Raw genomic sequence first — 288358 nt, 5'->3', positions numbered from 1 at the left:
CGCAGTCACAGGCAACGAAACACAATCAATCACAAACATCTCAAAAGGCTCTTTCATACGTAACCTCAAAATAGGCGGACTTGCTTGCATGCTCTGATATTTTCCCTTCTGACAATCCTCACAAGTAGTCGCTACATCCCTACAAATTTGACTCAACCCAGGCGTAAACAACCTCTCTCGCATGCATTCCCACAATTTATTCTTCCCCATATGCCCATACCTGTCATGCACTACCATACACATACTTACAGCTGCATGCATTGGAAATACAGGAACATATATATCTTCATCCATTCCCCTATGCAAAAAGTACACAATATTCTGACAAACAATAAATCTTTTAACAACTTTCTTATACGCTTCCAAATCACACGGCCATTCTTCCACCCTAATACCATTTAAAATACATTCACGTAACCTATTTATTTCGAAACATTCACCTTGCATTTCTTCCACCTCTTCTTTGCTTAACAAATCATCTTCACTCTTTGCAATATCAATCATGCCAACAAAATTCGCCATGAATACACTATTATCCTCGATTACTATTACCTTACAGCCATTCTTTGAAAGCAAACCCTTACCAACATCAACTGACACATGGTGCAACCTCAAAAAATCTATTCCCACCAAAAAACAACTAGGCATTTCATTCTCTCCCATTACAATAAAATTATGTTCAACTTCCATACTCCCTAGTTTCACTTTCAACCTCACTTCTTCCCAAACAAGTAAACTTCCCTGACCTATTCCATGAATTCTCACACTCGTACACTGTCTTTTCACTTCCCAATTGTACCTCTCAATTTCCCTGATAACCGACTCATTTACTAATGACACTTGAGCACCCGTATCAATTAAACTACAATATTCATTCTCATTTATATTCACATACGTCATCATCCTTCCTTTTACACCATGCATACATACATTTACTCTCCTTTCAATTCTGTCACTCACTTCACCAATATGTTCATCATCAAGTTCACTGTCCTCTATACCCCCATATCTTAGATTAAGGTCACTTGCACCATTATCCTTCTCACTCAACAATTTGCAACATTCCTCCTTACATTGAATCCTCAAAATATATTCCCTATCATTCTCCTTACATGCCCTATATTCCATCGGTCGATTCCATCCAAAATACAAATACACAGTTACACCATACAACATACTTACCACCATTAATATCTTTGATAATACTTCCCCTTCTAGTACACTACTCTCCTCCTCATATACCATTTCTTTTGACACTTCATTCATCACCCTTCTTTTAAGCTCGCTTACGCTACCTGGTATTTCCGTATCTAACCCCTCTTGTATTAACTTACTTAAACCCATTAGGATACACTTATATACCATATCTTCCCCTTCACAACTCTGCTCCACAACTAAACCTTCAGGCAACCTTTCAGAATTCAGATTACTCTCTTTATCTTCCATCCTCCCATGCATCCTCGACATCGCATCTGCTATCACATTCTTATTTCCCGGTACATATTCTAACCTAAAATCAAATTCATTCAAATCCTCTATGGTCCTAGCAACCCTTGCATTCACACACTCTTTCCTTATCATATACACTAGGGGCTGATGGTCAGTACGCACAATGAATTTTACACCATACAAAAATACTTTCAATGCTTTCACACAAAATCGTATTGCAGCCAATTCCCTGTCAATCGTCGAATACTTCCGCTCAGCTTTATTAAACGCTTTACTAACATACGCTATTACTCTCAATTGCTCTTCTCCATTTACTCTCTGCATTTGAACCAAACAACCACCCATACTCACCCCACTCGCATCCGTATACAACTCTAGCATACTCGCATTTTCACTGTAGTCTGGAAATGCCAAAGTGACGTCTTTCGCGGCCTCTTCCTTCAACCTTTCAAACGCTTCTATCATCCGATCATCCCATTTCAATTTTGTACTATTCCTTTTACCCGTCCATTCATTCAAAGGCTTCCCTATACCTGAACAATCTCTAACAAACTTGCGCCCAAACTCAACCAAACCAAGAAAACCTCGCAACTCACGCACAGTCCGGGGACGTGGAAATTCTCGCACCTTATTCACAAACTTGTCACTCTTCCTTATACCAGATTCACCCACTACATGCCCAAGAAATTCCACCTCCCTGGACAACCATGTACACTTCTCAAGCTTAATTTTCACACCAACTTCAATTAACCGCATCAACACTGCCTCAAGCAACCGCATATGTTCCTCAACAGTCTCACTCGCAATCAGAATATCATCTATAAAAACAGTCACCTTCAGTCGATCGAAACCAGCCAATACAACATTCATCGCTCTTTGGAAGGCAGCAGGCGCATTAGCAAGACCAAAACTCAACCTTTTAAATTGGTAGTGACAATTTGTACTTGAAAATGCGGTAATGGGCCTGCTCCCCTCTGCCAGAGGCATCTGATAATAGCCCCGCACCAAATCTAATTTAGTAAAAACTTTCATTCCATGCATCTTATAAACACAATCAGACACCACATTCATTGGAAAACGTTCTTTAACAGTCACCTCATTCACCTTCCTATAATCAATACACATACGTAAACTTCCATCAGGCTTTCGTACAGGGACAATAGGGCTATTCCAGGCACTCTCATTCCTTTCTATTACACCCATACGCTCTAATTCCTGACACTGCTCCTCTATCTCCTTGGCAATAGGCGGAGAAAAATGCCTGGGACGCTGATATATGGGGGTATCTTCACTGAGAACTATTTTAAATTCTGGCAGGTCTGACCCCCCACAATCATCGTCACCGAGACTCACAACTCTCCGCTTATCCCATAACATCTTAAGCAATCGTTCCCTTTCGACCTCACTTATACTCTCATCTAACTTAATTCTTCCTTTCAACGTATCGTAATCCCAATCGTCATCGTTCTTTACCTTACCAGACATTACCTGTCTCGCCTTAACATATCTTCCATCCTCTACATTAATCAGTGTATACATACATCCCATGCAATCACCCTCACGTATTCCGCGTACTCTCTTCCTCCTAACACACGGCAACAACCTTACATACACCTTGGGTTCCTGCATATTCATAACACCATCATATATATACGCACTCGTTTTCACCAAATTACCTGCTTCCATACCTTCCACTACATATTCATCCTCGTCACTATTTGAAATTCCCAGACTGCTCGGCCATGCAACTTTTACACTAATAACTTCACCTTTCTTACCCGATAACTTTACACTTTCCTTTGCTACCAACGGCACTCCCTTCCACACCTTCGTACTCACTCTGCCGTCTTCCTTTAAATAAAATTCCCCACAAATATTACCTTTAACCTTTATTTCAATCATATTCACACTTGGATGTACAATCATACCACATTTTTTCAGAAATTTATACCCAAGCAGTACGTCATATTTCTCATTCGCTCCCTCGACCACGTAAAAATCATTATCCTCCATCATCAGCCCCCCAATCATCACATTTTCCCGCAACTTTCCTTGCACAGGCATACGCAAATTACCAATACCTTTTACTTCACCCTTACATCCCTTAAATTCACAAACCTCTTTTACCTTATCATATGCATTCCTAAACATTAAATTGACACCACAACCAGTATCAATCAAACCAACCAACTCTACACCATTAAAAATCATTTTCACACTCATGCAATCATGTGCTCTTTCTCCCATCACATCTTCATGCAATAAACCCTCACGAACATGCATCACATTCACTCCCCACACACACGAGGACTCACCCAGCTGAACCCTCTGATTAATTAGTTTCCCGAACATCCTGGCTGACTTGATCCCTTCTTTCTACAAACCCTAGCCACATGCCCATCTGCACCACATTCAGTACACTTACCCCGCGGCTCCTTGCACATTCTAGCATAATGACCATCCTTACCACAATTACCACAAATTACATTCATACGATTATTACGGCATCCACTCGCTATGTGTCCAGTCATACCACACCGATAACACTTAACCACTTTCTCTTTCTTACAGTCGCTAATACGATGCCCTGTCTCTCCACACCCGAAACATGCTCCTAATGCCCATCTACACTCGTTCTTTTTATGTCCTACCTTCCCACACCTATAACACCTCTCTTCACGGATACCACTACCTAACCTAACTTGCTGCGTACTAGCACTTCTATCTCTCCAAACTTGATTTCCCTGTCTAAACCCGTCATTTCTCGGCATGGGTATTCCTACATTACTCACCCTAACACTTCTATCTACTACACTATCAGCTGCCCTCATTGGCCCTCTCATAACAGCATCTCTAAAACTACCAAATTCTGGCACACATTCCTCCATTCCAGTTCTTACACTCACAGATTTACTTTCTTTCATACACCTATCTAACTCGTAATCCTCAACTATCTCTAAAATATCATCCCAAGTCAATCTCTCTCTAGTCCATCTCATTTTCTCCTTCCGTTTCAAATTAATAAACTCACACACACTCTCTGGTACTGTACCCAAAAACTTCTTCATTAGTTCCTTATTTTCGTTTATTCCTTCGTCCCCATACTTCTTTCTAGCCAATGTTTCTAACCGACATACATACATCGAGATTGCTTCACCCACCTTCATTCGTGCTTCATCAAAATCATTTTTTCGCTTATACCTAACACTACCTTTCATACGTTTTACCTGTTCAATTATCCTATTCTTTACACTTTCATACTCAACCTCTCCTACACTCATTATCACCCCATACATCGTCAACAAATATCCTGACAAAAATTCTCCCAACTCCCTAGCCCAAACTCTCTTACTATCCCCATACTTAGCCTGACAAAACTTTTCATATTCCCTAAAGAAGTCATATACATCCCTACTGCTATGTTCATTAAAACTTGCACACCTAGGTACCTCTCTCATAAACACTGTCTTACAAACTTCCTCTACTTCATTCTCACTACTATCTTCACTGTCTACTCCCTTCTTGTTGCCTTCTTCTTCATTTGAATACAATGAATCTAATTCTACACTCAAAGTCCTATCTTTAACTATTCCCTTCTTACCCTTTTTCTTACTTACCACCTTCACCCATTCATGATCATCCTCACTCACACCCTGACCTTTCTTCTTTTCTTTCTTCACATTATCTTTACCTTTCTTCTCCTTCTTCCTATCACCCTTCGTTCCAATCTTACTATGTCTAGGCCCTTTACTTTCAATATCACTATCACTACCGTCCCCATTATCACTTACCCTATCCTCTTCCACAATCAACCCGTTACCAGAAGCAGAAGCCACTCCTCCGACTGCACCTTCACCTACAACAGTTTTCATCATCCCCATTACTTGCCCTATCATATCTTCCATTCGTTTCTCCATTCGTTCCTCATTCTCTTTCATCCTCATCTCAAAACATTCTTCCACTTTCGCTACAGTTCCCTTTAACTCCCTAAGCTCCTTCTGCATCACCGCATTCTCCCAGTTCAACCTCTCATTCTCTACTAGCAACCTCTCCTCACGCTCCTTACTCAGCCGCAATTCCTCCCTCAAAACCCTTAATTGCTCCTCCATTTTTCATCAACCTTAATCCTAATTCCGTCCTTCGTCCAACAGTCCAGCTTCTATCCCACCTCGGCAGTCCCTGTTCGGGCGCCAAATTTATGTGGCGGGATGTGAACAAACACAACCCCCCCACACCCTTAATCACTCTTCTTCCAAAATATCCCACAACACAAACTTTCCCCTTACTTTACTTTAAACTAGACTCTTGGACAGAAGGAAAATGAAAACAAAACATAGCCTTAAAACTATATTAACGCAACCAAAAGCAAAAATTCTGCATTCAAAATAAGCTTAACATATAAACCACCAACAACCAAAATAATTACACGTAAAACAAATCATTACATTCATAAATATACCGAAAAAAACCGTATCACCATTCAAATAAAAAAAACCCTAACACTTAAAATTAACACACCCAAAACCAATATTTGTTTATGAGTGGAACTCTTTATCCACACACACGTGACACACCAAAACCAATATTTGTTTATGTGTGGACGTCGTTGTCCACACAAGGGCCAACAGTCCTTTTCGGCCAAAGCCACAACTCCCTGGCAGACGCAACACTGGCACAATCTGCTATAACTGCCTCACTTAATCTGGCAGTCTATATCGTCATCATCATCATCATCATCCTCATCAGTAACAGCAATCGAAATCGTAATTGTAATAAACAGGCCAGGTCGTCAACAGTTGATCAATCCACTAGAGCATTCTAAACACAAGTTCCTTAAGTAAGCCAGGTCATCAATAGTCAAAAATTTAAGTTTCTCCAAAGGAGGAATCGCGGCCTGCCAAAATAAAAAAGAAAAACACTTATGAACACTCCTAACTAACTTAACTATCGCACCATAATCAAAGATAAACAATAAACTTTCTATCACTCATGAACGCGCCTAACAAAAATAAATAAAAACAGTACTTACTCAGAATATAAAAAAAAAGCTTCACAGCCGGCTTTCGAAGAGCAAAGAAAAATACACAGCCGACTCCTACAATCGTTCGATATCCAATGCTTTCGCCCAAGACATTCATCACCACCCTATCCTAGCTAAAAAGGTAAACAAACAACCTCAATTATACCAACAATCTTTCCAACTTCAAACAATCATTCGCTAATTACCCTTTCCTCAGCGCGCACCGCGGACACACAAAACACGCACACACAAACGCACATACACACATACTCTCTTGCGCACGCGCGATCTAACAAAACGAAGCAAATGAAATTCTCTCTCTCTCTCTCTGACGAAACTAAAGCAAATAAACACTCTTTCTTTCTTTCTTGCGGTTTGACAAACTTAAGTAAATAAACACTCGCTCACACACACACACACTCTCTCTCTCTCCTCTCTCTCTCTCTCTCTCTCTCTCTCTCTCTCTCTCTCTCTCTAATGACAAAGCTAAAGCCAATACTGTAAACAATCTCTCTCTCTCTCTCTCTCTCTCTGACAAAACTTAAATAAACACACTCACACACTCTCTCTCTCTCTCTCTCTCTCTCTCTCTCTCTCTCTCTCTCTCTCTCTCTCTCTCTCTCTCTCGATTTGGCAAACAAAAAAAAATAAATTAAAATAAAATTAATCCTCCACATGATGAGGGATCCAGGTGTGCAGCCTCATCATCAGAAACCTCATCACCAGAGTGTAGCGAAGTGAGAGGTAAGGTATGCTGAACAGCAGAATCTGCACGAGCGGGAGCAAAAACACTTGTGGTTTCATCCTCAAGTCTCTGTTGCTGAGTCAAAACCTGAGGTTCAGGCTGCAAAGGCTGGTCAAAAGGAGTAGCAGAAGGTAGGCGCATGGGTTGAGGAGGCTGACTCCTGGCATGAGTGTCTTGACTCAAGAGTTGCGCTTGCTGTAAGGTGAGCGGATGCGCAGTAGCAGGTTCCTGAGGAACGAGTTGAGGTTCCTGAGGTGTGAGCTGCGAGAGTTGAGGTAGTGGCTGCGCAGAACGCAGTACTTGTCTCGCGAGTTGAGGTTCCTGAGGCGCAAGGCTAAGGTGTTGAGGCTCTCGCCTTGAGGAGGGTTGAGGTCGCTGCAGCGAGAGCTGAGGAGTCTGTCTCATGGATGGGAGAGGTTGTTGTACCTCAAGAGAGTGTTGCCTCACTGGTGGAACCGCAAGTGGAAGCGGAGGAAGTAAGGTATAAGCTTCCTGTTCCCATTGCTGAGGTTGCCTTAAGGAAGGCGGAGGTAGCTGCACACCGCTGGAAACTGGCAACTCAGTACGTGGTAAGGTATCCTGAGGAGCCTCAACATCGTACGCCTGGCAGACAGGAATGCGGTTAGGCGGAGCGATCGCAGGAGGAGGTGTAACCTTCTCAGCCTGACACTCACGCATCAAGATCGCAAGTTGTGACTGCATGGACTGCAGTAGAGACAACTTGGGGTCGGCAGACACTAAGGTCTGCTGAGGCAAAGCCTTAACAGAAGAGATCTGTTGCGGCAGCACCTTACTCCTCTTAGGAGGAGTGCATTCAACTGATGACTGCGGCGAGTCAGAGCTGATCCAATGACTGCAGCCAGGTTGTAGAGCTCTTGAGGTCTGGACTCTGCGTTTGAGAGGTCTTGAGACCTGAGTCCAACGTTTCCTCCCTGACAATTCTTCAGCAGACGAGTAAAAGACGGGCTCAATCGTCTGCGGGTGGGAGTGACGGTCTCTGGAAGACACGCCCGCAACCACCGAGGATACTTCTGTGCGCCGATCAAGGCCTGCCGAACCCTTTTGCCCTTCGACATTGCTTCTCCCCTGGGCTTGGGAGCTTGCAAGAGGTCCCGGACTGGGAGGACGACTGGCACGCACAGAAGTACCCTCACGCACCACACTGACACTGACACTAGCACTTGGCACTGCACTGACACTAGCACTTGTCGCAGCACTGGCACTATTACCACCCACTGCACTCTTGACCTTAAGTTCCTTGACTTCGGCCATAAGAGACTTATGATCACTAACCACCGATTCCACTTTGTCACCTAAAGCCTGAATGGCACGCAAAACAACAGACATATCAGGTTGAGGGCAAATAGTAGGTTCGGGGGTAGCCACTACAGGGGGAGGAAAAGGTAGGGGATCATGAGGTGAGGAAAAAAGTGAAGAGCGAGAAGAACTCCTCCTAACTCTCTCTCTCTCTAACTTGGTTGAATATTTAAGAAATCGGACAAAATCAAGTTCCGAAAGACCGGCGCATTCCTCACATCGATCTTCCAACTGACAGGGTCTTTCCCTACAGTCAGAACAAGCGGTGTGAGGATCTACCGAGGCCTTCGGAATACGCCCATTACAAGACCTACATCGTCTATGGGGTGGGGCTTGTGAAATGTCAGACATCTTGAATCAAAGAGTTAGCCAAGTGGGGATTCCAAATCAAGCAAAAAGATCGTTAACCATTAATCAGAACTAAATAATAGCTATCTAAGCTAATATAGAAGTTTTCCAGTAAAGCGACAGCCGAAATCTGAGAGAAATACTTCACCAAAAGCCGTGAAAATACTCCAAGATCATAAGCGTATCCCAGAACGTCTTGCCGGAAGCACGACAGAGGAAAAATTGAGGAGGTGTCAACAAGAAGTACTGTAGTACCTGGCCACAGGTGGCGCTGGTGAGTACACCCCCTTCTAGTATTGTGATAGCTGGCGTATCCCTCCCGTAGAATTCTGTCGGGCAACGGAGTTGACAGCTACATGATTATCGGGTAAGTTTAATATTGAAAAATTAAATCTAAAAACGAGTTCAAGATTTAAGATGAAGATAAAACACCTGCACTGCGAAAGCTCAAACCAAAATGAAGTACTTCACCAAATATGTTGAGATAACTCCAGGTTCTACAGCGAGTATTGATACGTCTTGTCGTCAACGTCGACAGAGAAGAATTGAAGGTTTTGTTTACATACAAGAGTGGTATCTGGCCAACAGTTGGCGCTGGTGGGCACACCCGCAACCTTCATAGCGATCGCTCGCGAGTTTTTTGAGTGTGTTTTCTGTCGAGCCGCAGAGTTGCAGCTATTATATATTCACCGGCTAAGTTAAATATTTAAAAAATCATATTCTTTAATTCAACCCATAAAGGACCTGCAGGTACAGTCATACCTCTCTTCATGAATGAATCTGCTTACAAAATTTTCAAGCTGCGAAACGAGATGCGAACATTTTTATGACTTGCTTTGCTAAAAATGTTTCATTTTAAGAAAAGAGATTTGCCAGCCAGGCCGAGAATAAAATAGTCATCCATCACAAGGAGTTTAAGATAATGGGTTTAAACAGAAAATGAAGCTGTAGTCTATAATAGGGGTAACTATAATAGTACAGTACATATGGAACTATATTTTGTATATGTACAGCATTGTACTGTATGTCTTTTATTATTTTCCATTTATTACTACATTATGTTGTAATAACTACTTGATTTACAGGTATTAACAGTTGGTTTAGGTACTGTATATTGAATGGTTGTACAGTATTTCATTGTGGTTATACTGAAGCTTTATTATAAGATTTAATGTGGTGTTTTGTAGAGTTTGGAACAAATTAGGCAATATGCATGTGAAATGTGACTCAACACGAAAAAATCACTTTACGAAAGCAACTTCAGAACAAACTAATTTTGTGTTGTGAGGCATTACTGTACTGGAATTCCAAGAGATATGAAAAACTAAACTAGCCAAAATATTTTACTTTGAAACAAATTGCAACAACAAATCATGAAATTGGTCAGCTATACATTAACCGTTAAAGGTTTAAAAGCCGCCCATAGATGGCAGAGACCAGGGACAATGACAATGCCCAAAAGACTGACCGTATACATACATATATATACACACACACACACATATATATATATATGCAGAGGTGGCTTGAGTGTTGATCATATATATATATATATATATATATATATATATATATATATATATATATATATATATATATATATATATATATATATACATACATATATATATATATATATATATATATATATATATATATATATATATATATATATATATATATATATATATATGAATGATTAACACTCAAGCCACCTCTGCATCCAAGCTAGACCAGGGAGGGTCAGGCAACTGCTGCTGATGACTCAGCAGGTAGACCTACAGTATATGCTCCTCCAAACACCCCATCCTTAGCTCACACTGAATGTAATTTATATCCAATTACCAAATAAATATTGTAGTCTTATTTTGTATATAATGATACTTATGACCACAGTGCACTAAGTAAGGCATTTCAATAATATCCATAAACTTTAAAGAAAAAAAAATTAATTTTACAATCTTTTATCTTGTAAATTTCTAATAGTGTAAAGGAAATCCAATGATGTATAGGATATAGCCAAAATAAATAGCACAAACATCATACCTGCAATATTTCTATATTGGTAGTTAAAAGAACATCTTCTGACGGTATATTCTGGAAATTCTTCCTTCTCGAAGTGGGCGTGATAGTCGTGGGCAGGAGATTTGGAGCTAATACTATTGCCAGATTATGAGCATCCATTAGGTTGCTTCCACTAGATGCAACTACCTCTGTCAGGAACTAAAAATTTAAGGTGTTACCAAGCAGGAATTGTAAACTGAAACATAAGGATAGGATAGCAAACAAATGTTAGAAATGCTTAATTATTCTTACCGAGAGCAACATGGAAATCTTTCTCAAACTTAACCTCAAATTTAGAATACTGTACTGTGTATGAAAATTCTTTATCTAATGATGTTTTCATGTATTCTGGTCAACTTCAATGACTTATTCCCCAGCTATTTAACACACCACATAATTCTTGATGAGTTTGAATATTTTTATCATAAACTATTTCATACCCTAATCTCATCTTCTACAATCTATTAGCTTTATTGTTGCACCATAACCATGTACCAGTTCATATCTATTTCATTTAGTGGATCATCATACAATAATCAATCATGTCACCAATATCTATTCAATTTTGATCTCAGTTTTAATATTTTCCCTCTCAACATCTCTAAATTTTTCCATCACCTTTATCATCTCCCAACATTTTCTCTCTTTCCTCTTATGTAATTCTATTTCTTTGAAAATGCCAACCTTTTGGCATCATATTTCCGATAACCATAATTTACTATTTCATATAGCTTAAATGCTCTTCTGTGATTCAACTGTCCTTCAAGCCTGTGAGGATCTGATGCTTATGGCAGTGTAGACCCAAATATTTCTCCTTTATTTTCTAAAAAGACTGCAGATTTCTTAGCTCCATAGTTATCTGTTATTTTGCACAAATTACCAAGAAGAGGTTCTTTTAGCACTTTTTGGAGAATGGGTAATGTTACTCTATTATGTAAATCCATAACTCCCATATTATCTAAAGTTTTTGAACGATTTTTAGCAAAACTTCTAAATAAGTTTGCTGAAGGTAATCACCTGTTCCCGGGTTTGCAATTTGGTTTCGTAAAGGCCTTGGAGTATGTAATGCCCTTCTTAAAATTTCCAATGCTGTACAGCAAGCTATTGATTATGGTCAGGAAGTTCGTATAATTAGCCTTGATTTTAGTGCTGCCTCTGACTGTATTAATCATGAGGACCTTGTTTTGAAATGCAAACAGTTGGGAGTGGGTGGGTAGTTTATTAGCATCATTATTGAATTTTTAAGCACTAGATCGATGTTGATGGGCACCCTAGCGAATATTGTATAGGAATATATCTGGTGTTCCATAGGGTAGTGTTCTTGGTCCATTACTTTTCACACTATGTACACATTACATGTTTATTTGGCCTTGAAAACAAATGCATTGTTTATGCAGAAGATCCTACTCTCCTTGCATCGATTCCCTCTCTAGAACGTAGATCTGGGGTTGCTGAATCTCTTAATTGAGATCTAGCTAAAATCAGTGCATGTAAATTATGGGACATTAAATTGAATGCCAACAAAACCTAAAGTATGATTGTCAGTAGGTCAAGGAAAATGGCTTCTCAATGCACAGATCTCAGCATTGATAAGGTTTCTTAACTCTGTATGACTTTTAAAATTATAGATGTGATTCTCAAGAGAATATTTACTTTTGAGAAGCACATTAGTTGTCTCTTCTTCAATTGCACAAAAATTGGCTTATTGAGGAAGTCTAGTAAGATTTTCCATGATCAATCTACAGTACTCTGAAGGAGTTTTCAAATTATTTCATTCTACCTTGTTTCAAGTATTGTTCTCCTGTCTGGTCTCCATCTGCTAATCATCATCTTAATATGTTGGACAGGAACTTACAGTCTATCAAATTTCTTATTCCTGATCTAAATATTAATCTCTGGCACTGTCGTTCAATTAGTTTGTTATGCATGTTGCATGAGATTTTTCATAGCTCTGACCGCTCTTTACATTTGGATCTTCCGAGACAGTACTGTCCTGTTAGTAATACTGTACTAAGCATAAAATTAATTCTAATAGTCATGCCTTCTCCATCATGAGGCTCAATACTAGAAGTTTTATTCCAGCTGTGACCAAGTTGTGGGATGATTTTCCTGATCAGGTAGTTGAATCGATAGAACTTCAAAAGTTTAAACTTGCAGCAAATACTTTAATTTTGAACAGGCTGAAATATGTCTCTTTTTATAGTTTTAATGTTACCGTTCTTGAAATATCTTATTTTAATTGTTCATTACTTCTGATAGTTTATTCATTTCCTTTCCTCACAGGACTATTTTCCCTATTGGGCTCTTGGGCTTATAGCATTCTGCTTTTCCACATAGGGTTGTAGCTCAGCTAGTCTATCTATCTATATACCATGGCACTTCCCCAATTTTGGGGGTAGCCGACATCAAACAAGTAAAAAAAATGGAACCTTTCCTTTCTACACTCCTCCCAGTCTGATGAGGGACTCATCCATTCATATAACCTTAAGTGCTATAAAGAAAATTTATTAAGCTTTCTAATGAAATTTTCTCTCTCTTTCTATCTTTACTGTTTTCTTAGTTACGCTAAAAAACGTCAACGCAAGCAGGTCGACGCATGACCACACTACTGCTCCCAGGCCAAAGGTCATGAGCCTGACATAACCCTACACACAAATCTCAATCCTTTCTATATTGATGTCTAGTGACACATTTCTTTTATTCTTCTTAACAACAGAACTTAATTTTCAAATTTTTACATGTTCATCTAGCCATCTAATGACATTGCGTGAACCAATTAAAGTAGGGGTGGGGATGTGTCACCATGGATAACAGTGCAATATATTTACCCAATGTCCATTTTTAACAATAGAACAAAACCTGTTTAAACTTCTCCCCTGTTTTATACATCTCGTGGAACTTTTTAAATATTGTGCTAGACATCCTTAATTTTTGAATTTGGCAAAAATCCTGGACTAATTGTTCCTTTAGTTAATTTATTGAATAAATTTAAGAACATTCTAATAGATACAGCAAACAAAACAACTAAATAGTAAAACAGCCAGTATAAAATAATTGTACTCAACTTCATCTGAGTAAAATAAAAGCAAAAAGTAAAGCAAATGGTTAACTGTTACCTATACCACAATCGTAAGTCAGCCTTCACTATCTCTAGCTCACTCTTACAAAATTTCTAATATCCAATTCTATTTCCTTTACATACAGAATTCAAAATAACTGATACAAGCAAATATCCCGTAAGCACAATGAAAAACATGAAGACAATTTTAAATTACAGTAATCCCTCGGCTAATAACATTCACTAAATTATCTGGATTATTATCCAAGAGAATTACCACTGCAAAAAAGAAAACTTGCTTTCAACCAAATAGGCTTTAGCAAATGAAGATCATTTTAAAACAAGAGTGTTTCTACTTACATCCATCAAGTAGATCAACGTGTGCCTGTGTCTCTCTGGAAGGAGAAGCGAGCATAATGTTACAGCTTCTACCCTGAACTCCTCTGATAAATCCATACATCTGAAAAGTGGGATAATATGAGTAAAAATTTGTCATGACATTGCTTATTAGAGCTCCTACTTTACAGTGACAAAACAGAAGAGAGTTTGAATGTACAAACAGATGATTTACAATATTCTAAAAACTAAATTTCTACAAGAGTTCTTGACCTCTCCCCATTTGTAAACAAATAGACTGTCTTATGATGTCACGATACCAAATATATAAAGTATCAAAATCGTGAACAGCAACTCTAAGTTGCCAGTAAAATTTGACAAGAAATAATAAGTTCCAGCTTTTTGCATATGAGTAACTGGGAACTGAACTAAAATAAATAAATACACTATGACCATTGTGTTATTAACAAAGTGTAGTACAGTGGTACTGTTTATCAGTTTACAAGTTTAATGCATTACAAAAGCATGCTCATAAAGCTAGAGGCACATAAACCTGAACAATTATTCCCATAAAATATAAAGGAAAATCACTTGATGCATTCCAAACATCTATAAATACATGTATATACACATTTAAAGGTTGAAATGTTATAAAAACAGCAATGTGTAACCCCTAACATAAAAAAGGAATACTATAATCAATTATAATAAAAATAGAAATATGATATTTTAATTATAAAATAAATTTTTGAATATACTTACCCAGTGAATAAATAATAGCTGCAACTCTGCGGCTCGACAGACAACATACATAAAAAAACTCGCGAGCGATCGCTATGCAGGTTGCGGGTGTGCCCACCAGCGCCAACTGTCGGCCAGATACCACTCTTGTATGTAAACAAAACCTTCAATTCTTCTCGTCCCGCTGCGTCTCTATTGGGGAGGAAGGGAGGGTCATTTAATTTATATATTCACCGGGTAAGTATATTCAAAAATTTATTTTATAATTAAAATATCATTTTTAAATATTTAACTTAGCCGGTGAATATATAATAGCTGATTCACACCCAAGGAGGTGGGTAGAGACCAGAGTTAAATATGTTTACAGCGTATAAGCTAAGAGTTTTTTCATTTTGACAGTTATCAATATAACAAAACCAAAATAAATAGGTACCTGGTAAGGAAGTTGACTTAGACGATTACTCTGCCTTGTAAGTCTGTCTTCCTCACGGAGCCCAGCAATCCTCTTAGGATGCTGACAGACTCCCAGGAGCTGAAGTATCAAGGGCTGCAACCCATACAACAGGACCTCATCAAACCCCTAATCTGGGCACTCTCAAGAAATGACTTTGACCACCCGCCAAATCAACCAGGATGCGAAAGGCTTCTTAGCCTTCCGAACAACCCATAAAAAACAACATTAAAAACATTTCAAGAGACAGATTAAAAGGATATGGAATTAGGGAAGTGTAGTGGTTGAGCCCTCACCCACTACTGCACTCGCTGCTACGAATGGACCCAGTGTGTAGCAGTTCTCGTAAAGAGTCTGGACATCTTTCAAGTAAAATGACGCGAACACTGACTTGCTTCTCCAAAAGGTCGCGTCCATGATACTTTGCAGAGATCTATTTTGCTTAAAGGCCACGGAAGTTGCTACAGCTCTAATCTCGTGCGTCTTAACCTTAGTCAAAGATCGGTCTTCCTCACTCAAGTGTGTATGAGCTTCTCGTATTAACAATCTGATAAAATATGACAAAGCATTCTTTGACATAGGTAAGGATGGTTTCTTAACCGAACACCATAACGCTTCAGATTTACCTCGTAAAGGCTTAGTACGAGCTAAATAGAACTTAAGAGCTCTAACAGGGCATAGTACTCTCTCTAATTCGTTGCCTACGATTTCTGATAAGCTAGGAATATCAAAAGATTTAGGCCAAGGACGAAAAGGCAGTTCATTCTTGGCTAGGAAACCAAGCTGAAGAGAACAAGTGGCTTTTTCTGACGAAAAACCGATGTTCTTGCTGAAGGCATGAAGCTCACTGACTCTTTTAGCCGAGGCCAAGCACACCAGGAAAAGAGTCTTAAGAGTGAGATCCTTCAGGGAGGCTGAATGTAAAGGCTCAAACCTGTCTGACATGAGGAATCTTAGGACCACGTCTAAATTCCACCCAGGCGTAGCCAAACGACATTCCTTAGAGGTCTCAAAAGACTTAAGGAGGTCTTGCAGATCTTTATTGTTGGAAAGATCTAAGCCTCTATGCCGGAAGACCGAGGCCAACATGCTCCTGTAGCCCTTGATCGTGGGAGCTGAAAGGGAGCGAACTCTTCTCAGGTATAAAAGAAAATCAGCGATTTGGGCTACAGAGGTACTGGACGAGGATACGGATACTGACTTGCACCAGTCTCGGAAGATTTCCCACTTCGATTGGTAAACTCTAATGGTAGAAGCTCTCCTCGCTCTTGCAATCGCACTGGCTGCCTCCTTCGAAAAGCCTCTAGCTCTCGAGAGTCTTTTGATAGTCTGAAGGCAGTCAGACGAAGAGCGTGGAGACTTTGGTGTACCTTTTTTACGTGTGGCTGACGTAATAGGTCTACTCTTAGAGGAAGACTTCTGGGAAAGTCTACCAGCCATCGAAGTACCTCGGTGAACCATTCTCTCGCGGGCCAGAGGGGAGCAACTAACGTCAACCTTGTCCCTTCGTGAGAGGCGAATTTCTGCAGTACCTTGTTGACAATCTTGAATGGTGGGAATGCGTAAAGATCTAGGTGAGACCAATCTAGGAGGAAGGCATCTATATGTATTGCTGCTGGGTCTGGGACTGGAGAGCAATAGATTGGAAGCCTCTTGGTCATCGAGGTTGCAAAGAGATCTATGGTGGGTTGACCCCAAGTCGCCCAAAGTCTCTTGCACACATCCTTGTGGAGGGTCGATTCGGTTGGAATTACTTGACCTTTCCGACTGAGACAATCTGCTAGAACGTTCAAGTCGCCCTGGATGAACCTCGTTACTAGGGAGATGCCTCGATCTCTTGACCAGATGAGCAGGTCCCTTGCGATCTCGTACAGAGTCAGTGAGTGGGTACCTCCCTGTTTGGAAATGTACGCCAAGGCTGTGGTGTTGTCCGAGTTGACCTCCACCACTTTGTCTCGAAGGAGACTCTCGAAGCTTATCAAGGCCAGGTGAACTGCCAAAAGCTCCTTGCTGTTGATATGCATGCTCCTCTGACTCGAGTTCCACAGACCTGAGCATTCCCGACCGTCCAGTGTCGCACCCCAACCCAAATCCGATGCGTCTGAGAAGAGAACGTGGTTGGGTTTCTGAACTGCTAGGGGAAGCCCCTCCCGTAGACTGATATTGTCTTTCCACCAATTCAGGCAAGTCTTTACTGTTTCGGAAATCGGGATCGAGACCGCCTCTAGCGTCTTGTCCTTTTTCCAGTGAAAAGCTAGATGGAATTGTAGAGGTCGGAGGTGTAGCCTTCCTAGCGAGACAAACAGCTCCAGGGATGATAGTGTTCCTACCAGACTCATCCAATTCCTGACTGAGCAACGTTCTCTCTTCAACATCTTTTGGATTACGAGCAGGGCTTGATCTATTCTGGGGGCAGACGGAAAAGCCCGAAAAACTGGACTACGAATATCCATCCCTAAATACAGAATAGTTTGGGATGGGATCAGCTGGGACTTTTCCAAGTTGACCAGAAGTCCCAATTCCTTGGTCAGATCTAGAGTCCAATTGAGATCCTTCAGACAGCGATGACTGGACGAGGCTCTGAGAAGCCAGTCGTCCAAATAAAGGGAGGCTCGGATGTCCGATAAATGGAGGAATTTTGCCACATTCCTCATAAGCCTCGTAAACACGAGAGGAGCAGGACTTAGGCCAAAGCACAGGGCCCGAAACTGGTACACCACATTGTCGAAGACGAATCTCAGAAAAGGTTGGGAATCTGAGTGAATGGGGATGTGGAAGTAAGCGTCCCTTAGGTCGAGAGAGACCATTCAGTCTCCCTTTCTGACCGCTGCTAAGACTGACTTGTGGTCTCCATGGTGAACTTTGTCTTTGTGACAAAGACATTCAGAGCACTGACGTCTAGCACCGGTCTCCAACCTCCTGTCTTCTTTGGTACTAGGAAGAGACGGTTGTAAAACCCCGGTGATTGAAGGTCCGAGACTTTGACCACCGCTCCCTTCTCTAGCAAAAGAGACACTTCTAGTTTCAGGGCTTGTCTCTTTGCTTCCTCTCGGTACCTGGGAGAGAGATCGATGGGGGACGTCGCTAGAGGAGGTTTGCGTACAAATGGGATTTTGTACCCCTCTCTGAGCAATTTCACAGACTGTTGATCTGCGCCTCTCTTCTCCCAGGCTTGCCAGAAGTTCTTGAGTCTGGCACCTACTGCTGTCTGAAGCTGCGGGCAGTCAGACTCTGCCCCGCGAGGACTTGGATCCTTTCCTCTTTCCTCTCTTCCCTTCGGCACGAGTACTTCCCCTGCTGGGGGCTCTGCCACGAAAGGGCGGAATAAACCTGGACGCTGGAGTGTCTATCCTAGGTCTAGCAGACAAGGCAGACAAAGGGGGTCCTTTGCGAGCCGAGGACGCAACCAAGTCATGGGTGTCCTTCTGCACTAGAGACAAAGCTATTTCCTTAACTAAAAGTTCAGGAAACAAGAACTTAGACAAAGGGGCAAAGAGTAGCTCAGATCATTGACAGGGCGTCACTCCTGCTGACAGAAAAGAGCACAGAGACTCTCGTTTCTTTAGGACTCCTGACGTAAACGAGGCGGCGAGCTCGTTGGATCCATCGCGGATGGCCTTATCCATGCAGGACATAATGAGTAAGGAGACATCTCTATCGGCTGATGAGATTTTCCTACTCAAGGCTCCCAAACACCAGTCAAGGAAGTTAAAAACTTCAAAAGCCCTAAAGATGCCTTTAAGTAGATGGTCCAGGTCTGAGGATGACCAACTAATCTTCGAGCGTCTCATGGCAAGGCGGCGGGGAGAGTCTACAAGACTTGAGAAGTCGCCCTGGGCAGAGGCAGGAACTCCCAAGCCGAGAACTTCTCCCGTGGCATACCAGACGCTCGATCTAGACGAGAGTTTAGATGGGGGGAAGGCAAAGGCCGTCTTCCCTAGACACCTCTTGGTTTCCAACCAATCGCCTAACAGCCGTAAAGCTCTCTTGGATGAGCGAGAGAGAACGAGTTTTGTAAAGGCTGGCATGGCAGCAGGTACGCCTAAAACAAACTCAGACGGCGGCGAACGAGGAGCCACAGAGATAAAGTGTTCAGGGAACAACTCTTTAAAAATGAGCATGACTTTTTTAAAGTCCATAGATGGCGGAACTGCTCTAGGCTCATCTAAATCTGAAGGATGATCCTCAGGCTGAGGTTCAGCAACGTCCTCATCCGAAAGTTCCTCATCTGATAACTGATGAGAAACAAGCAAAGGGGTTGGCAATGCTTGACACGCAGCGTCCGGCCGCACTGGTGCATAAGTGACGGAGCAGGACGCAGCATCCTGAAACTGCTGAACAGTCTGGGAACTGTCAACAACAACAGGTGCGTGAGGATGCACAGCGTCCACCCGAGACTGCTTAGACCGCCTGGGTTGTGCAGTCAACACCACACTGGGTTGTGGAGGTTGACGCACCGCGTCAAAACAAGTCAACTCTGATGGTTGGTGAACGTCCTGAACGTCACCAGGCGCATCAGCGAGTTGCCTAACGTCCACATGTGGCTGAAAATCCACACGGGACCGCATCGGGTGAGGTACAACCCCAACTGGTTGACGTGAGAAAGCTACATCAACGTCAACAGGACGCACAACAGAACGCTTGGGTGGCTGACGGCCAGTATCTCCATGAGATAAACGGCTAGGTTCAACGGAAACCTTCTCTGCGTTGCAGTCTTCCATAAGGGACGCAAGCTTAGACTGCATGTCCTGCAGTATAACCCATTTAGGGTCTACGGAAACGGGTGCGGTAACAGACGGGGTTAGCGTCTGAGACGGCACAACTTTGCCTTGCTTAGGCGGCGAGCAGTCATCTGATGACAGCAACGGGTCCGAACTGTCCCAGTGACTACATCCGGGACATTGGACCTGTCTTGAAGGGACCGACTTGCGTTTCAAAGGCCTAGAAACCTTGCTCCATGGTTTCTTGCGTGAAACGCCTTCGGACGACGAGGTAAAAATGGGCTCTCTCGTCTTATGGTAGGGGCGATCTTGACGAGATACGCCTGATACCATAGAGGGAACGTCTGTTCGCTGATCAAGGCCTCTCGAACCCATAAGTCGTACGACATTGCTTCTCCCCTGGGCTTGGGAGCTTGCAAGAGGTCCCAGACTAGGTGAACGACAGGCACGAACAGACGAACCCTCGGTCGCAACACTGTTCACAACACTTTGCGCACTAATCACTTTCCCACTTTCCGCCGTGGCACTCTGGCACTTAAGTTCCTTCACGTCAGCCATGAGTTGATTACGGTCACTTGCTAACGCTTCAACTCTCTCCCCCAAGGCATGAATAGCACGTAACATGTCTTGCATAGACGGTTCCTGAGTGCTAGGAGGGGGGTTAGGAACAACCACTACAGGGGAAGGATTAGGTTCAGGGGCATGTGGAGAGGAAAAATCTACGGACCTAGATGAACTTCTCCTTACCCTATCTCTCTCTAGTCTGCGTGTATACTTATCATATTCGATCCAATCGAATTCCGAAAGGCCCACGCATTCCTCACACCGATCTCCCAGTTGACAGGTTTTACCCCGACAATTGGAACAAACAGTATGAGGGTCGAGAGAAGCCTTTGGAAGACGCCTATTACAGTCCCTAGCATTACACTTTCGAAATCTAGGTACTTGAGAAGGGTCAGCCATTTTGAATTAGTCAAAGAAAATTCTAAAAACAATCCAAGTCATCAACAAATAATCCGATTCAATAAAGAGTTCAAGAGTTTATGTTGAGGAAAAACACCTGTACTGCGAAAGCTCAAACCAAATTAAAGTACTTCACCAAATATGATGGGAAAACTCTAGGTTCTACAGCGAGTATAAGTACGTCTTGTCGTCAACGTCGACAGAGAAGAATTGAAGGTTTAGTTTACATTCAAGAGTGGTATCTGGCCGACAGTTGGCGCTGGTGGGCACACCCGCAACCTGCATAGCGATCGCTCGCGAGTTTTTTTATGTATGTTGTCTGTCGAGCCGCAGAGTTGCAGCTATTATATATTCACCGGCTAAGTTAAATATTTAAAAATTGACAATGCAACACTGCATTGTCCGTAAATAAATTCGCTGCTCACCCTGCCAAAGCCTTATGTGCATCGTGTGATGTGTTTCTGCAAAATTTTGCAGCATTCCCCATACTTTCTACATTTCCCTTATTTCGCTCAAAGTAAAAGATTTGTCATTGTCTTTCCTCCTCATCCTATGTCCTCCACTACCTCTTCTTGATGCTCCTTATCAACTGCAACAGCTCCTTGACATGCTATCCAGAAGATCACTGATGTTGTCCATGTCTACCTCCAACCTTATTTTCTTACCCAAGTACAAAATTTCACTATCAACTACCTCCAGCATGGGTTCGAACCACTCAAAATCCCATTCTGCAACACATTCAAGCCACCGTTTCCTCCAGGAAGTGAGGGCCTTCTTGGTGAACCTTTCCTAAGCTTTATCAATGATTTTAAGGCAGCTGACAAAGTAAAAATGTTCTCTCCAAAATTCTCAGATGGTGAACTTGGTCCCTTCATTGGCCTTGAAACACTGCTGGAACATTGCTTTCTTGTACAATTTTTTAAAATCAAAGATCCTCTGCCAATTCACGGGTAGGAGAATTGGAGAGGTGTCAGGTGGCAGGAACTATATCTTGATGAACTTGATTTCCTACATCAGGAAATCTCAATGGCTGGAGGATCGGCAGGAGCACTATCCATAAGCAACAAAGCTTGGAGTAGGAGGTTCTTGTCCACGTGATACTTTTTCTTTTTTTTTACCTCAGAACCAAAACCCTCACTGACGCATTGCAAAAAAATGTGGGTCACCAAAGCTTTGTTGTTTGACCTCCACATGAAGTTCAGTCGCTTCTTCTGGTCTTTGCGAATCTAAAGGCTTATGGATTCTCTGAGCGATATACCTGAAGAGATTTAATTTTGCAATCCCCCACTAGCATAAGCACAAGACAGAAGGGGTAGACTGTCTTTCATAGACTGGTGACCGAAAATTTCCGTCTCTTCTGCAGTAATAACGGTCCTATTGGGGCATCTTAAAAAAAAAAAAAAGACACATGTCTCGTCGCAATTGAATATTTGCTGTGACATGCAAAACTCGGAATCATAAACCTTTTAAATTAGGAAACAAATTTCTCTGCTGCATTCTCATTGGAGATCTCACCCTCGCCAAATCATACAAAGCTATGGGTGCCTGTTCTTTTCTTGAAGTTTTCAAACCATCCCCAACTCACTTTGAAAGTTCCTTTTTTTTACCTGCTGACATACCTGGCTACTTTTCAACAAGGTCAGCATATAAATATTTTTCTTTTTTCAAAGTTATGGTCTCGGTTGTGGTATCTCCTGTTAACTGCTTCTCATTGATTCAAATGAGTGGCAAGTCCTCGACATTATCTAGAATATGGAGCCGTTGTTTCATCAAAGTAAGCAGTCCCTTTGGAGCATCAATTGCTTGGATTTACTTTTTCTTCCTCAGGATCGGGCTATTCATCAACATTTTAAGTGTATATTTTTGCCCGGTCTGCCACATGCATACCTTTTCATGCTTCTTGACTACTTCTTTTTTACACTTCTAAGGTAATCTCCCTTCTTAATCACCTTGTGAGCCATCATCTATTTTCTGAACTTAATAGCTAACTTGATGATGAACAATAGCGATCAAAATTCTATAAATGGACATGGTAAAGTAACAACTTTAGACAAGAACACTGCTAAAGACATAAGATTATACTGGAAATACTGTGGAGTAATTGAAAGAGTTAAGGCCTGAGCGGGGGTATGTGATCAAATGCGAAACAATATTGTGTAAAAATCCTGTGAAAACTACGGAGTGTATAGTTGTTACATGACTGTTTTCTGCACAGCACATGCTAGTTTTGTTAGCATTTTCCCCAAAAATTGCAAAGGACAATCATTTTAAGTTTGCAAACCCATACAATGGAAAAATAACTAAATTGAAATTCATGGACATATTCCAAGTTACTTGTAAATTGAGGTACAATATCACTACAGTATATGTAATAAACTTTTTGATTTGTTGAAAGGCAAAGTCCCCTAGCTCCATCAAAATTAAGACAAAAAAAGATATACACAGTTTTAAAAATGTAATGAAGCAAGGCATAATTTGGCTCTTAAACGATACAGAGTATTTACAATGCTACTGTAATAGCAATACAGGAGGTCCTTGGGTTACGACGGTCTCAAGTTACAACAATTCACAGTTATGAACAGGCTTCCATAAGGTAATTAAAAAAATCCTCGTATCCAATTTCGAGTTACGACCTTTGGTTCATTGACTCAACAAGTTACTTGCTGACGAGAAAAGAAATTAAAACTGCTGAGTAATGCGTCACACGTCATTTTAGCATTAGTTTGTCATCTTTGTTTACGATATGCATTTGAGTTTTTGGTGCTGCTCTTATTTTGATATTTTCATGACTTTTTTATTGCTGGAAAATGTAAGGGAGACTTCTGATGGCAGTGGGCAGGACAATCACAGGAGTAAAGGTAAGGAATTATTATTTGTACTGTTATTGTCTACTATTACTGTATAAGTGTAGGTACACTACTGTATAGGGTACAGAGATTTTTTTTGTACAGGGTGCAACAATCTATGAAAGGTAAGGGGTTACTTTCTCTCTTTTTTTAAAGTATATTGTATATATACAGTACCTAAGTATCTTTGTATTTACTGTACTGTATTATAAATCCAACTTACTATGTAAACTGACTTCAGAAGCATCATAAGAACGGATCTTGTTTGTAACCTGAGGGCCTCCATTAATCTCAGATCAAAACTCAAAATGTTATTTTTATTAGTAAAATAAATTTTTGAATATACTTACCCGATAATCATGTAGCTGTCAACTCCGTTGCCCGACAGAATTCTACGGGAGGGATACGCCAGCTATCACAATACTAGAAGGGGGTGTACTCACCAGCGCCACCTGTGGCCAGGTACTACAGTACTTCTTGTTGACACCTCCTCAATTTTTCCTCGGTCCACTGGTTCTCTATGGGGAGGAAGGGAGGGTCAATTAAATCATGATTATCGGGTAAGTATATTCAAAAATTTATTTTACTAATAAAAATAACATTTTCCAATATTAAACTTACCCGATAATCATGTAGCTGATTCACACCCAGGGGGGTGGGTGAAAACCAGTGTACAAGATTAAAGGATAGCTAAGTATCCCGTATTTCATATAATCAGTTATCTCAAAATAACAATGAAATAATAAGTACCTGGTAAGGAAGTCGACTTGAACCGTTACTCTGCCTTTTTTAAGTTCGTCTTCCTTACTGAGCGCAGCGTTCCTCTTAGGAGGCTGAATCAACTCTAAGGTGCTAAAGTATATAGGGCTGCAACCCCTACTAAAGGACCTCTACACAACCTCTAACCCAGGCGCTTCTCAAGAATGAATTGACCACCCGCCAAATCAAAAGGATGCGGAAGGCTTCTTAGCCTACCGTAACAACCATAAAAACAACAAGAAAAGCATTCAAGAGAAAGGTTAAAAAAGGTTATGGGATTAAGGGAATGTAGTGGCTGAGCCCTCACCTACTACTGCACTCGCTGCTACGAATGGTCCCAGGGTGTAGCAGTTCTCGTAAAGAGACTGGACATCTTTAAGATAAAATGATGCAAACACTGACTTGCTCCTCCAATAGGTTGCATCCATTATGCTCTGCAGAGAACGGTTTTTATTAAAGGCCATCGAAGTAGCTACGGCTCTCACTTCGTGGGTCCTTACCTTCAGCAAAGCAAGGTCTTCCTCCTTCAAGTGAGAATGGGCTTCTCTAATCAGAAGCCTTATATAATACGAAACCCCGTTTTTGGACATGGGCCTCGAAGGTTTCTTGATTGCACACCATAAGGCTTCTGACTGTCCTCGAATAGGTTTTGACCTATTAAGATAATATTTGAGAGCTCTGACAGGGCAAAGAACTCTTTCTAGCTCGTTACCTACCATGTTGGAGAGGCTAGGAATTTCAAACGATCTAGGCCAAGGACGTGAAGGAAGTTCATTCTTAGCTAAGAATCCGAGCTGTAAAGAACATGTTGCAGATTCGGATGTGAACCCAATGTTCTTGCTGAAGGCATGAACCTCACTGACTCTTTTAGCTGTTGCAAGGCAGACGAGAAAAAGAGTCTTGAGGGTAAGGTCCTTGAAGGAAGCTGACTGGAGAGGTTCGAACGTAGGTGACATAAGGAACCTTAAGACTACGTCTAGATTCCAGCCTGGAGTGGGTAGACGACGTTCTTTAGAAGTCTCAAAAGACTTAAGGATGTCTTGAAGGTCCTTGTTGGAAGAAAGGTCCAAACCTCTGTGGCGGAGAACTGAAGCCAACATACTCCTGTACCCTTTAATCGTAGGAGCTGAAAGGGATCTCTCATTCCTAAGATGTAATAGGAAGTCAGCTATTTGGGTTACAGAGGTATTGGTAGAGGAAACTGCATTGGCTCTACACCAGCTCCGGAAGACTTCCCACTTGGATTGGTAGACTCTACGAGTGGATACCCTCCTTGCTCTGGCAATCGCACTGGCTGCCTCCTTCGAAAAGCCTCTAGCTCTAGCGAATCTTTCGACAGTCTGAAGGCAGTCAGCCGAAGAGCGTGGAGGTTTGGGTGCAACCTGTCTACGTGAGGTTGACGTAGAAGGTCCACTCTTAGAGGGAGAGTCCTGGGGACGTCGACCAGCCATTGTAGTACCTCTGTGAACCATTCTCTTGCAGGCCAAAGGGGAGAAACCAGCGTCAGCCGTGTCCCTTCGTGCGAGATGAACTTCTGAAGGACTTTGTTTATGATCTTGAACGGTGGGAATGCGTAAAGGTCGAGATGGGACCAGTTCAGCAGAAAAGCATCCACATGAACTGCTGCTGGGTCTGGAACTGGGGAACAGTACAAAGGAAGTCTCTTGGTCATGGAGGTGGCAAAAAGATCTATTGTCGGCTGACCCCACAAGGTCCAAAGTCTGTTGCACACGCTCTTGTGGAGGGTCCATTCCGTGGGGATGACCTGATCCCTTCTGCTTAGGCGATCTGCTGAGACGTTCATATTGCCCTGAATGAACCTCGTAACTAGGGTGAGGTTTAGACTTCTTGACCAAATGAGGAGGTCCCTTGCTATCTCGTATAGGCTCCTCGAATGGGTCCCTCCTTGCTTGGAGATGTAAGCCAAGGCTGTGGTGTTGTCGGAGTTCACCTCCACCACCTTGCCTAGCAGGAGGGACTTGAAGTTCAATAGGGCTAAATGAACTGCTAGTAGCTCCTTGCAGTTGATGTGGAGCGTTTCCTGTTCCTCGTTCCACGTTCCCGAGCACTCCTGTCCGTTCAAGGTCGCGCCCCAGCCCGAGTCCGATGCATCCGAGAAGAGATGAAGATTGGGGGTCTGAATCGCCAACGATAGGCCCTCCCTGAGAAGGAGATTGGTCTTCCACCACAAGAGAGTGGTCTTCATCTCTTTGGTGACCGGGATAGAGACTGCTTCGAGCGTCAAACCCTTGTCCCAATGAGCTGCTAGATGGAATTGGAGAGGGCAGAGGTGGAGTCTCCCTAGCTCGACGAACAGGGCCAACGATGAAAGGGTCCCTGTGAGACTCATCCACTGTCTCACCGAGCAACTGCTCCTCTTCAGCATGCTCAGGATGCAATCTAGGGCTTGGCTTATCCTTGGGGTTGATGGAAAAGCCCGAAAATCCTGACTCCGAATCTCCATTCCCAGGTACACAATGGATTGGGAGGGAATGAGCTGGGACTTTTCTAAATTGACTAACAGACCCAGTTCTTTGATCAAGTCCAAAGTCCAGTTGAGACTCTCCAGACAGCGACGACTCGTGGAGGCTCTCAACAGCCAGTCGTCTAAATAAAGGGAGGCTCTGATGTCCGATAAGTGGAGGAATTTTGCTATATTCCTCATCAGATGCGTAAACACCATAGGAGCTGTGCTTAGGCCAAAACACAGGGCTTGGAATTGGTAGACAACCTTTCCAAAAACGAATCTCAGGAAAGGTTGGGAGTCTGGATGAATAGGAACGTGAAAGTAAGCATCTTTCAGATCCAACGAGACCATCCAGTCCTCCTGCCTGACCGCTGCTAGGACCGACTTCGTCGTCTCCATAGTGAACGTCTGCTTGGTGACATAAGCATCGAGCGCGCTGACGTCCAGCACCGGTCTCCAACCTCCTGTCTTCTTGGCCACCAGAAAGAGACGGTTGTAGAAGCCCGGGGATTGATGGTCCCGGACTATAACCACTGCCTTCTTCTGTAACAGGAGCGACACCTCCTGGTGCAACGCTAGCCTCTTGTCCTTTTCCTTGTAGTTGGGAGAGAGGTTGATGGGAGATGTGGTCAGAGGGGGTTTGCGGCAGAATGGTATCCTGTAACCCTCCCTCAGCCAACTGACAGACTGGGCGTCTGCACCTCTCTTTTCCCAGGCTTGCCAGAATATCTTGAGTCTGGCTCCTACTGCTGTCTGGAGAGGAGGAGAGTCAGTTTTTGCCTTTAGAAGCCTTGGAACCTTTCCTAGACTTGCTCCTGGAAGAGTCTGGACGGGAGCTTCCTCGGCTGGGGGCTCTACCACGAAAGGGCGGAATAAACCTCGTAGCAGGAGTATCAGCCACTGGGGTGCGATAAGTCCTGGGGACTGAGGGAGCAACCTTAGTCTTACGAGCTGAAGAGGCCACAAGATCATGGGTGTCCTTTTGAATCAGGGCCGCAGACAAGTCCTTAACAAGCTCTTCGGGAAACAGGAACTTAGAGAGCGGAGCGAAAAGGAGTTGAGACCTTTGACAAGGTGTGATGCTGGAGGAAAGGAAGGTACAAAGCTGCTCCCTTTTCTTAAGCACTCCTGACACAAACATTGAAGCAAGCTCGCCAGATCCATCCCTAATAGCTTTATCCATGCAGGACATTAAGAGCATGGCTGAGTCCTTGTCCGCAGGGGAGGTCTTCTTGCTAAGGGCCCCCTAGCACCAGTCTAGGAAATTGAACATCTCAAAGGCTCGAAATACACCCTTTAGGAAGTGATCTAGGTCGGAGAAGGTCCAGCAAACCTTAGAGCGCCTCATTGCTGTTCTACGAGGAGAGTCTACCAAACTTGAGAAGTCAGCCTGGGCAGAGGCATGTACTCCCAAGCCTGGTTCCTCTCCTGTGGCATACCAAACGCCCGCTTTAGAAGTGAGCTTAGTCGGAGGAAACATAAAGGAAGTCTTTCCTAGTTGCTGCTTAGACTGCAACCACTCCCCTAAAATTCTTAACGCTCTCTTAGAGGACCTTGCAAAGACGAGCTTAGTATAAGTTGACTTGGCTGGCTGCATGCCCAGCGAAAACTCAGATGGCGGAGAGCGGGGGGTAGCAGAGACAAAATGGTCTGGGTATACCTCTCTGAAAAGAGCCAGGACCTTACGAAAGCCAATAGGAGGCGGAGAAGACTTGGATTCATCCACGTCTGATGAGGGATCCAGGTGTGCAGCCTCATCATCAGAAACCTCATCACCAGAGTGTAGCGAAGTGAGAGGTAAGGTATGCTGAACAGCAGAATCTGCACGAGCGGGAGCAAAAACGCTTGTGGTTTTATCCTCAAGTCTCTGTTGCTGAGTCAAAACCTGAGGTTCAGGCTGCAAAGGCTGGTCAAAAGGAGTAGCAGAAGGTAGGCGCATGGGTTGAGGAGGCTGACTCCTGGCATGAGTGTCTTGACTCAAGAGTTGCGCTTGCTGTAAGGTGAGCGGATGCGCAGTAGCAGGTTCCTGAGGAACGAGTTGAGGTTCCTGAGGTGTGAGCTGCGAGAGTTGAGGTAGTGGCTGCGCAGAACGCAGTACTTGTCTCGCGAGTTGAGGTTCCTGAGGCGCAAGGCTAAGGTGTTGAGGCTCTCGCCTTGAGGAGGGTTGAGGTCGCTGCAGCGAGAGCTGAGGAGTCTGTCTCATGGATGGGAGAGGTTGTTGTACCTCAAGAGAGTGTTGCCTCACTGGTGGAACCGCAAGTGGAAGCGGAGGAAGTAAGGTATAAGCTTCCTGTTCCCATTGCTGAGGTTGCCTTAAGGAAGGCGGAGGTAGCTGCACACCGCTGGAAACTGGCAACTCAGTACGTGGTAAGGTATCCTGAGGAGCCTCAACATCGTACGCCTGGCAGACAGGACTGCGGTTAGGCGGAGCGATCGCAGGAGGAGGTGTAACCTTCTCAGCCTGACACTCACGCATCAAGACCGCAAGTTGTGACTGCATGGACTGCAGTAGAGACAACTTGGGGTCGGCAGACACTAAGGTCTGCTGAGGCAAAGCCTTAACAGAAAAGATCTGTTGCGGCAGCACCTTACTCCTCTTAGGAGGAGTGCATTCAACTGATGACTGCGGCGAGTCAGAGCTGATCCAATGACTGCAGCCAGGTTGTAGAGCTCTTGAGGTCTGGACTCTGCGTTTGAGAGGTCTTGAGACCTGAGTCCAACGTTTCCTCTCTGACAATTCTTCAGCAGACGAGTAAAAGACGGGCTCAATCGTCTGCGGGTGGGAGTGACGGTCTCTGGAAGACACGCCCGCAACCACCGAGGATACTTCTGTGCGCCGATCAAGGCCTGCCGAACCCTTTTGCCCTTCGACATTGCTTCTCCCCTGGGCTTGGGAGCTTGCAAGAGGTCCCGGACTGGGAGGACGACTGGCACGCACAGAAGTACCCTCACGCACCACACTGACACTGACACTAGCACTTGGCACTGCACTGACACTAGCACTTGTCGCAGCACTGGCACTATTACCACCCACTGCACTCTTGACCTTAAGTTCCTTGACTTCGGCCATAAGAGACTTATGATCACTAACCACCGATTCCACTTTGTCACCTAAAGCCTGAATGGCACGCAAAACAACAGACATATCAGGTTGAGGGCAAATAGTAGGTTCGGGGGTAGCCACTACAGGGGGAGGAAAAGGTAGGGGATCATGAGGTGAGGAAAAAAGTGAAGAGCGAGAAGAACTCCTCCTAACTCTCTCTCTCTCTAACTTGGTTGAATATTTAAGAAATCGGACAAAATCAAGTTCCGAAAGACCGGCGCATTCCTCACATCGATCTTCCAACTGACAGGGTCTTTCCCTACAGTCAGAACAAGCGGTGTGAGGATCTACCGAGGCCTTCGGAATACGCCCATTACAAGACCTACATCGTCTATGGGGTGGGGCTTGTGAAATGTCAGACATCTTGAATCAAAGAGTTAGCCAAGTGGGGATTCCAAATCAAGCAAAAAGATCGTTAACCATTAATCAGAACTAAATAATAGCTATCTAAGCTAATATAGAAGTTTTCCAGTAAAGCGACAGCCGAAATCTGAGAGAAATACTTCACCAAAAGCCGTGAAAATACTCCAAGATCATAAGCGTATCCCAGAACGTCTTGCCGGAAGCACGACAGAGGAAAAATTGAGGAGGTGTCAACAAGAAGTACTGTAGTACCTGGCCACAGGTGGCGCTGGTGAGTACACCCCCTTCTAGTATTGTGATAGCTGGCGTATCCCTCCCGTAGAATTCTGTCGGGCAACGGAGTTGACAGCTACATGATTATCGGGTAAGTTTAATATTGAAAAACTTATAATACAGTAGCTTCTTATCAAGAAATAGTACTAAAATGATGAGTCTTCAGCAGTTGAATGTTTAGCTCAGGTAAGTGGCTCCTGAGAGCGAAAGTAAGTCTAATGAGTAAATGAATACACAAGAATTTACAATGACGAAAAACTTACTATATCTTTTAGTTAGAAAAGAGTAAAAGCACACTTACTTTATGATTTTTGAATGAACATCTGAAGTTAGAAGCGGTTCAGGGAGACATCTTAAAAATTGTTTTAAAAGACACGCACCATCTATCACATGGACATTGGTTGGAAGGCTATTGTCGCTGTCAATCAGTTTCTGAAGATTTAAGGATCATACATTGTATAAGGTACGAAGACAATGAACACAAGACTGATGTACAGCTGCCAATGTAAAAGACATTCCGTTAATGCAAGCACCAAAAGCTATTTAAAATTGTCATAGATATGCTACTAAAGGTAAATTACAAGTTAGTTACCTAAAAGCTTTTTCTTTTACATAGTGGGTATATATTTAAATCTTACTGTTAACCTTTCACAGTATTTGTTTTCAAAATGACTTACAATCCAAAATTTTCATCTTTTACATTTACAGTACTGTACAAAACAAAGTTTTAAAAATGAATATCACAGCAAGCAAACAGTCAATGACTAAATACCAGCATTATAGGTAGTTATTAGCTGTGCTAAATGCAGGTGATGTCACTTTTAAGCCAAAATTCAACCTAAGTGTTAGAAAAAATGGTGCAGACATCAAAAAGCAATATTTTTTTCTTTGATGCAAGGGGCAATAGTACAGGCAACCTGATGACCCTGTTTAAGCCCAGGCTGACTGGGAAAACAGGAGGGGCAGGAGTTGATTTAGCTCAAGGAAATTGGGCCCTAAGGCCTGGGAAAAGCCAACTAATAACAGGGTGGGGTCAGGAGAAAACCATGCAGTTGCACTATGAAGTAAAAGTTAAAAGAGTAATGGGGAAGGAGGAGGCTAACCTTAAATGGTAACAGATCTATGCCTTTCAAAGAAGGTAAGTTAATGAAATTTCAAAGCAGAGGGAAAAAAAGTAGACAAAGTAACCATGTATACAACCATGATTTCCACAAAGTTATCAAGGGAAGCTGTCACTTGACGGGTGATTTAATGACATCTCTTAGGAAGGCGCTCTTTACCCTTCACCTTACCAAAGCAGTGATATAAACTGTTACAATAGAAAAGAGACTAGCGTCACCTTGCTACAAATAAAATGATTATAAGAAAGGTATGAGGGGATTATTAATTAGAAGCACTGACTTTCATCTAAATCAGGTGACAAATTAAGCAAGTGAAGACAGACCATGAATCATGAAAATAAACCAAGAAAAAACTAAAACCCAGCTTCAGTAACAGCCAATCAAAATAGAAAAAAAATCTTTCTTGGTAGAAGATTAAGGTACTTTAAGTGTGATTGCTAAAACTCAGCCAAAACTTTCAAAACTTCAGACTAGAGACCTTTGTAATACACCCTACAGCACATGTTGGTTCATCTGTGCATACTACCCATACTGCATTCCCAATGGTCTCACTGACCCTCAAGGCAGGTCTAATAACTGTGAAGGGTTACGATTTTTCAAGTAAAAACCAATCAGCAAAGTAAACTACAGGTAATAGCCATCCAAAGTAAGCAAAGCAAGTCTTGACTAAATAAAGACTAGTATGTGAGGGAGATTATCTTTCCTGTCAATCCAAAACCTAACCAACTTAATTTACAGTAATTTCATTCCTTATACAGTAATCTAAACAAAACCATCTGTAAAAAAACTTTTTTTTTAACCCAACTACTGCACACAAATAAGATGGAGGTTAAGAGGATAAACCAATGAGTAAGAATAAATGCTATATCAAATACAAGCAATACTTTTCCAACAGGGGGGGGGAGTACCCCAACTAGTAATTTGAATCTAAGGTTGATAAAGAATGGGGAAAAGCTTTGTATAAACTGGTGAAAGGAAGGCAATTAAATCAACAGAAATGGACAGAAAAGTTTCAAGATGTGGATCTGGAGCACGAGGATGGAAACTAGGGAGAACATAAGGACAGTGAATAGGTGTTTAATGTGCAAAGAGAATACTGGAACATTGCAAATGCAATTAAATTGATAAAAATACCTTATTTTTTTTAAAACTGTATTCTTTGTCCAAGATCTGTAAGCTTTTGTTAGCAAACTCAAACCTCCAAGTTTTTCAAGTTATTCTAAGCTTTATAACCCAAGAGGTTAGGTTGGGCATATCTTAAGAGTAAAGTAATTATGGTAGGAGGTTATAGAGGATAGCTATAAGGCTAGGTTGGGCATATCTTAAGAGTAAAGTAATTATGGTAGGAGGTTATAGAGGATAGCTATAAGGCTAGGTTGGGCATATCTTAAGAGTAAAGTAATTATGGTAGGAGGTTATAGAGGATAGCTATAAGGCTAGGTTGGGCATATCTTAAGAGTAAAGTAATTATGGTAGGAGGTTATAGAGGATAGCTATAAGGCTAGGTTGGGCATATCTTAAGAGTAAAGTAATTATGGTAGGAGGTTATAGAGGATAGCTATAAGGCTAGGTTGGGCATATCTTGAAAGTAAAGTAATTATGGAAGGAGGTTATAGAGGATAGCTATAAGGCTAGGTTGGGCATATCTTCAGAGTAAAGTAATTATGGAAGGAGGTTATAGAGGATAACTATAAACACAAAACACAAAAGATTGAAGAGGTAAGAGCAAATTAATATCAAACAACTTTGGGAAATGAGGAAGCTTACACAAAGAGGAACAGTAAAATATTACACTTAGCAAAATAACAAGATTCTTACCTTTAGATCACTCTGCCTTTGAGAGGAGCCAGCCTTCCGAAAAATTCCCTCGACAGTGATGTTTCTTCGGATGAGGTTGCAAATATCTACAAGAAACTCTGGCACGCTCACTTGCGTTCCATCTGGCATATATACACAAACTGATGGAATGTTCTCCAGCTTCTGGCCAAATACTTGGCCTGCCTGTAAATAGACAAAGAATTTATTAGGACACTATAAGACTGACTCATGATAGAATCTAGAGCAAGCTTTCCAACACAACCAGAAAAGCAAAGAATAGACTTTCTAGATCTTAGCAATCGACATCTGTTTTCTAGGAAATTTACAAAAAAAAATATTTTCTAGGCCTTCCATATCCCCAGTCTGTGTACTGTATCAATATATATTAGTGATGTGTACTGCTGTAAGCACTTGTCACCTTCATGCAGTAACCGTATATTTTTGGAATCTTCTTTTAACCATCATTTGATCCATTGTGTAGCCTAGGCCTCATTCATTTGTCAGTTGCAGCTTACTAAATTTTTTCTTCTGTATTATAACTATCCTTAAATATGTCTTTAATGTTTTCTTTTAATCTCCACAGTTTTTACTTGGAGAAGACTACAAAAATTTTGGTGTTTTTTATTTAAGAAATTTTTCCAATACCCAGAATGTTAATTTTCTTTTATTTAGAATTTTATATAATCATATAGCATTGTTTGCATTAATTGTCAAATCAATGCTTTGGTAGCACTTTGTAAACTACTAATTCTCCAATTTCTTCTTGAAAGCCAATATATATCATCCGTCTTTCCAATGTCAAGTGGGAACTTGTTATACAATCATGGGGCAACATATCTGAAAACCCTAGAATCCACAGTTATCGTGCATCTTAGTTCCAATAACTTAAAACCACCCATCACTATATGCAACACAGTAAGAAATTGCCAGTAGGGGAGGGCACCTGGTTCTAAAATGATTCCCTACCCAGTGCCATATCTCCACAGATTACCCTCCCTCCCTTTGTTTCTATAAAAATTGGTATTTCTAAAAAAAATTTATCTATTTGCTTTTTCTTCCCAGAAGTACCAGTTCACATTCAAGATAATTGCCTTAGGTTGGCTATGAAAGTGACCAAATAGCGACCTTGAAGCAGGGGAATGGTCCATTGCGAGAGTGGGTGTGTCAGTGTGTACAGCAGGAGCATTTGTTATATGAGCAACGAGGGACCATGCTCATATGCCCCATTTAGGATAGGGGGAAAATCTTTATACAGAAAACAGGCCTTGAAATTTATCTCAATGGTGAACATGGAACAAAAGTTAAAACTATTTCAGACACAATACTGGGAATTTACCAATTTATAAAAAAGAAAAAAAAAAGATAAAAGAAAGACAAAGAGAAAGACAACGGTAAGCAGATAGAGCGGGGTTGTAGAAATATGGCAAGCTGATAATTTGTGGAGACATGGCACCAGTGAGAAAATCAGTTTAAAACCAGGTGCCATCTCCTAACAGCCCTTCCGCGCTACGTTGCATTTAATCTCGTTAACACAATTTATTGGCTGTACATGTAACTCTTCTTTTATATATTTAGGATATCAAGTTCTAACTTGATAAGTCATTGATCACATATTAAAATTCATATTAGCTTTATTAGGCTGTCAGAATACAATAGTTCAATTAGTACAGGGGTAATCCTATCATCGGGTAAACCATGTCCATTGTATTTTAATATCGATAAAACCATGAATTTAATCGTACTTTTACAGACAGTTTGATACATATAAACTCAACAGCTATGACTAGGAAACCAAAACGATAGATAATGTCAAAAGAAATGTGACAAAGCAGATTTTGACTTTGAATTTCCATTGCCGTATTCTAAGTTATCCGTAATCATACATACAGGTGGGCGCTATCATACATACAACTCACTAGGGGCTCATCACTTCCTGAAAATCTTTTGCTAGACAGCCTTAACCTATTCCACCTGTGTAAATATGACAAATTCGAAGATAATTTGTATTTTTCCTAACCATACAAACCTTAGCTATTTACAGAGGGTTACCTTTTAGCGCAGCTGAAATGGCGAGCCATTAGAATTTAACGAGGGTGTATTACCCCCGTGCTAGTTGGCGGGGGGGGGGGGGGGGGGGGGGGGGGGGGGAGGGAGGGAGTGGTAGCTAGCTACCCCTCCCCTCCCTCACCCACAGATGAATGCTCACTTTCACTTAGAGGTAGGACTTGTCTTGGGGGACAGGGCTGGCGGGCAAATATGTGTAAATAGCTAAGGTTTGTATGGTTAGGAAAAATACAAATTATCTTCGAATTTGTCATTTGTTCCATAACCGAAATACAAACCACGCTATTTACACAGGGTGACTTACCCCTTAGGTAGGGTGGAAAGTCCCCAGCCATACTGGCTTTGGCTTTACCCGGGGACTCAGAATCCAAGTGAGTCGCACTCGAGAAAAGGAGTCCCTGCACCTCACAAGTTCCTTGCTCCGCAAGGAACCATGTGGCCTACGTAAGCTTGTGTGTGAAGGAAGAAGTGTGACCCGTCCTAGGCAGTTGACCTGGAGTTCCAGAAGGAACTCTGGGTTAGGACGTTCCCAATACCACCTCGTCAAGGTATGGGGGACGCGACAGTATTGACTCAATACTTGGAACACAAGGAAGCATGGTTTACCTGCAGAGGTTCGAGGTCAGCTATGCAGACCAGGATGCTGCTTCCCCGTAGAGGGGATGATGAAGAAAGAAGTAAGGGCCAGACATACTTCTTTTGTTCATGCAGACTAAAACCTGATAACAATGCCCTCAACCTTCTGCTACCTGTCCAAAAAGGAGCCTGAGCGATAGAAAACGTATCGAGACTCCTGTGGGTCACGCCCTGCAGGAAGCGGGCTGCGAAGGTCATTAGACGCTTCCAGACTCCAGCTTGTAGCACCTGCGTCACAGAGTAGTATTACTCGAAGGCGAGGGACGTTGCGATGTATCCAACATCGTGCTGTAGGGCGACGTGACGGGGGAGGGTCTGGAGACAGGTCGAGATGAATGTCCTTGAGTCCGGGCTGAAGAGGTATACTGGTGACTCTCCCCCATGTCCTCCTTGTGCTCCCAAATCGGCTGCAACTGAGGACAAACTGCAGCTGTTCCCAGCGCTAACCTCTTGATTCCTTTACTGGCAAGAAAGAGAAGGTCTTGGGACATCAGATACAGAATGGAGACTCGAAATCTTGAATGAATCGGACCGAAGGGCCGGGACCCCCAGATTCTGAGTCTAGCCAACAACTCAGGAGCGAGCCTGAATGTTGCCTTCCCCTCTTCCTTAGAAAGGGGGGAGTCGTAAGAGACCAAGAAGATTGCTTACACACTGGCCGTGGCCAGAGTGAGCAGGAGACCCAAGGCGGAATACAATCCGAGGCCTGTCGTAAAGGGTCTTGAGAAGATCTCTTAAAGGACTAAAAGTCCGAGCCATGCTCCAAGTTGGAGGTCTTCCTCCGACTAGGGCAGGGACGATCGTAGCTTCGCATGAGCGAGGATAGCTCCAGCGGGCAGGAAAAAGTTATTCCTTTAAGCCTGAAGGTCAGGGAAAGGCTGAGCGACAGGCTTCATTGCCGAGAGCGGAAAGGAGTTTCCTCCCGCCGAAAGGCAATAAGACCGTCATTGCTGGAGAAGAGGCCTCAAGGGAAGAGGTATATCTCCCACGGCACCTATCCTTAATCGGCTGACATCATGCATACATGTGGCCGCGATCACACAAACCAGAAACGGAGAGGGTTGTACTTACATTATTTCCTGTTCAGCTTGCGGGTTTATTCGTAACCTCTACAACGGCCCCCTACTTATTCCGAATTTACTCTCGTCTATCTCGACGATATGTCCTGGTCCGCCAATTTTTTTACTGTCCATCACTAAGATGTCCGCACACACGTCGCGACAGAAGTTGTACCAATCAACTAGTGTGTGAGAGGCAAACTTTTTGTACATAGGGAGAATCTGGTTCTGAGAAAAACCATAAATAAAACTTGCTAATATAACAAACACATCTTCGTACGGTAGCTTTGATCGTGAAAAAAAGCTACCGTGGTTAGGGGCGATCTTCTTTCGGCAATAACTATATGAACAACGCCAAAAAAACTTATGCTTTTCCACTATTCGCCGATTTTCCATCATACTTGTAGCGCATTTCACCGATATGACATTTTGCACAAATGCCGGAAAAGTCGCCTAAAAGTCCCATTTTATATAAATATTTTGTAAACTCAGCACTTGTTGTAAAGTTCATAATCCTCAACATACTAGGATTGACTGAATTGAAAAAAGATTCACAAGTATCTACACACTGGTTAGTTGCCATCTAGCCGCGTTGGTAAAGAATGAGCATTTCCGACCCTCGATGGGTGCTCCCGTTTCCGTATTTGAATTTTTAGAAAAAATGAGTTATGATTGGGTGAAAAAGTTAATCCTAGTTAATCCCCAGGTCAAGTGGGGTCCCATTGGGTCGTTTCAAATTGCCGCGGCCGATTAATAATTCAGAATTCCGCCGCTATGGCGCTGTTGATTCGATCAGAACATCATCTATAGGGAATCCTAGGAACTATGGGAGCGAGAAACTGCGTGGCAAGGTACAGAGCTCGTTCGACTTATAAATTTCACGTCGAATTAGATGGTTTTCAAAATCTTTGTATATCGGTATAGTAAGTACTTACCCTGGATATTTATAACATTCTGAACAGTTAATATTCTATACACGTTTCCGATAAAGTTGAAAATAAGGCGGCCGCTATCATACATGCAGGTGGCCGCCATCCTACACACATCCCGAAAGGGGGTCGCAGGGGGGGAGGGGGTTAGCCACCCCCGTTAGGTAAGTAGGTAAGGACACTGCTTGTAGGTTAGGTTAGGGGGGAAAATTTAGGTTAGTTGATGTCAGTTTTTAATCCAAATGGGAGGAACTGGCCGCTGACATACAAAGGCTCCATCTATGCTTAACCAGTGCCCCGATATGCATATCAGTGACCCTCACCTTATCTTTCACATTTTGTTTGCGTTGTTCTGCCTTTCGCTTGGAGGTGGCGAAGGGCGATTTCTTCGGAGTTTTGTGCTTTCGTTCGTCACGGGTTCGATTGGCATTGTTCGTCTTTAAAAGAGGGCTTTTTGAGTGTGGGGTTCTCGGGCTTTTCTTCGTTTTGGTCTTGGACCGGAAATTATTAGATTTGATATTCGAGGATGTGTTAATCCCCAAAAGTTTTGACCCTTGGCTGGCGTGATGACTTTTCTTCCTCTCCAGTTCAGTTACGCCTAAACGTTTTAGCTCCTCCAAAATGACATCTCTGATGTCCTCTTTGTCTTCTTCCATCGTATCTGTGCTATGGACACTTAATTTTGAAAATTATATTAAAGCAACAACACGGAAGACATCAAAATGGACAGATCGCACTTTCAAAGATGACCACGTTCAACGACTAGCCTTTTAAATCCGGTGCTTTAGCCAATCAGCGTCGAGCTTCGTCCAAAATAACAACAAATCGGGATGACATCTAGCGGCCAATTTTGGAAGTAATTCTGTATGAGAGATTTAAAGTGTTTTCCTGTATTATTTCAAATCATTCCATAACACCTGGAACGTCATATACAGCATATTCCAGCACCCACCCAAAACTTATTTTAGTCTATCCCTAGGGATTTTATTTTAATTCTAGATGAGAGATTTAAAGGGTTTTCCTGGATTATTTCAAATCCTTCCATAACACCTGGAGCGTATTATATATTCCAGCACCCACCCAAACTTTATTTTAGTCCATCCCTAGGATTTTTATTTGCCAATTAATATTTATAATGTTTAGGAATAACTTTCTATTGGTAAATTATAAATTTTACAATAACCTAAAGTTTCTCGAAAATAGCCCCATGTGTTACGTGCCTTTATTGATCCTGTGATAGAAACAATGTACGTAAATGTGCCTAGGTTTATTCGTCAGCACGTGTGTATTGTAACACAAGTTGTGCTTTGAATAAAATTATATGATTTTGTAATCAAACCTAAGTGATCTAGAATGCTTGCTGATAGTTATACTGTGCAAATCATACAGGAGATATATAAGGCGTTATTTCCAGCGTTCATCCCCGTGGTTAATAAAGGGATATCTTTCACTCCGACTCCATATTAAACACGGATATCCAATCTCGATGTGCATAGCATATCGTATTCCATAAGGTTCGTGATTTTTTCAATCGAATATGGAAAGTAATATATTTAGATTCAATTATAGATTCATATACTGTATATATATATATATATATATATATATATATATATATATATATATATATATATATATATATATATATATATATATATATATATACTGTGAATGTGTGTGTGTACATGCTTCCATGGTATTAGATTACATCATTTACATGTGGCGTAAATGATGGAAAGCCACGAGGAAGTGAATATGAAGGCAAAGATACAAAGGACTTGTGTATATTTTAATGCATTTTCGGATATGTATTGAGGATATACGAGGGTATAATCAGTATAAATGGCTATACCCAAAGGAATATCGTTGAATCCTCTATAATCTCCTGAACCAAAGGTAGACATTTGAATCTAAGCCCTGGTCTGTTTTCCGTTAATCCAGTGTTATCCTTCTATCTAAAATCTGACTTTTCCGGAATTTTGAAAACATTGACAGCTGTTGGATCCCTTACTCTTGTATAAATACGGTGTCTTTGTATGTGTATTCTCATTGTTGAGTCTGTTGATGTCTCTAATGGACGCAAGTACTAACTCCAATCAAGTCTTTTCGTTTTACCTTCCGTGGCTATAATACATTTTATATTCATCACGTGTCAGCTTTCGTGATTTCTACACACGCACACACACACACACACACACATATATATATATATATATATATATATATATATATATATATATATATATATATATATATATATATATATATATATATATATATTGTACGTGTGTATCTATGTATGCATATAGTCCTACATACTACAATTAACACAGCGAATGCAGAGCTTAAATTAATTCAGATATTGGTTTTATTGAACAATTGCCACATTTGAACATAAAATCACAATTTGCTGTGAGGTTTTTTCGCAAATTCCAAACAAAATCGAGATTCATAAACCTAAATGAGACTTATTTTCAGTTATGTTTATATATTTTTCTTTCAAGTCTATCATATTCAACTTTGTCTTCATTATCCTTAGTGTTAATTTCACCTGTGTATAATCTAGTTTTCAAATATGTGGCCCTAAGACTATACAATAAGCTTCCACTAGACATCCGAAAGACTGAAGATATTAAAACTTTCAGGAAACAATATGAAGACTTTCTGTTTTCCAAGTGCTTCGATAATGTGGATTTGGCAATAAACGGAGAATATGCAATTTGAAATAAATGCCTTGGAATATATACGATAAAATGACGGTGAAGGTCCTGTAGAGAGTATGGTTCCCCTGCTGTATAGGACCAGAAAAGCAAGTAAAACAGTACCAGCTAGCAACTGTGCAGAACTTGGGTAACATCTGCTGTCATGAATTACATCATTAAATCAGATGATAAACGGCTACTTTAAGAGATAGTGGAATACAAAATAAGGGAAGCATTTGAGCTTGGTGGAAAAAAAAAAAGTCTTTTAGAAATATGTTAAAAATATATTATTGAAATTAAGGAGGTAGGGAAGTATAGAAAGCAAGAAGTTGCGAAATGATTAAAATGTAAGGTGGTAAATTAAATTAAAAGAAAATAAAGCAGAAATTACACTTGAGCTTTGTAAATGGTAATGACAGAAGAGATTCTGTAAACCGCCGGCAGAAATTTATACAATGTATTTTTTGAGACAAGGATTTAAGTAACATTATTCCAGAAAATTTAAAATGTATATATATATATATATATATATATATATATATATATATATATATATATATATATATATATATATATATATATATATATATATATATATATACCAATAATTTCCGTTTCTCAATCCATCATAAAATCATGTATACATACATATATATATATATATATATATATATATATATATATATATATATATATATATATATATATATATATATATAATTTTATAATGGATTGAAAAACGGGAATTGAAAATCTCACCTTGATAGATGATAGGATATGCAAACCAAAAATAAATTTTACTTCAAAAATGGAAAATGACTGCAGTCTACCGTCATTGGATAACAACTGAAATAAGTGAAATAATGAGTTTTAATAAATCTGAATAGATAACCGACCCATTTTTATTCAAGCCTCAATAATAAATTCAATAAATTGTTATTCACATCAATGTTTTAATGATGATTATACAGTATATGTAAGAATATTAATGTTAATGAGAATGTATGAGGTCATATTTATTACCTCCGCCAACAAAGCTGGAATGTTATACTTTCGTCCTTGTTTGTTTGTGTGTGTGTATGTGTTTGATTGCGAACAGCTTCCTGACCACAATTTCAATCGTGGAGTAATGAAACTTGCAGTGATAAACTTCTATGTAAAAAGCTGGTAATGATTACATTTTGGACGGTCAAAGTCACAGTCAAGCAAAAAATGTTCAATTCATGTAATTAGCCATACGTTTGGCGATCGTTGTCACAGAGACTTCAAATTTGGTTCATATTTGAATGTATGAATATCCACGAAAATTAATACTTGTTAAGGTCAAAGGTCAAGGTCGAGCAAAAGGTTGAGAGATAAGCTGCCGTGGCGGAGATCTGCGCTGTACTGAGTGCCCCTCTAGTTTCTGTTATGATTTGCACGGCATGATCATCAATTGCTTCTGGCTGTAATAATGTAATAACTTTTATTCGCAGAACAGTATGTGTGCAAATATACTCATGCTGGTGAATCAAGGAAAGACCAAAAACATACAATAGGATCACTAATGGAATTAACTTTTCCTCCAAGAACTTATGTAGAATAAAGAAATTGTGCTTTGAGCTTATTTTATCTAACTTTAGGCAGTATATCCTACTGTAGCAGTCCATGTTTACCAACGTTTATACAAGTACAAGTGGATGAGGAACCTGGTGGAGTAACGAGAACTTTGGGGGTGGAGGAAATTATTATTATCATTATTACTAGCCAAGCTACAACCCTATTTGGAAAAGCAAGATGCTATAAGCCCAAGGGCTCCAACAGGGAAAAGTAGCCCGGTGGGGAAAGGAAACAAGGAAATAAATAAATGATGAGAATAAATTAATAATATATCATTCTCAAAACAGTAACACCGTCAAAACAGATATGTCCTATATAAACTATAAACAACGTCAAAAAACAGGTATGTCATATATAAACAATAAAAAGACTCATGTCAGCCTGGTCAACATAAAAACATTTGCTCCAGCTTTGAACTTTTGAAGTTCTATTGATTCAACTACCCGACTAGGAAGATCATTCCACAACTTGGTAACAGCTGGAATAAAACTTCTAGAATACTGTGTAGTATTGAACCTCATGATGGAGAAGGCCTGGCTATTAGAATTAACTGCCTGCCTAGTATTACGAACATGATAGAATTGTCCAGGGAGATCTAAATGTAAATCTCGATTAAGTCACTGGCAGTAAGGGTGATGGATCGGGTTTAAGGCGATATATAAAATGTCTCTTCAGCTTATACTCTCGATGCCTGGCCGATGTTCTTACTGGAATCAATATGGACCGGCAGGGGTTACTTGCCTTAGATAGACACCGTACATCACAAGGAACTGGTTATCCTTTGATGAGTCCTCTTGGAGCCCTTTGCGTTAATAGGCGTAGGAGGAGATGATGGTGACGAAATCTATCAGCTGAATTAATGTATATTCTAGGATGCAGACTTATAGAGTTTATATTACTAGATCTTGTTATCAGGTTATATGACTATAGGACCAATCAATTTTATGTGAATTATCACATATGTGTACAAAATGAGCCTTATTTAGTTAACCATCTCCAACTTGATATATATGGAGAATTATTCTGGAAATTGCTAGTCTGGCGTAATAAATGAGTCACAATCCACCTACCTTTTTATAAGATCTAGATAGGTAGTACGTTGGCCAAGGCACCAATCACTCATTGAGATTCTACCGCTAGAGAGTTATTGGGTCCTTTGAGTGGCCACACAGCACTACATTGTATCTCAGATCTCTCTGGTTATGGCTCATTTTTTCTTTGCCTACACATACAACGAAAATTCTAGCATATTCTGTACACATTCTCCTCTTTTCTCATACACCTGACAACACTTATGGGGTTAAATACTACACTGTCATTGTTCAATGGCTACTTTCCTCTTGGTAAGGGTAGAAGAGATTCTTTAGGTATGGTAAGCAGTTCTTCAAGGAAAAGGAAACTCCAAAATCAAACCCTTTTTCTCTAGTCTTGGGTAGAGCCATAGTCTCTTCACCATGGTCTTACACTGTCTTGAGTTAGAGTTCTCTTGCTTGGGTGTACACTCAGACACACTATTTGATTTGTATCCTTATCTCCTTTCCGCACTGGGCTATTTTTCCTGTTGAAGCCCTTGGGTTTATAGCATCCCGCATTTCCAACCAGTGTTGTAGTCTAGCAAGTGGTAATAATAGTGTGTAGTCCTTTACTCTATTCTGCCATTATCATTTAAAAGCCTAAAAATGGTCATTTATGCTTCATTTTTTTAAAAATTTAATTCGGCACTTTACATTTGATTTCTTATGTGCTTTTGTAGAAAAGGCTTATGATACATTCCCAAGAGAAATTATGTTTTAGTGCTTGAGGAAGATGTCCCAGAGAGGTTGGTTAAAACGGCTGAGATGTACAAAAGAACGAGGACAAAAGTAAAAACAGCAGTTGGAGAAACAGAAACTTTTGAAGTTAAAGTTGGATTACACAAGGAGTCAGCATTAAACCCGTTTTTATTTGTGCTGGTCTTGGATGTGTTAAGTGAGAGATCAGAAATGGAGAGTTGTGGGAGTTGTTATATGCAAATGATTTAGTGATTACCGCTGAAAATGAAGAAGACTTACAGAATAGGTTGTAGAGTGGCAAGAGTTTTTGAGGAGCGGTGGCTTGAGGGTAATTGTGGATAAAATATTGAGGTTATAGTGAGCAGTAAGGCAAGTAGTGACAGGATAGCCATTCATGGAAGTAGAGGTTTGGTTACAAAACAGGTGGAACAATTTAGATACTTAGAGTCGTAAGTCAGGAGGGAGGATATGTGAGACTGAAGTTGGGAATAGGATATGAACAGCATGGAGGAGTAGAGGCAGGTAGCGGGAGTGGTATGTGATCAGATGTGGACGGGAAACGTGGGATCTAAGACGAAAAGAGGAAACAAAACTTGAGAGAACAGAAATGAGAATGCTGATGTGGACTATGGGAATATAACTGACTGAAAGATTGGAAAATGATGAGATAAGAAGATGGCAGGCGTGGTAAATATTACAGAGGTGATAAGAGTGGCATGACTGAGATAGTGTGGGCAAGTGTAGAGGATGGGTGGTGGGGAGGGAATGCGGAGGCTTTGGGAGGAACCTTTTAGCTGGGGGAGGGTCGAGAGGGAGGCAGAGAAATAAATGGCGAGATAAGGTGAAGGATGGTCAGGAGAGAAGAGGTTTGGTTTCAGTCTTATATTTATGCTTTATTTTCTCTAAGGAGAGAGAGAGAGAGAGAGAGAGAGAGAGAGAGAGAGAGAGAGAGAGAGAGAGAGAGAGAGAGAGAGAGAGAGAGAGAGAGAGAGAGAGAGAGAGAGAATAATATTTCTTATGACATGAATATCTTGATAACGTTTTTGTTGAAATATAAACATGTCGATAAAATTTTAATAGCATTACTTTTCTAAATACAAACATCTTAGTAATACTTCATGACAAAACAAATGTTTTGATAGAATTTCGTGTTAACAAATGAACTTCTTGATGAATTTTAGCGTAGTTATACATAAATTTGATGAAATTTGGTACAAATTGTCAAAAATTTGATAAATTTTAATGTCAAAACAATCAGCTGGCTGACACATCGTGTTAAAAATAATCTTGTAAACATGTCTTGTCAATGAAAACACAAACACCTATGTAAATTTTCACGATAAATAAACATGTTTATATAATTTTGTGTTAAAGATAAAAATCATGATAACATTTCAGGTCAAAACATATCAATCGTGATAGCATTTAGTGTCAAAACATAAACATCCTGACAACATTTTTTTATCACTTCTTCCTCTTTCAAGCAAAGAAGAAGAAGCCGGGAACTTCATATGTAAACAAATGTCTGTGTTAGATTGTCCGAGTTCTCGTTTGTTGTCTAATAATGTAAGTAATACGCGTTCATTTACTGAGTGACTCAATTATCTAATTCAACTTGTATAAAGACGTAAAACTGTATTAACCACCATGAATGGAATGCTTATCTTAATATATATCCTCCGAAAGGCCATCTTAGGGTCAACGTGTCAGCCTTTCCCTTAAATGTCATTCTTCGATAAGGTCTCGTTTTGGGGTTTATGTATGATTACGGCTGACTTAGAATACGGCAGACTTAGAATACGGCAGTGTAAGGGGGGTTGCAGGGGGCGTTACCCCCTTAGGTAAGTAGCTAAAGACACTGCTTGTAGGTTAGGTTATGGGTGAAAGTATAGGTTGGTTGGTTTTCCATTTTGGGGTTTATGTACGATAGCGGCCACCTTTATGTATTATTATTCTAACTTAAAATATGGCAGTATAAGGGGGTCGCAGGGGGGCATCAGCCCCCCCGGTAGTTAAGTAAGTAAGGACACGGCTTGTAGGTTAGGTTAGTGGGGAAAGTTTAGGTTAGTTGATGTCCAGTTTTAATCATTGCGTGAGGAACTGGCCGCTGATATACAAAGGCTCTGGCTAATGCAAATTAGCCTCTAATATTGAATGAAATATCAGTATTCAGTGAAATCTTTGGTCTTTTCATTTTCAGATAATGAAGGGCAGGCAATTTTTTTTCTTGATCATTAACGGAGTAATGTATGATGTTTTTGTAAATTCCACTTTTAATGTTTTCCATGACCTTTTGCAAACTGTTGGAAAATACACAGTTTATATATTTTCTTTTGATCTAATGAGGTAGCTTTTAAGACTATTTGAAACCTCAAAACAAATTCAGATAGCACACTTTCACTATCGGGCACTCAGTTCTGCCATAGCTTTCTTGAATCAGGTTATATGCATCATATGGAAATATTGCTGGATACACAACAATAAAGCAAATGCCACAGTATGATTGACCTACTAAGAGTATCGCTTATACAGACGCAGTAAATTAGTGGGAATTTAGTTGTTCAGTTAAGGTCCCCAGAAAGCTGAGTGTATTTTTCCTTAACCTAATTTTTTGCATTTCTTTCTTTGAAAAGTTTCATATTGAAGAAAGTTATTTTTCCAATGGAATAATTTGTAGAGTTTATTATGATGATAATCACGTGAAAGTCATGTTCACTATTTTATGCTTGAAAATTCCAAACTGTATACAATACAAGCTCATTTTTTCAAGTACAGTATATACTACTAGATCCTCTTGCTACAAATGAGCTGTAGCCTTCTACCTCCCATGCTTTGAGTTAGCAATATATGAAATGTGTGCAAGATTAACCGTATCCCTGGTGATGCATTGAGGTATGGTAATGAACTGTATGGTAGGTTAGGAAAGATTAAACTTAGATATATACTGTAGTATTCCTTCAAATACTGTACTGGCCTACTAATATATATAAGATTTAGTTAATGTTAAGAAGTCCATTAAATCCTACCCTCCCATTTTAAATATTAAACTTAGCCGGTGAATATATAATAGCTGACGTCTCGGACGGCTCGACAGATACCAAAAACTCGCGAGCGATCGCCATGAAGGTTGCGGGTGTGACCACCAGCGCCGACTATCGGCCAGATACCGCATATACTTGTCAAGGTCTCCAGTTCTTCTCTGTCGGTCTTGTCGACAAGTTGGTTCCGCTCGCTGATGACCTTGAGTTTTCGACCTTTATGTTGAAGTACTTTATTTTGGTTGTTTTTGAGCTTTCGCTGTGACGGGTGTTTTTTCTTCAATTAAACTCTTGAAACCCTTTTTTTGGCTAGTGTTTATTGTTGATGACTTTGGTTTTGACTTGGATTTTCTCTGATTGTTCAATATGGCTGACCCTTCTCCTATCCCTGGGCCTAAATTTCGCAAGTGTGCGAGGGATTGCAACAAACGTCTTCCCAAGGCCTCTATCGACCCACATACCGTTTGTTCTAATTGCCGGGGTAAATACTGCCAATTAGGAGATCGGTGTGATGAGTGCGTGGTCTTGTCGGAATTCGACTGGCTTGAATATGACAAATATACTCGTAAGCTGGAGAGAGATAGGGTGAGGAGAAGCTCCTCTAGGTCGTTGGAATTTTCCTCCTCCCATGCCCCTGAACCTAATCCTTCCCCTGTAGTAGTTGTTCCTGAACCCCCTACTAGCACTCATGAACCGTCCATGTGGGATATGTTTCTTGCGATTCAAGCTTTAGGCGAAAAAGTTGAGTCCTTAGCATCGGACCGTAACCAACTCATGTCAGATGTTAAGTTGTTGAAGTGTGAGAGTGGTAAAACAGAAAATCGTAGTGATAAAGTGATAAGTGCGCAAAGTGTATTTAGTGTTGCGACCGAGGGTTCGTCTGTTCGTGCTTGTCGCTCCCCTAGTCCGAGACCTCTTTCAGGCTCCCATGCACCAGGGAGAAGTAATGTCGTAGGACTTAAGGGGACGAGAGGCTTTCCAACGTACAGACGTTCCCTCTTTGGTATCGTACGTTTCTCGTCAAGATCGCCCTTACCATAAGACGGGTGAGACTGTGTTCTCCTCGTCATCCGAAGACTTATCGCACAAGAAACCTTGGCGCAAGGTTTCTAGACCCTTGAAGCGAAAGTCAGTCCCTTCAGGACAGGTCCAGCGTCCTGGCTGTAGCCATTGGGACAGCTCTGACCTTTTGCAGTCGTCGGAAGACTGTTCGCCTATTAAGCGCAAGCGTAACACGGGGTCCGAGGGTCGCGGTAAAGGCAATGTTTTGCCAACACACGTTACCGACGTCACGGCCCGTTCCGACTCCCGTTGATCCGAAGTGGGTTGTCCTGCGGGACATGCAGACTAAGCTTGCCTCCCTTATGGAAGAGTATGACGTTGAGCAGGTTCGCGATGATCCTTTGCTTTCGAGTCGCCTTTACGCTGAACGAGACTCTGGCCGTCAGCCGCCCAAACGAGTAATTACTCGTCCGTTTGACGTTAGTGCTGACGTTTCTAGTACTTTGAAACGTGATGTCAGTAGTTTTTCACGTCAGTCACGTGACGTGGATCCTCCCTTGCTGCAGTCTCGTATTGACGTTCAGCCGCTACCGCCGCAGCCCCGCACTGACGTTCGCCGACCGGCTCCGTTGCCTCGACGTGACGTTGAGCGTCAGTCACCGCAGTCGAAGGTTGTTTTGCCTGCTCAGTCTATGCAGTCAAGGCAGTTCCGACGTGACGTCGAGCGTCAATCAACTTCAGCTGTTGTTGTTGGTCAGTCACAAGGATTTCAGTCCTTTCAGCAGCGGCGTGACGTCGCTTCCTCTACTGCTACTGCTGCTCCTTTGCTTGTTGACATTGCCTGTCAAGCGTTGCCGCCGCGGCAGGTCTCTCCTTTTCATGAGACTCGGCAATTGTCGGACGAGGTTCCGTCAGATGAGGAAGTTGCTGATCCCCCTCCAACTGATATTCCTTTGGGGACTTTGTCAGACGGAGAGGAGCCTAAAGCTGCTCAGCCCTCTATGGACTTTAAAAAAATCATGCTGATTTTTAAGGATCTGTTTCCTGACCATTTTGTAACTGCTGCTCCTCGTTCGCCTCCGTCAGAGTTTACGCTAGGCTTAGCTACTTCGACGCCGTCGTTTACTAAGCTAGTGCTCTCTCTCTCTTCTAAGAGAGCTTTGCGTTTGCTAGGCGACTGGTTGATCACCAGGAGGAGTTTGGGGAAGACAGCCTTTGCTTTCCCTCCTTTTAAACTGGCTTCTAGAGCGAGCGTCTGGTATGACACGGGAGAAGTTCTCGGCTTGGGAGTTCCTGCCTCTGCCCAGGGAGACTTCTCAAGCCTCGTAGACTCTCCCCGTCGCCTGGCCATGAGACGCTCTAAAGTTTACTGGTCCTCCTCGGACCTTGATCATCTCCTCAAAGGGGTTTACAGGGCCTTCGAAGTTTTTAACTTCTTAGATTGGTCGCTAGGAGCCTTAAGCAGGAAGATCTCTTCGGCCGACCGTGATGTTTCCGTGCTTATTATGTCCTGCATGGACAAAGCCATCCGTGATGGCTCTAATGAGCTTGCCGCTACCTTTACGGCAGGAGTCCTTAAGAAGAGGGAGACTCTTTGCTCGTTCCTTTCGGCAGGAGTAACTCCCTGCCAAAGGTCGGAGCTTCTCTTTGCCCCGTTGTCATCTGCCTTGTTTCCTCAGCAGTTGATCAAGGATATTGCGGCTTCTCTGGTGCAGAAGGATACCCACGACCTGATGGCTACGTTGGCGCGCAAGGCTGCTCCTTCATCGTCTTATGTCGTAAGACCCAAGCTCGATACCCCAGCTACGAGGTTTATCCCGCCCTTTCGTGGCAGAGCCCCCAGTAGGGGAGGCGCTCGTGCCGACAGTAAAAGAGGCAAGAGGAGAGGATCCAAGTCCTCCCGTGGCAGAGTCTGACTGCCCACGTCCTCAGACAGCGGTAGGGGCCAGAGTGAACAACTTCTGGCAGGCCTGGGAGAAGAGGGGTGCAGACCGAGAGTCTGTGTTGTTGTTCAAGGAGGGGTACAAAATACCTTTTGTACGGAGACCTCCTCTAGTAACAGTTCCTTTAGACCTCTCTCCCAGGTATCGAGAGGAGTCAAGGAGACAGGCACTACAACAGCAGGTGTCTCAGTTGCTAGAGAAGGGAGCGGTGGTGAAAGTCTCGGACCTTCAATCACCGAGATTTTACAACCGTCTCTTCCTAGTCCCAAAGCATACAGGAGGTTAGAGGCCAGTGCTGGATGTCAGTGCGCTCAACGTTTTTGTTGTAAAAACAAAATTTACGATGGAGACCACGAAGTCCGTCCTAGCAGCGGTCAGAGAGGGAGACTGGATGGTCTCTTTCGACCTGCAGGATGCGTACTTCCACATTCCTATACACCCGGATTCTCAACCGTATCTGAGGTTTGTATACAGGAATGTGGTGTACCAGTTCCGAGCACTGTGCTTCGGCCTCAGCCCTGCTCCTCTTGTTTTTACGAGGCTCATGAGAAATGTGGCAAATTTTCTTCATTTATCGGGAATTCGAGCCTCCCTGTACCTGGACGACTGGCTTCTCAGAGCGTCGTCCCGTCATCGCTGTCTGCAGGACCTTCAATGGACGTTGGATCTTGCAAAGGAGTTGGGACTGTTAGTGAACTTAGAGAAGTCTCAACTGAATCCCTCCCAAACGATTCTTTATTTGGGGATGGAGATTCGCAGTCTAGCTTTTCGGGCTTTTCTGTCTGCCACCAGGATAGATCAAGCCTTGCTCAAAGTCCGCCTCATGCTGAGAAAAGACCGTTTCTCAGTGAGAAGTTGGATGAGCCTCCTAGGGACTCTGTCATCCCTGGAACAATTTATCTCGCTAGGGAGACTTCACCTTCGCCCTCTCCAGTTCCATCTAGACTCCCATTGGGACAAGGGCAAGACTTTGGAAGCTGTTTCAATCCCGATCTCCGAGCCAGTAAAGACGTGCCTGAACTGGTGGGACAGCAACATAAGTCTTCGAGAGGGTCTGTCCCTGGCGGTCAAGAACCCAAACCACGTGTTATTCTCAGACTCGTTGGATTTGGGTTGGGGAGCGACTCTGGACGGTCTGGAATGTTCGGGTCTTTGGACGTCGGATCAGAGGAGCCTGCACATCAACTGCAAGGAGCTGTTGGCTGTTCACTTGGCCTTGACGAGTTTCGAGAGTCTTCTCCGAAACAAAGTGGTAGAAGTGAATTCGGACAACACCACAGCCTTGGCGTACATCTCCAAGCAAGGAGGCACTCACTCCCACACACTGTTCGTCATCGCAAGGGACCTCCTCATCTGGTCAAAAGATCGAGGCATCTCACTGTTGACAAGGTTCATCCAGGGGAAATTGAACGTCTTGGCGGACTGTCTCAGTCGGAGAGGTCAGGTGATCCCCACAGAATGGACCCTCCACAAGGACGTGTGCAAGAGTCTTTGGATGACTTGGGGTCAGCCCACCATAGACCTCTTTGCGACCTCTTTGACCAAAAGGCTCCCGACCTATTGCTCTCCAGTCCCAGATCCAGATGCGGCCCACATAGATGCCTTTCTGCTGGACTGGTCTCACCTGGACGTGTACGCATTCCCGCCGTTCAAGATCATCAACAGGGTTCTGCAGAAGTTCGCCTCTCACGAAGGGACAAGGTTGACGTTGGTTGCTCCCCTCTGGCCCGCGAGAGAGTGGTTCACAGAGGTACTTCAATGGCTGGTAGACGTTCCAAGGAGTCTGCCTTTAAGGATGGATCTCTTACGGCAGCCCCTCGTAAGGAGTCTTCATCAAAGCCTCCCCGCGCTTCGTCTGACTGCCTTCAGACTATCGAAAGACTCTCAAGAGCTCGAGGATTTTCGAAGGAGGCAGCCAGAGCGATCGCGAGTGCTAGGAGAGCATCTACTATCAAGGTCTACCAGTCGAAGTGGGAGGTCTTTAGAGATTGGTGCAAGTCATCATCCATTTCCTCTTCCAGTACCTCTGTAGCCCAAATTGCAGACTTTCTCCTGCATCTGAGAAATGTTCGCTCCCTCTCTGCTCCCACTATTAAGGGCTACAGGAGCATGTTGGCTTCTGTGTTCAGACATAGAGGCTTGGATCTGTCCAATAATAAAGATCTCCTTAAGTCCTTTGAGACCTCTAAGGAGCGTCGTATGTCAACTCCTGCTTGGAACTTAGATGTGGTCCTAAGGTTCCTAATGTTCGACAGGTTTGAGCCATTGCATTCAGCCTCCCTGAAGGATCTCACCCTCAAGACGCTTTTTTTGGTGTGCTTGGCTTCGGCTAAAAGGGTCAGTGAGATCCATGTCTTTAGTAAAAACATCGGCTTCTCTACAGATAAAGCCACATGTTCGCTTCAGCTTGGTTTTTGGCCAAGAATGAACTGCCTTCTCGTCCTTGGCCTAAATCTTTTGATATACCTTGCCTGTCAGAAATCGTAGGCAACGAGGTTGAAAGAGTACTGTGCCCAGTTAGAGCTCTTAAGTTTTATTTAGCTCGTACTAGACCTTTACGAGGTGGGTCTGAGGCCTTATGGTGCTCCGTTAAGAAGCCCTCATTGCCTATGTCTAAAAATGCTTTATTGTACTTTATTAGATTTTTAATCCGAGAGACACATTGTCACTTAAGTGAGAAAGATCGTTGTTTACTTAAGGTCAAGACGCACGAAGTAAGAGCGATAGCAACTTCCGTGGCTTTTAAGCAAAACAGGTCTCTGCGAAGTATTATGGACGCGACCTTTTGGAGGAGCAAGTCGGTGTTCGCTTCATTTTACTTAAAAGACGTCCAGACTCTTTATGAGGACTGCTACACCCTGGGTCCATTCGTTGCAGCGAGTGCAGTAGTGGGTGAGGGTTCTACCACTACATTCCCTTAATCCCAATATCCTTTTAATCTTCTCTTGAAATGTTTTTAATCTTGTCTTGGGTTGTACGGAAGACTGGGAAGTTTTTCGCATCCTTTTTGATTTGGCGGGTGGTCAAATGTCGTTTCTTGAGAGCGCCCAGATTAGGGGTATTGATGAGGTCCTGTTGTATGGGTGGTCGCCCTGGATATAACAGCTCCTGGGAGTCTTTCAGCATCCTGAGAGGATGGCTGGGCTTCGTGAGGAAAGCGGACTAATAAGGCAGAGTAATCGTCAGAGTCAGCTTCCTTACCAGGTACTGTACCTATATTTAAGTGGGTTTTGTTATGATATAATTGTCAAAAACTCATGAGCATATACGCCTTTATTGTATTAATACTGGTCTCTACCCACCACCATGGGTGTGAATCAGCTATTATATATTCACCGGCTAAGTTTAATATTTAAAAATGATATTTTGATTATAAAATAAATTTTTGAATATACTTACCCGGTGAATATATAAATTAAAGGCCCTCCCTTCCTCCCCGATAGAGACCCAGCGGACTGAGAAGAACTGGAGACCTTGACAAGTATATGCGGTATCTGGCCGATAGTCGGCGCTGGTGGTCACACCCGCAACCTTCATGGCGATCGCTCGCGAGATTTTTGGTATCTGTCGAGCCGTCCGAGATGTCAGCTATTATATATTCACCGGGTAAGTATATTCAAAAATTTATTTTATAATCAAAATATAATTTTTCCCAGAATATGTTACACTCTCTGCTACAATATAGTTCTCACACTTATACAGACCTTCTGTCCTTTGAAATAGAAATGGCTATTAGATAAATAAAATGACAGTTGGTTAAAGATAGGTGGTGCAAAGGGGAAGCCTCTCCCACCAACCTATGACAGAATAGCCACTTCTGTCTTTGGCCTTAACGAGTACTAGGCTTGGTTAGGTGGAGAGCTTAAGTTAAGTTGCAACTTTGTGTTTGATTCCCTTTTGAAATATGGTCCTTTTGTTGTAACTTCTAGAATTTTTAAACATTTATATTTGGGTTTCTGCCAAAACATTTTCATTAGAAGCATTCAAATGAATTGTATATACTGTACACCAGGAACACCTCTTTTCTCCAATATGATATTTTAATTATAAAATAAATTTTTGAATATACTTACCCGGTGAATATATAATAGCTGCAACTCTGCGGCTCGACAGAAAACACACTCAAAAAACTCGCGAGCGATCGCTATGAAGGTTGCGGGTGTGCCCACCAGCGCCAACTGTCGGCCAGATACCACTCTTGCATGTAAACAAACCCTTCAATTCTTCTCGTCCCGCTGCGTCTCTATTGGGGAGGAAGGGAGGGTCTTTAATTTATATATTCACCGGGTAAGTATATTCAAAAATTTATTTTATAATTAAAATATCATTTTTAAATATTTAACTTAGCCGGTGAATATATAATAGCTGATTCACACCCAAGGCGGTGGATAGAGACCAGAGTTAATTAAGTTTACAGCATATAAGCCAAGAGTTTTTTTTTTTTTTTTGACAGTTATTAATATAACAAAACCAAAATATATAGGTACCTGGTAAGGAAGTTGACTTAGACGATTACTCTGCCTTGTAAGTCTGTCTTCCTCACGGAGCCCAGCGATCCTCTTAGGATGCTGAAAGACTCCCAGGAGCTGAAGTATCAAGGGCTGCAACCCATACAACAGGACCTCATCAAACCCCTAATCTGGGCGCTCTCAAGAAATGACTTTGACCACCCGCCAAATCAACCAGGATGCGAAAGGCTTCTTAGCCTTCCGAACAACCCATAAAACAATATTAAAAACATTTCAAGAGACAGATTAAAAGGATATTGGAATTAGGGAAGTGTAGTGGTAGAACCCTCACCCACTACTGCACTCGCTGCTACGAATGGACCCAGTGTGTAGCAGTCCTCGTAAAGAGTCTGGACATCTTTCAAGTAAAATGACGCGAACACTGACTTGCTTCTCCAAAAGGTCGCGTCCATGATACTTTGCAGAGATCTATTTTGCTTGAAGGCCACGGAGGTTGCTATAGCTCTAATCTCGTGCGTCTTAACCTTAAGCAAAGATCGGTCTTCCTCACTCAAGTGGGAATGGGCTTCTCGTATTAAAAATCTGATAAAATATGACAAAGCATTCTTTGACATAGGTAAGGATGGTTTCTTAACCGAACACCATAACGCTTCAGATTTACCTCGTAAAGGCTTAGTACGAGCTAAATAGAACTTAAGAGCTCTAACGGGACATAATACTCTCTCAAGTTCGTTGCCTACGATCTCTGATAAGCTAGGAATATCAAAAGATTTAGGCCAAGGACGAGAAGGCAGTTCATTCTTGGCCAGGAAACCAAGTTGAAGAGAACAAGTGGCTTTTTCTGTCGAAAAACCGATGTTCTTGCTGAAGGCATGAAGCTCACTGACTCTTTTAGCCGAGGCCAAGCACACCAGGAAAAGAGTCTTAAGAGTGAGATCCTTCAGGGAGGCTGAATGTAAAGGCTCAAACCTGTCTGACATGAGGAACCTTAGGACCACGTCTAAGTTCCATCCAGGAGTAGCCAAACGATGTTCCTTAGAGGTCTCAAAAGACTTAAGGAGATCTTGTAGATCTTTATTGTTGGAAAGATCTAAGCCTCTATGCCGGAAGACCGAAGCCAACATGCTCCTGTAGCCCTTGATCGTGGGAGCTGAAAGGGAGCGAACCCTTCTCAGGTATAAGAGAAAATCAGCGATTTGGGCTACAGAGGTTTTGGACGAGGATACAGATACTGACTTGCACCAGTCTCGGAAGATTTCCCACTTCGATTGGTAAACTCTAATGGTAGAAGCTCTCCTCGCTCTTGCAATCGCACTGGCTGCCTCCTTCGAAAAGCCTCTAGCTCTAGAGAGTCTTTCGATAGTCTGAAGGCAGTCAGACGAAGAGCGTGGAGGCCTTGGTGTACCTTCTTTACGTGGGGCTGACGTAACAGGTCTACTCTTAGAGGAAGACTTTTTGGAAAGTCTACCAGCCATCGAAGTACCTCGGTGAACCATTCTCTCGCGGGCCAGAGGGGAGCAACTAACGTCAACCTTGTCCCTTCTTGAGAGGCGAATTTCTGCAGTACCTTGTTGACAATCTTGAATGGTGGGAATGCATATAGGTCTAGGTGAGACCAATCTAGGAGAAAGGCGTCTATATGTATTGCTGCTGGGTCTGGGACTGGAGAGCAATAGATTGGAAGCCTCTTGGTCATCGAGGTTGCAAAGAGGTCTATGGTGGGTTGACCCCAAGTCGCCCAAAGCCTCTTGCACACGTCCTTGTGGAGGGTCCATTCTGTAGGAATTACCTGACCCCTCCGACTGAGGCAATCTGCTAAGACGTTCAAGTCGCCCTGGATAAACCCCGTTACCAGGGAGATGCCTCGATCTCTTGACCAAATGAGCAGGTCCCTTGCGATTTCGTACAGTGTCAGGGAGTGGGTGCCTCCTTGCTTGGAAATGTAAGCCAAGGCTGTGGTATTGTCCGAGTTGATCTCCACCACTTTGTTTCGAAGGAGACTCTCGAAGTTCATCAAGGCCAGGTGGACTGCCAAAAGCTCCTTGCCGTTGATGTGCATGCTCCTCTGACTTGAGGTCCACAGACCTGAGCATTCCCGACCGTCCAGGGTCGCACCCCAACCCAAATCCGATGCGTCTGAGAATAGAACGTGGTTTGGTTTCTGAACTGCTAGGGGAAGTCCCTCTCTTAGACTGATATTGTCTTTCCACCAATTCAGGCATGCCTTTACTGTTTCGGAAATCGGGATTGAGACCGCCTCTAGCGTCTTGTCCTTTTTCCAGTGAAAAGCTAGATGGAACTGGAGAGGTCGGAGGTGTAGCCTTCCTAGCGAGACAAACTGCTCCAGGGATGATAGAGTTCCTACTAGACTCATCCAATTCCTGACTGAGCAACGTTCTCTCTTCAACATCCTTTGGATTACGAGCAGGGCTTGATCTATTCGTGGGGCAGACGGAAAAGCCCGAAAAACTGGACTGCGAATCTCCATCCCTAAAACAGTATAGTTTGGGATGGATTCAGCTGTGACTTTTCCATGTTGACCAAAAGTCCCAATTCCTTGGTCAGATCCAATGTCCAATTGAGATCCTTCAGACAGCGATGACTGGACGAGGCTCTGAGAAGCCAGTCGTCCAAGTAAAGGGAGGCTCGGATTCCCGATAAATGGAGGAATTTTGCCACATTCCTCGTAAGCCTCGTAAACACGAGAGGAGCAGGACTTAGGCCAAAGCACAGGGCCCGAAACTGGTACACCACATTGTCGAAAACAAACCTCAGAAAAGGTTGGGAATCTGAGTGAATGGGGATGTGGAAGTATGCGTCTCTTAGGTCGAGAGAGACCATCCAGTCTCCCTTTCTGACCGCTGCTAAGACTGATTTCGTGGTCTCCATGGTGAACTTTGTCTTCGTGACAAAGACGTTCAGAGCACTGACGTCTAGCACCGGTCTCCAACCTCCTGTCTTCTTCGGTACTAGGAAGAGACGGTTGTAAAACCCCGGTGATTGAAGGTCCGAGACTTTGACCACCGCTCCCTTCTCTAGCAAAAGAGACACTTCTAGTTTCAGGGCTTGTCTCTTTGCTTCCTCTCGGTAATTGGGAGAGAGATCGATGGGTGAAGTCGCTAGAGGAGGTTTGTGTACAAATGGAATTTTGTACCCCTCTCTGAGCAACCTCACAGACTGTTGGTTTGCGCCTCTCTTCTCCCAGGCTCGCCAGAAGTTCTTGAGTCTGGCACCTACTGCTGTCTGAAGCTGCGGGCAGTCAGACTCTGCCACGTGAGGACTTGGCTCCTTTCCTCTTTCCTCTCTTTCCTTCAGCACGAGTACTTCCCCTGCTGGGAGCTCTGCCACGAAAGGGCGGAATAAACCTGGACGCTGGAGTGTCTATCCTTGGTCTAGCAGAAAATGAAGTCGAAGGAGTCCCTTTACGAGCAGAGGATGCTACCAAGTCATGGATGTCCTTCTGCACGAGTGACAAAGCTATGTCCTTAACCAAAAGTTCAGGGAACAAAAACTTCGATAAGGGGGCAAAGAGTAGCTCAGATCGTTGACAGGGAGTAACTCCTGCCGACAGAAAAGAGCAAAGAGACTCTCGCTTCTTAAGGACTCCTGAAGTAAACGAGGAGGAGAGCTCATTGGATCCATCGCGGATGGCTTTATCCATGCAGGACATAATGAGTAAGGAGACATCTCTATCAGCCGATGAGATTTTCCTACTCAAGGCTCCCAAACACCAGTCAAGGAAGTTGAAAACTTCAAAAGCTCTAAAAATGCCTTTCAGTAGATGGTCAAGGTCCGAGGATGACCAACTAATCTTCGAGCGTCTCATGGCTAGGCGGCGGGGAGAGTCTACAAGGCTTGAGAAGTCGCCCTGGGCAGAGGCAGGGACTCCCAAGCCGAGAACTTCTCCCGTGGCATACCAGACGCTCGATCTAGACGAGAGTTTAGATGGGGGGAAGGCAAAGGCCGTCTTCCCTAAACTCCTCTTGGTTTCCAACCAATCGCCTAAAAGCCGTAAAGCTCTCTTGGACGAGTGAGAGAGTACAAGTTTTGTAAAGGCTGGCATGTCAGCAGGTACGCCTAAAACAAACTCAGACGGCGGCGAACGAGGAGCCACAGAGACAAAGTGTTCGGGAAACAACTCTTTAAAAATGAGCATGACTTTCTTAAAGTCCATAGATGGCGGAACTGCTCTTGGTTCATCAATATCTGAAGGATGATCCTCAGGCTGAGGGTCAGCAACGTCCTCATCCAAAAGTTCCTCATCTGACAACTGATGAGAAACAAGCAAAGGGGTTGGCAATGCTTGACACGCAGCGTCCACCCGCACTGGTGCATAAGTGGCGGACCAGGACGCAGCGTCCTGTACCTGCTTGACAGTCTGGGAACTGTCAACAACAACAGGTGTGTGAGGACGCACAGCGTCCACCCGAGACTGCTTAGACCGCCTAGTCTGAGCAGTCAAAACAACTCTAGGTTGCGGAAGTTGACGCTCAGCGTCAAAACAAGTCAACTCCGATGGTTGGCGAACGTCCTGAACGTCACCAGGCGCATCAGCAAGTTGCCTAACGTCCAAATGCGGCTGAAAATCCACGCGAGATCGCATCGAGTGTAGTTCTACCCCAACTGCTTGACGTGACTTGGCTACACCAGCGTCAACAGGACGCACAAATGAACGTTTGGGTGGCTGAAGGCCAGGATCTCGATGAGATAAACGGCTAGGGTTAACGGAAACCTTATCGGCATTGTAGTCTTCCATAAGGGACGCAAGCTTAGACTGCATGTCCTGCAGTATAACCCATTTTGGGTCCACGGGAATGGGTGCGGTAACCGACGGGGTTAGCGTCTGAGACGGCACAACTTTGCCTTGCTTAGGCGGCGAGCAGTCATCCGATGACTGCAACGGGTCCGAACTGTCCCAATGACTACATCCAGGACGTTGGACCTGTCCTGAAGGGACCGACTTCCGTTTAAGAGGCCTAGAAACCATGCTCCACGGTTTCTTGCGTGAAAAGCCTTCGGAAGACGAGGAAAAAATGGGCTCTCTCGTCTTATGGTAGGTGCGATCTTGGTGAGATACGCCTGATACCATAGGGGGAACGTCTGTTCGCTGATCAAGGCCTCTCGAACCCATAAGTCGTACGACATTACTTCTCCCCTGGGCTTGGGAGCTTGCAAGAGGTCCCGGACTAGGTGAACGACAGGCACGAACAGACGAACCCTCGGTCGCAACACTGTTCATAACACTTTGCGCACTAATCACTTTCCCACTTTCCGCCGTGGCACTATGACACTTAAGTTCCTTCACGTCAGCCATGAGTTGATTACGATCAGTTGCTAACGCTTCAACTCTTTCCCTCAAGGCATGAATAGCACGTAACATGTCTTGCATAGACGGTTCCTGAGTGCTAGAAGGGGGGTTAGGAACAACCACTACAGGGGAAGGATTAGGTTCAGGGGCATGTGGAGAGGAAAAATCTACAGACCTAGATGAACTCCTCCTTACCCTATCTCTCTCTAGCCTACGTGCATATTTATAGTATTCGAGCCAATCGAATTCCGAAAGGCCCACGCATTCCTCACACCGATCTCCCAATTGACAGGTTTTACCCCGACAATTGGAACAAACAGTATGTGGGTCGAGAGAAGCCTTTGGAAGACGCCTATTACAGTCCCTAGCATTACACTTTCGAAATCTTGGTACTTGAGAAGGGTCAGCCATTTTGAATTAGTCAAAGAAAATTCCAAAAACAATCCAAGTCATCAACAAATAATCTGATTCAATAAAGAGTTCAAGAGTTTATGTTGAGGAAAAACACCTGCACTGCGAAAGCTCAAACCAAAATGAAGTACTTCACCAAATATGTTGAGAAAACTCCAGGTTCTACAGCGAGTATGAATACGTCTTGTCGTCAACGTCGACAGAGAAGAATTGAAGGGTTTGTTTACATGCAAGAGTGGTATCTGGCCGACAGTTGGCGCTGGTGGGCACACCCGCAACCTTCATAGCGATCGCTCGCGAGTTTTTTGAGTGTGTTTTCTGTCGAGCCGCAAAGTTGCCGCTATTATATATTCACCGGCTAAGTTAAATATTTAAAAAGGTATTTTGCACTGCACTATGATATTACTAAATGTTTTTATAAAGCATTATTTGACAGGTAAGATACAAAAAAATGTTAAAGGACTATAATTGTACGAGTACAGGTGTAGTCCCTAGCTTTGGATTTCTTTCAATCACATTTATGTTATTTGGATGACCTCTTGGTTTATAAGGCAAAACCGTTTATATCTCTTATTGCTCTTTCTTTTCTTCAGAATTTTTGGCATATTTTCTCTATATGCATGTAGAAAGCCCATGTCTGTACTTTAGTCTCATTTAAAATATTCAAAAGTTCACATTTTATTGAAATTTCATGGTATCCAAATGATTTTTTCCAGTTTTTATTCTAGCAGTTTAGTTCCAAAAGTTTATATACCAGTACTGTATTTACTTTCAATTTTAGGAGTTATTCTGTAGGAACTATTAGTGCTGTATCCATACAAGTTGCATTTCAATGGCACTTTTGTGGGATCTGCAACACTTTCTTAAGTTGTAGGAAGCATTGTTCTGTTACATAATCATCCTCTGTCTCCCTCTTAATGAGAGAATGCCTTGATGAAGTCATTGAGCTTCAGCACGGCATTTCACTCCCGTGCTGAAACTTGGTGACGGGCAAGAGGGCTCTCGAACTTGGGGAAATTACTCCCCCAGTTTGAATCTAAATTTCTCTCTTTCACCTTTTTCTTTTTCTCAATATTACTTCGACCTTATCCTAATTTCATAAACTTTCTTTCGTCTTGCTTTCCAAACTCAATGAGAAAAATTTCCCTCATTATATATGTGTATATATTATGTACATATATATTTATTATTTTTTTTTTCTTTCCTATGGCTTGGATGTTTCTCATCCATTGTAGCCCCGGTGTGGATGTTCATACATCCTATATTGCTGCCTGCTTTGATGAGTGGGAGGAGGTGTCACGGTTGGGAGGTGTTTGCATTCAAAGCTATATGTGAGAGTATTGGATGATTTCAGCCATCCCGAAGATGGTTTGGACCTTTTTGGCGGAACTATTCTCAAGTGTTGGGTCTTCGGAATCCAGGGGGATCCAATGGTTGGGGTAGGACTCTCGGCTTTTGGCCGGAAGCCCGTCATTACAGATATGGGGAGGATGATTCCATAATTTCTTGGTCTCAGTCCTAACAGGCGGGTTCAGCTTACACCTGTGCCTCTATATCTGTTTTGATGCTATCCTTCGGGTAGGGTATGGAGTGGACCATCTGGGAAGTATACTCTCATTGTGCCGATAGTGGAAAGTGCAAATCTCCTTTCTGGCGTGTGATGGCCTAACATTCTCGAGCAGGTACATCTAAGTAACCATTTTCTCTCTCTCTCTCGTCTAATGGATTTTTTAAGCAATGAACCCCCATCCCCTGGATACGCTGACTCTCCCCCGGCACTGTTGACGACCTCTGCTAATTCAATTAAGGAAAATTCTGTTGACGACTTAGGAACAAAAAAGGACCCCTCTACTAATGTTTCAAAACCAATTAACTCGGATAACAAAGGGAAACTAAGAATCCTTCATGTTACCCAAATTCCAATAAATACTGATTATGATATGATATATAAAGCATTTAGATGCTATGGAGTGATAAAAGAAATTAGAATGAAACTTGAAAATGAAAAATGGCATTCATGGATAACTTATAATAATCATGAAGAAGCATTCAATGCAATATGTAACATCAATGATATCAAAATTAATAACCTAAATGTCATGGGTGCCCTATGTGATAAGATACCAAACAGTTTGGATGTATATAGACCTGCTAACTGGTTTGAGAAAGATATTGATTTAACTATGCTCCCCCAAAGAAAGCCAAAACCACCAATGTGGCTTGTTGCCAAGCCTAAAGGGAGTAATGGGAATTATTTTAAAATTAGCAAACTAATTCAGAAAAAGGTAGGAACCATTGCACCAGGTGATATATCTCGCTTTGGGAAAAATAGCTTCCTAATCCATGCTAAATCATTCACGCAATCAGCAATACTGTCTAACCTTACGACAAACAGTGATGAGGATATGTTAGATGTCAAACCCCACCTAAACTTTAGTTACGGAAGGGGAGTAGTCTTCAATAAAGATCTTTACGAATTTACAGAAGAGGAAATACTAGCCATGTGCCCATTAACAGTGTGGAAAGTGCATAAGATTCCTGGGACGTCAATGATTATCCTTACTTTCCAGGATGCTGATGTGCCTTTCCACATCGATATTGAAAATGAAAGAATAAAAGTTCGACCTTTTAAACAAAAGCCCTTACAATGCTTCAAATGTTTCAAATTTGGACATCCTTCTAAAGTTTGTAAAAATGAAAAAATGTGTAGCATCTGTGCCAGTCCCTATCATGGAGAGTGTACACTTGAGCCCAGCTGTTTGAATTGCAATTCAAACCATAAATCCACTGACAGGAGCTGCGAGATTTATAAGTTTGGAGAAGCAGCCCTCAACAAATCCAGTGTAGAATACATAAGTGTAGGACATGCCAAAAGACTACTGAAAAAACCAAACAGCTATGCAAATGCACTGAAATCAAGAGAAAATATACCACAGGAGACATCGAACCCACATAATGCTGCCAGTAATTCCCAAAAAGGAAATACATCATCTAATGATAGTAGAGTTTTACGTGACAAGGTAAGCATATTGCCTTCCAAGGCTTTACCACTATGTATTAAAACTGCAACACTGCCCACTTTTATACAAACTTCATCCCCCATTACCAACAATAGTACTAACCTCTCTCAGGCCATGTCCTTGCCTGATTTGATGGAAGTTCCACCCGAAACAAAGTTACCAGGTGCACCTGTGGTAGGGAAGGTGCAAAAACCTGGTAAATCCTCACCACTGATAAATAGGAAAAGAGAGAGACCTCCATCTCTCTCTCCACCCTCCATTAGAAACGTCAAGGTTATGACATCAAATAAATTTGATGTTCTGTCTGTTGATGTTTCTAATGGACCAGAAGATAAACTGAATAAATCAGAAATTCAAGTTGAGGTCCACCATCCACCTCAACAAATAGATCAAAAGGATACAAAGAAAAACACAAACATAAAACCCATTATAACAAGACCACCTCTGAAGAAACCTACAGGTAATAATGTTAGATTAAAAACTGCTAATGGGAAGACCTCATCCAAGATGTCTTCCAGAAATAATCCATAGTTTTCTCCTTCATTTTGCAATGGAACTGTCAGGGTTTGAGGGCCAAATATGAAGAACTAAAGCTCCTAATTCATGAGCATTCCCCCATAATTGTATGTCTACAGGAAAGTATGCTTGATTCTAACACTCCTAGTCCTCGAGAGTATGTTAGCTATAGAACACCATATAATCAACAAGCAGGGAGCCATGGCGGAAGTCTTGTATACATTCGTCGAGATGTTCCCCAAATACCTATGTCTATACGTACAACCCTGCAGGCAGTTGTTGTACAAATTGATATAGGGAGAAAATATACAATTTGCTCTCTGTACTTACCTCCAAATGATATTATTTTATATGATGACTTAGCAGAGGTCATTCAACAACTCCCTCAACCATTTCTCTTACTGGGAGATATGAATGGTAGACATCCTTTATGGGGTGATATCCTAGCAAACACAAGGGGCAATATTATCTCATCAATTGTGGAGAATGAGGATGTGGGACTCCTTAATACAGGAGAGCCCACACACTTCCATGTTCAGACAGGTACCTTGTCATGCATTGACCTTTCAATTGCAAGCTCTAACTGTCTTCTTGATTTTGATTGGAGGACATTAGATGATTGGCATACTAGTGATCATGCACCAATCATTATAAACACCAACAATGGTCCACCTTTACAGAGATCGCCACGATGGAATCTTGACAAGGCGGACTGGGAAAAGTTTCGTGAGCTAAGTGAAATTGAGGGGGATGCTGAACAGGTTGAAAATATCGATGATGCCATAGACTTACTGAATGGAACTCTCCATACAGCAGGAGTCAATTCAATTCCCAAAACAACAGGGTTATTCAAACGACGACCAGTCCCGTGGTGGTCTTCAGAACTAACTGCCCTCCACAGAGCCACAAGAAGATCTCTAACACGATTGCGTAGAATCCGAACTGATGAGAATTTAATTATGTACAAGAAATGTAGAGCACAGTTCCGTCGTGCCATGAAAGAAGCAAGGCGCCAGTCATGGATGTCTTTTGTTTCCTCCATTAACAGTAGAACACCACCTCTGCTGTGTGGAGGAAAGTAAAAAAGATAGCTGGCAAATTCACCCCCAACCCACCACCAGTGTTGAAGGTGAATGGTCAGTATGTAACAGAAGCAAATGATGTTAGCAATGCCCTGGCTAGTCATTTTTCAAATGTATCCAGCAAGTGTGTAGGAGCCCCTGGTCACCAGTATAGGAGCGTTGAAGAAAAGAAAATTTTAGATTTTGGAACAAGAAGGGAAGAGTCTTATAATTCTCCTTTCACTGAAAGAGAATTTGATTCCGCACTAGCTCATTGCAACGATACAGCCCCTGGACCCGATGGAATTCCATATGCAATGATTAAACATGTACATTTTAATACAAAGCTATTTATTTTAAGTATTATTAATAGAATATGGCATGATCATAGTTACCCAAGTGTTTGGGAACTAGCCATTATTTTAGCCTTTTTAAAACCCGGTAAAGACAAGTTTTTAGCAGCAAACTATCGTCCTATTGCATTGACATCTTGTTTATGTAAAATCATGGAGAAGATGGTCAATGCAAGGCTGATATGGTACCTTGAAAAGAAAGGTATTTTACCACCGATTCAATGTGGATTCCGAAAAATGCACTCAACGACTGATGTGTTGATACGACTTGAGTCTTCTATTTGTGAAGCCTTTGCTTCCAAACAGCACCATGTTACAGTATTTTTTGACCTTGAAAAGGCATATGATACCACATGGAGATATGGTATACTTAAAACCATTCATGAAATCGGATTGAGAGGAGAGCTGCCACTATTTATTCAGGCATTTCTTTCACATAGAGTTTTTCAAGTGAGAGTTGGGGAAGCTCTATCAGAGAGTAAGTGCCAGGAAGAAGGAGTTCCTCAGGGTAGTGTGCTGAGTTAACCCTTTTTGCACTAGCAATTAATGGGATATCCTCAGCCATTCCCCAGGATGTTCTCTCAACATTATTTGTGGATGATCTCTCCATATCATTTGCTGGAGCCAGAATGGCAACGGTTGAGAGAAAACTACAGCTCTCGATTGACAAAATTATCCAGTGGGCCGATATGAATGGATTTAAGTTCTCGACAAGTAAAACTACTATCGTACATTTCTGTCGTATCCGGGGAGCACATCCAGACCCGGATATATACATTAAAGGTCAACGGATCCCATGTGTATCGGAAACCAAATTTTTAGGTTTGATATTTGACTGTAGACTTACATGGGTTTCTCACCTAAAAGCGCTAAAAGCTAAATGTGTTGAAGCTCTGAATATTTTAAAAGTATTGTCCCATACATCATGGGGGGCAGACCGCAATACTATTTTAAAATTATACAAGACCTTGATTTTTTCCAAAATTAGTTATGGTTGTGAGGTATACTCTTCAGCCACCCCAAGCCGGTTGAAAATATTAGATTCAATACATCATGCAGGTATTAGATTGTCCACGGGAGCATTCAGAACATCACCTATCCCAAGTCTCCTTGTTGATGCTGGAGAGTTACCACTAGACCTTTACCGGATGTCTTCTATTCTTCGGTATTGGTTTGGATTGCAAAGACTCCCTAATTCTTTAGCCTTCCAGACTGCAAGCCTTGTAAGGCACCCAACATACTTTGAAATGCACCCAAAATCTCCTCAACCCTATGGCTTTCGGGTGAAGCAATTATTAAACAGTCTGGATATAATTAGATGTAAGGTACTTCCATTCAAGGTATCATCAACGCCTCCATGGAAGTTACCAGAGATATCTTTTTGTAAATATTTTATAGGAGATAAGAAGAATATGTCAGACCTAGAAGCCAGGTCTCTTTTTAATGAACATGTTAAAGAACATAGAGGATCAACTTTTATCTATACTGATGGCTCCAAATCTGATGCTGGCGTTGGATTTGGGGTACATAGTAATAGTTTTAATTGTAGAGGTGCACTTCCTCTGACCGCTTCCATATTTACTGCGGAACTGTATGGCATATTAACCGCTATTGAGAAAATAGCATTGGAGAAGGAGGGTAATTTTACAATTTTTAGTGATGCAAGGAGTGTCCTTCAAGCTATAGAAGTTTTTAACCCTGGATAGGTACGGTGGGTCGTTTGCGACCCCGAGCGTCAAAAAAAAACAGGTTTTTCTCACGTGACTCACCCCTGTGACTGAATTTGTGGGTGATCGACCTGCAGGAGGTGTCTCCCCTACACGCTCTAGTAGTGTCCAGATGTGCATTGCTGTAGCTGTACTCCTTCCCCGATTTCTGAGACGCGTCGGGGTCGTTCGCGTCCGAGTTTACCCTTCTGAGGTAGTTTGCATAATTATCAAAGTTATTACGTATTATGAAATTGTCGTAGAATGGTGCAACTTGTATAGGTTATCAGTTGTGGAAAGTCTTGGTGGATTGTTTGGCTACCATGTGCATGTTTTTTTTTTTAGTTAAAATGTCGTTCATCACCACGAGGACCATTTTACCGCGAGTGCCCCTTTTTCATTTTTTTTCATTTTTTTGCCAAGTCATTTTTCCGTAAGATATTGCCAAATAGTGTCGTAAAACTTTTGCTTGTTTAGTGTTGGAAAGTGTGTCTAGATGATCTGGCTACCCATGCATGACTTTGTTTTTGTCAGATACGACGTAGTTATTGGTATATTGGGTATTTAACTGCGGTTACCAATTTCTGTTTTTTTTCAATATTTGTAAAAATTACTACGTAGTAAGGAATTGCCGTATATTATTCATTTTTTTTTCATGTTTATGTGTTAGAAAGTGTGCCTTGATGGTTGGGCTAACACGTGCATGTCTTTTTTTTTATCTGAGATGTCGTATATTAGAATGTCGGGCATTTTACCGCGAGTGTCCCTTTTCAATTTTTTTAAATTTTTTTGCCAAGTCATTTTTCCGTAAGATATTGCGAAATAGTGTCGTAAAACTTTTGCTTTTTTAATGTTGGAAAGTGTGTCTAGATGATCTGGCTACCCATGCGTGATTTTGTTTTTGTCAGATACGACGTAGTTATTGGTATATTGGGTATTTAACTGCGGTTGCCAATTTCTGTTTTTTTTTCAATATTTGTAAAAATTTACTACGTAGTAAGGAATTGCCGTATATTATTGATTTTTTTTTCATGTTTATGTGTTAGAAAGTGTGCCTTGATGGTTGGGCTAACACGTGCATGTCTTTTTTTTTTATCTGAGATGCCGTATATTAGAATGTTGGGCATTTTTCCGCGAGTGCCCCTTTTTATTTGTTTTGCATTTTTTTGCTTAGTCATGTTACCGTAAGGAATTGGCAAGTAGTGTCGCAAAACTTATATTTTTATAGTGTTGGAAAGTGTTTCTAGATGATCTGGCTACCCATGCCTATTTTTTTTTTAGCCAGATATGGCGTATATATAAGTATGTGTTCGATTTTCCTGTGATTGCCATTTTTTCGTTTTTTCCCATTTCTTTCAAAATTACTACGTACTAAGGAACTATCACAGAGTAATATTTCATTTATATGTTTATTTGTCGGAAAATATGCCTTGATGGTTTGCCTAGCACGTGGCTGAAATTTTTTTTTTCTGAAATGCCGTATATTAGAATGGCCATTTTTCCACGAGTGCCCCTTTTTATTTGTTTTGCATTTTTTTGCTTAGTCATGTTACCGTAAGGAATTGGCAAGTAGTGTCGCAAAACTTATATTTTTATAGTGTTGGAAAGTGTTTCTAGATGATCTGGCTACCCATGCCTATCTTTTTTTTAGCCAGATATGGCGTATATATAGGTATGTGTTCGATTTTCTGGTGATTGCCATTTTTTAGTTTTTTCCCAATTCTTTCAAAATTACTACGTACTAAGGAACTATCACAGAGTAATGATTCCTCTAGATGTTTATTTGTCGGAAAATTTTGTTTACTTTTTTTTTGATTGAATATCATCAAATTTTTTTAGCTAAAATATTGTTTTACATTTTTTTTTTCGATTTTATTTCCCTTCAAAAAAAATTTTTTGGGTCAGAATTTTAATTTTATAGTCGTAAAATAATCGACAATTATCCAGCAACCCACCATACAATTTTTATGCATATCCAATAATAATTAGATTAGTAAATAACACCTTGAAATTGACATACCCTTCCTACATTTCAAGTGGCAGATTAGGGAGTCTGAGTCAGTGTGGTTGGCGGCCATTTTGTGGACATATCCGAAGTGTAAGCTGCCCTATCTATATATATTCTTGTTCCCTATAGAATTTGTGATATTTTGGTATATTTTTACCTGCATAAATATCATATTATATATTAAATATATGTATTTTTTTATGAAATTTCCAAGTACTCAAAAAATTACCTTTAGATATGGCCCCTGATATAAATGTAATTTACAAAATAATGAAGATTTTTTTACATATTTCTATTTTAGGATAACATATGTTTATTCCCTAAAAAAATTAGCCACTTCCTATTTCATTTGGGTACCCAAAAAAATTCATGAAATTTGGACAATTTTTTTTGGCCAAAAAAAGTTACCCTTTTTTTCTCATTTCAGATCTTTACCTCCATGGGTCTGACTTCATTCAAAATACATCAAGATGTGTCCTAAACATTCAAGAATCAATTCCTAAAAGGATTTGTGTATATATGTATAAACTTTTTTTTTATGAATTTTTATGTCAGGTCTTTTTTTTTTCTACTTAATTTTTTAAAATATTTATAATAAATAGTTTTTCTGCAGATGAGTAGTATTTATCTTTACAGTTGTTTTAAGCATTCATTGAAGTTTTTTTTGGCAAAAGAAAAAAGGAGGTTACTGCAAAAACTGATTTTTCAAGAATTTTTTTTGGCGTCGGGGTCGTTCGCGTCCGAGTATACCCTTAAAGGGGTGTCCGAGGACCGTACCTATCCAGGGTTAATTCTAATAACCCTCTAGTTTTAAAGATTTTAGAATGGCTTTTTATTATTGGACGGAGAGGTATAACAGTTCACTTTTGTTGGGTTCCAGCACATGTAGGTGTGTGTGGGAATGAGAAGGCAGATTTGCTGGCTAAGAATGCTGCATCCAAGTTGCTTCCAAGAAGGTATCCCATTGCCTGTAATGATTTCTTACCTGACATCAAGAAATTGGTTTGCAATAAATGGCAACAGCAATGGGATAGCCTAGATGGGAATAAAATGCGAGAGGTAACAAATGTTATATCTCCTTGGAGGTATAATATGATGCCCCGAAAATGGGAGACGTCTCTTTGTCGTCTCCGTATTGGTCACACTCGGCTGACACATGAGTTTCTGCTGAAGGGCCAACACCAACCGTATTGTGACAACTGTTTAGTACCTCTAACAGTAAGGCATTTGTTGACCGAATACCCCAATTATAACAACTTGCGGAATAGATATTTGTTTGAAGCTCGAGGTGAGGGTGGCAGGTTCATCCTTGCCAAGATTCTTGGAAATGATGTGTCCTACCATGCAAGTGGCATTTTTAGATTTCTTTCAGAAGCAGGTCTTCTGAAAAATATTTAACTTTTATGACATTCAATATTTATGATTTTAATTGAATACTCTTTAATTTTTTATTTTATCTCATTGTTTATTTTTGTATACATAAATTAAATGTTACCGGCGTCAATGACCTTAGATGTCAGGATGCCTGAAAACTTTAAATCATTCATTCATTCATTCATCCTCTGTCTGATCACAGCATTTTAGGGTTGAATGGGCAGGTTCTTCCAGTAGCAAAGATGAGTCGTTGAAATCATGATTTAAGAGAAAGGACGTCCCACCTCAGACACTGGGCTTGTTGACGTTTCACTTCATTATGAACTCTAAAGGAATTTTGTGACTGGATTACAGTACAAGAAGATTTTGGCCTTTTTGTGGTCCATATAGTAAACAATGTTTATCACATGGTGGGTGGGGTTAGCGTTACACTAATACTGTAATGCTTTCTTTGACAGCTTATTTGAAGGTTTTGCCATTGGAGTTTATTTGGGTGCAATAACTCCTGATAATAAAGCTACTATGTTTTGTTTCCTTGGAATATACAGTGGTTGTGAAACCAATATGTCCCATTGTTACAAGAAAAATGAAGAGGGTCCAGGCATGTTTATTAGCCTTGTCACACATACTCTAGTCTCCTAAATAGGATCCACAAGTCTTCCTCTTGTCTAATCATAGTAATCAGGCAAGGGCCCACTCTTAATTACAACCTAAATAAAGTGCTAAGTAAGATCTTTTCACTGTATGAGTCTATGAAGTACAGTATAATGTTGCTGTAAATTGGTGCTAACAACCTCCTTGGTGCTGAAGGCCCCTTCCTTTGATGTAATCATTGTCTCATTAGATGTGTAATTTCTCTTCACCTGTGATTCTGTTACCACATAATTTAGATGATTTTCTATTGGGTATACCGCATTTTTCCCTCAAGTCTGGATAATTGTTGAATCCTCAGTAAAGATATTGCTATCTACATGAATTTTGATCCCATTATCTCTTTACCTGTGTCAACTGTACACCAGGTATGCAGCGTTTTTATGATTAACCCCCTCAGAGTCTTTTTTGTTGTAGAAGAGGAAGTCTTGAGAATTATAAGTTAATAGTACCCTCTGATAGTATCATCTTCAGCACTCTTATGGCACCCAGTTCTTTTTCTCATCCCTTCAGCACCTAGTTCTTTTCAATGTTCTCCTGGCACTTGGTTGTATCCAGGATCCTTATGGCACCCAGGTGTTTTCAACATGTATTCGACTATTGGTTCTTTTGACATATCTCCAACACCAATTTCTTTTCAGGATGTTTATAGTATCCATTTTCTTTTGGGATTTCTTTATTATCCAATTTTTTTCAGCATCCTTTCAGTACACGGTTCTTTTTAACCCTTTTACCCCCAAAGGACGTACTGGTACGTTTCACAAAACTCATCTCTTTACCCCCATGGACGTACCGGTATGTCCTTGCAAAAAACTGCTATTTACATTTTTCCTTTTTGCATATTTTTGATAATTTTTTTTGAGAAACTCCTGGCATTTTCCAAGAGAATGAGACCAACCTGACCTCTCTATGATGAAAATTAAGGCTGTTAGAGCAATTTAAAAAAAATATACTGCAAAATGTGCTTAAAAAAAATAACCCCTGGGGGTTAAGGGCTGGAAAGTTCCAAATAGCCTGGGGGTAAAAGGGTTAACATCCCTTCAGTACACGGTTCTTTTTAACATCCCTTCAGTACACAGTTCTTTTTAGCATCCCTTCTGTATACGGTTCTTTTTAGCATCCCTTCAGTACACGGTTCTTTTCAGCATCCCTTCAGTACACGGTTCTTTTCAGCATCTCTTCAGTACAAGGTTCTTTTCAGCATCCCTTCAGTACAAGGTTCTTTTCAGCATCCCTTCAGTACACGGTTCTTTTCAGCATCCTTTCAGTACTCGGCTCTTTACAGCATCAGTTAGACACCTTAAACTTTTTAGCATCCTATAGCACCCCAGTGTTCTTTCCATCATGTCTTCAGTTCTGTCCATCATCCGCCTTAGCACCCAGTGCTTTTCAGGTTATATTTGGTAGGTATTTCTTTTTAGGGTCTTTTCGGTACTCATTTTTCAGGAACGTTTTGGTACCTAGTTCTTTTCAGGATCTCTTTGGTACCCAGTTCTTTTAAGGATCTTTTTGGTACCCAAAGTCATCGCAAATATTCTGATCAAAATGAGTCTCACCCCTTGATGATGTCATAGCCAATCATGTCTCCCATGTAAGCAGTACTCATAAATCATCCCCTTACAAATTTCAAGCTATACTAACATATGTGTTGTGATCACTGGTAACGTGGGAGACAATGGGATTGATTATGACGTTATCGGGATGGTGGGTGGCCTCACATCGCCCGGAATCTCTGTGGCGACTATAGCTCTTTTCAGGATCTCTGGTACCTACTTCTTTTCAGGATCTCTTTGGTACCTAGTCCTCTCAGAATCTTTTTGGCACCAATTTCATTTAATGATCTTTTTGATACACACTGCTTTTCAGGATCCTTTTGGTACCTAGTTCTTTTCAGGATCATTTTGGTACCCAGTGCTTTTCAGGATCTTTTTGGTACCTAGTTCTTTTAAGGATCTTTTTGGTATCTAGTTCTTTGCAGGCTCTTTTTGGTACCTAGTTCTTTTCATGATCTCTTTGTTCATCTGTTCTTTTCAAGATCTTTGTGATACCTAGTTCTTTTTCAGATCTTTTTGGTACCTAATTCTTTTTATGATCTCTTTGGTACCTAGTTCTATTTGGGATCTTTATGGTACCTAGTTCTTTTTAAGATCTCTTGGGATCTTTTTGGTACCTAGTTCTTTTCAGGATCTCTTTGGTATCCAATTCTTTTTAAGATATTTGTGGTACAGGTACCTAGTTCTTTTTGTGATCTCTATGGTACCTAGTTCATTTTGGACTCTTTTTGGTACCTAGTTCTTTACAGGATATTTTTGGTACCGAGTTCTTTACAGGATATTTTGGGTACCTAGTTGTTTCCAGGATCTTTGAGTACTCAGAGCTTTTCAGGATCCTTTTGGTGCCTAGTTCTTTTCAAGGTCTTTTAGTTCTTTACAGAGTCTTTTTGGTACCTAGTTCTTTTCAGGATGTTTTTGGTATCTAGTTCTTTTCAGGATGTTTTTGGTATCTAGTTCTTTACAGGCTCTTTTTGGTATCTAGTTCTTTGCAGGCTTTTTTTGGTATCTAGTTCTTTGCAGGCTCTTTTTGGTATCTAGTTCTTTGCAGGCTCTTTTTGGTATCTAGTTCTTTGCAGGCTCTTTTTGGTATCTAGTTCTTTACAGGCTCTTTTTGGTATCTAGTTCTTTGCATGCTCTTTTTGGTATCTAGTTCTTTGCAGGCTCTTTTTGGTATCTAGTTCTTTGCAGGCTCTCTTTGGTATCTAGTTCTTTGCAGGCTCTTTTTGGTATCTAGTTCTTTACAGGCTCTTTTTGGTATCTAATTCTTTGCAGGCTCTTTTTGGTATCTAGTTCTTTACAGGCTCTTTTTGGTATCTAGTTCTTTGCAGGCTCTTTTTGGTATCTAGTTCTTTGCAGGCTCTTTTTGGTATCTAGTTCTTTACAGGCTCTTTTTGGTATTAGTTCTTTGCAGGCTCTTTTTGTTATCTAGTTCTTTGCAGGCTCTTTTTGGTATCTAGTTCTTTGCAGGCTCTTTTTGGTATCTAGTTCTTTGCAGGCTCTTTTTGGTATCTAGTTCTTTGCAGGCTCTTTTTGGTATCTAGTTCTTTGCTGGCTCTTTTTGGTATCTAGTTCTTTGCAGCCTCTTTTTGGTATCTAGTTCTTTACAGGCTCTTTTTGGTATCTAGTTCTTTGCAGGCTCTTTTTGGTATCTAGTTCTTTGCAGGCTCTTTTTGGTACCTAGTTCTTTTCAGGCTCTTTTGGGTATCTAGTTTTTTGCAGGCTCTTTTTGGTATCTAGTTCTTTGCAAGCTCTTTTTGGTATCTAGTTCTTTACGGGCTCTTTTTGGTATCTAGTTCTTTACGGGCTCTTTTTGGTATCTAGTTCTTTACGGGCTCTTTTTGGTATCTAGTTCTTTACGGGCTCTTTTTGGTATCTAGTTCTTTACGGGCTCTTTTTGGTATCTAGTTCTTTGCTGGCTCTTTTTGGTATCTAGTTCTTTGCAGGCTCTTTTTGGTATCCAGTTCTTTGCAGGTTCTTTTTGTTTTCTAGTTCTTTACAGGCTCTTTTTGGTATCTAGTTCTTTACTGGCTCTTTTTGGTATCTAGTTCTTTACAGGCTCTTTTTGGTATCTAGTTCTTTGCAGGCTCTTTTTGGTATCTAGTTCTTTGCAGGCTCTTTTTGGTATCTAGTTCTTTACAGGCTCTTTTTGGTATCTAGTTCTTTACAGGCTCTTTTTGGTATCTAGTTCTTTGCAGGCTCTTTTTGGTATCTATTTCTTTGCAGGCTCTTTTTGGTATCTAGTTCTTTACAGGCTTTTTTTGGTATCTAGTTTTTTGCAGGCTCTTTTTGGTATCTAGTTCTTTACAGGCTCTTTTTGGTATCTAGTTCTTTGCAGGCTCTTTTTGGTATCTAGTTCTTTGCAGGCTCTTTTTGGTATCTAGTTTTTTACAGGCTCTTTTTGGTATCTAGTTCTTTACAGGCTCTTTTTGGTATCTAGTTCTTTGCAGGCTCTTTTTGGTATCTAGTTTTTTACAGGCTCTTTTTGGTATCTAGTTCTTTGCAGGCTCTTTTTGGTATCTAGTTCTTTACAGGCTCTTTTTGGTATTCTTTGCAGGCTCTTTTTGTTATCTAGTTCTTTGCAGGCTCTTTTTGGTATCTAGTTCTTTACAGGCTCTTTTTGGTATCTAGTTCTTTACAGGCTCTTTTTGGTATTAGTTCTTTGCAGGCTCTTTTTGGTATCTAGTTCCTTTGCAGGCTCTTTTTGGTATCTAGTTCTTTGCAGGCTCTTTTTGGTATCTAGTTCTTTGCAGGCTCTTTTTGGTATCTAGTTCTTTACAGGCTCTTTTTGGTATCTAGTTCTTTGCAGGCTCTTTTTGGTATCTAGTTCTTTACAGGCTCTTTTTGGTATCTAGTTCTTTGCAGGCTCTTTTTGGTATCTAGTTCTTTGCAGGCTCTTTTTGGTATCTAGTTCTTTGCAGGCTCTCTTTGGTATCTAGTTCTTTGCAGGCTCTTTTTGGTATCTAGTTCTTTACAGGCTCTTTTTGGTATCTAGTTCTTTGCAGGCTCTTTTTGGTATCTAGTTCTTTTCAGGATGTTTTTAGTATCTAGTTCTTTGCAGGCTCTTTTTGGTACCTAGTTCTTTTCAGGATGTTTTTAGTATCTAGTTCTTTGCAGGCTCTTTTTGGTATCTAGTTCTTTGCAGGCTCTTTTTGGTATCTAGTTCTTTGCAGGCTCTTTTTGGTATCTAGTTCTTTGCAGGCTCTTTTTGGTATCTAGTTCTTTGCAGGCTCTTTTTGGTATCTAGTTCTTTGCAGGCTCTTTTTGTTATCTAGTTCTTTGCAGGCTCTTTTTGGTATCTAGTTCTTTGCAGGCTCTTTTTGGTATCTAGTTCTTTGCAGGCTCTTTTTGTTATCTAGTTCTTTGCAGGCTCTTTTTGGTACCTAGTTCTTTTCAGGCTCTTTTTGGTATCTAGTTCTTTACAGGCTCTTTTTGGTATCTAGTTCTTTGCAGGCTCTTTTTGGTATCTAGTTCTTTGCAGGCTCTTTTTGGTATCTAGTTTTTTGCAGGCTCTTTTTGGTATCTAGTTCTTTGCAGGCTCTTTTTGGTATCTAGTTCTTTGCAAGCTCTTTTTGGTATCTAGTTCTTTACAGGCTCTTTTTGGTATCTAGTTCTTTACGGGCTCTTTTTGGTATCTTGTTCTTTACGGGCTCTTTTTGGTATCTAGTTCTTTACGGGCTCTTTTTGGTATCTAGTTCTTTGCTGGCTCTTTTTGGTATCTAGTTCTTTGCAGGCTCTTTTTGGTATCTAGTTCTTTACAGGCTCTTTTTGGTATCTAGTTCTTTACTGGCTCTTTTTGGTATCTAGTTCTTTACAGGCTCTTTTTGGTATCTAGTTCTTTGCAGGCTCTTTTTGGTATCTAGTTCTTTGCAGGCTCTTTTTGGTATCTAGTTCTTTACAGGCTTTTTTTGGTATCTAGTTCTTTGCAGGCTCTTTTTGGTATCTAGTTCTTTGCAGGCTCTTTTTGGTATCTATTTCTTTGCAGGCTCTTTTTAGTATCTATTTCTTTACAGGCTTTTTTTGGTATCTAGTTCTTTGCAGGCTCTTTTTGATATCTAGTTCTTTACAGGCTCTTTTTGGTATCTAGTTCTTTGCAGGCTCTTTTTGGTATCTAGTTCTTTGCAGGCTCTTTTTGGTATCTAGTTTTTTACAGGCTCTTTTTGGTATCTAGTTCTTTGCAGGCTCTTTTTGGTATCTAGTTTTTTGCAGGCTCTTTTTGGTATCTAGTTCTTTACAGGCTCTTTTTGGTATCTAGTTCTTTGCAGGCTCTTTTTGGTATCTAGTTCTTTACAGGCTCTTTTTGGTATCTAGTTCTTTGCAGGCTCTTATTGGTATCTAGTTCTTTACAGGCTCTTTTTGGTATTAGTTCTTTGCAGGCTCTTTTTGGTATCTAGTTCTTTACAGGCTCTTTTTGGTATCTAGTTCTTTACAGGCTCTTTTTGGTATTAGTTCTTTGCAGGCTCTTTTTGGTATCTAGTTCTTTGGAGGCTCTTATTGGTATCTAGTTCTTTGCAGGCTCTTTTTGGTATCTAGTTCTTTACAGGCTCTTTTTAGTATCTAGTTCTTTACAGGCTCTTTTTGGTATTAGTTCTTTGCAGGCTCGTTTTGGTATCTAGTTCTTTGCAGGCTCTTTTTGGTATTAGTTCTTTGCGGGCTCGTTTTGGTATCTAGTTCTTTGCAGGCTCTTTTTGGTATCTAGTTCTTTGCGGGCTCTTTTTGGTATCTAGTTCTTTGCAGGCTCTTTTTGGTATCTAGTTCTTTACGGGCTCTTTTTGGTATCTAGTTCTTTGCAGGCTCCTTTTGGTATCTAGTTCTTTGCGGGCTCTTTTTGGTATCTAGTTCTTTGCGGGCTCTTTTTGGTATCTAGTTCTTTGCGGGCTCTTTTTGGTATCCAGTTCTTTGCAGGTTCTTTTTGTTTTCTAGTTCTTTACAGGCTCTTTTTGGTATCTAGTTCTTTACTGGCTCTTTTTGGTATCTAGTTCTTTACAGGCTCTTTTTGGTATCTAGTTCTTTGCAGGCTCTTTTTGGTATCTAGTTCTTTGCAGGCTCTTTTTGGTATCTAGTTCTTTACAGGCTCTTTTTGGTATCTAGTTCTTTACAGGCTCTTTTTGGTATCTAGTTCTTTGCAGGCTCTTTTTGGTATCTATTTCTTTGCAGGCTCTTTTTGGTATCTAGTTCTTTACAGGCTTTTTTTGGTATCTAGTTTTTTGCAGGCTCTTTTTGGTATCTAGTTCTTTACAGGCTCTTTTTGGTATCTAGTTCTTTGCAGGCTCTTTTTGGTATCTAGTTCTTTGCAGGCTCTTTTTGGTATCTAGTTTTTTACAGGCTCTTTTTGGTATCTAGTTCTTTACAGGCTCTTTTTGGTATCTAGTTCTTTGCAGGCTCTTTTTGGTATCTAGTTCTTTACAGGCTCTTTTTGGTATCTAGTTCTTTGCAGGCTCTTTTTGGTATCTAGTTCTTTACAGGCTCTTTTTGGTATTCTTTGCAGGCTCTTTTTGTTATCTAGTTCTTTGCAGGCTCTTTTTGGTATCTAGTTCTTTACAGGCTCTTTTTGGTATCTAGTTCTTTGCAGGCTCTTTTTGGTATCTAGTTCCTTTGCAGGCTCTTTTTGGTATCCAGTTCTTTGCAGGCTCTTTTTGGTATCTAGTTCTTTGCAGGCTCTTTTTGGTATCTAGTTCTTTACAGGCTCTTTTTGGTATCCAGTTCTTTGCAGGCTCTTTTTGGTATCTAGTTCTTTACAGGCTCTTTTTGGTATCTAGTTCTTTGCAGGCTCTTTTTGGTATCTAGTTCTTTGCAGGCTCTTTTTGGTATCTAGTTCTTTGCAGGCTCTCTTTGGTATCTAGTTCTTTGCAGGCTCTTTTTGGTATCTAGTTCTTTACAGGCTCTTTTTGGTATCTAGTTCTTTGCAGGCTCTTTTTGGTATCTAGTTCTTTTCAGGATGTTTTTAGTATCTAGTTCTTTGCAGGCTCTTTTTGGTACCTAGTTCTTTTCAGGATGTTTTTAGTATCTAGTTCTTTACAGGCTCTTTTTGGTATCTAGTTCTTTGCAGGCTCTTTTTGTTATCTAGTTCTTTACAGGCTCTTTTTGGTATCTAGTTCTTTGCAGGCTCTTTTTGGTATCTAGTTCTTTGCAGGCTCTTTTTGGTATCTAGTTCTTTGCAGGCTCTTTTTGGTATCTAGTTCTTTACAGGCTCTTTTTGGTATCTAGTTCTTTGCAGGCTCTTTTTGGTATCTAGTTCTTTGCAGGCTCTTTTTGGTATCTAGTTCTTTGCAGGCTCTTTTTGGTATCTAGTTCTTTGCAGGCTCTTTTTGGTATCTAGTTCTTTGCAGGCTCTTTTTGTTATCTAGTTCTTTGCAGGCTCTTTTTGGTATCTAGTTCTTTGCAGGCTCTTTTTGGTATCTAGTTCTTTGCAGGCTCTTTTTGTTATCTAGTTCTTTGCAGGCTCTTTTTGGTACCTAGTTCTTTTCAGGCTCTTTTTGGTATCTAGTTCTTTGCAGGCTCTTTTTGGTATCTAGTTCTTTGCAGGCTCTTTTTGGTATCTAGTTTTTTGCAGGCTCTTTTTGGTATCTAGTTCTTTGCAGGCTCTTTTTGGTATCTAGTTCTTTGCAAGCTCTTTTTGGTATCTAGTTCTTTACAGGCTCTTTTTGGTATCTAGTTCTTTACGGGCTCTTTTTGGTATCTTGTTCTTTACGGGCTCTTTTTGGTATCTAGTTCTTTACGGGCTCTTTTTGGTATCTAGTTCTTTGCTGGCTCTTTTTGGTATCTAGTTCTTTGCAGGCTCTTTTTGGTATCTAGTTCTTTACAGGCTCTTTTTGGTATCTAGTTCTTTACTGGCTCTTTTTGGTATCTAGTTCTTTACAGGCTCTTTTTGGTATCTAGTTCTTTGCAGGCTCTTTTTGGTATCTAGTTCTTTGCAGGCTCTTTTTGGTATCTAGTTCTTTACAGGCTTTTTTTGGTATCTAGTTCTTTGCAGGCTCTTTTTGGTATCTAGTTCTTTGCAGGCTCTTTTTGGTATTATTTCTTTGCAGGCTCTTTTTGGTATCTATTTCTTTACAGGCTTTTTTTGGTATCTAGTTCTTTGCAGGCTCTTTTTGATATCTAGTTCTTTACAGGCTCTTTTTGGTATCTAGTTCTTTGCAGGCTCTTTTTGGTATCTAGTTCTTTGCAGGCTCTTTTTGGTATCTAGTTTTTTACAGGCTCTTTTTGGTATCTAGTTCTTTGCAGGCTCTTTTTGGTATCTAGTTTTTTGCAGGCTCTTTTTGGTATCTAGTTCTTTACAGGCTCTTTTTGGTATCTAGTTCTTTGCAGGCTCTTTTTGGTATCTAGTTCTTTACAGGCTCTTTTTGGTATCTAGTTCTTTGCAGGCTCTTATTGGTATCTAGTTCTTTACAGGCTCTTTTTGGTATTAGTTCTTTGCAGGCTCTTTTTGGTATCTAGTTCTTTACAGGCTCTTTTTGGTATCTAGTTCTTTACAGGCTCTTTTTGGTATTAGTTCTTTGCAGGCTCTTTTTGGTATCTAGTTCTTTGCAGGCTCTTATTGGTATCTAGTTCTTTGCAGACTCTTTTTGGTATCTAGTTCTTTACAGGCTCTTTTTAGTATCTAGTTCTTTACAGGCTCTTTTTGGTATTAGTTCTTTGCAGGCTCGGTTTGGTATCTAGTTCTTTGCAGGCTCTTTTTATTATTAGTTCTTTGCGGGCTCGTTTTGGTATCTAGTTCTTTGCAGGCTCTTTTTGGTATCTAGTTCTTTGCGGGCTCTTTTTGGTATCTAGTTCTTTGCAGGCTCTTTTTGGTATCTAGTTCTTTACGGGCTCTTTTTGGTATCTAGTTCTTTGCAGGCTCCTTTTGGTATCTAGTTCTTTGCGGGCTCTTTTTGGTATCTAGTTCTTTGCGGGCTCTTTTTGGTATCTAGTTCTTTGCGGGCTCTTTTTGGTATCTAGTTCTTTGCAGGCTCTTTTTGGTATCTAGTTCTTTGCGGGCTCTTTTTGGTATCTAGTTCTTTACAGGCTCTTTTTGGTATCTAGTTCTTTGCAGGCTCTTTTTGGTATCTAGTTCTTTACAGGCTCTTTTTGGTATCTAGTTCTTTGCAGGCTCTTTTTGGTATCTAGTTCTTTACAGGCTCTTTTTGGTATCTAGTTCTTTGCAGGCTCTTTTTGGTATCTAGTTCTTTACAGGCTCTTTTTGGTATCTAGTTCTTTGCAGGCTCTTTTTGGTATCTAGTTCTTTTCAGGATGTTTTTAGTATCTAGTTCTTTGCAGGCTCTTTTTGGTACCTAGTTCTTTTCAGGATGTTTTTAGTATCTAGTTCTTTACAGGCTCTTTTTGGTATCTAGTTCTTTGCAGGCTCTTTTTGTTATCTAGTTCTTTACAGGCTCTTTTTGGTATCTAGTTCTTTACAGGCTCTTTTTGGTATCTAGTTCTTTGCAGGCTCTTTTTGGTATCTAGTTCTTTGCAGGCTCTTTTTGGTATCTAGTTCTTTGCAGGCTCTTTTTGGTATCTAGTTCTTTACAGGCTCTTTTTGGTACCTAGTTCTCTTCAGGATGTTTTTGGTATCTAGTTCTTTGCAGGCTCTTTTTGGTATCTAGTTCTTTGCAGGCTCTTTTTGGTATCTAGTTCTTTGCAGGCTCTTTTTGGTATCTAGTTCTTTACAGGCTCTTTTTGGTATCTAGTTATTAGTTCTTTGCAGGCTCTTTTTGGTATTAGTTCTTTGCAGGCTCTTTTTGGTATCTAGTTCTTTGCAGGCTCTTTTTGGTATATAGTTCTTTTCAGGATGTTTTTAGTATCTAGTTCTTTACAGGCTCTTTTTGGTATCTAGTTCTTTGCAGGCTCTTTTTGATATCTAGTTCTTTACAGGCTCTTTTTGGTATCTAGTTCTTTGCAGGCTCTTTTTGGTATCTAGTTCTTTGCAGGCTCTTTTTGGTATCTAGTTTTTTACAGGCTCTTTTTGGTATCTAGTTCTTTGCAGGCTCTTTTTGGTATCTAGTTTTTTGCAGGCTCTTTTTGGTATCTAGTTCTTTACAGGCTCTTTTTGGTATCTAGTTCTTTGCAGGCTCTTTTTGGTATCTAGTTCTTTACAGGCTCTTTTTGGTATCTAGTTCTTTGCAGGCTCTTATTGGTATCTAGTTCTTTACAGGCTCTTTTTGGTATTAGTTCTTTGCAGGCTCTTTTTGGTATCTAGTTCTTTACAGGCTCTTTTTGGTATCTAGTTCTTTACAGGCTCTTTTTGGTATTAGTTCTTTGCAGGCTCTTTTTGGTATCTAGTTCTTTGCAGGCTCTTATTGGTATCTAGTTCTTTGCAGGCTCTTTTTGGTATCTAGTTCTTTACAGGCTCTTTTTAGTATCTAGTTCTTTACTGGCTCTTTTTGGTATTAGTTCTTTGCAGGCTCTTTTTGGTATCTAGTTCTTTGCAGGCTCTTTTTGGTATTAGTTCTTTGCGGGCTCGTTTTGGTATCTAGTTCTTTGCAGGCTCTTTTTGGTATCTAGTTCTTTGCGGGCTCTTTTTGGTATCTAGTTCTTTGCAGGCTCTTTTTGGTATCTAGTTCTTTACGGGCTCTTTTTGGTATCTAGTTCTTTGCGGGCTCCTTTTGGTATCTAGTTCTTTGCGGGCTCTTTTTGGTATCTAGTTCTTTGCGGGCTCTTTTTGGTATCTAGTTCTTTGCGGGCTCTTTTTGGTATCTAGTTCTTTGCAGGCTCTTTTTGGTATCTAGTTCTTTGCGGGCTCTTTTTGGTATCTAGTTCTTTACAGGCTCTTTTTGGTATCTAGTTCTTTGCAGGCTCTTTTTGGTATCTAGTTCTTTACAGGCTCTTTTTGGTATCTAGTTCTTTGCAGGCTCTTTTTGGTATCTAGTTCTTTACAGGCTCTTTTTGGTATCTAGTTCTTTGCAGGCTCTTTTTGGTATCTAGTTCTTTACAGGCTCTTTTTGGTATCTAGTTCTTTGCAGGCTCTTTTTGGTATCTAGTTCTTTTCAGGATGTTTTTAGTATCTAGTTCTTTGCAGGCTCTTTTTGGTACCTAGTTCTTTTCAGGATGTTTTTAGTATCTAGTTCTTTACAGGCTCTTTTTGGTATCTAGTTCTTTGCAGGCTCTTTTTGTTATCTAGTTCTTTACAGGCTCTTTTTGGTATCTAGTTCTTTGCAGGCTCTTTTTGGTATCTAGTTCTTTGCAGGCTCTTTTTGGTATCTAGTTCTTTGCAGGCTCTTTTTGGTATCTAGTTCTTTGCAGGCTCTTTTTGGTATCTAGTTCTTTACAGGCTCTTTTTGGTACCTAGTTCTCTTCAGGATGTTTTTGGTATCTAGTTCTTTGCAGGCTCTTTTTGGTATCTAGTTCTTTGCAGGCTCTTTTTGGTATCTAGTTCTTTGCAGGCTCTTTTTGGTATCTAGTTCTTTACAGGCTCTTTTTGGTATCTAGTTATTAGTTCTTTGCAGGCTCTTTTTGGTATTAGTTCTTTGCAGGCTCTTTTTGGTATCTAGTTCTTTGCAGGCTCTTTTTGGTATATAGTGTTTTTTTAGGATCATTTTGTTACCAAATTTTTCAGGATTTTTTGTACCTTATTCTTTACAGGCTCTTTTTGGTATCTAGTTCTTTGCAGGCTCTTTTTGATATCTAGTTCTTTACAGGCTCTTTTTCGTATCTAGTTCTTTACAGGCTCTTTTTGGTATCTAGTTCTTTGCGGGCTCTTTTTGGTATCTAGTTCTTTGTGGGCTCTTTTTGGTATCTAGTTCTTTACAGGGTCTTTTTGGTATCTGGTTCTTTACAGGCTCATTTCGGTATCTAGTTCTTTTCAATATCTTTTTGGTACCAATTTTTTCATGTTTTTTTGGTACCTAATTCTCTTTATTACCTTTTGGCACTCAATTTTTTCAGGATGTCTTTGGTACTCGATTCTTTTTGGGATCTGTATGCTGTAGTATCTAGCTCTTTTCAGGATCTCTTTGGTACCCGGTTCTTTTCATCTTTGTAAAACTACTTTATATTATTAGTAGTATTATCACTGAAAAGGAATATTTTTTTTTTTTTTTCCAATTTGGTATATGTTTATGTTGGGTTATTATGTCAGTAAAGTAAATTATAATTTGTTAAATTCTTATGTGAAATACAGTATCATAGTTTTTTAAGATATATCGCGTAGTACTTTTTTTAAAGCACGTTAATTTTTTAGGAGAATATTAACCAAATTTAGCCTCTGCAGTTGAAGTTAAAAAAGTAACTAAAATAATTTGTCTTATCTTATCAAGCCTGTTTCAGCATAATAGAGCAATGGAAATAATATTTCATTGATATATTATGTTTTTAAGTACTCTTTAGTTTGTATCATGCTCCACAAGTTTTTTATTTTTTTTTTATTTTTTGTTTTATCAAACATATTGGGGTAATAACAGACATTATCTAATCAGGCTCTTGAGATAAGCTTCTCAGAGAGGTTTTGAGAGCCTTGTGCAATGTGGTAGAATTGCTTAATGGTAGTTATTGATAATCAGAATTTAGTTTCGTACTGACGCCTTTGTAATTTGAATGGATTGAGAGTTGCTTCTGCATCTAGATACTATAGAAATTGTTGGTCTTGTCATATCAAGATCATGAAATCCTCACCAGTAATGAATGTATTAAAGAGAGCTTTGCCTCCTTTTGTCATGTGAGTACAAATTGGTTTGGTTACACCTTTTGTATGTATAATACTGTATTAGGTTTGTGAGAAATAGGTCATTTGATTCAGATTTACTGTACTGTACTTCAGTGGATAAGGATACTTTTGTGTGTGATGAACTCAAAATTTTAGTTTGAATATCATTGTTTACCGTACAATGCTGGTATTTTTCCCTGTTGGAGCCCTTGGGCTTATAGCATCACACTTTTCCAACTAAGGTTATAGCTTAGCTAGTACGGTAGTAATAATAAAAGTAATAATAATAATGATAATAAGGTGATCTCAAAACCAACATAGCATCTGTGGTGAAGTACTTTATAGTTCAGTGAGCTATAAACAACAGGTGCAGTGATGTACCAATTCTGTGGATTAAATGCCTTGAATGTTTGTCCCTATGTGTAAACAAATCTTTCATCCTTTAAAAAGGGATTTTGACGAAGGAAAAATCTATTTCTGGGCGAGAGACCCATGCCACCCAGTGAAATGCTCCTTTAACATCATTTCTAAGGTAAGAACTGCTATGAATTTACCAGAGAAAAATTTGTATAGGAATGCTAGGTTGAACCCAGCTTGCTCACCTTAATAAGGTGTCGGTATAATACTGGGGCGCTGAATAAATCACAACCAGAGGCCTCGCACCATTTAGATATCTCCTGTCAACATCCCCGAACAGCGAGGTGCCGTTCAACATCCCACTACTACTAGCAATCCCACGCCAGTGACGTCACTCCTTATAGCACCCCACATTGAGGCCCAATCAGGGAGGGACGGGTGGGGTCTCTCGCCCAGAAATAGATTTTTCCTTCGTCAAAATCCCTTTTCTGGGCTCCGACCCGTGCCACCCAGTGAAATCGTACCAGAGAATGGGGACCCAATATGGCTAACTACCTGAAGAGGGAATAACACAAAATAACAGAGCTGATGAGTTTAATATAAAAAAAGAGATATGTGGAAACCCGTAAAATTAGATCAACATGTATATGACTGATAAATAGACATGGTAAACAATCAATAATGAAATCCGTAGGTAGAATTCAACAGATATGAATAGTGGGAATCCAGCTTGGTAATCAAAAATGCAAAATAAAATCAGCTCGGGGATTCAAGAACAAGTGTAATGAAAACAATTCGTGAAATTGAACAATTGAATAATAAAATAATACACCATAAGGGTGTATAGTAACAAAACAGGTAGGAACAACAGGTAAGCCAGGCAGGAGGGAAAGAGGACAGAGCAAGACGTTGTGATTAGGACTCGGTACCTTCAGGAGGAACTATATTCCCTGCAGCTACTGTGGAAATTCTAAGAGCTTCTAAAGGTTTTAGGTAGTGGCGCTTGAAAACTTTAGGGGACTTCCAACCCATATATTTTGAGAGCTCATCAAATTTCATATGGTGGAAAAAATTAATTGAGGTAGCCACAGCTCGAATATCATGGACATGTGGGAATGATGCAGGATTAGCTTGTTTAATAAAATAAAGAATTTGTTGTCTGATTCCCTTAAAGGTAATAGTTCCTCAATGTTCTCTAATAAATAAGGGCCCTGTGGTTGTAGTGGAAGTTCTATTTAAGTAGGCTTTTAGGGTGGTAACTGGACACAGGGATGGATCCCGAGGAAGTGGAACAATCTTCCAGGGAGACCACCTGTTTTGAGGGTCTTCATTTTTAGCCAGGAAAACTTTGTTAGGAGAGAGAAGAACCTCACCCGAAGAGAGAAACTCTATATGACCAGGGTCTCTAGATAAGGCTGACAATTCGGAGATTCTGGAGCCTGAGGCGAGGCTCAAAAGAAAAAGTGACTTTCTTAACAATGCCATATAGTTACAGGTTTCATTTGGGGTGTCAGAGGCTAGCTTAAGAACATCGTTCAAAAACCAGGAAACTGCGCTAGGGCGAGTTGAAGGTTTTAGTCTGGCACAAGCTCTCGGAATGGATGAGAAATATGAATCCGTTAGATCAATGTCAAAACCAATATGGAAGATCTTTTTCAAGGCTGACTTGATTGTAGTAATGGTATTGGCTGCCAGGCCAGATTCGAAGAGAGTTCTGAAGAATGTCACAGTTAGGTTGATCGTCATTTTCTCAACTTGGGAATCTTTCAAGAACTTAGCTAATTTCTTGACAGCTGAGTCATATTGACGGAGAGTAGATTCCCTTTTGTCAGATTCCAGGAAAATAGTATTCAAAGGATCGATGTTTGCACCTCGTTGGGCTGCGAACTTCATGAAGTCCATAAAGTTAGGGCATTCAGAATCCTTGAGGAAGCGAACACATTGCGAGTTTGCACTGTCTTTGTTAACACCGGATTGGGAATCCGCCGGGGGCGGAGACCTAGTTCTAGCAACAAGGGGAACCAATTGCTCTTGGGCCAGTTGGGGGCTACGAGAGCCACTTGACCTTTGAAGGATCTGAGTTTGAGCAGAACTTTCAGCAGGAGGTTCACCGGAGGAAACAGATAAATCGTCTTCCAGGTATTCCAATCTAGAATCATAGAGTCCGTGGCAAAAGCCTGAGGGTCCAGGTTGGGGGCTACGTAACAATCTATTTTGCGATTGGATTTTGCCGCAAACAGATCCACCTGGAGACCCGGGACTGGAAATAGTATCCACTGGAAAGATCGATTGTCTAGTGACCATTCCGACTCTAGCGGAGTCGTCCGGAAAAGTAAGTCCTCTACCTCATTCCGGACTCCTGCTAGATGGACTGCTGACAGGTGCCACTTGTGCATTGCCGCCATGGAGAAAAACTTCAACATGATGTGGTTTATTTGGGCTGATGTGGAGCCTTCTCTGTTGAGGCCGTGTACTATGACTGCACTGTCGAGAACCAGTCTGATATGGAGATTCCTGGCTGGATTGAGACGTTTTAAAGTGAGGAAGACTGCCACGGCCCCTAGGACGTTGACGTGCATTTGTTGGAAGACCGGTGACCAAAACCCTTGGACTTTCTTGTGTCGTAAAGGAACCGACTTGGAAAGATTCTTGATCTTCGTCCAAGTCTGCAGACTTTTTCTCAGGGTTGGGAAAAGGCGAGCACATCTGTCTCGGCGTATTGCGGTTGCTCTGGAGCGCCACACTCTGTTTATGTCCTTGAGTTTGGACCTCAGGACGATGTCTGTCACGGAGGCGAACTGTAAGGAACCTAGGAGCCACTCTCGGTTCCTTCGGAAGGTCAACTTTTCCTTGAGAAATTGTTTTGTATTCCTCGCTATCACCTTCCCTTTGGCTTTGGGAAGGCACAGCGTATGGGAGCACAGGTCCCCTTGTAGTCCCAGCCATGGAAACTTGGTCTGTGGGACCCGGCGGGATTTCTCGAGGTTGACTTGGAATCCCAGTTGCCGAAGGAAGGTGAGGACTTTGTTCGTTGCTACGCAGGAAATCTGGGCCTTGTCTGACCAGATTAGCTAATCGTCTAGATAGGCTACTACCTGTATCCCCTGAGTCCGAAGCTCTTGAATTACTGTCTCTGCTAGTTTGGTGAAGATTCCGGGTGGTATGTTGAGCCCCAATAGCATCACTTTGAATGCATAGGCTTGTTTGCCTAGCTTGAAGCCCAGAAAAGGACGAAAATGCCTTGCTATTGGAACGTGATAGTAGGCATCGGTAAGATCGATGGAGGTGGTGACGGCCCCACGGGGAAGTAAGGTCCACACCTGCGAGACGGTAAGCATATGGAATTTGTCGCAACGAGTGAAGGAATTTAAACGAGACAGGTCCCGGATTACTCTCCGTTTGTCTGAGCATTTCTTTGGCACGCTGAACAAGCGTCCGTGAAATCTTAAGCGACGTATACTTTGGATTGCATTCTTTAGTAGCAGATCTTTTGTGAAGGAACGTAGTTCTTCCGTGGACTGAGACCGGTTGAACCACTTGCAGAGGTTGCCTGAATTGGGAAGATTGGAAGGGCCTCAATCTCTTCCTACCTCGAATTGGGGTACTAGTAGGCTCATATCTCCTCTTTGAAACCAGGCCCCACCTAACCTTGAGGTTTTGGTTGGCTCTAGCTGCCTCGCTAAGGACCGAGTTAACTTAGTCCCTTGGGAAAAGATCCGGGCCCCAGACTGGAGCTTTGATGAGCCTATTAGGTTCGTCCCTAATCGTGGCTTCGGATAGAATGTGTCGTCGACAATGGGTCCTGGCATTTGCAAAATCATAGGCGTCAGCCATAAAGTTTTGCAAAAGTGACTTAGTGAGGACCTTAAGGAGGTCCTCCTCGGTGTAAGTGGCGACAGTCAATTCAGAAAGGGCAACTGAATTAAGGGATCTGCTGAATCTACACCTTGACTCATATTCCAATTTAATGAGAGACTCCGGGAGTTTGGGAAGCCGTTCGCTGAACTGCGTCGAGGCACAGTCCGGGCTCAACTTACCTACCGAGAAGGTAGCTGGGGCGTTCCGCCAACATTCACTGTCTCCCGGAAAGAGAAGGGAGGGTAAGTCGGTCTCCCTGAGGTAAGGTAAAGGCTTCTCTTCCTTGATAGCCTGAAAGACCGTCTCTGTGATCTTGGTCGCACATGGGGTAGGGGTCTGGTCGTCGGCCACAAACATAGTATATGAACTTTTGTAGGCCGTAATCATTGTGTTCAAGCAATCCCACTCATTGAACATCTGGACTAAGACAGACTGTGCCTGTTCTTTAGGAAAATTAACAGTTTCCTTTGGGACCTTATCCAATCGAATCAGAGCCTCTTCCGTGAGGCGAGCATAGCCCGGGAAGGGGAATTCAAGACCCGGCGGGTAGAATTCATAATCCGCAAGAGGCCGGGTACCGAAATCTCCGATTGACAACATACCCTCCGAGAAGGGGGCATGCAATGCCAACCTCCAAGGGTTATTCTTATTGAAAGGAGGAAGCTTGGAGGCGTCGGGGATGGGGTATTGCTATTGTGGCGGTGGCAGCCCCGAGCGCATGAGTCCCTGAACTAGGCTCTCCATAGAAACTATTCTCTCTTGTGATTGCTGCGTATGAGATGATAGTATCGACTCAAAACGAGTAAACATCTTCTCGGAAAAATCCACCGGGTTAGATGATTCCGCCGGGGGGGGGGGGGGGGGAACAGGTGCCGGAACGGAGACTACTCCGTGAGAGGTTGAAGGCACAGCAATTGGGTCTTGAGAGACACTGGTGGAGGAAGATTTAGCATTCAAAGCTGATGATTTCGAAGACCTGTGGTCTTTGGAAGACTTGTGGGTCGTATATAAAGTCTTACGATGAGCCTTCACCTTGGGGATAACAGGCTGGGGACTGAGACCAGTCCCGGTTGTCCCCGGAAAACCTCGAAAAGAAGAGCGTTCTGAAGTAGAAGAGAAAGCCGGGCTAGGGATAGGAATCTTAGCCCGGGAACCACCTGACTCACCTACGTCCCTACCTGGGTCAGGATCGTCAAGAGCCATGGGTTCCACATTGAGGTTGAGGGTAGAGACGTCCTCAGTTAGGGTGCCGCCCGTCTCTTCTTGATCCGGGGCCAGAAGAAGGGATTCGAACCTCTCGATGATAGGATCCGCCAACTCTTTGGGGACCACAGCTGAAGTTTTAGCATGGGGGTAGAGACGGGAACACCATTCCTCAGAGAGGATATAAGGCTGTTTGGCCTTCACGTTGCGGGCGAACCCGTCAATCCAGATCTTGAGGGTAGCCCGAGCTGTATCTTTCTCAAGTTGGGAGCACTGAAAGAGAACAGACTATTAGCGAGGGATATTTGTGCCAAAGAAAAGTGAAGAAGTCCAAGGACTTCGTAGACACGAAGTGAAAGGCATGCGGGAAGTCCAAAGGACTAGTGGCCTTAAAATTAATAATGTTTTAAATTAATCGTAACTCCCTACAAGTCTGTATCAATGAAAATGAACTCACCTAGTCAGATGTTAAAGTGGAGGTCATTGTGTAGTAGACTACACAATTGTCTGGATGCCAAACAGCTAAGTCATCCACTCGGATAGAATAGTGGGCGTGTGAACGACACACGTCATGGCCGCAGGGTTGATAGATAACAGCGGCACATGCCGTCATTGCACAGCGTACAGTCTGTAAAATAAAAGATACATGAGTATCTCAAAGGAAAGCAAATTAGGGGCCCGGAGGCCCCGGTGCTATATATATATATATATATATATATATATATATATATATATATATATATATATATATATATATATATATATATATATATATATATATATATATATATATATATCACTATCATGATAAAAATGTTTTATATATATCCATCAGGAATCCTGAATGAAAGCAAATAGGGGCTCGGGGCCCCGGATGCTTAAATTATAGCAATATCATGATAAAAGATTTACATATCAATATCATGATACAAATGTTTTATATATATATACATCAGGAGTCCTGAATGAAAGCAAATAGGGGCTCGGGGGCCCCTGGTGCTTAAATATCAATATCACGATAAAAGATTTATATATCAATATCATGATAAAAATGTTTTCTATATATACATTAGGAATCCTGAAGGAAAGCAAATAGGGGCTCGGGGACCCCGGGCGCTTAAATGATATCAATATCATGATAGAAGATTTATATATCAATATCATGATAAAAATGTTTTATATACGTACAGTCTGTAAGACAAAAGATACATGAGTATCTTAAATGAAAGCATATTAGGGGCCCGGAGGGCCCGGAGCTTAAATATCTACGTATATATATGTCAATATCATGATAAAAATCTTTTATATATAGCCATAAAGTATATTGAATGTTAGCAAATTTGGGCCCCGGGGGGTCCGGAGTGCTTAAATATCAATATGAAAATAACAGATCTATTTTGATTGTAAAAGGAATTGAAATTAATTCAGACCGTAACCGTGATCATAGCAAAAGAGGGAAGGGAAGGTCGAGAACAAGGATCGTATATATAATATATATGTGTGACTAATATATAAAGTTAATCCAAGTAAGAATGAGTAACATTGGCTCCGGAGGCGCAACTAAACAACTCGACCGGATGGTAATGTATAAAAGCTACTTTCGGGGATCCCGTAATGAAAGTCTTTATACTGTATATATATATATCTATATGAGGTCCGTGAGGTGCGTGACACTAGAGGGGGGAAGGGATCTTTAATGGGTCCGTGACGTGCGGGACCGAGGGAGTAGCACGTACAAAAATTGATAAATAATATAACATGACAAGGTACCACGGACCGAGCAGAAAACTTCCCTCCGATCGTTGGCCAAACGAGCGACGGAAAGAAAACGACTACGACCGGGTAGAGTAGTGAAAAGAGTAAGTAATGTACGTTAATATATAATAATAGTAAGCCTCACAGATCAACAGGAACCGGGAGGGGTACATAGCGCTATAAGTGACTCAAACTCGATCGGGAGTGGGAGAGGGAGGGAGCCCTTGGGTGGGGTATCGGCGGGAGGGAGGCTAGGAGTGGGGCGATAGCAGGTATACCAACCTGCCAGACCCACGATGATATGATCACGCGGAAAGACTAACACTATAAAACATAACACATGGTAAAATAAGATAGGAAGGCGTGCTGGATGATAATAATAATGAAATTAACTATACATCAATCGTAAAACAAACGAGGGAGCGAACATGAGACCGGAGAAAAGCCCAGCCTGACTGCGGCAGGGCTACCAACATAACACAGAGTCTGTGAAGTGCTAACAAAGTGAAAACTAATATGTAACATCTGACTCATGAAAGTCCCTCGAGCTAATGCAAGAAACGAATGACGTTAAAATGATAAGCAAGTCCGTGGCGTGCGAACGTAAATAATCCAAGTAATAATATAGTGGAATAGAACGCCCGAAGGCGATCAGGCATGCCAACCTACCGAAAATACGCACACGTATATGTAATAACTGTTATCATAATAACAGGACAATATAAAAATTAATAAAGTTCATAACGGGAACAATCAGTATGGAGGACTCATTGAAAATCGTTAAGAACGAACGAGAGAGAGATAGGAGGGGGCCGGGCGCCATGAAAGACCCACGCGGGGTCGTGAAAAATAAAGCTGTATAATATAAGCAAAAAAGGGCAAGGCCCCCTCCAAAATCTCAAAACTCAGATCTGGTACTTAACTTAGATGGAGGGACACTGGAGTCCAGCATCTTGAGGTAAATCCAGAAAAAACCAGCGAAATTCATACATAAGTCAAAATACGGCTAGAAAGTTGCGTGCTATTAAAGGCGTGACGTCACTGGCGTGGGATTGCTAGTAGTAGTGGGAAGTTGAACGGCACCTCGCTGTTTGGGGATGTTGACAGGAGATATCTAAATGGCGCGAGGCCTCTGGTTGTGATTTATTCAGTGCCCCAGTATTATACCGACACCTTATTAAGGTGAGCGAGCTGGGTTCAACCTAGCATTCCTACACAAATTTTTCTCTGGTAAATTCATAGCAGTTTTTACCTTAGAAATGATGTTAAAGGAGCATTTCACTGGGCGGCACGGGTCAGAGCCCAGAAATAGGGATATGTCTTCAGTAGCAGTGAAATAGCTATTGAATTGTTAACAGGGTATTTTGTTAATGAAAGGTGATGAAAGGTGGAACCCCTGCCCACCCACCTGACACAGCATAGCCAGTTTTGTCTTTGGCGGCAGCAGACTCAGCCATGCTGCTGCATCCTCTCCCAACTGTTGGATCTGATCTTACATTCGTTTTTGTTAAGTGTTGGTTTTAGTTTAATTTTTATTTGAGTGGTATACCTTTTGAGAGGGGGTTACTGGTGGTAGCCCTTTTTGGAGGGTTCCTGTCTTTCAAGTTTGTAACCTATCTTACATCATGGTAGTTTCTCTGCCTTGGGAAGGAGTAACCTAATTTGGATTGAAATTTGCCTGTACTTGCAGCCTAATACTGAAAAATATTTTTCTGGCTGGCTCACTTAGTGCCTACAGTCTTCCCAAGATGATGTCCCTTTGTTGCAGCGTCAATGAGTGTTCCCAGTGTTCTCCGTGTGACAAAACCCCCTGTGTAGTGGTTTGTGTTGTGGCACAGGAATTTCTTGTAACTTCCTCCTCACAGGGAGCACAGTCATTGTCTTCCACTGTCTTGGGTTAGAGTTCTCTTGCTTAGCACCATAGGTCAGGGAAAGTTTGGAGCGTATGCACCCACCTTTCTGATTCCTATTGCAATATGGAGGATTGTTCCTTACCCTGGTGTGCCCTCTTTGCTATGCTGCACAGAACTAGCCTGGCAACCGTTGCCTTTGAGGTCTGGTAGTGATCGTGAGCCTGGTGTGACAGCCCCCATATGTTTCATCAGTTGCAGATGAACAGTCCTACCCGGACCGATCTCCAGCACCTTATGGTAAGCTAATAGAGGTGTTATTCACTCTACTGTCTTGTGCCAATACGGAGTTCACGTATCAGCTGGTACCTTCAGGGTCAGTTAGTGATCTGGAGCCTTTGTATATGACATCCAAATCAGTTATAGTGAGCAGTCCTAACAAGACTGATCTCCAACACCGTATTGAAGGCCAATATGGATATTATTCATGATATGGGTATCGTTTACGCTTCTTCTCGCGCTGTTATGGGACATAGCTAAAGGAGGTCACACAGTAACCTTTAACTATGGGGTTTGTTAGTGATCTTGAGCTTGTAATAACAGCTACCACTATTGAGCACTACTGAGTGTTCTACCCCAACTGGTACCTTTAGGGTTGGTCAGCAAGGTAACACTGGGGCAATAGTGACTGCTGTTTGCACCATTATTAGATGATTAGTTCTTTTGGATAGAAAACCAACTCTTAGGCAGCTGAGGGTAAGGGTACGCTGTTGTTATTCCCCATATGATTCTAATGACTCTTCTGAAAAGACGTCATAGGAGTCCAGGTAAGCCAGTCACAAGGGACCCATAGGACTCTACAATTTGAGGGATCATATTCTAGGGAGAGGAAACCAACCCAAAAGGGGTGGATGATCACCCATTCTCTAGATTTGAACCGTCGACCAATTGATGGTTGATCACAGAAGCACATTTGGCCGCAGAGACAGCCTGTACGTGCTCTAAGGATAGGATAGGTTCTAGAATCCTTGGCTACCTCTCTGAAGAATGAGGTTGAGATAGTGATGGAAGGGAATGCCGTGTATTAGTACTCTTTTATCTACTGTATGGTATCCCTCAAGGGTTTTGGTCTTTGAGAGAGACAGCGACCATGCTGATTAGCTTGGCTTTGAGGAAGGTCCTAGGTTTCAATAGGGGGAGAAGAGTGTGTTTTTGCTCTCTTCCTCCTCTATCAGTTCCCTCCTTATATTCTCTTCTTCAGACACTTCATAGAAAGGAGTTATAATCATATAGGAGGCCTCTTGCAACATTCCTTAGGAATTCTGATGTAGATTTTTCTCCTGCAGAAGGAATGATAGATCTCAACCACTGACTGTTTTGTAAGGTTCAGTCAGGTGGATCTATAGGCCAGGTGAAGGTGAGCATTGCTTCTATCTTCATAATTTCTATCATAACATAGGAGAAAAGCCCTGGCCTTTAGGAAGCTTCTCTCCCTCTTCTGGAAGGAGTATCGATTCTCATCTTTTGAATATGATACCTTCATGGTTGGTCAAATGGCTGTGAGCCCGATATGATGGTCTTCTCCTTTAACTGGATGTAGGTGAATAGTCTTGTCCAGGCCCACCATTGATTCCATAGCTATGCCAGGCAATGGGGAGACTTTTCACTTCACCTTTCCTACCATTAACAGTAGGAGCATTGTTGTCCTTAAGAACCTCTCTCCTCACAAGAGGGAGTAATGGAGCTCACCTACTGTCCAATTCCTTTGGGTCTGTCATACAGAGTGAGAGCTCATTGTGATACCTACAGCTGTAGCACTTGCTACAGGTGAGTGGTTTCAGATGCTCCAATAACCAGCATCAGCATATTTATTAGTGTGCTACTTTTATAAGCACACATTGAGTATGTGTTGTTTAAGATGTTAAGGCTGGATAACGAAGTTCATCTTATTAGCTTTAAAAGTATTTATTCTCTAAAAACAACAGAGTTAAACATCTCCATCATAGGAGTGGAGCTGGTTTGGTCGGATGACCAATTCTGGTGAAGTATAGATATGAACTGATTAAATTATCGATATCACAGATATCGTATGCTTAGTTGACGTAGCATTTAAACACAGTGTGGAAACTGTTACATTCTTTCTCGGAAGACAACTGCATCCGGTGACGTCACAATCTTTCACACACTGATGCATTGGTGTTGACGTTTAAGAAAAATTTTACATTGCCGAGGCTGCATAGTGCATCCTGTTTATGATTTTACATGACTGCAGCAAATCTCACGGCTAGCATCTTCATCCAAAATGACATATTACGTCATGTGTTTTAAACATGTAATAACAACTATTTCATTTATTACATTAGCTCGGCCAGCTATCTCAATTTTTTCAAAAAAAATTTAACAACAAGCCAAAACATGTTTACTTGGTGTGACTGGATATATGTATTATTCTTTGTTTAACTTTAGCCATAAGCAAATGAGGACGAATGTCCAAATAGGCACATCAAAAATAATAACAATAATGCATATGAAAAGACATTACCAAAGCAAAGAAAAAAAAAATGCATGATAAATACAGATCATATATATGGTACATTGCTAGCAAATGATTATATGGTACCAAAAAAAAATACTGATATATATATGATTCGGTAACTTGTTAAAGAATAATTGTTACCTTCGTCAGGAACATAGATTAACACAATAAGGTAACAAATAAAAATATTTGTTACCTTGGTAAAAATTCAATTTTTTAGTGCACAAACACGAATTCCTGGTACGTACACGTACCACGGTTTCGTACATATATATATATATTTATATATAGGGCTGATATATTTTATTAGATGCCCATAGATTCTGTTAATTTTATTTTTTTTTCTCTTTTCTTTTTAACATTCCGGCTTATATATTTTATTAGATGCCGAGAGAAAAAATGATTTATATTTTTTTTTTAATGTTTTTTTAAAAATGTATTTTTAACCATGCAAAGTTCAAAAATTTCCTCATTTACATATTACTAGTGTACTAACAGCTTTTCTTACAAACTCAAATTCCAACATTTTACTCCTTTATCGAATGAGGTGGCCACTTCAAACGGCTTTAAACTGAATTAAATAAGGAGTTTTGCCTGGACATGGCGAAACGTTCTGTTTTAGCTTCCTGCTGTACCATAACCTACGCCAAACAAGGATGTTCACGGCGATAAATATCATCACCGTGATGCCCAATCCTGCTAGTAGTATGGGGTGAAGAATTTCCTTATAAGTCGGTGACAGGTGGTCCATCTTGGTCAATTTCATCAACCGCTTGGCAACTTGTTGATTGTACGGGAGAGGTAGTGCTGGCATTGTAGATGTCCACGTGAAGTTCGCGAAGTAGGCTCGTTCTCTGATGAGTGTCCTTAGACCAGTCACCATGGAATTAGGGGAAGTCCCGATACAACCATCTGCTGCAACAAAGATGTGGGCGAAAGACGTGGATCCGTCAGAGCATGATACATTGAAGCCGTCCTTGTCGTATCGTATCCACGAGCCATTGTTCAGTCTGCAATTGAACTCATTATTGTCAAAGGGATAAAGCTTATCCAGACAATTTTCACTTGTATGGGAGAGAGCACCTTCTAGCACTATACCTAACTTGCATGAATCCATTAAGTTTTTATGGAATTCAAATGAGTCAGCTGTACATATTTTTCTATCCATTGCGTCTGAACAGTGAGTTAATTGATTTAAGTCTTTAATGACAGTATATGTTTCCTTGTCTGGGGAAATCAATACGTGTTTGTCAAACTGGATATTACTGGATTTGAGTGATTCGTCATGAAAGTCGGAAATGGTGATATCCTGTAAGATTGCCAGGCATCAGAAGAATCAAAGGGAATTGTAATCCTAATCTTGTTATTGTCAACGTTTACTGTAATTAGGCTGTAATAAAATTCTAACCTACGTTCGCCTAACAAAGGAACATAGCCTAGTTTATCCCTTCCGTTCTCCAGAATTAACTTTAAGTAATTTATAGGCAACAAATGGGGCGACAGTACACCTTTAGTTGCTAACGTGATAGCTTCTATATAATCCTTGGATTTCTCAATGAAATGTGCAATTCTGTTATGTATGTGATCTATCTTTGAATCATAATACGTTAACGTTGCCAACAAATCCTGTACTTCCATAATCTGAATGATATTATTTGAATGTTCATTTAGTAAATCCATAATTTTAAATATTATACTTAGCCGGTGAATATATAATAGCTGACGTCTCCGACGGCTCGACAGATTCCAAAAACTCGCGAGCGATCGCCGTGAAGGTTGCGGGTGTTCCCACCAGCGCCGACTATCGGCCAGATACCGCATATACTTGTCAATTTCTCCAGTTCTTCTCTGTCGGTCTTGTCGACAAGTTGGTTCCGCTCGCTTTATGACCTCGAGTTTTTGACCGAATTGGTGAAGTACTTGGTTTTGGTTTTATTGCTTTCGCCGTGTTGGATTATTCAATACTATCTTCAAAAGAAATGCTTTTGAAAGGAGAGGAAAAGTGTTTTGCCCTTGCTTTTTTTTTAGTCTCTGGTTTTTTCCATTGAGAAAAGATGGCCGACCCTTCCCTCAGTGTACGGAAGTGTGTTAAAGGCTTTTAGTAATTATTGTATCACTTTATAAATTATTGTTGATATTTATAGATTTACCTCTATACTGCATATTTTATATTTTATATCTCACCCGCCTTTATTAGGCCTCTTCGATTAGCTTTCCATTTATACTAAACATCAAGATAAATTTTATGTTTTTGTTTATATGCGGCCTTTACCTTTCTTTGTAGGCGGTCCTAACTTGGAAAACGAAGTTAAACAACGTTGAGCCCATTCAACTTTTATTTTTGTTTAGTTTAAAACAGTTGCTCTGTAAGAGTGATGAAATGAATTTTTTTTAGAAAATATTTTAAGAAATATATTCTTTGAATAGTCTTCGTGCTGTATTTTCAAAGATGAACTAACGTTTGGTTTATTTATGCTACGCAGTTTGCGCTCTATCGTTACGATAGAGAAAGAGAGAATCACGGTTTCACTTTGCAGAAAGAGTAAATCGTTTTTGACGTTTTGTTCATTCTTCTTTCAAACTGAAGTGTTTTAGATACTAATTTAAAGGAACTTGTTAATTTTCAATTTCTTAGTCCTTTCAGTTTTTTCCTTTAGTCAAGTAACCTGTTATTGACGAAGGGTGAGTGGGCCATTCTCTTGTGAGTGACAAGAGAGAGAGAGAGAGATGGAGAGAGAGAGAGAACGATCCGATCTTTATTCTCGTCCCAAGTCTGTACAAGGAGTTTGGGAGCGAGTAACGTTGTTCTCGATTAAGTTTTTTTTTTTTTTTTTTTTTACTCTCGTCCCAAGTCTCTGTACGGGGAGAGAGGATAAAACGTTTTAGTTTTTATTCTCGTCCCAAGGCACTGTACGGTGAGAGATTGAAAACGTAGTCCTTAGTGAACTAGTGTTTAGTCTCCTCCCCAGTCACTGATCTTTTTAACTTTATATATTTTCGTTTTATTCGATATATATGTATATGTTTATTGATTTTTGCATGTGTGTTTCATTTTGTACTACTGTAATGTGCTTACATTATACGACTCATTTCGCAATTCTAACCTTTTGATGTAAGGGAGAATTGCGTGCTTCAGGTAGAAATCAGTTTTATTCATGTCTAATGTAAAATTATTGAAAAATACGATATCAGTGAAGTAAGTGCAAAAAAAAACATGTTCTGTGTTGCGGAGGGTTCGTTTGTTCGTGCTTGTCACTTGCCTAGTCCGAGACCTCTTTCAGGCTCCCCTGCACCAGGGAGAAGGAATGTCGTAGGACCTAAGGGAGTGAGGAGTGTAAACCAACGAACAGACGTTCCCTCAAAGGTATCAGACGTTGCTCGGCAAGCACGTCCTTGCCATAAGACAGGAGAGACGAAGTTTCTCCTCGTCTTCCGATGATTCGTCTCTTTAAAAGCCTGGGCGTAAAGTTTCGAGACGGTTGAAACGTTTATTAGTTCCTTCAGAACAAGTTCAACGTCCTAGCTGTAGTCATAATAAGAGTCCCGTTCATAGCAATGACGTTCATGTACAGACGTTTCTGCCACAGACTCGACGTGACGTTGAGCGGTAGACACCGTAGACACAACGTGACATCGAGTGTCAGTCACCGTAGTCTCGATATAGCATCGATCAGCAGTCACTGCTGTTTACTACGTGACGTTTGAACGTCAGCCACTGCAGTCACAGGTTGATCCGAAGTTAGATATGCTGTTAAAGCTTTCTTCTTCAATAGAAGCTTTCGATCCTGTTCCTGTGCGAAAGGGTCCTTTGCTTTTTGTACGTCATACGTCACGGTTCTGGGATACGTGATTCGGGTCTTCAACCTTCTAGAGGAGCTTTGTTACGCCACGCTGACGTTATCTCTAGTGACAGCTTTGCTGTTAAGCGAGATGCGGAGCATAAATCTCGATGTAACTTTGATCGCTTTGAACGCAGCCACCGCAGTCACAGCGTGACGTTGAGATGCAGACACCGCAGACACGACGTGACGTTGAGCGGTAGACACCGTAGACATGACATGACGTCGAGGGTCAGTCATCGTAGTCACGATATAGCATCGAACAGCAGTCACCGCTGTTACTACGGGACGTTTGAACGTCAGTTACTTCGACGTGTAGTAGAATAACATTCTCTGCAGTCACAACGTGACATCGACCCTCCAACTTTAACTTCTGTTCATATACAAGTTGATGTAGCCTGTCAGGCTTTTCCTTCACGTCATTCTGAATATAAATCTCCTTCTCGCAAGACTTTAGATTTATCAGATGATGTGCCTTCTGAAGAAGTTGATGCCCCCCTTTCAACTAATGTACCTTTGGGGAGTCATTCAGAAGAGGAGTAACCTAGGGTGGTCCAACATTCCCTTGTATTTTGATTATGAATTTCTTTAGTGAAATTTTGTCCTAGACTTTCTTCGACGCCTACTTTTACGAAGTCAGTTCTCTCTTGTTCTTCCAAGAGGGCCATGCTCTTACTGGGAGACTGGTTGGAATCCAGGAGAAGTTTAGGAAAGTCTGCTTTTGCTTTTCCTCCTTCTTAATTAGCTTCTCGCTCGGGCATCTGGTGTGACACAGGAGAAGCTCGAGGAGAAGTTCTCGGCTTGGGAGTACCTGCCTCTGCCCAGGGAGACTTCTTAAGCCTTGTGGACTCTCCTCGTCGTCTAGCCATGAGACGCTCCAAGATTTTATGGTCGGCTTCAGAGCTAGACCATCTCCTGTTAGGAGTTTTTTCGAGCGTTTGAAGTTTTTATTTGTTGGATTGGTCCCTGGGAGCCTTAAGTAAGAAGGTCTCTCCAGCTGTCAATGTATTGCTGTACAATTATGTCATGCATGAACAAGGCTATCAGGGATGGCTCCAATGATCTGGCAGCCACGTTCACTGCAGGAACAAGGCTATCAGGGATGATTCCAATGATCTGGCAGCCACGTTCACTGCAGGAGTACTTAAGATGTAAGTGCGCTCAATGTGTTCATTGTCAAGACAAACTTCATGATGAAGACTACTAAATCTGTCTTGGCAGCAGTAAGGGAAGGCGACTGGATGGTCTCTCTCGACCTTCAGGATGCATACTTCCACATCCCGATTCATCCAAACTTTCAACAACATCTGAGGTTTGTGGACGGGAAAGTAATGTACCAATTTCGAGCACTGTACTTCGGCCTCATTCCTGCTCCTCTTGTTTTTACAAGGCCCTTGCAAAATGTAGCAAGCTTTCTACATTTTTTGAGGATTCAGAGCCTCTCTTTATTTTGACGAGTGGCTAATCAGGGCGTCGTCATTATATCGCTGTTTGGAGAACCTCTAATGGACATTAGACCTAACCAAGGAGCTAGGTCTCATAGTGAACGTAGAGAAGTCGTAACTTACAGTACCCCATCCCAGACTATTCTTTATTTGGGAATGGAGATACAGTGTCTGATTTTTCGGGCCTTTTCGTCTCCCACAAGAATGGATCAAGCTCTGTTAAAAGTCCTTCACTTGCAAGAGAAAAACAGTTGCTCTGTAAGAGTTTGAACTAGCCTCGTGGGAACTCTTTCATCGCTGGAGTAGTTTATCTCTCTGGGGATACTCAACCTTTGCCCTCTCCATTTTCACCTAAACCATTGGAACAAGGAGAAGGGCTTAGAGAGTATCTCTTTCCCAATCTCCAACTCAGTCTAGACATGTCTGACTTGGTGGGACAGCAACATCAGACTTCGAGAAGGTCTTTCTCTTGCGATCAAGAACCCAAACCATGTGTTGTATTCAGATGCATCGGATTTGGGTTAGGGAGCTCCACTGGACAGTCTGGAATGCTAGGGTCTTTGGTCCACGGATCAGAAGGAACTCCATTTAAGGCAAGTAACATCCCTCCTTTGGCGAGATTTGTGCAAGGAAAAATGAATGTCTTGGCGGACTGCCTCAGCAGAAGAGGACAAGTCATCTCCATGGAGTGGACGTTGCACAAGACTGTGTGCGAGAAGCTATGGATGACATGGGGTCAACCCACCATAGATCTTTTTGCTACTTCACTGACAAAGAGGCTCTCGACTTACTGCCTTCCAGTTCCAGATCCAGAGGCAGCCCACATAGACGCTTTCCTGCTGGACTGGTCTCACCTGGACGTTTATGCCTTTCCACCTTTCAAGATCCTAAACAAGGTGCTGCAGAAGTTCACCTCTCACGAAGGGACCAGGTTGACATTGGTTGCTCCACTCTGGCCCGCGAGAGAGTGGTTCACAGAGGTACTTCTATGGCTGGTAGACGTTCCAAGAAGTCTGCCGTTACTGATGGATCTCGTGCGACAGCCTCACGTAAAGAGATTTCATCAAAGCCTCCCCGCGCTTCGTCTAACTGCCTTCAGACTATCGAAAAACTCTCTTGAGCTCGAGGGTTTTCGAAGGAGGCAGCTAGAGCGATCGCGAGGGCTAGAAGATCCTCTACCATCAGGATCTATCAGTCGAAATGGGAGGTATTTAGAGACTGGTGCAAGTCCTCCTCTATTTCCTCTTCCAAGTGCCTCTGTAGCGCAGATTGAGGATTTTTTGCCTTATCTGAGAAACGGTCGCTCCCTCTCTGCATCCACCATTAAAGGCTACAGAAGCATGTTAGCTTCTGTTTTCAGGCATAAGGGTTTGGATCTTTCTAATAACAAAGATCTCCAAGACCTGCTTAAGTCTTTCGAGACTTCCAAGGAGCGTCATATTTCGACTCCTGCTTGGAACTTGGACGTGGTCCTACAGTTCCTTATGTCAGACAGGTTTGAACCATTAAATTCAGCCTCCCTGAAGGATCTTACCCTCAAGACCCTTTTTTTGGTGAGCTTGACTTCGGCTAAAAGGTTTAGTGAGATACAGGCTTTTAGCAAGAACATCGGCTTCTCCGCTAATAAAGCAGTATGCACTCTTCAACTTGGTTTTTTGGCCAAGAATGAACTTCCGTCTCGTCCTTGGCCTAAATCATTTGAAATCCCCAGTCTTTCTGAGATTGTGGGGAATGAAGTTGAAAGAGTGCTGTGCCCCGTTAGAGCTCTTAGATTTTGTTTATCCAGAACTAAACCGCGACGAGGTTGTTCAGAGGCTTTATGGTGCTCCGTTAAAAAGCCCTCTTTGCCCATGTCTAAGAATGCGTGGTCTTATTCTATTAGACTTTTGATTCGGGGGGCACACTCTCAATTAAGTGAGAAGGATCATAATTTACTTAAAGTCAAGGCTCATGAAGTTAGAGCTATAGCAACTTCTGTAGCGTTTAAGCAAAATAGATCCATTAAAAGTATTATGGACGCGACCTTTTGGAGAGGCAAGTCGGTTTTCGCTTCATATTACTTGAAAGATGTCCAGACTCCTTATGAGGACTGCTACACACTGGGACCATTCGAGCAGCGAGTGCGGTAGTGGGTGAAGGCTCTACCACTACATTTCCTTAATCCCAATATCCTTTTAATCTACTCTTGAAATTTTTAATCTTATTTTGGGTTGTACGGGAGACTAAGAAGTCTTTCGCAATCTTTTTGATTTGGCGGGTGGTCAAAATATTGTTTCTTGAGAGCGCCCAGATTAAGGGTATTGATGAGGTCCTGTTATAGGGGTGTTCACCCTGGATATAGCAGCTCCTGGGAGTCTTTCAGCATCCTAAGAGGATCGCTGGGCTTCGTGAGGATAGCGGACTAATGAGGCAGAGTAATTATCAGAGTCAGCTTCCTTACCAGGTACCTATACTTAAGTCTGTTTTTTGAATAGTTGTCAAAAACTCTTGAGCATATACGCCTTTATTGTATTAATACTGGTCTCTACCCACCACCATGGGTGTGAATCAGCTATTATATATTCACCGGCTAAGTTTGATAATTAAAAATGATATTTTGATTATAAAATAAATTTTTGAATATACTTACCCGGTGAATATATAAATTAAAGGCCCTCCCTTCCTCCCCGATAGAGACCCAGCGGACTGAGAAGAACTGGAGAAATTGACAAGTATATGCGGTATCTGGCCGATAGTCGGCGCTGGTGGGCACACCCGCAACCTTCACGGCGATCGCTCGCGAGTTTTTGGTATCTGTCGAGCCGTCGGAGATGTCAGTTATTATATATTCACCGGGTAAGTATATTCAAAAATTTATTTTATAATCAAAATATCATTTTGATTGATTGAAGCTAACTGATTCCTTAGTTCTGACATAATCAATTCATCTTCATGAGTCAACAACTCAATTTTCTTATTTTGATTACTAATCTTAAGACGATTGGAAATTCCTAAACCTAAACTTGTAATAGACCCAAAGATGTTTAATGCAGCATAAATAAACGGATTTCGTCTTTCTTTATGTTCGTGTCCTACAGTCTACATCAAAAGGTCATAAGCCAAAGATCCTGTCTCGTAAGTTATTTTTCAAGTCATCAGATAGCATCTCTGCAACTTTTAATGTTGATCCAAGCAAACTCTCTGTAGTCAAATGAAAATGTCTTCTATGCAACTCATCCAATGAGGCAGAAAACCTTGAAATGGCAGTTCTTAAGCTAGTGACATCATTCTCTTGAAGAAAAATTGCTTGCATATTCACTTCTACAACTACGTTGCTCGATGTAATAAAAACGTCTTCTTGTCTTTCAACTATAGTGCCATATTTAAAATTTATACTTTCAGTTTTAGAGCTCATCCCACACGAGAAAAATGTCTGAGCGAACAATATCACTCCCAACAACAAAAAATTCATCTTTGAAACCTGTAACGAGAAAAATATATGTAATTACTCCTGTATTAAGAAGAAAACTTTTAATCACATAAAATAAAAAAAAAAATTTCCCTCACTTCTTTCCCTCTCTTCTCTTTTTTTTTTTTTTTTTTTTTTTTTTTTTTAATTTCTTATGTGAGCCAATGGTACTATTCTCTCATTCGTGGGTTGGGATACGTTTTGAACTTTAAACCTATTGGCCGTTAATGTTTCCAAAATGTTAAATGGGCCTTCAAACTTAGGTTTTAGTTTATAATTGAGTCCTTTACGCACATTGATTTTTATATAAACGTTATCACCCACGGTATATGTTTTAGTTGGCATCGCTATTTTATCATGATTCCTTTTCATTATGATTTGTGATTCTTCTAAATTCTTTCGAAGGATATCATATCGACTTATACTTGCATTTATACATTCTTTTAAAGGATTTGATAGATTAGTTGTAGGCGTTAATACATGGAAAGGCGTTCTAACTGGGGTACCATACAATGCTTCATGCGGTGACATTTTAATTGATATATGATATGAATGATTCAGAGTACTCAGTGCCGCCGGTATTGCAATATCCCAGTTGGGGTCTGATCCCCTTAGTGTTACTCTTAATATATTTAAAATCTTCCTATTTGCTCTTTCCACTAGCCCATTCGACTCTGGGTGATATATCATGGTATTTATTTTCTTTATGCTGAGGAATTCACAGTGAGGTAAGAAAGTGATTCTTAAATTCACCACCCGAGTCTGAGATTATCATGTGTGGAATTCCATGTTTACAAATGTAACACTCGTAAAACTTCCTAGCGCATTCAATCGCAGTTTTAGTTATAAGCGCTATTAGTTCTGTATATCGAGTTAAAGCATCTATAATTACTAAGAGGGGCTTATTTCCTCTGTCTGACTCGTAAAATCCTGTTAACAAATCTAAATGTATTCTTTCAAAGGGTTGATTGGGCACAGGATAAGCCCCTAGGCTGACAGGTGTTTTCGTATGCCCTTTGTTTTCCTGACATGTGCGACAATTAGCTATGTGTCTTTTTATATCTGTAAGCATCGTATGCCAATAAAACAATGATTTGGCTTTCTGTGACATTAATGAGAACCCAGGGTGTCCATGTAATGGTTTTGAATGCAACCAGTTCAGGACAGTGGAAATAAGTGAGATTGGTACTACTACCTGGTCGTTAGTTACATGTGGTGTATTGCGGGTTTTCCTTATCACAGTCCTACACAGAATATTATCTTTGATTATATAATTCTGCTGCTTATACTTTATATATTCCTTTTCCTTATGATTGCCTTTCAAAGCATTTATAATTGTTTCTATTTTCTGATCTTTTCTTTGCTCAGTCTGTAACAATTCAGCGCTCCTGCCTAAATCTTCTTGTTCAGATATCGTTTTAACAATAGGCATGGATGTTGATATATCTATTTTTTAAATATTTAACTTAGCCAGTGAATATATAATAGCTGAGCCTCCGGCGGCTCGACAGAAAAAACACACAAAAACTCGCGAGCGATCGCTATGAAGGTTGCGGGTGTGCCCACTAGCGCCAACTATCGGCCAGATACCGTATATACATGTAAACAGACCCAATTTTTTCTCTGTCGGCCTTAACGACAAGACGTATCAATACTCGCTGTATAACCTGGAGTTTTCTCAACATATTTGGTGAAGTACTTCCTTTTGGTTTGAGCTTTCGCAGTGCAGGTGTTTTATCTTCAACTTAAATCTTGAACTCGTTTTTGGATAGATTTAATTTTTGATGACTTTGGATTGTTTTTTGGACTTTCTTTGACTTTTAAATGGCCGACCCTTCCCTTAGTACGGAAGTGTGTTTTAGGCTTTTAGCAATTATCTTATCACGTTATAAATTAATTATAGATTTTCCTCTATATATTTTATATCTCAACCGCCTTTATTAGTCCTCTTCGATTAGCTTTCCATTTATAATAAACATCAAGATAAATTTTAATGATTTGTTTATATGCGACCTTTCCTGAGAGTAGGCGGTCCTAACTTGGAAACCGAAGTTATACAACGTTGAGCCCTTTCAATCGTAAATAACTTTTACAGAGCTAATGATTTAAAACTTATTAAATGAATATTTTTTAGATATTTTATGAAAGATTTTCTTTGAATAGTCTTCGTACTGTTTCAAAGATGAACTAACGTTTAGTTTAGTTATGCTACGCAGTTTGCGCTCTATCGTTACGATAGAGAGAGAGAGTATCACGGTTTCACTTTGCAGAAAGAGTAAATCGATTCTGACGTTTTGTTCATTCTTCTTTCAAAGCTTAAATGTTTTAAATTCTATTTTAAAGGAACTTTTTAATTGAAAAACCTTTCAGTTTTTTCCTTTGGTCAAATAACCTGTTTATTGACGAAACGTAAGTGGACTCTTCTCTTCGGTGCGAAATCAAGAGAGAGAGAGAGAGAGAGAGATAGAGACGGAGAGAGAGGAGAGAGAACGTTCCGATCTTTATTCTGGGGAGAAAGGATAAAACGTTTTTAGTTTTTATTCTCGTCCCAAGGCACTGTACGGTGAGAGATTGAAAACGTAGTTTTGAATGAACTAGTGTTTAGTCTCTTTCCCAGCCACTGATCTTTTTATCTTAAAATATGTTTACTGTTTTTTTTTTTTTGCTTGTATTAATGTGCTTACATTATACGACTGATTTCGCAATTATAACCTTTTGATGAGGGTAGAATTGCGTGCTTTAGGTAGAAATCAGTTTTATTCATACCTAATGTGAATTGTTAAAAAATTCGATTTCAGTGAAATAAGTGCAAAACAGAAAATCGTAGTGATAAAGTGATATTGCGCAAAGTGTTATCAGTGTTGCGACCGAGGGTTCGTCTGTTCGTGCCTGTCGTTCGCCTAGTCTGGGACCTCTTGCAAGCTCCCAAGCCCAGGGGAGAAGTAATGTCGTACGACTTATGGGTTCGAGAGGCCTTGATCAGCGAACAGACGTTCCCTCTATGGTATCAGGCGTATCTCACCAAGATTACCCCTACCATAAGGGGAGAGAGACGATTTTCTCCTCGTCATCCGAAGGCTTTTCGCATAAGAAACCGTGGAACAAGGTTTCGAGGCCCTTTAAGCGAAAGTCAGTCCTTTCAGGACAGGTCCAGCGTCCTGGTTTTAACTATTAGGACAGCTCTGACCCTATGCAGTCATCGGAAGACAGCTCGCCGCCTAAACAAAAGCGTAACACAGGCTCCGAGAGTCTTTTTGTAGGCAAGGTTTTGCAGTCACAGACGTTACCCTCGTCTCTTACCGCAACCATTCCCGTTGATCCTAAAATGGGTTGTACGGCAAGACATGCAGAATAAGCTTGCCTCTCTTATGGAAGACTATTCTGCCGATAAGGTTCACGTTGATCCTAGCCGTTTATCTCATCGAGATCCTGGCCTTCAGCCGCCCAAACGAACCTTTGTGCGTCCTGTTGACGTTGGCGTAGCTAAGACACGTCAGTCACGATATGTAGAGCCTCACTCGATGCGGTCACGTGTTGATGTTCAGCCGCATTTGGACGTTAGGCCGCTTCCTAATGCTCCTGTTGACGTTCAGGACGTTCGCCAACCAGCGGAGTTGACTTGTTTGGACGCTTAGCGTCAACTACCGCAGTCTAGAGTTGTTTTGACTGCTCAGACTAGGCAGTCAAAACAGTCTCGAGTGGACGCCGAGCGTCCTCCCGCACCTGTTGTTGTTGACAGTTCACAGACTGTTAAGCAGTTACATGACGTTGCGTCCTGGTCTGCTACTAATGCACCAGTGCGTGTGGACTCTGCTTGTAAAGCATTGCCACCACGGTAGGTCTCTCCCTTGCTTGAGACTCGGCTATTGTCGGACAAGGTTCCTTCAGATGAGGAAGTTGCTGTTCCCCCTCCTACTGATATTCCCTTGAGGACTCTGTCAGACAGAGAGGAGCCTAAAGCTGCTTAGCCCTCTATGGACTTTAAATAAATCATGCTGATTTTTAAGGATCTTTGGCCGGATCTTTTTGTAACTGCTGCTCCTCGTTCGCCTAAACGTCAGAGTTTACGCTAGGCCTAGCTACTTCGAAGCCGTTGTTTTATAAGCTAGTCCTCTCTCGCTCTTCTAAGAGAGCTTTACGTTTGTTAGGCGACTGGTTTATCACCAGGAGGAGTTTGGGGGAGACAGCCTTTGCTTTCCCTACTTTTAAGCTGGCTTATAGAGCGAGAGTCTAATATGACACGAGAGAGGTTCTCGGCTTGGGAGTTCCTGCCTCTGCCCAGATAGACTTCTCAAACCTCATAGACTCTCCCTGGCGCCTGGCCATGAGACGCTCCAAGATTTTACAGGTCGACTTCAGAGCTATTTTCGAGCGTTTGAAGTTTTGCTGTACAATTATGTCATGCATAAACAAGGCTTTCAGGGATAGCTCCAATGATCTGACAGCCACGTTCTCTGCAGGAACAAGTCCCTCAGGGATGGCTCCAATGATCTGGCAGCCATGTTCACTGCAGGAGTACGTAAGAGGCAAGTGCGCTCAATGTGTTCATTGTCAAGACAAACTTCACGATGAAGTCTACCAGGCTGTCTTGACAGCATTTATGGAAGGCGACTGGATGGTCTCTCTCGACCTTCAGGAGGCATACTTCCACATTCCTATACACCCGGATTCCCAACCGTTTTTGAGGTTTGTTTACAGGAATGTGGGGTACCAGTTTCGAGCCCTGTGCTTTGGCCTCAGTCCTGCGCCTCTCGTGTTTACGAGGCTCATGAGGAATGTGGCAAAATCCCTCCATCTATCGGGGATCCGAGCCTCCCTGTACTTGGACGACTGGCTTCTCAGAGCATCGTCCAGTCTTCGCTGCCTGCAGGATCCACATTGGACGTTGAGTCTGGCCAGGGAGTTGGGACTTTTGGTCAACCTAAAAGTCCCAACTGATCCCATCCCAGATTATTCTATATTTGGGGATGGAGATTCGCAGTCCAGTTTTTTTCGGGCTTTTCCGTCTGCCACCGAATAGAACAAGCCCTGCTCGAAGTCCAACTAATGCTGAAAAGAAATTGTTTGTTCAGTCAGGAGTTGGAACAGTCTCGTAGGGACTCTCTCATCCCTGGAGCAGTTTGTCTCACTAGGGAGACTACATCTTCTGCCTCTCTGGTTCCATCTAGCCTCTCACTGGAACTAGGACAAGACGTTAGAGACGGTATCATTCCCAGTCTCCGAACCAGTAAAGGCATGCCTGAAATGGTGGGACAGCAATATCAGTCTGAGAGAGGGACTTTCCCTAGCAGTCAAGAACCCAAACCACGTGTTGTTCTCAGACGCGTCGGATTTGGGTTGGGGTGCGACCCTGGACGGCCGGGAATGCTCGGGTCTGTGGACCTCAAGTCAGAAGAGCATGCACATCAACGGCAAGGAGCTATTAGCAGTCCACTTGGCCTTGATGATATTCGAAAGTTTCTTCGAAACTAAGTGGTAGAGGTCAACTCAGACAACACCACAACTTTGGCGTACATCTCCAAGCAAGGAGGCACACACTCCTTCACGCTGCTCGAGATCGCAAGGGACCTTCTCTTATGGTCAAGAAATCGAGGCATCTCCCTGTTGACGAGATTCATCCATGGGGACTTGAACGTCTTGGCAGACTGTCTCAGTCGGAGGGGTCAGGTGATACCCACGGAATGGACCCTCCACAAGGACGTGGGCAAGAGTCTTTGGGCTACTTTGGGTCAACCCACCATAGACCTCTTTGCCTCCTCGTTGACCAAAAGGTTACCAATCTATTGCTCTCCAGTCCTAAATACAGAAGCAATCCACATAGACGCGTTTCTACTGGATTGGTCTCTTCTGGACATATGCATTCCCACCATTCAAGATAGTCAACAAGGTACTGCAGAAGTTCGCCTCTCACGAAGGGACAAGGTTGACGTTGGTTGCTACCCTCTGGCCCGCGAGAGAGTGGTTCACCGAGGTACTTCAATGGCTGGTAGACTTTCCAAGAAGTCTTCCTCTAAGGGTAGATCTGTTACGTCAGCCCCACGTAAAGAATGTCCATCAAAGCCTCCCCGCTCTTCGTCTGACTTCCTTCAGACTATCGAAAGACTCTCAAGAGCTCGAGGCTTTTCGAAGGATGCAGCCAGTGCGATTGCAAGAGCTAGGAGAGCTTCTACCATTAGAGTATACCAGTCGAAGTGGGAAGTCTTTTGAGACTGGTGCAAGTCAGCATTTGTGTCCTCGTCCAGTACTTCTGTAGCCCAAATCGCAGATTTTCTTTTACATCTGAGAAAAGTTCGCTCCCTTTCAGCTCCCACGATTAAGGGCTACAGGAGCATGTTGGCTTCGGTCTTTCGACATAGAGGCTTAGATCTTTCCAACAATAAAGATCTCCTTAAGTCTTTCGAGACCTCTAAGGAACGTCGTTTGGCAACTCCTGGATGGAACTTAGACGTGGTCCTAAGGTTCCTCATGTCAGACAGGTTTGAGCCATTACATTCAGCCTCCCTGAAGGATCTCACCCTCAAGACACTTTTCCTAGTGTGCTTGGCTTCGGCTAAAAGGATCATTGAACTTCATGCCTTCAGTAAGAACATCGGTTTTTTCTACAGAAAAAGCCATTTGTTCACTTCAACTTGGTTTCCTGGCCAAAAAATGAACTGCCTTCTCGTCCTTGGCCTAAATCTTTTGATATTCCTTGCTTATCAGAGATCGTAGGCAACGAACTGGAAAGAGTATTATGTCCTGTTAGAGCTCTTAAGTTCTATTTAGCTCGTACTAAGTCATTACGAGGTAAATCTGAGGCATTATGGTGCTCAGTTAAGAAACCATCATTGCCTATGTCAAAGAATGCTTTGTCATATTTTATCAGATTTTTTAATACGAGAAGCTCATTCTCACTTGAATGAGAATGACCGATGTTTGCTTAAGGTTAAGACGCACGAAGTTAGAGCTATAACAACCTCCGTGGCCTTCAAGCAAAATAGATCTCTGCAAAGTATTATGGACGCGACTTTTTGGAGAAGCAAGTCAGTGTTCGCTTCATTTTACTTAAAAGATGTCCAGACTCTTTACGAGGACTGCTACACACTGGGTCCATTCGTTGCAGCGAGTGCAGTAGTGGGTGAGGGTTCTACCACTACATTACCCTAATTCCAATATCCTTTTTAATCTGTCTCTTGAAATGTTTTTTAATATTGTTTTTTGGGATGTACGGAAGGCTAAGAAGCCTTTCGCATCCTTGTTGATTTGGCGGGTGGTCATTTCTTGAGAGCGCCCAGATTAGGGGTTTGATGAGGTCCTGTTAGTATGGGTTGCAACCCTTTATACTTCAGCTCCTGGGAGTCTTTCAGCATCCTAAGAGGATCGCTGGGCTTCGTGAGGAAGACAGACTTACAAGGCAGAGTAATCGTCTAAGTCAACTTCCTTACCAGGTACCTATATATTTTGGTTTTGTTATATTGATAACTGTCAAAAACTCTTAGCTTATACGCTGTAAACTTAATTAACTCTGGTCTCTACCCACCGCCTTGGGTGTGAATCAGCTATTATATATTCACTGGCTAAGTTAAATATTTAAAAATGATATTTTAATTATAAAATAAATTTTTGAATATACTTACCCGGTGAATATATAAATTAAAGGTCCTCCCTTCCTCCCCAATAGAGACGCAGCGGGACGAGAAGAATTGAAGGGTTTGTTTACATGCAAGAGTGGTATCTGGCCGATAGTTGGCGCTGGTGGTCACACCCGCAACCTTCATAGCGATCGCTCGCGAGTTTTTGAGTGTGTTTTCTGTCGAGCCGCTGAGTAGCAGCTATTATATATTCACCTGGTAAGTATATTCAAAAATTTATTTTATAATTAAAATATCATAATTCAGCTAAAGGCTCCGTACAAGATGACACAGGGTTGCGTGATAATGCATCTGCAATGATATTTGCTTTCCCAAGTAAATACCCGATTCTTGCTCCAAAATCTTGAATGATCAAATGCCACCGAGTTCGTTTAGGGCTGTGGTTGAAGCCTTTAAAGCACTCTGTTAGTGGTTTATGGTCAGTAAGAACCTTAACGGGATAACCGTAAATTATGAACTTAAAATGCACTAGTGAACTAACAATAGCTAGCCCTTCCTTGCCTATTACTGCATACTTACTTTCGGAAGTTCTCAATTTTCGAGAATAGAAAGCTATCGGGAAAAATTGTTTATCATATTGCTGAAGCAATACCCCTCCTACTCCTAAGTCTGAGGCGTCTGTTGCAATGAAGAATTCCTTACCGAAGTCAGGAAATTTTAAGATAGGAGAACTACACAGTTCATCTTTCAAGGTATTAAACGCCTGTTGATGTTGCTCAGACCATATGAAATCTACGCCCTCCTTCGTAAGATCAGTTAAGGGAGCGGCTATTATTGAATAGTTGCGTATAAAACGCCTGTAATATCCACTACAACCCAGAAATTGCTGTATTCCCTTGACATTAGTAGGTATGGGGAAATTACGTATAGCCGACACCTTATCATGGACTACTTTAAGACCTTGGCTTGACACCATGAAACCCAAATATATTAATTCTGTTTTGAAAATTTCACACTTACTAATCTTTACCCTTAAGTTATGTTGTCTTAATCTCTGTAGTACTAGTTCTAACTTGCGTAGATGTTCTTCTAAGGTGTTGGAAAAGATTACAAGATCATCGATATAGGCATGCAATATATCCCCTAACAAGTCTCCAAACACTATGTTAATCATACTTGTAAATGTTATAGGAGCACAACGTAAACCAAAAGGCATCCGTAAAAATTCATAATGTCCCCTGGCTGTGCTGAAGGCTGTGTATGGGATACTATCTTCTTCTAATGATATCTGGTGAAAGCCTTTAATTAAGTCCAAACTGGTAAAATATTTGTTCTGACCTAACAAAGACAAAATATTGTCAGTACATGGCACTGGGAATCGATCAGGGATCGTCTCCTCATTTAGACGACGGAAGTCGACGCAGATACGCCATGTTCGATCTTTTTTCGGTACAACTATTAAAGGAAAATTATAAGGGGTGTTTGATTTCCTAATGACTCCTTCTTCTAGCATTTTACCTACTTCATCATTTATTTCATTCTGGAATTTCATAGGGAGTCTGTACGAGGGTACATAGATCATTTTGTGCTTGTCCTTTAACCTTATTTGATGCTCGATCACATCTGTTTTTCCTAAGGATCCATCCGTAGTGGAAAAAACATCATGATATTTAGTTAAAAGTCCAAAAATTTTCTGCTGAATTTCTTCGTCTTGAATGTCTTTATTGATTTTATTTTTAATAGACCGCAAAAGGGATTCATCCGCAACTGATTGAGAGTGATTGATCTCAGCAACGGTAAGAATACGATGTTTATAAACTTCTACATCCAAGATATGTTGATTTTTGTGAATTACTGAAGTGTTATTTAAATGATTACAGACTTCAATATTACATTGTTGATGTGAGCCTACTGTATAAATAGCTTGTGTGACAGACAATCCGTTAGTTTTCAAAGTGTCGGAAAGGATTAATATTTCAGATCCCGGTAATGTTTTCTTTATTTGCACTATTAAATTCGAAGGTACGTTTGGCTCGATAGATTGTGTGCAAGATGACATTACAGGTGAACGAGAATTCTGCTGGGTCGCGTATATCATTTCTTTATTAGTGAGACAAGTTATTGGTTCTTCAACGTACGTTACGGTTACATTTGTCGTCTCCTTTTTAGCCAAAACTGATTTTAAGGTATTAGAAGACTTATAGAATTTCCCTTTGATATACACGCCGTGCTTGGCAGGGGCTAAGATAATGTTTTGATTTCCCATAGATGGGTATCCTATAATTACAGCTGGATACATATCAATGTTTTGTACAACAACAAATGTATCGGCAAACGTGCGTTTACTGACTTTGAATTGAACATGAGTTATGCCTATGACATTTAATTCATTATTTCCTATACCCGAGAGTCTAACTCCGGATTTTTCAATCGGAAAGTTCGAAAACAACAAAGGATGTGTCTTCAAATCCATGATATTACGTGGACTACCTGAGTAAAAAAATAATGTAAAGAATTTGTGTTCTAAATTTACAGCATATAAGGTTGGTCGTAACTCATTTTGGCATATTATTGTATGAATTCGTTGCAAATCTACGGGAGCATGCACTGTTTTACTTAATTCGGCCGTGTTTTTCATTGGAAAATCTATTGTCTCACAATTATCTGATAAAACATTAAATTGATTATTCAATACTATTGATGTTGACATGAATGACCTTGACCCAACATCACTCTCTTCCCCTCTGGAGTTAACTATGTGGTATTTGCTTTGCTCTGCACATTCTGAAAATTAGTCTGACCTTACGAGGTCTGGTTTGACGACCCAGGCTCAGCGATATTCGAAGAAGTGTTTGTTTGCTTTGGACTCTGAACTGCATTGACATTTGGTTGTTTCTTCTTATTGTTAAAATGAGGATTTTTCTTTTTATTTCCTTATGGAACTGACTGTGGAATTGACTGTGTATTTCTGGGATTCTGTTGTGTCTTACGCGAGTAACATTGACTGTATGAATGAGTTGAACTATTATGAATCGAGCAGAATTTCGTTCTGCAGTCCGCACTTAAGTGACCTTGACGTTTGCAATTATAACACGTCATTCCCGCTACTTGACTATTAACTACGTTCACTGTTTGTGGCTTTGTTTCATTCTTTGCAAAAACTTGAGTTAACACGGGATCGAGATCTGGACACTTGGACATTTGTTTTTTTATCTGTTTATAGACATCCAATTCCGTACTTGCAAGCGTTAACTTCTTATCAAAACACCGCACTAAAGCTTCAGGCAACATAAGTGTCATGCAAGTTAAATACATTAATCGTAAAAAATCTTTCACGGAGATGCTATCGCTAGTAACCCAAGTGGAATGACCTAAAATGTCCTGATATTCATTAAGCCTATCAGCTATGAGAGCTGCTCTCTCAATAACATTAAGCCGATTCATAGTGGCTTGATTAAGTGTATTTCTTAACGTTAATACTACATCCAAGGCTTCCTCACCCCCATAGACCGTGCGTAACCTAACTTTGAAATCATCCCAGGTAACTGCTTCTTGAAATGAAACACCTCTTAAATACGCACTCGCATCCCCCTTAGAAAAATCTATAAAACTTTTAGCTTCTTGTAATTGTACAAAAGGGTCTACGATTTGTTTGGCATTTAAATGGGCATCGACGGATGAAATCCATGACTCCACATTTTGTGGCAAGAACCCATTGACTCGACCCTGAAAAGGAAGGATTGCTGACCTGGCATTTACAAGCTTCACAATTGGAGGAGGATTAGTCTGGCCTACGCCACTAGGTCTAGGGGTAGGGCTCACAGGGGGAGTCATGACTGCTGTATTTCTTTTCCTATCTCTTCGACCCCTTGCAATTCTATCAAAATATCTATATGAATACAGACGTCCACTGCGTAAACACATATGTATAACAAAATTCCCCAAACAATGTTACTAATCCCAAGACATTTCCCGAGAATTTCCTAAAGAAAACCGAACACAAAGATATTTCCTGTAAATTTCTGAAAGAAAAAGGAATTAGCACAAAGAGAGAAAAAATTCTAGATGAGAATTCGGAGTTGAACACAGTTTCCTTTAATGAAAGGAAAAATAAAAGATTAGCAAACCACTCACCCTAGTAATAATCGACTAACGACTCGTGATAACTACACTTCACTGCCCAAACTGGAATGAATTCAAAAATTTGTATTTAGCTTATATATGGTTCTGTGTGATGTCGACACATCCTCTCTCTCTCTCTTGATGTGTCGTTAGCGATGTATCGTTTGAGTTTCCGTTGAATGTAGTGCTTCCTCGATATGTTTTGTAAACGTTGAACGTCAGTCCTTGGGTTTCCTAGGATGTTGATTGAAGATCCAGTTCATCAGTTTGTATTTATAACATTCATTAAATGTTATATATTTCGATGGACTATGTTACTTAGTCAAAATTGTAGATACATGTAGATAACGTTGAGTTCTTGAAGATCTTTCTCTGGTTTTACAGCTTTATTTTGATGTCTTGAAGATCTTCCTCTAATTCTTAGAGTTTATTATTATAATTACTTGAAGATCTTTCTCTGATTCGTAGAGTATAACCGCTGCCACCATTTATTAGTGTGCTACTTTTATAAGCACACATTGAGTATGTGTTGTTTAAGATGTTAAGGCTGGATAACGAAGTTCATCTTATTAGCTTTAAAAGTATTTATTCTCTAAAAACAACAGAGTTAAACATCTCCATCATAGGAGTGGAGCTGGTTTGGTCGGATGACCAATTCTGGTGAAGTATAGATATGAACTGATTAAATTATCGATATCACAGATATCGTATGCTTAGTTGACGTAGCATTTAAACACAGTGTGGAAACTGTTACATTCTTTCTCGGAAGACACCTGCATCCGGTGACGTCACAATCTTTCACACACTGATGCATTGGTGTTGACGTTTAAGAAAAATGTTACATTGCCGAGGCTGCATAGTGCATCCTGTTTATGATTTTACATGACTACAGCAAATCTCACGGCTAGCATCGTCATCCAAAATGTCATATTATGTCATGTGTTTTAAACATGTAATAACAACTATTTCATTTATTACATATACACTGCCCTTAAAGTCACTCCTCTTCCAGGGATCGAGTACTCACACCATCTAGGCCGAGTGGAACATATTTACCTATCTTCTTGATCCATTTCATGGGATGTTCTATGGTGGCCTTTAAGTCAAGTGATGTCCCATTCTGCTAGCTCTGAGAGAGACTTTCTACGATGGGGTTCATAGAGAACATGCCTCTCCAGACAAATTACTTTTCAGCAGATTACAGACTTCCTTGCCTGCCTGTGACGAAGGAACACTCCATGTTCAAAGGAAGCTTCAAATAGTCTTGCCTATCTTGGGACTTAGGTCTTGGGGTGGGATGATTTCCATCATCAGGGTATGGGTGTATGCACCTCCTGCTAACCTGAGGAGGGCATCATAGGGTCATTCCTTCAAAATTTTTTATTTTTTTTACTTCAGCATGAGAATTGGAGAAGGAAGAGGCTCCTTTATATTGTGTGGATCACTCCTCCTTGGGGGGATTGATGCATACTTAAAGAGAGTTTCGAGCCGTCTGGCCTATTCTGGGACTAAGGTCCCAAGGTGGGATGGTCCTTGTCCTTTGGGTAGTGGTGTACAAACCCACTGTGTGAGGGTATCATAGGGATCTTTCCTTGAAGACTGTCTATTCTCATTATTGTACTGTTAATTTGCAGAGCAAAATTGACATCAAATGAAGACTGATTATGAATGATGTGTTTATGTAATAAGTGGAATTTAATTTCTTCTTGTGACTCAAATTTAGGTGTTTTAGTTTTGTCCATGTATGATTACAAAATGCTCCCATGACCCCAAAAATTATTGAGATTATACTGTATTGCTATTTTGATTTACCATTTTTCAATATTAAACTTACCCGATAATCATGTAGCTGTCAACTCCGTTGCCCGACAGAATTCTACGGGAGGGATACGCCAGCTATCACTATACTAGAAGGGGGTGTACTCACAAGCGCCACCTGTGGCCAGGTACTACAGTACTTGTTGTTGACGCCACCTCACTTTTTCCTCTGTCGTGCTTCCGGCAAGACGTTCTTGGATACGCTTATGATTTTGGAGTATTGTTCACGGTTTGGTGAAGTATTTCTCTAAAAATTGCAGCTATTCGCTATACTGGAAACTTCTATATTAGCTTAGTTAGCTTTTGGAATTAATTTGATTAATTATGGTGACGAAGAGAGTATGAACTCTCTTTCACCTTTAAATGGCCGACCCTTCCCTTAGACGGAAGTGTTGGTGTCTAAGAGAGTATAGACTCTCTTTCTTAATTTTGCTTAACAAAAGTTATAGATTTATTTTATATCTCTCCGCCTCTTATAGGCCTCTTCGATTAACTTCCTTTTATTATAAACTTATTAAAATTAATTTTTATATTTGTTTATATTCGACCTTCCTAATAGTAGGCGGTCTTTTCTTGGTACCGAAGTTAATTAACATTGAGCCCGTCATTTCGGTTTTACCTGTTAACATATTATGCTATTTTAATGTCTTTGAAAGAATTTCTTTGATAGTCTCGTACTGTTTTCAAAGTTGAACTAACGTTTTGTTTTGTCTCTGCAGTTGTTGACGTTCAGAACGTTCAACTTGCGCTCTATCGTTACGATAGAGAAAGAATTTTCACGGTTTCACGTTGCAGTAAGAGTAACCGTGTCTAGCGTTTTGTTCATTCTTTCTTAACTTAATGGTTTTAATTCTAATAAAGGAACTTTTCATTTTGGGAAATATTTCAGTTTTTTCCTTTAACAATAATATGTTTTAACGATATATATGATTGGGCTCTTCTCTCAGGTTCTAAGTCAAGAGAGAGAGAGAGAGAGAGAGATAGAGACGGAGGGAGAAAGAGGAGGGTAAACGTTTCATTCAAGCGAGTAACGTTGTTATCGTTTTTGCTCTTCTCCCTAGTCTCTTTAGGGGAAGAAGGTAAACGTTTCTAGAGTGATCTAGTGTTTAGCCTCTTTCCAGCCACTGAATTATTTATCTTTCATTAGATTTTTCTGTTACATTGTAATTCTGTTTTCGCAATTACTAACTTTTGAGAAAGGATAGAATTGCGTGTTTCAGGTACAAACCACTTAAAGTTTCGAGTTCAGTGAAATAAGTGCAAACAGAAAATCAAAGTGATAAGTGATTAGCGCAAAGTGTGTCAGTGTTGTGCGTGAGGGTACTTCTGTGCGTGCCAGTCGTTCTCCCAGTCCGGGACCTCTTGCAAGCTCCCAAGCCCAGGGGAGAAGCAATGTCGAAGGGCAAAAGGGTTCGGCAGGCCTTGATCGACGCACAGAAGTATTCTCGGTGGTTGCGGGCGTGTCTTACTGAGACCGTCACTCCCACCCGCAGACGATTGAGCCCTTATTTTGCTCGTCTGCAGAAGAAATTTAGGGGAGAAAACGCTGGTCTCAGGTCTCAAGACCTCTTAAACGTAAAGTCCAGACCTATGCCAGACGTACGAAGTTAGAGTTCAACAACCCGGATGCAGTCATTGGGTTAGCTCTGACTCGCCGCAGTCATCAGTTGAATGCACTCCGCCTAAGAGGAGTAAGGTTCTGCCGCAACAGATCTCTGCTGTTAAGGCTTTACCTCAGCAGACCTTAGTGTCTGCCGACCCCAAGTTGACTCTACTGCACTCCATACAGTCACAACTTTCGGTCTTGATGCGTGAGTGTCGGGCTGAGAAGGTTGCGCCTCCGCCTGCGCTCGCTCCGCCTGCGCTCGCTCCGCCTGACCGCAGTACCGCCTGCCAGGCGTACGATGTTGAGCCACGTTATGAGTTTACTGATCCCAGTGGTGCGCAGCTCCCTCCGCCTTCCTTAAGGCAACCTCAGCAATGGGAACAGGAGGCTTATACCTCTCTTCCTCCGCTTCCACTTGCTGTTCCACCAGTGAGGCAACACTCGCTTGAGGTACAACAACCTCTCTCATCCATGAGTCAGTCTCCTCAGCTCTCGCTGCAGCGAGCTCAACCCTCCTCAAGGCAAGCACCTCTACACCTTAGCCTTGCGCCTCAGGAGCCTCAACTTGCGAGATTTTTACTGCGTTCTGCGCAGCCACTACCTTTTCACTCTCAGCTCACACCGCAGGAACCTCAACTCGTTCCTCAGGAACTTGCTACTGCGCATCCGCCAACCACTCAGCAAGCGCAACCCTTGAGTTCAGCCACTCATGCCAGGAGTCAGCCTCCTCCACCCATGCGCCTACCTTCTGCTACTTCTTTTGATCAGCCTTTGCAGACTGAGCCTCAGGTGTTCCCTCAACAGAGTCTTGAAGAGGAAACCACAACTATTGTTGTTCCAGCTCGTTCTGACTCTGCTGTTCAGCATACCTTACCTCCATTTTCAAACATTATGATAATGGAGGTTATTGGTATTACTTTTAAAAATATATTTGTATTCCTTGCAATATATTTTTGACAATATCGCAAAATATGGCAAAAATATGAATCATGAGTTATGAATGTAAGGTAAATTTTATGTGGATATTAAAACCCCGTGCAAGCATGCATAAAGCACTCTAGCACTGGTCATGGAATTTCTGAGAAATGTTAAACGCCATGCACACGCTCTGCTTACCTTATAGCATGCTCTACATACAGCATGCTCTGCATACAGCATGCTCTGCATACAACATGCTCTGCATACAGCATGCTCTGCATTCAGCATGCTCTGCATACAACATGCTCTACATACAGCATGCTCTGCATACTGCATGCTCTGCATACAACATGCTCTGCATACAGCATGCTCTGCATTCAGCATGCTCTGCATACAACATGCTCTGCATACAACATGCTCTGCATTCAGCAGGCTCTGCATACAACATGCTCTACATACAGCATGCTCTGCATACAGCATACTCTGCATACAACATGCTCTGCATACCTTACCGCATGCTTCTCAGTCACACATCTTTGGTTGTTGCCAACTCACTAGACTGTCAAGCAGTTTCATAACGTTGCCTTCTAGTCTGCTGCTTTTGCACCAGTGAAACCCTCACTGAGAGAACTTAGCTTTTCTCGGATATGGTCCCTGTAGATGAGAAAGTGCTTTTCTCCCTCCTTCTGATATTCCCTTGAGGACTCTGTCATTTGGAGGGAGCCTTTAGCTGCGTAGCCTCCTATGGACTTTTATTTAAGCATAACATGCTTCCAGGGAAGGTAATGGTTCCACTTCAGTCGCTAATCCCGTCTGTTACCACACCTGCTCCCATAGACCTTGAGCTGTGTTGCAAGACATGCAGTCCAGGCTTAGTCCTTGTTAGAGGATTTTTTGTTTACGGAGTCAATGTGTCACGGGGAAGACGTTCAACAACCAGCAGAAGTGACTTGTTGTGACGCAGTGCGGCAACCTCAGCAACCCGATAAGGAATTGTCTGTACGACCCAGACAGTCTAGACAGATTCGGGTTGTCACTGTACTTCCTCGCTTGCCCATGGTTGACAGTTCACAGACTGTGCAGCAGTACCATGATCTTGTGTCCGGCTCCGTCAGACGACTGGCTTTTAAGAGCTCCCACAAGTCGTCGCTGTCTGGAGATTTTCAAATGGACTATGGATCTGACCAAGGAACTGGGCCTCTTGGTCAATTTTGAGGAGTCTCAGCTCGTCCCATCCCAGACCATTGTCTCCTTGGGTATGGATCTTCAGAGTCGAGCTTTTCGGGCTTTTCCGTCGGCCCCAAGGATCTTCCAAGCCCTAGAATGCATCCAGAGCATGCTGAGAAGGAACCGATGCTCAGTCAGGTAGTGGATGAGTCTAACAGGGACACTTTCATCGCTGGCCCTGTTCATCGTGTTAGGGAGACTCCACCTCCCCCCCCCTTCAGTATCATCTAGCTGCTCACTGGATAAAGGACATGACGCTAGAGACGGTCTCAGTTCCTGTTTCCGAAGAGAGGAGGTCTTCTCTCGCGTGGTGTAAGAACAGCTTTCTTCTCAAGGAAGTCTACCTTTGGCTGTTCAGAAACACGACCGCCGTCTCCTCTCGGACGCATCAGACACGGGCTGGGGTGCGACTTTGGACGGACAAGAATGCTCGGGAACATGGAATCAGGAGCAAAGGACACTTCACATCAATTGCAAGGAGTTGTTGGCGTTTATTCTGGCCTTGATAAACTTCAAGTCCCTCCAGCTTAACAAAGTGGTGGAGGTGGACTCTGACAACACCACAGCCCTGGCTTACATCTTCAAGCAGGGAGGGACTCTTTCGTGGAAGTTGTTCTAGATCGCAAGGGACCTCCTCATCTGGTCTAAAGATTGAAAGCTAACTGGTAACGAGGTTCATTCAGGGCGGTATGAATGTCATGGCAGATCACCTCAGCCGGAAGGGTCAGGTCATCCTCACAGAGTGGACCCTTCTCAAGAATGTTTGCAGCAGACTTTGGGCCCTGTGGGGTCAGCCAACCATAGATCTGTTCGCTACCTCGATAACCTAGAGACTCCTGTTGTATTGTTCTCCGATTCCAGACCCAGCAGCAGTTCACGTGGATGCTTTTCTGCTGGATTGGTTCCATCTCGACCTGTATGCATTCCCGCCGTTCAAGATTGTCAACAGGGTACTTCATAAGTTCTCCTCTCGCAAAGGGACACGGCTGACGTTGGTTGGCTCCGCTCTGGCCCGCGAGAGAATGGTTCTTAGAGGTACTGCAATGGCTGGTCGACATTCCCAGGACTCTTCCTCTAGGAGTGAACCTTCTAAGTCTACCTCACGTAAAGAAGGTACACCCAATCCTCCACGCTCTTCGTCTGACTGCCTTCAGACTTTCGAAAGACTCTCAAGAGCTAGGGGCTTTTCGAAGGAGGCAGCCAGAGCGATTGCCAAAGCAAGGAGAACATCCACTCTCAGAATCTATCAGTCTCAAGGGGAAGTCTTCCGTAGCTGGTGCAAGACCAATGCAGTTTCCTCAACCAGTACCACTGTAACCCAGATTGCTGACTTCCTGTTATATCTAAGGAAAGTAAGATCCCTTTCAGCTCCTACGATCAAGGGTTACAGAAGTATGTTGGCAGCGGTTTTCCGCCACAGAGGCTTGGATCTTTCCACCAACAAAGATCTACAGGACCTCCCTAGGTCTTTTGAGACCTCAAAGGAACGTCGGTTGTCCACTCCAGGCTGGAATCTAGACGTGGTCCTAAGGTTCCTTATGTCATCAAGATTTGAACCTCTCCAATCAGCCTCTTTTTAGGACCTCACATTTAAAAACTCTTTTCCTCGTGTGCTTGACAACAGCTAAAAGAGTAAGTGAGATCCACGCCTTCAGCAGGATCATTGTTTTCACATCTGAAACGGCTACATGTTCCTTGCAGCTCGGTTTTTGCTAAACGAGCTTCCTTCACGTCCTTGGCCTAAGTCGTTCGAGATCCCAAGCCTGTCCAACTTGGTGGGGAATGAACTGAAGAGAGTACTTTGCCCAGTTAGAGCTCTTAGGTACTATCTAAAAAGGTCTTAACCTTTACAAGGACAATCAGAAGCCTTATAGTGTGCTATCAAGAAACCTTCTTTTCCAAGTTCTAAGAACTCAGTTTCTTACTATTCAGGCTTCTGATTAGAGAAACACATTCTCATCTGAAGGAAGAAGACCTTGCTTTGCTGAAGGTAAGGACACATGAAGTGGGAGCTGTGGCTACTTCAGTGGCCTTCAAACAGAGCCATTCTCTGCAGAGTGTTATGGATGCAACCTATTGGAGAAGCAAGTCAGTGTTCGCATCATTCTATCTCAAAGATGTCCAGTCTCTTTACGAGTACTGCTACACCCTGGGACCATTCGTAGCAACGAATGCAGTAGTAGGCGAGGGCTCAGCCACTACATTCCCATAATCCCATAACCTTTTAACCTTTCTCTTGAATACTTTTTATGGGTTGTACGGTCGGCTAAGAAGCCTTCCACATCCTTGTTGATTTGGCGGGTGGTCAATTCTTTCTTGAGAAGCGCCGAGGTTAAAGGTTGTGATGAGGTCCTTTAGTATGGGTTGCAGCCCTGTATACTTTAGCACCTTTGAGTTGATTCAGCCTTCCAAGAGGAACGCTGCGCTCAGTAAGGAAGACGATCTTATTAAAGGCAGAGTAACGGTTCAAGTCGACTTCCTTACCAGGCACTTATTATTTCATTGTTATTGTGGATAACTGATTATATGAAATACTGTACGGGATACTTAGCTATCCTTTAGTCTTGTACACTGGTTTTTCACCCACCCCCCTGGGTGTGAATCAGCTACATGATTATCGGGTAAGTTTAATATTGAAAAATGTTATTTTCATTAGTAAAATAAATTTTTGAATATACTTACCCGATAATCATGATTTAATTGACCCACCCTTCCTCCCCATAGAGAACCAGTGGACCGAGGAAAAAGTGAGGTGGCGTCAACAACAAGTACTGTAGTACCTGGCCACAGGTGGCGCTTGTGAGTACACCCCCTTCTAGTATAGTGATAGCTGGCGTATCCCTCCCGTAGAATTCTGTCGGGCAACGGAGTTGACAGCTACATGATTATCGGGTAAGTATATTCAAAAATTTATTTTACTAATGAAAATAACATATTGATACATTTTATGTTTAGTATATTTTAGATTTTAATCTTTATATGTTACTTGTCTCAATTTATAGCCTTTGTTTTCAGAGTAATGCTTGAATCTGCCCTTGGCTGGTATCAAGGGCGAATAAGCCTTTACGACAAGCAGTCATGGGAAACAACAGTAGAGCAAAGAATTTTGCAAGGACTCTCATATACTCCTCGCAAAACCACGAAATTAAAGACGGAGTTGATTGACGTAGATTTAGTGAGAGGTAATGTGAGAGATTTTATTTTTTAGTTAGTTTTTCAAACTAAAATACTGTGCTGCATCATCATAATGTATGTCTGCATATGAAGGGTAAATTTATCATTTCATCCATCTCTTGTATGTGATTTTGTAGGAATACAACTAAAGAATATTTTTATCATCCTGTGTTAACATTAAATGGCATGACAGGGGTAGAAATGAATCTATAAGAGAGGATTAAATGGCAGGAAAGCATTTTTTAAATGGCAGGACAGGATTATAAATGAAACTATAAGAGAGATTATTTGAGTGCCATATGTGGATGAGACCATGGTGAGGGGTAGATAGAGATGCTTTGGGCATGCTCTTTGCACTCCCCAAGCGAGATTAGTTCACAAAACTTTCAATTGGGCTCCACAAGCCATTAGAAAAGTTAGAAGACCTACGCCTACTGTAAATGGCTGAGGACTATGAAATTTGAAGTAGGAGATGATGAACGGAGAAGTATTGATTTGGAAGCTCCTGATAGAGATGACTGGCATAATTTAACCGAGGCCCTTTGTGTCAATAGTCGTAGGAGGAGATGATGATGATGATGTATTAATAATCCAGTTGCATTGCTTCTTCCCTCTTAGGTTTCATCTGTTCTCCTCAAGTTCTTCCCACTTAGCTGTCTGACATTTTAAAATTAGTCTTGTTCAAGAAATAGAAAATTTTGGGTCAGCCATTTGAGTTTAGAAAGGGTACTCATCAGTGTAAAATATTTTGTGATGAAAATTATTTGTTTTTTAGATTCAGTGCATGTGGTTAAAGGCTGTACAGTATTGGCAATTCTTGCGCTCCATAAGTAAACTGTTCCACTGACCTATGCTTTAACTGGATTTCACTGAATGCAAAGTTTTTCCACTCTCAGTAATAAAGACATAAACTGATTTATTGTTGGACATAATGTTAGGTCACTATGTGGTTTGTCATTTTCCACTTACCTTAGGGACAATTAGAATGAAAGTGCTGGGATAAACATTCATTGTATTTATTAGTACATACTAGGTAATGATATATTATTTTTCAATATTAAACTTACCCGATAATCATGTAGCTGTCAACTCCGTTGCCCGACAGAATTCTACGGGAGGGATACGCCAGCTATCACTATACTAGAAGGGGGTGTACTCACAAGCGCCACCTGTGGCCAGGTACTACAGTACTTGTTGTTGACGCCACCTCACTTTTTCCTCTGTCGTGCTTCCGGCAAGACGTTCTTGGATACGCTTATGATTTTGGAGTATTGTTCACGGTTTGGTGAAGTATTTCTCTAAAATTTGCAGCTATTCGCTATACTGGAAACTTCTATATTAGCTTAGTTAGCTTTTGGAATTAATCTGAATTATTTATCTTTCATTAGATTTTTCTGTTACATTGTAATTCTGTTTTCGCAATTACTAACTTTTGAGAAAGGATAGAATTGCGTGTTTCAGGTACAAACCACTTAAAGTTTCGAGTTCAGTGAAATAAGTGCAAACAGAAAATCAAAGTGATAAGTGATTAGCGCAAAGTGTGTCAGTGTTGTGCGTGAGGGTACTTCTGTGCGTGCCAGTCGTCTCCCAGTCCGGGACCTCTTGCAAGCTCCCAAGCCCAGGGGAGAAGCAATGTCGAAGGGCAAAAGGGTTCAGCAGGCCTTGATCGGCGCACAGAAGTATCCTCGGTGGTTGCGGGCGTGTCTTACCGAGACCGTCACTCCCACCCGCAGACGATTGAGCCCTTCTTTTGCTCGTCTGCAGAAGAAATTTAGGGGAGAAAACGCTGGTCTCAGGTCTCAAGACCTCTTAAACGTAAAGTCCAGACCTATGCCAGACGTACGAAGTTAGAGTTCAACAACCCAGATGCAGTCATTGGGTTAGCTCTGACTCGCCGCAGTCATCAGTTGAATGCACTCCGCCTAAGAGGAGTAAGGTTCTGCCGCAACAGATCTCTGCTGTTAAGGCTTTACCTCAGCAGACCTTAGTGTCTGCCGACCCCAAGTTGACTCTACTGCAGTCCATGCAGTCACAACTTTCGGTCTTGATGCGTGAGTGTCGGGCTGAGAAGGTTGCGCCTCCGCCTGCGCTCGCTCCGCCTGCGCTCGCTCCGCCTGCGCTCGCTCCGCCTGCGCTCCCTCCGCCTGCGCTCGCTCCGCCTGACCGCAGTACCGCCTGCCAGGCGTACGATGTTGAGCCACGTTATGAGTTTACTGATCCCAGTGGTGTGCAGCTCCCTCCGCCTTCCTTAAGGCAACCTCAGCAATGGGAACAGGAGGCTTATACCTCTCTTCCTCCGCTTCCACTTGCTGTTCCACCAGTGAGGCAACACTCGCTTGAGGTACAACAACCTCTCCCATCCATGAGTCAGTCTCCTCAGCTCTCGCTGCAGCGAGCTCAACCCTCCTCAGGGCAAGCACCTCAACACCTTAGCCTTGCGCCTCAGGAGCCTCAACTTGCGAGACTTTTACTGCGTTCTGCGCAGCCACTGCCTTTTCGCTCTCAGCTCACACCGCAGGAACCTCAACTCGTTCCTCAGGAACTTGCTACTGCGCATCCGCCAACCACTCAGCAAGCGCAACCCTTGAGTTCAGCCACTCATGCCAGGAGTCAGCCTCCTCCACCCATGCGCCTACCTTCTGCTACTTCTTTTGATCAGTCTTTGCAGACTGAGCCTCAGGTGTTCCCTCAACAGAGTACTTGAAGAGGAAACCACAACTATTGTTGTTCCAGCTCGTTCTGACTCTGCTGTTCAGCATACTTTACCTCCATTTTCAAACATTATGATAATGGAGGTTATTTGTATTACTTATAAAAATATATTTGTATTCCTTGCAATATATTTTTAACAATATCGCAAAATATGGCAAAAATATGAGTTATGAATGTAAGGTAAATATTATGTTGATATTAAAACCCCATGCAAGCATGCATAAAGCACTCTAGCACTGGTCATGGAATTTCTGAGAAATGTTAAACGCTATGCACACGCTCTGCTTACCTTACAGCATGCTCTACATACAGCATGCTCTGCTTACAGCATGCTCTGCATACAACATGCTCTGCATACAGCATGCTCTGCATACAGCATGCTCTGCATACAGCATGCTCTGCATTCAGCATGCTCTGCATACAACATGCTCTACATACAGCATGCTCTGCATACAGCATGCTCTGCATACAACATGCTCTGCATACAGCATGCTCTGCATACAACATGCTCTGCATACAGCATGCTCTGCATTCAGCATGCTCTGCATACAACATGCTCTACATACAGCATGCTCTGCATACAGCATACTCTGCATACAACATGCTCTGCATACCTTACCGCATGCTTCTCAGTCACACATCTTTGGTTGTTGCCAACTCACTAGACTGGCAAGCAGTTTCATAACGTTGCCTTCTAGTCTGCTGCTTTTGCACCAGTGAAACCCTCACTGAGAGAACTTAGCTTTTCTAGGATATGGTCCCTGTAGATGAGAAAGTTCTTTTCTCCCTCCTTCTGATATTCCCTTGAGGACTCTGTCATTTGGAGGGAGCCTTTAGCTGCGTAGCCTCCTATGGACTTTTATTTAAGCATAACATGCTTTCAGGGAAGGTAATGGTTCCACTTCAGTCGCTAATCCCGTCTGTTACCACACCTGCTCCCATAGACCTTGAGCTGTGTTGCAAGACATGCAGTCCAAGCTTAGTCCTTGTTAGAGGATTTTTTGTTTACGGAGTCAATGTGTCACGGGGAAGACGTTCAACAACCAGCAGAAGTGACTTGTTGTGACGCAGTGCAGCAACCTCAGCAACCCGATAAGGAATTGTCTGTACGACCCAGACAGTCTAGACAGATTCGGGTTGTCACTGTACTTCCTCGCTTGCCCATGGTTGACAGTTCACAGACTGTGCAGCAGTACCATGATCTTGTGTCCGGCTCCGTCAGACGACTGGCTTTTAAGAGCTCCCACAAGTCGTCGCTGTCTGGAGATTTTCAAATGGACTATGGATCTGACCAAGGAACTGGGCCTCCTGGTCAATTTTGAGGAGTCTCAGCTCGTCCCATCCCAGACCATTGTCTCCTTGGGTATGGATCTTCAGAGTCGAGCTTTTCGGGCTTCTCCGTCGGCCCCAAGGATCTTCCAAGCCCTAGAATGCATCCAGAGCATGCTGAGAAGGAACCGATGCTCAGTCAGGTAGTGGATGAGTCTAACAGGGACACTTTCATCGCTGGCCCTGTTCATCGTGTTAGGGAGACTCCACCTCCCCCTCCTTCAGTATCATCTAGCTGCTCACTGGATAAAGGACATGACGCTAGAGACGGTCTCAGTTCCTGTTTCCGAAGAGAGGAGGTCTTCTCTCGCGTGGTGTAAGAACAGCTTTCTTCTCAAGGAAGTCTACCTTTGGCTGTTCAGAAACACGACCGCCGTCTCCTCTCGGACGCATCAGACACGGGCTGGGGTGCGACTTTGGACGGACAAGAATGCTCGGGAACATGGAATCAGGAGCAAAGGACACTTCACATCAATTGCAAGGAGTTGTTGGCGGTTATTCTGGCCTTGATAAACTTCAAGTCCCTCCAGCTTAACAAAGTGGTGGAGGTGGACTCTGACAACACCACAGCCCTGGCTTACATCTTCAAGCAGGGAGGGACTCTTTCGTGGAAGTTGTTCTAGATCGCAAGGGACCTACTCATCTGGTCTAAAGATCGAAAGCTAACTGGTAACGAGGTTCATTCAGGGCGGTATGAATGTCATGGCAGATCACCTCAGCCGGAAGGGTCAGGTCATCCCCACAGAGTGGACCCTTCTCAAGAATGTTTGCAGCAGACTTTGGGCCCTGTGGGGTCAGCCAACCATAGATCTGTTCGCTACCTCAATAACCTAGAGACTCTCTGTTGTATTGTTCTCCGATTCCAGACCCAGCAGCAGTTCACGTGGATGCTTTTCTGCTGGATTGGTTCCATCTCGACCTGTATGCATTCCCGCCGTTCAAGATTGTCAACAGGGTACTTCAGAAGTTCTCCTCTCACAAAGGGACACGGCTGACATTGGTTGGCTCCGCTCTGGCCCGCGAGAGAATGGTTCTTAGAGGTACTGCAATGGCTGGTCGACATTCCCAGGACTCTTCCTCTAGGAGTGAACCTTCTAAGTCTACCTCACGTAAAGAAGGTACACCCAATCCTCCACGCTCTTCGTCTGACTGCCTTCAGACTTTCGAAAGACTCTCAAGAGCTAGGGGCTTTTCGAAGGAGGCAGCCAGAGCGATTGCCAAAGCAAGGAGAACATCCACTCTCAGAATCTATCAGTCTCAAGGGGAAGTCTTCCGTAGCTGGTACAAGACCAATGCAGTTTCCTCAACCAGTACCACTGTAACCCAGATTGCTGACTTCCTGTTATATCTAAGGAAAGTAAGATCCCTTTCAGCTCCTACGATCAAGGGTTACAGAAGTATGTTGGCAGCGGTTTTCCGCCACAGAGGCTTGGATCTTTCCACCAACAAAGATCTACAGGACCTCCCTAGGTCTTTTGAGACTTCAAAGGAACGTCGGTTGTCCACTCCAGGCTGGAATCTAGACGTGGTCCTAAGGTTCCTTATGTCATCAAGATTTGAACCTCTCCAATCAGCCTCTTTTTAGGACCTCACATTAAAAACTCTTTTCCTCGTGTGCTTGACAACAGCTAAAAGAGTAAGTGAGATCCACGCCTTCAGCAGGATCATTGTTTTCACATCTGAAACGGCTACATGTTCCTTGCAGCTCGGTTTTTGCTAAACGAGCTTCCTTCACGTCCTTGGCCTAAGTCGTTCGAGATCCCAAGCCTGTCCAACTTGGTGGGGAATGAACTGAAGAGAGTACTTTGCCCAGTTAGAGCTCTTAGGTACTATCTAAAAAGGTCTTAACCTTTACAAGGACAATCAGAAGCCTTATAGTGTGCTATCAAGAAACCTTCTTTTCCAAGTTCTAAGAACTCAGTTTCTTGCTATTCAGGCTTCTGATTAGAGAAACACATTCTCATCTGAAGGAAGAAGACCTTGCTTTGCTGAAGGTAAGGACACATGAAGTGGGAGCTGTGGCTACTTCAGTGGCCTTCAAACAGAGCCATTCTCTGCAGAGTGTTATGGATGCAACCTATTGGAGAAGCAAGTCAGTGTTCGCATCATTCTATCTCAAAGATGTCCAGTCTCTTTACGAGTACTGCTACACCCTGGGACCATTCGTAGCAACGAATGCAGTAGTAGGCGAGGGCTCAGCCACTACATTCCCATAATCCCATAACCTTTTAACCTTTCTCTTGAATACTTTTTATGGGTTGTACGGTCGGCTAAGAAGCCTTCCACATCCTTGTTGATTTGGCGGGTGGTCAATTCTTTCTTGAGAAGCGCCGAGGTTAAAGGTTGTGATGAGGTCCTTTAGTATGGGTTGCAGCCCTGTATACTTTAGCACCTTTGAGTTGATTCAGCCTTCCAAGAGGAACGCTGCGCTCAGTAAGGAAGACGATCTTATTAAAGGCAGAGTAACGGTTCAAGTCGACTTCCTTACCAGGTACTTATTATTTCATTGTTATTGTGGATAACTGATTATATGAAATATGGGATACTTAGCTATCCTTTAGTCTTGTACACTGGTTTTTCACCCACCCCCCTGGGTGTGAATCAGCTACATGATTATCGGGTAAGTTTAATATTGAAAAATGTTATTTTCATTAGTAAAATAAATTTTTGAATATACTTACCCGATAATCATGATTTAATTGACCCACCCTTCCTCCCCATAGAGAACCAGTGGACCGAGGAAAAAGTGAGGTGGCGTCAACAACAAGTACTGTAGTACCTGGCCACAGGTGGCGCTTGTGAGTACACCCCCTTCTAGTATAGTGATAACTGGCGTATCCCTCCCGTAGAATTCTGTCGGGCAACGGAGTTGACAGCTACATGATTATCGGGTAAGTATATTCAAAAATTTATTTTACTAATGAAAATAACATTTTATCACTTGTGAATAAATAAGAAAAAAATAGATTGAAAGAGGGTAGACTGAATAAAATGTTGTTAGAATTTAACTTGGAAAAGTGTTGGAGAAATTGAATCTCTATTACTAGAAAACACCTAGGAAAGAGCAAAAATAGTTATATGATTGATTTGTTATGTACCTGCTGTTCAAATGGCACCTCTTCAACTAGACTTAGACTAGCTTATTTGTTACTGACAGTGATCTAGTTAAACTACTCAGTAATATTAATATGTTGAAGAATTGGGAACGCATAACCTTGGGAAGATTTGTGACACAATCATTAGCATAAGTATGGTTAATGTGGATTTGATAAAACAAATACCGCACTACTATATCTTGAAAAAAAATATCACGTTGCTACAGGTGTAAGAGATTCATGTCTGTTTGATGAAATATAGAATTGTAGGAATTAATGAGTATTTGGAACTTTAGGAGAATGTAGATTGAAATTAGTAGTGCTTTCTTTTTTAATTTTAACTGGGAACCATAAGTAGACTGAGTGTATTTTTTGTACCCTTTCTTTATACCATATTACTGATTTGCACAAATATTAGCATAAAACAGCTATAGTTTATGAATTCATTACTTATTTAATGTCTCCTTAATATTGTTCAGGGAATTATTGTTGATACTTCTCCTCAGGATAATTCTATGTTTGCGTATAATTTTATTACTCTTTACAGGTTCAACATTCCCAAAGGCAAAGCCACAATCAGGAATATGGTTGTCTGGCTTCCAGGGCATCACACGTTTAATCTTCTTGCCTTTATATTGGCACTGGTGGATACGAGAGACGTCTTGCACCGGGTTCCTGACTGTCTTGTTTCTCTATTTCTCCATTTTATTTTCGATGGTCATCATGTTTTCATGTAGACATGATCACAGTCTGTTAGAGGTATGTTTCAGAAGTAGAGGGTTATTATGGGTATATATTTTAGGCAATTGAGCCGGTGTATCTGTCGCTCTTCTGTTTATAAGTAATTCTACATTGATTTTTTCATTATATGTCTTCTTCAGATCTTTTACTGACAGAGTTAAGAGTGGAATAACATCTAGACATTCTAGTAGCCTAATGAAATGCCCAAAGCAAAGTATTGAGGATAAGGGTTATTTTATTATTAGTACTATGAATAAATTCCTCAAGTTTATAGAGTTAATTGCCCGTTACTTAAGAGCACCACACAAAGCCAATTCGTTCCGACACTACATACGAATCACTATTTATAAGGATATACTTTCTACAAAGCTAAAAGACGAGCTGTGATAATTTTAGCAAGAAATAACCACCCGAACTGCTAGTTAGCGGGAGGGATGGGGATAGCTGGCTACCCCACTCGCACATCTGGGCTGAGCACCCACTTTCCTTGGTGGCTCGGTAGAGGACAGTCACTGCCACTCTCTCCCGGCAAGACTTGTCATTCAAATAATACTATTATTCTTTTTCTTTCCAGAATGTGTGTGGTTTGCTGCTTGAAAGTCCCATGCGTACCTGTCCTAGTCCCAAAGGAAAGTAGTATCTTCATGTCCGCCCTGCTGTGTCCGGTTTGCCCGGGCCGCCGGTGTCACCGGGACGACACCTGTAGTGAGTGTTGGGAGTGGTCTGCCTCCCAGTGGGAGAGGTTCCTGTGCTGGAAAAAAAAGAAGGCTAATCGAGATTCTTCTCCTTCAGGGTCTTCCTCGAAGTCAAAGAAATCGCGGACTTCTTTAACGGCACAATCTCTTCCAGAAGCTGCATCTCTGCTGCTCCTCTCCGGGGAACGGCCGAGTAGCAGCGCAGCCCTGGTTACTGTAGGTCAACCTTGTAGGTCAAGGGACGGTACCATTTCCCCCCAGTGATTTGGTCCCGCCCCTTCCTCCAGGTAATGCCTGCTCTATTTAAGATTTATTGGGATTTTGGCCATCACTGGACATTGATGGCCTCCTTTGAAGGAAGTTCTGTTTGAGCTGTTTGAGCTCCTTCAGTTGGTGGTTGAGCCGCAGTACACTCCTACTTTTTCAGAAGTGGAGCCCTCCCCTGTGGGTGCATGTGCTGCTGCTTGTTGGTCTGACTTTTGGTCTGCTGTCACCGATGCTGAAGACATTGCTTTTCCTCCAGGGGCGAGAGGAGAGCAATGTCCTAGGCAGGTTTCCTTTCTGGGGAACATCTCTCTTGTTCGTGAAAGAAAAACGCTTTTGCCCAGCGGGTGACTTACAGCCCCGCTTCTCCCCCTGGGGCTGGGGCAGAGCATAGTCCTAGGTGATGTTTTCCTCTGAGAGAGAAATCTCCCGAGCTTTTTGGGCTTCAGAGTCTACCCCTTCGTAGGTTTCTGCTAGACATTCCCCTTTGGGGTTCGTTGGGTGGAAGAGTTTCTGACCCCTCGTCACCCTTGGTGTGCGCCTACCCCAGTGGTCAGAAGATACCTGTGCGCCTACCCCAGTGGTCAGAAGATACCTTTTTGAACCTTCGGGTTCAAATCATGTAGTTCCTTCGGATTCTTGTGATGGTCTTGCTGGGTTTTCGGCCTTGCGTGACCCCAAGCCTTTGGGCTTCCGTTATATTGAGCCTTCGGGCTCTCGTAACCTGGGACCTTAGGGTCCTGATCATGCTGAACCTTTGGGCTCTTGGGACCCGGAACCCTCAGGTTCCCATTGTGTAGAGCTCTCGGGCTCTCGTGACCTGCGTTACTATGAGCCTTCAGGCTCTCGTGACCCCCATTTTGCTGAGACCTCGCACTCTCTTAACTTAGAGTCCTTGGAATCTTGTTGCGTAAAGCCTCCGAGCTCTTGTGACACTCGTTGCATTGAGCCTTCGGGCTTTCGAGATCTGTGTTGCGCTGAGCCCTCCTGCTCTCATGACCCTTGTTGCATTGAGCATTTCGGCTCTCTTGAACCTCGTTACGCTGATCCTGCGGGCTCTTGTGACCTTTTATACGCTGAGCCTGCAGGCTCTTGTGACCCTCGATATGCTGAGCCTTTGGGCCCTTGTGACCCTCGTTATCCTGAGCCTTCGGCTCCTGTAACATAGAGTCTCTGGACTCTTGTCACATAGAGCCTCTGGGCTCTCGTGACCCTTGTCGCACTGAGCCTTCGGGCTGTCATGACTTGCGTTATGCTGAGCCTTTGGGCTCCTGGGACTTGCGTTATGCCGAGCCTTGAGGCTCTTGTGACTTGCGTTACGCTGAGTCTTTGGGCTCTTGTGACTCCTGTTATGCTGAGCCTTTGGGCTCTTGTGACTCCTGTTACGCTAAGCCTTTGGGCTCTCGTAACTCTCATTACGCTGAACTCTGGGGTTCACATATCCCTGAGTCTTAGGGCTCACGTCGTGCTGAGCTCTTGAGCTTCTGTGACTCAGGACCTTTGTGTCCTCGTCACTGTTATCTTTCTGGGTTTCGTGACACAGAACCCTCTGGTTCTTGGGCTCGTGTGACCTGGGTCCTTTCTGTTATAATGAACCTCTGGGATTCCATGACTTAGAACCTCCGGGTTCTCATCCCGCCAAACCCCAGGGTTCGCGCTACCTTGAGCCTTCACGCTCTGCCTTTGCCGATCCCTCAGGTTCTTGTCATCTGGTGGAGCAGCTTATTGTGAAATATCAACCTCGCGAGACTTACCCCGTCACCTTTTTTCTAGTCGCTTTGCGCCAACCAATTTCGCCTTGCCAAAAGCACACCCCACATCTATGGACGAGGTTCTGTCATCTATTTTGGTCATGAGATATAGTATCCCTTCCCAGGGAAATCCTCGCATTAGGCAAGATGTCCACCAGTCTTGCTAGTCTCATGGGCTTCCACCTGCCCTAAGGCACCCTTTGCCACCTCGCCGCTCTCCTCGTCATTTGCCCTTGCAGCAGTCCTCTTGACCGCCTGCTCCGATCTCCCCGAGGGGTCGGTACCCTTCAGACTGGATTTAGGGAGAAGGACTGAGGGAAGTGCTTGAGCACTTTGATGCTCCGAGGTTCCAACGCCCAGCATCACGCCCGAAGGGTAGGCTGGTGCCAGTCCTTCCGATAGGAAAGGAGTCAAAGAAGCCTTCCCAGGTTCCTAGACCCAGGGCTCCAGGGCATCCAAAGGATCCTCCTCCCAGTTCATTGGGAGCTAGAGACCCCCATGGCTAAGTGCATTATTCAATGTAATACAGGAGGCTGTGATGGTGGTCATTCTTCGTTTTCAATCCTTGGGCGGTACTTTGAGAATTCCTCTGTTGGCTGCTCTCCTTTCAGGCACCTCCTCCCGCAGATTCTAGGAGGAGCTCTGAAGGTTCTTCCCTGGCGGCACTTTTCCGTAAAGAGAAACTTCTCTCTCTTCGTAAGAGGACTTGGGAGGATAGCACCTCAAAGGTTCAAAGGAGTCCTATGCAGTTCAGAGTTCCATAGGCTAAACCTAAGGGGAAAAGGAAGAAGATCAGGCCATCTCCCCCAAAAAAGGACAGGGCAATCTCCTTGACAGACTCCTTCCGCCTCTCTCTGATAGAGGTTGTGCCTAGGGAGTCTCGCCCTCCATCCCAGGTTGACTTGATTCCTCCTTCTGGAGAGGACCACTGTCCTCTCAGGAAAGATAAGGCCATAAGGCCTACTCTTATGGAGTAACTCCCATCTCAGCGCAAAGAACCTAAGGACCTTTTTTTTACCATACCAGAGTCCTCGGTAAGAGCTCCGCACCTCAGCAAAAGAGGCAGAGGGAAGTCTCTTCTAGTTTGTCAACTAGAGTTGCCCTGTGAACAGTATATCCTGATGACTTTGACCCACCCGGGGCTCCTATGGATGTGAGCTCGGAGGTGGATGAGCATTATGGTCTTGCGGACAACATTTTGCCATCAGCTGCTAGCCCTAAGCTCTAAGAGGCGGTGCAGGAGTTGAAGCACGCCCTCTGGCAAATTTTAGCCATCATCTGTTCCATGAATGGACTGCCATATCCATCAACAGCCCCTCTAGATAAAAAAAGACACGGTCTTAGACCAATTCCATGGTACTCGGAGACCCCTGAAGGCCGGCGAAGCTTTGCCCTGGTCAAAGGGGCTGAAGAGTGCCAGACAAAAGTCAGTGGCCCAGGCTACAGGCTCCTTTACCTCCCTCTGCTCTAGCGCCTCCTCTGAGCTCCTCCCGCTGCCTTATGTGCAGCAGGTGTGATACTGTACTACGAGATGCTCAATGAGCCTCTTCTGCCCTTGCCTCTTGACCAATCAATAATCAATAGAGTCACTCTCGAGGGGTACTGGGTCTCGTACTGGGCCTTGGAGATCCTTAACCAAGAAAAAGTTGTGAAGTATGTCATGCAGGCACCTTCATGGCATGATCTTTGGTTGGGATCTATAGAACAACTGATCAGGTCTCAGGAGTGGCATTAGGAGTCCACAAGCAGGTCGATGGAGACCTTCCTCTTGTCTGGCACCAGGAAGATTGAGTTCCTCTTCCACTAGGTGGTTAACCTGTGGGCTAACACCATCTTGAAAAGGAGGGATTTGATCATCGACAGATTCCCTCAACTCCCACAGGCTGAGGTTTCTAGGCTGAGAAATTCCTCTTTCTAGGGAAGTTCTCTCTTTGACCTGGAAGATGTCGAGAGGGTGGCAGAGAGATGGAGGAAGTCCAATCGGGACTCCCTTCTCCAAAAGGCTTTAACATTAAGGCCTTACCAATCTCCACCACAAAAAAAGCAGCCTGCTTCAAAACCGCAGACAAATAGAGCTATGGGCCTAAAACAGCAGGGCCCCAAGGTGTCTAAAAAGTCCTTTCGAGGCAACTGCCTAGGTTCAAAGTCCTTCAGGGGAGGGAAAGGAAAACAAGGGAACTGGCAGAAGCCGATGCTGCTTTGACGGGCAGTCCTCCCATACGTCCACCTGTGGGGGAATGCCAGCAAAGCCATTGGCTAAGGTGGCTGTAGCACGGGGCTGAATCCTGGACAGTTGAGGTGATTCGTTCAGGATATCACATCCCGTTCACTCGATCTCTACCTCCACTAACTACAGTAGGGATCCAGTCCCAATGAACTCCCATGCGAAGGGATCTGCAAAGGAGTTACCCCTTTGGGCAGAGGTCCAGACCGTGTTGGAGAAGGGTGCTCTCCAAGAGGTCCTTGATGGGTTCCCAGGCTTCTACAGTCAACTCTTTCTTGTGAGAAAGGCATCTGGAAGCAGGTGACCGGTCATCAACCTCTCAGCCTTGAACAGGTTTGTCAGCCAAACCTTGTTCTTGATGGAGACAGCCGACACAGTCAGACAAGCAGCAAGATCGCAGGACTTTAGGTGTACATTGGATATCAGGGACGCATACTTCCAGATCTCAATCCATCCGTTTTCCAGGAAGTTTCTAAGATTCCTGTTCAGCCAGAAACAATACCAATTCAAGGTGCTGTGTTTCTGTCTTTCCATGGCACCCCAAGTATTTACGAGAGTGTTCACCTTTGTGTCATCTTGGTCTCACAGAATTGGCATCTGTCTCCTGAGATACCTGGACGACTGGCTGATTCTAGCAGACTCGGCAGTGACCCTTCTTCACCAGTGAGACAAACTTCTGAGGTTTTGCCAAAATCTGGGGATCATGGTAAATCCTGAGAAGTCTCAACTGCTCCCCTCTCAAAAATTGGTATACCTGGTCATGTTAATATACACCAAGCGGCACAAAGCCTTTCCATCAGACGAAAGAATTCAGAGGCTGAGGAAGGTAGCACAGGGCTTCCTCAAGCGAGAAGAGCTCTCAGCCCAGAGCTGGCTACATCTGCTCGGCCATCTATCTTCTGTGGTCCGTTTATTACCCAACAGATGCCTGAGGATGAGATCCATATAGTGGCGTTTCAAGTCCCAGTGGAATCAGGCCACTGATTTCAGGGATCTTCTAGTCTACATAGGACAAGAGGTATGGACTGACCTCAAATGGTGGTTAGCAAACAAGAAGCTCTGCAAAGGGGTCGATCTTCTCATTCCTCCCCTGGAATTGATGCTCTTTTCAGATGCATCAAAAGAATTGTTGGGGTCCCACATGCTGCACCGCACCATCTCTGGCCCGTGGTCCGAATCATAAAGGTATTAGCATATAAATCTCCTAGAGATAGGGACGCCTTCGTCGCTCTCCAACAGTTCCACTAATTCCTGGCTGGGCACTCCGTGGTACAGTATTGATGAGCGACAATACTTCAGTTGTAGCTTACCTAAACAAGCAAGGTGGTACCTTTTCACAACCCCTGTGCCATCTAGCAGTAGAGATACTCAGATGGGCAGAAAACAACTCGGTGGCACGATCTGCTCACTTCATTACAGGCAAGAGAAATGTGCTTGCAGACAATCTGAGCAGAGCGGCTCAGATAGTGGGCTCCGAGTGGTCTTTTGACTAGTAGCCAACTAAGTCCTGACTTTGTGGGGTTCCCCGACTGTGGACATGTTCGCCACAGCCCTGAATTTCAGGTTCCCTCTGTACTGTTCCCCAATCCTGGATCCCCAAGCTCTTTGGCAGGATGCATTCCAACAATGGTGGGAGAATATACACATGTTCCCCCCGCTGTCCGATGAGAAAAGCCCTCAACCAAGTCAGAATAAGCAAGAACTTATTAATGACTTGTAGCTCCGCTATGGAATCATGTAGAATGGATCCCGGACCTTCTGCAGCTCCTCACAGAGATTCCTACACGATCTACTCAACCACTTGCCAACATCTTTCACAAAGCCATAGCTTTGTTTTGACTTCACGCCTGGAGACTCTCTAGCGCCTTCTCTCTCAGATTGGCTTTTCACAAGGAGTTGCAGAAAGAAGAGCTAGACACCTCAGGTGCTCATCAGCGTCAGTCTCTCAGGTGAAGTGGGCTATTTTCTGTGGCTGGTGTTGTGGAAGGGGTATCACTCCTCTCGATGCCTCTATTCCAACAATAGCAGAGTCCCTTGTACACCTTTGGGAAGAAATGCTTCTCTTGGTTTCAGCAGTCAAAGGCTACCACTCAGCCTCGAGTCTTGCTTTTAAATTGAAAGGAATAGATATTTCCTCCTTGTTGGAACTTTCCTTACTCATACGGAGTTATGAGATTACTTGTCCCCAGTCGTAAGTTAGACCTCCTCCTTGGAATGTGGTTCCTGTCCTTCAGTCTTTGAAGGGTCCCCCCTACGAACCATTATGCCTGGCAACAGATCACCACCTTACCCTGAAGACTGTGTTTCTACTCGCTTTGGCCTTGGCCAAGAGATTTAGTGAGCTGTATGGTCTATTTTACGACGTCTCCTCAAGGAGATGGGGAGGAGTAATATTCAGCTTTGTCCCTGAGTTCATTGCTAAGACTTAAAATCCGTGTGTATCGGATCCTATATCCGGCCCATTCCTGATAGAAAGTCTCCGTTCTGTAACCAAAGATCCAGATCATCTGGTACTTTGTCCAGTAAGGAGTCTGAGGTGTTACCTTAAAAAGGGATTTTGACATAGGAAAAATCTATTTCTGGGCGAGGGACCTGTGCCGCCCAGTGAATAAGCTCCTATTAGCACTTATTCTTAGGTAATTTACTGCTAAATATACCAGAGAAAAAATGTAAAGGAGTGCTAGGTTAACTAGCTCGCTCACCTATTGGTGTCGGTATAAAATTGGGCGTATAATCCAGAGGTCCCGCACTATTTAGATTCATCCACGACAAAGACCCCAATAGAGGAGAGCCGTTCAACCTCACTCGGCACCAGCAACTCTGCATCCGCTCAGAACCCAACTCCTTAGCACCCAAAGTTTGGGGACTCCAAGGGAGAGGAGCTGGGAGGGTTCACTGGGCGGCACAGGTCCCTCGCCCAGAAATAGATTTTTCCTACGTCAAAATCCCTTTTCTGGGCTTGAACCTGTGCCGGCCAGTGAATATATACAAGAGAAATGTCACCAAACTTGCAAAATAAAGGAAAAACATAAACATAAGGGAAATACAAGTTGCTTTAATCAGAGATGAGTGCCAAAAACAGCTATAAGGGTATCTTAAAAAGAACATAAATCCACTTGGTAGAACAATTGACCAAAAAAGGTAAGGTATAATAACGCCGTGAGTGATGATATATACAGATACTCAGGAGTCAAAAATTTACAAATATAATAATAGTAATCAGGTGCGAAACCAACGAATACAAATAGGGTATAAATGAGGCAGGTAAGGGGAGAGATAAAATAACAAGGAATTAACATATGAGTTACCTGGGGGTAACTACGCTCCCTGCAGCTACTGTAGGAAATTTAAGGGCTTCCAAATGTTTAAGGTAGTGTTTCTTGAACACTGAGGGTGACTTCCACCCTGTATACCTGGAAAGATCCGTAAAATTCATGTGGTGAAAAAAGTTCACCGAAGTAGCAACCGCTCTGATATCATGTGCAAGAGGAAAAGAGTCAGGGCTAGCTTGTTTAATAAAATACAAGATTTGTTGCCTGATCCCTTTAATGGTAATGGTACCGCCTTGTTCTCTAACGAATAGAGGCCCCGAGGAGTTAGAGGAGGTCCGGGATAAATAAGACCTAAGAGTAGTAACAGGGCACAGAGACGGATCTTGCGTGAGGGGAACAATTTTCCAGGAGGACCATCTGTTCTGAGGGTCTTCGTTCTTAGCTAAAAAGAATTTGTTAGGTGAAAGAAGGACCTCTCCCGAAGGAAGGAACTCAATATGACCCGGGTCTCTTGACAAAGCTCCCAGTTCAGAAATTCTTGCCCCGGAAGCCAAACTCATCAGGAAAAGTGTTTTCCTGAGAAGGGGAATATAATCACAAGAACTGTTAATGGTATCAGAAGCCAATTTGAGTACATCATTAAGGAACCAGGTAACCGGGGTAGGACGAGTAACCGGTTTCAGTCTGGCACAAGCTTTCGGAATTGAAGCTAACAAAGAGTCGGTTAAGTCTATGTTAAAACCCACTAGGAAGATCTTTTTCAAGGCAGATTTAATAGTGGTGATAGTATTGGCTGCCAGACCGGATTCTAATAAAGTTCTAAAGAAAGTAACTGTAAGGTTCAAGTTCATACAGTGTACGTCTGAGTCTATCAAAAATTTTGCCAACTTTTTAACCGCAGAATCATATTGGCGGATGGTGGAATCCCGTTTATCTGATTCTAGGAACAGGATGTTTTGAGGATCGATATTGGCACCATGCATGGCCGCAAACTTCATGAAGTCCATAAAGTTAGGGCGCTCTGAATGTTTGAGAAAACGTACACAACGCGTGTTTGTACTATCTGAGACAGAACCGGATTGGGTATCGGGTGAGGATGTAGTCTCAACTCTCGCAGGAGAGGGTACCAATTGCTCTTGGGCCAGTTGGGTGCGACCAAGGCTACTCGTCCCTTGAAGGATCTCAGTTTGTCTAGGACTTTCAGTAAATGATTCACCGGGGGAAAGAGATAAATCCTTTCCCAGATGTCCCAATTCTGTGACATGGCGTCTGTGGCGTAAGCCTGAGGGTCTAGATTGGGAGCCACATATACTCTCAATTTGTGGTTGGACTCCGTGGCGAAGAGGTCCACTTGGAGATCCGGAACCCGAGAGAGAATCCACCGGAATGACTTTAGATCGAGTGACCATTCCGATTCTAGAGGGGAGGTCCGGGACAAAACGTCTGCCACTACGTTCCGGACTCCCGCCAGGTGGACAGCTGAAAGATGCCAACGGTTCGAGGCTGCTAGGGAGAATATGGCTACTAGAACATGGTTCAGAGGCCCTGATTTTGATCCGCCTCTGTTGAGGCAGCGGACCACCACTTCGCTGTCGAGAACCAGACGAAGGTGTTGTCTCTTGGGTGGAGCGAGACGTTTCAGGGTTAGAAGAACTGCCATGGCCTCCAGCACATTGATGTGAAATTGGCGGAATAAGGGAGACCAAAGACCTTAAACTTTCCTGAGCTGAGAATAGCCTCCCCAACCTGATAGGGATGCGTCCGTGTGAATGATTAACTTCGGAGGCGCAAATCGAAGGGGAACTGACTTTGACAGATTGTTGGCCCTTGTCCAAGGTAGAAGTCTTTCCTGGAGAATGGGAGGAAGGCGGACTTTCCTGTCCCGGAGCTTCCGGTTCGCCCTCGAACGCCAGACACGATTGATATCTTTCAATTTTGCCTTCAGAAGTAGATCCGTCACTGAAGCAAATTGAAGGGACCCTAGGATCCTCTCTTGGAGTCGTCTGGAACTTACTTTGTCTTTTAGAAAGCGTTTGGTGTTCCTTGCAATCTCTAACCTCTTGGGTTTGGGAAGACACAGAGTATGAGATATAAGATCCCATTGCAGGCCGAGCCATTGGAACTTTGATTTCGGAAGAAGACGGGACTTCTTGAAGTTGATCTGGAAGCCTAGAGATTGAAGGTATTGGATGACTCTGTGAGTGGCTTTTAGGCAATTTTGGGAGGTGTCTGACCAAATGAGCCAGTCGTCCAGATAGGCTACTACTTGAATCCCTTGATTTCTGAGTTCCTGAACAGCAACTTCTGCCAACTTTGTGAAGATCCTTGGGGCGATATTGAGCCCGAAAGGCATCACCTTGAAGGAGTAACTTTTGTCCCCTAGGCGGAAGCCTAGATACGGACGGAAGTGTCTCGCTATCGGGACGTGATAATAGGCGTCTGTAAGATCGATAGAGGTGGTGACGGCCCTACGGGGAAGTAAGGTCCGCACCTGCGAGACGGTAAGCATTCGAAACTTGTCGCATTGAATGGACAAGTTGAGAAGGGATAGGTCTAGAATCACTCTTCTCTTGTCCGAATCCTTCTTCGGGACACTGAACAGCCGACCCTGAAACTTCAGGTTTTTCGTTTCTTGTATGGCGTTCTTTTGTAACAGGTCCTGGACAAATTCGACTAGGTCCTGAGTGGAATGTTGATGAAATCTGTTCGGAGGTGGAGGTCCTTGAATCCAACTCCACCCCAGTCCCTTGGAGATGATACTGAAAGCCCAGGGACTGAACCTCCATTTGTTGCGGAAGGCATAAAGCCTCCCCCCTACCCGCTGCACCTCAGTATTGGTTTGAGGAGTTGCCTCCACGTCCGCCTCGGAAGTTCTTTCCCTTGCGAAAGAATCTACCTCTACCTCTGTTCTGGTTTGAACCACGGTGGTAGCCTCTACCTCTATTATAACTCTGGGAAGAGCCTTGAGCCTCATAAGACTGGTTAAAGGCTGGAGAGGTGGTGGAGGCACCGGGAAGCTGGCTCTTAGGGAGCAGAACGGTGACATAGTCGTCCGATGAAGGAGCCTGAGAGGTGGAAGGCTGTGCAGGAGCAGCAGGAGATGGAGGAAGAGGCTGTCGGAAAATGGACGAACTACTCTGCTGTTGCCGGAACTGGGTGGAGGTATACTGGCGGAGCTTCTTCCTACCCCGGGCTTGGTAATTTGCGGGGTCATATTTCCGTTTAGGAGTCAAACCCCAACGGGCTTTAAGGCTCTGATTGACTCTAGTAGCCTCTGCCAAGACTTCCTCCACAAGATCCTCAGGGAAGAGATTTGAACCCCAGCAAGAGGACCGGATAAGTTTATTAGGCTCGTGCCTAATAGTCGCCTCCGCCAGGACGTGTTTGCGACACCTACGTTTAGCCATAGCAAAGTCATATAAATCAAAATATAATGACTGCAACGTAGCCTTATTGAGAGACTTAAAGATACTCTCAGTATCATAAGTTAAGGCTATCGACTTCGTAGATGTGGCCAAGTTCAAAGTTCGGCCAACACGTAGGCGGGAATCATACTCCTGTTTAATAAGGGACTCCGGGAGACGGGGAAGCCGCTCACTAAACATAACTGAAGCACAGTCCGCTGTTAGCTTGCCAGAAGTAAAAGTGGTATGGACATTGTCCCAACACTCATTGCCTGAAGGAAGAAGGAGGGAGATCGGATCCACCTCTCGGATGGGAGGCAAGGGCTTCTCCTCCAGAGCATATTGGAAAGCAAGCTCTGCTACCTTATTGACGCATGGAGTCACGGTGTTTTTGTCCATTAAGAACATTGTGAAGGAGCTCTTATAAGGCGTCAACATGGTATTGGTGCAACCAATATCATTCAGGAACCTAGCCCAAACAGATTGGGCTTGTTCTTTTGGAAAAATGACCGTCTCTTTGGGGACCTTATCCAGCCGAACCAGAGCTTCCTCGGTAAGCCTGGCATAACCATGAAATGGAAATGCTAGACCAGGAGGAAAGAATTCAAAATCCTCTAGAGGACGAGTGCCAAGACCTTCCAATGTTAACATCCCGTCTGAGAATGGGGAATGAAGAGCCATGCGCCAAGGGTTATTCTTGGTAAACGGCGGGAGCTTAGAGGCATCCGGGATGAGAGAGCTTTGAACTCGCTCCGGAGCACCTTGCTCTAATGCCCCAAGTCTCTGACCAATGTTAGAGAACATCGTGTCCATCTTGGCATGCATTTCCGACACAATCTTCGATTGCATCTCCGACACGATACGAAGCATGGCTGATTCGGAAAGGCCCGGGTTAGGAGCAGAAGTGGCGGGTTGTACTCCCGGGTCGTGAGACTTAGAGGAGGAGCCTGAAGCCTTAGATGACGGGTTTGTATTAGACTTGGAACTATGGGAAGCCTTGTGGGGCTTACGAGCTTTTGGCAAAGTTCTCGATGTAGACTTATCTTTGGGGGGAACCGGGTGTGATCGATGAGACGAATCACGGTCCCCAGAAAAACCATGGAAAGAAGAGAGATCAGATGAAGAAGAAAGAGCGGGGCTGAGGATAGGAATCTCAGCGCCGGTAACACCTGCCTCACTTACCACCCTACCTGCATCCGGATCATCCAACAACATAGGCTCAACGTCCAAGTTCATGGAAGCCACATTGTCTTCCAGATCTCCGGGGGCATCCAACGGATCTTGTTCCTGGTCGATGAATCCCACTATGGTGGCATCAATGTCGGCAATGATGGGTGCCGCAACATGCCTAGCCACAGCGGCTGAAGAGTTGGCATTAGGGTATATCATGGCACAGTAGTCTTCAGATAGGACGTAAGGCTAGATTTTACGTTTCGGGCAAATCCCCCAACCCACACTTTCAGGGTGGCCCGAGCCGCAGTCTTCTGCTCCGGGGATGCCTGAAATAATAGTGGGAATTACAAAAAGGAAGATTCCCGGCGGTCCTTCAAGACCATAGAAATCTTACTAAATAGTGTATGTATACCAAAAAAGGTAAAATAATTAGAAAGGCAACATAGCCAACGGGACTCACCGAATCAGATCCGAGGGTGGTGATGAGGTCAAAACAGACCATACAGTTATCAGGGTGCCAGACCACGATGTCCTCCAGCTGAACTCCGCAGAGGGCGTGAGACCTACATACGGTGTGGCCACAAGGCTGATGAAGAACAGCTGCACAAGCCGTCGTCTGACAATGCACCATCTATAAAAAGAATAGTATATGAGAAACTGTAATTCTCTTAAGTAGGGGCGGGTCCGGAGGACCCGGGACTAAACATGAGTCTAACTTAAGACTAGAGCTTAACTGTAATACTCTTAAGTAGGGGCGGGTCCGGAGGACCCGGGCCTAAACATAAGTCTAACTTAAGACTAGAGTACAGTATAGCTATCCATTCCGGTCGAGCCGGGATCATAAAAAAGGATGCAACAAAGAATTAAGACACATGGTGTCTGATTTCCCGGAGCGAGGTTAAGCCCCGGGCCGGGAAATAAAAGTATATCCATAAACCAATACATATAGGAACTCCGGGATAGTGATCTGTCATATATAATCATATATAATCATAGGAACTGTTATAAATTAATAGGGGGGCGGAACTGTAGATAAGAACCGCCAACCGAACCCGGAGGGTTTCGTATAACATAATAAAAGTGTGATAGGTGAATATAAAATAGGGTGCACCGGGATCCTACTCTGTTGACCGGTGGCCAACCCGTCTAGACAGAGACGAAACCGCCGGGACACCCGGAGGACAAAGTCCATAAACACTGAACTACCCCCTCTAAAAGGAGGGAAGGCAACGGTCCCCTAGGGGAGGGGAGAGAGAAGCCTAGCCACCAACCTAGCGAGAGGGGGAGCTTGGGGGAGGATCACGTGATACGGAGCAGCAGGGCTACCAACTGACGATCCCCAACCAGACAGATCATACGGAGTAATAAGCACAAATATTCATTATAATAGTAATAGTGTTGAAAATTATATAAATATACACATAAAAAATTTAGGGCAAGGCATGCAACATAAATAAATCCCAAAGGACAACACCTGATGGCTTATATAATAAAATTGCCGCCTAGTAACGAAGGTCGGCAAGCCATCTACGATACGTAACTTGATATCGGCCCTAAATATGAACCACAAGGGTTCTAAACGCTAAATAATGAATATCCACAATAGCATATAAAAAACTTTAAACTAATAATAAAAATAATACACTTAGTAACACCGCGAGTGAAACTAAAAGCTCTCAAAACAGGAGTACCAACTGTAAGCGGAATCGAGCAAGACCGAGATGATCGAAGAGAATAAACTCCTATAATTTAAATATTAAACGATCTAGATTGCTCAAAACACAGCAAAACATAGCTTGGTACTTAACTTAGACGGTGTCTCCTGGGAAACCGATGAAGAAGCCATAATCCAGTGGAAAATAAGCAAAATACGAGAGCACAAAAAAAGCGGGTTACAACACAGGCGTGCTAAAAAGGAGTTGGGTTCTGAGCGGATGCAGAGTTGCTGGTGCCGAGTGAGGTTGAACGGCTCTCCTCTATTGGGGTCTCTGTCGTGGATGAATCTAAATAGTGCGGGACCTCTGGATTATACGCCCAATTTTATACCGACACCAATAGGTGAGCGAGCTAGTTAACCTAGCACTCCTTTACATTTTTTCTCTGGTATATTTAGCAGTAAATTACCTAAGAATAAGTGCTAATAGGAGCTTATTCACTGGCCGGCACAGGTTCAAGCCCAGAAAGAACAGCAGCAGCATGCCCCCGTGTGTCAGCACTGTTTGTCAGCACAGGGAAGGTCAAGAGGAGGGTCACAATCAATACAATTTCTTCTTGGTTCCGCAGTCATTGATTTTGAGCTTAATCCTGACCCTCCACAAAAGCGATCAGAGCTCATGACGTCAGGGCCATTGCAACGTCCCTAGTGTTCAAGAAAAACTACTCTGTGGTGCCAATACTACAGGCGGGCATGTGGAAGCATCAAATGACCTTCACCACCAACTACCTGCAAGACGTTAGCCACAGGAACATGGATACATTTTCCATTGGTCCTATGGTGGCTACACAACAAGTGGTCTAAACACCTTGAGTTCCTTGATAGACAAGTAACAGAGGGTTAAGGACTGAGGTTACCTGGGTTAGTCTCAGGTGAATGAGTAAGAATGACTGGCTTCCTTCTTCTTTTTACCTTTTTCCACCCTGGGGAAATCATCACCACGGTATCCAGCATAGCTGACCTCACCTCTCTGCAGGTAAGATTCATTTCACTTGTGTATCCCAAGTATAGAAAGGATACTTATTGCATCCCCAATACCCCTAGTAAGGATATGGGTAAAGTCTCAATACTCTCAGATTCCTATGACACGAGATCCTATTTACTAAGACCAGCCACATTGCTAGTATCACAAACACACAGCTTCTGCAAGTCGCTAATTGTGCATAGCACAACAGTTTTAGCGATGCCAGGGTTCCTACTACCTATGATCTATATCAAAGGAGAGAAAACTCCATGTTAGATGCCAACAGCCAGTTGGCAAGGACTTTTTCCCTCCTAAGAAGTAAGGGTTTACAGTATGTGTAGTGTCAGAACAAATGACAAATGTGTAAGTAATTTGTATTTTTTCTAACGATACGAACCTGGAGCTATTTATGCAAGTTGGCCTGCCAGCCCTGTCCCCCAAGAAGTCTTCCTGCTAACTATCAGTTGGGGTGGTTATCCCTCCTTAGAATTATCATAGTCCATCTTTCAACTTCGCCGAAAGTAGATCCCTTTTAAATAGCTCCAGGTTTGTACCGTTAGGAAAAATACAAATTACTCACAAATTTGTTATTTTTAAATATTAAACTTAGCCGGTGAATATATAAATAGCTTACGTCTCCGACGGTCGACAGATTCCAAAAACTCGCGAGCAATCGCCATGAAGGTTGCTGGTTGTGCCCACCAGCACCGACTATCGGCCAGATACCGCATATACTTCTCAACCAATTCAGTTCTTCTCTGTCGGTGGTAGTGACAGCATTGGGTCCGCTCGCGCTTAACCTCAAGTTTCTACCGATTGGTGAAGTACTTGTTCATGGTTTTATTGCTTTCGCTGTGTTGGTTATCTTCGATAAAACTCTTGAAACCCTTTTTTGATTATTGTTGCTGAACTTGGCTTTCTTTTGGATTTTCTTTGAAATTTTTATAATGGCTGACCCTTCTCCTGTCTATCGTAGATTGTGCGAAAGACTGTAATAAACATCTTCCTAAAGCTTCCATCGATCCTCATACTATTTGTGTTAATTGCCGAGGTAAATCTTGTCAATTAGGGGATCGATGTGAGGAATGTATTGTTTTATCTGAATTTGAGTGGTTGGAGTATGAGAAATGTACTCGGAAACTCGAAAGAGATAGGGTGAGAAGAAGCTCTTCTAGATCTATAGATTTTTCCTCTTCCCATGCCCCTGAACCTAATCCTTCTCCTGTAGTGGTAGTTTCAGAACCCTCTATTGGCACTAATGAACCTTCTATACATGATATGTTAATGGCCATTCAAGCGTTGGGTGAGAAGGTTGAATCGTTGGCCTCGGACAGAAATTAGCTTATGTCCGACGTTAAGATTTTAAAGGGTCAAAGTGATAAAGTGAAAAGTGCAACAAATGTGTTTAGTGTTTTGCCGGAGGATTTGTCTGTTCGTGCTTGTTGCTTGCCTAGTCCGAGACCTCCTTCAGGCTCCGCTACCCCAGGGAGAAGGAATGTCGTAGGACCTAAGGGAGTGAGAGGTGTAAACCAACGAACAGACATTCCCTCAAAGGTATCAGACGTTGCTCTTCAAGCACGTCCTTACCATAAGACGGGAGAAACGAAGTTCTCCTTGTCTTCCGATGATTCGTCTCATAAGAAGCCTTGGCGTAAGGTTTCAAGACCTTTGAAACGCAAGTCGGTCCCTTCAGGACAGGTCCAGCGTCCTGGCTGTAGTCATTGGGACAGCTCTGACCGTATTCAGTCATCGGATGACTGTTCTCCTGTTAAGTGTAAACATGACATTGAGTTCGAGGGTCCCGTTCGGTACGATGACTTGCATGCACAGACGTTGCTGACGTCACGGTCCGTTTCGAGTCCTGTTGACCCTAAGTTGAGTGTCTTACAAGACATGCAGTTAAAACTTTCATCCTTAATGGAAGTTTATGATCATGGCCAGGTTCGTAAAGAACCTTTGCTTGCGGTTCGTCAGTCCGGCAAGCGTGATTCAGGTCTTCAACCTCCTAAGCGAGATTTGTCTCGTCGTTTTGACGTTATCGCTAATGTCAGCGGTGCTGTTAAACGTGATTCTGATCGTGTTCCTCGTCAGTCGCGTCAGTTACGTGACGTTGAACTTCAGTTTCCGCAGTCACAGCGTGACTTTGAGCTGCAGTCGCCGCAGTCCCGACGTGACGTTCGTCGGCCGACTCCGTTGTCCCGACGTGATGTCGACCGTCAGTCGCCACAGTCTTGTGTTGTTTTTCAACCTCAAGACCTTCAGTCTTTGCAGTCTCGACGTGACGTCGTCCCCTCGACATTTGCTGCGGCTCCTTTGCATATTGATGTGGCCTGTCAATCTTTGCTGCCTCGGCATGCTGTGTTTTCCCCGTGTCGCAAGACTTTACCTTTGTCGGATGATGTTCCTTCGGAGGAGGAAGTTGATGATCCCCTTCCTGCTGATGTGCCTTTGGGGATCCCTTCAGATGGGGAGAGCCTAGGGTTGTCCAGCAATCCCTTGACTTTAAAAAGATTATGCTTATCTTTAGGGATGTTTTTCCCGATCATATTGTTACTGCGGCTCCACGCTCGCCGCCGTCTGAATTCACGTTAGGCATGACTTCATCGACTCCGTCGTTTACGAAGTTGGTTCTCTCTCGCTCTTCTAAGAGAGCCTTGTGTTTGTTGGGAGACTGGTTAGTAACCAGGAGAGGTTTAGGGAAGTCTTCTTTTGCCTTCCCCCCTTTGAAATTGGCTTCTCGTGCGAGCGTCTGGTATGACACGGGAGAAGTTCTCGGCTTGGGGTTGCCTGCCTCTGCCCAGGGAGACTTCTCAAGCCTGGTAGACTCTCCTCGTCGTCTAGCCATGAGACGCTCGAAGGTTTGCTGGTCCTCCACAGATCTAGATCATCTCCTTAAAGGAATTTTCCATGCCTTCGAGGTTTTTAATTTTTTGGATTGGTCCCTGGGAGCCTTAAGTAAGAAGGTCTCTTTATCGGACAATGATGTTTCTATTCAGATAATGTCTTGCATGGACAAGGCAATAAGGGATGGCTCTGATGAACTGGCGGCTACGTTCACAGGAGGAGTTCTTAAGAAGAGAGAGACTCTGTGTTCGTTTCTTTCTGCAGGGGTTACTCCCTGTCAGAAGTCAGAACTTCTTTTTGCTCCCTTATCTTCTACTTTGTTCCCTCAACATCTTATTAGAGATATCGCGGCATCTCTTGTTCAGAAGGACACGCATGATTTAGTGGCCAAGACTGCTCGTAAGGTTTTGCCTTCTTCTTCTCATGTCAGCAGACCCAAGTTTGACACGCCAGCGGCGAGGTTTATCCCGCCTTTTCGTGGCAGAGCTCCCAGTAGGTGAAGCTCTCGTGCCGATAGCAAACGAGGTAAGATGAGAGGATCCAAATCCTCACGTGGCAGAGTCTGACTGCCCACGTCCTCAGACAGCGGTAGGGGCCAGATTGACCAACTTCTGGCAGGCTTGAGAGAAGAGGGGTGCAGACCGGGAGTCTGTTTTGTTGCTGAAGGAGGGTTACAAAATTCCTTTTGTACGAAGACCTCCTCTTGTGAAAGTTCCGATAGACCTCTCTCCCAGGTATCGAGAGGAGACAAAGAGACAGGCGTTGCATCTTCAAGTTTCTCTGTTGTTGGAGAAGGGGGCGGTGGTGAAAGTCTCGGATCTTCAATCCCCAGGTTTTTACAACCGTCTCTTCCTGGTTCCGAAGAACACAGGAGGTTGGAGGCCAGTGCTGGATGTAAGTGCTCTCAACGTGTTTATTGTATAAACAAAATTCACGATGGAGACCACCAATTCCGTTTTAGCAGCGGTCAGAGAGGGCGACTGGATGGTCTCTCTCGACCTGCAGGATGCGTACTTCCACATTCCGATACATCCAAACTCTCAACATCATCTGAGGTTTGTGTACAGGAAGGTGGTGTATCAATTCCGACCACTATGTTTCGGCCTCAGCCCTGCTCCTCTTGTTTTTACAAGGCTCATGCGGAATGTAGCGAAGTTCCTACATTTGTCGGGGATCAAAGCCTCCCTTTATTTGGACGACTGGTTACTCAGGGTGTCGTCCCTTCATCGCTGTCTGGAGGACCTAAAGTGGACTTTGGACCTGGCCAAAGAGTTAGGTCTCCTGGTGAACATGGAGAAGTCGCAACTGACTCCATCCCAGACCATTCTTTATTTGGGGATGGAGATACAGAGTCGAGTTTTTCGGGCTTTTCCGTCTTCCACCAGGATGGAGCAGGCTTTGCTCAAAGTCCGTCTCTTGCAAGAGAAAAGCAGTTGCTCTGTGAGAGTTTTGATGAGTCTCCTAGGGACTCTTTTGTCGCTGGAGCAGTTTATCTCTCTAGGGAGACTCAACCTGCGCCCTCTCCAATTTCACCTAGACCACCATTGGAACAAGGAGAAGGGTTTAGAGACGATCTCGATTCCAATCTCCGATTCAGTGAAGACTTGTCTAGCTTGGTGGGACAGCAACATAAGACTTCGAGAAGGTCTTTCTCTTGCAGTCAAAAACCCAAACCATGTGTTGTTTTCAGACGCATCGGATTTGGGTTGGGGAGAGACACTGGACAATCTGGAGTGCTCGGGTCTTTGGTCCGTAGACCAGAGGAGTCTTCACATAAACTGCAAAGAGCTTTTAGCAGTCCATCTAGCGTTAAGGAGTTTCGAGAGTCTGGTTCGAAACAAGGTGGTGGAGGTGAATGCAGACAATACCACGGCCTTGGCATACATCTCGAAGCAAGGAGGCACTCACTCCCACTCCCTTTTCGTCATCGCAAAGGACCTTCTTACTTGGTCAAAAGATCGAAACATCTCTCTTTTGACGAGATTTGTCCAAGGGGAGTTGAATGTCTTAGCGGACTGTCTCAGCCGAAGAGGACAGGTGATTCCTATGGAGTGGACGCTCCACAAGGATGTGTGCGAGAGACTATGGATGACTTGGGGTCGACCCACCATCGATCTCTTTGCGACCTCTTTGACAAAGAGGCTCCCAACTTATTGCTCTCCTGTTCCAGATCCAGAGGCGGCCCACATAGCCGCGTTCCTTCTGGACTGGTCTCACCTAGACATCTATGCCTTTCCACCCTTCAAGATCCTAAACAAGGTGCTTCAGAAGTTCGCCTCTCACGAAGGGACCAGGTTGATGTTGGTTGCTCCCCTCTGGCCCGCGAGAGAGTGGTTCACAGAGGTACTTCTATGGCTAGTAGACATTCCAAGAAGTCTACCGTTGCAGATGGATCTCCTGCGTCAGCCTCACGTAAAGAGATTTCATCAAAGCCTCCCCGCGCTTCGTCTAACTGCCTTCAGACTATCGAAAGACTCTCTAGAGCTCGATGGATTTCGAAGGAGGCAGCTAGAGCGACCGCGAGGGCTAGAAGATCCTCTACCATCAGGATTTATCAATCTAAATGGGAGGTATTTAGAGGCTGGTGCAAGTCCTCCCCTATTTCCTCTTCCAGTACCTCTGTAGCGCAGATTGCAGATTTTCTGCTTTATCTGAGAAACGGTCGCTCCCTTTCTGCGTCTACCATTAAAGGCTACAGAAGCATGTTAGCTTCTGTTTTCAGGCATAGAGATTTGGATCTTTCTAATAACAAAGATCTTCAAGACCTTCTTAAGTCTTTCGAGACTTCCAAGGAGCGTCATATTTCGACTCCTGCTTGGAACTTGGACGTGGTCCTGCAGTTCCTTATGTCAGACAGGTTTGAACCATTAAACTCAGCCTCCCTGAAGGATCTTACCCTCAAGACACTTTTCTTGGTGAGCTTGGCTTCTGCGAAAAGGTTTAGTGAGATACATGCTTTTAGCAAGAATATCGGCTTCTCCGCTAATAAAGCAGTATGTTCTCTTCAACTTGGTTTCTTGGCCAAAAATGAACTTCCGTCTCGTCCTTGGCCTAAATCATTTGAACTTCCCAGTCTATCTGAGATTGTTGGGAATGAAGTTGAAAAAGGGCTGTGCCCCGTTAGAGCTCTTAAATTTTATTTATCTAGAACTAAACCGCTGCGAGGTTTTTCAGAGGCTTTATGGTGCTCCGTTAAAAAGCCCTCTTTGCCCATGTCGAAGAATGCGTTGTCTTATTTTATTAGACTATTGATTAGAGAGGCACACACTCATTTAAGTGAGAAGGATCATAATTTGCTTAAAGTTAAGGCTCATGAAGTTAGAGTGATAGCAACTTCAGTAGCGTTTAAACAAAATAGATCTCTTAGAATTATTATGGACGCGACCTTTTGGAGAAGCAAGTCGGTGTTCGCTTCATATTACTTGAAAGATGTCCAGACTCTTTATGAGGACTGCTACACGTTGGGACCATTCGTGGCAGCGAGTGCAGTAGTGGGTGAAGGTTCTACCACTACATTCCCTTAATCCCAATATCCTTTTAATCTTCTCTTGAAATTTTTAATCTTGTTTTGGGTTGTACGGGAGACTAAGAAGTCTTTCGCAATCTTTTGATTTGGCGGGTGGTCAAAATATTGTTTCTTGAGAGCGCCCAGATTAAGGGTATTGATGAGGTCCTGTTGTAGGGGTGTTCACCCTGATTATAACAGCTCCTAGAAGTCTTTCAGCATCCTGAGAGGCTCGCTGGGCTTCGTGAGGATAGTGGACTAATGAGGCAGAGTAATCATCAGAGTCGGCTTCCTTATCAGGTACCTATACTTAAGTCTGTTTTTTTAATATTTGTCAAAAACTTTTGAGCATATACGCCTTTATTGTTTTAATACTGGTCTCTACCCACCACCATGGGTGTGAATCAGCTATTTATATATTCACCGGCTAAGTTTGATATTTAAAAATGATATTTTCAATTTAAAATAAATTTTTGAATATACTTACCCGGTGAATATATATAATTAAAGGCCCTCCCTTCCTCCCCGATAGAGACCCTACGGACTGAGAAGAACTGAATTGGTTGAGAAGTATATGCGGTATCTGGCCGATAGTCGGCGCTGGTGGGCACACCCGGCAGCCTTCATGGCGATCGCTCGCGAGTTTTTGAAATCTGTCAACCGTCGGAGACATAAGCTATTTATATATTCACCGGGTAAGTATGTTCAAAATTTATTTTAAATTGAAAATATCATTTTACCATGTGCAATTGACTTATAGACAGCTTCTTGGAACCTATCAAGTTTGTCAATTGAGGACCTTTTGTATATAAAAGTAATATCCCACCTTACTTCAATAATTTGTTTCCAGGGACCTGACGTACGGTGATTTTTAACGTAGATGTGATAATTGTCAGCTTTCTAATGCAGTTTTTAGATTTTCTATCTAAAGTCATCATAAGGTCTGCATGTAATGTCCTTGCTCCCTGGCCAAAAGTCATGAGCCTGACAGCAAATTTGTTATTGCCAGGAGCACCAGAGGGTTAAAGATAAGCAATGTAAAGTCGGAAGTGACGTATGTTGAACCGACATAAAGAGGGGGATTACAGTTAGTCACCGACTTACGACCACTTTTTTCACTTTGATGATGTTACAATTCTTTTAGAAATAGTACACTAATAGGACATATATTTCCTTAAAAATAATCTATTTTCTTTTTTAAAAATGAACTACTGTAATTTCTCTTGGAATGTAGTATTTTTATTGATAATATACAGTAACCATTTTAGATAAAAAATACATGAAAAAAAAGTGTTATTACTCTGTCCATTCCATATAACTGGTGACTGTAAAGTATAGTACTATACTACTATTTTTCTATTGAATGTACATTATGTATTTTCAAATTTTATAAATATAGTCAAATTTTTTTAGCCATTTTTTATCTCTACTGTGTAATGAAGAGACTGATGTAAGGTCACATAAACCGCTTTAATATGGATTTTATTTTTAACTAATATGTAAGGATGAGCTACGTAAAGTCGGAAATGGAGTAAGGAAAAATGACAAATAAGGGTATAATTATACCTTTTACTTTCAGGAGAATACTGTTCTACTGTATTCATCATGCTAATTAATTCAAAACTGATATGCTGTTTTACATAAAGAGATTCAGTTTTAGTAGATTAATACTTTGTAACTTCATCTGAAGACAAAATACATGAAGTAATTATTTTCCTCATAATATACGTCATTATGTCTAAACTTTCCCTTTTACTCTATCCCGTTGATTTATTGCATGTATCATGTTCCGTTGTAGAGAAAAATAGTGTTAAGAGTTGAGATGATTTACTGTATGGTGATCAAATGAGAATATTCATAGACTATCTTATAGACTATCTTATAGACTATCTTATTGAAATAGTAGATGGACTAAATAATTAGTTATTGAAAGGGGCTTTGTAAAATGGTAGTTTGTGGCTATGAAATATAAAAAAAGAAAAAAAAAGTTGAATTAATTCTAGCATTTAAAATAGGTACTTATGGTTGGTACCAAGAAGTTGAGGCAGGTATAATACTGTACTGTAGTAATATTTTTTTTATATACCGTATTTTGTATTATGATTCATGGAATTTTATTAACCTTAATGTTATCATAGATTTTGGGTTCATTTTAAAAAGCCACACTTTTTTAATTGAAAAAATTAGCTGAAAGTTTTTTTTTAGGTATTTCGTTTTTGAAATTGCTAGTTCTGGGGTGAAATATTAGTTCACCATATTTTTATTTATGCATTTTATAAATGCAACAGTGATGGACAAAAACTAAGAAAGACTATGGTTGGTCATGTTTGGAAATATGAGAGATATCTGATATTTTTGTGTGTATAGTATTATAATTTTGTGTTTCATTCATGTAAAAAATATAAAATATTTAAAGATCAGAAATGTTAAGGTAGGACTGATCTATTCTAACGCTGGTCTTGATCTTTAAATATTTTATTTATTTTTCTTATTACAGTACTTATCACTTATAGTTCATTCATTATTTCTCTACTGTAGCTATTTTCTTCACTGGGGTGCTTTCCCTGTAGCAGCCCTTGGAATTGTAGCATCTTGCTCATACAACTAGGGTTGTAGCTTTGGTAGTAATAGTGATAATGATTATGTAATGAAAGGTTTCTTGAAGAAATGATCATAGTCTTTATTCCTCTTTTCAGAATGTCCCAGCATCAGAAGTCTATTTACCTGGAGTGGCTCTCCTTATATTGAGTGTCATTCATTCTCAAATTGTTTGTACAAGAAATACAGGGATATTCTCATCGCCAAATCATAAAACCAGACCAATGGGCATGAGGCACAGTAGGAAAATTAGATTAGTTCGGAGGAGAAGCTCATTATCCGGGAGAGGTCAGTGGTAATTGCTTACAGATGCTGTTTGCGGGAAGGTTTTTTTTTTTTTTTTATAAAGAAACTTATTGTTCATGTTGTTTCGGATTGTTTTGTTAGTTGCATGTTTGATAATGTTGTTTTTTTCTGGTTTGCCATGTGTGTTGGTTGCTAAAAACTCTGGAAAATAGTAGGTCAAGATTATAATTGTATATGACTTGCCATTGAAATTTACTAATATATCAAGATTTTTGTTTTCAATTCATGTGTGGAATTATGGGTAAACTAAACTAGTAAACAAAGATAATAGGTTCAGTTTTATATCTTAATTTTTGCTCAAGTTAGCGAATGTTTCAAGATTATAGATTGCATTGTACATCTTGGCTTGTGGTTAAAATAAACTAATATGGTAGATTTATAGATTGCATTTGATATTTTAGTGAAATGGAGTTTTTTAATTAAGAAAATTGATTGAAGCTGTTATTAATTTCCTTTGAGAGAAAAGATTGAGTAATGTTGAAGTGACATAGATCTGAACATATCTTTATATGTGGAATTATTGTTACTTAACTAACTTAGGTTTGTTTTTTCTGAAGGGCATTCTCCTTTGTTTTTTTTCTATAGTATATGATCTTATAGTTACCAAAACATTTAGCTTGTGTGCATATTTTGGAACAAGAATAAAATTATAATTATATGCAAGGCACCTGTAATACATATATCACTCTTTTGTAGGAAAGTGTATATTTTGTAATAATGGACAACAACCAGATAAATCCAGACAGCACAGTAGTAGCACCGTGAAGAAGCATTTAACCGTGCTGAAAAAGAAGCCCTCCCTCAAAATGTTCAGGTATTCTGTTTACTGAAGTTTTTGTAACAAGGATGTTCACAAGTTTATGAAATGTATTATTAGCTTTAATGTTGTTAGTAGTAAAATCCTAACCTGGACTATTTCTGTTTTATTTGCAGAGAAGGATACGTTATAGTGAAACTAAAACCACTATTGAAGTTGTTAAAACATTCCTGTGGGTTATTTGTATAACAAATGGATTTTAATGTAACAAAAACTAGTTACATAACTATTTTCAGTGCTTGTTACTATACAGATACTGCAGTAATACCCAATGTTGTTAATTTATTCCTAGGTAGTAGGATGGCTAAGGCACCAGGCATCCGTTGAGATATTACACCTAGAGAGTTATTGGGTCCTTTGACTGTCCAGACAGTACTACATTGGATCCCTCTCTCTAGTTATAGCCTATTTATACACCGAATAATCTGGCCTACTCTTTCCATATTCTCCTCTGTCTGCATACACCTGACAACACTGAGATTACCAAACAATTCTTCTTTGCTCAAGGGGTTAACCACTGCACTATAATTGTTCAGTGGCTTCTTTCCACTTGGTAACAGTAGAAGAGACTAGCTATGGTTAGCAGTTCTTCTATGAGAACATTCCAAAATCAGAGCATTGTTCTCAAATCTTGGCTAGTGCCATGGCCTCTGTACCATGGTCTTCCACTCCTGGGTAAAGTTTTTTTTGCTGGAGAGTACACTTAGGCACAATATTCTACCTTATTTCTCTTCCTCTTGTTTATTTTAATTTTTTATTGTTTATATATGAATTTTTTTTTGTTACTGTTCTTAAAATATTTTATTTTAATTGTTCATTACTTCTCTTGTAGTGTATTTATTTCATTGTTTCCTATCCTCATTGGGCTATTTTTCTTTGTTGGAACCCTTGGCTTTATAGCAGCCTATTTTTCCAACTAGTGTTGTAACTTGGCTAGTAATAATAATAATAATAATAATAATGAGGGGGTCTATGTGGTAACTGCTGATCGCCAGACTGAGGTTCGAGTCCCACTCAAACTCGTTAGTTCCTTTGATCGCTACAACCTCACCATCCTTGTGAGCTAAGGATGAGGGTTTTGGTAGAGCCTATAGGTCTATCTGCTGAGTCATCAGCAGCCATTGCCTGACCCTCCTTGGACATAGCTTGGGTGGAGAGGTTGCTTGGGCACTGATCATATGTATATTTGGTCAGTCTCTATGGCATTGTTCTGCTTGATAGGGCAATGTCACTCTCTTACCTCTGCCATTCATGAGTAGACTTTAAACCTTTAAACCTAACCGGTGTTGAATTTTCACCCTTTAAAGTGACTTAATGTTCCTTTTACACACAGTGAACACAAAGTGCTTATAACCAGGTATTTATATAAAAATCAGATACAGTATATTAATAAGCCTTCATGTGAAGTAAAATACAGTACAGTGCAGATATTAATCATTATTTTATGAAGTACAAATACTTATATCATGGAAAATGGTGTAAGATGGATTTTATTTTTGTATTTAACAGTTAAGGATGAGCAACATAAAGTTGGAACTGACAATGTTGTATAAGCTCCAAAGTCCCAGCGCTGAGCCATAAGAACTGTCATCTCTTCATGCTGAATCAGATTTATTTTTTGATTCAGACTTTCTTGAAAGTAGTATATACATATTCAACCCTATTTGAAATACATTTTTCCTAGATTGTTCAGAATTGTTTTTTTTTCATGATATCTCTTTTAGGTGATGATATTTGATGTACACTATAATTTTAAGAGCAAATGTCTTTCTGTTAGGTACATGTAATTTTTTTCAGCATAACTCAGGCTTCTTTTGAAGAAAAACTTTTCTAGAACTCATATCTCATTCTGCGAAAGGGAAGTTAATACTATTATAATAATCATAATTTTAAAAGCACATTTTGATAATTATACCGTATATTATTCTGAACTTCGATCTTAATTTAGAATTGTATTTTCTTTCTGCTAGATCTCATTCAGAAGAGCCTAGGCAAGAGGAAATGTATCCTCTCCAACCCAGGTCCTCTTCTGAAAATAATGTCGCTCCGGGTAGCTCCAAAGAGAGGCCAAATATCATAATCATTCAGCCGTCTGGGGAGAGGGGTAAGCAAGACGAAGCTTGGAGTTCATCGGCTCCTACATCATCAAGTGAAAGGAGTCCTGTGATTAGTCAAGTGAATTCATTTGTTGATTCTTTTACTACTGCGCAAGTAGGCAAATATGAATTGGATGACAAGGATATGTCTTTCAACAATCAAGATGATCCTGTAGATGTTTCAGGGGAAAGCAGAAGTGAAGTAGATAATAGATGCAAAAATCAAAATTCAGTCAATTTTTGTTCCAAAGAGTTCAAGAGCTATATTAAAAAGCCAAAGAATTCTTTTATGCCACTTGAAGATGATAGCGAGTACCTGTTTAGCAATAAAGTTTCTGACATCGGAAGGGATGCTGTTTTCTATGAGACTTTCCAACCCTCAAAGCAGAACCTTCTCAGACCTAGTAATGAAGGAGAAAGTGATGGAGAAAGTGGGACTGGAGATTTAGATATGCCAACTTCAAACAGGGATGGATGGAATTTAAGGAAGCCAAATAAATGTGCAAGGTGCTCCAAATTATTCATCCCGGTAAGTAATTTTTGGTGTTGCATTGAATTGTCTCTTTTAATTGTGCATGAAAGTCAATTCATTGCATGCAGATTTGATTTTACCTGAAAACTGCCTGTAAACTTAAAAGTAATTTGTTCCTACACAAATGCAAACCTACACCTTTTAATAGGAGTATAATTTTAGTAAAGCTGGAAACGGCCGTTAAAATTTATAACGAGGTGTCGGTAGTGTCTGGTGGGTAGTGGAAAAGCCTTGTCCCCTGCCAGCTTACTTAGTTGCCACTGACTTCAGACATTGAATAGTATTTATTCTTTTCTTATATCTTTCTAGATTATTGTGTGACTTGGAATGGAAAAACCATGTTAGGGAATGCTGTCCTGCCTAGGTGTATCGATTTACAAGTGAAGCGTTTTCTTTAGCAGGAACTCCTTGGATGTCCCATCTTTGTGCCCTTCTTGCAGAGGTCATGACTGCATGCAGTCATCTGCCTGCGAAGAATGTAAAGAGTGGCTTTATTTGCAGAGGAGAAAGGAGGAGAAGTCAAATAGAGATTCTTCTCCTTTGGGGCCTCTCAAAATGGAAGAAATGTCTAGACCTCTCTTCTCTTCCTCTGCTACTCAATCTTCTGAATCTTTTCCATTTCCCCTTCTAGTGGGGCGACGAAGAAGAATGATAACTCGTACTTTAGGACAAGCTCAGAGTGTGGCGGTCTTATTTACTTCCCGTAGAGAAACAGGTAGTCCCTGATCTTCCATTTGAAGTGAGCCCAACATTGAACTTCAGAGGGCAATGTTTCTATGGACAGTGCCCTAAGGACCCTGTTACCCTCCTTAGATCTCGAGGGTGTTCCATTGTCAGAGAAGCCCCTGTGAGCCTTAGCAACTTTGAGGTTGAGTTATTCCTCTGTTATCCCATCTTCCCCTGATGCTCCTGCAGAGGAAACTACTGGCATTACCCTACATTGCTGTCCCAGGCTCTGGATGGTGCTGTTCATTACTAATCCTTACCTTCGACAGCACCATCGTCATCAAATAAGGAATCTCCGATGACTTCTTTGAGTGAGGGAAAGAAATGCCTCCAACCTCCCTTGTCTTTGAGTAAGAGATAGAAATACTTTCAACTTCCCTTATCATCCAGCCCGATTCCTTCAATCTCATCTTTTGCGGTGAAATCTCTTGGTACCTGCCTTCCAAAGGCAGAGAGGAGAGAATGCCTTCATAGCCAGTCTCCCCTGGACAGTGGTTCCCAACCCCTTGGTTACAATCCTAAGGAGAGTCACAAGGGTGTTTCTGAGGGTCCCTGTAGTGTCTTTGAAAAATAATAATAATCATTCACAGCTGGTCACATTTTGATTTTGAGTAATGTAGCTAATTTATAATGTTCCCATACGGATGCACTGTCAATACAGTAGTATGAATAGCTTTCTTGTATAATTCTTATACTCAACTGCTGCTGACTCGGCAAGGAGCCTGAGGGATTGGTCAGTCCCGAGTGTGATACTGTACTGTAGTCTCAACGTTGAAAGAACATCACTACCGCACACAAAGTAATCATTTCATGCATTGTACTTTTTTTTAGGTTTATTATAATAACTCGTACATGCCTTCCCTATACTGGCCTCTGCTTCTGACTGTCACTTTGTCTGCCTCTCCCTCTGACCGCCTGTCTTTCTATACCTCCATCTGCCTCTCTGACTGTGCTAGTATTTCTGTCAATCTTCCTGTTTATCTCCTGTATCTGTCTCTCTTTTGCTCTGAATACTTGGTTTTCTCTATGGATGTGGACAAGTACTTTAATAAGATTCAGTAAATGTAAAAATAATTGTTTGTCTTAGCGATAATGTATTGAGGCAATTGTAACTATATCACTTAAAATGCAGTTTTTTTTCTATAATAAGTGCTTTTGCATTATGTCAGCTTATTTTTTCTTTAGCTTTAAAATTAATTAGTTTGAAAGAATATATATAACTTTTGGTGCTTAACTTTTATCATTTCCTAAAAATGCAATATAAAAAAAGAAGTACACCTATCATGATTAGCAAAAGTGTGAATGCTGATCATTTTGTAAGAATGTAGGCTACCCCGGAATGAATTAATCTTTACCACTTTTCTACCAACACATGTGCTTTCTAACCAGTTGGCAATCTTTTAACTGTAGTGTGAACTTACATTTTTGTTATAGCTTTTACCATTATCTGAGTTTGCTCACACACTAAATTGTTATCACTTGATGTCTTTAGTTTTTTATTTCAAAAGCTGCATGATAACAATATTGGCTGTATTTCTCTTTATGTTATTTTGTTTTCATGTTGGCTACTCATTCACTATTGCAGCAATCTCCTTTCAACATAAGTAGTCTTTATGCCTTGATAATTATTTGTCAGAAGTGAAGTGGGCATTGAGTGAAATGAAGAATGGTAAAGCACCAGGTCAATCAGAGTTTCAAATTGAAATGGTCAAGGTACTTGTTATAGAGGGGGAAGAATGGATGCTGGATTTATTAAGAGCAATAAGCAATACCCAAAGACTGGGTGGAGAGTCTAATGGTATCTATATTTAAGCAGAAAGGGGATGTTTTGGAATGTGGTAACTACTTGGGAATTAGACTAACAGAGCATGGTTTGAAAGATTTTGAGAGGCGGATGAGAGATTGAAAGAGATTGTAAAGATTTGGAAAAAGTAGTATGGATTCATGAGAGGGAGAGGCAGCTACAGGGAAAGAGGCTAGGGGGAAACCAGAAGCTCTAATTTGCTTTTGTAGATCTAGAGAAAACTTATGATAGAATACCAAAAGAAGTGATATTTTGGTGCTTGAGGAAGAGGAAAGGCCTGTAGAAGTTACTAGTAATGGTAAAGATTTACAAAAGAACAAGGACAAATGTAGTAACAGCTGTTGGGGAAACAGAAACCTTTGAAGTTAGTATTGGATTACACCAGCGGTCAGCATTAAGCCCATTTTTATTTTTAGTGGTCGTGGATGTGTTAAGTGATGAGGTCAGAAATGAAGTGTTGTGGAAGTTACTGTATGCAGATGATTTGGTGAATACCGCTGAAAATAATGAAGACATTCAGAGTAGGGCTGTTGAGAAGTTGGTTACCTTAGGGACGGGTGGCCTGAGAGTAAATATGGATAAGACTGAAATTTTGATGAGCAGCAGGGAAGGTAGGGACAGGATACCCATGCTTGAAAGTAGAGGCTCGGTTATAAAACAGGTGGAACAATTTAGATACTTGGTATCTCTATAAGTCAGGAGGGAGGATGTGAGGCTGAAGTTGAGAATATGATAAAAGCAGTCTGTGGGAAGCAGGAATGTTATGTGATAAGAAAATGCCAATCAAGCTAAAAGTCCAGATCAATAGCACAGTAATAAGACGAATGTTAATGTATGGATTGGAAATGTTGTCTCTAAGATGAAAAGATGAAGCAAAGCTTCAGAGAACAGAGATGAGAATGGTAAGGTGGATTATGGGAAAGTGATAAAATAAGAAGAATGTCAGGCATGGTAAAGGTTACTACATGTATAGGATGGATGGTGGGAAGGGAGTAAAGAGGGCTTGGAAGGAACCTGTCAGGGGGAGAAGATTGAGAGGGAGGCATATAGGTAGATAGTGAGATAAGGTGAAGGATGATATGGACAGAAGAGCTTTGGTTGAAGAGAATGCCTTTAATAGAAGGCATCGGGAAGGGCACATTAGGCAACCGACCCCTTACTGTAGGAATAACAGTGGGAAAGAAGAATTTATTGTTAAGGAGTCCATGATGAAAATTATGAAAATTTCAACAAACGCAAGGTTCTGTAGACGGTATATATATTATGATGTCCTTGTATTTTAACATACGTAGCCAACAGAGATCTTGTGTGAAATCGTTCATTCAACATAGCCTGCTCACATTGTGTTTTAATCATCAAGCATTTATTGATAGAAGATACAATTTGAACGCATTTATACAAACTTACTTTATAATGTGCCTTTGTTTATTCATTATCAATTGAAAATTAAAGTAATATTGCCTTGTTCTGGTGGCATTTAATTGTAGAGCACAAAAGTATCAGTATTATTATAAAATTAGTTTAAAAAAGTATTTGTCAACTGCTTAGGCTATCACAGACATGCTTCAAAGTGTACCAAGACTTTCAAATTGAGGGAAAAAGGAGGCAAAAAATAGGAAATTAGATAAATGGCCATTTGGGAATCCTAGAGGCATATGTAAACCCCAGAGCACTCAATCTTGACTTTATACTGACTAGCAATTCCAGCATAAATACAGTACATGAGAAATGTGATCAAGAGAAGACTTGTGTACCCAGGGGCCACAGATGTATGTATACAATATGTATGGTTGATAGGTTTGTATGAAAAAACTTTCATTGTATGTAAGCAAAATACACTACATTACTGAAGGCAATACTAAGCTTCTTAGTCTTGAAATAATTGCTCTTAAAATATTTTCAATGGAAAGCCATAAATATTGTTGAAAAATTAAGTCGCAATGTTTTTGTAAGCTGGAAGAATTCCTGTCACTGGTAAATCTAAATCATATTATGATACACCTTTCTCATACCTTGTTTCAGTAGACCTTGGATGGCAGTGGTTCCCGCTCCAAGAGAGATAACCTTCCTTCATCTGCTGTTGAACGTAGTTCTTGTAACTCATCGTGTGAAAGTGATGCTGAGCAGAGCCCTTCCTCACAATATTCCAAGTCAAAGGTAATTATGAGTGTTTTTCTGAATGTTCTTGACTATAGTAAAGCTAACTTATGATGCAAGTGAGAATAATTTGAAATTTGTTGGTATTTGGGATAATTTTGCAATACAGTAATGAGCTGAAATTAATATCCTTTGTTTATGAATATTTTGCAATACTCTTTTCCATGTGAATATCAAGTAAATAGTTTTAATTTATTGTTGGTTACTATGGGAATTTTTTTCTGACTCATTTATGTATATGTCAGATAACTGTTTAATTACTGAAATACTTTATTTTTTCTTACACAAATAGAAATCATCATTCTTTACTATAGGAGAAGGATAACAGTGAAGCTAAAATACGGCAGTTAAAACTTTAAACAACTGATATGTAATTCCCTGTCACCAGAGGGGAAGGCGACCGCCTCTCCTGTAGCTCATTGTAACCTCAATTGGATTTCAGTCATCAGAGTACACTTGTTCCTCTCTGCTGGAAACTGACAGTTTTTTGGAGGTAGTGAAGGTGGAAGAGTTGAACAAACCAGAGGTAGAAATTGAATATCGAGAAAGATTGGAAATAGCATATGGTAGGGTGAAAGTGAGAGAAACTGGTCAACTAGAGGAGGGGCGGAAGTTGGTAAAAGAAAATTTTGTTGGTCATGCAAGTGATGTATGTGGTAAGAGGTTTGTTGTAGGTTGTATGAGGAAGGGTAGTGAATGGTGGAATAAAGGAGTGAAAATGAAGGTGGAAGAGATAAAGAGGGCTTTTGAAGAATGGCTGCAGAGTAACAGTATAGAGTACTATGTTTCATAGTACTCTATAGAGAGAAAATGTGAAAGTATAAAGGAAGGTGGCTGAGGCAAAGAAGAAGGGTAACTGGATGTTATGGTCAATTATTAGTAGTTCATAGGAAGAGAATAAGAAGTTTAGGAAAGAATTGAAGAGAGCAAGGAAGGGTGGTTGGAGGAGTGAAGAGACAGGGAAAGTTGTAAATGGAAGGTTATTGAAAGGAGATGAGGCAAGAAAAAGGTGGGCTGAGTATTTTGAAAGGTTGCTGAATGTTGCAGATGATAGGGAGGCAAATATAATAGCTGTTGCGGATGTTGAGGTGCCAGTGATGGGAGATTACAAGAGAGAAATGAAGAGAACACTAGATGAGATGAAAGCAAGAAAAGTTCCTGGTATGGATGGTGTGAGGGCTGAGATGTTAAAGGAAAGGATTGTGACTATATTGGGATAGTTGGTGAGATTGTTTAATAAATGTTTTTAGTTGTCAATGGTGCCAGTGGGCTGGGTGTATACTAGTATTCCGCTTTACTGTACAAAGGTAAGGGAGATGTACATAGGTGTTTTAGTTCTGTGGTTATTAGTTTGTTGAGTGTAGTTGGAAAAGTATATGGTAGAGTGTTGATTGATAAGATTAACAGTAAAATGGAGGATGCAATCTTACAGGTGCAGGGTGGCTTTAGAAGAGATAGGGATTGTATAGATCAGATTTTTAACGTTAAGCAGATATGCAAGAAATATATAGTAAAAGGTAAGGAGGTATGTATTGCATTTATGGATCTGGAGAAAGCTTATAATAGAGTTGATTGAAATACCATGTGGAATGTGATGAGGTTATATGGAATGGGTGGAAGGCTGTTGCTAGGAGTTTATATGTAGGCAGTAAAGTGTGTGTTAGAGAATGAAGCAAGTGAGTGGTTTCCAGTGAGAATGGGCTGAGACAGGGCTGTGTGATGTTGTCATGGTTATTCAATTTGTTTGTTGATGAAGATGTGAGAAAGGGGAATGCTTAATTGCTTGGTTGAGGATTGAAACTGAAGGATGAGTAATCAAAGTGGGAGGTGAATCAGTTGTTGTTTACGAATGATGCTGTATGGGTTGCAGACTCAGAGGAGAAGCTATGTTAATTAGTGACATAGTTTGAAAGGGTATGTGAGAGAAGGAAGTCGAGAGTAAATGTGGGCAAAATTAAGGTTATGAGGTACACAAGAAGTGAGGGGGTTGCTAGATTGAATGTCATGTTGATTGGAGTTACTTGAAGTAGATTAGTTTAAATACTTGGGTTCTGTTGTTGCTGCAAATGTTGGAGTGAAAGCAGATATACATCAGAGAGTGAATGAAGGATGTAAAGTATTGGGGTAGTGAAGGAAGTGGTAAAAAATAGAAGTTTAGGTATCATTTGATGCCTATATTCCAGTAATCACTGGCTTCTTGTTTTATCATCGAAGGGAGAAACTACTCCATTTCTGTGGAAAAAGGGCTATCACTAGGCCTTTAGTCAAGTCTTAAGATGTAACTAGGTTGATATTTCTTCCTTGGAAGAGATTTCTATACTCATACGGAACTTTAAGTAGTCCTGTTCTCCAATCGAGCCTAGCCCTCCTCCTGGAATGTGATTAAAGCTCTGGGATCCTTGAAAAGGGCGTTCTATAAGCCCCTGAGATGGCGTCTGATAGTGACCTTAACCTGAAGACAGTGTTCTGTTCACCTTGGTTTCAGCCAAACGAGTAATTGAACTGTCTAAGCTTTGTCCTTGAGTTTGTTGCAAAATCCCAAAATCCATTGCCATTTGACCCTAGGTTTTCATCTTTTCAAGTTTATAGTCCTTGGGAGATAAGGAAGGACCCTAATCAATTCCTGCTGTGTCTATTAGGGCAGGAGCTACTTAAAACATACCAGGCCAGCCAGACCACATCTGCAAAACTTCTTCATAAGTATGGGGAGTACTAAGAAGAGAGTCACCAAGAATACTATCTCTCTTTGTTCAGGGAAGCAATTTCCCATTCATTAGAGTCCTCATTGACATTGACTTTCAAGGAAAACTTCTTTGTGGTGCAGGTTCTCTCTCAGGCGGGGATTTGGAAACGATAGACTACCTTCACTGTCCATTAGCTGGAAATTGACTCACAGGATTATGGACACGTTCACTCTGTGTCCTTTTGTTGCTGCTCAGCAGGTGACATAGCATCTTTGGCTCCTGAACAGGACCAGTATCTGTAGAATAGATCAAGGGGTAAGGTTACGAGTAAGTCTGGTATGAACGTGAAGAGTGACTAGCACTTGAGTCTTCTCCCACATTCTATATGAGGAGGGAATGTAATGTAACCGAGCAAACCTTTCTACTTTATAACACAGCCTTCTATGATGCCTACACTTTCAGTGTTTGGTTACAGCTAAGAGAGGTCTAGCTCAAGCTACCTTGGGATCACATGTGCCTTGTTGTCCATTTAACTTTCACGGTCATGAGGTGTAGAGATCCAGACTTAAGCATTATATGCTATGTCCAGGATTCCTGGGTTAGTTTCCAGCCAGTTGGAACAGGGACTCTTCCTTCTAAGGATAAGTCACATGTAGTAATGAATGATGGTTTGTATATGTGTAGGTTTGTATATCTGTGAGTTCACTACTCAAACTGTCCCACTGTCACCAACCCCCAACGTAATTCTCTGAAGCAATCAAATTGAGGTTACAATGAGCTTCCGGGGAGGTAACCGCCTCGGCCACTTCTGACAGGTAACTAAATGCTGGCTGTTTACATCTCGTTGAAAGTTTTAACTGCCATATTCCAGCTTTGCTCTTATCCCTCTCCTATAGTAAAGCACTCCATTCTGGATGGTTAGGAAAAATATAGATTATTTTTAAAATTTGTCATATTTGAAGGATTAAATAAATGAGATCTATATACAAGACTACAGTATTCATAATTTTTTGGGGTCTTCTGTATAGTGGTAGATTATTTTTTTCTGTATAATTTTCATTATGATGTTTCTGCTTAGCAAGCGTGGAGCGAGAGTGTAAAGCCTGAGTGTGAGCAATGTATAGAATAGTAAATATAGTCACACCAAATGCCCAGTTGTCTATCAGAAGTGCATTATTGTTGGACTTCCTTGTTTTTACATCAGATAAATGTTTTTGAAACTTGTAGCTTTCAGAATATGAATGGACTGGGATTACCACAAACAGTGATGATCTGAGTTACAGTAGCGAGAGTGAAGGTGGATGGGATGACAATGAGAGTCTAGAGAAGAGATTATCCCAATCGGAAGCCTTGGACTGGAACATACAGGGATCTCCAGCTGCCATTATTACTTCAACATCTAATGTTTCAGACAAAGGTAATTCTATATTGGACACTTCAACTTCCGTTTCTAACCCACGACTGCCAAACTGTGATCTTCTTCCTACCTATGTTTTTCAAACGTCAAATATTGCCCATTAAAAGGCAGGTTTGTCACTTTCTCCATGGCCAAGTTCACCATTTTTACTTCCTTTTCTATCTTTTTTTGTCCTATTTTGGTCCTTGGGAGTTAACTTTGTGTCTCATTAACTTTCACACTAGGAAAATTAGTGTTTATTTTCATTTTTATAATAGTGACTGCAGTACTATGTAAGGATTAATGACTGCAAATCATAAATAACCTTTATTGTGCAGTGAGTAAACCAATTGAGGGTACAGTTTATGCAGAATGAGAAAGCTGTACTATAATGTTGAAACAAGTCAGCAGGTATCTGGGGTCTCTTAATTCATTGTTAATAGTGTGTCTGTCATTTAAATTGAATGATCAATACAGTACTGTATTATCATGTGTTTTAATTATTTAATAGATCCTCACTGCTCAATGATTAAAGTGTTCTGTACTCCCATTATGAAGTGAAATGTTTTGATTGGAAAATGTATTCATTAAAAAAACAGGAAAGCAGATTTTCAAGTGTGCCATTGCACAATGTTGAATAGATAATTTTGTGAGTTACACTTCAGTATCACTATGTTTTTCATTTGTGTTCCAGTAAGTTGCAAGATTTTTGAAGGAGCAGATTTGAAGAAAGTTGATCTTTCTGTGCTGGACATATCTTCTGCTGTGATATCAAAAGTAGATAGTTTACAGCATAATACTTACTATCTACAGTTTGGTAAGCTTCCATTGGTATTTTTTCTTTCATTTTCTCCCTCTCTCTTTTTCATAATTTCATGATAAATTATCTTAAATACTATATACTGTGCATACTAAAATTGGAACCTTACTATTTTGTATATATGATGTTATGTTTCAAGTCAGTATATTTGCCGATGAATTAACTCTACAGTGTTTCAGAAGCATTTAAAGCTATATGAATATTCCATAGCTCTTATTCCTTCAATAGGTCTTGTAATGGCGGTGATGATTTCGCTTGTACCTAGCATATATCGTCTGAACTATTCCATTATTGGAGAAACCTTAGAACAGCTTGTGACATCTGATCCTGGGAGTTGGCCCAAGCTCTTTCTGTCATCGTCACAAAAAATATTTAACAGCCTGTTTGGTAGAAGTATCTGGTATGTAAATATGAGATTAGTTAGTTTATTGGTACCACTTCTCATTCCCTCAAATTAAAATTCTTAAAGCTCGAGTGCCATGCAATCTTATACATGTATTGACATACTGTATTTAGTTATAATCTTCATTAAATAACTGTCCCTTTGTATTGTACTGCACGTGTATCACATACTCGTACACCGTAATGATATTTCTGCTTTTTTTATACAGTATAGTCGTTATCGCTCTCCCCTTGCACTGATAACCTGTTTATGCCTGTATGTTCCTTAATCATTGTGTTTGAATTTTTGTGCCGTTCTTGACTGGAACAGTTTGTATATATATCCTCATGCTCCATCCAAATAAAGTTAGTTGCTTCGACTCGTCTCTCAGTCACCTCGTAACGGTACTCATTGGTGGTCACTCCGTGGTCACCAATGGATGGAGCATGAGTATATATACAACCCTTTCCAGTCAAGGACGGCACAAAAATTCACACACAATGATCCAGGAACATACAGGTCATAATCAGGTTATGAAAGCAAGGGGAGAGCGATAACAAAAATATAGAAAAAACAGAAATATCGTTATAGTGTATGATCGTATGTGATACACAATCTAAACAGGTACTTTCATTTGTTCCTACATGTTTACATACCATCATCTTTTAAATAGGAGTACAGTACACTATGTCTTCAGCGTGAGCTGAAACTGCCTCTGAATCTTTTATAAGGTAGGTGCGATAGTTAGCAGGAGATAGGTGTGGGAGACACCCAACTGTATCATGTCACTTTAGTCTTTGGCCACAAAAAGTAGGAACATACTGTACTCATTGCCTCTCTTCTCAATTGTTTGACCTTTTTTTCACTTGTGACAGGTATTTTCTTTATTTTGTATTTATGAGCACTTTTGCATAACAGCTGAATCTCATCCCCCACCTGAAGGACAGGACTGTATGCAGTTCCCCTATTGAAGAGATTGTGATACCGAAGAGATCCAACTGCCAATCAGGGTGGTGAACTTTGTCGGGAATTTCCTTTCTACGGGAGGAAGTTCCCTGTTGTTATCCGAGTGTTCGCTCTTTTCTGTATGCTCTATAGCGATCTTCATTGTCTACCAGGCATGCCTGAGTGAGAACCTTTTGCTTCATAGGGTGCTTCCCATGGGAAGTTGTTGTTTAAAGGGGGTGGTTGCATAGGGAGGCCTTTCGCTTAATTCCTTTGGATTTGGTGATCACTCTTCACCTTTGGGAAGGAGTGAGGGTACTCTTCCACTAACTGGTACCTTCGAGGTCAGGTAAGCAAATCTGAGTACAGTATAGAGGCCAGGGGAAGGTTGGCCGTTGTGCTCACTTTTCCCATTTCCTGTAGTGACAAGTGAATACTGCTCCTTGCCCTTAATGCGCTTCTCCATTTGGAACTCATGGCCTATTAGTCATATTCCCTTCTGAGCCTAGTAGGGCTAAGGTGGATATCAAATGTTACCGTTTGATTCTCCTAAGAGTTTTTTCTCAACAATAAGTAGAAGGTGAGGCTGGTGTGACAGTTAACTGTTTGCACCAGCTCTTTTCAGGATTGGACATCAACTCCCTAGACGATCGAGGGGAAGGATCCAATCCTTTTCCTTCAGAAGGAGAGATGCTTGATATATCTTGTCATTTTGTCACCAAGTGGATGGTGTCTTGTGGGGTTGAACACCAGCATCAGATGGATCTTTTTCTTGTTGAGGTAGCCCTGTTGCTTCTTCCTCTGTGGGACGATGTTAATGACCTATGATGTCAGGATGCCAGAAAACTTCAAATCAATTAATCAATCCTCTGTGGGAGCTTCATTGTTGGGTGATTAGATTTATCTCTGAAGAAGGCTGGCAAGGGGAAGAAGTGTGCATGCTCCTCCTCTTCCAGTTATTCTTCCTCTTCCTCCTCTCCCATTTATTCTTCCTCTTCCTCCTTCCCGGTTATTCTTTCTCCTCTTCATCTGATTCTTCCAATACCACAGCATAGAAAAATAAGACTTTGAAAAAGTCAAGTAACACTGATTTAAAGGTTTTAAAGGCCGCTCATGAATGGCAGAGGCAAGGAACAGTGACATTTCCCTATCAAGCAGGACTGTGCCCTAGAGACTGACCATATTTACATATGATTAGTGTCCAAGCCCCCTCTCCTCCCAAGCTAGGGCCAAGGAGGGCAACGCAATGGCTGCTGATGACTCAGCAGATAGACCTTTAGGCTTCCCCAAACCCTCCATCCTTAGCTCACAAGGATGGTAAGGTTGCAGCGACCAAAGAAACTAACGAGTTCAAGCGGGACTCACACCCAAGTCTGGCGTTCACCAGTCAAACATTACCACATCGGCCACCATAAAGAATATAGAGATGCCCTTGAGCAAACCCTCTCCTTGTCTGCAGGAGAGAGACTGTGCGCTACCGAGGACCATCCTAGTCAGACAAGGTAACTCAGTGCATGGTACAGAAGTGAATGCTCCTGCCTCCGGTGCTTGGACCGAGTACACACTCTCAATCAGGATAAAGGGCTCTGCATTCCTCCCTCTCTTTCTGAATGATTGACTGATTACAAAAAGTTGTGAGCTTTTAAGCAATCTTTCTCCTCATATACAAGAGAGAGGGACAGTTCCCTAGCCAGGATTGACCCATTCAGAGATGGTATCTTGGTGTACTCTACTGGACCATATGCTCCAAATACCAGTGTTCTGTTATGTACAAGACTGAGAATACACACTGTCAATCGAGATGAATGGTTCTACCCTTCTCCTTCTCCTTTTCCTGGACATTCGAGGAATACTGCGGTCTCTCTCCCTAGAGATACTTTGGTATTGCACACTGTCAGTCGAGATGAATGGCTCTATCCTTCTCCTTTCTCTTTTTCTGGATATTTGAGGAACTCTTCAGTCTCTCTCCCTAGAGATAATTTGGTATTGAAAGGAATGAATGTTGCTCTTGGTAATGTTGTATTGCATTTACCTGATGTTGAACTAGGTAAGAGAGAAACAAGCAATCGGCCTACTGCTTATGAGAGTGAGAGTGATGACATTCTTATGTGCTTGCAATTGGGAATCCAATCCTCGGTCACTAGAACGCATGTGTCATTTTTTAAAATCAAGGTACTTTTTATGATCAACTCTACAGAATGGGTGGATTCATCTAGAACACATGTCATTTTTTAAAATCGAGATATATATATATATATATATATATATATATATATATATATATATATATATATATATATATATATATATATATATATATATATATATATATATACATGCATGTGTGTGTGTGTGTAAGATAAAGCACTTCTGACAGACTACAGTATAAACCAATTACCAAATTTTATAAAAAGTTGTGGCCTGTCTCTGCATGGCTGTTGGCCCCAGGGAGATGTTCCTCTGTGTACATTCAGACTGGGACCATTGAATGGTCTCAGTGCTCTCAAGAGCGATGAGACTTTTCCCATATAGCACCATTGGAACCAGTTATTGGGCTTCATGCTTGGGAGAGCAACGAGACTTTCCTTCATGTGTTCACAATTGGGAATTTGATCCTCAGTCTCCTTGTGATTGGTCTCTTCATGACTTGTGAGTCACGAGAAAAATTTCTACGCTCACACAGTAGGGAAAACGATCACAATTTTAACAAGTGCAGACTTTGCTGTGTTATTTGAAGAAGACCCAACACCTCAGACCCAAATGTTGTCAATACTTCCTTAGCATGGGCAGAACCAAGTAAGAGGTGAGAAAGAACATGATTTCTTTCTGACTTCGGGAGTCGATCTGTTATGCATATGCCTCAACTGCTGAGAAAGTCTAGGTTCCAGCTAGGACCAGAACTTGCAAAGTCAGGGAGTAGGCTCCACCCTTGTCTTCAAGAGGAATAGTGCAGTCAGCTTGGGGGTTAAGGTCCTGGTGTGTATGCACCAGACCATCTTCACGGCCTTTATCATACAGGAGTACCCACAAGCCCCTTGACACCTTTGCTCAAGTAGGGGTGTAGCTATCCCGGATCCAGTACTGGATGGTAAGCATCTTGTGTGGTAACATATAGATGCAAGTCTGGAATGGAGGTAGAATAACTGGCTCTTTTCCATTCTTGGTGTCCCTATCTTAGGGACGAAGTGGTTAAAATGTTATTAGCTGGCTCTGACTTGATGCTGGTAAACTAGCTTTTGAGCTCCATTCTTTAGAATCTAGAGAAATTTTCCTCCATCCTCCCTAGACCAGGGGTAGTATGGTGGAGTATATACCAACCCTTTGGTCATCATCTGCCAGGTACAGTATATTACTATATTCTGAACTGAATCTTCTGGGGAAAGGGATCCCTCCTTTGACCACTTACCAATCTTTTTGGACAGGCCCTATCAGCCTATTAATCCTAATTCTACACAGATTGAAGGTTGCTGGAGTCATCCTCTTGGCAACCGTATGGGACCAGGTTGATTTACATTTCCAGGAAAGAAAAAGAACCTTCCAGTTTTCTAGTTTGGTTCTAGAGGGACTTATGACCCACTAGGTAGTGAGTCTACTTAAAGGACGATGGTTTATATCCATGTAAGAACAAATCACAAATTTTTTCAAGTAATTTGTATTCTTTTTAGCTATACACACCTGAGTCCGTTAGGTTATACTTCCCTCCTCAACTACCTCTCTCACTCCTGAAGCAAAAGGTCATAAGTAAAGAGACTATGACAGATAGAGAGGGCAGAGCTCCTGGCCCTTTCTCCCACCTGTCACTTAACTGCTCGTTATACTAATTAGTGCCTATCCAGCTTTTGTGCTGAAACTTATACCCTACTTAAAGGACTTAGATTTGTATAGGTAAGAAAAATACAAATCTTTTCAAATATGTGATATCTAAAGGCCTCAGGTTTTTACTGTATAGTTAAGAAATTAAAAATTGCTTTAAAAATTTGTGATTTTGTGTCATTAGGTTCCTTTTCTGATGAAATACTGTGTATAGATTATAGATGAATGAACAATGACATAATGGATCAACTAAAAAAAGTTACAGCTTCTGGGTGGAAGCACCTTCTACTATATCTGCACCATCAAGTTTGCACTAGGCTGCATCTCACTTTAATGTAACTAGTTGCATGGATCACCAAAATCCCTAATTTTATTATTACTGTTTAAAGATAGCAACTGAAACTTATGAATATAATTATGCACTCTTTACCATCTTCTCCCTACTCTCTTTACCAATCATGCACTCTAAATTCGTGATTAAACAATCTATTTAATTTTTCCTAAATGGTCCAGACCCTAAGCTGGCTTACTTATAACCATTATGGGTGAAATCTTAGATAAATAACTGATGTGTGTGTGCATGAATATTAGTTCACTTTAAAATCTTGATAGCAGATAATCTTTTTATTGTGTCCAAATATATCTATATCTTACTGGTCTGAAACCGCAAGATGGCTTAGTTAAAACCATTTTCTCAGAAATCTGAAATAATTAACTGATTTTTTGTGTTGGTATAGTATCAGTTACATGATCTGAATAGACTGCTTTAGGAAAGAAGAAATAACATTTTAACCCATTATTATTATAAAGCTTTTAAGTACAGAATACATATTTGTGCATGAATTTAATACAAAGCTGTTTTGTGTTATTCTGTAATTTACATTCTTCTGCTCTTTAATATTAAAGCAATAATTGTGTTTTCAGCTCAAATTTCATGAGGTATATGTCTTTTTAATTCTTGTGACATTTCTTTACTGTGCTGCAATATTTACTCAAATGTTTGTTAAACATCAACTAATTTTTCATAGATGAATACACAGAATAAGTATCCTAATCAGATGAGATGTTTATAGCCGTACGGTTTTATTTCAGGGCGAAGACGGTAGTATTCCTGAGTCTGATCAATCGGTGTTTACTCGCTACCGGTTTCTTTTTCTTGCTCTCTGTTGCAGAGCGAACTTTCAAGCAAAGATTCCTGTATGCCAAGCACTTTTGTTATCTGACTTCTGCAAGACGTGCAAGGTGAGTAGTCGGTTTATAGAAAATTTTCACCCTGTTACTTACAGTAATGTATATACAGCATTTGGTGAAACATTTGAATGGAATGCTGTCAAGAAATTCAAGAGCTTTACATTTGTTTTACTGTGTACGATCTCCTTCAAGGATCTCATCATTTATTTGGGTTCCTTTAAGGATAAAAAGGCCCATAGTTACATTGATTTTCCCTCTTAGTTTGTATTTATTTTTATCCTGTAGTCAACTGTTTTCCATTTGCTAAACTGGGGAAATTAATGTGTCTGTTCTAAATGCCAAAAGTAATCTTTACTTTGAAGTACTCTTATGCTCTTTACAGAAAGTATGATCTACCACATTTCCGTTTGAATAAAGTACACAATATCAAGACATGGCTGTCTGTAAGATCTTGTTTGAAGGTAAGCATAAGTTAATACAAAATTACTCATTGGAAAGTTTGTTAATGAAAAGATAATGCTAATATTACATATCTGGAAGTTATGTGTCCTAACAGTTAAGTTGAAATTTTGAGAAGAATTTTCAGAGCTACAATAAGTACATCGGTGATCAGCAGTAAAGGGATTTTGACGAAGGAAAAATCTATTTCTGGGAAGAGGCCTGTGACGCCCGGTGAGAAAGGTCCTTCCTTATACCTTTCCTAATATAAATCTTCCAAATATACTAGAGAAAGATAAAAGCATGGAATGCAGAGGTTACAACCCTCGCGCGAACACCTTGTAGGTGTCGTGTATTAAACAAAGGCGTGTGTAAACCACTATTCACAGGTTGTCTTCCATTTAGATAATCCCTTCATCAATGGGGAGGGCCGTGACAGGCCCTAGATAACATGGTTGAACTCCCCAACGACACCTACCACGCGCGCCCTCTAGGACATCCTTCTGCAAGAACATATGGCTTGGCAAGGAAAAAGAGGGGTGGGGTCCGTATCAAATAACCGGGAAGGGTTTCACCGGGCGTCACAGGCCTCTTCCCAGAAATAGATTTTTCCTTCGTCAAAATCCCTTTTCTGGGGCGGCCTGTGACGTCCGGTGAGAATGTACCAGAGAATGCCTTCCAAGCCCAATAAATTAATAACATAATAAGGAGAAAACAAACACCATGTAAGGCAATAATATAATACTGTAAGTAAACATAAATCATGAACTAGCCATAGGCATAGGGGATGTAATGCTAAAATAATATGAGGACCAGGGATCACCTGAGTGTCCCGTCGTGAAAGGAATCAACCTTACATGTCTAAGCATATCTAAACTTTACAGGAATGGTAATTACAATAACAGTTAAATCATAACAATTAAACATGGCAAAATAACTTAGGGCTAACGAACCACCCAGGAGAGTGGCGACGTGGTGTGAGAGGTGGTCAGGAGGGAGGAGAGAAGAGATGGAATAAAGAAATAATCAGAGATTAATGGGGGGAGATAAGACTCCCCGCTGCAACCGTAGGGTATTTAAGGGCCTGTAAGTTCTTTAGATAGTGGCGTTTGAAAACCATAGGAGATTTCCAACCCGTGTATTTTTTAAGGTCATCAAAGTCCATGTTCTGGAAGTAATTGATAGAGGTAGCTATTGACCGTATATCATGAGCATGGGGAAATGATTCCGGGTTAGCATGTTTAATGAAGTAGAGGATTTGTTGTCTGATACCTTGAATGGTCAAAGTACCACCTTGTTCCCTGATAAATAAGGGGCCAGACGAGCGGGTGGCAGATCTAGCTAAAAAGGTCCTGAGAGTAGTGACTGGACACAGCGAAGGATCCTGGGGAAGAGAGATGATCTTCCAAGGGGACCACCTATTTTGCGGGTCCTCATTTTTTGCTAGGAAAGCTCTGTCTGGGGTAAGCAGTACTTCGCCTGTAGGGAGGAAATCTATGTTTTCCGGGTTACGTGAGAGCGCTGCTAGTTCTGAGATTCTAGCACCTGAGGCCATAGCTGATAGAAATAACGTCTTCCTAAGCAGAGTGATATAAGAGCAGGACTCGTTGTCAGTGTCCGACGCGAGTTTGAGGACATTGTTCAGAGACCAAGAGACTTTTTGTGGCCGATCCAACGGCCGAAGCCTAGCACATGCTTTTGGAATAGATGAGAAATAGGAATCAGCTAGATTAATGTTAAACCCAACCAGGAATATCTTCTTCAAAGCTGACTTGATGGTAGTTATAGTGCTAGCTGCCAAGCCCTTGTCAAATAAGAACCTAAAGAACGAGATGGCTAAATTCGGAGTCATACGAGTGTGGTCTGAATTCTTTAGGAAACCTGCTAATTTCTTAACAGCCGAATCATATTGACGAATTGTCGAGTCCCTTTTGTCCGCTTCGATGAAGAGAACGTTTTCCGGGTCAATGTTTGCGTCTTTATGAGCTGCAAACTTCATGAAGTCCACAAAGTTAGAGTTTTGGCTATCTTTGAGGAATCTGACACAGTCTGTGTTTGAATTACTTGGGTTAGTTTGGGGAATGGAATCCGGAAGGGTCGGAGTTTCAGCTCGAGGAGGAGAGGAAACCAACTGCTCTTTGGCCAGTGAGGTGCTACTAAGGCCACTGTCCCCCGGAAGGAGCGTAGTTTGTGCAATACTTTCATTAGAAGATTCACTGGTGGAAATAGGTAAATCTTCCTCCAATGGTTCCAATCCAGGGTTAATGCGTCTATGGCATAAGCCTGAGGGTCCATGTTTGGTGTCACATAACAAGGAAGTTTGTGATTCATCTGAGTTGCGAATAGATCTACCTGAAGGCCCGGAACCAGCCTGAGTATCCACTGGAATGAAATTATGTCCAGAGACCATTCTGATTCCAGTGGTTTCATCCTGGATAGTGAGTGCGCTATCACATTCTGGACTCCCGCTAGGTGGGTTGCTGACAGGAACCAGTTCTTTTCTGCTGCCAAGGTGAAGATAGTGACCAGGATCTGATTTAGGTTGGGCGACTTGGATCCTCCTCTGTTGATGCAGTGTACTACGGCTGTGCTGTCTGACACTACTCTGATGTGGGTCGACCTCGGAGGAGAGAGCCTCTTCAGGGTCAAGAACACTGCCATGGCTTCGAGAACATTGATGTGGAAGTGTTTCATGGCGGGTGACCAAGAGCCCTGAAACATCTGACGTTCGTAGTAACCCCCCCATCCACTCAGAGACGCGTCTGTATGAATTGTCACTTGTGGGGGTGGGAATTGAAGAGGAACCGATTGGAAAGGTTCTTCGGTTCGGACCATGGCTGTAATCTCATTTTCAAGACAGAGGGGATTTTCGAGACCTTGTCTCTTAAAGGTACTGTGGCTCTCTTTCTCCAAACTCGATTGATGTCTTTGAGTTTGGCTTTCAATAGGCGATCTGTTACTGAGGCGAATTGAAGAAGGCCGAGGATTCTTTCTAAGGCTCTTCTGGACACCTGCCTGTGTTTTAGAAAATTCTTGACCTTGGAAGCTATTTCTCTTACCTTTTTGGGAGGTAGAACCAGCTTGTGCCGTGCAAGGTCCCACTGTATGCCTAACCATTCGAAGCGGTCTGATGGAAGTAGGCGGGATTTTTGGAGATTGACCCGAAATCCCAGGTTGGCGAGAAAACGAAGTACTTTCTTCGTAGCTCTGTTGCACTCCAGGGCTGACCGAGCCCAAATAAGCCAATCGTCCAGATAAGCAACGATCTGAATCCCTTGGTTCCTGAGTTGTTCTAGCACCGTCTCTCCCAGTTTCGTGAATATCCTGGGTGCAATGTTGAGGCCGAAGGGCATGACTTTGAATGCAAAGGCTTTCCTGCCTAGACGGAAACCTAGGTAAGGAGAGAAGTTTCGAGCTATTGGTACGTGATAATAGGCGTCGGTAAGATTGATAGAGGTGGTGACGGCCCCACGGGGAAGCAGGGTACGTACCTGAGAGATGGTCAACATCCGGAACTTGTCGCAGAGGATGTAAGAATTTAGCTTTGACAAGTCCAGGACCACTCTCAATGCCGACGAGCCTTTCTTCGGAACTGTGAACAGGCGGCCTTAGTAGACTTTGACTTCTTAGGAGTCACGGTTTTAGGTATAGCAATATGAACATCAGGATCCTTTGAGGGTCCCGGAACCGGTGACACTGATAATGGCAAAGCTGAAGGCTTAAAGGTACGTAGTGGCTTCACCTTGGGTCGTACAGGAATGGAGGAACCTAGAGGAGAAGCCGTAGGTTTATCAAAGCCGTGAAAGGAAGTAGTAGAGGAAGGAGTGTGGGGTGAAAGGGGGTCCACCAACTCAACACCACCTACCTGCTCATCCATGGGTTCCTCGTCCAGACCTAGGTAGAGCTCGGCCTCCGTCACTAAAACCTCTTCCTCAGTTAGAATGGTTTCTCTAATCACTTCAATTAACGGGGCCGCTGTCTCCGGTGGAACTGCTGCAGTAGTAGAGCCTGGGAATAGGCGAGAAGCCATGTCTCCATCAAGGAGATAGGGTGCGCCAGCAGGCGCATTCCTCCCAAACCCTGACACCCAAGGCCGGAGAGTAGCTCTCGCCTCCCTGAGAGATTCATCATCAGCCTGAAAGAGGAGAGGGAATTAATGATGAAGTCAAAACTGAAGTCAATATACAGAGAGCAATTAATTCTTCGCAAAGAATATTAACAGGGACACTAGAACCAACTTACCTCCTCGCTCAGGAGTAGGGCTGACAGCTCATAGCAGAGCATGCATGCCTCCGGAAACCATATCGTATAGGGGGCTTGTCCCGGTTCCCGAGAGAAGGATATGGCGCAATGGGCATGGGCCCGGCATAGATCATGGCCCATGGGATCAGTAAAGGCAGCGGAGCAGCCCCTGGCAGTGCAGCGGACTTTCTGTAAAAAGAAAGAAGACATAAGTCTGGATGTTCCTTGAGATTCTTGTCATTGACTTATGAATCAGAAACACTTAAATCTTAATTAATGTGTGAGTATGGTAGTAGCTAACACCTTAATAAAATAAGAAATTATAATAGAAAACCAGTAACCACATAGCATGAATCTCTAAACTTCATCGATATCACACTGTTAACTCCGGTTCTGGACTCCTGCTTGATCTCTGTTTTTACCGGAGGTCCGGTAGCAAAGGCCCGTCATCGTGATATCGTGACCGTCTCCGGTACGATAACATTATCCTCAATGAATGAGTTATCTCCAGTGAAGCCGGAGATACGATGAAAACGGGGGCCTTAACTGTGTAATTGTGATCAAACATGACAAAGGTTCGTGTGTAAAAGGCTTCAGCCGGAGTCCGAGTGCCGGATTTCACCGTTGCACTCCAAAAATCTGCTCCGGAACGATAACTAGTTCTCACCCAATGAGTATCCATTATAGCGGAGCATAACTCAAGGCGGAGCTAAGCATAACTCAAGGCGGAGCTAAGGGTGTCGGTATAAAACGACCCCAATTAATGACTCATACACTAACGTACCTAATAATAGTGTTAGCTATATTAACAGTAACCACATCAATAAATCGTTTATAATATTAAACGTACTATCATCAATTCTGATACTGAGAAGAGGCCTGAATAACCCGTGATCGTATAAAAACGGAGAACGGGAAATTCACCTCTCTTACTCAAAGAAAACGAGAGAAAGGATAACTCATACCTGTAGAACAGGAAACGAGCACTCTATGCTTTCGCTCTCAAGGTTACATATTAAAAATTAACATCACACAATAAATAAGAAAATTAATAAAATTGATTGCTTTTCTTAGTAATAGTAATAACGAAGAATAACGACAACGTAACAAAAAAACAAGGATATAGTCTAAAACGAACCCTCCAGGAGGGTACAAATTAACAGACTAAATCGCTAAGCTTTAAATCGTTACTATGCTTTAAAACGCTATCTTAAATCGCTATTCTTTGTAGGTCCAAATTGGACTTGCAAGCAAATAAATACCATAGTAAAAATTAATAATAATTAATGATAACATAAAAGGCCATGAAACGTAAGTGATATAACCTATCTGACAGAGTACCAGATGGGCAAAATTAACTAGAAAATTTACCGAAGCGAACATACCCAAAATGGCTGCCGATACCTCGGCAGGACAATCGCTTCCAAAACTAAAAACCACTATAATGGAAATAGAACAAATGCCCGGTACTGCCAAAAGCTGCCAAAACAAACTATGGTACTTAACATTGGTAAGGGTGAAGTAACAACGTCAGTCATGTTGAAATAACGAGAAATTCTTCGAAAAAACACTGTGCCCAAAAAAACTATGCTTGCTTCAAGTCCAATTAAAGAAGGATGTCCTAGAGGGCGCGCGTGGTAGGTGTCGTTGGGGAGTTCAACCATGTTATCTAGGGCCTGTCACGGCCCTCCCCATTGATGAAGGGATTATCTAAATGGAAGACAACCTGTGAATAGTGGTTTACACACGCCTTTGTTTAATACACGACACCTACAAGGTGTTCGCGCGAGGGTTGTAACCTCTGCATTCCATGCTTTTATCTTTCTCTAGTATATTTGGAAGATTTATATTAGGAAAGGTATAAGGAAGGACCTTTCTCACCGGACGTCACAGGCCGCCCCAGAAATGAGATTATTTTCATTTTTTTCCCCAAAAACTTATTTGCAAAGGTAAACTGCAAAGCTGAAGTATTTAAGGAATTTTTTAAGAATGTAAGTATCAGTTAGCTCCAAGGTTGATTTAATTTTTGCCAACAGAAACGTGGGCCACAACGTTCTGTAGATGTCATTGTCTCTGCAACATTTTTCCTCACGCTTCTTTTGGTCTCATATCTGTGTTTTGAATTACTGAAGGAGGATGAAAAATCTCAGCATTCACTGTATAATATTGAACTCTTCTTCTGGTATGTATAATCTAACTTTGTAAAATTGATTTGAGAAATATTTAAGGAATATAGGCTAGATTGGTAACTTTGTCTAAGGTTATTATTATTATTATTAATATTATTATTATTATTATTATCATTATTATTATTATTATTATTATTATTATTAAAGGTGGTAGGTTGGGCAAGGCACCAGCCACCTATTGAGATACTACTGATAAAAAGTTATTAGGTCCTTTGACTGGTCAGATAGTACTACATTGGATCCCTCTCTGGTTATAGCTCAATTTTCACTTGCCTAAACATGCACCAGATAATGTACCATGGTCTTCCATTGTCTTGGGTTAGAGTTCCTAGATTGAGGTTACACTCAGGCACACTATTCTATGTTTCCTTATTTCCTTTTCCCACTTGAGCTGTTTTCCCTGTTGGATCCCTGGGCTTATACCATACTGCTTTTCTAACTAGGGTTATAGCTTAGCTAGTAATGATAATAATAAGAATAATTATAATAATAATAATAGAAATACCAGCCATGCTACAATCTTTATTGGAAAAGCAAAATGTTTCAAACTCAGGGACTCCATCAAAGAAAGTAGCTAAGTGCAGAAAGGAAATACTGTAGCGAAGTAACAAATAAACTATAAATGAAAAATGAAAGGAAAAATTTGAAGTATTTTGAGTTTAGTAACGTTATGTAGATTAATCATATATAAACTATGAAATGAGACTTATGTTAACCTATTCAACAAAAACGTATTTGCTTGCTCATGCCCTCATTTTCTCGCTCCTACGGGAAGAAGTATAAATGTTGATCTCCTTCAGCACATACTCACCTGTGGGAGCATCCTAGAGCGCTCTTATGTACTTGCTCACACTCCTATTGGAGCATACCCTCATCTGCTCGCTCACACACTTACAAGAACGAGCCCTCATAAGTTCGCATGCTCCCCAGAGTGCGCTCATAGCTGCTTGCAGAATGTGCCCTCACCTCTACGCTCATCTTCATTAGAGAGAGCACATTCACCTTCTGATAAGGCTAGAAACCTGACAATTCCTGAGGAGAGAGATACACACCAGGAATGTACATTACTTTCCCCGGAAATATGTATCGGTGTGGTATGGATGCTTGTTTCTCACAAGATCAAGCGCACACACGGTTGTAAGGAATAATGACCTCGTCCTTCCCTTTCCTTCCAGGAAGATCCCTCCCTCACTTTTGAGAGAGAGAGAGAGAGAGATAGAAAATTTGTGTACTGAGAGTTGTCCATTTAGGAACAGAAATTGGTAGACACTGTCTTGTAACTGTAGTCAGTTTCATACCAAGTGCAGTGCCCTCATATAATGGTCCAATCAACATACCAAAGGAAGCAGTACATATGAAGAGTAGTGGTACTTACGAAGAGCAGGGGTACGTACCAAAAGTGGTCACCATCCGTGTAAGTTGGAGACTTAGTACATTCTAACCTTGTTCGTGAGGCAAGAGTTTATGCATTGGAAATGCTTGCTTCCCAGTGAATACGTTATGGTGGATACTGCCGGAATCCTACAATGGTTTACCAGGATCAGGAAACTTACAATGATTTATCACAATCAGGAACCTTCCACAATCATTTACCTTGTTCAGGAATCTTATAATCATTCACCGCAATTGGGAACCTTGTAATTGGTTTATGTGATCGGGAATTATGTGATCAATAACCGCATGATCTGGAGCAATGGTTAGTTCCTGTGATAGAAAAGCAAGCAAGCAATAACCATATGATCTGGGCCTCAAGTGATGTCACCTCCAAGTCATCAGGGAACTAGTTCATCTGTTCCTGATAACTGTTTCTTCCTAGCACCAAAGAGAAGGTGTAAGAAATCACCAAAGTACAGGCCTACCAATTGGGCAGTCTCTCATGAGATTCAACCAATTCTTGTTCATGGTTTCATGGGAGGAGCAGTGCTGTATTAAAACATTACCCTGGGAAGGTTGTTTTGGTACAAGGGACATGAGTAGATACAGGAACAGATGCTCCTACTTTCAGTACTCGGTCTCTCTTAGAGCACAAGCACTACAGGTCTGGACATTGGCAGTTGTCCTCGTCTCTCCTGCCAGAGGATGTTCTTTAGACGCTCTAAGTACACTATCACGCAAGATCTCCCTACTCACCAATACTGTACTGTCCCTCGACATCAAGGGATTCCATCTTGGTTGTGCTTGTAGGGTAGGTGTGGCCCCTTATGCTATGGAAGTAGTAGCTGATATGACCCCTCCAGCCTATCCTGGATGACTGTGGGTGTAGTTAATGACAGGTCCCCACCTTCAGTAGTCACGTCACCCCTGATATGATGTCGATTGGGAAAGGGTAAGAAACAGTTGTAGCTGTTTCGACCTCTCCTTTGGAAGAAGTCTCCAGCTGCTGTCAGCCTCCTGAAAGTGAAAAATGAGTTCTTCTCCTTTGTCTATACAGTGGCCTCCCATGCATACAGCCATAAGGGTGCCACCATTTCTCACTGGGAACAGTTACCAGTTGAGAGCACAAAGTGTCCCCACACCCCTTCTGAGCCTGGATCTTGGGAATTTTTCTGAGAAGGATAAGACAGAACTTCATATAGACATAAAGACTCATGCACGTGCCACAGAGTGCACTCACTCTTCTGTAGAAGAGTTCTTTGATGAGGTTAATACTCATCCTTGTGTGCGTACACACAAACCACAAGACCGCACCAATTTTCAGATAAAGAATTCTCACATAAAGTTCATCTATGTGATTAAGGGGACTCAAGCATCCCAGAGTTCCCTTACGCTTCTGAAAAAGAGCTAACTCTGGAGGTGGACCCTCATCTTCTTGTGCACGGCCTGCAGTGCATTTACTCTTCTGAAGGAGAGTTAGCTATAGAAGTGGACTCTTGTCCTCTCACACGTGTGCCTCACAGTGCACTTATGCGTATGAAGAAGAGCTAGCACTTCAGGTTTACTCTCAGCTTTGTACACGAGCCCCAGAGCACACACTTTTAAGGAAGAGCTTTTCTATGAGGTTGTTACTCATTCGCGAGTGATAAGGTCCGCATGGTCACCTTTGATTGAGCCCACTCTTCTGAAATAGAGCTCTCTCATAAAGTCATTTCTTATATCTGCCCCTGCAACCCAGGGTAGCCCCACTTGTTGAAAGAGGAACTATCATATGAATTTGATACTCATTCTCACGTACCCCCCACACGGCACCCATTCTTGTAAAGAAGAATTTTCTCTTGGGATGGATCTTCATTCTCGGCGAAGCGCAACAAAGCGCTGTCATTCTTTGGAAGATGCACTTTCATATGAAGTTGTTATCCTTGCTTCCGTGCACTATCCCTGCAAGCTTGCTTTTGCATGAGAACCTATTGATACTAGGTCCAGGGTTCATTTACTTTCACCGCTTTGTTACTCTCATGTATGAGCGTGCACTAATGGCTAGTGTGCTCACCTGTTCACCAGCACCCTCCAGGCCACAATAGCAAAATTATGATTTTGCGCTCACCTAGTTAGGAGTACTTTCCTTGTTGCTCCAGCATTTTTATGTGCTCATGGGTTTCTGTTCGTGCACGTTTGTCTAATACTCGGTGCTCACCTAGGATTGATTGTGAACCTAAATATTCACACCCTCCCAGAGAGGTATACACTTCTGCTTGCATGCATCCTTGTGTGCCTGAGTCCATTACGGTTTACAAGAATTCCCCTACCAGAGTACTTATAAGAGCTGAAGAAAATTCTTTCCATGTGCGTCGGCGTGCATGCGAATGAACCTCTGGGCACAAGCACTCAATTGGGCTCTTGCCCTCACAGGAAAATAGGTAAGAGGTGCATTGTGCTTTTCCCCCTAGTGTTTGTTCCCCCAGCCATAAGTACTTACCTGTTTGAAAGAACCCACCTATTTGCAAGTGATCTCTTATTTGTGATCAGGCTCAACCTGACTGATAGAGTTCCTTGACCTTAGAAAGGCAACCCAAGGACAAAACAGTTCATAGGTCCTTTCAGAGTGAACATACGAGCCCTTCAGCGGTATAGGTCTTCAACCGGTCATCCAAAGCTTGTGTGGGATCAAAAGGCAACTCCAAGGCTGCTAAGGAAGAGAGCCCCTTGGCCATGGCACCGCCTCATTGTCATACAGGCCAGGTGTTATCTCGGAACCAGGAAGGAAACGAGCCAAACCTTGATGACCTGTGAATTTTTTCGACTCCCAATACCAATTCCAAAGAATATTGCCTATAATCTTTATCAGTTTTAAGAAACCATTTGACAAATTTAGGGATATTTTTATTTTATTTTCTACATTATTAAAATTAAACTTCTCTCCTGTATTTTCTTTTTCAAACCTTTAATTTTTTCCCAAAAATGTATGAAAATAAACGGTGAACAAAAATATATGGAGAAAGGTGAATGGAATCACATGCTGCCATTTTTTGCAACTAGAAATGTGTTTCCCTTACAGTCATTGCAAAACAGTTGTTTATATTTTAATTCTAATAACTTTCTTCTACTATTGGCAGTTAATTTCTATCTTCTTAAAGTTAAATTTTTATTCTTGAAAGTAAATCCTCTATATTTAATGCTGATGGAACAAATTTAGTTTTAAGAACATTGTAGTTTTTATCTCTATGCTATTGCCTTCATTGTAGTATGATAGTTATGGAAATAAAATATAATACTATTTCTTTTTAAATGGCAATGCATCCTTTGCAGGTGTCTCCCAATTGGGATTTATCTGATTAGATTCACAACCTTGGGTGCCATGATCAATAAGAAATACTCCAGCCTCTCCATCCTAATCACTGAGCAGATAAACATGTATCTTCACATGGAGCAGAAGCCACAGAAAAAAGATGAGCTGATGTTGGCTAATAATGTTCTCAAGCTTGTCTCAGTGCTACTTAAGGTCTGTACCTATATAATATGTATAGCATCTTATCTTGTAAGTTTATTTTTATTAAATATTTAACATATCACTATGAATTAATTAGTCTAGTGAGAAGTTTGGAACAGATTTCTGTCATGGTGAATCTTTGGTGTTTGTTCATATGTAAGTAGTGGGTGCTGTCTATGAAGTACTTATATTGTTGGAACTTTTGACAGAAACATAAATATTCAGACTAAGGGTTGTAGTTGTAGAAGTTGTAAAAACATAATTGTTCCGTAACTGAAATACAAACCACGCTATTTACATAGGGTTTACTTTCGGCGTAGCTGAAATTGACGAGCCATTAGATTTTAACGAGGGTTTGCTACCCCCGCGCTAGTTAGCAGGGGTAGGGGGAGGGGTAGCTTGCTGCTCCCCCCCCCACACACACACACCAGTGAAATATCTCTCTTCACTTTTGGCTCAGACGATGTACAGACATGCCTGTCTTCATCCTCTTCTAGGCAGCCATTATTTGTTTTGTCTATACTTAATCACTTACTTTTCTTATACTCAATATATATGTAAACATATTTTCGTGTTTATGTATATATTTGAGTATAGAAATCAGTAAGTTTCCTTTTCAGAGTTCGTGCTTGTGTGTGTAGTGTACGATATCTCCGTGGAGCCTTCGGCAGTTAGGCCACCACGGAGTAATTTCATGGGTCGCGATCGAGTTTGACTACGGTCTCTTTCTCTCTCTCTCTTGAGGTTGTTCACCCTTTACTATGTTTTATCTTTACTACGTCTGGGTAGCTTCCTTCCCGTGTGGCTTGGTTTGCTACGCCGTACATTTTGTCTCAATTAGTTTATGAATCTAATTGTATTTGTTGACTTTTCAGCTTTTTGTAGAACAATTCCTTTCGGGATTTTCGTTCTTTATTTAGTGAACATTCATATTTGAATTACATAATTATGATTGTTATAATTCTGTGTTTGTTACAGCTCTCCTTCCGTGAGGGTAAGTGGTTTTGAGGGCACGTGCCTGTAGTGTAATTCTTGTGTTCTTTTCCCTCGGGATTCCTCTTTTTCCTATTTTTCACAGTTTACGATCTAGTTTCGTTTGTGTAATGTGACAACGAAGTGAGCTGTCTTGTTGGGGCCTGGGGAGTCTGCTGTTGCTGCCTCCCCTATAGATCTTCGTCAGGGGCGTGTCTCCTTCTCCTGGAAGTGCTCCCGTGATGACTGACAGCTCTCCAGTTCATTTTAGAACACTCAGGAGGCTCGCCTCCTTGGGTGGGTAACTTCCCTTCCGAGGGAAGTTTTCCCGTCCAGGCTTGAGTTTTTTCCCTTCGGGAGGAACTCCTCTTGCCTTTATTTTGTTCCTGGTCCTCCTGCGGTTATGCTCTTGGTGCTGAGTGACCGCTTTTGTAACCTTGCTCAAGGGGCTGAGCGGTTGCAAGCTCGGACCATGGAATTCGTGCGACTATGCTCTTGGTGCTGAACGGTCGCACCTGCAGTTATGCTCAAGGGGCTGAGCAACTGCAGGAGCCCCTCTTCGGAGGATTGCTCTTTTTAGGTCACTGGCTGACCCGTCTTTTCTACGAAGTGTTCCTCTTTCGTTCGCGAAGGAGGACACTCATAGAGACTTCTCTTCGGGGACTCTTCTGCTGTTGTTGCTGATGTTGCTGAATGCTCAGTTCCCTTCGGGGGGCTTCCAAGCCCTATGGTCTCTCCTGCGAGTGCTTCTCCCCCGGGGGGAGTTCACCACAGAGACTCCTCTTCGGAGGACTCCATCTGCTGTTGTTGCTGAAGGCTCAATCCCCTTCGGGGGGCAGCTGAACCCTACGGTCTCTCCCGTGAGTGCTTCTCCCCCGAGGGGGAGTGCACCACAGTGACACCTCTTCGGAGGCCTCCGTCTGCTTTTGTTGCTGAAGCCTCTGTTTCCTTTGGGGGCCAGTTGAGCCTATGGTCTCTCCTGCGAGTGCTTCTCCCCTGGGGGGGAGTTCACCACAGAGACTCCTCTTCGGAGGACTCCTCCTGCTGTTGTTGCTGTTGTTGCTGAGGGCTCAGTTTCCCTTTGGGGACAGCTGATGCCTACGGTCTCTCCTGCAAGTGACTCTTCCCCTCGGGGGAGGTCACATTCAGAGACTCCTCTTTGGAGGTCAGAGGGTGTTGCTCCTGTCCGAGGTCGTCTTCATCTTTGTTCGACGTTCTCCGCAGAGGACCCTCCTCGACGAGTACTGACCGTTGCAGCTGCTACTCCAGCCAGACCTTCTAGTCTTCACCTCTGTTCCTGGACGCAGATGCGCAGTGGGCGCCAACACATCCCGTTTACAACGGGCACCGGTACCTTCGGGTCTAAGGGGCTTATTCCACAGTGTGGGTAAGTCCCTTAAGTGCCAGGTTTTTTCCTGCGCGCCCACGATCTCCTGCGCCTAGCGCTCTAGCGCTCGCCTGCTGTGGACCACGATCTCTGGTAGCTGAGTCTCGCCGTAGATCTTCTTCCTGCTCGCCAGCGCTCACCTATACTTCTGTCCTTCTGTGCGCCACCTCTCTTCAGTTCGCCAGCGCACATCTGCGCGCCCTCTTCTGCTACGCGCCATGGGCGCCAACGGTTTTCCTGAATGCCCAGGATCGCCTGCTTGACAGCACGCATCACCGCTCCCCTTCCTGATGCATCTGCTCGCCTTCTGATTAGCGTGATGCGCTCTAACGTTCGCCCTCTCGCCCACGATCTATCAGACCTGGGCGCAGGCAAGAAGTTTTCCTCGCCTTCTCGCCGACAACCTTCTCTAGTCTCTTACGCGTCAGCAATCTCCTACGCGCCCACGTGATTCTTCGCCTGCGCGCTAGCGTTTTTAACGCACCACCGCTCGCCAACGCGCCATCGCGCCATCGCTTGCCAACGCGCCTTCACTCGCCAACGGGCCATCGCTCGCCAAGATGCGCCATCGCTCGCCAAGACGCGCCATCTCATGCCTATGCGCCATCGGTCTCCCGGCCGCCTGCGCTCGCCCGCGCAACCGCACGCCCGCGTGCCCACGCGCCTGTGCACATGAGCACCCATGTTCGCCCGCGCACGAACCAACGGTGTTCCATCGCGCGAGCGCCAGTGCGATTCCTGCCAGTAAGCCATCGCTCGCCAATGCGCCATCACTCGCCCACGCGCCATCGCTCGCCTGCGCACTATCGGATTCCGACCGCCAGCTATCGCTCTTCCAACCACGCTCGGCCTCCTTCTGCGCTCCCTCGTGCACTTTCGTCTGCGCGCCCACGCGCCTGCGTGCCTGCGTGCCCGTGCACGGGCGCTTCCACGTTCGCCCACGCGCCAACCATTGATTTACCTTCGCGCGAGCGCCAGGGCGATTGCGACCGCGATTCCCGTTGGGGTTTCGCAACACGGGTAACCTGGCGAGTCTTCTGGAGCGCGTATTTCCAGAACACGGTCTTCACCCCGTAAACGCAGAGCATGACACGTGCAAGAGCAGGAAGAATCTTCAGGGAGGTCTAAACAACATTCTTCTTTCCATAACCTGGTTTAGCCCTTCCTCCTCACCATTCCCTGGAAGGATCTTGCCAGGGAGTTTTTCTTTCGAGATTTCTCCGTCGGGCAGGGGGTGACTGGTTTAGCCCTTCCTCTTCACCATTTCGTGGAAGGGGCTTACCAGGCCTTTCCCTCCCCGATTGCGACCCAAGATTTTGTACAAGGAAGCTCCAGGAAGATCATGGGTACTTTCCTTCTCTCGGGCTCAAGCACCTTTGCGTTCCGTCGCCAAGTTTCGAACTTGCGGGCAAACTCGATGTTGGAGCATCTAGACGCAGTGACCGAGGGCTTCCTCTCGGGAGTCCCATCCGTGGATTTCGACAAGCTCAGACACTCTTCCATCCTTGGGAAGAGCTTGTTTGAGCCCAAGGACAGAGAAATGGACAGCTGTTGTGCGGAGGAAGTCGAATCCCGTTTTCACTCCTCCAAGGCGCTTACTTCCAGACCCTGCAAGTCTCCAACGCCTCTTCATTCAGCCTCGTTAGCCTAGGTTATCGGAACCGGCTACGACAGCTAAGACAAGGTGTACAATAGCAGTCCCCTTCTGTCAGGGACAGGTAGGACGGGAAGTTCTCCTGGGGAGGTATAATCCTAGAGGGAGCGGCCGAGTTCACAAACTCTAGGATTGGCAACCCCCCTTGCATGTCTCACGCTGGGGGGGATGCCTAAGGTTTCTCGTCCGGATAACAGCTTCCCGATGCCGATTCCTGCACGATCTCCGGGATCAGCCAAGGATATCGCGCCTCGCTTTTAACATCTCTCCTCCACTGTCAGCGATTCCAGTGTCGCTGAACCTCTATGCCATGGGGTTGGCAAGAGGTTTGCCTGTTGGGCAGAAGGAGCCATGCTTTAGGAGAATGTCCTCCATAGGGTCGTCGACGGCTTCCCCCCCGGCTTCTTCAGTCGATCCTTTCTTGTAGGAAAGCATCTGAGACGGGAGTTCCGTCATCGACCTCTCAGCTCTGATCAAGTTTGTCGAACAAACTTCGTCCAGCGTGGAACAGCAGAGTCGATCAGACTGGTAACGAGACCGCAAGACTCCTTATGCCTTGGATCGGAAGGACGGGTACTTCCAGGTCCCATTCCATCCATCTTCCAGGAAGCACTTGGAATTCAGCCTAGACTACAGATGTACCTGCTTAAGATGCTGTGTGGCGATCGCGCCGCAGCATCGCAGGTTTTCACAAGAGAACTCTCCCTGCTTTCCTCATGGCCACTCCTTCGCTTTTTGGAGGTCTGGCCAACTCCGGTAGTTTCGGGTTCGACTTCTCCAACACCGGGACAAGCTTCCTGGACTTTACCAAGAGTGAGGGATCATGGTAATTCGCAAGGAGCCTTTTCTACATCTACCTCAACATCTGGAATATCTAGCCATGATATTGACTCCTTCTCCGAGCCTTCCCTTCAGTTGACTGTGGCAAGACTGAGGAGAGTTGCAGAACCTTTTCTCAGTCAAGGAGAGCTTCCAGCCCTATCTTGGAACGTTTTCTGGGTCTCCTTTCCTCATTGACCCGTCTAAGTCCCGAATGGTTGCCTCAGGATAAGTTCCCTGTTAGGCAGCCCAAGTTCCGGTGGAATCAAAGCAACGATTAACCGGACTTTCTGGCCCCTGTGTGACCAGCGGAACGATTAGACCTGCAATGGGGGTTGACCTATGGAACCTCTTGCATGGGAGTGGATATTCTCGTCCTTTCCCCGCATTTGATGCTGTTCTCAGACTCGTCAAAGAAAAGGGGTGGGGGGGGGGGTGGGGGGTCATGTTCTGGTTCAGGCCTATGGTCAGGACCTGAAGGGTACCTCATCATCATTCAGGTAGGCTTAGAGGCCGTAGTCTGGCCCTTCTACAGATCCTACAGATCTGCCGAGTCGCTCCATGGTACTGGCGTATTCCAACTAGCAGGGAGGTACATTTTCATACTTTCTCATCTTGCAGTAGAGATACTGAGATGATCCGAAGGCCACTCAATACCACTATCGGCTCGCTCATTCCGGGCAGAGGAATGTTCTCTCCGACAATCTGAGCAGAGCCTCACAGATAGAGAGTACCTAGGGGTCTTTGGCCTCTAGTAACCAGCAAGTCCTGGCCAGGGGGACCTGATCACGACAGCCTGGAACTTCAAGCTGCCGCTGTACTTCCCCCCAGTCTCAGACCCCAAGACTCTTTGGCAAGATGTTTTCCGGTGTCGGTGGGACAGCATCGACGCCTACGTCTTCCCACCATTGTTGTCTGTTGAGAAGGGGTCTCAACGAGACCAGGTTGTCTGTCCTTTCGATGGCCCTGAGAGCTCCGCTGCGACTATACGCAGAACAGTTTCCGGACCTTCTGCATCCCCTGACGGAACTTCCGGGAGAGCTTCTTCCACAACACAGGCTACTCAAACAACCACACTGCTACATCTTTCACAAGCCGTAGCATCGCTTCGGCTTCACGCCTGGAGACACTACGCCGCCTCCTCACGAAGAGACAACCCGCAACAGTTGCGGAGCGGAGGTCGCGTCACCTGCGATAGTACCTCTTCCCTTGATGCCTCTACTCCAGCAATAACGGAGTTATTGCTTATCGGCGGGAGGAAACTCGTTTCCGCTCTCGGCAGTGAAGTCTATCGCTCAGCCTTTCCCTGGCCTTCAGGCTGAAAGGAATAGGCTTTTTCCTTCCCGCTGGATCTTTCTTCGCTCTGCGAAGCTATGAACGTATCTGCCCCCAGTCGGAGTGAGACTTCCTCCATGGAGCATGGTTCGGACTAAGAGATCTTCTTACGAACCATTACGTCAGGCCTCTGATCGTCGTCCGTCTTGGAAGACGGTGCTCCTGCTCGCTCTGGCCTCGGCCAGTGTATAAGCAGTCTTCATGGTCTCGTACGACTCCGCCCTTTCAAGAGGATATGGGGAGGTAACATTCAGGTTTGCTCCTGAGTTGTTTTCTAGACTCAGAATCTTGGAGTCCCTGACCTTCGGTTCGACTCCTTCAAGATTTCGAGTCTCCGTTCTGTATCAGATGACCCAGACCTTCTCCTTCTTGCCAGTAAAGGAACTGAGGGGTTATCTTTGAGAACAGCTGCAGTTTGTCCTCACGTGCAAGCCCGGTTTGGGAGCACAGGAAGGACGCAGGGGAGAGTCACCAGTATGCCTTTTCAGCTCGGACTCAAGGGCATTCATCTCGACCGGAATCCAGACCCTCCCCCGTCACGTCGCCCTACAGCACGATGTCGGATACATCGCAACATTCCTCGCCTTCAAGAAGAACTACTCTGTGACGCAGGTGCTACAAGCTGGAGTCTGGAAGCGTTAGTGACCTTCGCAGCCCACTTCCTGCTGGGCGTGACCCACAGGGGTATCGATACGTTTCTATCGCTCTGTTGTGGCTACACAACAGCTGATTTACCCTCAGGCTCCTTTTTGGACAGGTAGCAGAAGGTTGAGGACATTGTTACCAGGTTTTAGACTGCATGAACGGAAGAAGTATGTCTGGCCCTTACTTCTTTCTTCATCGTCCCCTCTACTGGGGAAGCAGCATCCTGGTCTCTGCATAGCTGACCTCAAACCTCTGCAGGTAAACCATGCTTCCTTTTGTTCCAAGTATTGAGACAATACTGTCGCGTCCCCCATACCCTGACGAGGTGGTATTGGGAACGTCCTAACCCAGAGTTCCTTCTAGAACTCCAGGTCAACTGCCTAGGACGGGTCACACTTTCTTCCTTCACACACAAGCTTATGTATGCCTCATGTTTCTTTGCGGAGCAAGGAACTTGTGAAGTGCAGGGACTCCTTTTCTCGAGTGCGACTCACTTGGATTCTGAGTCCCCGGGTAAGCCAAAGCCAGTATGGCTGGGGACTTTCCACCCTTCCTAAGGGGTAAGTCACCCTATGTAAATAGCGTGGTTTGTATTTCTGTTACGGAACAAATGACAAATTCGGAGATAATTTGTATTTTCCTAACCATACAAACCTTAGCTATTTACACATATTTGCCCGCCAGCCCTGTCCCCCAAGTCAAGTCCTACCTCTAAGTGAAGTGAGACATTTCACCGGTGTGTGAGGGGGGGAGGGGTAGCAAGCTACCCCTCTCCCTACCCTTGCTAACTAGCGCGGGGGTTGTAAACCCTTGTTAAAATCTAATGGCTCGTCAATTTCAGCTACGCCGAAAGTAAACCCTATGTAAATAGCTAAGGTTTGTATGGTTAGGAAAAATACAAATTATCTCCGAATTTGTCATTTTTCATGTGTAAGTACAGTACCCAAAGAGAATAGCATATTTCAACTATATTTTGCAACATTTAGTTAGCTTTATGATACTGGGAAGATCTTTGCCTGTTACTCTTCAGCTAGTACCTTTTTGGGGATTATCTATCACATTGTGACTTACATGGCAAACTAGGCTGTACTAAAGAATCTGATATCTTGACCTACTATTTCATTGATTTCTGTGTATTACTTTACTCTTGTTCTGTGTGGTCTCCCTAACTAGGTGTCCAGTTTCTTCACCTTTCTTTAGATCTTTCACTAAGAACTTTTGGCAAGGCCTCTAAGTCTTTGAATTCTGATGTCAATGCGTTACTATCATCTGCATATGATAACCCTCAGGACCTCCTTTTCTATGTTTCTTTGTACAGTAGTTTTCTCCATTGCTATGATGAACAGCAAAGATATTTGTGGGTGTAATCATCAAGCCATAGATCACTATTTCTTTTGGAATTAAGGTAGAGTGTCCTGAAAGAATACTGGTGGGAAACATATATATATATATATATATATATATATATATATATATATATATATATATATATATATATATATATATATATATATATATATATATATATATTATCGATGCTGTATATTTAAAACATTGATATGGAAATATTTAGGAAAAGTTTGTAGGAAGAAAATAAATATTTACAGAGATCAAAAGGAGGGAAAGAAGCATATCCATGTGTTTTCATATAGTAACCTATCATATTGTCCAAATTCAATATTATCATAGGTGGGGCACCATGGAGCCAGTTCTAACTCCATGGTTTAGAGTTTGAACAGGAACCATTTGTACTATGAGGCTAGGAATACAAAATGTGAGACTTTACATGAAGCCACTTTGTATAGCAAACTTTGAAGTTTTTATTGCAATATAGATATCTCATAAGACGGAAAATGACATGAATTAATTAATTTAATTAATTTTCCTCAATTAATCATTTTCTTTCCTTATAGGAACTGGAGAGTCCTTTCAAAATCTCTGGAATCTCAGCCAATCCTCTACTCTACAACTTAACACGCTTAGTTGTTCTCTCAGCCTGCTCCGGAGTTCTGTCAGATCTTTTAGGATTTAAGCTCAAACTTCACAAGATTAAGTTTGAAGAATGAACTGGCTTTAGGATATTCCTGTAAGTCACTGTTATTCAGAATTGTGATACTAGTCTTTGAAAAGTAAGTTTTCAATTTTTTCATGTAAGTATTGGTCTCTTATAAGTTGAAAGAGGAAGAAAGCTCCTGATTTTTTAAAATTGAGTCTTTTTGTACAGCATGAGTGTTGTATATATTTCTTTTAAATAAATTCGTCAACAGGAAATTAGCATGTTCCGGAAGATTTTGGAATGTATATTATTATTAATAAGCATCTCCATTACAACACAAGCACAGCCTATTGAGGTACAGATAAATATTGGTAGTTTTTATAGAGAATAGTTTAATTCATTCATGACAAATTGATAGAAGAACAGTATTACTTACATGTGCATTGTTTTTTATGTATATATATTCAGATAAGCATTCCTTAAACAAAATTAATGTTCTTCCCTTCAGTGATAACTGATACTATGTAAAAAGTTTTTTTTAAACATTTTGTCTTACTATTACGACACATTCATTTTCATAGGAAAATGAATATACCATAATAACTGACCAGAGTACGTTTCCATGAGAATTAAAGAGCGTACAGTATTAGGGTTTGCAGTTTTTTTATACATTACTTGGAAGAAAAGATGGCAATCTTCCTAATCTATGTTGTTAAATGTGGAATAGTAAAGCTCTGCTTGTCCACTGTGGTATTTAACATGATAGAATAGATAATGTTCCAAATATTAATTTGGAAAATGTGGAAAATCTTTTCAATATTACCTGGGTAATAAGGTTATTACCGGTTGAAAAATTTTACCTTGCCATTATTGTTTTATTTTAATGTTTGTTGATTTCAGACCTGCTATGATTGTGTGCTGAATTATTTGTGTCATGTAGCAGCTCCTATCATATGATTCTTATTGAAAAAGAAACTGCAGAGTGGTGGTGTAGATTTTAGTGGGGAAGCTTTATGATACATAGACGTTACTTGTCAATAAAAACATTTATATTTTAGTACTAGAGTACTGTACTTTATATAAAGCTATTACTTGAAGAGGTTTTAATTACACTTGAGAATAGAACTACAGATAGAGTGAATAGTTTTGTATTGTGAATAACACAAATGATGGATATGGGACATTGGCATAGTGTATTCAAACATGCAAAGGAAATTCCAGTGAATGTTAAAGCTTCATGTTTGTACCCTGGTAACCAAACCAGGTGATCAGAAGTGTGTGATTTTCTGTGTATACTGTACTGTAATATTATAGCATAGGAGAAAGTTGCCCTCATTATTTGAATGGCCAAGTATAAAGGCAGCAGTGACAAATATCGTCAGTTATATTGGTTTTATAGTTTTGAAAAGTGGATGCTGTTGCAAGCAGCCTTTTATATAAAGTCACTGATTATACATTAGTTTCAAGAGCCTATATTCTGCCCTCCACAGACTCAAAAACTACTCAAACCTGATTCATTGTACTTTCATAATAAAAGTCTACGGTGTGTTCTGACATTGTTTGTTCTTACGTGTATACAAACCTTTCGTCCTTTAAAATTGTGTAATGTCTTCTATGGAGTTGAAACGATTGTTGAATTTGTTAATGAGGTAGTTAACAACAGGTGGTGTATGTGGACAAGTAGCATAGCCCAAGTGTCTGTCGAAGACTTCGCTTTTGTCTTCAGCCGCAATGAGTATGGATGTAGTGTTGCGGCCTATCCAAGGCTGTTTAATCTTTTTCTTATACCTTTAGTTTTATTGGTGCTATTGGCTTTGTGTATAATATTGGAACGAAGCAAGATTGCAAGTGTATATTAGACATTTCTTCGATTTATGAGAAATCCGTGATAGTTCTAATCACTACTTAGGCCCGTAATTGTTACAATTAGATCATAGTCTCCCAGAGCAGGGCGTTTGCATTGAGGAGAGAGGAGGCCAAGTCTTCCAGGTTTTAGTCTTGACAAGCCTCTGAATTGCTGGAGAGACTGTTATCACTTTGCTCTCCTCATTGAGTTCCCTGAAGCTTCTGCATTCACGCCCCGGGCTTAGACTCGGGGAGGACGCTTCAGGAGCAGGGAGAACTTGGATCTACATCAGGCTTCGTAAAGTGTGAGGTTATTACTGCACTCCCATGTGCTGGTAGTTCTTTCCCACAGACTGCCGATAGTGAGTGATCTAAGGAAAGCCAAGTCTTGCAGGTCGGCTCTTGATGTATGTTTGAAGGAGCAGGTGATGCCAGTGCCAGCAGTCACTGACCCCGGTATTAATGACCCCAGTGGTGATCTCTGTACTCAGTGTTGCCTAAGTATGTTACCCCTAGTGCTTATAGCCCCTGTCCCTGTCACCCCTGTCCTGTGCCTGTGACAGGGGCCTGCGGCTCAATCCCACTCTGTGCCTGTGACCCTAGTGCCTATGTCAGTATTGCAGGCCCCTGTATTCCTACCTCTTCCCCTGTTACAATGTTCCCCAATGTTGTGCTTCCTGTTGGGCCCTGGGACTCAATCCCACTCTGTGCCTGTGACTCCAGCGCCTAAGTCTGTGTTACAGGCCCCAGCATGCCTACCCCTTCCCCTGTAACAATGTTCCCCAATGTTGTTCTTCCTGTTGGAGCAACCAGTGAGATTTCTCTCCTGGGGAGAGCTTTGATGTCGATGGTCGCTCAAACCTGTAAATCACTGGGCCAACTGGATTCTGAAGAGGGGGATGCCTTGATGTCCCGATTCTCCTTCTGAGGAGGGCTGTACCTGTGGCAGTGGAGAACTGCTTCTGAGGACTCCCTGACCCAACACCCAATTTTCAAGGGCCCTGGCCCTTCAATAGGATCTGCAGCTAAACCTTTGGGTTGAGCTATGCCTATGAGATTGGGTGCAAGAAAAGTCTCTATGTCCTTTCCTATACCCTGACCAAGACCACCTGCAGCTCTTCCACCCAAAGGGAGTCTGTGTTTGGATGGAAATTTTAAGCCACACAACCTGATCCCTCCAGAAAATGAGATGGCGGGAGAGGGAAGTGCCACAGGTAAGGGGATTTCTGTCTAGCTTTTGGGAAATTTGGCAGAGACATGGGGTTGAGCTGTAGGTAGTGAGTGTCTATGGCATGGTTACTTACTACCTTTTCAGGACTGTCGACTCCCTCCTGTCTCACATACCAATACTGTAGTGTTTTCCTCCAATCTTCCAATATCACTGCAAGCCCTGGCCTTGCAAACAAGAGGTGAAAAGGATGATGAAGAAGAATGAGCTGTAGGTAGTGAGTGTCCTTTGGTATGGTTACTTACTACCTCTTTTGTACTGTCGACTCCCTCCTGTCTCACATACCACTACTGTAGTGTTTTCCTCCATTCTTCCAATATCACCACAAGCCCTGGCCTTGCAAACAGAGGTGAAAGGGATGATGAAGAAGAATGAGCTTGAAGTTGTTTGAGACGAGTTTCTGGGCTTCTAGAGTCGACTTTTCCTGGTGGAGAAGTCAACTAGGGGCCACTGCTGAATTCCATTATAGGAGGAGACTTCTTGCTTTTAGTGGATCTGAACGATGCACACTCCCAAGTACTCATTTATCATCCTCTCAGAGGTACTTCTGCTTCCCCCTCTATGGTACTGTGTTCTAGTTCAAGACTGTGCTTCAGACTGGGTACTGCTCCTCAGATGTTCATTCAGTAGTCTTTCTTGTTAGCAGCTTGGTCCCATTCATAGGGTATACGTCCGGTGATGTATCTTGACGATTGGCTGATCATCTCTCCTCCGTGAAGCAGTCGCTACAGGATCTAGATTGACTTCTTTCATTTTGTCATGATTCAGGGATTGAAACAAATTGGGAGAAGTCAAATCTCATACCCAAGCAGAGGTTGTAGTACTTGGTCATGCTGATAGACATGGTAGCAGCGAGAGTCATTCCATCAGATGATCAAATCCGCAAGTTCATGGTAATGCAACCAATCCTGTCCAAGACAGAAATACCAGCTCAGTGCTGGCAGTTGTCTCAGCCATCTTTCCTTACTTGAGAAGCTTGTTTTTTACGGCCGCCTTCATCAGGGATTCCATTAGTGATGTTTGAAGGATCACTGGTCAGCCTACAGGGATCACTCGACCTTCCTGTTCCAGTGGGGTAGGAGGCTATGGACAATCTTGCCTGCTGGCTTAACAAGGAAATCCTCACCAGAGGAGTCCCACTTGACTCTCCACCTCTGGACATAAAGCTGTTCTCAGATGCATTAAAGTGGGGTTGGTGGCGCACACCTTGACAACCTAGTCATCTCTGGAGTTTGTTCAAAAGAAGAGAAGCATCTTGTCATCAGTGTCATAGAAATACAAGCAAGCATTTCTAGCCCTGAAAGGATTCCAAGAACATTTCATGAGGCATTAGGGAGTGTTGATGAGTACTTGCCCACCCCGGAACCTCAGCTCCCCGAAGTGAGATATGACACTGGATTTCAAGGTTCCTACGTATACCCCGTTTAAATCTTTGAGAAGGTTGTCAGACAAAGCTCTGAGCATTAAGACTGTCTTTTTGCTAAGCCTTAGCATTGGTAAAGAAAGTAGGGGAGTTACTCGGTCTCTCTTTTAGTCACCCCCACTAAGGGTTGGAAGGAGGTAACTTTTGAGTTTGTATCAGAGTTTGTTGCCAAACCCAAACTCCTCGGATGCATGACCCCAGATTTGAGACCCAAACTCCTCGGATGCATGACCCCAGATTTGAGACCACCTTCATCCTTTCTGTACGTAAGCCGATGGGTGGCAATCGAAAGGAGATGCTTTTGTGTCCTGTGAGGATCCAGCACTTCAAGCCTGATTGTCAGCATTTCTAACTTAGCACTAGTAGAACCAAGATAGAGGTGTCAAAGAATACTCACATTCTGTCTTCAACAACTGAGAGAGTAAAGGTACCATCCAGAACAAGGACTCAGTAAGTCAGTGGTATAGGCCTCAACCTAACCTTCAAGAGGAATCTTATAGTCACCAAAGTGTTGAAGGGTGGGTTTTTGAAATTTCAAACAACCTTCATGACTTTTTCCCTATTGGAGTATCCAGTACCCAATAGTTCTTTGACAATTTAGTTTTGGGTCCTGTGGTAATTGCTCAAGTAGTTGTGGCAGGAAGTATCTTGTCTGTGATAACATGTAGTTGTAAGTCTGGGATAGATGGTAGAATAACTAGCTCTTCTCATACATCTTTCCTTCCCCTTTCTTGGGGATGAAGTTGTCATACCTTTACCCGCTAGAATCCGACTTGCTGGTAAGCTACACGTAGCTCTATTCTTTAGAATCTAAAGAAGTATCGCTCCTATCCTTCCTTGACGAGGAGAAGAATGGCTGAATATATACCAACCCATTGATCATCATTTGCCAGGTATATAATTTTGGGCTGCTCTTCCCTTTGGGGGAAGGGATTCCTTTTTTGACAACATATCAATCCCCTTGTACAGGCCAGGACCTATCGAACAGATGAGGAGTTGGTGGAGTCATTTCTTTTGCTCCTATACTAGACCAGGTAGACTGAAACATCCAGGGAAGAAAAAGAACTGACCAGTTTGTTTCTAGGGGGACTACTAACCCACCAATTAGTGAGGGTCCTTATTTTAAAGAACGTAGAGAGGAGATGTCCCCTTATTTTGTTTCATTTGTTTGATGTCGGCTACCCCCCAAAAATTGGAGGAAGTGCCTTGGTATATGTATGTAAAAGTGATTTGTATTTTTTCTAACTTTACAAACCTTTTAAATTAAAATTCCCACCTCAACCCCCTCTCTCAGTCCTGAGCCAAAGGTAAAAAGTGAAGAGTCTTTGACAGGCGGGTGGGCTACTTGCCTGCGCGCACTACCCGTTGTTAACTACCTCGTTACCGAATCCAGTTGCTTTTCTAGCTCTGCTAAAGACATTTTTCAATATTTAACTTAGCCGGTGATTATATAGCTGCAACTCTGTTGCTCGACAGACAACTCTACGGTAAAAACTCGCCAGCGATCGCTACACAGGTTGCGGGTGTGCCCAACAGTGCCATCTGTCGTCCAGATACCCAGTTCTCAATGTAAACAAAGACTCAATTTTCTCTCTGTCGAGGTGTCGACAAGACGTACTTACTCGCTGTTGCTAAACTGGAGTTTTTTCACAACTAATTGGTGAAGTACTTTATTCTAGTTTTGAGCTTTCGCTGTGCAGGTTTTCTCTTCACACAAATCCTTGAACTCTTTTTGATAACGGATTCTTTGTTGATGACTTTTTGATAGTTTTTTGAATTTCCCTTTGACCAATTCAAAATGGCTGACCCTTCACAAGTCCCCAAATTTAGAAAGTGCAATGCTAGGGACTGTTCAAGGCGTCTTTCGAAGGCTTCTATCGACCCTCACACTGTTTGTTCCAATTGTCGGGATAAAACCTGTCAATTGGAAGATCGGTGTGAGGAGTGCGTTGGCCTTTCGGAATTCGATTTTATCGAATTTCAAAACTATACACGTAGGCTAGAGAGAGATAGAGTTAGGAGAAGTTCTTCTCGTTCTATTGATATATCCTCTCCTCATGCCCCACAACCTATTCCTTCCCCTGTAGTGGTTGCTCCTAAGCCCCCTCCTGGCACTCAGGAACCTTCGATGGCTGATATGATGCGTGCCATCCAGGCTCTGGGTGAGAGAGTTGAGTCCCTTGCTAGTGACCGTAATCAGCTCATGGCGGATGTGAAGGAGCTTAAGTGCAAAAGTGCAGTGGGAAGTGCTAAAGTGCCGAGTGATAGTGTTGTGGATAGTGTTGCGCTTGAGGGTTCGTCTGTTCGTGCCTGTCGTCCTCCTAGTCCGGGACCTCTTGCAAGCTCCCAAGTCCAGGGGAGAAGCAATGTCGTACGACAAATGGGTTCGAGAGGCTTTAATCAGCGAACCGACGTTCCCTCCGTGGTATCGGGCGTATCTACCCAAGATCGCTCCTACCTAACTAAGACGAGAGAGCCCATTTATACCTCGTCTTCGGAAGGTGTTTCTCGCAAGAAACCCTGGACCAAGGTCTCACGACCGTTAAAACGCAAGTCGGTCCCTTCAGCGCAAGTCCAACGGCCCGGTTGTAGCCACTGGGTCAGTTCGGACTCGCTGCCGTCATCCGATGACTGCTCACCGCCTAAGAGAGGCAAAGCGGTACCGCTTCGGACAGTAACCCCGTCTGTCGCCGCACCTGATCCCGTAGACCCTAAGTGGTCTCTTCTGCAAGACATGCAGTCTAAACTGACGTCTCTAATGCAGGACTTTCGTGCGGAGAAGGTTGCTGCCGCACCAGCTAGTGCAGTACCTAGCCTACAACCTTCCACACGATCGGTTGTGCGTCCGGTGGACGCTGAGGTAACCTTCTCACGCACACCAGTTGAGAGAGTTCCTCCTCCCATGCGTTCCAGTGTGATCTGCCAGCCGCATGTTGACGTTAAGAGACGCTCGGAGGTTGCCGTTGACGTTCTGGAGGTTCAACAACCGTCAGAGTTGCTTTGTTTTGACGCGGTGCGTCAACCTCCGCAACCCAGTGTGATTTCCTCTGCGCACCCACATCAGTCCAGACAGTCTGGAGTAGACGCTGTGCGTCCCCGCGCTGCCATGGTTGTTGCCAGCTCACAGACTGGGCAGCAGTTCCATGACGTTGCGTCCGGCTCAGTCACGCATGCACCCGTGCGACCGGACTCAGCGAACCAGCCGTTACCCACTCCGTTGCCGTTTCCCCATCAGTTGTCGGATGAGGAACTTTCTGATGATGATGGTGCTGCACACATAGATGAACCACTATCAGATTTGGACGAGCCTAAGTCTACTCAACCCTCTTTGGACTTTAGAAAAGTCTTGGCCATCTTCAAAGAGTTGTTTCCGGACCAGTTTGTTTCTGTGGCTCCTCGTTCTCCGCCGTCAGAGTTTGTGTTAGGCATGCCGTCTACCACTCCTGCCTTTACTAGACTCGTCCTCGCACGCTCGTCCAAGAGAGCTTTGCGGGTGATAGGAGAATGGTTGCAGTCCAAGAAGAGTTTAGCGAAGACAGCCTTTGCGTTTCCCCCTGCTAGACTCTCTTCTAGATCGAGCGTCTGGTATGCCACGGGAGAAGTTCTCGGCTTGGGAGTTCCTGCCTCTGCCAAGGGCGACTTCTCAAGTCTTGTAGACTCTCCCCGCCGCCTTGCCATGAGATGCTCAAAGATATGTTGGTCATCTTCGGACCTGGACCACCTTTTGAAAGGTATCTTTAGGGCCTTCGAAGTTTTTAACTTCTTAGACTGGTGTCTAGGAGCCCTAAGCAGAAAGACCTCTCCGACAGAGAAAGAGACTTCCTTGCTCATTATGTCCTGCATGGACAAGGCCGTACGTGATGGGTCTAATGAGCTTGCTGCATCATTTGTGTCCGGAGTCCTTAAAAAGCGTGAAAACCTATGCTCATTCCTTTCAGCTGGAGTTACACAGTGCCAGAGATCTGAGCTTCTCTTTGCTCCTCTTTCCAAGTGCCTTTTTCCAGAAGCCCTGATTAAGGAAATAGCCGCTTCATTGGTGCAGAAGGACACTCATGATCTTGTTGCGTCCTCCGCTCGCAAAGCTCCCCCTTTGCCTACCTTGTCAGCTAGACCAAGGCTGGACACTCCAGCGTCCCGTTTTATTCCGCCCTTTCGTGGCAGAGCCTCCAGCAGAGGAGGTGCTCGTGCCGAAGGGAAACGAGGAAAGAAGAAAGGATCCAAGTCCTTTAAGGGCAGAGTCTGACTGCCCGCATCTTCAGACAGCAGTGGGAGCCAGACTCAAGAACTTCTGGCAGACCTGGGAGAAGAGAGGCGCAGATGCACAATCTGTGAAGTTGCTCAGAGAGGGGTACAAGATCCCTTTTGTACGGAAACCCCCTCTAGCAACGTCTCCCATCGATCTCTCTCCCAGGTACAGAGAGGAAGACAAGAGACGAGCCTTGAAACAGGAAGTGTCTCTTTTACTAGAGAAGGGAGCGGTGGTTAAAGTCTCGGACCTTCAATCTCCGGGATTCTACAACCGACTCTTCTTGGTGCCAAAGAAGACAGGAGGGTGGAGGCCGGTGCTAGACGTCAGTGCTCTGAATGTCTTTGTCACAAAGCAGACGTTCTCCATGGAGACCACAAAGTCAGTCTTAGCAGCGGTCAGAAGGGAAGACTGGATGGTCTCTTTAGACCTAAGGGACGCCTACTTCCACGTCCCCATCCACCCGGACTCCCAACCTTTTCTGAGATTCGTTTTCGAAAAGGTTGTCTACCAGTTTCAAGCCCTGTGCTTTGGCCTAAGCACAGCTCCTCTTGTGTTTACGAGGCTGATGAGGAATGTAGCCAAATTCCTTCATTTATCGGACATCCGAGCCTCCCTCTATTTGGACGACTGGCTTCTCAGAGCTTCTTCCAGTCGTCGCTGTCTGAAGGATCTAAAGTGGACTCTAGATCTGACCAAGGAATTGGGTCTCCTTGTCAATATGGAAAAGTCACAACTGGTCCCATCCCAAACTATTGTGTATTTAGGGATGGAGATTCACAGTCTAGCTTTTCGGGCTTTTCTGTCGGCCCCCAGAATAAGCCAAGCCCAGTTATGCATCCAGAACATGCTGAAGAAGGAACAATGCTCAGTCAGGAAGTGGATGAGTCTGGTAGGGACGCTATCATCCCTGGAACAATTTGTGTCATTAGGAAGACTACACCTCCGTCCTCTTCAATACCATCTAGCTTTTCACTGGAAAAAGGACAAGACGCTAGAAGCGGTCTCAATCCCCATTTCCGAAAAGATGAAGTCTTGCCTGACTTGGTGGAAGGACAGTATCAACCTAAGAGAGGGTCTTCCCCTGGCTGTTCAGACTCCCAACCACGTTCTCTTCTCGGACGCATCGGACGTAGGCTGGGGCGCGACATTAGACGGTCGGGAATGTTCGGGACTGTGGAACTCGAGTCAAAGGATCATGCATATCAACTGCAAGGAGCTGCTGGCAGTACATCTGGCCTTGAAAAGCTTCAGGTCTCTCCTTCGAGGCAAAGTGGTGGAAGTGAACTCGGACAACACCACTGCCTTGGCGTACATCTCCAAGCAAGGAGGGACCCACTCACTGACGTTGTACGAGATCGCAAGGGACCTGCTCATCTGGTCAAAAGGTCAAATCATATCACTAGTAACGAGGTTCATCCAAGGCAACTTGAATGTCATGGCAGATTGTCTCAGTCGGAAAGGGCAAGTAATTCCAACGGAATGGACCCTCCACAAGGATGTATGCAAGAGACTTTGGGCCACTTGGGGCCAACCAACCATAGATCTCTTTGCAACCTCGATGACCAAGAGGCTCCCAATATATTGCTCACTAGTCCCGGACCCAGCAGCAATACATATAGATGCCTTTCTCCTAGATTGGTCGCATCTAGATCTATACGCATTCCCACCGTTCAAGATTGTCAACAAGGTACTGCAGAAGTTCGCCTCTCACGAAGGGACAAGGTTGACGCTAGTTGCTCCCCTCTGGCCCGCGAGAGAATGGTTCACCTAGGTACTTCGATGGCTAGTAGACGTTCCCAGAAGTCTTCCTCTAAGGGTGGACCTTCTACGTCAGCCACACGTAAAGAAGGTACACCAAAGCCTCCACGCTCTTCGTCTGACTGCCTTCAGACTATCGAAAGACTCTCGAGAGCTAGAGGCTTTTCGAAGGAGGCAGCCAGTGCGATTGCTAGAGCAAGGAGAACATCCACCCTTAGAGTCTACCAATCGAAGTGGGAAGTCTTCCGAAACTGGTGCAAGTCAGTATCTGTATCCTCGACCAGTACCTCTGTAGCTTAAATAGCTGACTTTCTCCTATACCTGAGAAAAGGACGATCACTTTCAGCTCCCACTATCAAGGGCTACAGAAGCATGTTGGCATCGGTCTTCCGGCATAGAGGCTTAGATCTTTCCAACAATAAAGATCTTCAGGACCTCCTTAAGTCTTTTGAGACCACGAAGGAGCGTCGTTTGGTTACACCTGGTTGGAATTTAGACGTGGTACTAAGATTCCTCATGTCAGACAGGTTTGAGCCGCTACAATCAGCCTCCCTGAAAGATCTCACCTTAACGACACTTTTCCTGGTATGCTTAGCCACAGCTAAAAGAGTCTGTGAGATTCATGCCTTCAGCAAGAACATCGGATTTTCGTCAGAAAAAGCTACATGTTCGCTACAACTTGGTTTTCTAGCCAAAAATGAGCTGCCTTCTCGACCTTGGCCGAAATCGTTCGATATTCCCAGCTTATCGAATATGGTAGGCAATGAACTAGAAAGAGTCTTATGCCCTGTGAGAGCTCTTAAGTTCTATTTAAAGCGAACTAAACCTTTACGAGGCCAATCTGAAGCTTTATGGTGTTCAGTTAAGAAACCATCTTTGTCTATGTCAAAGAATGCTTTATCCTACTTTATCAGACTGTTAATACGAGAAGCTCATTCACATCTGAGTGAGGAAGACCAAGCATTGCTTAAGGTGAGGACACACGAAGTTAGAGCTGTCGCAACTTCCGTGGCCTTTAAGCAAAATAGATCTCTGCGAAGTATAATGGACGTAACCTATTGGAGAAGCAAGTCAGTGTTTGTGTCTTTTTATCTAAAGGATGTCCAGTCTCTTTACGAGGACTGCTACACACTGGGACCATTCGTAGCAGCGAGTGCAGTAGTGGGTGAGGGCTCAACCACTACAATTCCCTAATTCCATACCCTTTTAATCTTTCTCTTGAAATGTTTTTATTGTTGTTTTTTGGGTTGTCCGGAAGGCTAAGAAGCCTTTCGCATCCTGGTTGATTTGGCGGGTGGTCAAAGTCATTTCTTGAGAGCGCCTAGATTAGGGGTTTTGATGAGGTCCTGTTGTATGGGTTGCAACCCTTGATACTTCAGATCCTAGGGGTCGATCAGCATCCTAAGAGGATCGCGAGGCTCCGTAAGGAAGACGTACTTAAAAGACAGAGTAATTGTTCAAGTCGACTTCCTTACCAGGTACCTATTTATTTTGTTTTTGTTATTTTGATAACTTCTGAAATGAAATAAAAACTCTTAGCTCATAAAAGTGTAAACATATATTGCTGGTCTCTACCCACCCCCCTGGGTGTGAATCAGCTATATAATCACCGGCTAAGTTAAATATTGAATAATGTTATTTTGATAAAATAAATTTTTGAATATACTTACCCGGTGATTATAAATCAAATGACCCTCCCTTCCTCCCCAATAGAGACGCAGTGGGACGAGGAGAAAATTGAGTCTTTGTTTACATTGAGAACTGGGTATCTGGACGACAGATGGGGCTGTTGGGCACACCCGCAACCTGTGTAGCGATCGCTGGCGAGTTTTTACCGTAGAGTTGTCTGTCGAGCAACAGAGTTGCAGCTATATAATCACAGGGTAAGTATATTCAAAAATTTATTTTATTATCAAAATAACATTTTTCTATTCTAAAGAACTCATATTTGTATAGCAAGGAAAAATACAAATTACTTTTAGCCTTTATTTTATGGGATTGCACTGTTTACCTTTTAGTGTATGCTTATTCCTGGATTGTTACCATCCTTTGTGGCATTGCAATGTTGTGGCTTTCTTTCTGTTGCATTATGTAATCTACTCCCACAGTTGAAAGTACAGTATTTTAGAGGAGATAAGATTTATGAATTCTTGAAAATTGATCCCCTAAAACTTACAACCAAGAGAATTGGCTATTCTTCATTACTGCTTGCTTATTTGACCTTCCAGATAATGTATATTTCCTATGTTGTACATAAAATCTGATGCACTTTTTATCAGATGGTTACTAGGGTACAATACTGAAATCTTCAGAGGCCTTTAGTAACTACAGTACTGTATTTTGAAATTTGTGTTTAACTGGAAATATACAATGCTTGAAGAACTTTATTATGTATGAACTCCAGCAGGTCTAGTGTCAATAGTTGAAATTGCATTTCATTACTCATTTTTGCTTTTAACTTGACTTTTTCCTTTTGGCCATACAGACGTTACTACTTTGTTTTTTTATCTTGGTTCCAGTTTTTTTTTTTTCTAAAACTATACCCTTTAGTCACTTTTGATTGGTGAAAAGTGAAGGGAAATGATTCAGAAAGTTGTACTAAAAATAACTGAGCATCTTTGTTAAACTGTTTTTAATCATGTGATATAATTTAGCGCAGATAGCAAAACACTATAATTCAAAGAAAATAGGGTTTTAGTTAAAAAAATTTCCAGTGTTCTCTTTATGTATAGGTAATTAGCGGTTTTTGTACTTATTTAGCGTTTTGCTTTAGGTTGGTGGTTTACCTCACTTTTTATGATTTAATTACCTACTACTGTAGGTACTTACAGTTGACAGATCAATGTTAGACTTCTTTCTTTATTTAAAGCAAACTCCAAATACATTTGAAGGGAGCTTAGAATTCTGTAGAATTTTTGTCATGTAATTTGGTTAACCATTACTTGGTTAAATTTATAGGTGAGAAAGTCATAATTTTACCTCAGATATTTTTTTTTCTCATGATCATTGTCAAACAATGATTTCACTCAAGTTATTTTCCATTTCATTCTCATTTTTTTGTGTAATATGATAGGAGCTGCTATATAACAAAGGACAAGTTTTTTTTCATAGTTCATGTTATTACTATAAAAAAAGTTGTGTTTATTTCAATTTCATTAACATTAGTATAGTACAGAAGGGTAAAGGTGATATTTGTATGTAGTGTTTAAGGAAAATGCTAGTGCCATACATAGGAATCTTTAGAATTTAGGTACACCCCCTTGTGGTAGGTTGATATAATTTTTTCTTTACAATATGACAATTCTAATACTCATTTCTTTATACAGTATTATTTTTAAGGGTACTGTACTTTATACTTGAGAAAATATAGTTTTTACAAGGGCAGAAATAAAAGCAGTTTAAATAAGGGTGAATGAGTGAATTAAAGATTAAATGTTTTATAACTTCAAGAACTTGGGGCTGTATTGAAAGGACTTGTATCTATTTTTAGCCGTAGCTGTTGTACTAGCAATATGTACTCCAGATTTATGCAAGGTGACTTGGGCCAGATACCAGTAAAGGTTTTCAAATATTATGCTGTACTGTACATGCTTCATGGGCCAAATAATTTGAAAAGCCTTTGGTTATCGCAGAGGTATTGGTTACTTTACCTGATTGTGGTACTTTCATTGACCGATATAATGATAATGTTGAAAGTTTACCATGCACCACATTTCAGGAGGTTTATTTGGAGACTAAATCATAGTTCATAGTAGAAATTTAATTACAACATTTATGCAAATTCCTCAGAATGTATGATTTGTTTTAGAAAAAACATTTATTAATCATATTGTTTCTGATGCATATGTACAAGATTTTCTGTCACATTGCAGTTTTTTAAGACTAATTTATGTTTATACTTTTCAATATTAAACTTACCCGATAATCATGTAGCTGTCAACTCCGTTGCCCGACAGAATTCTACGGAAGGGATACGCCAGCGATCGCTATACAAGAGGGGGGTGTACTCACAAGCGCCACCTGTGGCCAGGTACTGCAGTACTTCTTGTTGACACCACTTCAATTTTTCCTCTGTCGTGCTTCCGGCAAGACGTTCATGGATACGCTTATAATTTTGGAGTCTTGTTCACGGTTTTTGGTGAAGTATTGCTCTAAGATTTCAGCTTTCGCTATTCAGGAAGTTTTATTATTAGCTTAGCTAACTTTTGGAATTAATTTGATTAATTATGGTGACGAAGAGAGTATGAACTCTCTTTCACCTTTAAATGGCCGACCCTTCCCTTAGACGGAAGTGTTGGTGTCTAAGAGAGTATAGACTCTCTTTCTTAATTTTGCTTATCAAAAGTTATAGATTTATTTTATATCTCTCCGCCTTTTATAGGCCTCTTCGATTAACTTCCTTTTATTATAAACTTATTAAAATTAATTTTTATATTTGTTTATATTCGACCTTTCCTAATAGTAGGCGGTCTTTTCTTAGTAACCGAAGTTAATTAACATTGAGCCCGTCATTTCGGTTTTACCTGTTAACATATTATGCTATTTTAATGTTTTTGAAAGAATTTCTTTGATAGTCTCGTACTGTTTTCAAAGTTGAACTAACGTTTTGTTTTGTCTCTGCAGTTGTTGACGTTCAGAACGTTCAACTTGCGCTCTATCGTTACGATAGAGAGAGAATTTTCACGGTGTCACGTTGCAGTAAGAGTAACCGTGTCTAGCGTTTTGTTCATTCTTTCTTAACTTAATGGTTTTAATTCTAATAAAGGAACTTTTCATTTTGGGAAATATTTCAGTTTTTTCCTTTAACAATAATATGTTTTAACGATATATATGATTGGGCTCTTCTCTCAGGTTCTAAGTCAAGAGAGAGAGAGAGAGAGAGAGAGATAGAGACGGAGGGAGAAAGAGGAGGATAAACGTTTCGTTCAAGCGAGTAACGTTGTTATCGTTTTTGCTCTTCTCCCTAGTCTCTTTAGGGGAAGAAGGTAAACGTTTCTAGAGTTTTTTCTTGTTCTCAAGCTTTATGCGGTGAGAGATTTTAAACGTAGTTTATTTGATCTAGTGTTTAGTCTCTTTCCAGCCACTGAATTATTTATCTTTCATTAGATTTTTCTGTTACATTGTAATTCTGTTTTCGCAATTACTAACTTTTGAGAAAGGATAGAATTGCGTGTTTCAGGTACAAACCACTTAAAGTTTCGAGTTCAGTGAAATAAGTGCAAACAGAAAATCAAAAGTGATAAGTGATTAGCGCAAAGTGTGTCAGTGTTGTGCGTGAGGGTACTTCTGTGCGTGCCAGTCGTCCTCCCAGTCCGGGACCTCTTGCAAGCTCCCAAGCCCAGGGGAGAAGCAATGTCGAAGGGCAAAAGGGTTCGGCAGGCCTTGATCGACGCACAGAAGTATCCTCGGTGGTTGCGGGCGTGTCTTACAGAGACCGTCACTCCCACCCGCAGACGATTGAGCCCTTATTTTGCTCGTCTGCAGAAGAAATTTCGGGGAGAAAACGCTGGTCTCAGGTCTCAAGACCTCTTAAACGTAAAGTCCAGACCTATGCCAGACGTACGAAGTTAGAGTTCAACAACCCGGATGCAGTCATTGGGTTAGCTCTGACTCTCCTCAGTCATCAGGTGACTGCACACCTCCTAAGAGAGGTAAGGCGATGCCTCAACAGACCTCATCTTCTATTAAGGCTTTGCCTCAACAGACTTTATCGTCTGTTGATCCCAAGACGACTTTGCTGCAGTCCATGCAGTCGCAGCTTGCGGTCTTAATGCGTGAGTTTCAGGCTGAGAAGGTTACACCTCCTCCTGCGAACGCTCCGCCTCTCCGCAGTCCAGTCTGCCAGGCGTACGAAGTTGAGGTTCCTCAGGCTACCTTACCGCGTTCTGAGTTGCCAGTTACCAGCGGTGTGCAGCAACCTCCGCCTCCTCCTGCGAGAGCTCCGCCTCACCGCAGTCCAGTCTGCCAGGCGTACGAAGTTGAGGTTCCTCAGGCTACCTTACCGCGTTCTGAGTTGCCAGTTACCAGCGTTGTGCAGCAACCTTAACCTTCCTTAAGGCAACCTCAGCAATGGGAGCAGGAGTCTTATGCCTTACTTCCTCCGCTTCCGCTTGCGGTTCCACCAGCGAGGCAACAATCTCTTGAGGTACGACAACCTCTTCCATCAATGAGGCAGCCACCTCAGCACTCGCTGCAGCGACCTCAACTCTCGCAGCTCACACCTCAGGAACCTTAACTCGTTCCTCAGGAACCTGTTACTGCGCATCCGCAACCCTTACAGCAAGCGCAACTCTTGAGGCAGCAACCTCATGCTATGAGTCAGCCACCTCAACGCATGCATCTGCCACTTTTTCCTCAACTTGAGCTTCTTCCCATTCAACTTGGGAATAACAAATGACAATAATAACACCTCATTACTTTCATACCTTGCATTTGTAATCATATACATGTATGCCTACACAAACATTATGATAATGGAGGTTATTTGTATTACTTATATAAAAATATATATGTATTCCTTGCAATATATTTTTAACAAATCGCAAAATATGGCAAAAATATCTTCTAAACAAAAATGAATCATGAGTTATGAATGTAAGGTAATATTATGTTGATATTAAACCCCATGCAAGCATGCATGAAGTAATGCAGTGTTGCCAACAGGGCGAGTTTCCCTTTCCTGAGGTGAAGTAGATTATAGTACATTTAGTGTAGCTTAATTCTACGATTATCATGCCGGCTATCAAATTCATCAACAAAACAGTCTAAATCAATTCCCTCGGCACGTGCACTTTCAATGGACGGTAATGCGATATTACTCACTCTAGCACTGGTTATGGAATTTCTGAGAAATGTTACACGCCATGCAACATGCTCTGCTTACCTTACAGCATGCTCTACATACAGCATGCTCTGCATACAGCATGCTCTGCATACAGCATGCTCTGCATACAACATGCTCTGCATACCTTACCGCATGCTTCTCAGTCACACATCTTTGGTTGTTGCCAACTCACTAGACTGTCAAGCAGTTTCATAACGTTGCCTTCTAGTCTGCTGCTTTTGCACCAGTGAAACCCTCACTGAGAGAACTTAGCTTTTCTCGGATATGGTCCCTGTAGATGAGAAAGTGCTTTTCTCCCTCCTTCTGATATTCCCTTGAGGACTCTGTCATTTGGAGAGGAGCCTTTAGCTGCGTAGCCTCCTATGGACTTGTATTTAAGCATAACATGCTCCCAGGGAAGGTAATGGTTCCACTTCAGTCGCTAACCCCGTCTGTTACCACACCTGCTCCCATAGACCTTGAGCTTTGTTGCAAGACATGCAGTCCAAGCTTAGTCCTTGTTAGAGGATTTTTTTGTTTACGGAGTCAGTGTGTCACTGGGAAGACGTTCAACAACCAGCAGAAGTGACTTGTTGTGACGCAGTGCGGCAACCTCAGCAACCCGATAAGGAGTTGTCTGTACGACCCAGACAGTCTAGACAGCTTCGGGTTGTCACTGTACTTCCTCGCTTCCCCATGGTTGACAGTTCACAGACTGTGCAGCAGTACCATGATCTTGTGTCCGGCTCCGTCAGACGACTGGCTTTTAAGAGCTCCCACAAGTCGTCGCTGTCTGGAGATTCTCAGATGGACTATGGATCTGACCAAGGAACTGGGCCTCCTGGTCAATTTTGAGGAGTCTCAGCTCGTCCCATCCCAGACCATTGTCTCCCTGGGTATGGATCTTCAGAGTCGAGCTTTTCGGGCTTTTCCGTCGGCCCCAAGGATCTTCCAAGCCCTAGAATGCATCCAGAGCATGCTGAGAAGGAACCGATGCTCAGTCAGGTAGTGGATGAGTCTAACAGGGACACTTTCATCGCTGGCCCTGTTCATCGTGTTAGGGAGACTCCACCTCCCCCCCTTCAGTATCATCTAGCTGCTCACTGGATAAAGGACATGACGCTAGAGACGGTCTCAGTTCCTGTTTCCGAAGAGAGGAGGTCTTCTCTCGCGTGGTGTAAGAACAGCTTTCTTCTCAAGGAAGTCTATCTTTGGCTGTTCAGAAACCCGACCGCCTTCTCCTCTCGGACGCATCAGACACGGGCTGGGGTGCGACTTTGGACGGACAGGAATGCTCGGGAACATGGAATCAGGAACAAAGGACACTTCACATCAATTGCAAGGAGTTGTTGGCGGTTCTTCTGGCCTTGATAAACTTCAAGTCCAGCTTAACAAAGTGGTGGAGGTGGACTCTAACAACACCACAGCCCTGGCTTACATCTTCAAGCAGGAAGGGACTCTTTCGTGAAGTTGTTCTAGATCGCAAGGGACCTCCTCATCTGGTCTAAAGATCGAAAGCTCACGCTGGTAACGAGGTTCATTCAGGGCGGTATGAATGTCATGGCAGATCACCTCAGCCGGAAGGGTCAGGTCATCCCCACAGAGTGGACCCTTCACAAGAATGTTTGCAGCAGACTTTGGGCCCTGTGGGGTCAGCCAACCATAGATCTGTTCGCTACCTCGATAACCTAGAGACTCCTGTTGTATTGTTCTCCGATTCCAGACCCAGCAGCAGTTCACGTGGATGCTTTTCTGCTGGATTGGTTCCATCTCGACCTGTATGCATTCCCGCCGTTCAAGATTGTCAACAGGGTACTTCAGAAGTTCTCCTCTCGCAAAGGGACACGGCTGACGTTGGTTGCTCCGCTCTGGCCCGCGAGAGAATGGTTCTTAGAGGTACTGCAATGGCTGGTCGACATTCCCAGGACTCTTCTTCTAGGAGTGAACCTTCTACGTCTACCTCACGTAAAGAAGGTACACCCAAACCTCCACGCTCTTCGTCTGACTGCCTTCAGACTTTCGAAAGACTCTCAAGAGCTAGGGGCTTTTCGAAGGAGGCAGCCAGAGCGATTGCCAAAGCAAGGAGAACATCCACTCTCAGAATCTATCAGTCTCAAGGGGAAGTCTTCCGTAGCTGGTACAAGACCAATGCAGTTTCCTCAACCAGTACCACTGTAACCCAGATTGCTGACTTCCTGTTATATCTAAGGAAAGTAAGATCCCTTTCAGCTCCTACGATCAAGGGTTACAGAAGTATGTTGGCAGCGGTTTTCCGCCACAGAGGCTTGGATCTTTCCACCAACAAAGATCTACAGGACCTCCCTAGGTCTTTTGAGACCTCAAAGGAACGTCGGTTGTCCACTCCAGGCTGGAATCTAGACGTGGTCCTAAGGTTCCTTATGTCATCAAGATTTGAACCTCTCCAATCAGCCTCTTTTGAGGACCTCACATTAAAAACTCTTTTCCTCGTGTGCTTGACAACAGCTAAAAGAGTAAGTGAGATCCACACCTTCAGCAGGATCATTGTTTTCACATCTGAAACGGCTACATGTTCCTTGCAGCTCGGTTTTTGCTAAACGAGCTTCCTTCACGTCCTTGGCCTAAGTCGTTCGAGATCCCAAGCCTGTCCAACTTGGTGGGGAATGAACTGAAGAGAGTACTTTGCCCAGTTAGAGCTCTTAGGTACTATCTAAAAAGGTCTTAACCTTTACGAGGACAATCAGAAGCCTTATGGTGTGCTATCAAGAAACCTTCTTTTCCAAGTTCTAAGAACTCAGTTTCTTACTATTCAGGCTTCTGATTAGAGAAGCACATTCTCATCTGAAGGAAGAAGACCTTGCTTTGCTGAAGGTAAGGACACATGAAGTGAGAGCTGTGGCTACTTCAGTGGCCTTCAAACAGAGCCATTCTCTGCAGAGTGTTATGGATGCAACCTATTGGAGAAGCAATTCAGTGTTCGCATCATTCTATCTCAAAGATGTCCAGTCTCTTTACGAGTACTGCTACACCCTGGGACCATTCGTAGCAACGAATGCAGTAGTAGGCGAGGGCTCAGCCACTACATTCCCATAATCCCATAACCTTTTAACCTTTCTCTTGAATACTTTTTATGGGTTGTACGGTCGGCTTAGAAGCCTTCCACATCCTTGTTGATTTGGCGGGTGGTCAATTTTTTCTTGAGAAGCGCCGAGGTTAAAGGTTGTGATGAGGTCCTTTAGTATGGGTTGCAGCCCTTGATTCTTCAGCACCTTAGAGTTGTTCAGCCTCCTAAGAGGAACGCTGCGCTCAGTAAGGAAGACGAACTTATTTAAGGCAGAGTAATGGCTCAAGTCGACTTCCTTACCAGGTACTTGTAATTTCATTGTTATTTTGAATAACTGATAATATGAAATACGGGATACTTAGCTTCTTGATATACATGTACACTGGTTTTCACCCACCTCCCTGGGTGTGAATCAGCTACATGATTATCGGGTAAGTTTAATATTGAAAAATGTTATTTTCATTAGTAAAATAAATTTTTGAATATACTTACCCGATAATCATGATTTAATTGACCCACCTTTCCTCCCCATAGAACCAGTGGACCGAGGAAAAATTGAAGTGGTGTCAACAAGAAGTACTGCAGTACCTGGCCACAGGTGGCGCTTGTGAGTACACCCCCCTCTTGTATAGCGATCGCTGGCGTATCCCTTCCGTAGAATTCTGTCGGGCAACGGAGTTGACAGCTACATGATTATCGGGTAAGTATATTCAAAAATTTATTTTACTAATGAAAATAACATTTTTAAAAGGTAATGTCCTTAAGACTTTGTGCTTTTGACCTGACTAGCAAACTTTGATCTGTTTTAGCTGTTTAGTGTGATAGATAAACTGGTTTCTTTTAATATGCGCTTGTTGCTTGTAGGTGAAACCTATCCTTGTTTAAAAAGCACTTTGGAATTAGTAGATGTACACTTCAGTGTTCTTTGTAGAATTATGTTTGTTATTAGATGCTACCATTAATGGATCTTTTTGAGTGGTAAACATTATAGATAACCATGTAATACTGAATAGTGATGAGATAATTACCCTTATGACTGTTGTGTTATGTTTTTTACATTCTGCAATTGACCTCCAAGCATTAATGTAACTGCTTTTAATGTATATATATATATATATACACACCACATTTTTTTAAATTTTTAGATGTATTTAGAATTATTTTTAATATTTTAATGCAGTATCGCATAGTTTGTAAAATAATACTCTTTTTGTTTGCTTTACTCATTTTGTTCATTCTTAAGGGATATACTGCAAATAAGGGGCACTTCTGTGTTCAAATAAGTTTTAAATGTTCATTTAAATAGAACTTGAGTTTATAGAACTATATAATAGTTAGAGGAGGAAATTGTTCTAGTTCTTTAAATACTTTCTGGAATGGTTTTTAGTATTTTTTGAGCGAGAACCTAAAGTAAAGTGGCCAAAATTATCTTGTGGCGGACAGGAAAATTTACATTACCTGGTAGATAAGAGTCTGATATTTGTCAATGCATTTGCTTTATTGAAAAGAAACATGCATTTGTCCTGATTAAATGTGTTAGTAAAGTAGTATATATTTTTTTTTCTTATATCAGCCATTGGATTTTTATTTTATTTTATTATAAGTACTAGGGCTTTCACTCTGTATCTGGTTATTTTAACAAATAATTTAATTATAATGTAGTAGATAAGTAGAGCTGTGGTAGTTTTTTTATTCTTTTAATTTTGTCATCAGTGCACATAAGTTTAGTATGTGTAGTAAAGCAAATTATTGACATTTTAGAAAAGCCACCGCATTCTGATTTATAGAGAAGTGAAGGACAGAGTATTTTGTTGAGAATATAAGGCTGTGCAGTTTGAAATATATTATTATTATTATTATTACAAGCCAAGCTATAACCCTAGTTGGAAAAGCAAGATGCCATAAACACAAGCGCTCCAACAGGGAAAAATAACCCAAATAGGAAAGGAAATAAAGAAATAAATAAGCTGAAAGAGAAGTAATAATAAAAAAAAATATTTTAAGAACAGTAATTACATTAAATTAGATCTTTTATTCATAAACTATAAAAACCTCAAAACAAACAAGAGGAAGAGAAATAAGATAGAACAGCATGCACGAGTGTACCCTCAAGCAAGAGAACTCTAATCCAAAACAGTGGAAGGCCATTATGTTTTGAACTGCGTATAAAGCAATCCATGATATTAGTAGTCAATAGTAATGATAAGGACAATTGTGATAAATGGGTTTAGTATTTTTAGAAGTTCTTAATGTTATATTTTGTAATTAGTATTTTTGAAAATAGTAATTCAAAAAGCAGCATCAGCCTCCATTGGATTATAGAGTTCTACATTTGCTGTTCTGATAGAAAACAGCTTTGTAAATCCAAACACTTTTGATTGAATTTTTAAGGTATGATTGCTATTTTGATATTTTATTTGATACTGCATTTATTAGGAATTATTCTTGGTGCTTGACATGGAAGGTTCAATGTTAGTTGTGGTAATTCAAATGTCTGGAAGGAGAGTGATTATCCTGTGAATTTAAAATCACAAAAAATCTTTTTGAGGCTTGCCTTATGTTAAGATGAAGTCACAGACGTTACAAATAAATGTCTTGTATTTTTGTAGGTGTTATTCTGTGGAGTATTGTGGATCTAAATGTATACAGTGTGTTAATCGGACATTCTTAATCTAATACATATTAAAAAATCCAAATTCAGTAAGTGTTCTATTAGATATTTGTTTGAATTTGTTTTGTGTGGTAAATAAATCTTCCTATATTTGTATTCAATATGAACTATGGATTAATGTTTTTAGATTCTTGTTAACTGTTTTGTGTTGTGTAGTTTATAATCATTTGGTTTACCGTTAGATAGTTGTAAATACTGCACAGTAACAGACCTCCAGTAGGTGGGTAGTTGAGAAGCCAGTTGAGCATTATATTTTCCAGCAAACTGAACATTCCTTAAAAATTTAGATTAGGACTGTCAATGACCTTACCTTCACTTGGGTCACAAATTATAAATCCGGTAACCTTGCACAGCTGCCATCTCTTTTATAAAGGTTATTCTCAGCATGAAGTAAGAAACCCGTTATTTTGTATTTGTTATAACCACAGAGTCTTGTTGTGCCTGTGATAGATCATTCTTCTGAAACATTGATTAGATTGAAAATGTGTCTTAGAAATGATTCTCTATGTATATTTTATTTTTATATTTAAGGGCTGTACAATTTACAGCATGCTTCCCTATTATAGGTTTAGGATTTCTTTAATGTAAAAGGATAGTGTGAGCATAGACAAGCCAGGGTTGATGCCAATTGCAGTGATTATTTTAAATCCGGGGTCTTGTGTAATCTACTTTTTGGGCTGGACTCTGTAATTTTATACTGTACTGGCACATTTTATTTACATTGTGTTGTCAGGAATCTTTTAGTGAATTCTGGTCGAGGAGGTTACTGCTGAACTCTGTCATACACAGCCAGTGTCGTTTACATGGCATGTACGCTGTAGTCTTTGCGGAAGGTTTTTTATACCATCCGATTAACCGAAGTGATTTTCTTTCTGCCTTTGCTTTTTCATCTGCTATTTTTGGTCTCTCTATCAGGCTCGCCAACATTGTCTTTATCTTTCTCCAATATCTACATCTCAAATATTTAAAGATAAACCCTTTGAGGTGAGCCCTATAAGTGTATGGCAATGAGGCTTTATGTTCTTATTAACCTACTTTGTAATTAAGGTTGTGGTACCTGAGGGGTATTAATGGTGGCCTTGCATTAATTGGTTCCATATTCAGTCCCTGTTAATAGATTTTCTTTGGAACAGGATCTTGGGCCATTTACCTGGCTATACAAGGTTGTGTGTGGTGGGACAAGGGCTTGGGCACTGATCATGTTTGTCTGTGTTTGGTTTTAGGATATGGTCATTGGCTTCCATTAAACCTTTAATGATAATTAGTGAATTCATTACCTTGCGAGTCAACAAAAAGAATAGAGTTCATAAAAGTGATCTGCTTAAATAGCACTGGAAGATGTACTATATGCACCAACATGCGTACATTTTATTTCAATAACATTGTTACCTTAGGACAACGCTTGATGGAAAAAAAAATAATACACTACTCTTTTAGAGTTGCATTCTTGCTTGTTATCAATTTGATTCATCTCATAGTTCCATGCCACAAACTAACAAATAAACATTTCTCAGAGATTGCACCTTCATTAAGTTCCCCTATATATTCCATAACATTTTATGGAAATTCCATGTTACTCCAATCACTGCTTTAATTACTCAAAATTCTAGAAGTAATTGCAGAACAAAATTTTTAATACTTTAAGACAAAACTCTCATATATTTAGGCTTTTTTCATTGTTCTTTTCATCTTAGTAGTGTATACCAAAACACTACACAATGTTATATACAGTATGAGCTAGATGTTAGACAATGCTCTTGGCTTAGCTCATATCTAGTTTCTTCAATTTTTCAACTGTATCTTCTTTACTTATTTCACCCACAATTTCTAGCTTTCCGGCCTCTATTCATTAACCAAGCGTTAGACTTTCCTTTGAAAGGATCAATATTCACCCTAGTTGGGTCCCTCTAGAGAGACTCAAGTTTGGAACCCTGTGTATTACTAACTAAACCATTCCATTTCTAGCCTATGTTAGGACTTTTTTTTTTTTTAAAACATAAAGTACTATATATTCTCCTGCAGATGTATGTCACGTATTTTAGAAAAAATCTAAGAATGTCCATATTTGAGATAATTTGCGGGCTTTTAGCATTTCAGCTGTGGATCTTGAGGACTCTTCACAGAAGATACCAGTATGTATTGAATCCTCAAGCTAGTTAACCTTTAGGAAATACTGTAAGAATATTTTTCTAAATAGCTCAAATATTAGGATAGCTAAATACTATGCCAGTTACGTAATAAAATATAATGATTTGTAAATTAGAGTGCAATACTGTCCATTGAGCTTGATTTGATCTGACCGATGTATTTGATATTAGAATCCTTAAATGTTCTGTATGTATTATCAATGTTAATGAAGTTCTTTAGTCAATGAAACCTGCCATTATCCAGATTTATATTACAGTCAGCCCTTAACATTTGGGGTGTTGATATTTGCAAATTTGACTGTTTAATAATGATGTTTTGTCTTTCCTAGTCTGTTTTATAGTTTGTGTTATATAATTATACATATCGAGTTTCTTTCTAATTATATAAAGAAATAGGGGATCTGGGAGTGTTACTGAGGGGGGAGCAATTACAGTATTCACTAATCTTCAACATTCTCTGGTGTGAATGTTAAGGTCTGACTGTATAAGCAGAATGTGAAAAATTACCTGTATATTTCAATAAAAAAAAAATTAAAACAGATGATTTTTATTGCATATGATAGTTTATGGTAAATTAGTTTTACCATTAAATTTATTTTTTCCATAACTAGAAGCATGTGGCAGGTGTGCTTCACTGTATTTGTGGAAAAGCGAAGTGTGTGTTGGTGTGTGCTTATGTTGACCAGTCAACGTCAGTTGACCACTGTTTAGTGCGTTGCGCCGAATTTATGAGCAACAGGAGGAAGCATGGCCCCCAACCGAGATCTGTTTGTGAGATTAGGTGTAAAAAAGCTGCGATTTGATTTCATATGTCATTTTATTTACTTTATTTTTATAATAAAGTTGAGTTGTTTTAAAGAATTATTTTTTCAATGAAAGAATGTGCAAGTTATATTTTTAGATGTAGGAATTTGTGTGAATATGTGTAGTTTTTATGGTTGGTAAAGTTTTTTTTTATACTTTTTATTACTGTATTTTTTATTACTTTCTAGATAAAGGATTAATTTTTGATGATATCACTGAATGAAACTTCTGGGCCCAGCTATGGGCTGTGGCCCAAACCTCCTAAGAGAGAACTTCACATAAGAACTCTTTTAAGGTACGAAGCAGTATTTTGATCATTCTTTATTTTTTTAAGCTAATTACAAATACAAACTGTACACTCCTGTGGAATTATCCACGCAACCTCTTTTGTGAAACATTAAAAGGTGTTCCAAGGAAAAGTAATTTTTACTAATACTCAACATGATTTATTGCCATAAAAGTACGGTGCACTTGTACTCGCGCTTTGTTATAAAGTATGTTTTTCCATAAATACTGATCTTAAATCAGATATATTAACTTGGATTAGGTGGGTACAGATATGGAAGCTAGAAAATCCAAACACAACTAAGCCATTCCACAATGCAAGTATTATTATTATTACTTGTTAAGCTACAACCCTAGTTGGAAAAGCAGGATGCTATAAGCCACGGGACCCCAACAGGGAAAATAGCTCAATGAGGAAAGGAAACAAGGAAAAATAAAATATTTTAAGAACAGTGACATAAAATTAATATTTTCTATATGGACTATGAAAACTTAACAAAACAAGAGGAAGGGAAATAAGATAGAATAGTGTACCCTCAAGCAAGAGAACTCTACCCCAAGACAGTGCAAGACCATGGTACAGAAGCTATGGCACTACCCAAGACTAGAGAACAATGGTTTAATTTTGGTGTGTCCTTCTAGAAGAGCTGCTTACCATAGCTAAAGAGTCTCTTCTACCCCTAACAAGAGGAAAGTAGCCTCTGAAAATTACAGTGCAGTAGTTAACCCCTTGGGTGAAGAAGAATTGTTAGGTAATCTCAGTGTTGTCATGTGTATGAGGACAGAGGAGAATCTGTAAAGAATAGGCCAGACTATTCGGTGCACTGTCAGATTTGCCGTTTCAATCTTTCATTAAACACTAATTTTAAAGACCCTTTATTGGAGATCAGTTCTTACCCCATTATTCTTTCTCCTTCCAATGATATTTCCTCTTCCATTGCACATTGGGTTTATAGATACTAAAGAAAAATTTAAAATTGGTAGTTGGAATGTTAGAACCATGAACCTAATTGGGAAGTTACAGTTAGTCGAGAATGAATTTATGAAATGTGGTTTGGATATCATGGCCCTAAGTGAAACATGTTGTAAGGTAATTGGTAAGGAATTCTTAGACCAAGACAATATGTATATATCTATTCAAGAAGAACAGATGGAGTTGTAAGAGAAGGGGTAGGAATGATGATGACACCGAGAGCAGAAAAGGCATCAATGGAATGGAGAGCTGTAATAGATTATTGCTTAAAATGTTTAAATCATATCAGTGCAAAATGAATGTTATAGTTTGCTATGCACCAACAAATGATTCATCTGAAGAAAGAAAAGATGGATACTATGAAGAACTGCACTCTTCACACACACACACGCACACACACACACACACACACACACACACACACACACACACACAGAGAGAGAGAGAGAGAGAGAGAGAGAGATTGATGACTTAAATGCCAAAGTTAGAAGGATTAATCAAGGTATAGGAAATGCGATGGGTGTTGATGGTTTTGGTAAAATTGCAAATGAAGATGAAGCACTCTTTATAAGTTTCTGTTCAATTAACAATCTTCTTATTTGAGGCACTCTTCCAGCACAAGGACTTCCACAAATATACATGGACTTTACCTTGTGTTAATTATAAAAATCAAATAAATCACGTAGCCATTAATAAAGAGAGAAGGGGGACTCTGAGAAATGAAAGAATCTATAGAGGGGCAGATATTAGTAGTGATCACCAGCTCCTTATTGCCACCACACTGAAATTAAAACCGAAAGCACCAGCAGACATGTAAATAAAATAACTAGGTTTGATACCTCTACTACTAAGCTTCTAAAAGATGAGCACAGAAACATTTGCAATTGCATGTAGGAATCGATTGGCATTCTTAGAGCCTTTGGGAGACGAAGAACAGACAATTAATGAAGAATCGTGTCATATTAAGAACATATATAAGCCAGTTGGTTGTGAAGTTTTGGAACTTGCAGTTACAAGGCAAAATCCATGGATATAGAATACTTGGGATATTATAAAAAAGGAGACAGACAGAAACTGATTGTTGGAAGGTCTCGAGGAAGTAATGAAAATTATAAGGTAGAGCATGCTAAGTATTTCAGTATTGATAGTGAGGGCAAAGAGAAAAGCCAGGAATGACTGGAGAGAATAATTAGATAGGAAAGCAAATGGGGCTGACTAAGCTATGACTTCAGGGAGTGGCTACGGTGTAAAAAAAAAAAAAAAGTCGCTCATAGAATTATTGATGAAATCTCGACATTGATAAAGAAGAAGTATGTGCCCCAGAGAGAGAGAGAGAGAGAGAGAGAGAGAGAGAGAGAGAGAGAGAGAGAGAGAGAGAAGGATCTGTCATAACAACAGAGGTTAAAGAAACGCAACGTTGGATGGAACACTTTAGTGAGGTCATACATAGGAGATGTGAAGGGAATAATTTGATTGATATACCTGAAGCTGAGGAAGACCTTGTTGTGCCCATGAATGAATTCATTGTGTTAGAAGTTGAAGATATCATTGAAATACTCAGGAGACGGAAAGCCCCTGGATACGATGGAATAACTGTTGAGATGATATTGACTGAAAATGAAGTGACCTCTAGATTACTTAGGAAACCTGATGAATTGGAGCTAGAAGTGTTAGTGAGAATGGCGAAAAGGGAGGCCTGACGGATTGCAATAAAAAAAGTATATAGTATGCTCATTTTAAAGAGACTAGAAAGAAAGATTGATGAAAAGCTGAGAGATGAACAAGCAGGATTCAGAAAAGGTAGAAGCTTTACTGACCAAATTTTTATTTTAAGATGTGGTACAGCAATTTATAGAATATAGAAATCCACTTTTGATGGCATTTGTGGACTATGAAAAAGCCCTTGATAGCGTGCACCAGCCAATTTTGTGGAGAATTCTGCTTTGTTATAGAGTTCCTTTTAATTATGTAAATTTGATTAAGCCTGTTCATGAGCATAGCAAGTGCAAAGTTACCGTTAATGGAGTCCTCTCAAATGAATTTCCAGTGAACAGTGGAGTACTCCAAGGAAATGTGATGTCACCTATGTTGTTTATCCCCCTCATGGATTTTGTAATGCGTAGAACACTTGGGGGAATGGGGGATGGCGGAAAAGGATTGGACTGAATTAGTAATAGGAAATTAGCTGACCCAGGATATGCTGATGATGCTGTCCTTATTAGCAGAATACCACCGGATTTGCAATGCTTGCTTACCAGAATGCATGAAATATCACAGGATGTTGGGCTCAAGATAAATATAAGAAAGACAGATAATGAGAACAGAATATTCAATGGAAGATGAAATATCATTGGAAAGATGAAGGATTAATGAAACAAAATCATTTAATCATTGATGAACAATGATTTAGAATACAGGGTTTTTGGAATTGGAGTTTAATGGAAGGTTGAAAAAAAAACTTTCAAACGATGGGAAAGCTAAGTAAAATTTGGAGAATAAATCGCTAAGAAATCTCATATAAAAGTCGGTTTAGCGAGACGTGTTGCAACATGGACTATGAGTCGTGTATGGTATGACACTGAAACAATATCCAATAGATTTTTGTAGAATGGAGAACAAAGCCCTCAGAAGAATAGTGAGAGTTAAATGCCAGGACAGGATTACATATGAAACTGTAGAAGAGATTACTCGATTGCCGTAGAATTAGGGTATCAGTAATGCATTCTCTCTCTCTCTCTCTCTCTCTCTCTCTCTCTCTCTCTCTCTCTCTCTCTCTCTCTCTCTCTCTCTCTCTCTCTCTCTCGATTAGCCTGGCATTAAAACAATGGGTTAAAGCTAAGTGAAATTTAAGAATATTCTTATTACAGAATCCCATCCAGTTTCGATCTTTCGACCCATCCATTGTTGGAATAAGGTCTCATATCTCAACATTTATATGTGTGGGAAGGGGTTGTGCCTTCAGTGCACCTCACGAAATGCGCTGTAAGCGTTACTTTAGGGCGTTTACAGCATTACTTTGACCTTTGGCTGCACTTGCTTTACACCCTTCTAATTTTATTTCATTTTTATCTTGCCGCAAAACTCCTTTAACACACATGCACACACACACACACACATATATATATATATATATATATATATATATATATATATATATATATATATATATATATATATATATATATATATATATATATATATATATATATATATACTGTATATATACACTGTATATATATATATATATATATATATATATATATATATATATATATATATATATATATATATATATATATATATATATATATATATATATATATATAATTTTTTCCACGTCTGAATGGAGATACCTTAATGTGGTGAAAGTGTTTGTGCATTGCCATGTTCAGCAAAGCGATACTAGTCACTGCCACCCATATTAGGTTGGTCTGCTGTGAACAATCAGACGAAAATCTCCAAAATCATCATTCCGCAGTTGGCCAGCGTGGTGATTATAACTGGCTAAGGCCCAGATATAAATAAAGACATGTCTGAGGCATTTGTCCTGCAGTGGACTAGAAACGACTGCACTTGTTGTTGTTGATACGCGGTGGTCGAATTTCTAAATAATGAGCCTCTGAAAATTTAAAGCTGAGTAGAAGTCTGCCAAGGAGAGGGCCGTTGCCAAAACACTCAGTAGGGGACGTCGGGACGACCGTGGAACGACAGTCTCCCTGCCCCCAGGACTGCCCAGGTGTTAAGCGGCCACTACTCTCACGCCCTTCGGAGTACGTCAGGGTAGACTCGGAAGGGGTTGTTCCAAAAGAAGAAAAAGAAGGCCGTGACTTCTCAGACTTCGAGGAAGACCCCGAAGAAGAAAAGTCTCCTTTTTTTTTATATACACTATAGGAGGGTGGCCACTTCCTACAGTCACCCTACAGCTTATGAGGATCTACCTCAATATTACTTATATTGACGTTGTTACTGTTTTTAGAATGATTTATTGTTAATTTGCTCTCCTCATTTATTTATTTCCTTATTTTCTTTCCTCACTGGGCTATTTTTCTCTGTTGGAGCCCTTGGGCTTATAGCATCTTGCTTTTCTAACAAGGGTTGTAGCTTGGCATCTAATAATAATAATAAGCTGAAAGTGGTTTGTTTGTCCGTTTCTGTCTATTTTTAGTGATTTGGTTATAGACTTGCATGTTTATTAGCCAGTTTTTATTAATACTACACACTAATGAAATAAATAATATATTCGGAACCAGTTCCTGAAAATTGTCTTTAATTCCACTGGCCAATAGGATAAGCGCTTCTAAAGCCTCTTGCCAAATTACGAAGCTTTCAGCCAATAGGAGAAGGTGATAGGAATGTTTGGCAAAGTGGAGGCCTCTGATTGGCCAAAGCACCGATTCCTACTTCGGAAAACTCACTGTGGTTTTGGACCTGACGAAGCAAGGTTGTCAAGGTGAGGTAGACGTTAACATGATTTATTTATTTTGTCTTTATATTGGGCCGATGTTCTTGATTTTGTAAACGACAATGGTTCGATTAACCATTTAGTAGCAATGGAAATATTTGAAAATATCTATATTTGGGGTCAGTGACTGGTAGAAGTTGATATTTCGAAAACTTTAGTCGGCCATTGCACTTTTTCCTGAACAATTTTGGTTTAATCTGTGCGAATATTTTGAGGGTACCTTAGTCAATGGTGATCATATTATCAATTACGGTAGGTTCGTGAAACGAAGTCATAGCGCCGATCAGTGAAGTAAGTAAAGTAATTAATAGAAAAGGCTCAACGTAGCCTTTGTAGTAGGTAAGTAGCCTATCAAGGAATTATACGGGTTTATGGGATAAAATTTTAAATGTATTTTTGGACATATATGTATTAAAAGTGACGTTGCAAATAGGGCCTCCAAATAACATATCTATGAAGTATACATAATATTCATATTTTTCCCCATTTCTCTTTCGAATAGGCTTCGTAGATATATAAGTCTGGATATATATATATATATATATATATATATATATATATATATATATATATATATATATATATATATATATATATATATATATATATATATATATATATATATATATATATATATATATATATATATATATATACATCTATCTATCTATCGTAGGAATACTAACACGTTAAAACAGACTGTTCAATTTATACAACTATACATTTTTTTAATAGAAATTGCATGAAAACTTTGAAAACAGTCTTGTCTCCGTTAACAATTGTCTGATAGTTTGAAGCGTTAGTAACAGACACCCCATTATTATTACTACTATTAAGTACTACTACTACTACTACTACGACTTGGCTACCTGCTAAGATACAACCCTAGTTGGACAAGCAGGATTCTATTGCTTCTGGTTTAACACTTCTAGCTCATTTTTGAATAACCAACTGTGAACTTTAGTCATTGTTTATTGAAAAAAAAAACGTTTTATTGTAGATATTCTTTAAAGAAAAATTGTACTAAGCTTTTGTTATGTTAAATATAATTAATTTTTCCTTTTATCATTATTTTACCTTACGGTAATTATATATCGCGAATAACACGGTCTATAGTGGCGTATCGTATACTGTTTATAAGTACGGAATAGTGTCTTTATTTTACGTCACTCCGGTAATTTGACTATAGTCCATTTCTTTCATCGATGCAGATTTGCACAGACTCGCAGCGGTGCCCTTTTAGCTCGGAAAATTTTCCTGATCGCTGATTGACTAGAATTATCTCGTCCAACCAATCAACGATCAGGAAACTTTTACCAGCTAAGAGGGCACCGCTGCGAGTCGGTGCAAATCTGCATCGATAAAATAAATTGACTGTTGTACAGTTTTGTCGAATCTAACCGGTGTGACGGTCTGAACGATCCCCCGGTCTCAGAATTCTTGATAATCGGCGCATGCGCGAACATTACCATTTGCCAGTGCTTACGAGGTTGATGTTTTATTTTCCTGTAATGTTAGCGTGCTCAGCTCAACATTACCGCTTGCCAGTAAATACGAGCTTGATGTTTTATTTTCATGCGAGCTAATAGCGGAAAAGAACCATTATACAATGTCAAGGAGAATTCTAAGACCGGGGGATCGTTCAGACCGTCACACCGGACACGAATAATTTTTTTTACGTGTGTGCGGTATTGAATATAAATAACATCATCAAATACATCCGTTTCTAGTAAACTGCAGGATAAAGGCACCAGACGTCAATTCATGTCTGGGATTTGGCCATTTCATCACCACGCTGCTCAGGGCGGTTTGGTGATGGTGGGAGATTTCCATCTGATCGCTCACAGCAAACCAACCAAGTATATGTGGTCCTAACTAGTTAGAGCTTTGTTCACACACACATATATATGAACATATATCACAAGCACACGTGATTTCAATCAATGTAAATATCACCCACGAATGGCATTTAATACCGAATTCTATCTTGGGAATATATATCCACTTGGAATTCATTTTATGGTAACAGCTTCTGGCCGGTCTCTGCAGGCATAGTTTCCAGCCGAACAGGTGGGGGTTCGAATCTCCACCCGGCCAGAAGCTGTTACCTTAAAATGAATTCCAAGTGGAGATATATTCCCAAGATAGAATTCGGTATTAAATGCCATTCGTGGGTGATATTTACACAGATATATATACATACATACATACATACATATATATATATATATATATATATATATATATATATATATATATATATATATATATATATATATATATATATATATATATATATATATATATATATATATATATATATATATATATATATATATATATATATATATATATATATATATATATAACCCTATCTGTGTGGGGATACCTTAACATAGTGAAAGTAGTTGCATATCGCCATGACCACCAGCGCTGAACTAGTCAGGACCACCTATAGTAGGTTAGTTTGCTGTGAACCATCGGACTAAACTTTTGCTTCATCATCAGTCTGCACTGGCGAGCGTAGTGATAAAAGCTTGCCAAACCCAAGACACGGCTTAACATGTCTGAGGCCTTTGTCCTGCAGTGGGCTAGAAACGGCTGCAATAGACGCTGTTTTCTGTTATTTTTGTTGTTGTTGTTGAGTCAGTTGTTGTTGCATGCTGGCTCTGTTAGACAAGCTCATATTGAGAAGGAATGCAAGATCGAAAATTTTGGTGGATTCATTATACAACAAAAGACTGTCCTCGCATTTCGTCAGATTTCTTTAGGTCAATAATCGATTGACCTGTTTCAATTCTTTGGAAGCATTCGATTCTTTTTATAGCTTTTTTTATTTCTAAAGATAATACATTCACCTTTATCTTCATTGAGCTTTTTTGTTAACATGTAAGCCTCAATGTCATTCATTATTTCATGTATCTTTGAGGGCTATTAACCTGGTCCTATCTCACATGGGATTTGTTTGATGAATACATTTTTAGGCATATACAGTATTACAGGGCGTTGTTACTGTTCTTAAAAATATTTCATATTTATTACTTATTTCTTAGTTATTTCTTTGTTTCCTTTCCGAACTAGGTCCAAACTACCGAGTTGCAGTTAGGAAAAGGGAAGGGGTAGGAAGGGTTGAATTTGTGCGTGCGTGTATGTCCATATCTAACTAAATATGATCTTGCTTGATGGGTCGCATACACTACTTTATATTTAGTGGGGTTGATGTATAGAGGAATATAGTGTGACGGCGCCGAGTAAGGGTGTGAACTCAAAGGCAGATTGGAAATGACTGAGTTATATATTAAGGAACACTCTTCTTTATATACAAAACCTCAAGGCAACAGGACATAACATGTTCGAGAGACAGACAATGTTCAGAGCAAAACAGCAGACATGAATTTTCATGTTCGTTTGAGTGCGAGGGAAGAGCGAAGATACAAGCATATTATATACAAAAGGAATTATGTACAATTGTGTGACACACGGTTGGTACAATAGCGTGGTTTTTTCTTGGAATAGTTATCTTAAATTATCGTTACTTTTTAATTAGTTTCAGCCAATTTTACAACACCGATTCGCTTACCTCATTTAATGTTTATACTTACTCACTTATTTTCAACAGAAATACAGGTTTTATTTTGTTCATTCCAAAATATCTATCTAATATTACTAGGGTTGTAGCTTAGATAATAATAATAATAATAATAATAATAATAATAATAATAATAATAATAATAATAATAATAATACGGGTTGAGTATAAAAGGTTATTAGTAATGTTAATGCACTGAAATTTGTTAAAAATTGAAAAACTTATCATCGTAGACCTAACTTTTTTATAACTTGATTGTCCAGTTGTCGTTGATGATTGCATGACCTTTTGGTAGGGATGTGGCATCCTTGTGAGCTATGGGTGGGGGTGTTGGGGGAGCCTATAGTTTTGCCTACTGAGTCATCAGCATCCATTATCTGGCTCTAGCAGGTCTTAGCTTGTATGTATGTATGCATGTGTCACTGTCCCTTTCCTCTGCCATTCATGAGCAGCCTTGGAACCTTGTGACCATACTCGGGCTCTTGCAATTATGCAGTCCGTATGTCCGTAAGCCTAAATATCTTCGTGCTTGCTTGATCCCCTACCCTGAAGCTACCAGCGCCGCTGTAAGAGTTAGACATGCAGATGACCCACATAGACTATTCGAAATTAGTGTGAATCATGCAATAGGAGGAAGAACGTTCAGCTATGCTGCACCGAGACTCTTTAATGACCTTCCACTCGATATCAAGAATAGCAATAATGTGGCAGCTTTCAAGAAAAACCTGAAGATTTATCTTTTTAGAAAGTGTTATAATAGTGACCTGAAAACTATTAAGCCTGAATACAAATGCTAGCGAAATAACTGATAACGATACAGAGCAAAATATTAACTGGAAAGAAATTATTTTTTTCACACACCAAGGTCCGTCTGAACAGACCTTTAGTGTTTGATGGAGGGCGAGAAATAAACCCGTAAAAGTAAAGTAAAAGTAAGTACTTCGTCACCAGGCGGGTAATTTGAGGCCGTAAGTAAAAAATACGGTAAAAATCTTATATGTTGTAGATCCATTTTTTTTTTTTTTTAACATCAGCATCATTGGGCAGTAACTGAATAGTACAGTTTACTAAGAATTTCTCAATGATCTCTAGACTTGGGTAGTGCCATTGCCTCTGTACCATGGTCTTCCACTGTCTTGGGTTAGAATTCTCTTGCTTGAGAGTACAATTGGGCACACAATCTGTTTCCTTATCTATTTTTTTTTTCACTAGTCTATTTTCCTGTTGGAGCCCTTGTACTTATGCATCCAGCTTTTCCAACTAAGGTTGTAATTTGGATAATAATACAAATAATATTAAATTGTGAAAAAAATACCTTTTAGATATCTTGTCCAAAATATTTGAAGCGTCATTATATTCAAGTAGTTAACAACAGTTTAATTTGGATGTATTTGAATTCCGTATATTTGGCGGTAACTAGAAGTAATCCTTTATAGAAATTATTTGGATGCCAGCTAAAGAGGCTATCGTACATGAATTGGTAAAGTTCTCTATTTTCTTTAAGTGAAAAATTGATCGACGCAATATAACATTCTTAGCAAATTAAACAGTTTTGACAGAGGAGGCAAATATAATAAAAACCTATTATAGTTTCATTAAATTCCATTATAAAGTAAAGACAGACCATTGCTTGTTCCTGTGGGACTGTGGAATTGTTTGATTTTTTCTTAGCTTGTCAGTTATGCGAAGTTAAATATGAGGACTTGTAAAACATTTTAGAGTTATGTTAACAAAGTTAACGGATTTAATATTTAGCAGTTTTGAAGAGATCGCGGGTGAGGGTGTATGTTGAGGGCTGGGTTGTTAGACAAAGGAGTGTGTGTGTGTGTGTGAGTGTGTATGTGTGTGAGTTTGTGTGTGCATTCAATGAGCTTCAAAATAATTTTGAGTTATCTATATGTTTTGAAATTGAGGTGTAAATGTTTAAATGTCACTCATGAGTGGCAGAGGCAAGGGACAATACATTACCCTAGAGACGGAGCCCCCTCTTCCCCCAAGCTAGAACCAGGGAGGGCCAGGCAATGGCTGCTGATAACTCAGCAGAAACACCTATAAGCTTCCCTCAAGAAAGATGGTGACTTTGCAGACACTACCAGAAACTATTGTTCTTGAATGGGTCTCGAATCCACGTCCAACAGACAGCCAGGCATGGACGCTTCTTATAGTAATCATGTGTTAATAGACACTAGAGGGAAATTCAGAAAAACGGTCGTGTTTACTTGGAAAATTATTATTATTATTATTATTATTATTATTATTATTATTATTATTATTAGATAAACTACAACCCTAATTGGAAAAGCAGATTGGTATAAGTGTAATGGCTCTAACAGGGAAAGCAGCTCAATGAGGAAAGGAAATAAGGGAATAGCATAAACTAAATGTGTTATTATATGGACGTGAGTCGTGGTACGACAATAGAACAATCTCCAATAGATTTTGTAGATTTGAGAACAAAACCCTTAGAAGAATAAAGGGAGTTGAATGGCAGGTCAGGATTTGAAATGAAACTATAAGAGAGATTACTCGAGTGCCCTATTTGGATGAGGTCATATTGAAGGGTAGATGGAGATGGTTTGGGCCTGCTCTACGCACTCCCCAAGAAAGTTTAGTTCACCCTCAACTGGGCTCCACACGGCACTAGAAGAGTTGGAAGACCTTGACCTACGTGGCTGAGGACGACTTTGAAACGTGAAGTAGGAGATGATGAATGGGGAAGTATTGATTTAAAAGTTCAAGTTAGAGACAACGGGCAAAATCTAACCGAGGCCCTTTGCGTCAATAGGAGTAGGAGAGGGTGATGATGATGATGATGATTATTATTATTATCATTAGAAAAGCAGAATGCTATAAGCCCAATGGTTCCAACTGGGAAAGCAGCCCAGTTAGGCAAGGAAATAAGGAAATAAATGAACTATATGAGTAATAATGAAGAAAGAAATATCAACTATTTTAAGATAAGTAACAACATTGTGACCAGTCACATCTAAACCTTAAAACGAGACTTGTGTATTTGGAACACTATTAAAAAGTCCTCTTTGTTTCTGACTTAATAAGATATTTGCTAAAGGAAACAGAATGGTTGAATTCACAAGATTTACGAATATGAAAACGGGCCAAATTATGTCAACTTAGAACTAATTGAGAATCTGAGATTAATTTATTTTAATTCTTTCCTATGAGTTTATCATACGTGACCAAGTCAACGAAAATGAAGTAATGTGTATATGTCCATAATCAATAATAATAATAATAATAATAATAATAATAATCATCATCATCATCATCATCATGATAATAATAATGATAATAGTAATAATCATCATCATCATCATCATTATTATTATTATTATTATTATTATTATTATTATTATTATTATTATTATTATTATTATTATTATTATTATTACTATTATGATAGAAGTAGTTAGATTGTCGTTATTTCAACTTGTGGATCTCATGCTATTTTTCCCTGCTGCAGCCCCCTGGGCTTATAGCATCCTGCTTTTGCAACTAGGGTTGTAGCTTAGCAAGTCATAGTAATAATGAAAATAATCTTTACAACTAAAGTGACGTCTAGTTGTGGACCATTTTTGGGCTCAAGCCATGGCGTCCTGATGGAAGGTTCCTGTTTGGTAGCTTCCTTGGGTATAAGACTACTAAGATATTCCCAGAGAATTTAACCACAGGTTATCACAGAATTCTAACTTCTGGAGCGAGTATCTCAAAGGTTTCCCTTTAAGACATCGTAATACAACAGGGGACACGCATGTCTGGTCGTGCCACATAGCTATCTCCACCCCGAACAGAGTTAACGCTTCGGTGTGTAAGGGCTGAGAATAGCTGGGAGCCGTTCCACAGCTAATCTCACTCGTGGCTACTACTGATACTCGAGACGTAAACAAACGGACGCCATTGCTCTAATGACGTCACGAGCGTCTTTATCCTTTGTTTAGTAGCTGCCCTACTGAGACGGATTTTCCCTTGTGTGAACTTTATCGTTTTGCATCTTCGCTATGTCGTTACCTTCAGCCTCGCCTTCTTCTGGAAAGTTGAGTACAAGGTTCCAGTATTGTTTAATTAAGCTCTGGCCGTAAAGTAAATATTATTTTGCGAAATAATTGATGTTTTGTGGCAGAGCTGTGCCTCTACCGGACCCGCCATTTTATGGCGTCGTTGTTGTTTTGCATGTCTTATTTAGTTAGCCACAACAACGCTTCCGGCCTTATATACTAATTGAATACATTAGTTTATTTAGTCTTCATAGCTAGGAACTTTTATTTCGTGTTTAGACGCTTTTTATCGGTCATCGATTGACCTCATACCAGTCGGCTACTATAGCCCCCAGGCCAGGAGCCTATATACAAGTGTTCATGCATGAATTATCAGTGATCCTAGACTAAGTTATGAAGATAGTGGCATTATTATTATACAATACTTTTGACTAGTGATGCAAATGTTTTCGCCTTCAGGGACCATATAGGGTATAGGCTAGTCAGTGATTCTTACTAGCCTAACCTAACCTTAGGACCCCTATATGCTTCCTTCATCCCCTGCCTTGGCATTCCCTCTAATTAGCCTTGATCCCTTTTCTGAGTAAAGGGATTCATTGTCTAATAGAGTATTATATCGCCTCTCAGTCCTCCCTAAAGGAATGAACCCCCTTTAGGATTGCGTCTGAGAGTGAGGTTAGGCTAGCCTACCTCTATGGCTAGGATAGTCTGCGACTTTCCTGCGATAGCGATACGTCTTCTTCCCTGCCTAGTTCAGGACTTTTAGCCCTGATCTAGGTCGGGTTAGGAAGGTTTCTCTGTTCCTTGCTGAAACTGTACTCTTGCACCGTTTTAGCCGATCAGCCTAATCTTAGGTTAGGGAGTGTCCTCCCTTCCCTTTGTGGCCGCTCTGGTACAGAAACCCTTCCTGGGAAGACCCCTCTCTTCTCCCTCCCCACCTATCTCTTGTATAGCCTAGCCTATGCTTAGGTTAGTTTATACTTATCTGTCCCCTGTCCTACAACTCCTCCTTAGGGTGGATGAGTAGGGCTACCCGAGCTTCCTTGTGCAGTCCGCTCTGGTACATATACCTTCATAGTGTCCTATAAGGTTAGTTCCTAGTGTAGCTCTGCATAAGGGAGTCTCCCCCCCCCCCATCTTGGGTGTTCCCTAGTCCTCCCTTGGGCTACCTGCTCCCGGTCCCTAGTGACCCCTGCATATGGATGATAGAGCCTGTCTCTATCATGGGTACTCCCCCTCAGGGAGGGGGAGGGATGCCTAGAACCCTGAAGGTACTTCCTGCATCCTTCCCCCCTCCCCCTGTCTCTCTATCTATCTGGGTGCCGGTCTCTTGCCGCCTCTTATGCCGGCAATACCTGCCTCTTGGTGACTTCCCTACCCTTGCCGCCAGCCCCCCGTGTTCCGAGGGACTGCCGGCTGCCGCCGGCTACTACCGGCGGCTCTCCTACTCCTATCTAATCGTCCGCTTGCCGGTCGATCTCCGGAGTGCCGGCATATACTGCCGGCAACCCGATACTACCTGTACCATCCTTACCCCAGTCACCAATCCGGCATCCTCCGGCTGCCGGAGCCGCCGCTCCCTGCCGGCGTGCCGCCGTTGTGCCGGCGGCCGCCATCCTGGTATCTAACTGACTTTTGAAAATTGTCTGTTCTAATGCCAGAATCTATGCTGGAGCGGGCTCCGGCGTGCCGGCGGCTTGCCGGATACCCCGGAGGCGTCAAGAATACTTGCACCCCCTCTCTGTAGCTATCATAAGACTAAGATAGCCCTACCTGGCAAATAGATAAGCTGCTTTGCTTCTAAGATCAGTACCTAGTACTGCTCTATTAGTGATCATGCTGTCTCTTTGCATTCTTCTATTTCCAGCATGCTATGTGCATCTTAGCACGGCTGGTTGCCAGAAGCAGTTACCCTTAATGAGACCTTCTGGCTCTTATCTGGGAACCGAATGAATTCGATCCCAACCTTGTCCTTGGCTTTCCATGGAGTTCCAATATAATGGGAATCCTAGGAAACTGTATCCAATGATCTCGGTCATTTGGATTATCCCAGGACCAAGCCTTTGGTAACCAGCCGGGCGAGATGCATGGAGCGTGTTCTCCTTTACTGTTTCACTCTCTATGCATCACACCTTATAAGTTAAAATTAATGATTAATATTAACTTAATTTAAGAGCCATTCCTATGACTCCCCCATACTCATTTTCTCTTTCTTCCACAGGAGGAGCAGATGAAATGCGATTTCGCATACTGTGCCGTGAAACGCTCCCAGTTTTACGGACATACGGCGTGCAGGACTCACGCCCCTTGCTCAGACAAGAGAGGGGATTGGAAGTTCTGGAATCCACTGGATTGTACGGTCTGCCAGGCCTACCTAGTTGAGGCCTTCCATAACCCTCCCTCAGCGGAGGTTAGAGACGTTGCTCGTGAGAAACTGCGCAAGTGGGTGCGTGGTTTTCAGAGGAATGCCACTGGACCGTACCTGGCCACCGAAGAACTGAGGTCCCTGCTGTTCCCTAAGGCCTCCCCTGATTCAGTGGTTCCAAAGGAAGCAATCCCAACTGTCCAAATTACGGTGGAACCTGATGTGGTCATGGCTCAGTCCATGCACGAGTGTCGCCTAGATTCCGAAGAGGATGAACAGATCTCTGACGTCTCGGAAGACACGGAGAAGACGCTTATGGCTCAAGGAGCCGAAGAGGACGAAGACAAGGTGGAATACACCGAGTCGGAGATTGGAGCTACTCCCTCGTCCATCCCTCCGCCTACTCCTACACCGACGGATGTGTCCATTCCGTCTACCTCCTCGACCCCGGATCCTTCTTCCTCTACACAAGAACTGATCCGACTGATTAGAGCTGTCATGGACGACAGACTGAAGGAGAACCAGGAGTCCATCAGGTCTATGATTGGATCCAGAGAACCGAAGAAGATCTCGGTTAAGGATCTCCCAGCTTGCTCTCATGCCAACCCATGGAGGTATGCAGAGCATATGGTTATTGCGACCGGCAGGATTTTTGTTAGTGACAAAATCGGCACGGTCCCGTTGGAAGATGTGGAATTCTTCCCAAGCTTCGAGGCCTACCCGGACTGTTACGTCCGGCTTCGTTCTGAACCTGCCTCGAAGGAGGAGACCGAACCTAAGGAAGAGATAGTGTTCGATCTCGCTAAGGCCCAGGCTATGCTAGCCTCCGCATTTAAGAGCAGGGGCTTTACCTGCTCTAAGCTTCCTGCCTTGAGCAAGAAGCATCCTACTTATGTCGCTCCCGACACTGCGATTCTTCCATTTTTGGAAAAGGCCTTGGCTGCATGCCTTAAGGCGGCGGAAGAAGGGAAACCCTGCCCTGCACTGGAGGAGTGCAGACCCTTCTCCATCGTAACGCCCCCTGACACTAGACAATGGAAAGATGTCCAACATACTTTCGTTGTGGGTAGGCTTGATCCTGACGTTGCCGGACGTCAGTTTAATGAAGACCTCCCTAAGCTCAATGATCACCTCCTTCGCCGGGAACAAGACACGAAGGAGAGGCTTGCAGCGTCTCTTTCTCATCAAGTCCAACTTGAAGTTATGGCCTGTGACACAGCAGTACCAGATCACTACATGGTACTGGCCAAATCCCACTTACTGACGGTAATGAAGGACTTGTACCATTTCATAAAGGCTCGTAGAGCCTGTCGTGAATTCGTGTTTGTCGGTGCCACCGTGAAACACGAACCCCGGAGGCTGATTTCCTCCAACATCTGGGGAAAGCACCTGTTTCCTTCGGACCTTGTCAAGGAAATAACGGACAGAGCCGCCACGGAGAATAGGAACCTTCTCCACAAGTGGGGCATGTCCAGGAAAAGGAAAACCTCTCAGGACGATGGACCTCAGCCTAAGAGGAAACCTCAGAAACCGAAACCCCAGCAACGTCAACAAAGACGTCAGTTTCCGGGACCCGCTACCTCCCAAGTGGTTGCCCAACCACAACAGACCTTTCAATTGGTCCCCCAACCGGTGTTGTCACAGTCACCGGTCTTCACCCCTGCCTTTGAACAGCCAACCACTACCTTTCATGCCAGAGGTAGAGGCTCGTCCAGGGGTGCAAGCAGAGACGCCTCTCGTCGTCCCTCCAGAGGTAGAGGAGGAAAGGGAGCTAGCGGCCGAGGCAACAAGTCCTCGGGACACCAGAAGCAATGAAGTGCTTCCGGTGGGAGGAAGACTCCGCCAATTCCAGGATCGTTGGACCTTCGATCCTTGGGCACACAGCATCATCAAGAACGGTCTAGGCTGGAGTTGGGTGCAACCACCCCCAATCTTCCAGCGGTTCTTCCAACAATCGACCCCCATTCTGGAAGAATATGTTCTAGACCTCTTGAACAAGAAGGTGATAAGGAAGGTAAAGTCCACCAGGTTCCAAGGGAGACTGTTTTGCGTTCCCAAGAAGGACTCAGACAAGCTCAGAGTCATTCTGGACTTATCCCCCCTCAACAAGTTCATAGAGAACAACAAATTCAAGATGCTGACGCTTCAACAAATAAGGACCCTTCTGCCTCAAGGTTCCTACACGGTCTCTATAGACCTGGCGGATGCCTATTGGCACATTCCAATGAACCATCACGCTTCCTCCTACCTAGGATTTCGACTCCAAAGGAAAAGCTACGCCTTCCGGGCCATGCCATTCGGCCTCAATGTGGCCCCTCGGATCTTCACAAAGCTGGCGGATGCCATAGTACAACAGCTCCGCCTAAGAAACGTCCAGGTGATGGCCTACCTCGACGACTGGCTAGTCTGGGCTCCATCGCCCGAAGAGTGTACAAAGTCTTGCGACGAAGTTACCCAGTACCTAGAACACCTGGGATTCAAGATCAACGAGAAGAAATCTCGCCTCTCTCCAGCTCAGAAGTTTCAGTGGCTGGGAATCCACTGGAATCTTCAGTCACACCGCCTTTCCATCCCCCAGAAGAAAAGGAAGGAAATAGCAGGGTCTGTCAAGCGACTACTGAAATCCAAACGCATTTCAAGACGACAGCAGGAACGAGTTCTAGGCTCTCTACAATTCGCCTCAGTGACAAACCCAGTGCTTCGTGCACAGCTAAAGGATGCCGCGGGAGTCTGGAGACGATCGGCATCCATCGCTCGAAGAGACCTCAAGAGACGGCTTCCAGACAGACTTCGACGCCTCCTAAAGCCGTGGTCGGAAGCAATGGCCCTGAAAAGGTCCATTCCTCTCCAACACCCTCCTCCATCACTCAACATCCACACGGATGCCTCACTGGAGGGCTGGGGAGGTCACTCCCACCTGAAACAAGCTCAAGGGACCTGGTCTCCACTATTCAAGACGTTCCACATAAACATCTTGGAGGCCATGGCGGTCCTTCTTACTCTGAAGAAGCTATCCCCGCCGCCCTCGATCCACATCCGTCTAACCCTAGACAACTCGGTGGTAGTTCGTTGTCTCAATCGCCAGGGCTCAAGATCGCCCCAGATAAATCAGGTGCTTCTCCCAATCTTCCGTCTGGCGGAGAAGAAGAAGTGGCACCTGTCTGCAGTTCACCTACAAGGATTCCGCAACGTGACAGCGGATGCTCTATCTCGGACAAACCCGATAGAGTCGGAATGGTCTCTAGACGCAAGATCATTCTCCTTCATCTCTCATCAAGTCCCAGAACTTCAGATAGATCTCTTTGCAACGAGCGACAACAATCAACTTCCTCTGTACGTAGCCCCGTACGAGGACCCCAAAGCAGAAGCGGTGGACGCCATGTCACTGGACTGGAACAGATGGTCGAAGATATACCTGTTCCCTCCCACCAACCTTCTGTTGAAAGTCCTCTCCAAACTGAGAACCTTCAAAGGGACAGCGGCCCTAGTGGCTCCCAAGTGGCCCCGGAGCAACTGGTACCCCCTGGTCCTGGAGCTGCAGCCCAAGCTGATCCCTCTCCCGGGCCCAGTTCTCTCTCAACAAGTACAGAAGTCGACTGTCTTCGCTTCATCATCGAAAATCAAGGACCTTCATCTCATGATTTTCTCTCCCTTGCCGCAAAGAAGAGGTTTGGGATCTCGAAGAAAAGTCTAGACTTCCTAGAGGAATACAAGACCGAATCCACGAGACGGCAATATGAATCATCCTGGAGGAAATGGGTCTCCTTTGTTAAAGCAAAAAATCCTAAAGAAATCACCATTGATTTCTGTATGTCCTTCTTCATTCACCTTCATGGACAAGGATTAGCAGCCAATACGATTTCAACCTGCAAATCGGCTTTGACTAGACCAATTCTATATGCTTTCCAAATTGATCTGTCCAACGACATCTTTAACAAACTGCCGAAAGCATGTGCTCGCCTCCGCCCAGCACCCCCTCCGAAACCGATCTCCTGGTCACTAGACAAGGTGCTCCATTTCGCCTCCAACTTGGACAACGATTCATGCCCCCTCAAGGATCTGACTCAGAAAGTTATATTTTTATTTGCTCTCGCCTCGGGAGCTCGAGTCAGCGAAATAGTGGCATTATCAAGAGAAGAGGGACACATCCTGTTTGCTGATTCAGGAGAAGTGACCCTCTCCCCTGATCCGACGTTTCTCGCCAAAAATGAATTACCCACCAAAAGATGGGGCCCTTGGAGAATATGCCCCCTGAAGGAGGATGTCTCTCTATGTCCAGTAGAGAGCCTCAAGGTCTATCTTCGCAGAACTTCAAACTTTGGTGGAGGCCAACTCTTCAAAGGAGAAACATCGGGCAGCGACCTGTCACTGAAACAATTAAGAGCGAAAATCACCTACTTCATTCGCAGAGCGGATCCGAACAGTACACCCGCTGGTCATGATCCTAGAAAAGTGGCATCTTCTCTGAACTTCTTTCAGAGCATGGACTTTGAGAGCCTTAAAAACTTTACGGGCTGGAAGTCCTCGCGAGTTTTCTTTAAACATTATGCGAAACAAGTGCACGAAATCAAACATTTTGTGGTAGCCGCAGGTAGTGTTATGAAACCTGCACCTAACTCTGCGTAGAACAGTGAGTTATTTGGGACTCTAACTCTTCGGGTGCCTATGTTGACCCTCGAGTGATTCATAGTGATGTCTAAAAACACTTAGTGCTTTTATAACTGTTCTTATCCCAGGTGAAATGTCATAGTGTTACACAAGTGCCGCATGCCTTGAGCATGATGTGTTATTTAAAGACTTGCGTTCCTCGAGAACGAGTACCTACTAATCCTGAAATTCCCTTTCAGATTCAAGAGCAAGCCTTTATTTCTATGTACATTATTATTACTGTAAATGAACTTTACTTTTGCTGTAAATTATTTAATTTCTGCATTGTGAAATAAAATTTCTATTTTATTACTTATGCGTCTCCTTCAGCTCCTACTTACTATGAAATACATACTGTCATAGTTTTATTTATTCCTCCTTTCTTATGGTCATGAAGAATTTAAGATATCTATCCTTAAATTATATTCACCTTGCCTCAGTAAGGTTCCTACTCGAATACTTACTTCTGATAATCAGGAGATGAATCCTACACACAGTGCCCAACCACCACTGACCCACTCAGAATGTTCCTATACAAATATCAAACATTCTGCTTCATCTCTAAGCTCTTAAAAAGCTCTTCTGTCAAGATGAATAGTCCTTCAATACCACTTTGACGTCGGCATAGCCCATGGGAACTTCCTACCAATGGGGGGCAGGATACTTCGTTCCTATGGTTCTTATCTAAGATTACTTTGCTATTTTGTCAATGCCTAGGCACTTAACTCTGGGGGAAAAATCTACCACGATACATTGATTCTCTGGTACTCTTCCATCAGGACGCCATGGCTTGAGCCCAAAAAACGGATTTTGAGCGAAGCGAAAAATCTATTTTTGGGTGAGATAGCCATGGCGTCCTGATGGACCCTCCCTACTACTTCGTCAGCTTGTTCCCACCCTACACAATTGTATCATGGTGATGGGCAGCAACTGGCGCCAGGATAAAGACGCTCGTGACGTCATTAGAGCAATGGCGTCCGTTTGTTTACGTCTCGAGTATCAGTAGTAGCCACGAGTGAGATTAGCTGTGGAACGGCTCCCAGCTATTCTCAGCCCTTACACACCGAAGCGTTAACTCTGTTCGGGGTGGAGATAGCTATGTGGCACGACCAGACATGCGTGTCCCCTGTTGTATTACGATGTCTTAAAGGGAAACCTTTGAGATACTCGCTCCAGAAGTTAGAATTCTGTGATAACCTGTGGTTAAATTCTCTGGGAATATCTTAGTAGTCTTATACCCAAGGAAGCTACCAAACAGGAACCTTCCATCAGGACGCCATGGCTATCTCACCCAAAAATAGATTTTTCGCTTCGCTCAAAATCCGTTTATGATGGAGCAAGCTCCTCGGTAGTATGGAGTGTTTATGTTATTCAATGATTTGTTTCAGCCTCTTCCTTCTAACCTATTGCTAACTGCTTTTCAATGTACATTTCACCGCACAAGAGACCAAATATCACTACAATGAGATATTTTCTTAATCAGAATAGTTGTATCAAAATCTGATTCAAGTGCTTATCCAGGATTAAGGTGTTCAATAATACATTTCCTTATATGTATCATGAATAATTTGAATTTAACGTATTACACTTTGGTTAAGTAATGACGGAATTTGAGTTGGTTGTAGTTTTTCTTATCTTTATGTGTCTGTTTAATAGCTTATGTTTTGATATTAATCACAACAGTAATAGGCTACTAAAACATAAGAGGCCATAGAGAGCAAGGTTTAATTTGTTGATTCAACGTGTGTTTATTCATTTTCTTATAAATCAGATAAAGGAATAGTTAATATAAAAGAGACTGCACCCAGGATTTGCATTATTCTGGAAATAAACATTGTTTCTTTGGTTATATAAGCTTTATTACAAATGCTATTAACAATGCTTTGCCTTCATGATATCACACATCATTACAGCTTGATTTCTTCCATCTTGCTGTCTAATAATTTGACTTCATTTCATACAGCAACGGCAGGAGTTTCCTCCAGTTTCACAGAGCTATTGAACGGTCTCCCAGGCACCAGTGCCTGACTTAAGCAAACATTTCTTCATATTGTACAAATGTATCAATTACTTGTAAAACATTTCTCGATTTTTTTATATGTATGTTCTTTTATTTGAGCTGAAAATGAACAGTTTTCAGTGTGTGTGTTCAATGTTATGCGTAGATTTGTGGATGCAGTATTGCTATTTGTGGTTCTGTGTTATATAACGTGGAATATATTTACATATATATCATTGCATTTGAAGAAACGCTGAAAAGTCATGAGAAGGTGAATATTGAGAGTCATTATCCATAGGGCATTTTTAGTTCTTAAAAGGAACATGTCCCACTAAAAGTTATGGAGGAACTTTGTGTATGTTTTTATTATATTTAGGATACTAAATCTTTCAGGAAAAGAAAACAGGATTACTATAACAATTAATTTAGAGGGAGAGAGAGAGTTCATGAGATTCCATTTCTCAGGTTCAGAGTTTTGATATAAACCAATGTTGTCTTGTTTCATAAAATGGCGTAGAAATCATTTTGTAAATTGCTTAATGAGAACTTGATATGCCATCAATGGTATCGTTCACAATAGGTATGCAAATAGGAATATTCTTGGCATTTTATAATGTTTACTATATTGTGGGCCTTTTTATATGGATGTATGAATCGCATGGAAGCCTTGCTTAGGCATGTGATACGGATATGGTCGCCATTTCATATTTGCTACTGAATGCTGTTGGTAATATGAAGAGAGTTTCCGTTGTCTTTTTGTCCTTGTCGATGATCTTCTAATATCTCGTTGGTCTTTGCGATACATTTTAGATGCTTCTTGAAGTTGAAATTTATGTCTGATGTCTAGGGCAATGGAATAGCAGAAAATGTTTTAGGAGAAGACTTCTTTAATTCACAGAATTTTCTCTTCACCTATTCCTTTTGTTATGCTGTTTTTGATGTGAACAGAATACTGGTATTAGCAGTTTTTTCCTTGTGGGTGATTCTTGTTGCTTGCTTCTGTCAAGAGATTCTATAGGTTAAAGAGTAGCTTACCGTAGTCATAAGAGTTGGATTAATTTGATTGCAATGTTAGAATCCTTACCTTTCAAAGACTGGTTAGTAAGTAAACTGTATTTGACTATGAAATCTACTTTTGATTACGTGTAATCTACGCCAAAGTATCGTTCTGACGACTTATAAGAATTCCAGTGAGAATTTTTTGGTTTGACATAGCAACTAATCTTGGTTTCAATCACATTGAGATTGTAGGCTTAGGAGATTCTCGTATCATCGCTGCGTATTCTTGGTGATCTGCAATTTTATTTTCTCACTACAACATTTAGAATTCTTCCAGAATGCAAAAATCACTGGGTCACCAGCATTTCCACTTACTGCATAGCTTCTATTACGTTTACAGTGCCTCCCGATGGCTAAGATCAATGGCCGCACCCCAGTTGCACTAAATGCACAGCGTCTGAAGCAATATCAATGTATGTTTGTCGGTTGGAAATATTATTTAGAAAGAAGTATGGGGACGAAGGCATAAATGGGAATGAGCTAATGAAAAAGTTTCTGTTATTTGAAGTTATACCAGTATGTTGCAGTAAATAAAATCCCTATTAGAGATTTTGCTTTTAGAATAATAGGTAACCTAACATTTTGCATTGATCAAAATGCAGTGCTGAAAGGAAAGTCTTATTTGAAAATGAGGGATTTTACTTATAAAGCTTGCATTAGTGCTAGCTATATAAACGTACCATAGCATTTATGAGGCAAAGTTTAACTGTGGAAAAGATTCTTGTCGGTTTTACAGATTCTTTCATATGCACCAACAATAAAACTGTAAAAAATCTGAGATATTTACCCATATTAATAGTAGCTGTTTTCTCAGTTTTCTGAGCCAGTATTTTCTTCAGGCAATTTGGCCTTAACCTAACGACAAAGAATTCAAAAGTAGACTCAGCACTTTAGTTGAATACAGTACAAAGATAAATTGAGCGGATAAATTATTTTTCTGACTTTTCAAGTATTGTTTCTTTATTCCAAGAAGTTTTTTGTGTTGTGTAGCCCTGTGACATTCGTAGTAAGACTCAGAAAGTCACGATACATATTGGAATGAATTGTCTTGAGGAAGTTGCTGGAATGATATACTCCTGCGAGTATCATTTCTCTTATTCCCCCGAGGTCCTTTTGATGTTCACCTCGAACATTATAATCTCTTTTGTTTATAAGTAAACAGTAATTAGCTTTTGATTGGCTTCCTTTTTCAAGGAAACTTAGAAAACTTTTCACTTCACTTAATTCTGTTCTCCCAATGGAGACTTATTCCTAAACCCAGTTCTTGCTTGCATTTCCATATTCTGGATCTAATTCTCTTTTGGCCAGAAGAATTGTGTAGTACAAGTATTCTAATGTCTTTTCTTAATGTTCCCACATAAAAGGAATTTTTCCGGTACTATACCTAAGCTTCTGAATCCATAGTGATTTCTTTCTCTGTGGTCCAAAGGATTTAGCAGACCTAAATTCATTAAAATGTGCCCTAATGTTCGACCTGGTCTTATTTAAAGATTGTATTATACACTGAAATTTACTGTATTTTGCCTTTGCATATGTAAATCTGCTATGGATTTTAGTCTATTGTATAAAGAATTTTCCATTTGCTTGGATTTATAAGGACATTTCCCTTCATTTGTGGCAATTGAGAGATTTTCCCTTTCGTTTACCATGGAAGTCTTTAAAATTAAGTTGGTTGCTGATGTGTTATAAGAGCTTTCTTATGCTCTCCTTTCACCTTGGTTATGGTACCCTAATGGAAGCTGGATTAGGGTTTGAGACCCGCTCAAGCTTTATAGCTTCTTGTAGTATCTACAACCTCGCTATACTTGTAAACTAAGAATGGGTGTTTTGGAGAAGCCTATAGGTCCACCTGCTGAGTCATCAGCAGCCATTACCTGGCCCACCCTGGTCCAAGCTTGATGGAGAAGCCCTTGGGTGGTGATCATATGTATATATGGTCAGTCTGTAGGTCATTCTTACTAGGTAGGGCATTGTCACTGTCCCTCGCCTCTGCCATTCATGACTGACCTTTAAACCAGCCATTTTTCAGGTGCTGGTTCAAAAACGGATTTTGAGCGAAGCGAAAAATCTATTTTTGGGTGAGATAGCCATGGCGTCCTGATGGAAGGTTCCTGTTTGGTAGCTTCCTTGGGTATAAGACTACTAAGATATTCCCAGAGAATTTAACCATAGGTTATCACAGAATTCTAACTTCTGGAGCGAGTATCTCAAAGGTTTCCCTTTAAGACATCGTAATACAACAGGGGACACGCATGTCTGAACGTGCCACATAGCTATCTCCACCCCGAACAGAGTTAATGCTTCGGTGTGTAAGGGCTGAGAATAGCTGGGAGCCGTTCCACAGCTAATCTCACTCGTGGCTACTACTGATACTCGAGACGTAAACAAACGGACGCCATTGCTCTAATGACGTCACGCGCGTCTTTATCCTGGCGCCAGTTGCTGCCCATCACCATGATACAATTGTGTAGGGTGGGAACAAACTGAACGAAGTAGTAGGGAGGGTCCATCAGGACGCCATGGCTATCTCACCCAAAAATAGATTTTTCGCTTCGCTCAAAATCCGTTTTTTGGGCTCAAGCCATGGCGTCCTGATGGAAGAGTACCAGAGAATCAATGTATCGTGGTAGATTTTCCCCCAGAGTTAAGTGCCTAGGCATTGACAAAACAGCAAAGTAATCTTAGGTAAGAACCATAGGAACGAAGTATCCTGCCCCCCATTGGTAGGAAGTTCCCATGGGCTATGCCGACGTCAAAGTGGTATTGAAGGGCTATTCATCTTGACAGAAGAACTTTTAAGAACTTAGAGATGAAGCAGAATGTTTGATATTTGTATAGGAACATTCTGAAGTAGGCCAGTGGTGGTTGGGCACTGTGTATAGAGTTCATCTCCTGATTATCAGAAGTAAGTATTCGTGTAGGAACCTTACTGAGACAAGGTGAATATAATTTAGGATTAGACATCTTAAATTCTTCATGACCATAAGGAGGAATAAATAAAACTATGACAGTATGTATTTCATAGTAAGTAGGAGCTGAAAGAGACGCATAAGTAATAAAATAGAAATTTTATTTCACAATGCAGAAATTAAATAATTTACAGCAAAAGTAAAGTTCATTTACAGTAATAATAATGTACATAGAAATAAAGGCTTGCTCTTGAATCTGAAAAGGAATTTCAGGATTAGTAGGTACTCGTTCTCGAGGAACGCAAGTCTTTAAACAACACATCATGCTCAAGGCATGCGGCACTTGTGTGACACTATGACATTTCACCTGGGATAAGAACAGTTATAAAAGCACTAAGTGTTTTTAGACATCACTATGAATCACTCGAGGGTCAACATAGGCACCCGAAGAGTTAGAGTCCCAAGTAACTCACTGTTCTACGCAGAGTTAGGTGCAGGTTTCATAACACTACCTGCGGCTACCACAAAATGTTTGATTTCGTGCACTTGTTTCGCATAATGTTTAAAGAAAACTCGCGAGGACTTCCAGCCCGTAAAGTTTTTAAGGCTCTCAAAGTCCATGCTCTGAAAGAAGTTCAGAGAAGATGCCACTTTTCTAGGATCATGACCAGCGGGTGTACTGTTCGGATCCGCTCTGCGAATGAAGTAGGTGATTTTCGCTCTTAATTGTTTCAGTGACAGGTCGCTGCCCGATGTTTCTCCTTTGAAGAGTTGGCCTCCACCAAAGTTCGAAGTTCTGCGAAGATAGACCTTGAGACTCTCTACTGGACATAGAGAGACATCCTCCTTCAGGGGGCATATTCTCCAAGGGCCCCATCTTTTGGTGGGTAATTCATTTTTGGCGAGAAACGTCGGATCAGGGGAGAGGGTCACTTCTCCTGAATCAGCAAACAGGATGTGTCCCTCTTCTCTTGATAATGCCACTATTTCGCTGACTCGAGCTCCCGAGGCGAGAGCAAATAAAAATATAACTTTCTGAGTCAGATCCTTGAGGGGGCATGAATCATTGTCCAAGTTGGAGGCGAAATGGAGCACCTTGTCTAGTGACCAGGAGATCGGTTTCGGAGGGGGTGCTGGGCGTAGGCGAGCACATGCTTTTGGTAATTTGTTAAAGATGTCGTTGGACAGATCAATTTGGAAAGCATATAGAATTGGTCTAGTCAAAGACGATTTGCAGGTTGAAATCGTATTGGCTGCTAATCCTTGTCCATGAAGGTGAATGAAGAAGGACATACAGAAATCAATGGTGATTTCTTTAGGATTTTTTGCTTTAACAAAGGAGACCCATTTCCTCCAGGATGATTCATATTGCCGTCTCGTGGATTCGGTCTTGTATTCCTCTAGGAAGTCTAGACTTTTCTTCGAGATCCCAAACCTCTTCTTTGCGGCAAGGGAGAGAAAATCATGAGATGAAGGTCCTTGATTTTCGATGATGAAGCGAAGACAGTCGACTTCTGTACTTGTTGAGAGAGAACTGGGCCCGGGAGAGGGATCAGCTTGGGCTGCAGCTCCGGGACCAGGGGGTACCAGTTGCTCCGGGGCCACTTGGGAGCCACTAGGGCCGCTGTCCCTTTGAAGGTTCTCAGTTTGGAGAGGACTTTCAACAGAAGGTTGGTGGGAGGGAACAGGTATATCTTGGACCATCTGTTCCAGTCCAGTGACATGGCGTCCACCGCTTCTGCTTTGGGGTCCTCGTACGGGGCTACGTACAGAGGAAGTTGATTGTTGTCGCTCGTTGCAAAGAGATCTATCTGAAGTTCTGGGACTTGATGAGAGATGAAGGAGAATGATCTTGCGTCTAGAGACCATTCCGACTCTATCGGGTTTGTCCGAGATAGAGCATCCGCTGTCACGTTGCGGAATCCTTGTAGGTGAACTGCAGACAGGTGCCACTTCTTCTTCTCCGCCAGACGGAAGATTGGGAGAAGCACCTGATTTATCTGGGGCGATCTTGAGCCTTGGCGATTGAGACAACGAACTACCACCGAGTTGTCTAGGGTTAGACGGATGTGGATCGAGGGCGGCGGGGATAACTTCTTCAGAGTAAGAAGGACCGCCATGGCCTCCAAGATGTTTATGTGGAACGTCTTGAATAGTGGAGACCAGGTCCCTTGAGCTTGTTTCAGGTGGGAGTGACCTCCCCAGCCCTCCAGTGAGGCATCCGTGTGGATGTTGAGTGATGGAGGAGGGTGTTGGAGAGGAATGGACCTTTTCAGGGCCTTTGCTTCCGACCACGGCTTTAGGAGGCGTCGAAGTCTGTTTGGAAGCCGTCTCTTGAGGTCTCTTCGAGCGATGGATGCCGATCGTCTCCAGACTCCCGCGGCATCCTTTAGCTGTGCGCGAAGCACTGGGTTTGTCACTGAGGCGAATTGTAGAGAGCCTAGAACTCGTTCCTGCTGTCGTCTTGAAATGCGTTTGGATTTCAGTAGTCGCTTGACAGACCCTGCTATTTCCTTCCTTTTCTTCTGGGGGATGGAAAGGCGGTGTGACTGAAGATTCCAGTGGATTCCCAGCCACTGAAACTTCTGAGCTGGAGAGAGGCGAGATTTCTTCTCGTTGATCTTGAATCCCAGGTGTTCTAGGTACTGGGTAACTTCGTCGCAAGACTTTGCACACTCTTCGGGCGATGGAGCCCAGACTAGCCAGTCGTCGAGGTAGGCCATCACCTGGACGTTTCTTAGGCGGAGCTGTTGTACTATGGCATCCGCCAGCTTTGTGAAGATCCGAGGGGCCACATTGAGGCCGAATGGCATGGCCCGGAAGGCGTAGCTTTTCCTTTGGAGTCGAAATCCTAGGTAGGAGGAAGCATGATGGTTCATTGGAATGTGCCAATAGGCATCCGCCAGGTCTATAGAGACCGTGTAGGAACCTTGAGGCAGAAGGGTCCTTATTTGTTGAAGCGTCAGCATCTTGAATTTGTTGTTCTCTATGAACTTGTTGAGGGGGGATAAGTCCAGAATGACTCTGAGCTTGTCTGAGTCCTTCTTGGGAACGCAAAACAGTCTCCCTTGGAACCTGGTGGACTTTACCTTCCTTATCACCTTCTTGTTCAAGAGGTCTAGAACATATTCTTCCAGAATGGGGGTCGATTGTTGAAAGAACCGCTGGAAGATTGGGGGTGGTTGCACCCAACTCCAGCCTAGACCGTTCTTGATGATGCTGTGTGCCCAGGGATCGAAGGTCCAACGATCCTGGAATTGGCGGAGTCTTCCTCCCACCGGAAGCACTTCATTGCTTCTGGTGTCCCGAGGACTTGTTGCCTCGGCCGCTAGCTCCCTTTCCTCCTCTACCTCTGGAGGGACGACGAGATGCGTCTCTGCTTGCACCCCTGGACGAGCCTCTACCTTTGGCATGAAAGGTAGTGGATGGTTGCTCAAAGGCAGGGGTGAAGACCGGTGACTGTGACAACACCGGTTGGGGGACCAATTGAAAGGTCTGCTGTGGTTGGGCAACCACTTGGGAGGTAGCGGGTCCCGGAAACTGACGTCGTTGTTGACGTTGCTGGGGTTTTGGCTTCTGAGGTTTCCTCTTAGGCTGAGGTCCATCGTCCTGAGAGGGTTTCCTTTTTCTGGACATGCCCCACTTGTGGAGAAGGTTCCTATTCTCCGTGGCGGCTCTGTCAGTTATTTCCTTGACAAGGTCAGAAGGAAACAGGTGCTTTCCCCAGATGTTGGAGGAAATCAGCCTCCGGGGTTCGTGTTTCACGGTGGCACCGACAAACACGAATTCACGACAGGCTCTACGAGCCTTTATGAAATGGTACAAGTCCTTCATTACTGTAAGTAAGTGGGATTTGGCTAGTACCATGTAGTGATCAGGTACTCTTGTGTCACAGGCCATAACTTCAAGTTGGACTTGATGAGAAAGAGATGCCGCAAGCCTCTCCTTCGTGTCTTGTTCCCGGCGAAGGAGGTGATCATTGAGCTTAGGGAGGTCCTCATTAAACTGACGTCCGGCGACGTCAGGATCGAGCCTACCCACGACGAAAGTATGTTGAACATCTTTCCATTGTCGAGTGTCAGGGGGTGTCACGATGGAGAAGGGTCTGCACTCCTCCAGTGCAGGGCAGGGTTTTCCTTCTTCCGCCGCTTTAAGGCATGCAACTAAGGCCTTTTCCAAGAAAGGAAGAACCGCAGTGTCAGGTGCGACGTATGTAGGATGCTTCTTGCTCAAGGCAGGAAGCTTAGAGCAGGTAAAGCCCCTGCTCTTAAATGCGGAGGCTAGCATAGCCTGGGCCTTTGCGAGATCGAACACTATCTCTTCTTTAGGTTCGGTCTCCTCCTTCGAGGCAGGTTCGGAACGAAGCCGGACGTAACAGTCCGGGTAGGCCTCGAAGCTTGGGAAGAACTCCACATCTTCCAACGGGACCGTGCCAATCTTGTCACTAACAAAGATCCTGCCGGTCGCAATAACCATATGCTCTGCATACCTCCACGGGTTGGCATGAGAGCAAGCTGGGAGATCCTTAACCGAAATCTTCTTCGGTTCTCTGGATCCAATCATTGACCTGATGGACTCCTGGTTCTCCTTCAGTCTGTCGTCCATGACAGCTCTAATCAGCCGGATCAGTTCTTGGGTAGACGAAGAGGGATCCGGGGTCGAGGAGGTAGACGGAATGGACACATCCGTCGGTGTAGGAGTAGGCGGAGGGATGGATGAGGGAGGAGCTCCAAGCTCCGACTCGGTGTATTCCACCTTGTCTTCGTCCTCTTCGGCTCCTTGAGCCATAAGCGTCTTCTCCGTGTCTTCCGAGACGTCAGAGATCTGTTCATCATCCTCGGAATCTAAACGACACTCATGCATGGACTGAGCCATGACCACATCAGGTTCCACCGTAATTTGGACAGTGGGGATTGCTTCTTTCGGAACCACTGAGTCAGGGGAGGCCTTAGGGAACAACAGGGACCTCAGTTCTTCGGTGGCCAGGTACGGTCCGGTAGCATTTTTCTGAAAGCCACGCACCCACTTGCGCAGCTTTTCACGAGAAATGTCTCTAACCTCCGCTGAGGGAGGGTTATGGAAGGCCTCAACTAGGTGGGCCTGGCAGACCGTACAATCCAGTGGATTCCAGAACTTCAAATCCCCTTTCTTGTCTGCACAAGGGGCGTGAGTCCTGCAAGCCGTATGCCCGTAAAACTGCGGGCGTTTCACAGCGCAGAAGGCGAAGTCACACTTCATCTGCTCCTCCTGTGGAAGAAAGAGAAAATGAGTATGGGGGAGTCATAGGAATGACTCTTAAACTAAGTTAATATTAATCATTAATTTTAACTTAGAGAAGGTGTGATGCATAGAGAATGAAAACAGTAAAGGAGAACACGCTCCATGCATCTCGCCCGGCTGGTTACCATAAGCTTGGTCCTGGGATAATCCAAATGACCGAGATCATTGGATGTAGTTTCCTAGGATTCCCATTATATTGGAACTCCATGGAAAGCCAAGGACAAGGTTGGGATCGAATTCATTCGGTTCCCAGTTAAGAGCCAGAAGGCCTCATTAAAGGTAACTGCTTCTGGCAACCAGCCGTGCTAAGATGCACATAGCATGCTGGAATTAGAAGAATGCAAAGAGACAGCATGATCACTAATAGAGCAGTACTAGGTACTGATCTTAAAAGCAAAGCAGCTTATCTATTTGCTATGTAGGGCTATCTTAGTCTTATGATAGCTACAGTGAGGGGGTGCAAGTATTCTTGACGCCTCTGGGGCATCCGGCAAGCCGCCGGCATGCCGGAGCCCGCTCCAGCATAGATTCTGGCATTAGAACAGACAATTTTCAAAAGTCAGTTAGATACCAGGATGGCGGCCGCCGGCACAACGGCGGCACGCCGGCAGGGAGCGGCGGCTCCGGCAGCCGGAGGATGCCAGGTTGGTGACTGGGATAAGGATGGTACAGGTAGTATCGGGTTGCCGGCAGTATATGCCGGCACTCCGGTGATCGACCGGCAAGCGGACGATTAGATAGGAGTAGGAGAGCCGCCGGTAGTAGCCGGCGGCAGCCAGCAGTCCCTCGGTACACGGGGGGCTGGCGGCAAGGGTAGGGAAGTCACCAAGAGGGAGGCAGGTATTGCCGACAGTAGAGGCGGCAAGAGACCGGCACCCGGATAGATAGAGAGACAGGGGGAGGGGGGAAGGGATGCAGGAAGTACCGTCAGGGTTCCAGACATCCCTCCCCCTCCCTGAGAGGGTGTACCCATGATAGAGACAGGCTCTAACATCCATAAGCAGGGGTCACTAGGGACCGGGAGCAGGTAGCCCAAGGGAGGGCTAGGGAACACCCAAGAGGGGGGGGGGGAGACTCCCCTATGCAGAACTACACTAGTAACTAACCTTATAGGACACTATGAAGGTATATGTACCAGAGCGGACTGCACAGGGAAGCTCGGGTAGCCCTACTCATCCACCCTAAGGAGGATTTGTAGGACAGGGGACAGATGAGTATAAACTAACCTAAGCATAGGCTAGGCTATACAAGAGATAGGTGGGGAGGGAGAAGAGAGAGGTCTTCCCAGGAAGGGTTTCTGTACCAGAGCGGCCACTAAGGGAAGGGAGGACACTCCCTAACCTAAGATCAGGCTGATCGGCTAAAACGGTGCAAGAGTACAGTTTCAGCATGGAACAGAGAAACCTTCCTAACCCGACCTAGAGCAGGGCTAAAAGTCCTGAACTAGGCAAGGAAGAAGACATATCGCTATCGCAGGAAAGTCATAGACTATCCTAGCCATAGAGGTAGGCTAGCCTAACCTCACTCTCAGACGCAATCCTAAAGGGGGTTCATTCCTTTAGGGAGGACTGAGAGGCGATATATATACTCTATTAGACAATTAATCCCTTTACTCAGAAAAGGGATCAAGGCTAAATAGAGGGAATGCCAAGGCAGGGGATGAAGGAAGCATATAGGGGTCCTAAGGTTAGGTTAGGCTAGAAAGAATCACTGACTAGCCTATCCCCTATATGGTCCCTGAAGGCGAAAACATTTGCATCACTAGTCAAAAGTATTGTAAAATAATAATGCCACTATCTTCATAACTTAGTCTAGGATCACTAATAAATCATGCATGAACACTTGTATGTAGGCTCCTGGCCTGGGGGCTATAGTAGCCGACTGGTATGAGGTCAATCGATGACCGATAAAAAGCGTCTAAACACGATATAAAAGTTCCTAGCTATGAAGACTAAATAAACTAATGTATTCGATTAGTATATAAAGCCGGAAGCGTTGTTGTGGCTAACTAAATAAGACATGCAAAACAACAACGACGCCATAAAATGGCGGGTCCGGTAGAGGCACAGCTCTGCCACAAAACATCAATTATTTCGCAAAATAATATTTACTTTACGGCCAGAGCTTAATTAAACAATACTGGAACCTTGTACTCAACTTTCCAGAAGAAGGCGAGGCTGAAGGTAACGACATAGCGAAGATGCAAAGCGATAAAGTTAACACAAGGGAAAATCCGTCTAAGTAGGGCAGCTACTAAACAAAGGATAAAGACGCGCGTGACGTCATTAGAGCAATGGCGTCCGTTTGTTTACGTCTCGAGTATCAGTAGTAGCCACGAGTGAGATTAGCTGTGGAACGGCTCCCAGCTATTCTCAGCCCTTACACACCGAAGCATTAACTCTGTTCGGGGTGGAGATAGCTATGTGGCACGTTCAGACATGCGTGTCCCCTGTTGTATTACGATGTCTTAAAGGGAAACCTTTGAGATACTCGCTCCAGAAGTTAGAATTCTGTGATAACCTGTGGTTAAATTCTCTGGGAATATCTTAGTAGTCTTATACCCAAGGAAGCTACCAAACAGGAACCTTCCATCAGGACGCCATGGCTTGAGCCCAAAAAATTGTCATATCAATGACTCTGTTGTATTGTGCAGTACTTCTATCTCACTATCTTTTCTGGATGTCATACTTAAGGTAATGCTGTTTTGAGCAGCTTGTCTAAATACTGTTCCTTTGCCATGTATGATATAATAATCTAGGCTTTGTATTCTTTCACACTTGGACATTACAAGAGCCAGTTGATTTTATCAGGTATCATCGTAACCTCTGTTATAAGAAACTTGTTTCTCTCCTGTGTCTTTTTGTGTTTTGTATCCTGTAGAGAAGAGAAGATATTATTGTATTCATTCTCTGCATGATAGATTAAAGCGGGATGTTTATCTTGCAGTTTATAAGAAGTAACTATTGGTCACTTTTCAAATTTCAACCATTTTTTCTAACCTGGTTGATTTGTTCGGTCTTAACAGAATACAATTCGGGATCATTAAGATTTTTAATCTTCGTTTGATCCGTGATATACTAAAATTATCTCTCTCTCTCTCTCTCTCTCTCTCTCTCTCTCTCTCTCTCTCTTGGCACAGTTCAACATGTGTACTCTTACAATGTTTGCTCTCTACTATAGAGGAAACATTTATTATATGGGCTTAGATTTTTTCCTAATCAGGTTGAATTTTCTTTCACTGTACCTGTAACAGTAGCTTTATATTTATGCTTACTGGAACAGATCATGCCCTTCCTTGATTATTTCATGTTCTATATGGTATCTTTGCTGAATTTATCCAGGTTTCCACGAATTTCCAGTCTTGCATTTCTCCTTGTTCTGATCCTCATGGATTAAGCTGTACCTTACTTTGTTTATTGTGGATATCAGACGTTTCCTCTCTCAATTGCTAGGGTCACAGCGAACCTGTAAATCTCTCTTGCATTTCACCATCTCTGTAATCATGTTTGGAAACCAGGTTACTTGAATATTTGATCATTACTTAACTGAGAAAGTCAGTTTTGGTTTGCAATTGCTTGTGAATACCACTTTGTGCTTGGATCTGAGATCTTTGTTAAAAGTTCTTCATTCTCCGTATAATTTACATATAGATTAGATTCTAGTTTGGATAGTATTCGTGTCTGTATTATGTACTCTATATTAACTGGTCTATCTTAGTATGTATGAAATCTTTCGTTTTGAAGATTGGCAAAAGTGGTAGCAGTACAAATGTTATAAGTCTTGTCCTGGTTATTACCCAGTAGCCAGATAGGAGATACTGTATATGGATTGGGCAAAACAGGTTATTTTGGTTTTTTAGTCCATCCCAGTTCTGATTAAGTATTGTGGTGGATAGAAGGTGTTTTCTTTGAGACAAATGAGTATAATGATGGTGACTCCTGCTTCACAGGTACTTGGACACTTAAGGAAGTAATTCATGAAGTTTATTCATACTATATGCTGGCTCTTTGCTCTTTATTTTCCTGTTGCAAGGATAGCAAGTCTTTACCTATCACAGGGTTCTTTGTGATAAAATATGGTTGAAGGTTTTAGACTTGTACCACATTACAGATGTGTAATGTTGTTGACACCAATTTGGTTTCTTGCAAATATTGACATTGAGTTCTGTACCATATTTGTAATAGGTTTGACTTTCATGGTGCATTAGTGTATCTTAGAATCCAGTTTAAGGTCACCCTCTGTTTTGGTGTTAGTTTGCTATTTCATATGTTCACACCATGGGAGATATTGTAAATTTCTCTTGGTATAAATGCTGTAATAGCTTGAATTCTTTCTTTGAAATGAGTGTTGAACAGGATTTACTGTTTCTTAATGGAAGATTTCTGAAGTCCAACTATTTCTCCTAGAATCGCTTGTGTTGTGGCCATATTGTTTTGACAGAATATCTGCCTTTTGTAAAAATGTGGGCAGATTGTTGTATCAATGGTCTGACCAACTGATCCATTTGTGTAAAGCAATAGGTAGTTGGAGCTCTTGTTCAGCTGATAGCCTCTTGTGTAGTTCTTTATAGCTGCAGGTGCTAATGCTAGTAAGAGTTGTTGTTCCTCTTCAGTTTGTATCATTGTTGAGATATAGAAGTTAGAGTATTGTATGTTGTAAGCCCTCACCTCCTGTTCTTCCTTTTTAACATCCCTGCCTGTTATTATGCTTGACTGGGATTCAAGACCCTCTCAAACTCGATAGTTTCTCGTGTCTGCAACCTCACCATTCTTGTGAGTTAAGGCTAAGGGGATTTTAGGAACTTGTAGGTCTACCTGCTGAGTTATTAGCAGCCATTTCCCGGCCATCCCTTGTCCTACCTTGGGGAGAAAGGGGGCTTGGTTGCTGATCATATGTATATATGATCAGTCTCTAGGGCATTGTTACTGTCCCTTGCCTCTGTTATTAATGAGCAACCTTTAAGTAGACTTACACAGTCCTTGACCTTATTAAGTGATGTACTGTCCATCCTCAATTCATAGCTCGGGATTGGTTTTTTTACTGCCTATTCTGTTAGCTAGGTCATTGTTATATATGTGAACGCACCCGTCTTAATGTAATAGAAGAACGCAACCGATTCTGCGCACTCCATAGCCACGCGCCATTGTAATAACTTCAATAAATACTATGTACAAGTTAATCTACACTTGTTGTGGTTTATCAGTAACCTAAGGATATAACATGGTGTCAGGTGATAAGATAAGGACTCAAGATTCAAGAAAACTACAGAAAAGTGAAGGACAAAGCAGAGAAACCAAGATATAAAGCTTCCAAAGTTGAGCGATCCCAGCAGAGACGAAATACGGACCGATGACGTCGCCGAAACAAGATGCCCATCCATGTATACAATAACGAACTGAGAAATTTGCCAAGGTTTTTGTAGTGGTATTTTTATAGTAACCATGGCGACCAGGTTCCAGTCTCCAAAGAGCTTCAATCCACCACAGGGCAGCAACCATGTCCAAGCCTGGCAGGACTGGAAGGAACAGTTTGACCTGTACCTCATCGCAGCGGAAAAGACGGCTGCGACCGACCCGGTCAAGATCGGTATGCTGAAGTATGCCATGGGTCCTGAGTGGATTAAGGTAGCAAAAAATTTTACGTTTACTGAAGCAGGAGATGACCAGAAATATGACATAGTCATTCAAAAATTTGATGAGTATTTCCAGCCAAAAAAGTTATTAAAGGCATATGTAACCAGATTTCACCAAAGGGTCCAGGGTCCCACAGAATCCTTAAATGACTACATAGCAGCCGTTCGCGAGCTCGCCTCGCAGTGTGAATTCGGTGCTACAGTTGAATCTCAAGTGTGCATTCAAATAAGTAATGGGGTCAGGGACAAAAAGTTGAAAGAAAAATTGTGGGAAGATGATTTATCATTAAATGACATTATCAAAAAATGTAACCAGTATGACCAGTTGCAGGAGACAAGGCGCATAACCGGCGAGGCTCAGGTCAACGCAGCAGCGTTTGGACGAGGAGGCAGTAGGAGCCGTGGTCGACGAGGCCGCCAGGGACGCAGTTAGAGCCATGCGCCGTCTCAAGGTCGAGGTCAAGCCCACCAAGGTCAAAGTCGAGGTCAAGCCTACCAAGGTCAACTTCAAGGTCGAGGTAGAGGTAATTTACAAGGCAGAGGTCGAGGTAATTTTAGTAACAGTAACTGTGGTAATTGTGGTCGTGGTCATCCACCGCGACAATGCCCTGCCTTTGGTCAGACTTGTAATGCGTGTGGCAGAAAAAATCCCTTCGCAAGATGTTGTAGATCAAACAGTGTTAGGTATGTAGATGAGCAGCCACAAGATACGCAAATAAACTATGAGCAGTTTAGTGACGCATTTAATACATTGAATGTTGGTTCAGCTGTTTACGCTAGTAATTCAGTATACATGTCACACCCTGAATTTTTAGTCGATTTGCAGGTGCAAGGTTGTCAATCTATAAGGTTCCGTATTGATACAGCAGCAGCTACTTCTATTTTGGGTCGTAGGGCTTATAATAGTTTAAGTGTGAAACCTCCGCTGAAGTGTGGTGGTCTTCCTGTAAAAGGTTTGCTTGGTAAACCAGAATGTCCAGAGGGAATTGTTTCACTACCAGTTAAGTACAAAGATGTTTTGTATAATATTGAGTGTCAGGTGTACAATGAAGATGTTCCTAATTTGTTATCTGTAGCAGACTCTGTACGTATGAACCTGGTGAAACGCATTTTTAATGTTAATACTACTAATCTTTTGCTGCAGTATTCCGATGTCTTTAATGGTACAGGTAAAATCCCAGGTGATTACAGTCTCCAGATTGCCCCTGATGCCCAGCCTGTAGCGCTCAATGCCCGCCCCATACCCGCAGCACTAAGAGAACCTACAAAGTCTAAACTCGACGAGCTCGAGAAGTTGGGAATCATTGTCAAAATTCCTGTCGGTGAGCCAACGCCGTGGTGTTCAGCGCTCCATGTAGTTCCTAAGAAGAAAAAAGACAGTGACAAAGTAAATGAAAAAGTGGAAGTCAGAGTAACTATTGATCCACAGCACCTCAACAGAGCGCTAAAGCGTGAGTACCACCCGATCACAACGATAGAAGACGTCATGACAAGGACGGACGGGTCAAAGTTCTTCACAGTGCTCGACGCTAACCAAGGTTACTTCCAGATAGGCCTAGATCTTGCCAGCCAGAGGTTAACCGCATTCAACACACCATTTGGGAGGTACATGTATAAACGCCTGCCTGTGGGAATCTCGTCAGCGCCCGAGATCTACCAGCGTGCCATGAACGACATGTTTTCAGATATTGACGGAGTTGAGATAGTAATGGACGATATCCTGGTGCATGCAGCGACCAAAGAAACCCATGACCAGCGATTGGAACAAGTGTTAAAGAGATGCAGAGAGAAAAATCTGAGACTAAACCGACAGAAAACCAAGCTATGTGCCGAAGAAGTCACATACATCGGACACAGGCTTACGAAGGACGGCGTGAAAATTGATGTCTCGAAGGTTAAAGCGCATAGAGCCGCCTTCAAAACTCCCAAGGAGATGATGACGAGTGCTCCAGTTTTGCGATACTACAGTTCAACAGAGCCCATAACGCTAAGCAACGATGCGTCACAAGCTGGACTCGGTTCAGTTATTTTACAAGGAGGAAAGCCAGTTGCCTACGCTTCCAAGGCCCTCACCGAGACCGAGAAGAACTACAGCCAGATAGAAAAAGAGATGCTAGCCATCGTCTTTGGCTTCAAGAAATTCCACACTTATGTCTATGGAAGATCTGATGTCACAGTAGAAACTGATCACCTTCCATTAGTCAGAATTATGGACAAACCGCTACACCAAGTACCTCTACGGCTACAGAAAATGAGGATGGCTCTTCAACACTATGACTTTGACATCGTCGGAAAGTCGGGGAAAGACGTCCCAGTAGCGGATGCCCTCAGTCGTGCCTTCTTGCCAGCAACGGATACAAGACTCCTAAACAGCGTCAATTATCAAGATGTATTTGCTATAGAAGTTAGAGGCCTGACAGCGTTCACCGAACCGAAGCAGAAGGAGTTGTGGGAGACGACAAAGAATGACAAAACATTACAAGAGCTCATAAAGGTGATAAAGCAAGGATGGCCAGAAAACAGAAAAAATGTGCCTCCAGAAGTATGTCCATATTGGGACTCACGTGATGAGTTAGCTGTGATGGATGAGATAGTGTTCAAGGGAGACAGAGTGGTAATTCCTAAAGCCATGCAGAATTTGATCTTGAAGATTATTCACGAGTTGCATCTTGGCATCGTCAAGTGTAAGCAGATAGCACGCGATATAGTCTACTGGCCAGGAATGAACAGTCAAATCGAAGACATGATCAGTAAGTGTGCCGACTGTCAAGAAAATCGCCGACTACAGCAGAAAGAGCCGATCATTACACATGCTATACCTACAAGGCCATGGCAGACGATAGCAGCTGATTTACTCCAATGCTGCGATCGAGACTTCCTCGTAGTGACAGACTACTACAGTGATTTCATAGCAGTGGAAGAATTACAGGGAAATACCCACAGCCAGACAGTTATTGACAAATTATCAAAGATCTTCGCTGTGCATGGTATCCCAGAGAAGCTTTTAACAGACAACGGACCTCAGTTCCGGAGTCACAAGTTCACTGATTTCGTCCGAGACTGGAGTATTATCCACGAAATAAGTAGTCCTCTCTACCATCAGTCCAATGGGAAAGTAGAAAAGTCCAATCAGACTGTTCGCCACATGATGGAGAAAGTCAATGGAGATCAAAGTAAGTTCTACTACAGTCTGCTGATGTTTGAAAATACACCCAATCCAGACACTTCCCCAGCCCAGAAGCTGATGTCCAGGAGAACAGCGACAAAACTGCCAACTGCACCAGTACTGCGAAAGCCTAAAGTAGTACCAAGTACACAAGTTACAGGTAACATACAACAAAGACAACAGAAGTGCCGGGAAAACTATAACAGGAACGCAAAGGCACTTCCATCACTGAAACCTGGTGATACGGTTCGTGTCAGAGATGGTATTTATTGGAGACCAGCACAACTAGCTCCAAACCAGCCCTCTCAGCCATGATCACACAATGTGGAAACTGAAAATGGAAACATATGGAGAAGAAATAGACGTGACATTTTAAGGACGCAGGAGAAGAACATTTTCCATAGAGCTCCGAGAGACTTTGAGCCTGGTTCAAATAGTGCTGCTCCCCCAATCCCTCAAGATACACCTCAACCTGCTCCTAATCCAAATCCTAATGTCCAGGTTAGACAGGCCCCTAGACCTTCTCCAAGCCCCATTCCTCCAGGTTCCCAGGGTCTTCCACTAAGTTCTCTGCATGTTACGACACGCTCTGGTCGTGTCTCAAGGATGCCTTCCAGGTATCAGGATTATCAGATGTAAGTCAGATAAAAATTGTTAGTGACTGATATTGAATGTAGGTCACAGCTAGCTTTTGATGTTTAATTTTTAAAAAAAATCCTGGATGGTTTTTACAGTAAAGTGTTTAATTGTGCTAAAATTGCCTAATCAAATATTTCTTTTCAGAATTTTGTTAAATATGTCTTTTTTTTTCTGATATTAAAATTTGCTGATGTATTACCAATGCTCTAAATTTGCTGATGTATTGCCAATGCTCTAAATGATTGTTATAAAGAAAGGGAGATATTTTTGGTAAATTTTAAATTTGCTTAATAACTGTTCAAATATCTATTTCTCCATGCAGTAGTATGTAAGTTTATGTAATGTACATCTGTATGTAAACTACTATCTTTTTTATAAGAAGGGGAGATGTTATATATGTGAACGCACCCGTCTTAATGTAATAGAAGAACGCAACCGATTCTGCGCACTCCATAGCCACGCGCTATTGTAATAACTTCAATAAATACTATGTACAAGTTAATCTACACTTGTTGTGGTTTATCAGTAACCTAAGGATATAACAGTCATGTAGGCTAATGTCTGCTTGTGGCTGGGATACTATAGTCAAGATGATATCTTAATGATTGTGCTTGAGTCCTTGAAGGCTACTCTCGCGAGTAGGTTGGCAGGCTACAAGTGGATCTCTATTCAAATGAGGGCATCAGTTTATTGTATTTGAATAGTCTGTTGTACACTGTCTTTAGTTGAGAGATGGTTTGGCAATGAAGATCCTTTGATCTTGTCTTTTAAGGTTTTTTCAATCTCTTCATTTATGCTAAATTAGAGTTCATAGTTATTCCATAGAAAATATTGTTTCTACTCCAAAATAGAGAGGTATCATAGTAGACTTTGTACTCTAATGAATGAATGAATGATTTGAGGTTCGCTGGCATCCTGACATCGAAGGTCATTGACGCCGTTTGTACTCTAAATGTAGAGGTTCCATAATTTGGAAGTTCTTTTGTGCTTTGACATGTTTGAATGCTATTGTCTTGATAAAGTACAGATTTTATATTTTCCATGTCATGGTCAGGGTCCTTTTTGTTTTAAATTGGGACTTTGATGCAGTCAAGAAGACTTTCTTTTCTGCAAGCAATCAAAGTTGAAAGGGACTATACATTCTTTGAAGTTGGTTGAATAAGAATGGGCTGACAATTTCTTGTGGTACACTTAAGCAATTGAATGAGAATTACGTTGTTAGATATTAAGTGTGATTACTAGATTGTGTGTATGCACTTTTGTTTCTGAATGCATTCCATACCTAGAGTAATCATCAGTTACTTGTTCTTGAGTGCTTTTTTGACAGATTCTGCTTACACTATGAATTATGATGGCATACTATGTAGTCTGCTCCATCAATGACAATATCGACTGATGCATTTGTGTAGTAGGTGGCAGGAGCTTGTTTGATTGTAAGTCTCTCATGTATTTTTTAATATCTGCAGGAGAAAAGACTAATTCTTGTTCACAAGTGTTGTAGTTGACTGCTTTGGGACTTATTCCCCTCCTGTTTGCAAAATTGGTTAGATGTTTGCAATCTATCCCTAGTGAGATCTGCATCTAATACCCCAAGTAGATTGTGACAGCCCTTGATCTTATCAAGTAATGAACTCCCGTCCATCTTTAATAGTCGGCTCATGGTCTCTATTTCTCTAATTTTGGCTATCTTAGTCCAACTTTTACAGTCTGCTCATGGTCACTATATCTCGATTCTGACTATCTTAGTCCACCTTTAATAGTCAGCTCATGGTCACTATATCTCTGATTCTGACTATCTTAGTCCACCTTTAATAATCAGCTCATGGTCACTATATCTCTGATGCCGGTTATGTTAATTAGAGCTCATAGGTTGGTGTGTCTTCTGCAAGGGAAGCTTTGAGACTTAGTTGCTCTTGATACTTATCTCTTCTCTTCATATGGTGCATGTGCAAGGGTTTGGCTTCCTCAGACTGGATCTGTGTATTTAAATAATGATCTTATATATTGTACATGGAAAGTCTGATGTACTGGTTATCTCGTTCTTATACTTGTTCTGTTGAAACTCCGTAGTTTTGATGATTGATGGATAGATATTTGATTACCAATACCTTGGTTACTTTAGTGTTTTGTACATTTCTGTCATAGTCATGACCCTTTGAATTTCAACTTGTGGTTTTTAAATGCTGATGCAATCTGCTTCTCATCATCTGCAAGTATGAAGGAAGTAGAAAGGAGTTTGATTTTCTCAAATTATAAGAATAGACTGAAGATGTCCCATTGCAGTTTGCAGGTTGAGTCATACTTTTTGTCTGCTTCTTAGCATAGTTGTCAGTCTAAGCTCTTGGGACTTGGGTTACTCAATGCATCAGGTACTTCACATCTGTTGCTTTTCCTTGAGTGCTGGTAGTTATTTGTATTGATCATAAATTTTTCATGGCTGAAGAGTACAAAAAGATGGATGTATTTATGTACCCAGAAGGTTGTTTTCATCTCCATTAAATTCACTTGTGTTGAAAAGGGAATATGTTTCGTTTAAGATTAACTCCTCCTTGGTATGTAAGGTAGTCTTTGTACCAGTGATTAGTGTTTCAGTTTATTTTGCTGGTAAGCTTTGTATGATGTTACATCATTATAGGGAAGCTATAAGCCCTTGATTAAACACCTTATTAGCTGGAACATCATAATTGTACCATTACAAGAGCTATTGAATCATATAGTTTGGAACACGTCTTTAGTTCCACTAGTTTTTATGAAGATATCCTGGTATAAGAAATTGTACTTACAGTGACTCCATACTTGAGACTTATACCCATACTAGAAATGTCTGAACGATAATGATGTTAGATTCGTATTCAGGTGACTTTTCAGTGTTGATGATGATGCAATGATATATCATAGATAGATTTCAGGTTGTATAGCACAAAGACCACACACAGCAGTACTGCATTCCATAAATCATGTGTTTAATTGAGAAAACACTATGTGTTCATTTTCAGAGCAAATAGAAGACATCTCGAAAAGTTGGGAAATATTTGATGGTAATCAGATAACTTTTTGTGTTATGAAGAAACGTTTGCTTGACGCCGATGGTGATATTCGAGATATTGTCATACTTTTGGTGAATTTTGACTTTATAGTTGAACTTATTCTGCTTATGAAAGTATTGTTACAAGAGAATTGTAGAACTATGGTTATATTACGTTTCCTTTAGATTCTGTTATCATACCAGAGCTAAGCATTTGAATATGTACTGTACTATGGTCTTTTAAGATACATAGCTAAATTGATTTACCTTAATAAACATCAGATTGAAAGAAAAGTCTTTAATTTCTATGGTGTTTTCCAAATTACCTGTCTTAATGTAACATTGTATGTTAATCTTTGTTAGTTATAATGTTAGTTATGGACCCGTTTTGACTGGTAAAAGTTTAAAGGGATTTTGAATCGAGTAAAAGACGTCTTTTATTACCGATTGCGTTTTTAAATATCTCTATTCAAGTTACTTCATGTGGTGTCATAATTATACAGCACAAGATAACTTTGATTCAAGTTAGCAAAGTGGAATTGTAAAGTTTGCCTGTTCACCAAGTTATAACAGATTAAGAATTTTTCCCAAGTCAGTGTTTCATTTGATTGTGTGACATTTCAAAAACCTAAAAAAATTGGTTATGCTTTGTAATGTAACTCCTACCAATATAACACTCTCTCAACACCAGTCTTGGGGTATTAACATCCTTAGAGTTTTTGAGCTTGTCTTTATACCAACTTCAGTTAAGAGCTACCAAATGGAGGCTGTCCAAATGACACAAAATGGCTTCCGCTAATCGGATGCAGTCATCGCATGCCAGACTACTCGCTCGCGAAGCGTAGGGACCCGCGATTCCAGACTTGTCGCGGGAGTTCCCTCGGGATCGTTTCTTACTCTCATTTGGTCTCTGGTGACAGGACAGGAGGGCAAAAAGCTCATTGGTTAGCTGCCAACTCAGTCCTTCAAGGTCAGCCCCTATTTTGGGGGGGACACTAATATACACAATTGTAAAAAAAAAAAAATATTTAAATTTGGGTAAATAAAATAAACAATTAAATCTTTTGTTTTATTTTATTCTTGATTTTATTATACATTTTTAGTTTTGTTTACAAGATTTGTACATAAAATATATTATATACCTTTTTCAACATCATATTCAAAACTTATGGGAAGTAATGACAAAGCTTAATTATTTTCTCTTTATCAGGAGAAGCTGAACTCTCAAATAAGGGTAAAAATTTCTATCTGGTTATCAATGTAAATGTGACAGGATTCTCATGTTAAATGCAAAGTCAAGATCACAGTTAATGCATCTAAGTAGGCAGATACATATCCTACATATATGCAATTATAGTAAAGACAAAATAATAATTAACCAAGATCCTTCCTTAACTTTATCACGAGATTCCTGTCACCAATACATTTTCTATAACGGACAATTTTTATGACCGTTTTAAACATATCGGCAACGTGTCTCATGATAAAAGGCACTTAGAAATTTGATTAAACATTTAGTTTTTACTAATATCGCATCTACATAGGATTAGTAATAGCCTCCTTAGATGCCTTAACCGTGATCTTGACTTTGCATTTAACATGAGAACCCTGTCACATATACACTGATAACCAAACAAATTTTTACTCTAATTTAAAGTTCAGTTTTCCCCTGATCAAATTTACTGAAAAACAATTGAGATTATTGCTTCATTTGAAGACAAAATTAACTATGATTAGTAATTATAAACATTGTTTAATGAAGTCAAATTAGCAAGATTACTTTAAACCTTTTTATCTAAATAGACATACTTTTGATAATTTAAATTCATGATTATGCTGCTACTGTTTGCAAAGTTAATTACTAAACCAGGGTATGTATGATTGTCTAAACTAAGTCTTGTGAATTCTTACAAAACTGTTCCTCACCATAAGATAAAAATAACTTGGTTAAGAAATTGCTCATAATGAAAGGAAACTTAATGATGATGTAGATGTTGGCATTTTTATGCATGTTTTCAAAGATTAAATATACTGATAAAGGACTTACAAATTTCTCAAAAAAAGTTGACTTAATATTTCTCACTTGGAAAATGTACTTGAAAGTGATAATTTATTCTTTTCTGGGAAAATTAATTTTCATATTGGGAATTGTAACTCCAAAGGAAGGGTCTTTATTTAATCACCTCACAAACCTATAAAACTAAGAATAATTCACAATACTAAGAAACTGATCTGTCTATGGCAATCTATAAATAAATGTATTAAGCTTTTTCAAGATCTTCTAGGCTTTACAGAACTATTCAATTTTCAAGGATAAGGCAAAGATATTTTTACTTCAAACACTATATGGTTTCACTAAATATTGAAAAGTGACCAACAGAATTTAGTTACCAAATTTTACTTAGCTCAAATGATAATTATGCATAACTGATATATGGCACACTAATGAAAATTCTTTATTGTATAACCTTACAATATTTAGATTAAAATTTACCCATGATAAATAAATCGGATTACCTACTGACAAAAAGCTGAAGGGGGCACTACTTTTCTTCAAAATGAAATCATTTGAAAACATGCAATTTTATAAAATGCCAACAATACACCTTTAGAAATAAGAAAACAAAACTATTCTAGTTATAAAGTCAACCATTAGGCATGCACAAACTCAATCTTCTTTAATAAACCTTTTTATTTCACTCATGCATTTGCAAGAAAGTTGGCCAAGAGGTCTAATCATTTCGAGAAAATGGATTTTCAAAGTCAAGTAGTGTAATCTAACATTGTACTCTACTAGCATATTACCTAGGCATTAATCAAAGCCAAGATGAAACTACAAAAAACATTCAACACAATTTCTTAGGGAACAGTTGCAAGTCTGCCATACTTTGCAATAACGAAGCACACTGCTATCAGTTGTCTATACAAACTTTTAGTTGCTAATTCCTGACTATAGCTGTGCCTACATATCTTTTCCACAAACCACATTCTAATACATACTATGAAGTCCTATACATAAACAACACAAAAAGACAAATGAGATTCTAAAAAAGGACTCTAGAAAGACGTAACCTTGACACCTCTAACCTAATGTTCTACTTCACAAAGCCATAACACTTCTAAATACTCCAAGACACTGAAATTAAACTATACCTTACCCTATCTGCTAGAAATTGGCCTTCTATAAATGCTGACTGTGTTGACATGGGTCAGAAACATTAAAAAAGGATTGCCCCTCAGTACCAAGCACATGCTCAAAGGGTAATGTTGAATACTGTACCATTAGATAAAACTAAACCAACATAAGGAGTCTATACTATCATTCAAATGACTTAGTTCTGACTAGAAAACCAAACAATCTAATCCCAAGACTGCAATAAAATGCTTTACAAGCTTAAAGGTTACACCTAGCTTAACTCCTAGGGCAAATCTTTTAATAAGATTCATTGGAAACAACCCCCGGCCACCAAACGCGGGCAACTATACTTTAAACTGGCTTGAACTAGATTCTCTCAGCTGCATAACTAACAAGATGGCAAATCTCTAACCATATTAACTAAGATAACCTCAATGACTATTTCAAAACAGACATTTTTAAATTAACATTTATTTTACCTAACTATAAAAACCCCAGTACTTCAGTATGAGTATGACTTTGACGATGCTGGAATGGTCGTTTAAACTTTTAGACAAGGCTGATATCATTGCTGGCAGGTGGAGAATAGGCCTTTCCCCACTTGCCATCTAGTGACCTTCACTTGGACTTTTAACCTAAGACTTTCTGGGTGGCCAAGATGGACAATGTAAATTACAAGACTAGGGTTTGTAGTTAGGAAAATTACAAATTACTTTAGAAATATGCGATTTGTTCCTACACAAATACACACCCTCATCCTTTAATAGGACGCTTATCCTACGGAGGGAGGAAGTCCCTATAACCAAACTGAATGGTTTACATATCCAGGAAATATGCCAAAGCAATTTGATCCTATGGAGAAGGAAAAATGGCGATTCCTGTCAACCTCAGGTCAAAGATGTTGCAGTAGTTATGCTAGGGACCTTACAAGAGATTGGTAGGTGGTCATTGAAGAGCGGTTATCCTAAAGGATTTGTTTGAATGCATTGTCATTTTGAGAAATGGATTTCCATCCTACCCTTGTCTGGGAAGATAGCAAGATACCTTAATACAAAATGGAACAACTGCTTCATTCCAATAAACACGAAGGAAAAAATGGCCACACTTTCACCTCTCCTCCACGACTTACACTGCAACTGGTATCTTAGACGAGATGCTTTTTGTTCCGTGTGGGAGCTTTGTTCAGTGGCTACCACAGGAACAATGATAAGATTATCCAGGCTAGTGGGCAATGAAGGTAGTATTGCCATACCAGACTCCTATCTTCAGGGATAGCACCAATGACAGGTTCTTTCTGAAGGTGAAAAACCCAAGACTCAAGTGACATCCCAAAAAGGGAATTTGAATTCTTGAAGAGGGAAGACTGTTTGGAGCTACTCTTGAGCAAAGGCTGAACCTCTGAAGGGGAAGGGTCCAAACTCTATAGACTGAAATCTGGTTAAAGGGCAAGTCACAGCCTTTTACCACTGTCCCTTGAGGGAAGAAGATGGGGAGAACCGTAATCCATTGTAGAGAGGCTTTGACTGGAAAAGTATGCCTCCTTTGATGCCCAGAATAATAAAGGCTTACACCACAAATAGGATTATGATCGGGGACCTTCTCAGGACACAAAGTTGACTTATTCTTCGCTTGCTCACTACTCATCAAAGTAAATTCACAATATCACGATATTTCAAATAATTTTGTGAATTTTTAATCATTAAATGCTCAAAATTGGAATCTTCTGACTAAATTGAGATGGGTAGATCTACCTGTACTTTGAAGATCAATAGCTAAACCAGATACCAATTAGTGTGGCATTAGACAGCTGCCAGGGTTATTCTGAGTCATATCATCGACAGACTATTGAGCAATCGGTAAACCAGGTAAACAGGCTGAAAGGCTATGGGAAACATTACTTGGTCAGTGAACGGAATGGGGAGATCCCATGTAGAGAAAGCATAGACGAACAAGTGTTCAGTGGTGTCCTTCAATGACTAAATTGTCTCTGGCTCTCCAAGGCTAATGGAGCACTAAATATGTCAGCCTTTGTAAAGCAGACGATAGATTGTACTAGCTTCACAACAGTGGCCATCCTTGGTTGGAGAGGATTCCTGCCAACAGCCACACAAGCATAATGAAGCATCTTGATGCTGGTATGAGAGTTCAGATTGGACCCGAGGTGTCACCTGCTCCAACAGATATTGCACGAACGAGTGTGGAAACATCAAGGCTTAGACTGGTCCTCGATAATTTGAAGATCTACGTCGTAGGACAGTCTCAGCAAGTTACAGCTCTCACGCATTGAAAGAGCTTCAGGCTGGTGGTAATGGGAAGGAACAGATAAATTTCCCAGGTGACTTGAATGTTGCAATCATCTGAAGGACCAATGCAAGTTCCAATCAGGTGGAACCTGACTATGGCGAGAAGCGAACACAGGAAGACTAGTATTACAAGGAACGAACACAATTGAAAAGTTAAGAAGAAAACACAAAGGGAAAGACCACTAAGAAAATTTGGAGCTCGTGAAAGATATCGTAGCCCATACGGGTTATGGGAATGATCAAAGTTTCGTAATCTACCAGTATCTTGAACTCGAAAAGTTATAATGAAACAGAAGCCCAAAGGTTTGTGACCAAAGTCACAGAACAGGTGCGAAAAGTCTAATTGTCAGGTGTCAACCAAGGGCATGTCAGATTGATCATGTAGTGACAAGTCACACAAAGAGCGCTTGAGCAGTGAGGGAGAGCGTGGAGACTGGTGGTGTTATGGACGGAAGGGCATGGAACCTTTGAGCTGTAGTGAACGTGCTTATGGAGAGTGACTGACCACGATGGAACTGATTACATGAAGGCGAGTGAAGAAGTAGACGCTGCTTGCTCAACTGAGAGAAGAGATATCGGCAGAGATCATCTTCGCTCCAGTACAAGATGGAGCACTGGTAGCATTCATGTGAACACCTGTACTGCCTACTGAAACTCAGTTTCAAGGAAGTAAGAGTTTCTGTAAATAAAATCTTGCCTTATGTAAGAAGCTAAAGAGTCCTGGGATTGTCTTCCTTGTTGTCTGTAACAGTAGGAGCATGAAGTTTCGATACAACTTCCCGGAGGGATAGTTCTTGGCACAATCACGTCTTGGAAAGAGACGGCACATAGGTAGCAATCACCACTTCTCTCTCTCTCTCTCCTTACAAACAAAGAAAAAGAGAGAATCGTTCAGGAAGGGGTTAAGACGACCAGCTGTGCATGTGTGCATTTTTGTAAGAGTTGCTCGTGCCATGTTTCTTCTCTCAATGGGACAACTTTCGGCACCTGCTCCTACCGATGTAAGAACAAGCACTGGTAAGTGTAAGTGCGAGTACCCTGACACCTCAAGAGATGCGTGCCGAGGTTTCTTGCAAGGAACAACTCTTGGTACCTGATGCCCTTCTTTGATGACATATTTACTTTTCTCCTCATAGAAATTGCAGCAGACTCCGATGATGATGAGGCAGGTGAGAAGGAAGAGTTATGCCAGTTAATGACTATACAGTACTCTCACCAGGAATGTTATGTAAACAGCACGACTACATGACAAGTCCTTGGCATCTTTCCAGGTGCTAGGATCAGATTGACATTGGAGGAAAGAAGAATATTGGTGCCCTCCCTTTCACATTCAGTCGTCAGCAAAACTTTTCCTTCAACAGCCCGCCAGCGATAGTTAAGGAAAACCAATTTCCTTAAGGTCGCATTGAAGGATAGAACTGCAACAGAATTGCTACCTGACTGGAGCAAGGACCCTGGATAATGGCAGGTACCACCAAAAACTCACTCACTCGATTATAATTAACAGGAAAAACTGTATATCCTCAGCTTCTTCCATTGAAAATTCCTTGAATATGAGAATCTGCAAGCAGATATATCCAATCCAAAAGTAGAAGATTAAAAAAGCCACATTAAGAGAGCAGAATAGCACATCTAGTACTGAACTGCAGCCTAGGACAAATTGAAAATTGCTCTATTATTTATTTATTCTTTATTGACAAAACTTTATATACATTGTAGTACAATAATTATATTTAGTTTACACAAAACAGTGGGTTTTATTCTGTAACAATTATACATTTTCCCCATTACATTATAAAATATTTTGTCCAGAAAAATCATATTTTCTTCCATAAAGAAATATAAGGCTATTACTCAACCATCACAACAAACCCCTCATACATCAACACCAAAACAAAACAAATATTTAATTATAAATCTTTAACACTTCAAATATATACTGGCACAGGTCAATTACGTGGTTTTCTTCTCCAAACAGTGCGTCTATGTTCGTATAATTAAGATTACTAAATTTCTGCCTCTTCGATCGTGACATTGTACATTCAATTAGGACATGCACTTCATTCTGTACTGTCTGTGAATCACAATTACACACTCGCAACTCCCTTGGAGTTCTACTCCACCTTCCCGTCTCTATTCTTAGGTCGTGGGACATTAAACGTAATCTAGTAAAGGCAATTCGTATATAGTCTGGTACATAAACATTTTCACTGTACACTCTATGCCTTTGCAAGGATCTATTTAAAATTTCTCTGTACGTATAATATTTTGTTGCTGTTTCAGGTTTATTCCGGATTTCATTTTTCATTTGGTCAAGGCTTGACCTGATGATGTTATCAACTAGACAAGAATTCAAAAATCTGTAACCGGGTGTATTTTCACTTCTGCAAATTTCATAAATATAGTGGAACGGTTCTTCCATATCAATGTTCGCCATTTTTTTTTTCTAAAAAACGTTTCCTTCTTACTTGAACTTCACGATTAAAAGACTCAAGGCCACTCTCCACTAAGCACAATGTCATAGGCGTATTATTTCTGACCCCCAATAAGCATCTAACAGCCTGATTGTATATCCTCTCCATACATATTACGTTGTTTGTAAGCCAACTCTCTGCACTATAAAGTAGTGAGGCTCCTAACGCTGCTTTGAACACTTTGACTTTATATGCATATGGCATAGTTGTATTGTTATAACAAAATATTGAGAACTTGTTAATGGTCTTTGCATTTTCAATTTCATGTTGTTTGAGCACTGATTGCATTTTGCCATCACCCGTAAACCATGCACCAAGATACAAATATTTTTCACAATGGTCTATCTTAACATTATTTATGACTAGAGACTCTTTATCTCTTGCATTTCCATTTACTACAAAAAACTTGGTCTTTTTTTCGTTAAAAATCATCCCATATAAGTTACAGTAATCCAACATAATCCCAATTTTCTCAAAACACTTTTCTCTTGATGTACTTAAAATAACTGTGTCATCCATCAATAATAGCGTATGCATTGTCCCTAAAAACCATCTCTGCCAATTCCCTCTTTTATCATTTTAACCATTTTGTCTAGGTAGATAGTAAATAATAAACAGCTTGTTGGAGCACCCTGACGTATTCCAACAGTAGATATAATCACAGCTGATTTCAAGACACTTTTAGTACAAGCATAGATCTTATGAATGGCCATTAACATAGTCTTACCACAACCTTTCTCTTTTAGACACTCAATTAACTTATCTCTTGGAATACGGTCGTATGCTTTACTAAAATCTACAAATACAACATACAGCTTCTTTTTCTTAAAAATTGCGTAGTCCATCATAAGCCTCAAAGATAATATTTGTTCGATACACCCTCTACCCTTTTGGGCTCCAGCCTGACATTTATCTATACCAGCCCACAGATTTAAACGTCTCACCAACAGTGCATCATAAAATTTTGCGAAAGTGTTCATTATACTTATGCCCCTGTAATTCCCACAGTCCATTCTATTACCTGATTTGAAGAGTGTAACTAACCTGTCATGACACCAAGCAAAAGGGTAAATAAAATTACAAAATAAAAAGTTACAAATGGTAAGGAAAAAGCTCAGCCAAGTCATTGGCAAAAGCGACAATATACCAGGGCACACACCAACATAGCTTTTCCCCTTATTCATTTTTTTCACTGTCATATCTATCTCTTGATAAGTGAATGGGTCGTCTAATATAGGAATGTTAGGTGACGAAGATATATCGAGTGGTTGGATATTGTTTGCAAGATTAGGATCAGGATTAAAGAGCCTTTCGAAATGTAATTTGAAATGAACGTCATCCGGTTGAGTACTGTCATCATTATTCATTACATTCCCTTTCCAGTTAATTGACTTCCAAATAATTTTTGGATCATCCTTTTCAAATATCCTTTTGCACCTTGGGTGATTCTGATCCCATTCATTTTGATCGTGCTCTCTCCCATTATTGTACTACAATGTATATAAAGTTTTGTCAATAAAGAATAAATAAATAAATAATGCTTTCTTCACCTCAGCTACTGTTACGTTTGGTACTGGCTAGGGCATTTCATTATTTCAATTGATATAGTTAATTTTTATATCCCTATTTTATAGCGTTGTATAGAAATCCTCTGCAATTTTCATCATTCCATCTCTATTGTGGATGATATTTCCATTTTCATTTTATAAATGAAAATTTTATGCTTCTTCCTTTCTTTAGTTTCTCGTAAAATTTGGTTCGATTTTGTTTACGAATATCTTGTAGTTTTAGTTTATTTATAGTTTTGGGTAGTTCTGCTAATTCTATTTCACCTCTCTTAGATTTTACCCTCATTTCCAATCTTTTCTTCATTAGGTTTTTGGTCTTTTTTATATTTTTCCTTGGTCCTTTGTAGGAACTCTTCTCTTGTGTTGTTAAAAAGAAAAAAAAATATTATTCATTTCTTCTTTACTAGCTTCCATGTATCTGGGATGACCTATTTTGTATTGCTAAATTAAACTCTAATTACATGAATGTTTAGTTTCTTAAAATTATTCTTTTTCTCTCTTTCCGTAGATCCAAACAATTTTTGCTTCTCACAGTTTCATGATCACTTTGACTTTAACTTGTTCAACATCATTAACTTAATTAATTTTTTCACTGGCAATAAAATCTCTTTCGATTTTTGTTTCTACTTTTGGGCTTCTTTATGTGCATTTTCTGTTTCTTTATATAAAAGAAGGTCCTCATAATCTTAAGATTGTTTCCTTTAGCAAATTCTACAAGCATGTGTCCTCTGTCGTTGCTTGTGCCTACTCCAAATTCACCTACTGCAGATTCTCCTCTCTTCTTTTGACCCACTATAGCATTAATCGCATAAAACAACTGTAAATTTAGTCTTATGTTTTTTCATAGATATCTCCAAATCTTCATATAAAGTCTCTATGTCTTCCTATGCATTGAATGTTGTTGGTGCATATGTTTGAATGATCTTCAGTTTATACTTCTTATTTAGTTTTATAATTAATCTTGCAATTCTATCAGTAGTACTATAAAATTCTTCTACGTTACCTGCAAGATTTTTATTATTAAGAAAACCATTCCATTTTCTTTGTTCCTTTCATGTCCTCTGAAGCAAAATATAAGGCCCTATTTTAATCTCCATTTAATATAATATTCCCGTTCCACTAATTATACTCAATCCTATTATATCCCAGTTTATTTATTTCAGTTCTTCTGGTAACAGAGCTAGACATTCTTAACAAGACAGAGTCCTGACATTGTATGTTACAAAGTTCAGTTTCCAAAGGTGGTATGTTTTAGTCCAGAGAACAGACATTCCACCCCCAGTGGAATGTAGCTCCCGCTATCTGACGCTGGGGACGGGACCGAGACAGGGTCGCGATTTACATGTCTTGGTTTTCACCAGTTCTCATCACCATGGTAGCCACTGTGGATTGGTGATGATGGAAGATTTTCGTCTGATCACTCTCAGCAAACCAACTTAGTATGGGTGGTCCTAACTAGTATAGTTTTGCTGATTATTGCAATGCGCAAACCCTTTCAGCTCGTTAACGCATTCCCATTCACAGAGAGAGAGAGAGAGAGAGAGAGAGAGAGAGAGAGAGAGAGAGAGAGAGAGAGAGAGAGAGAGAGAGAGAGAGATAATTTTCTCGGAAAAAGTAATATATTCAGTAAGAAATTGTTTCCATATACTTTTCGAAAACAACACGAACCCTTTTCCGTATTTACTGTAATCATACAAAATCGATTCTTCCTATTCTATATTTATATTTCGATGTGGTGAGCTCTAAAACGTTAAACTGTTATGGATAAAACACGTCCTTCAGAGACAATTCCGTCTTATTTTGTGTACGAGCATAGTACAGCCTCGCTGGAAAACAAGTTCCATAATTCGAGTCTTTTTAACTGTTTTGTTATTGTCACAAATCAATATATCTGCGTATATATTTATATATCAGGCCTCTAGTATATTGATGTAGAAGAATTTTGTATATCATCATAAGCATTTTATTTTTGTTTATTGTTATAATTACTGTTTATACACGGTCTTATTCTACAGTGTATTTCTGCATATATATTTATATATCAGCCCTGTATTATATTGATGTATAATGATTTTTGTATATCATCATAAGAATTTTATTTAGTTTGTTATAATTATTGTTTATAGACGGTCTTATTCTATCGTTTTTCATGTTAAAGTAGTTAACTGTTATTTACTGAAAATAATGTGAGTAAAACTTGTGTGCTTGTTCTATTGTTACTAGCTAACACTAGTTTTTTTTTTTTTTTATTTTAATTTGTAATATGTACATTAACCCATTTCAGCTCCAATTATTTTTTGTGTTGCAGTTTCATCTTACTCAACATTTTTTGTGTTTGTTCCTCCTAAATGAATGGGAAAACGTCTCGGTTTACATTTCTCTTCAATAATATTTCTAGAATACGATGTGCCATATATGTACCTCTGACCACATCCAGGTATATTTTTTTGTGTTGAAAGAAAAAAAAAACATCTCTATCCTAAATACATTTATTTATTTGAAATTGATAATTTATTTTACAGTTTTAGGGCATTACAAATCTAAAATGAGCAATGATACATAACCTCTAATATTTTTTAGCAAGATGATGCCAAATACTGTAAAATTTTCAAAAAAAGAAAAAAAAAAAAAAACATTTGAACCTCAGAGTGAGCATTTTACTTTGCTTGAGGCATTGTTTGTATGGACTCTTGATGCTACTGATACGACTGCATTATCCATCCATCTACATACCATGATTTTATTCACCTTGTCTGTAGCGAACTCTGACGTTCCTCTCTTTTGTTTTTTCATAGAATCAACTGATTTCAGAGGACAGTGTTTACACCTGTTTTCTCTTATTGTCCCTGTATCACCATAATTTCTGTCCTTCAGTTCTGTGAGAAGTTGAAATGAAGTGAAGAGATTATCAAAATATATATTATATGGAAGTAACCGTTTATCTTCTTACAATGAATCAATGTTTTTCAAAACTGTAGCAGCACATTTGCCAAATACCTTCCCGTTCACTTCATTGGTACGTCCTTGATAAATATCAAAGGTGACTATATAACCATCATCTGAATTTAGACACCAAACTTTATAGCCAAATCTAATTGACTTCATTCTGATGCACTGTTTACACCCACGCTTACCATAATATTCGACCATTGCTTCATCATGAGAGAGTAACTTCATAGGTTGAAAATGCTCAATGAATTTCTTTGTTAGATGTCTAACGTGTGGACGAACTTTGGCATATTTCTCAGTTGTATCTAATTCAGAATTATCAGAAAAATGAATGAATTGCATGATTTTTTCAAATCTTCTTTTTCTCATTGCATGATAGACAGCTTCATTTCTTGTCACAGATGAATTTCTCTAAAACATCCTCCGAGAAGATACAAGAACGATGCCAGACACTATGAAAATTCCAATGAACACTTTCATTTCATCTTTGGTTACCAAGAAGTCTGTTTCACCTTTGAGAGTTGCATAGATAATTGTCTGATCCACTAACATATTCCACATATCATCAAAAAATATTTCGAAAAGTTCAGTTGGAGTAAAATCCCTATATTTTGTATAATTGGCCTCGGGAAACATACAGTCACCAGGTGTGAGAGAAGTGCCAACACTCCATTTGGGAGTCTTATAGCTATTGATAGGTGAAGAACTATGCGCCGCACCATCATCTTCAGCAGTACGACGTTCGTAGTGGTAAATAGCTTCATCATTACCACTCAGTTGAAGTTCACAATCATCTTCAGTTGTACGTCATCCGTCATGGAAAACAGCTTCAGCAATTCCAGTCAGTTGTCTGCCGGATAAATTATCTTTCAATCCACTATCGTCTTCATCAGCAGAGTCTTCATCAGTCAGTAGGCCCGTATCTGTAGGCTCAATGTAAACTTTTGCATGACTACCGTCTTCTTCTAATATAGCTAAAATGTCATGCATAGCCAGGGATCTGAAATATGAAACATGAAATGGATTTAGAATATGCTACAAATTCGATGTTCCTAAAATATGTGTACACAGAAAAAAAATGTACCTGCATTAGCTCAGCGAACCATATATGGCACAGCAAGTATAAAAAGATATGAAGAAAAAAGAATGGATTAGACAAATATGAAACTTACATAGAGAGGTCAGTTTATTACTTGTTCAACGCATGCAATTACCAAAAGAACATATTTATCTAAGAAAAGTGCAAAATATACTTATTTTGTTCTGGAAGCCATTGTTTTGGGCAGAGAACAGCGGCACTTCTTTTCAAGGTGACAGCAGAGCACAGATTGGCAGCTTTGAGGGAATGTACTCATATGAACATATCGTAGCAGGTTTGGTGTTCATTCCCAATACACTTGTTCAGGCTTGTCTCAGCCCAGAGCGATGTATGATGCAATATTGCATCATGCTGTTAATGTGCCATATATGTACCACTGAGCTGAAATGGGTTAAGTCCTTCAAAAAAGATGTTGCCCCGCTAGTCATGGATACATATTTATGGTTATAGAATTTTTGATTTTGCGGAGTCCTTGGCAACGAGCCGAGGCAACATCCAAACCTTTGTTTTAGGGAGAAACAACCGGTGGTGCTTCTAACGCACGTGTTATAAAGGGATTTCTCTCTTTCCCAGTTTAAGACTGGAAGTGCGAGGGGTTTATTATCAAACTGTGAACTATTATAGTACTTTAGAAGTTTTGCTCAGTAGAGCTTGATTGAGCAGTGTATGCTGCGGTTTGTGACTTATATATTGAAGAGTTAATAAAGGCTATATTAGAATAGCGAAATTAAGCAGAATAGTCTTATTTCATTTTCACACCTGCCAATTACTGATCCTGAGTTGTGATAGTTATTAGCTTTTATATTTTACAATTGATCCAAAATACGAAGTATAGTATCAGCTGTTTTCATCTAAAAGTTCTTCACATTTTCCCTCATAATTTCTTTTCTTTTTAATTTTGTATATAGCCCCAGACTTATTCAGAGTGTCTTTCTTTCTTCCTGTCGGTTTTAGTGTCTATGTACGTGTGGGGTTTGTGCAATTACATATTTCATCGTAAATGCTAAGACTAACGCTGTAACACATATTCAAAATGTTCCCTCCCCCCAAAAAAAAACATGTAAGATTGCTGGTCTTTTTTTTATAATAACTTTTATGATTACAGTGGAACCTCTACATCCGAACGTATCTACATCCGAATTTTCCAACATCCAAAGCAAAATTCGAGCAAATTTTTTACTCTACACCCGAATTTTATTTCGACACACGAAGTAAGTAATTTTCGTCGTACCAGTTGTATCCGAATTTTTCGACACGCGAAGTACAATTCGAACACGTTCTTACTCTACACCTGAATTTTTTTTTCGTCACCCGAAGTAAACAATACCCGTACACGTAGTTGGTACTCATAGCGCCGGATGTTTTTTTTTATTTTCGCCGATAGAAGGCAGCACTTCGACCTCGGAGGGACCCTCAATTAGCGTGGCTCGGGTCAGTCCTCTATTCTCGTCGGCTTCTTGCGGTGGTGCCCTGTGCATTCTGCTATTATTGTACTGTTTTAATCGTGATTTTTTACATGCATCCTTTTACGGTAATTTACGTAAAGTATGGGTCCTAAAAGGCTTAGTTTTGCAAGTGGTAGTGGTAGTGGTGAGAAAAGGAAGAAGGAAATGCTTTCTTTAGGCGTAAAGCAGGAAATTATTGAAAAACATGAGTGTGAGTGAACTTGCTAAACAATATGGCCGTAATATGTCGACGATGTCGACAATCCTGAAACAGAAGGAAGCAATTAAAGCAGTGAAACCTTCTAAGGGGATCACCATTATTTCAAAACGCCGTAGCCCTATCATAGAAGAGATGGAACGACTTCTGCTAATCTGGATCAAGGACAGAGAGATTGTTGGGGACACCATCACCGAAACCATCATCTGCGAGAAGGCGCACGCCATCTTCACGGACTGGAAGGAGGCGATCTCTGGGGGTGATGCTGGGGAGAGTTCAACTGAACCTTCCTGAGACGATTTCAAGGCATCTCGTGGCTGGTTTGAGAAATTGAAGAAACGGTCCGGGATTCATTCAGTTGTTCGCCACGGAGAGGCTGCTAGTGCGGACACAAAGGCTGCAGCTGACTTTGTCAAGAACTTTGAAAGGATCGTGCTGGAAGAAGGTTACGTAGAGCAGCATGTGTTTAATTGTGATGAAACCGGTCTGTTTTGGAAGAAGATGCCCAGTCGAACCTACATCACCGCCGAAGAGAAGAAATTACCTGGGCATAAGGCAATGAAGGATCGGTTGACTCTTGCCCTATGTGCTAAAGCTAGCGGGGACTTTAAAGTCAAGCCCTTACTGGTTTACCAGTCGGAGAACCCTAGGCCCTTTAAGGCACACAACGTGGATAAGGACCAGCTTCATGTTTTCTGGCGATCCAACTCGAAGGCCTGGGTCACTAGGCAGTACTTTGTGCAATGGGTTAACCAAGTTTTCGGCCCTTGTGTGAAGAAGTATCTTCATGAACAGAAATTGCCTTTAAAGTGCCTGCTATGCCTTGACAATGCCCCCGCTCACCCCCCCCCCACCCCCGGACTTGAAGATGATATCTTCGATAAATTTAAGTTCATAAAGGTGCTGTATCTTCCACCGAATACCACCTCTATCCTCCATCCCATGGACCAGCAAGTCATCTCGAATTTCAAGAAGCTCTACACCAAGCACCTATTCAAGCAGTGCTTTAATGTCACGCAAAGCACAAACTTAACTTTGCGTGAATTTTGGAAAAGCCACTTCAACATCGTGTACTGCTTGAAGATCATAGATCAGGCTTGGGTGGGATTAACTCGCCGGACCCTCAATTCTGCCTGGAAGAAGCTGTGGCCTGATGCAGGTTCTCCCCAAGATTTCGAAGGTTTTGACCCTGAACATGATCCCGTGGTGGGTGCAGCGGAAGACGTAGAGGAAATCGACTCCCTTGGCATGTCCATGGGTCTGGAGGTCGACGCAGATGACATCACGGAACTCGTCGCTGAACATCACGACGAACTTACCACAGAGGAGCTCAAGGAACTCCATGCTATGACTGAGCACATGAGTGATGACGAGGAAGGGATCGAGGAGGTAGAACATGTGTTAGGTTCGGCGCAAATAAAAGAGGTGTTAGGAAAATATCAAGACGTGGTCGACTTCATCGACAAATACCACCCAAAAAAATTGCAGGTTTGTCGTGTAGTTGCGCAGTTCGGTGATGTTTGCCTAACTCAATTTCAAAACATTCTGAAAAGCCGTACCAAGCAACTATCTATCGATAGTTTCTTTAAAAAAACTACGAAGCGAACTCATGATGAGGAGGATGGAAGTGGTTCAAAGAAAACGGCAAAGAGTGAAGCGAAAGAAATTCAATCAATTTTAAGTGGAGAGAGTGAAAGTGATTAAAATTAATCATCAAAAAGACAAAAAAGGAAATATTAGAAAATATAAAATGTAAAAATAAAAAAAATAAATAAGCTAAGTTATGTTAAAGTTCACTTAGTGTAAGTTAGAATAAGTTACGGTAGTGTACGTTTATCGTAGTTAACCTCTACCTCCTCGCCGCCCGTCCGTCTCCTCACTGCGTAGCAAGACCAACAACACCTGCGCTGGAGTTTCTAAGGTAAAGTGACACTAAAAACCCGTTTCTTATTTATCATTTGTTGCTAATTCTTCTTTTTTACATGTCTAAGTGTACACTTCCTTCGTATTCAATATTATCTAATTTATTGTGCATTATTCTCATGGGAAATTATGTGTAGTAATTTATTAAGGAGTTATCATAGGTTTTTGGGCTCAACCACGGATTAATCCTATTTCAATGTATTCTTATGGGAAAATTCGTTTCGACATCCGAACATTTGTACATCCGAAGTCGGTTGTGGAACGGATTAAATTTGTATGTAGAGGTACCACTGTACTTTACTCCTGCAATATATAAGCTTCGGGAAAAATATATATATTCTTCATCCTTGAAAAAATATGCTCTTTTATTCCAGTGTTTTACGACCTTATCAACCCATTGTCACAATTATTTGCTCTTTGTAAACACTTGAATACAACGTACATTTGCTAAATATCTCTTTTATGGGCAGGTATTTCCACCCTTGTATTCTTCTAAACCATTCCTCTGATGCCTTATTGTCTTCTGTTACGAACGATCTTTTTTATCGACGAGATTGATTAGGTCAGAGGATGACATGTTTTCAAAGGCCTTAGCAGGAGTCTTTCTGTGGTGGATGTAGAGTTTATCTTGATATTGAATAACAGTAGTATGTTATGAGGTTCATTTCTAGTATGATGGAGTATCTTTCCACTTCCCAAGGTAACGGAAATGAATTTTCATGTATTCTACCTTCTTCCGTATCATTTCCGACATCTTTAGAAGTGAGCCTATGAATGTTGTAAAACATGAAACACAAAAAAAGGTTATCAACTTGTTTTATGTAGACTCTTTCTCTTCCACACTGCTTTCTGGAATAAGAAATTTTGAAGAGAAAGGATGCACAATTTGAATTCCCTGAACACGAAGAGCTTCAAAGAAAGCTTCATCTGGAGCACAGCATCTTTTACCTTAATCTATTTGTTAAAGTATATCCTGTAACACGAACCCCCAAATAGTTACATCTGCCCTTGAATTTAAAGAACCTGTTCTATTTATCCCACACAAGTTTCATGAGAAGAATATGAACAGACGATGGTATAGGCTTCAATAGGAAGAGTAAACAAAAAGACCTGTCTTATCTCACTGGCGTTTTGAGCATTGAAAATTAAAGACAATACATACGAGAAAAAAGGGCTTCATTAAAAATGTGCTCTTTTGATGGAGGGACTTTTTAAAGTTCTCCTGCCGATGAGCTATTTACATTTCAGCAACAATTTTTTTTAAAAGATTGGTGCTGAAAATAGAATGAAGGTGTAGACTTCCTTCGTATTCAAAATCCCGTTTATAATAACGAAGAAAGGCCACATAACCTCTTCGCCTTAAAGTTCTGATATTTCCCTGTCGAAGATTGATATTTTTTCCCACATATCTCAAGGCATAATATATATTGACTATATATTTCATTATGGAAATGGCTTCAGCCAATTAACAATATATGCGGCCGGGGTGAAAGAAATATTTCAGACACACTCATACACTTTTAAGAAAGCTTTATGAATAGTATCAAGAAAAATAAGACCCTGGCCAGGGGGAAGTGAAACGTCTGTCTTCGAAGTTGAAATATCGTAACTGTCATTTATCGGGTAATTTTTTTTTTTTTTTTGGTTATACGAAATAATATAATATATATTGTATCACATCATATTCCATATAAGGGAAAAAATAGAGATATGTTCAATATTTTTTGTAGTATGAACTAAATTTGGTAATAGTTTGCACATATACATACAAATACACATAGATAAATTGAAAACCGTGAGGGAGTACCAGACTCACAACAGGACGATCTGTTCTCATTGGTGATTTGGAACTTTGCCAATTATATACTCTCCCCTTGTTGTTTTCCTCTTCATCTTTTGGCATTAGATAACATCACTGACACTTATAAGGAGATGTCTGACGTCTCCTTACCTTATAGCAATGCGAACCGAAATTCATTGAAGGTACATCTACAAGCATGTAAATTCTCGCTTCAATGGTACCAATAAAACTAATACTGTTTATACTCCCTTCTTAGACCATCTTATTGAAGGCGTCAGAGCCACAAGGATTTCTCATAACACCTGGGCAGAGGCTAGCCTTAAATAATATCAAACTCCACTGAATAATACTTACCCGTGACTGCGAGTGTTTATACAGGTGGATATTTATTATTATTATTATTATTATTATTAATTATTATTATTATTATTATTATTATTATTATTATCATTATTATTATTATCATTATTATTATTATTCAAAGCAATTGCGGCCACATTGGCATTTAACCTGCAAATTTTTTTTTTCCATATTACTGAATTCTGCCAGTCATTATGTATAGTCATTCCATATGCAAGGGACCTAAAGGCAAGTAAACGCCCTTTAATATGAAGGACAAATGTGTAGTTGGAGGCAAGAGTCTATGGTACACCAAACACCGAGATATTACCCCCTGTCATTCCCGTACTGTGCGTAGCCCCGTCTATCACCCCCACCATCTCACCCTACACTAGCTGCTTTGCTATTCGCCGTGCAGTAAGGGTGTGATAGGGTGCACTTCTATTGAGAGAGGTGTACCAGGAATAGCTACGTCCAACAGTACGTAATCAAGGTTGTAAAAATCCTAAGCGACGATTTTAAAACGGTAAAGGACGTCTGCTCATCGTTGGAGTTTTGTTTGAACTGATGAATAGAGGGTTGTATATATATATATATATATATATATATATATATATATATATATATATATATATATATATATATATACATATGTACATATATATATATATATATATATATATATATATATATATATATACATATGTACATATATATATATATATATATATATATATATATATATATATATATACATATGTACATATATATATATATATATATATATATATATATATATATATATGTATATATATATATATATATATATATATATATATATATATATACATATATATATATATATATATATATATATATATTTATATATATATATATATATATATATATATATATATATATCTGTATGCCAGTGACCATACCACTCAGCCACGAAGAAAGATAAAAGTCAATGACAATTCTTCTGTACATACATTATAACTGTCAAATTTAGGTTTTTCTGTACATAGAATTGAAATCAACCCATCTTCACAATCGTAGCTAATTGGTAGGTTTGGGACTTGGCATTCGATTAATGAT

The 288358-nt window shown here is 41.7% G+C and overlaps 2 protein-coding genes across 3 annotated transcripts in view; one reads left to right on the top strand and one right to left on the bottom strand.

The window, feature by feature from the left end:
• Positions 1–39453, bottom strand: part of LOC137648594 (uncharacterized) — a 70991-nt gene extending 31538 nt beyond the window's left edge. Inside the window, exons 1-5 of the mRNA XM_068381503.1 lie at positions 38974–39453; positions 33964–34146; positions 31326–31456; positions 14362–14461; positions 10926–11102 (exon numbers count right to left, since the gene is read on the bottom strand). Of these exons, the coding sequence (XP_068237604.1) occupies positions 10926–11102; positions 14362–14461; positions 31326–31456; positions 33964–34146; positions 38974–39306 (924 nt within the window). The 5' untranslated portion in view covers positions 39307–39453. The remainder of the gene's footprint in view (positions 1–10925; positions 11103–14361; positions 14462–31325; positions 31457–33963; positions 34147–38973) is intronic.
• Positions 39454–46179: 6726 nt separating this feature from the next.
• Positions 46180–203966, top strand: phtf (putative homeodomain transcription factor). Of its 2 annotated transcripts, none has more exons than XM_068381502.1 (15): positions 46180–46289; positions 125319–125485; positions 133161–133372; positions 157861–158050; positions 158765–158882; positions 160856–161510; positions 166069–166200; positions 170112–170301; positions 170975–171097; positions 171329–171500; positions 177333–177482; positions 177814–177892; positions 184148–184293; positions 188984–189176; positions 197890–203966. In XM_068381502.1, exons 2-15 carry the CDS (start codon positions 125323–125325, stop codon positions 198040–198042), a joined length of 2676 nt encoding a protein of 891 aa, XP_068237603.1. In that variant the 5' UTR covers positions 46180–46289; positions 125319–125322; the 3' UTR covers positions 198043–203966. The 2 variants fall into 2 exon arrangements, with proteins under 2 accessions (XP_068237603.1, XP_068237602.1); XM_068381501.1 differs by lacking the exon at positions 46180–46289 and adding an exon at positions 84588–84762.
• The last annotated feature ends 84392 nt before the right edge of the window (positions 203967–288358 follow it).

The sequence above is a fragment of the Palaemon carinicauda genome, chromosome 10, assembly GCF_036898095.1.
Source record: "Palaemon carinicauda isolate YSFRI2023 chromosome 10, ASM3689809v2, whole genome shotgun sequence".
Classification (NCBI taxonomy): Eukaryota; Metazoa; Arthropoda; class Malacostraca; order Decapoda; family Palaemonidae; genus Palaemon; species Palaemon carinicauda.
Note: the sequence above shows the minus strand (reverse complement) of the source record. Positions and strands in the feature narration are given on the sequence as shown.

Bases quoted from the DNA above. Each gene is read 5' to 3' on its own strand.
- phtf (XM_068381501.1), top strand. From the start codon at position 84,707: ATGAAATCCTCACCAGTAATGAATGTATTAAAGAGAGCTTTGCCTCCT. The intron at 161,511-166,068 runs GTAAGTAATTTT...TTGTTTCAGTAG, and splicing joins GCTCCAAATTATTCATCCCG to ACCTTGGATGGCAGTGGTTC. The intron at 177,483-177,813 runs GTGAGTAGTCGG...TGCTCTTTACAG, and splicing joins ACTTCTGCAAGACGTGCAAG to AAAGTATGATCTACCACATT.